General features: G+C 44.1%; 2 protein-coding genes across 14 annotated transcripts in view; one reads left to right on the top strand and one right to left on the bottom strand.

The window, feature by feature from the left end:
- The window catches only part of RBBP7 (RB binding protein 7, chromatin remodeling factor), a 17,400-nt gene extending 376 nt beyond the window's left edge, over nucleotides 1-17,024 (bottom strand). Inside the window, exons 1-12 of the mRNA XM_006259121.4 lie at nucleotides 16,909-17,024; nucleotides 16,662-16,806; nucleotides 14,745-14,887; nucleotides 13,932-14,105; nucleotides 12,300-12,415; nucleotides 11,370-11,530; nucleotides 10,384-10,510; nucleotides 10,182-10,259; nucleotides 8,496-8,572; nucleotides 7,830-7,887; nucleotides 6,927-7,037; nucleotides 1-123 (exon numbers count right to left, since the gene is read on the bottom strand). The exon at nucleotides 1-123 is cut by the window's left edge and continues 376 nt beyond it. Of these exons, the coding sequence (XP_006259183.2) occupies nucleotides 55-123; nucleotides 6,927-7,037; nucleotides 7,830-7,887; nucleotides 8,496-8,572; nucleotides 10,182-10,259; nucleotides 10,384-10,510; nucleotides 11,370-11,530; nucleotides 12,300-12,415; nucleotides 13,932-14,105; nucleotides 14,745-14,887; nucleotides 16,662-16,806; nucleotides 16,909-16,924 (1,275 nt within the window). The 5' untranslated portion in view covers nucleotides 16,925-17,024 and the 3' untranslated portion in view covers nucleotides 1-54. The remainder of the gene's footprint in view (nucleotides 124-6,926; nucleotides 7,038-7,829; nucleotides 7,888-8,495; nucleotides 8,573-10,181; nucleotides 10,260-10,383; nucleotides 10,511-11,369; nucleotides 11,531-12,299; nucleotides 12,416-13,931; nucleotides 14,106-14,744; nucleotides 14,888-16,661; nucleotides 16,807-16,908) is intronic.
- A 71,947-nt stretch (nucleotides 17,025-88,971) lies between these two features.
- Nucleotides 88,972-238,907, top strand: REPS2 (RALBP1 associated Eps domain containing 2). Of its 13 annotated transcripts, none has more exons than XM_019495047.2 (22): nucleotides 88,980-89,191; nucleotides 96,127-96,219; nucleotides 131,947-132,070; nucleotides 141,913-142,061; nucleotides 145,023-145,146; nucleotides 148,626-148,717; nucleotides 153,426-153,564; nucleotides 156,247-156,310; nucleotides 158,047-158,189; nucleotides 161,850-161,944; nucleotides 169,967-170,044; nucleotides 170,854-170,923; nucleotides 172,791-172,856; nucleotides 180,268-180,310; nucleotides 184,164-184,300; nucleotides 205,011-205,072; nucleotides 206,812-206,886; nucleotides 220,181-220,252; nucleotides 220,982-221,065; nucleotides 226,945-227,090; nucleotides 230,721-230,826; nucleotides 234,874-238,907. In XM_019495047.2, the coding sequence occupies exons 1-22, from the start codon at nucleotides 89,009-89,011 to the stop codon at nucleotides 234,940-234,942; spliced, it is 2,214 nt and encodes a 737-aa protein (XP_019350592.1). In that variant the 5' UTR covers nucleotides 88,980-89,008; the 3' UTR covers nucleotides 234,943-238,907. The 13 variants fall into 13 exon arrangements, with proteins under 13 accessions (XP_059576879.1, XP_019350592.1, XP_019350593.1 ...); XM_019495048.2 differs by having other exon boundaries at nucleotides 145,020-145,146; nucleotides 170,857-170,923; XM_019495046.1 differs by having other exon boundaries at nucleotides 88,981-89,191; nucleotides 145,020-145,146.
- The last annotated feature ends 18,465 nt before the right edge of the window (nucleotides 238,908-257,372 follow it).

Here is a 257,372-nt window from a genome sequence, read left to right as displayed (position 1 = left end):
TAATATATTAGCCCCTTCACAAACATCCCATATTATTTTTTCTTGTCAAAAATATTACGTTCCTTGGCCCTCCAGTTCCGCTGCTGCTATGTCTGTTTCTTCATCGTTGTATATGTTTTCAGCCTAAAGACACAAAGTAGTTTATTACAATTACAGAAACGCAGTGGGTACATCTGATTAATGGTTTTCTAAACTTAGAGACAATATAGCTACAGACAGAAAAATTCAGAAATAATCCCCACCTTAAAAAAAACCAAAAACACCCATCCTTCTTCCTTTACAAGTGGCAAAAAGCTAGCTTTGAAGACTTTATGTGAAATGGTTAACCTAACCACCAATACTAATTAGAGCATTATTTACCAAAATCAGATTATTCATCTAGCATACATAATCCTAACCAATTTAAGCTCTTTATCCTACACTTTTGGTCCAAGACTCATGTTTAGTTTCAGGCACTGCCCTTTTTCTGAAGTTGCCACTTCCAAAATATACGGAATAACTTAAGTAAATGAAAAGGATAAAATAGATGATCTGTATCTGCATTTAGTTGTCATTTAAAATGGCTGTCATCTTCTGGCTAAGATCACTGTCCCAGGGACGCGGGGCTAGAGGGAAACCCTGGCCCAAACCCAGGGGAAACACCTACTTACCCCTTGCAGGAGTCAAGGGCAGGAGAGGCACGCGACAAGAAACCACCCGCGCGGTTTATCAGCCGCGCATACATTCAGCTGGGGCCGAGTGATGTCAGGGAGAGGTGCCACCCAGCGGAAATAAAGTGAGGCCCCGAGAGCACAGGGAGGCTGCAGGAGGATGCAAGAGCCAGGGAGAAGCCCGAGGCCAGAAGCAGGCACCCACGGGGTGTCTCGGCTTTAGGCAGGGTAAGCTGCAGCAGCGTCGGGAGCAGCGAGGACGAGGAGAGCCGCAGCCGCGTGGATCGCAGCTGCGGAGCCAGCGCCTGAGCTGGTAAGGAGGCGGGGACGGGAACCGCCGGCAAGGGAGCCGGAGGAGGAGCCTGCAGGCACACCGGCGAGGGAGCTGGAGGAGGAGCCGGCAGGGACACCGGCGAGGGAGCCCACAGGGGCAATGGGGCCTCAGGACGTGTAGTCCTCAGGCCAGTGATAAGGGGCTGAACCCACTATCCAAAGTGGCGTTGGCCAGGGTGCAGGGGAGGCTGGAGCCCCGTGAGTGCCCGCCAAAGGCGTGTTGGCACTGGAGGCCACGGGAAGTGGGATCCCTCTGCCGAGGGTCCCGTTGGGGCCGCAGCTGGTGAGTTCCGGGAAGCTGCCACTGTCCCCTGGGGCACCCTCTGGGAACCCTCCCATGGGAGCGGGGCAGACCCAGTTAGCTGCTCGCACGAAGGCAGCCCGGGAACGCCTCTTTGAGCAGAGGCGGGCACAACGTGGTGGCAGCGGTGGGAGAATGGAGGCCCCCGACCTTGCAACCTTCGCCAACATGCAGGCCACGGCTATTGGCCCCGCTGATGTCCTCGGACAGAACTTGCAAGCGTTGACCCAGATCCTGAATTCCCAGCAACAAATGCTAGACTGACAACAGGATTGGCTCCAGCACAGTTTGGCCTCCTTCAAAGTGCCTAAAATGACTAAGGATGATGACCCGGAGGTGTATATCGAGGCCTTCGAGCAGCACGCCCTCACGACCGGGCTCGACAGGAGATATTGGGCCAGCCAGTTGGGAGCCTTAGTAGTTGGCAAGGCCCAGGCCGCCTATCGGGCCCTCTCGAGGGATGATGCCCTAGACTACGAGCACGTGAAGGAAGCCATCCTGTACCGATTGGAGATTAACCCCGAGCACTACCGGTTGTCAGTTCCGGGCCAAGAAGGGACCCGAGGCGAAACAACTGAGAGTGCTGTTGCAGCTTTTGCGGGGCCTGCTGGATAAGTGGGTGAGCCCAGCGGGGCAGGACCGAGAGGCATTGGCGGACCAGATCATCCTGGAGCAGTTCCAGAATGATTTAGAAGAGCGGATGCAGCGCTAGGTCCGACAGCATACTCCACAGACCTGCGAGGAGGCTGTAAGACTAGCTGAGGCTTTTACTGCCTCAGAGGCATACTACCCCAGGGAGAGGAGGAACCAGGGGCCCTCGATGACAGCCCCAAGAGAGCCAGAGCACTGGCGTCCGTCTGGCTGGGGGGCTACCAGGGATACCGTGTGTTTCCGGTGCGGGCTTAAGGGCCATTTTTCCAGGGAATGCCCAAGCCAGACTGCGGAACGCTGGGTCCCAGAGGGCCGAGCAAGAGCCCCAGCAGAGAGGCAGAGAAGCCAAGAGCTCAGCGAACCGATGGACTGCAGCTACACAGCCGGCAGGGAGAACGTGGCTTGGAGACGTCCTGTTGTCAAGGCCTGGGTGGAGGGTCGCCCTGTGCGAGCTACCCTGGATTCGGGGTGTGCTCAGTCTCTTGCCAGGGAAGACTTGGTACAACCGCACGGCCGGCGGACGGCTCCCCCCGTGAGAATAGCTTGCCTCCATGGAAACACCAAGCAGACCGAGCGCCAATGGGTCCGCCTACGGGTGATGAAGTATCAGGGAGAACTCCTGGTGGGAGTGGTGCCCCAGTTAGCATGTGAGGTGCTCCTGGGACGAGAATGGGAGCCAATATACGACATCCTGGATAGGGTGAGGGACGCTGAAGTGGCCCGTAAGAAGATCCAGAACCGGGAGGGCTGGTTGGGTGAGATTGAGAGAAGCGAAGGGTCGGCCAATGAGATGGATGAGGTGGACCTTAGCGACCTTACCAGTAGCCTCCTGTTCCATGAAGCCCAAGAGGAGAATCCAGAGATCAGGGCGCTCTGAGGACAGGCCCAAGGTACCCGAGGGACCCCAGCGTCGTCGCCTGAGGGGCGTCCCCACTTTGAGGTAAGGGACAGTCTCCTTTACCATCTGCGGGGAGATACGAGGGAGGAGACCGAGAGCCCTTAACTAGTAATGCCCGCCCGATTCCGCCCAGCCATTTGGCGGTTGGCACATGCAAGCCCCGCAAGGGGGCATTTGGGCCGGGATAAGACCCTCGCGAGAGTAAACAGGTTGTTTTTTTGGCCTGGGATGGGGGAGGAGGTGGCCCGCCGGTGTGCAGCCTGCCCCAACTGCCAGAAAACGAGGACCGAACTCCCTCCACGGGCACCCCTCCAACCCATGCCCGTCATCAACACCCCGTTCTCCAGGATCGCCTTAGATGTCGTGGGCCCGTTGCCCCGCAGCAGCTCGGGCCACCAATACATCCTAGTCATGGTGGATTACACCACCCGGTGGCAATTCCTCTACGAGCCGTAACTGCCCCGCGTATTGCGGAGGAGTTAATAAAATGGAAAGCCCGAATGGGAATCCTGCAAGAGATACTGACAGACCAAGGGAAGAATTTCATGTCCGGGGTTTTGAAGGCGGTATGCCAGACCCTCCAGGTAAAACAGCTCCGCACCTTGGTCTACCATCCCCAAACCAATGGGTTGGTAGAACGCCTCAACGGGACAATAAAACAGGCATTAGGTCAGTGTATACAAGGGGACCTGCGGAAATGGGACCTCCTCCTTCCGCTAGTATTATTCACTCTCAGGGACACCCCCCAAGACTCCATGAAGTTCTCGCCATTCGAGCTGGTGTTGGGGCATCGCCCGCGGGGTCTCTTACAGGTCCTGAGAGAGGAGTGGGAACGGGGAGAGGGACCCTCCCAGGAGCCAAGGACGTACCAACAGGCGTTCTAGCAGAGAATCCGGTTAGCCCAGGATCTGGCGCAGGAAAACCTAAGAGAAGCCCAAACCCGGCAAAAAGGCCAGTATGACCGTCAGGCCAAAGAGCGAGAATTCAAGCCAGGGCAGAAAGTCCTGGTGCTGCTCCCCACGTCCATGAGCAAGCTCCTAATGCAGTGGCAGGGGCCATTCGAAATTCTCTGACGGGTGGGGCCGGTGGATTATGAGGTTCACAAGCCTGGACACCTTTGGGAAAAGCAGATTTATCACGTGAACCTCCTACGGGAATGGAGAGAACCCAAAGGATGGGCAGCCTTTTCCGAAACCGATAACAAAGACCTGGGACCCCAGGGGTTAGAAGGAGAGATTGAACCCCCTCCGGGAGGAACCCTGGTTAGAATAGGAAAGGAATTGTCTTCTGCTCAGCAACAAGAGATCTGGAGTTTGATGAACGAGTTCCGGGAAGTGTTCCGCGAGGAACCCGGCTGGGTTCGGGGCTTGTGCCACGCTATAAGGACGCCCCCTGGGGCGATAGTGAGGGAAAGGTGGCGGCCCATTCCCCACCATCTCCTGGAGACCATCCGCAGGGAGATCGATTCAATGTTGAGCCTAGGAGTCATTCGGCCTTCTAGGAGTCCCTGGAGGAGCCCGCTGGTGCCAGTGCGCAAGCCTGACGGGTCTTTAAGACTTTGTGTAGATTACAGGTGCCTGAATGCCATGGCGGTTTTTGATGCATTCCTTATGCCCCATGTGGCGGAGCTGATAGAAAGAATAGGGGATGCTCGATATATATCAACCCTCAACCTAGCAAAAGGGTATTGGCAGATCGCAGTAGCCAAGAGAGACCGGATGAAGACGGTGTTCGGCACCCCGTGGGGACTGTACAAATTCATTAGGATGTCCTTTGGGTTGCATGGCGCCGCCGCAATGTTCCAACGCCTAATGGACCAGATCCTGGCACCCCACACCGAGTACGCAGCAGCGTATATAGATGATATAATCATATACACCCGGACCTGGGAGCAGCACAGGAGCGCCCTACGGGCCATCCTCACAGAACTGAGGCACGCCGGCTTGACGGCAAATCCCCAAAAGTGTGCCCTGGCCCAGAAAGAAACCAAGTATTTAGGATTCCTGGTTGGTAGGGGCATGATTAAACCCCTGACCGACAAAGTGGAAACCATCCGCAACTTCACGGCTCCTCAAGGCTGTCGCCAGCTACGGTCATTTTTAGGGCTAACCAATTATTATAGGCAATTTGTACCACATTTCGCAGAGCTGGCAGCACCCTTATTGGAAGCCCTTAAAGGGTGGAAAACGGGGGCAGTCAGATGGACTAAAGAGATGATGCAAAGTTTTGAGAGACTGAAAAAGGCGTTGTGCGAGGATGTTATAAATCACACCCCTGACTTTCAAAAACCCTTTATCTTACAGACGGACGCCTCGGAGACAGCGGTGGGTGCCGTCCTCACCCAGGAAGGAGGGAATGAAAGGCCCATGGCATACGCAAGCCGCAGGCTACTACCAGCAGAGAAAAGGTATTTGACTATTGAATGCGAGTGCCTGGCAATTTGGTGGGCGGTGGACCACTTTCGGTACTACCTGATAGGCAGGGAATTCATGCTGGTGACGGACCATGCCCCACTGAAGTGGCTGAGCACAGCCAAAACCGATAATGCTCGGATCACCCGGTGGGCCTTAGTGCTCCAACCGTAACAGTTCCGCGTAATACACTGACCCGGAAAAACCAGTACAGTGGCGGACTTCTTGTCCAGGTGTGGAGACGAAGACCAGATCGAGGACCAAGGAAGTCAAGGCAAGGGACAACCCAACCCCGCAGGTACGACCCGGATGGGGAACAAAGAAGCGCCCCAAGGCATCTTAAGGGGGGGGTTATGTCCCAGGGACGCCGGGGCTAGAGGGAAACCCCTACTTACCCCTTGCAGGAGTCGAGGGCAGGAGAGGCGCGCGACGAGAAACCACCCGCACAGTTTATCAGCCGCGCATACATTCAACTGGGGCCGAGTGACGTCAGGGAGAGGTGCCACCCGGAGGAAATAAAGCGCGGCCCCGAGAGCACAGGGAGGCTGCAGGAGGACTCAAGAGCCAGGGAGAAGCCCAAGGCCAGAAGCAGGCACCCGCGGGGTGTCTCGGCTTTAGGCAGGGTAAGCTGCAGCAGCAACGGGAGCGGCGAGGACGAGGAGAGCCGCAGCCACGTGGATTGCAGCTGTGGAGCCAGCGCCTGAGCTGGTAAGGAGGCGGGGACGGGAACCACCGGAGAGGAAGCCGGAGGAGGAGCCGGCAGGGATGCCGGCGAGGGAGCCAGAGGAGGAGCCGGCAGGGACGCCGGCGAGGAAGCCCACAGGGGCAACGGGGCCTCAGGACGCGTAGTCCTCAGGCCAGTGATGAGGGGCTGAAGAACCCACTATCCAAGGTGGCGTTGGCCGGGGTGTAGGGGAGGCTGGAGCCCCGTGAGTGCCCGCCAAAGGCGTGTTGGCACTGGAGGCCGTGGAAAGTGGGATCCCTCCAATGAGGGTCCCATTGGGGCCGCGGCTGGTGAGTTCCGGGGAGCTGCCACTGTCCCCTGGGGCACTTTCTGGGAACCCTCCCACGGGAGCGGGGCAGACCCGGTTAGCTGCTTGCGCGAAGGCGGCCCGGGAATGCCTCTTTGAGCAGAGGAGGGCACAATCACATTATGTGATTGTCAAGATCAAATATGTACTGTCATGCTTATACAGGGACTCCTAAGATTAGCTGTAGGATGCCGGTTCTCTTGTATTACTAGACAGGATTAACATATTAGCACATCACACCGAACTGTCCATATCTGCAGTTATTAGCTAAGGATGCAGTCAGAAGTTCTACAGTTTTTAAAAAAGTAAAACCTAAATTCTAGTTAATGCAGCAAATTTTAGTCCAAAACATTGATGCCCATTCTTAAAGATACCAAAAATAAGTTAACACAGAATCAGACAATATGCTCCAAGAATGGAGAGATTAGTAATTTCTAACCTAATTTGTCCTTAACAAAAATAGTCAGTGAAGTTTAAGATTATTCAACTTCATTCTCCATATAAAAGTTAGCCCTCTTGTTCATAAATCTTTGTAATGGCAAGACTACCTTTCCAGTGACACAACACAGTCTGCATCTTAAAAGAGAGTGTGACTTGCTTTTCAGTCATCTAAATCTAAACACACAAGAAGTTTAAAATGTTGGTACTCACCATCTGCCATACTTGCATTATGTTATCCTCAGATACAGAGCAAATTACCCAAGGTTCATTAGGATTCCAACTAAAATCTGAAATCTTGGCAGTGTGTCCTCCATGAATGAACTGTTGAAAAATCTTAGCTTTAGTAATTCACATTTCAGACAACTGTCTTAGAAATTATTTGAAATTTTAAATTCAGTTGACTAGCAAAAAATTACATTCAAAAGTAAGATGCAACCAAAATAGAGTTTTAAGATGCAGCTTTAGGAAAAAAATGTGGTCACATACACCAAAACTAACTATCCATTCATTTCTCATTTGGACTGTTGATGGCATCATCTAAAACAGTACCTCTGCTCACAGCATAACATTTATCAATAGTTTATCAACACACATACTATGATGATGGGTACATAGGCTGCTTCCTGTCTTTTGAAACAGCTCCAGTGTTATATTTTACTCCTAAACAAGATTAAAAGGTATTACTGGCCATAAAAGCCAGGCAGTACTAACTGTTCTCACACAGTTGCACACAAAATGAAGAAGTTTTACCATTTGCTGGAGAACCTGAATATGAATAAAGTATCCTTCAGGTTACTTTCAATTCTGCATTGTGTTCTAATCCACAGCTATACTTTCTACACATCATCTGATCTTGAGTGGTTAACGCAATGGATCTGCTAGAGCAGTCTTTACAGAACACTTTATCCCCAAGGAACATAACGAAACACAGCTTTACCAATCTGGTAACAGCTACTAAGACACAGGAAATGGGAGGGGAGGGGCACACAGGGGAGGAAGGTCACCTGTTCTGCTATTGTGTGGTTTATTACTGTAACAACAAGAAAAAGCAAGCAAGCAAGAGATGCTTCCTAAGATCTAAAAATCTCCAAACTAAACACACTATACACATACCAAAAGTTCAGGAGGCCCATCTTCAGCATCCTCTGCAGACTGCTCTTCTCCAATTTTACTGTAACAGGAATATATTTAAAATTAAATCTAGGAATTTGAGATAAAAAAAGGGGAGAGGTAGGAAATGACTTAACAGAACAGCAATAGAAAAGTCATTTTGTAAGCAACGAAAAGTTAAGATTAGTCCTTTTATGTTTCCTTCTTCAATTAGGGACATTTACATCAATTTATTTCCAATTCCTCCTCCTGCTGTTTGTTCCCTGCCCTTAGTTTTATTCCTCAGGTGCAAGGCATCAATTCTTTGCTGCTACAATTATTGAAAAGAGGATCTGACTTGAATATGACTAAGTAGCAGAACCAAGAGATCCCATAAGACAAAGCAGACTAGATGGCCCACTGAGGTCCCTTCCAACTCTATGAAAAGTTATCTTATTACTAATGAAAATAGAAAAATAATAATTGTTCAGAAAGAAAGCTTATAACTGAGAGAAGCTTAGTAAACAGACATTTTGGCATAATGTTTACTAGTTCTACAAAAACATGAAATGTGACATATGTTTAAATCAATCCAAAATACAAGAGTAAGACTGACTGAATATACTAAATTCTTATCTGCTACCTGAACTTGACTACAGATTTTAAATAACGGAAGGAATCATTGTTCACCTTAGATCCCATACATTAAGCCGACGATCAGTACCACTGGAAGCAAGAATTGTTTCATTATGAGGAGACCAGTGAACCTATTGGGAGACAGTACCTCTTGAAAATAGGATTGCAACATTACTGACTTTCAGTACAAATTCTATATTTTATTATTCATTCTAGATTTGACCAGTACTGCTGTTGCTAAGCAGCCAAGGAACTGATGAAAACTCAAAATATATCATTACTTCCACTTCACTCCCTCCCCCACTCACCCACCACCACCATTTTGGGCAATTTTCCAATTCAGAGGCAGCTTTTGAGATCTTCCATTTCCACACAAAAATTAACCAACCACAAGAAATATACAATTAAACCTCTCTAACACCACGACATATCGAAGTCTTATTGGTTCTATTTTCTACAAAAGCAAAAACATGTCTGCTTGATTATCCACCATCTACGCTCACCGAAAAGGTCACTTACTTTTAAGGCAATGTTTGGCAGAAGAACTGCCTTTTGTTAGTACATTACTGTCACTCCTGAGAGTACACTACCAGTACACTTGAATCAAAACTCTCCTTTTAAGATCCACGTATCTTAACTCAGAATTGACAAAATCATTTCTCGGCATCACACAATCTCTAGCTGCAGCTTCAGAACTACATTTCTACTGCTCAGCAATTGTGACAGAGTTACAACTAATGCAGTGTGTAGCGGGGGCCTATATTATGCAATTAACTGGTCTATCGTGCACTAAAATTTAGACAGGCCGCATGTGCAAAGTAACTCTCACCATAAAAATGACTACTGAGCTACAAAGAGTCAACCAGCTACAAAGTTAGTGCTTGTAAATGTGTAACAACTTTATAGCTGATTTCTATCCAGCTTTAATCTGAACATGTAGCAGGGCCCTAAAGGTGACCCTGAATGATGCAAGTTACCCCTCCCTCCTGGGGTGGGAAGCCATGTAAACAGTGCCTATTAAATGCTTGTATTCCAGTGCAGAAAATCACCTTCCCTGCTTAAGACATGTACCCCCATTCTGAAGGGCTGATTTTTGGGAAAAGGGTGCATATGGTATACAAGCAAATAGGGTATCAAGCCTTAAAAGTTTAGGATCAATGCTAAGGTTCACCCAGAGCTGTCCCCTATCTATAGCAATCCCTGAGGTTCTTCAATTGGAATTATCCTATACAGTCTTGAAGTTATTTTGCACAGAAAGATAAACATGGGTAGGTCATGTCTTTTTCGCATGATTTTGTTTCTTTCTTTCTCCAAATAAAATATCTTCAGACGAACTGAAGAAAAGTGAGAAAACTACTATTTGGACTGTTTATTTTATTCTAACCATATGCAGAAAGCATCCAGAAGAGTTTCCATTGTTTGCTAACTTATTTAAAATATTTTGCATTTTCTTAAGGTTGTTTTTTTTTATTGTAAGCCTTTAAGGAGGTCAGCATACAAATCAAACACATGCCAATTTGTGTTTACTTCTAAAGAAAAACCAAAAAATGGTCTGCTTCATAGATACACTGGAAGAGAAAACCTCTACTTGGAATATGTTGTTCAAATTAAGATTAGTTCAGCAACTAGTTCTTCAAAAGACCTCAACCAAATGTATTACACTCAATTATAATTCCAAATAATTTTCTCACCACTATACATCTTATTTTTAAATATCACTGGTTTTTAATTTCAACCCACCTGAAAGATTTCATCTTTATGAGACTCAAAAGAGTGCAGTTTTAATTTAAGGTTTCGTAGATCCCACAAAGCAACAGTCTGAAAGGGAAAAAAAATAAGAAAAATGTTATCCTAACAACCATTGAAGTTACTGTCCAAAGTGGTTCCTAATTTTAAATGAGAATATATTTTAAGTATGTTAAAATATACATAAGCAAAAAACCTTGTCAGCAGAACCCGTTGCTAGAATGAACTCGCTGTAAGGATTGAAGGACAGGCAGTTGACCTCAGCAGTATGGGCATCTACAGAATGACTTGGCTTGGATGTAGTATTGGACCTCGTGTCCCAACTTTTTTTGGATGAAGGGGTGGGAAAGAGGGAAGCATATAGAAAGAGAGACAACAATCAGATGGGGGAAGCATGTCTTATAAACATCCCTAGGCAGAGCCAATTTTTGCAGCAAGAAGTCTGCTTTTGATACAACTCGGTTTAAGTGGTATACAAACACTGGTCAGAGACTTAGTGATCATGTAGAACAACTACCACAAATGTTTTAATTTAGGTCCCAGAGTAACTTTAAGTAAAATATTTATTTCTGTCTAAAGAGTCTCTCATATACTTTTTGTTGAGTTCAGTTTCATATGAGCATAATTCCTTCCAACTCAAAGCTGACAGATATTCCACCTTTCAAAAAAATCATACAGGGTATAACTTTCTATACTTTTATTGGTTCATTTTTACAGGGAAAGTCTGTCAATTCTTTGTTAAAGAAAACATAGTTTGATTAATCTCTGAAAAGCTGCAAGGAAATAACAAACCTTTAACTGTCAGTTCATCTGAGCCAATGCTATTTACTAGTTTGTTTTAATAAGATGTTAAGAAGGGGTCTTAGACATTGGTTTACAAATCATGTTATTTTAAATATGGCTTGTCTTCCTCAGGTAAAGGAAGAATAATAATTTTAAAACAGAAAAAAATGCAAACCTGGAAAGCTCAGCAGCAGTATGATGGTTTAAGTTACACATAAACAGAACTTGACTTCATATGCAGGTCATTTAATCTCCTTCCACCTACAGGTATAGCCTGTATGTGGCTTTCTCCCTTGCAAATACCAGAACATTTTGAACACCTTGCCTAGGCTGGTGCATTTGTATAAAGGCACTAATAATTGCACAGAATTGTTCAGTTATTCTTCTTTTTCCACTTACATCATAAGTTTCTGATCATCAGCAACAGATCCAAATAAAGATTCATGGAGCAGATGCCATGCCACATCTTCTACTACCGCAGAATGTCCAGTAAAGACTGCTTTTGCATCAACAACTTTGCCTTCTGTTGGTCCTGCACTTATATCCCATAAGCAGACAGTCTGAAGACAAGATTCACGTTTTAGCACATGATGTCATTCACACAGACTTACATTTTCTTGGAGTCCCTTTCGGACAATGTAAATAGGAACAACTAGACTATGTAGTTTTTCAAAAGAAACAACAGCTTCAATATTCAGTTTTTAGAATCAGTAACATGGGGTTGTTAGGTTTGCAGTCTGGGATACCACCATTTAATTAAATAAAATCCTTGTGTTGCTAAAAGCAAGAAAGCAAAAAGAAAGCAAGAGTCAAGCACTTTTTCATTGCTAGCAAAACTGTTAAAAGAAAGAGTGTATATGACAATTTCCACTAGGGCCTCCACCCAGGTAGTCCAGCCTCCACTCCTCAAGAAAGCCAGATTTGCTGCAAAAAGCAATAAAAGGGAGCAAGAGGAAAGTATATTGTTTTTGGAAACGGTAACCCATGAATTTAACCCCATCTAAATTACTTTATTTTTGCTGTTTCTCTTTAGTCTTCAGTATAGGAACAAGCATGTTTAGAAGCCTTTTGGGGGGAAAGCCACAACACTATTGAATATCACTCTGACTACTGCAGAGTACATATTAACTAGCTATAAAGAAGCTGACTCCTTTAAGATAAAAATGTAGACCAAAAACAATGTACTTCCAAGATACGCGGCATTTTAAACATTAAGGTGTTCTGAAAGTCAAATGAACTAAGCTACCAGGAAAGAAAAAATAGTCTCAGGACGTAAACTACCAATGTTCTTTAGTTTTCTCTTGAAAAAAAAGGAAGTTAGTTTCTTACATGGTCATCAGATGCACTGAGAAGGTGCCCACTCAAATTGGAGTTCCACGATAAGCCGTATCCTTCTTTCTGATGTCCCCTTAACCTCAGGTCAGGATTACACTCTCCACTTGGGTCTAAGAAAGAGGTTCTATTATTTCACTAGTATTAGGCTTATGAAACTTTACATTTATCTGGCGGTGCTATTTCTGCATTACAGTCAGAGTACTTATTGTTTTGCTATTAGGAACTACAAGAAAAGTACTTTTTTGCTTTTTCAGCATGACAGTTACAGGTCAGTCCACACAAGTTATTTACAGCTGCAAGTTTGTTTGTTCCACTATTTTAAACATGTATTACCTAGACAAACCTAAGATTAATTCCCAACTAAGCCAATAACTTCTAAATTAGCGCACCAACACAGGAATCAAATACCCCAAGAAACTCAGAGTATCTATAAAAAACAGAACTGTACAGAGGTATGAAAATATGCTCTGCATATACTAGCTTCAGAACTGGAAGTTACAAAGTACACCCCAGGGAATTATGCATAGAAAAATTCAAAATGATGCACTGAGTCCTAAAAGCTGCACATGGCAGCAGGGAGCCAGCCTAGCCTGCTGGCACCTTCAGACCAAACTGGGCTGGCTCCATGCCAGCACATGGGGCTTGTGGCACCACAGGCAACAGCTGCACACCATCGGGCTGGGCAGGCTCCATGCCACCACATGCAGCTTCCCACTGGAGTGCTAGATGCCCATATGGAGGTACGGAGCTGTCTGGCCTGGCCCAATAACGCACAGTTCCCGCCGCAGTGCCGCGAGCCCGTGCTGACATGGAGCCAGCCTGACTAGGTCAAAGGTACATGTCAGTGGGCTGGCTGGGTTGGCTCCATGCCATATGCAGCCCCCAGGACTCAGCCAGAGCCATGTGCTGCTGGGGGGGGGGGGGGGGCAGCCTCTGCCTGCCGCGGCCATGAGTACCCCAAGGACCCACCGCCTGCTGCTGCAGAGGCTGTGCACCATGGGGAGGGGCCACACCCACCTAACAAACCACATGTCCCCCTCCCTCCCCACCACAGGCAGGAGCTGTCTACTCAAGTGCTACAATGCTCAGTGCCTCCACATGGCAGTCCCAGCAGCCCTGCAGAGGTGGAGGCACAGAGCCTGCCCAGGTTAAGTTATGCAAAATTATGTGTAGTCATATGTTTTATGCACAAAACTGCACGGGGCACATAATTGCGTAATTCCCCGCAGTATAACAAAGAAACATTAGCTTGGCACTGGATTCAAACTAACTAGCTCTGAACTCACAGACTTGCATTACAGAGTTTACAGAGCACAAAACAATGCCACTCAGGAATATGACTAAATTAGCCCAGCTACCATGCCACACTAATGCAAATATATAGCTCCTAGTCCTAGAGCTATCGAGCGTATTGCTAACTCCAGATATCTTCGTGCAGCACTGTGTTGCATCTTGTAGATATACCTGCAGGCCCAGATCTTCAAAAAAGTATTTAGAGCCTGAAAACCTTTTAGAACCTGGCCTTTCTGGTTAGTATCAAAATACAATCAACCTGATGGCTATCAAAAACAGATTTCCACTTCAATCCTGGAAGAGACAAGTATTGATTCAAATAGGGTAACTCACCTGGCTTAGAGGGATGTTTAGTGTAATCAAAGACCAGCACATCTGCAGTTGGTGTTTTTGTAGCAATGATGCAGGGGTTCTGGGGCATGTAGCGAGCACGATTTACTTCACCTTCATGGTTAATCTTTATTTCAGTTTCAATTTTGCCTGTTACTGATCCAAAGCCGCCAAATTCTAGATGTTTTTCATAACAAAAGTTCATTAATCACATCATAAATTATTTTGATATACTAAACCCATGTTCTCTAGGTTTTCATGATGTTTAATCTTGCATGAGGCTCATATTAGCACACCAAGCACAACAGACTCTTTAAAACATCTACCTCTTGAAAGTAATGAAACTTTTCAGCTGAATGTAATAAGAGAAAGGAATATTAAAGGCAGTAATTTTCCCCTGAAAAAGGGGAAATCTCTTGCCCAAGCTAGCTGTGTACCAGGTAAGCCTACCAGATGATAGACCCAGTGAAAAAACCTTATTTAAATAATTCTCAAGCTACTACACCTTGTTATCAATATAATTTATACTTAGGTCTTGCAAGACATTTCTGCAAAACGTACCCTTTGTTTAGATTCATGCTAGACATGAATTGTTTAACTTAATACTAGACACGAAAGCCATTTACAGTAAGATTTTTCAGCACTCAACTACTCTGTATAGTGTATGCTAGTAAACAAGTTGCAGTATACACGTATGTTAAAACCAGACATTTAATTAAAAAAAAATATTTCAAGTAAGAATGTAATTCAATAAGATATGCATTATTTACCACTGTGGCTAGAAGAATACACACTGAAAATGCCTGCAAAACCTACCTCCCTTCTCACTATCATATTGAGAGACATCAAACTGATCATCATTAGGAATCTGGACTCTTGCAACCACCAAATGGTTCTGTTCATCAGAGGTGTGTGTTCCCAACACTAACCAGTGAAGGGCATGGTCTTTTCCTTCTGGCCTGCTCGATAAAACAATAGTCATACAAAATAGTCAAAGAGTTCAGGTTTGTTTTTTTTTAACTTATTTTTTTTGCTACAAAGTTTGCCCGTGACACCCAATTGGTCTAGGAGACCAGAGATTAATTCAAAGAGCACTTTTTTTCTGCCATATTAGGAATACTAGTATAAGAGCTTAAGCTGAACTGCAGAGGTTCACAGCACTGTAGACATGACAGATAAATCTTTGCCAAAATTGGAGTGACAATCCCAAAATAATTTTATAATGATTTTCATTACTATGTGAACAGCAGAATTATGACTTTTTATTTGCACAAAAAGATTAAATAAAGGCATTTTGACATTAGTACCTGAGAAGGGCAGGACATGAGATTTTTGTTCTCATGTAAAGATTTTCCAAACAAAAACCAAAAACATGAGTAGCTTAGAAAACAATATTGAATGTTTAAATATGGTCTATTACTAGGAAACTGTTGTGGGGAATAAGTTAGAAATTACAGCAGAACGTGCATTATCTACCAACAACCAAAAAAACATGCCCACAATTTTATGCTGTAACTTAAAAATGGAATCAGGAGACTTCTAGACTATTGTTTCTTCAGTAGCAAATGACAGTTAATAAACTGTGAAAGAAGGTAGCGCCTTAAGACTCAAAGCAATTTCTGTGTTCAAGAAAGCAAAGGCCCAGTACAGACCAAACAAAGCTTCTGGAGGAAAAAAAACCCTAACAGTTCACAATCCCATTGCTATACTGCATCCAATGCTCTCCTCACCCCTGTATGAATAAGCCTCCCATCATGGCAGATGAAACTCAAAAGGGACCATGTTGGTTTTAAGTGATTTACATATTGTGACACTAGCTATACAATTAAAACTAGCTATTTTAAAAAAGTCAAGCCATTAATATGCGAGGTAAGCAGAAGCACTTCACACAAGGGTCTTAGTTAACCTTTCTCTCTCCTTCCCAGCCTCCTGTTCTCAAGTCCTTGCAAGCCCAAATACTTTCACATGCTAAAATAACAATAGATGTAAAGCCATCATTTACACAAACTATGATTTTAGAGGAAAAACAAACCCGCGCCAATTCTCCAATGACTGCACCCCAGCTGTACTGTAAAACACGAGCTACACACACACACACACACACACACACACACCCCCCCCCCCCCCCCCCCCGGCCTTTGACTTTGTTCTGACACCCAGTAGGTATTTATTTCAAGATGCTACTTGGAACATCAAAATGTACAACCGTTAGAGAAAACAGCACAGAGATGAATATCCTCTATCACAGCAGGGGAGGGCAACTGCTTTGGCAGATGCATGGCAACATGAGCCCCACACCCTTCCCTTGCCCCATCAGCTGCTCCAAGATCCACCCCTGCCTCATCAGCTGGGCTGCCATCCCTTTCCTTCCTCTCCCCTCCTCAGAGTAAGGGAGGCTGCCCATGTGTGGCAGTCATGGGGCAGCTATGGCTCCTGGGAGCTCTCAGGAGCACCCCAACTTCTTGATGGACACCTGCAAGGGGTCTAAGCCCCCTCAGCAGGACAAGAGGCCAGCAGGCTTCAGCATCCGTGTCACAGCACAGCTGCCATGGGGTGCCTCTTGCCTCCTGCACAGGTAGAAACAGCCCCACGTGGAACAGGGCAGGGCCGAGGGGCCCCCATTGGAACGTTCCGAGGCGGGGCCGTTAACGGCCCTAGAACGCTCAGGGGCAGGACCGTTAACTGAGGCCCCGCCTCGCGTGCCCGGGGGCAGGGGAAGGGGCCCCGCCTCACCTGGTGACGTCAGGCAGCCACTGCACGGTGAGGCTGGGCCACTCCAACGCGTGGGTCATGACCAGGTCGTAGAGGAAGGGCGTGTTCTTCTTCCACACGCGGTACTCCTCACCGATCACCCGCTCCTCCGCCGGCTCCTCCGCCACTGCCGGCCCAACCGCCGCATCAGGTCCCGGCCAATGGCTCCCTCAAGCTCGAGACCCCCTGTCCTGCCCTCCCCCTTCCCCCACCCCACCTCCCCACTTACCCTCCCGGGTCGCCATCGCGCGAGGGGTGGAGGCGGGGCCGATCTCGCGCCCCGCGCCAGCCGCTGCGCAGGCGCGCTCAAGACGCCCCGCTCCAAACTCGGCTCCCGCCTTCCCACCCGCGCGCATGCGCAGCACCCACCGCCCCGCCTCGACGCCAGGACGCCGCCTGCGCTTGCGTCCGCTTCCTGCGGCCGGCCTCCGCGGAACACAAGAACCCCACCCCCACTTGCCCGCCGGCGACCGAGCGTCGCCTGCGCACGCGCCCTCCTTCCACTCTTCTCCCGCCTGACAGGGCGTTAAGCGCATGCGCAGTAGAGTGCACTGTCGTGGAGGGCGGGGGGAGCCGTAAACGGTGAACGTGGCAGATCAGCGCCCGTTAGCGGGGGGTGCTGGGCACAGCCATTGTTGCTGGGTGTCTGAGAATTTACACCGTCATTTCAACCCTTCTACGATGTACAATCAATAATAGGAAAAGTGTTCAAAATGTACAGTACTTTTTGAGGCAATAATGGAGGCAACTAACATGCAAAACCCGAGTCACGACTCACCGGGAACCCTCTGGGCGTGTTGCTGGTACTCCCCCATGACTACTTGCCTTGAAATAAAAGCATGTTTCAACTTGCATGACCCACACCTCACTCACTCCCTGGCCAGTTGCAGTGAGCAATAAAAAATAAATAAAAAAGGCTTATCTGCATACTTGTTTGCATGTGTCTGCATAATTTTCAGTGTATGATAGTTTTTGAGCAAATATGATAATTTAATATTTAAGACCTGACAATGCACATCACACCGTGGCTCCCGCCTACTTGTCCCTAAGTCACCTGGACTCCTGCCCCCACAGGGCAGCATTGCTGGGGGCTGCTGCCTGTCTCTGAGGGGGCGCTTCAGGATGCTCTTTTTGTCCCTCTGGTGTTTGAAACCTTCCTGCCAAGCTTTCCCCCTTTGCTGCCAGGCCCAGCAGACGCTTGGCACTTTGCTCCTCACCAAAAGAGGGCTGGGACTTGCCCGTCCTCCCCAGTCCTTCCCAGTGCCGGGATACCTGCCCCAGCCCCCTGGTTGGCCAGACTGTGCCTTGCCACCCCCAGAACAAGCTCAGCTCACACCCCAGCGGCGCAGAAGTAGAGTGTGCCCCAACTCCTCTGGCCCTGCAGGCCAGAGGCAGGCAGCAGAGCTTCCCTGGGCCCAGATGACCCACCTTGGCCACTCAGGGGTCACACCAACCCTGCTGCCTTTCCTCTTTTGCCAGTTTTTAGTGGCCAACAACCTCAATCTGACAGCAGGCCGGGGGGCAGGAGCTGTGGTGACCCTGCCCGGGTTGTGGAGTTACGCCAACAAGCCCTGCCGGCCACAATTTGACCTCTCCAGGCTGCCAATTGGCCAGTCCTGTTCCAGTGTGTCTGGATCTGGGATTCATCATTGGTTTGTGACAAGGAAAAAAAATCAAGTTCTCTGGCACAAAGGAGCCACTACTGGTTATATAGCCATAGCTATAGATATCAATATAGATTAGATGTAGTCCACAGACAAAACTACTGCTAACTGTTTCTGATTGCATAGCCAGCTCTTCTACAATAGGAGCAAAGCATAGGCCCCAGTTTTAGTCACTGGATGGAGGAAACACTAACAGAAAATGACTGGTCTACAAAAGACGTGATGAGCACATAGCTCTCAGGCTGCATCTGGGCTACGGAGCAACTTCATCTGGCCCATTGGGCTACCAGAAGTGGAGGGGCATGGCCTGCTGCAGAATCCAGAGTCCCTGTGCACCCTAGTAGACGTGGTCATCAGGGATAGGAGGTCAGCAAGGCTCTGTTGGCACAGTTCTTGATTGCTTACTCTGAAGGTGCTGGTCCCACTACCACTTGCCTGTCCTACCACAGCCACTGCCATCCCTGCTACTGTCTGCACTGGTCCCACTGCCACTGCCCTGTACCTCAAGCTGGAGCTAGCCTGTACAGAAGCCCTCCAATCCAGATCTGACCTAGGGCACAAGGTAAATTTCATACCCCATGTCTACAGTTTTAGAATCACTACAAAGCCCACATATTCTAGTCACTGTAGAGCACAGATTTCCCTTTTTAAAAAGTAAAAAGAAAGCAAATACCTTCTGATGCCACTTCCACTGTTAAAGCAAACTTTCCCTTCACCACAGAACAGTAAAGGATCAGCCCACATTATCCTTTCATATATAAACTTATTCCCAGTTATCAATGACACTAACCTGCATTCCAATGGAATAGTACACTAAGTAAAGATCCTACAACATCAGTATTCAAGTCATTTAGAGCGATGAATAGATGAAAAAAAAGAGCTAAACTGCTCCTGATGCCTGCATAGAATTATGACATTAGTGCAAATGTGAAAATCTAAGGCAGATTTATCAAATATGAAACCAAAAAATCACAAAGGTGATAACAACAAACATCAGTTTATCCAATACCTACATTTCACTTTTCATTTTTACATCTCAGCAGAGCCAGCCTTAGGGAAAATGGTGCCCTGGGTGAACTTGGTGCATCAGTGCATACACCCCCACAACTGACGATGAAGACGTCAACAAAGAACAGTTCTACTGCACTCTTGACACAGTCCTGACTGCCACTGCCAAGGAAGACAAGTTCATCCTCATGGGTAACTTCACACAAGAGTTGGGTGACACTGAATTTTAGAATGGTACCATTGGGAAAGAGGGAAGAAAGTCAATTCCAATGGTATCCTCCTCCTCAGTGAATGTGCAGAGCATGACTTGCTCATGAAAAATACTATCTTCAGACAGAGTGACAAATATAAGATTACTTGGAAACACCCATGCTCCAATCACTGGCACTTTCTTGACTATATTATTGTCAGAGCCCATAATATGAAAGGCTTGCTTTCCAACCTGGCTCTTTGGCTTAGGGGCTTGTGTGCTGAAGCATAAGCCAGAAGGTTGTGAGCCCAAGACTGGGGATAGCCTCCCCTTCCCCTGGGGTGGTAGAGTTTTCACACTGGATGGGAGGGACAGAATCCAGCTAGATCTAGACAGTTTACAGAGGTGGGTGGATCAGAACAGGATAGAAATAAACGCAGGGTACTACATCTAGGGAGAAGGAACCAGCAACACACCTATAGGCTGGGGAACACCCTTCTTGTCAACACAGAGGCAGAAAGGGATCTTGGAGTCATTGTTGACTCCAGGATGGACATCAGCTGCCAATGCAAGGAAGCAGTCAGTAAGGCTAACTGCACCTTGTTGTGCATCTACAGATGCATCACAAGCAGGTCCAGGAAGGTGATCCTTCCCCTCTGTGCAGCGTTAGCCAGGCCACAGTTGGAGTACTGCATCCAGTTCTGGGCGCCACACTTCAAGAGGGATATGGCTAGCATTGTGAGGGTCTAGAGGAGGACCACTCACATGGTCAAGGGGTAGCAGGTCAGGCCCTACGAAGAGAGGCTAAAGGGTCTGAATCTATTCAGCCTCCACAAGAGGGTGGAATAGGACCCCTACTAGATGGGCAGAAGCAATTGGTGACGGACAGGGGGGACAAGGCTGAACTACTCAATGAGTTCTTTGCCTCAGTGTTCCTAAGTGAGGGGCAAGACAAGTCTCTCACTGGGATTGTAGAGAGGCAGCAGCAGGGTGCCAGACTACCAAGCGTAGACCCTGAGATGGTGCAGAGGCGCTTGGAGGAACTGGATGAGTTTAAGTCTGCAGGCCCAGATGAGCTCCATCCGAGGGTACTGAAGGCACTGGCTGACGTCATTGCACAGCCACTGACGGAAATATTTGAACACTCATGGTGCACGGGCCAGGTCCTGGAGGACTGGAAAAGGGCCAATAATGTCCCCATTTTCAAGAAGGGGAAGAAGGAGGACCCAGGCAACTATAGGCCAGTCAGTCTCACCTCCATCCTTGGCAAAGTCTTTGAAAAAATGATCAAGGCTCACATTTGTGAGAGCCCGGCAGGACAAATTATGCTGAGGGGAAACCAGCATGGGTTCATAGCAGGTAGATCATGCCTGACTAATCTAGTCTCTTTTTATGACCAGGTTACAAAACACCTGGGCGCAGGAGTAGGGGTAGACGTCGTTTACTTAGACTTCAGGAAGGCCTTCGATACGGTATCCCACCCCATACTGGTGAAAAAGTTAAGAGGCTGTGACTTGGATGACTGCACAGTCCGGTGGGTGGTGAATTGGCTAGAGGGTCGTACCCAGAGAGTTGTAGTGGATGGGTCGGTCTCAACCTGGAAGGGTGTGGGCAGTGGGGTCCCGCAGGGTTCGGTCCTTGGACCGATACTCTTCAATGTCTTCATCAGTGACTTGGACGAGGGAGTGAAGTGTACTCTGTCCAAGTTTGCGGATGACACAAAGCTATGGGGAGAAGTGGACACGCCGGAGGGCAGGGAACAACTACAAGCAGACCTGGACAGGTTGGACATATGGGCAGAAAACAACAGAATGCAATTCAACAAGGAGAAATGCAAAGTGCTGCACCTAGGGAGGAAACATGTCCAGCATACCTACTGCCTAGGAAATGACGTGCTTGGTGGCACAGAAGCGGAAAGGGATCTTGGAGTCCTAGTGGACTCCAAGATGAACATGAGTCATCAGTGTGACGAAGTCATCAGGAAAGCTAATGGCACTTTATCGTGCATCAGCAGATGCATGACGAACAGAACCAAGGAGGTGATAATTCCCCTCTATCGGGCGCTGGTCAGACCGCAGTTGGAATACTGTGTGCAATTTTGGGCGCCGCACTTCAAGAGGGATGTGGATAACCTGGAGAGGGTCCAGAGAAGGGCCACTCATATGGTTAAGGGCTTGCATGCCAAGCCCTATGAGGAGAGACTAGGGCACCTGGACCTCTCCAGCCTCCTCAAGAGAAGGTTGAGAGGCGACCTTGTGGCTGCCTATAAGTTCATCATGGGGGGGCGCAGAAGGGAATTGGTGAGGCTTTACTCACCAAGGCGCCCCCGGGGGTTACAAGAAATAATGGCCACAAGCTAGCAGAGAGCAGATTTAGACTAGACATTAGGAAGAACTTCTTCACAGTTAGAGTGGCCAAGGTTTGGAATGGGCTCCCAAGGGAGGTGGTGCTCTCCCCTACCCTGGGGGTCTTCAAGAGGAGGTTGGATATGCATCTAGCTGGGGTCATCTAAACCCAGAACTCTTTCCTGCCTTGCAGGGGGTCGGACTCGATGATCTATTGAGGTCCCTTCCGACCGTAACATCTATAAATCTATGAATCTATGAATAAGAGAAGGCTGAGAGGGGATCTGGTGGCCATTTACAAACTCACCAGGGGAAGCCAGTGGAAATTGGGTGAGACTCTGTTCCTCCGGGCACCACCAGGGGTTACTAGGAATAACAGCCACAAACTGTTAGAGAGAAGGTTCAGGCTGGACATCAGGAGGCATTACTTCATGGTTAGGGCTGGTATGGACTCCCAAGGGAGGTGGTGCTCTCTCCTACCTTGGGGGTCTTCAAAAGGAGGCTGGATAGATATTTGGCTCGGGTGTTATGACCCCAGTACTCGTTCCTGCCTGGGGCAGGGGGTCGGACCTGATGATCTGTTTAGGTCCCTTCCAACCCTAAGCACTATGATACTATGAATTGTACCAATGCCCATATCACCTGAGTCCTGAGAGGTGTAGATGACTGTTGGATGGACCACTGTTTAATCAGATCAATCATGGACATACAGCTTGCACCACAACACTGTACACAACCAAAAGGAATGAAGAAGAGATTTAACATCAAGGCACTCTAAGACCAAGCTAGATACAAGGCTCTTATGGAGAGACTTTCTGACCTACCTGACAACATCAAGGACATCCAGGTACATTGGGAGGAACTTAAGAGCATTATTCACAAGGCATGTGCTGAATCAATCAGATACTCCACTTACCGCCACCAAGATTGGTTTGACAAGAACAATGAGGAAATCCTAGCATTTATCCATCAGAAGAGAACCACATTCTGCAGTTGGCAATACAAGCCCTCCAACCAACAAAAATGAGAGGCTTACCAATGGCTCTGTAATTTAGAGGAGGCTACAGGACATCAAGAACCAGTGGTGGCAAGCGAAGGCCATGGAGATCCAGAGTTTTGCTGATCAACATGACATGAGAAGCTTCTTTCAAGTGATAAAAGCCATCCATGGACCACATTCCAATGACCCAACCCCCTTGTGATCCCAGGCCGGCTCCACCCTTCTCACAGATAATGTATATATCCAACAACACTGGAACAAGAACTTCTTGATTTTACTCAACCATGAATCTGAGGCTCAGCTGCCACCATCAAGTCCATCCCTCAACACCCAGTAATAGAACCTCTTGCTGATCCCCCATCCTTCAAGGAAGTCTGAAGTACCATCACTCAGACCAAGAATATTAAGGTGCCAGGCCCAGATGGCAACCCCGCAGAGGTCTTCAAAGCTGGTGGAACAGCACTAGCGCAAAAACTTCACCAACTTCTCATTAAAATATGGGCTAATGAGGAAGCTCCACCTGACTTAAAAAAACAACAACATTGTGACCATCTTCAAAAAAGGGGACAAGTCGGTATGTGCGAACTACCAAGGCATTGCTCTCCTCTCCATTGCCGGGAAGATTCTTACTTGCATACTTCTGAATCACCTCCTTACCCTTGCCAAAGATGTTCTTACAGAATCCCAGTGTGACTTTAGACCATCACAGTTTACCCCAGCATGATTTTTGTTACATGACAGATCCAGGAGAAGCATAGAGAGCAATACCAGGAGCTGTTTATGGCATTCATTGGCCTAATCATAACCACCTAGCCATATTGCCTTATGGAAGGTGCTGGCTAGGTTTGGTTGTCCACTGAAGTTCATCAGTGTCCTCAAGCTATTTCATGATGGGATGACTGCCATAGTCTTTTGCAATGGATCACAGACAGACCCATTTATCATCCGTACTGATGTCAAGTAGGGCTGCGTCATCACCCCAAACCTTTTCTTCATCTATCTTGCTGTGATTTTAATTCTCATCTATAACTACCTTTCTCCCAGCATTGGGTTCAGTATTAAATAGATGGTCAGCTTTTCAACCTGTGGTACTTTTCACAGCAAAATGAAAATTATCAAGACTGGCATCACCGACCTTCGTGTTATCCTTGCACACACTGAGACCGACTTGCAGTCCACTCTTGACCTTTTTCAGGTGCCTATCATAGCCTCGGACTCTCCTTTAATATTGGGAAGACCAAGGTGCTCCATCAGCCTGGTCCAGCACAAGCTGCCCCCTTCTCCCCACAAATAACCTTTGGTGGAGAACTCCTGGAAAATGTTGAGCATTTGCCATACTTTGGCAACCACCTCTCCCAGTCAGTCATTCTTGATGTAGAACTCAAACATAGCATTCACTGTACCAGCATATCCTTCAGAAAGCTGCTTTGCCGTTGTTTTACCAACTGAGATCTGAAGATGAAAACTAAGATCCTGGTCTACAATGCAGTGGTTATCCCCATGTTCCTCTACAGATGTGAGACATGGGAGACATACTGAAGTCATCTTTGTGCGGGCCGGGAGCGGTCCGAGGTTCTCGGGGGCGCGCAGCGCGGGCTATAGCCAGCAGCCCTGGCTCGCGGGTCGGGGAATGCAGGCCGGCGGACTAGAATTAGGCATGGACGCTTAGCGGTTGATTAAAGATTATTTTACTTACACCGAAGATGGTCGCGGTGCAGGCAGGAAAACTTGCTTGAGTTGCAGTTACAGACAGGAAACAAAACAAAACTCGAACCTGCAGGGCACGAGAGTATGTCGCAAGGGGTTTTCGGTGACGGGAAGATAAACCTGCAGGACTCGAACCCGGACAGAGCTCTGGATACACTCACACAAAGTTTGCTAGGCTCCGTGGAACTTGCGCGCAGGGAAGGGTACGTCGAGGGATCAGGCGGTGACGGGGAGAGGCCAGAGGTTGATCAGACCCCTATAGCCTTCTTGAGGTATACACTGGGTTCGATAGGCTCCGCAGCGCTTAGAGTTCTTCACGAGACGTGAAGCCCTCCTCCTCCTCCAGATGGTTGTGGAGTCCTCCCTTGCGGGGTTCTCCTCGGAGTTCTCCAACTTGGGCGGAAACCGCTCAAGCCTCTTATACGGCTAGCAAGCCAATCACTAGCCGCCACGTGGGAATAATTTAGAACTGGCCAATAGTGGGACACAAATTTGCATGCGGGTGGCGGGAACTCCTTTGCACCATGCATTTCTCTTTGCAACTAAGAAATGCATCCTGCAAAGAAAGCTCCGAGTGACGGGAAATAATTTAGCAGTGCCGAAGCGCGCACACATCAAATCACACCCTTGGGTTGTGACATCCCCCCTTGCTGAAGGCACAGCTGAATTATGCTACACGCTCGTCACTCGGATGACCAAGAGCTCTTACCACGGGTCGTCGAACTGAACGGGTAAACACAAAATTCGCTAACATAAGAAGTTTGTCCTCTAGGGATCGAATCAAATAATAACCAGCACAAATACATATACACATAATCAGATTCATAACAAAGAACTGCACGATCAGGGCTTCAGTGGGTGTCATGGTGAAGTCGCGCGTCAAGCCCTCACTTCTTTCAATGATGTTATCCTTCTTGGGGCTTCTCTCCGCCATGCACTCTGAATTCCGGATCTGTAAACAAAACTCTCAAAAAATAAGTTAACGTATAACAAAATATTTACAAAGTTTCCATGAACTTACACTATCATTTCTAAAACATATAATACAGGTGTTTGCTACTTTAAACTACCCTCTTTTGCACACTCAACTAGATGAAATCGTCAAGGAGCCGTCGTCTAGTTCTTCTAGGTAATGGAAACCTAACTCATAGGCCAGTTGCCATTGGCCTGAATCCCCTAAAATCCAAAGTTGCCGCTTATTGAGTCCAGAACACTGTAGGAGAAATCCAAACATGTATCGGTCCTCTGGTGTTCTCTGTGGCAATGATGGAAGGTCGGATTCACGGTGTCTTGCGCCCTGAATCTCGGTCGGGTGTCGACGTTCCCGATCACTAGATAATCTTGGCTCCGTCAGGATACGCAGTCGTGACAATTGACGAAGGAGGTTACTCACGGGTTGGTTCACCATTGGGTTAAGCAGAATCCGGAGGACAACGATGTTCTTTCGCCCATAAACCTTGAGACAACTATCTATGCTGTGAACGGTCACTGGAACAGTTCCAGGATCTCGTAGATGATGGTGAGGCGATGGTCTTATTCGCTGGAGTGATGTCAGTCCCAGCGCACATGCTCTGGGGTTCCAGGCACAATACGAGACTCCTATGATCGCTAGCATAAGTTCCTCTGCGCCGGTATGTTCTGGCCGTCCATCATGCCATGCGTGGGCTTTCTGACCGATCAGTCCTGCAACAAGCGCTGGCAGTGGAATAGGCCAGTGAACGTTAAACGCCACCACGTCGATGTCAGTGACATGTCCTCTACTCCACAAAGCTTGTCTGACCAAGAAGCTTGCTTCTTCCTGGTTTAGCAGGTCGGATCCAAGTTCCACGACCAAACGTCCCAACCACACAGCTAGAGTTTCTTCAGGTTGGAGTCTTGATTCTCTGCACAAATCCTGTAGTTCAGTTCTGGTGCGAGCATAGTAGGCAGTAGCAACTCGGTTAGTTGTTGTTACAGGCTGAACTACTGCTGCAGGAGTCATTGCTGCTGTTATTTCTTCAGGCAGGAGGGGCAGATGCACTCCTCGACTCGATTCTCCCTTCCGTCGGCATGAAGGCGTGGTCGCCGGAAGCGACGCTGCGTCGGTGGGCGGAGTCGCTGGCCGAACTCTCGCGGGTTCCTCCAAAGCTCCACCCTTCTCTTCCGGTTCTTCCACGCGGTCTCCCTCTTGCTCGGCGCCATCTTGGCGTGGCGTTTCAGGATTCTCTTTCGCAGCTGCTTCTTTGATCGCTTGAACGGCCACATGCAGCTGGGCTTTTAAACTTAAATTTTTTTGCATTAAATCAGTTATTGTACAGAAAGTTGCAGTTAGTACTCCCCCCTTGTTGTATTGTGGGGCCACCCACTCATCCGCGGCGCGTTCCTCCGTCTCCAGATCTTCACGGAGCTCAGATGGAAGCTTGCAACCCCTTAATCTAGACGCCAGCATAAAGGGGGCGAACCGGTCTATCGGCACCGGGTCTTCACTCTCCCGAGCGCATCTTAGGCAACGGGCACACTCCCGAGTGAGGGTCGGGTTTACTTCGCCTGCCGGGTTGACTCTGGTGAGGGACACAGTGTCGAGGGGCCTAAACAGGACCCGCTCATCACCCATTATACACCCGAATGCCGCGGGGTGCAGATACACTTCCCTCTGTCTTGGGGCTCCATCTTCGGAAGCTCCCTCTTCTCCCTTCAGCGAAAGACGTCCGCTGATAAACCTCTCACCTGTTCCACCCGCCTGGTGGTAAGCGATATGCGCCTCCAGTTCCATAAAGCTTTCTACTTGGCGTTTTCCACTGCGCCAAGGGCAGTTCTTAACTAATTCTAGCTCCAGCGTGCCTTCCCCTGATCCCATCCTCGTCGCCATGTGCGGGCCGGGAGCAGTCCGAGACACTCGGGGGCGCGCGGCACAGGCTGTGGCCAGCAGCCCTGGCACGCGGGTCGGGGAATGCAGGCTGGCAGACTAGAATTAGGCACGGATGCTTAGCGGTTGATTAAAGATTATTTTACTTACACCGAAGATGGTCGCGGTGCAGGCAGGAAAACTTGCTTGAGTTGCAGTTACAGACAGGAAACAAAACAAAACTCGAACCTGCAGGGCACGAGAGTATGTCGCAAGGGGTTTTCGGTGACGGGAAGATAAACCTGCAGGACTCGAACCCGGACAGAGCTCTGGATACACTCACACAAAGTTTGCTAGGCTCCGTGGAACTTGCGCGCAGGGAAGGGTACATCGAGGGATCAGGCAGCAACGGGGAGAGGCCAGAGGTTGATCAGACCCCTATAGCCTTCTTGAGGTATACGCTGGGTTCGATAGGCTCCGCAGCGCTTAGAGTTCTTCACGAGACGTGAAGCCCTCCTCCTCCTCCAGATGGTTGTGGAGTCCTCCCTTGCAGGGTTCTCCTCGGAGTTCTCCAACTTGGGCGGAAACCGCTCAAGCCTCTTATACGGCTAGCAAGCCAATCACTAGCCACCATGTGGGAATAATTTAGAACTGGCCAATAGTGGGACACAAATTTGCATGCGGGTGGCGGGAACTCCTTTGCACCATGCATTTCTCTTTGCAACTAAGAAATGCATCCTGCAAAGAAAGCTCCAAGTGACGGGAAATAATTTAGCAGTGCCAAAGTGCACACATATCAAATCACACCCTTGGGTTGTGACAATCTTAAGCTCCTGGAATCGTTCCATCAGTGATGACTCAGGAAGATCCTTCACATTAGATAGGAAAATCACTGCACCAATGCCAGCCTCCTCTCTAGAGATAATATAACCAGTGCTGAGGCAAAGATCATGAAACATTAACTCCCCTGGGCTAGCCACTGTCTGCAGATGGCTGACACTCATCTCCCAAAGCAAGTCTTCTTCTCTCAATTCAGTCATGGTAAGAAGAGGACAGAGGAAATGCTACAAGGATACCCTGAAAGCATACCTTAAGAAATGCAGCATCAACCTTACAAACTGGGAAGTGCTGGCTAGTAGCAGGTCTCAATGATGCTGTATCAGACATCAAGCTACAGCCCACTTCGAAGAGAACCACCTTGCTCAGGAAGCTGAGAAACAGCAGAGGAGGAAGGAAAGCAGACAACATTTTGGCCCACAGCTGTGCCCCCCACAAGGTACCTCTGTCATATTGATGGAAAAACTTGCAGAGCACGGATTGGACTCTTCAGCCATCTTAAAACTCACCAATAATTCCCCTCCTCCCCCTTCTCCCCCGGCAGACATCATCCTGATATCGAGTAATAGCCAAAAAATAAACAAAAACACCCTGGCACATGCTTAGATACCCTTGAACATGCTTTCAAGGGTCACAGCCAGTTGAAATTAAAATGAGCATCCAGGCTCTGGCCCCAGTTCTGCTCCCACTGCCACGGATCAGGTGCCCCCATCCCCCGGGTGGTGCAGCTCTGGTATGTATTACTATTTAGGCAGCTAAAAAGGAGTTAATGGTCTGTTAATGACCCATTGTTCTTTACTTTACAGGTGTTAACAATCATCTCCCTTAGCTCCCTTAATAGTAATACCAGAGCTGCACCATGCTTCCCCGAGTTGCACCAAGCCACCACCACCCCCCTGACCAGGGCGCCCTGGGCAGTCGCCTGTGACACCCACCCCTAAGGCTGGCTCTGCCTCTTGGTTATAAATTCAAAAAGGAGAAACTGAAGAGTCAATGACTGGAGAAATTAAAGGGACTTTTCCCATAAAAATATCCAAAATATGAGGAAAAACTAAAAATATATTCCTTCTAATTATCAGACATAAGCATAGACTCTACACTAAAAATTATGAGGAGACCCAAGAGATAAGTCTTAGAGGAAAAAAAAAGAGAACCAGACAATAACTGTAATAATAATACTAATTAGATTAATGGAAGGAACCATAAAGGGGACTAACAAAAGAGGATGTCAAAGTGGACATGTACAAACAAGGAAAGTTTGCAATATGCATTTTGGGACTTTGGCCTCTAGGTGACACCACTTTGGTGTGCATCAGCTGCTCAGGGAGGGAGGGAGAACAGTCAACTCAATTCCTTGTAAAAGGTGAATGTATTGACCCAGAGTAATTTGTCTTTCTCTCCCCATTGCTCATTATATCCAGTATTGATCTTGTCTGTGCTCCACAGTATTTGCAGCAATACAGATTGAGATATTGGGAGTAAAGCAGAGAGTCCTGGGATATCAGAGTTCAGTTGAGCAGTTTCTCTGCACTTGAAATCATCTTCTGTTGGATAACAATGACAAATACTTGGCACTTATGTTGTATTTTTTTAGCCAGTAAGTGCCAAATTACTTTAAAAATAGCTATTAGACCCACTATACAAGTAAGGAATCTAAGATAAAGAGAGGTTAAAGTGGTCACTTTTGAAAGGCTAGTATTTTCTAACAGTTTTGTCACAAATGTATTGAAGATTTCACAGATTTCCCTACAGTTAAAGAAATCACTTGCAACTGTGCGTTATCTGTGATAAAGAAAGGAAAAAGACTGAGTTTTGTTCTGTGGCTTCAGTCACATCTCATGGGTCAGGATTACACACTTTTAATATCTCCTGATAATTTAGTTTGGGGGTAGGCAACCTTTTCTGGTGGGGGCTGGAATAACCCACCCTGGATCAGAGGTGCACAGATAGGCAAGCACTAGAGTCCTGCCATCACTGCTGCTGGTCCCCCTCCCAGTAGCACAGGGGGGGATAGCATGGGGAAGGTGCCTCCAGCCAGCATTCATCCACATGTTGCATCCCCTTCCCTACCCTGCACTGTGCTGCTGACCCCTTCCATAGCCTGGAAGTAAGCACTCTTCCTCTTTCCTTCTTCCTCATTCTTTCCCCCTCTTCCTCTAGCAGTCACCTCCCTGCGTTCTCGCTCCATCCCTTACCGGATGGCCTATGGTGCAGTGGGGTCACAAGCACCTGGCCCACGACACTAAAAATTTGAGCTCCGCTAATCTAGTCAGTATTATCCATTGACTTTTGTGATGCCAGCTGTACCTTACTTCTAAGCATAGCCAGTCCAAATTAAGCATTATTTTAGAGATTTAAAACTTTGAATTTCTGCTCTGTAAGAAATTCTGAAATCTCAAAACATCTTTAATTCTAAATCTAAGCAAAAATGAGATTTTTTTTTAATTTTGAAAAGAAACATTCTAGAAATTTTCATTTGGGAAAAAATAGTGATTTTGTATTTATATTTTTATAAACCAAAGCTGACAGTCCAGCCTGCTAGGGAGTCCTTGGGTTCCCATGATTTCTGGGGATTCCTCATGCTGCCCCTGGCTGGTTAAAGGGAGCCCAGGGAGTCCCATGCCGCAAATCAGGAAACACAGAAGTCCTGAGAAATCAAGCTCCAAGGAGCATTAAGGAGCCAGAAAGCCCATAAAGACCCAATTATCAAAACAATACTCTTGGTATGCTGCAGATCTGGAAGCTGAGCCCTGGCTCAAGCTGGCTGTCTCAGGACCTCCAGACTTCTAACCCTTCAGCAAGAACTCTGGAAGCTCTGTAGCCCTTACTACAAGACAGCTTATATGGCAAGGCTGCCCTGGAGATGTTCACCTTGGAAGACATAGGAACCACAGCCCTTTGGACAGCCTGAATAACAGGGCTACCATGGATCTGGGAGGCCAGGCTCTCAAGCAGCCTGCAGTGTGAGTTGGCCAGAAACTAGGCAGGTAGAGCTCCTGAGGTTTGGTGCAAGTTCATCAAAACATTTCCGTTTTCCTGAATTAGCATTTTGCAAAACCCTGTTTCTTCAGAAAATTTCTGACTAGCTCTACATAACATATACCAAGCTAACATAGCTGATTAATAATATATAAAGTTGCCCTGGCAGCTTATAGCCTTTAGGGGTTGCTTCCTTTAGATGAAGAAACTGATAGTTGAAATCAGATTTTTTTTATACTGCTCGGTTTATTTAAAAGAAAGTACTGTTTCCCTGAGCAGTAGCAGGAGGCGTTTTCTTGCTTGAAATCCTAATGCCACCTTTCCAAAGTGTGCAAAATGAGCTCTGTCTCTTCACTTTCTCCCTATGTAAGCAATACATCCCCATAGAAATTCATCAGCCCATACAACTTTTCATCTGCTCAAACTTTGTCATGTTGCCCATGCACGAAGTAATGGCTTCTTTTGTTTTAGCTATCTCTACACCAAGGGGCATTTAATTGCTCCTTCCATTTAGTCTGAGTGAAGGGTGCCCAGCATATCTGTCAACTCTCACTAGATCAGGTACTGACCTCTTCAAGCACAAAAATACAGAGATAACTAGGAAAGACATATAGACACCATTACCCTGCCTGCTGGGTTCTCCACATGCCCAAGAACCTGGCAGCAGGGGAGCTGTTAGGGTCTGTCTGCTTATGTCACTTAGTCTAATGCCCAAGAGTGTACATCTGTGTGTGTGTGTGTAAGTTGCAGAGCCTGTTATGAGTCTCTGTGCACTGTTATGTACAGTGGCAAGCTTTTTAGTGTGACAACTTCAGAATGATGCAGAAGCATAATAAATACTATTGCAAGTGCGATGGTTCTGAGCACTTTGAAGTTGAAAGCCCATGTCATGCTGCCTAAATGTCTAAAGGCAGCTACCCATCCAGAGACTTGACTGCTGACCTTCTGAATGTGATATTTATAGGTGATGGAATGGTCTAATGACTCCTTGGTAAGTTGGGGTATGCTCATGGGAAAGGCTGTGGTTGCCTGTTCTGATATTCAGTATCCTCTTGGCTCAGCGATTGTCCAGGTGGAAGTGATGATACTGATTTTTGATGCTCCCCACTGACCTCATACCTTAAAAACACTGTCCCCACCCCATGCCACTGGCCTTAAATGAAGCTGAGCTGCCAGGGTTGTTACCCCCAACAACAGCTGGGGCTTAGCAGTCTGTGTTACATTGAATGGGACCTTAAATCTGGTTAATTGATTGCTCTATCCCTCAGGGTCGCATAGTTTTCCTAAGAGAGGCCAGTGCAGAATCGCTTATCGCAAACCAGAACCCAAACAGATGCTGAAAGGCACTGGAAACTTTTTTTGAGCCCCACAGCCAAGGTGTAACCAACAGTCTCAACTGATGGCTTATTTTGGTGTGCCTCAGAGTACCACCACCACGGTGCCACCTGACAGAGTACCTACATATGAGCACCACTATAGGTAAGGTGCAGCAGGACCAGGAAAAATTTCCCCCAAACAAAACCTCTCCACTCTCTCCTTGCCTCCCTCTCCTCCTGGAGAAGCAGAGAAGGCTCATTCCTCTGGACCCAGACACTTGGGTTCCCAGGCATCCTGGATCCCACAGCAGGGAAATGGAACCCAGGCATCCAGGTTTTCCCAGCTGGGAGGTGGACCACAGATGTTCCATGGCTTAGTTAATGCTGGGTCATAAGCAGCTGTATGGATTCTGGCTTCAGGCAGGGGAAAGGGTCTGGACAAGGGACTCACCATAGGTTCCTCAGTGTCTCCCTTTCCTGCAAACTCTGCATTTGTGTGTCAGAGGCCCAGTCACAGAGGCCAAGATGCTGGATCTAGGATGGTCAGCTAGACACCCACAGAGCACACGAGACATGTGCATATATGGTACCAGCAAAACAGGGACCAAATGGAACCCTCAACGTGGAGATTGGGAATGGACAGGTTGGTAACTGTTTACACCCGTGCTGGTGCGGCACTTGAACAAAATGTCCAGGCCCAGGAATGTGCTGTGAAGGTCCAAGAATGAGGTCTCCAAATGGCTACCTACTGTCTGAGGAAGGCCACCTGAGCCGCTGTGGAGCTGAGAGAGTCATAGCACCAGGATAAGGAGTTTATGCATTGGTCAGAGATGGCTTGGGATCCAGTTATAACACCCCTGAGTGGCACCAGCACCGGCTCCCACAGAGACAATGTAGCCCTCTTGGGCTGGAGTGTTGGGAAAAGCTGATGCCCAGCCCCCCTATGGCATGGTGAGCCCTGCTCCAGGGACTCTTCCCTGAGGCGACATGACTTGGGGTCCCACATAGGGAAGCCCTGAATGGTGCCTGAGAAGCAAAGCTCCACACTGGGCATTGACTGGAATGCTGGGGAGCAGAGGGGCGCCAGAACAGAAGATGTGGTGCATGGGAGCTGCTAATCTATGGTCCAAGGAGCCAGGAAGGTGTCCAGAAGGACCTGCTCTGGGGAGCAGCAGTGGAGGAGGAATGAGGAACTAAAGTGACTGAGATCCAATGCCAGGCTTAGCAAGGACACCACCCACCTTCCAGAGGTTCCAGGCCAGTCCTGGAAGGGTACAGGAGTGCTCAGAAGGGGGGCAGCAGGGAGCTTGGCCCACCGGCCTGATAGGTCAAGCCACTCCAGGCCTGGGTCCCACTGCAGGGAGCAGCACAGCCTCTGTGGGGATAGGCAGGTCCCTGGGCATGGATCCAAGTTCTGGAGCAGGCAGCTTTCCAGAGTTTTACTTTATTATGCGCATGAAAAATTTGGCAGCTGCAACATTTAATTAAACCAAGGGGCAGCAGTTTCGCATGCATTCTGCCTGCGCTCCAAGGTGTCATGTATAAGTTGAGTCCCTGCAGCTGCCCACCTCTCTCCCCCACCAGTTTCATAACCACCTGGTAGAGCTAGGGTCTTTCCCTACTCTTTCAATGTTAACTGAAAAGACTGTTTTAAGTTCCAGAGTGGGAGACATTCCACAGTTTTTGTTTAATAAACACAGTAAAAGTTTGCCAGCTTCAACCTTTCATTAAAATGGGGCAAGTCTCTTCCTTGGGTCACATTCCCCTGCAGGCCCAGCGTGTGCCCCTTTGTGGGGAGGGTTGGAGAGGGGGAAGGGAAGAGGAACAGTGCCCAGGCATCCTGGGCTGTGGGCAACACATAGCCAGAGGAGCCTGGGGCTGGAGACCCATGGGCTGCTGTCAGAGTAGGGGCATAGTTTCATAGTTTCATAGTAGCTAGGGTCAGGAGGGACCTGAACAGATCATCTAGCCTGACCCCCTGCCACAGGCAGGAATGAATGCTGGGTTCACAAGACCCCAGACAGGTGATCATCCAACCTCCTCTTGAATTTGCCCAAGGTAGGGGCGAGGACCACTTCCCTGGGAAGCTGGTTCCAGATTTTGGCCACCCTAACTGTAAAATATTGCCTTCTGATCTCCAACCTAAACCTATTCTCCATCAGCTTATGACCATTGTTCCTCGTCACCCCAGGTGGTGCTGGGGAGAAAAGGGCTCTACCTATTTGCTGTTGATCCCCCGTGATGAGCTTGTAGGCAGCCACCAGGTCCCCCCTCAGCCTCCTCTTGCTGAGGCTGAACAGGTTCAGGTCCTTCAGTCTCTCCTCGTAGGGCCTGTCCTGCTGCCCTCTCACCAAGTGGGTGGCCCTCCTCTGAACCCTCTCCAGGCTGGCCACATCCCTTTTGAAGTGCAGTGCCCAGTACTGGACGCAGTACTCCAACTGCGGCCTGACCAAAGTCGCATAGAGGGGGAGTATCACCTCTCTGGACCGGCTTGAGATGCACCTTTGGATGCATGACAAGGTATGGCTGGCCTTGCTGGCTTTGGTCTGGCACTGGTGGCTCATGTTCATCTTGGAGTCAATAATGACTCCGAGATCCCTTTCTGCCTCTGTGCTTTCAAGAAGGGAACTCCCCAGCCTGTATGTATGCTGTGGATTCCTTCTCCCAAGGTGCAGCACCCTGCATTTGTCTACGTTGAACCCCATCCTATTCTCATCTGCCCACTTTTGTAGTCTATCTAAATCTAGTTGCAGCCTCTCTCTCCCTTCAAGTGTGTCCACCTCACCCCACATCTTAGTGTCATCAGCAAACTTGGACAGTGTGCTTTCCACCCCCTCGTCCAAGTCGCTGATGAAGATGTTAAACAGTGCGGGCCCGAGGACCGAGCCCTGGGGTACCCCACTGCTCACATCTCGCCAGGTTGAGTACAACCCATCCACCACTACTCTCTGGGTGTGCCCCATCAGCCAATTGTTTACTCATCCAACTGTGCAGGCATCAATGTCGCAGTCACTTAATTTATTGATGAGGATGGGGTGAGAGACAGTGTCAAAGGCCTTCTTAAAGTCTAGAAAGACTATGTCCACAGCGACACCATCATCCAAGGATTTAGTTACTTGGTCATAAAAGGCAATCAGGTTGGTCAGGCAGGACCTGCCTTTGGTGAACCCATGCTGCTTGCCCCTGAGCATGATCTCCCCTGCAGGCCCCCCACAGATGTGCTCCTTGATGATTCTCTCCAAGAGCTTCCCAAGCACCAAGATGAGGCTTACAGGCCTATAATTACTTGGGTCCTCCTTACTCCCCTTCTTAAAAATTGGGACCACAGTAGCCAGTTTCCAATCCCCCGGCACCTGGCCAGATGACCACAAATGCTCATACAGCCAGGCCAAGGGCTCCGTGATGACCCCTGCCAGCTCCCTCAACACCCTTGGGTGGAGGGCATCTGGCACTTGAAGCTCTTTGGCTCTAGTTAGCCACAGCTTCACAGATCTGGACAGCCTGCTGTTGTGTGAGGCCAGGGCCACTAACATCAGCAGGGGGGAATACAGGCATCTCAGACACACACACAGAAGCCAGGCATCCCACACATGTACACGTGTTTGGTGGGCACAGGGCGTGTTGGGTGGCCATGCACAGGATGGCTGGCTGGTGGCTTGTGGCCATGAGGGCACATGCCATGACAAGTTACTGCCACGTTAAGTCCAGGTAGGACTGGCCGTGATGTCCCCACCAGTGAATTGGGTAGCTCAGCCTCTCAGCTCTACTCAGGAGACTTTGGCAACCCAGAGAGCCTGCAGGGCACATTGGGAGGCATGTGAGAGCTCCCACTACCTTCTGGGCTCAGCCTGTGCAGGCAGGCTCCAAGCCCTGCCCCACTGAAGGGCAAATATTTGTTGTATTCGGTCCTGACCTAACCTTGGGTGCTTAAAGTAAAGCTCAAAAGTTAGAGCGCTTCTGCCTCGGGCTTCTTGAACACCTGTACTTAGCCTGAGAATCCAGCTAAGTTCTTAGTCACATTGTTAGTAATAACAGTTCTGCAGGATACATTCTGCCATTGTTATCCTGGGTATGCCAAATTGGGCCCTAAGTGACATGTACAATTCCATTCTCCTTCCTTCAGCTGTCAGCTTGACTTACACTCAATTGCTCAGCCAAATTTGGCTGTCAGTTATGTCTGTATAAATGTGTAAGTGACTCTACTGCCAAATACTTCCCTTATATTAGGATTTCCACAGCAAAGACTTTTCATGGACAGTGTAGTTATTGCCGTAGCACAACTGGACAGACTATTTATAATTCATCAGCATGGTTATATTTGTGAACACACATTTAAAACATATCTTTTGATTCCCAGAGTTTGTAAGGAAAATAGTTATTCAAGGCCATTGATCATCTGGTAGCGTGTGCATTTGGCATCTGATATCACTGTAATTGGTTCATTTACAATGGTTGCTAAATTATTTGTGAAGTACAACGGTCACTAGCCTCCTAAGTTTTATTTGATTAAATTATACTTCTTTCAAACATATGCAAAGCAACTCCATTATTTTTGTTAGTAAAAAAATTCTATCCTTTACTTCTTTTATTGAATGCACTGAATCATGGATCATTGTATCATATATGCAGTACTTGTAAAGCAGGGGTTTTCAACCTTTTGTAAGTTGAAATTTCCCTTAAAAGTTTCCTAAAAAAAGGTGCAGAGCCCTTTGGAAATTTTGAACAGAGGTATAGACCCCTTTGAACTGTAAGTGTGTGTATTCACATACTTTTGATTGATCATAGTCATCTTTTGCCCCCTTTCATTAAAATGGGGCAAGTCTCTTCCTTGGGTCACATTCCCCTGCAGGCCCAGCATGTGCCCCTTTGTGTGGAGGGTTGGATAGGGAGAAGGGAAGAAGAACAGTGCTCGGCCATCCTGGGCTGTAGGCAGCACATGGCCAGAGGAGTCTGGGGCTGGAGACCCTGGGCTGCTGTCAGAGCAGGGGCACTTGAAGCCCTTTGGCTCTACTTGTCCTTTAGACCCCCAGGGGTCCATGAACCACAGGTTGAAAACCACTATTGTAAATAATTATCTGCACTTGAATTTTAGTTGGAGGGTGTGCACTGTTTTGCTTTATTACTCTAAGAAGAATAAGATGGCTTAGCTGAAGGTATGCCTGTAATACATTATGCAGGGTTGATGAATGTTCATAACTTAACTCAGCAGCTAGGCTTAGTTATAACTGTGAATCACCATCTCCATTAAAAAGCTATGTTTAAAGAAAACTATGATTGCACAAATACTTGAGTACAATTGTGAAGTGGCTGGCACAGCCTTCACTGACCTTTTCTCTGAATGCTTTCAATGCATGGTCAGGTCCTATTTCTCAAGGGTAGTATTTAAATTCTCCTGGGGCCAAAACACCATTTTCATCACATATGCATACAAACCAAACCTGGCTCAGATAAATGAACATGCAAATCTATTTAAAGCATGTTGAAACATGGGCATTTTTTACTATTCCTTCAGCTCTTTTATGCATTCACATAGCCATTTTTATCTTCTAAATGTAAATATCACCTAATATTCCAGTACCAGGGAAGTGATTCTTCTGCTTTACTCAGCATTGTTGAGACCACAGCTGGAGTACTGCATCCAGTTCTGGGCACTCCACTTCAACAAGGATGTGGAAAAGCTTGAAAGAGTCCAGAGAAGAGCCACCCATATGATAAGAGACTTGCAAGACAAGCCATACAAAAAAAGGCTGAGGGACTTGGGCCTTTTCAGTCTAAATAAGAGAAGGCTGAGAGGAGATTTGTTAGCAGCTTACTGCTACATCAGGGGAATACATCAAGGGCTCAGCAAACAACTGTTCACCAGGGCACCCTTGGGGAAAATCAAGAGTAATAGCCAAAAACTCCTGGAAGACCATTTCAGGCTTAACACTAGGAAAAACTTCTTCACAGTTAAGGTGTCCAGACTGTAGAATAAACTCCCTCCAGAGGTGGTGCAATCATCTACCCTGGAAATCTTTAAGAGGACACTGGACAGTCACCTCGCTGGAGTCACCTGATCCCAGTTGTCTTTCCTGCCTAGTGTAGGGGAGCTGGACCCGATGATCTTACGAAGTCCCTTCCAGCCCCTTATAATCTATGCATCTATGAATCTATTAATCAATCCCCTGCCATTGCATGGTCCTTGCACATTGGTGGCATCTTGGTATCTCCTATTCTCTGACTATGGCACACAATTTAGGGTTCGTCTTCAAGCTAAGATACTTTGTTCTAACTGGTTCACGCTAACTTGTATGTCTAATCAGCAGTTCTTACTTCACATTGGGTGTGTCAACACATTCAATAATGTGCTTTTGCTAATGTGCATTAAACATAGTACCTCCACTGTGAGGTACTAAAAAAGGTGCATTAGCCTATTTCCATGTGCATTAGCAAAAGTGCATATTTTTTGTGACACTTTAATGTACATTAAAGCACATGTGTAGATGCACCCATTGAGTCATAACTACTACAAGGGGATTTTCCTGCCTGTGCTCAGCATTATGAGTTGGAATTGCATCCTTCTTTTCACTGCTGCCAAAACCCATACTCATGGTGGGACATCTACCTGGAGTAAGGTGGAAGTCACTGAGTTCTGTGTGAAGGGGTGAACATTAAACCATCTTGTGATTTCTCACCTACCATCTCATAATTTGACCCTTTTAGTATATCCAGGACCCTATTCAGATTCTTTAACATACGATTATGGATGTGGCTATGCTCCAGGAAGTGATACTGATAGCTGAGAATAAGCAATGGTATTTGACAGAAAGGTACTGTTGCCAAGTATTCAGATTTGCCAGTCCTCAAGACATTGGTGACATGTAGGGGGTGAGATTGTCAGTGTACCCCCTGCAAAAAGCACCACCAACACTGTCAGTGGTTCCTGCAGGCGGTTGCCACTCACCACCCCTCCCCCTGCCAATGACAGAGCCGGCAGCATCTTCAGGCAGTCCCCGATCGCTGCTGGCCACCACCAACACTGCTGGAAGCGTCTGCGGGTGGTCGCCGACTGCTGGTCGGCCCTCACCACCCCACCGCTGATAGCGCTGTGGCGACCTGTGGGAGCTCACTGCTTGCCGCTGCCATACTCCCACCGCTGACAGCACTGCCACTGCCTGCAGGAGCTCACCGTGCCCCCTCAGCCTCCAGGGGCATGTGGCGTTCATGCCCCAAGAGATTATAAAGCTCTCTAGTTTCATTCCCCTTTGCACCTTAACTTGGAGTTCATATAGGGTAAGGGGCACTTCTCTGTTAATGCTTTAGGAATTGGTGGACCATCATGGTAGATTTATCAGTGTTCATGTAGGATGTTGTGAAGTTTTCAGAAACTCTTGCCAGTTTTTGCTACTGAAGACAGGCAGATTTACCCACATGACCCATGTCAGTGCTCTTCATATTCCACCTCTTATTCTGTGAGACCTTACTTACTGGCACTTGGATTGTAGGAAATAATTGTTTAATTACCACCTACAAGCTGTGAGAAGATGGCAGCCTGTGTCTTTAGGAGACTGAAAGCTAGATAGCAGTTGCTAATTAGAAGGTTAGAGACTACTGAACAGTACTTGCCTCAAATTATAACTGCCTGCTGCGTGCTGTATAGCATCCTCAAGAATAAGGGATTGAGCTTTGCAGAATGATGAGAGGAGGAAATTCAAAGACTTTCAGGACACTTTGAACAGCCCATAAGATATTCTGTCCTAAATGACAGTTGCCAGGAGCAGGTTATCAGGGAGGTCTTGTGCACCTAGTACTATGAGGGAAGGTCATAATGTTTTGGATATATGCCCTGGGTAATTCTTTGAGCTGCTTGTCTTGGTTTGTAGGGTATACCAGTGTTAACTCAGTACCACAGGCTACTGGGCTACCAGGGTGTTTTTGTGATGTTTCACGTATTTTATACACTGTTATTAATTTAAAATAGAATGGTGGATATGAGCTTACTGGGAGGGAGGGTATATCTGTGTTCATTAAACATGCTCTACACATCATTATTAATTTTACATAAAACAGTGGTTATGGTTTCATGGGGGTGCTAGGTTCATACTGGCTGGGCCCACATCTTGCACAACAGAGCTAGCAGGAGAATGTGTTACTGTGTGTTTTATTTTGTATGATTTATGCACCCTTATGAATCTCTAAATGGATGTGGAAGATGTGCTTTCACTAATGGTTTGGGGAGTCATTGTCAGTCTTCAGCCTTTGCTATACATGTTTTATAGACCTAAATGGAATTTGAAAAGAGGCTTCACTCACTGTTTTGGCTTCAGGGTGAAAATACAAAACCTGCATCTTGCACCTTTATTTTTTTAAATGCTTAAAAACTGTAAAGAGTGGGAGCTTTAATAAATTAAAAAGGGACATTTCAGTTCAACCTTCCAGCTTTGGGTTCAGTTCAAACAAACTGTCACCATGGGGGGGCCCTCCACATACTTGGCGGTGAACCCGGAAGTGGACTAGAAGTACTTCTGGTTCACTTCTGGGTCTGCTGGGGAATGTGCAGGGGGGTGGGGACCCACAGGGGTCCCCCCGATCAGCCACAGGGGGACCCTGGGTAACCCCCCCAGACCCAAGAGGCATCAGTCACTGAGCCAAAGGGTGCAGGGGCCACCCCCCCCGGTGCGCTCTCTGGCAGACCTGGCAGTGGACCGGAAATGCTTCTGGTCCACTTCCAAGTCTGCTGCCAAGCATGCTGGGGAGCCCTCCGTGCTTCTGTGGGACATTATGCTTCCCAGCATCTCAGCATTCACAGTTGCCTGCTACCTAGAGGTATGTAGAACAAATATTTAAAGCTGTCTCTATGTCTGAATCTCCAAATCTTTCTGAATCTATTTGGAGACTTCTGATTCAATTCAGAGAGATTAAAGCGTCCTCTGATTCAATTCGGTTTTGGAGATTCAGCTACTGAATCAGGCTGAATCTCTGCTGAATTGAATTAGGGACCGAAGCTTCACACAGCCCTATTTAAAAGCAATTCATATATCAAAGGAACTGAGGAATGCATAACTAAGGAAAAGGTAGACGGTGAAACTCCTAAGTATCACTGGCCAGTTGTGTTACCAGGGCAAGAACAATTACCACTCTCAAACACGTGGCAGATAGGGCTATTGTTGGGGTGGACATCCAAGATATTGTCTGCCTATCATGGGAAAAATCAGCCCCACGGTAATAATGGCATCTCAGGGAGATGGGCCATTAACTAGGGAAATTCCAGGTGCCCCAGGAAGGAAAGTAGTTTCTGGAGAATTCTTAGACTTCTTATCAAATAAAACAATGCTGAGGGTGGTGGGCACTTGAAGGTATTTAGACATTATCTGTGAGGTAGTGGCTGTCTTTGGATTATCCCTGGCCTTGGATGAGTCCAGGTCCCCAGCAGTTAGGACTGGCAGCATCAGCAGGAAGGCAGATATCTGGAAATCTTGGTAAGAGTCTCAGAAGGAATAGGTTGTATCCAGATGAGGGGGTGAGAAACTTTACTTGTCTTTTTGTTGCCCTCAAACTACAAGGTCAAGTTTTTATGTACAATTCTTTTCTATGTAATAAATCCTTTTGTTGTTTTTGTTACCTTATGGATTGCTTGTGGTAACGCATGCTATCAGGGCAAGTGATATTCTAAGCTAGCCCCTTCTATGGAGCTGTGGGGCTACAATTCTTTCACAACCCAAGGGGTAACCACCTGGAACTGGCAAATAATCCCTGCTGCAGCTACAGGGTCTGTCAAAAGAATAATGGAGCTAAAGCTTAAGGGAATAAAACACTGGCTCAGGGCAACCCTTGGTCTGTTCCTTGAGACAAGCAGTGGGACAGTGGGGAGAAACTTGGGGGCTTCAGGGGTACCCCCATGGTTTTTAATGCCTAGCCATGCTCTCCAGAGTGTCTGCAACTCTACCCCATTTGGCGTCATATGCAAAACTCTTAAGTGTGCACTCAGTCCCATTGTCCAAATGATCAATGGGCCAAAGGATCTCATCCACAAACAAAAACAACAAGAAAACCCAGGTCCCAGCCCCAGAGAGTTCCTGCACTTCTCTTGTATGACAAGAGACAACAATCAATGAGAGGCTATAGTCCCACCACATCAGCAGCCTAACTTTTCACTGTTTTTTGTAGATATTACACTGAAGGTTGCCTACAAAGAAAGCATTTTGAAGTAAAACAATGTAGTGACTTTGTGGATGGTTAGAGGAGATTTTTCTCAGGTATGAGAAGAAAGCACACAAGTCTCCATTTGAAAATGTAACAAGTGAGCAAAAGAGGGTTGAGCTGATCTCACAAAACTGAAGAAAATGTTAGATAAAATGAGAATAGGTCAAGAAGGACTTTGAAATTGAAGAGAAGTAGCGTATGTCTAACATGATAGAAAAGGAGCAAATGGAAAGATATGATCAGGGCCACAGGCTAGGAAAATTTTGGAACAAGCATTCTGAATGGATGGGAGTTGGACAAAATTGCCTTTGTCAAAATGCAATTAATTGAGTCTGCTCCACATGTGAGCTGATGTGCACTATGCTGCTTTGCTGTTACACAAATTGCCTATTGTTCAAATCACGAGCAAGACCTTATGAGGGAGGGTAAGGCAAGATGCCACGTTTATTGATTGAGAGCTTAATACATACAAACACACACACCATATTCATACCCTAATTTCTGTTCTGCGCTGGTATACATTACCAGTCTTATCAGTGCTCAGATCAACTCAGTGGCCAGCCAAGTTGATCATGAGTGGGAGCCAGGCTCCTGTCAGTCCATCTCATCAGACGAACTGATGCTCCAGGATAACATGCAGAACAAGGCCCAAAATCCATATGTCTCAACCCATCTTTTATAGCCATGTCAATTCACCCAGCTCTCTAGGTTTTTGCTGTTATCACTGTGTTCTTCTTTTAAGGTTGATTAATGTTGTTATCTCACTGTTCTGGGATGGTTTCTTCTTGTTTTGGTCTTTTATCTATCTGCATTCTTCATTCAGTTGCCAGCTGATGTTTTCCTTTTCCACAGACACACTCTCACCCATTCTCTCACACATACAGCATACAAAGGTCAAGCACTTACGTCAAGCTACAGAGCAATACAAAATGGAGTTTCTTAAGGTAATGCAAAACTCAAGAAAATACATCAGATTAAGGCAATAGGCAAAAGTCTGTCTCCATGTTATTTACCTAATATAAAGCTGGTATTTATGCCATTTGCATAACATTGTATGCAGTTGTATAAGCGGCAAAATGCACATCAGTGCACAGCAAATGACAGCAGTGCAGTTTTGAACACACCTCTGTTGTGTTTTAGTTCAAAAGCATGTCACTGCTATTTTCTCAGAGCTGATGTGCATTTCACCACTTATACAACTGTATGTGCCATAGCACCAGGCACTTTTAAAAGTGCCCGGGGCTGTGGCACAAGCATGTTTATAAATACCCTAAGAGCTAGCATTTTCTGAGGAATTCCTTAAGTGTATTGGGGGTGTCTCAAGTGTAAAAAAGGTTGAGAACTGCTGCTCTAAAGAATATGCCTGACCTAAAGGAATTGCTCAGATGGCATATTGCTGCTGCAAAGGGATTTTGACACCTTCTGTTGCATCTATGGAGTTCAGGGTGTAGAAGGAGGCTGACTTACAATTCACTGCATAACAATGACTCACTGGCTAGATATGACACAGCAGGTTACCCTCCTCTGCTGTTTCCTGAGGCAAAAAAGAAAAGAAATCAGCATTCTCTTGAGAACAACACATCAGTTACTTCCTGGTGGTGCATGCTTCCCAATACACCACCTGTTACAGGAGCTGTCTTAATTTTTTTAACAGCATAGAAGTTGACAAACAAACACTGAAAATTCTTTCTACAGATTCAGTCAAATTTCAGGTTACCTAGTCTCAACTCACTTTCCCTGTCCTTTCTCAGGGACTCCTGCAAGAGGCTTTTCAGAGAAGGCATGAACTCCTACTTACAGCTGACACTCATAGAATCTGTATCCTCCTCATGGTAAAAGGTTTATATTCAAAATATTTCCTAGTTCCCAAGAAGAAAGGCGGATTGGAACTCTTACTGAATTTCAGGAAACTGAATATTTTTGTTCATGATTCAAGAAGGATGTGGACAGTTTGGAAAGAGTTCAGCACAAAGCAACAAAAATTATTAGGGGCCTGGGAGGCAAGACTTATGGGGAAAAGCTGAAAGAACTAGGGTTATTTAGTCTGGAGAAGAGAAGACTGAGGGGGAAATTGATACCAGTCTTCAAATACTGAAGGGCAATTACAGAGAGGATGGAGATGGAATTTTCTCTGTGGCTGTAGGGAATAGAACTAGGAACAATGACCTCAAGCTGCATTGAGGAAATTTAGGCTGGAGATTAGGGGGAACTGACTATGAGAGTGGTTGGGCATTGAAAGAGACTATGTAGAGAAGTGGAATCTCCAGCCTTGGAATTTTTCAGGAGCAAGTTAGACAGACTCTTAGCTGAAATAGTTTAGTCAGGGATGTTGCTGCCTTGAGCAGGAGGCTGGCCTGGATAACCTCATGAGGTCCTTTCTAGCCTTATTTTCCTATGATCTATTCACTCAATTATAGACTGGTCCAGGCAGACATAATTGTATGTGCTGATGTCTTCCTCCAAGCTATGTTCTCACAAGACAAACCTCTTTAAACTTTCTATTCTTATCAATATTAAGATGCAGATCCTATTGTTGATTTTTTGAAAAGCAAGTCTCAATTATTATGAAATTCTCACATGAAGTACCAATTTTGTGACAAAGAGTAGTTAAAAAGTTATAACTAACCAGTTACTTCTACTACATTCTTTGATTTCTATTCCTTATCTAAAGTATAACTGGAGAATTATTGTGAAATTAACAGATTACATTTTCTCTCCACAGTATCTAGGGTTACCATATTTCCAGTTCCAAAAAAGAGGACACCTATCAGGGACACACTTCACTCCCCACCCACAACCCCCTGGCCCTGCCAGTGCCCATCACTCTCAACCTGCAGCCCACTGCCCCTGCTGCTGTCCCTCACCCCTGACCCACAGCCCCCTGGCCCTGCCGGTGCCCCTCAATCCCAACCCACAGTTCCCCCCTGCCCTCCCAAGCCATGCTGGTGCCTCTGACTCCTAACCCACAGCCCCTTGGCATTGCCAATGCCCCACAGTCCCCCTCCCTTCCTGTATCCTCACTCCCAAGCCACAGCCCCACCCCAGCCCTGCCGGAGAGGGCTCCCAGCTGCCTTTCTCCCAACTGGGCTGAAGCATAGATCTTCTGGCTCATGTGCACAGTAGCAGAGCAAGCCTGACCTCAGCACATGAGGAAGGGAAGAGAGGAGGCCTGTGGCACCCCCCCTACCCTAAGCTGGGGCTCCAACACTGCACCAGGCAACCTGGCCATGCTCTGCCTTCCTCCAGGCACCATCTCCTAGCCACCCAGCCTCTGTGAGCATGGGCATCAGCCCCTGTGCTGCCAGCCCAATCACAGAGTTCCCCAGTTCCCTCAAAGGGCCCCTTTCCCCACTGGAGGGGCAGGCATCTCCCCCCACTTCCGCTGCCCTGCTGCAGCCCCAACCCCAACACCACCAAGCACCTCCCCAGCCTCACACACCCATCCCTTCCATACACCCTTGTCATACGCACACACACACACACCTGCATATACTTACCTCTCCCAACTCCCACCAGTGGAACAAGGAAAGATCCCAGACATTCATTCAGATTTGAAAAAAACTGCCCAGATGGAGATTGGAGGACCCAAAAAGAGCACATGTCTAGAAAAATCCAGACATATGGTAACCCTAAGTATAGACAAGGCAAACTTCTCAAAACTTTTCCATCTAAGATCATCGCAAGTAGTTAACTTGGTAGGGCATCCTTTCTAATGCTCAGAAAATAGAATGATTAAAAATAAACTTAACAGCAAGCATTGTTTCCCAAAATCCCTCTATGCCTGGGGCCAACTAATGAATCTCCTTTCACAAAGAAACAGATGTATCCTGGAGCTTTAAACTGTTTTAACAAACCACTGTAGCAAAAGAACTGGGGGTTTTTTGTTGTTGCTTTTAAGGAAATGTTTATTTAAATAAACACATTTTCTGTCATCTAGACTGACTTTGTTTTTGAGTTGCTTCCTACATACTGTTTCTTGTAGTAGCTGCTCTTCCTGCTCTAATTGCAGAGTGTGGGAGGAGTCTTTAAGAATACCATATTGTCTTGCCCTAACCTTTTTCCAAAAATCAGCTGCTTGAAATTGGGATGTGTATTTTAGGTGAGGAAATATGATAATAGCAGCTTCTTCTCCATAATTCTCTGCTTAGAGAAAGGGAAAGTAACAAACTGCATGTGCAGCACAGGGGAATCCCTACCTGTTGTCTGGGGACACTTTCTCTTTCCACCAAGCAGAGGTTCCTGCTGCAGGCTAAATCCCAGGTGCCAGGGCAGAGGCTCCCACTGAATCAGCTGTCTCCCAGGCACTGCTGGCTGCCCACCTAGCTTAGCTTAAGAAAAGAAGAGATCCATTCAGTTTGATTCAGCCAGCAGTACCTGTAGTGTCCTGCAGCTAGATGATTAACAGAGAAGCCACAATGTTTTGCCCCCACTACCAACTGCAGCTGCCTGTTGTTTCCTGGGGAAATACTGTACTTACCAATATTTTCAAGGAAAGATTTTTTTTTGTTATGCCTTTCAAATATAAGGTGGGTATCTGTAAGAGGGTACATGGCTCAGGAGCTGCAGCCCAGCTGCAGGAGGCTAAAAGAGGATAGCCTGCCTGCCTGGGACCACTGGGCCGCTGACAGGGATGATTGCCTGGCTCAGAGGAATTGAAAAGCTCCCAGGGAGGGGAGCTAAGGAAGAAAAGAAAGGCTGTGGTGCCTAAGGAAAAAGCACAGAGCTAGGGTTACCCCCTCAGGCTGCATCCGGATGAGAGAGGATGTGCCTGTTGCAGCATCCCAAAGCAGTTTAAGACGCTACAGGAGGCATGCTAGGAATGAAAAAATGCAGTGCAGACTCTTAAGTTTGATATCAGGAAATTCTGGTATTAAAAAAAAACAAAAAACACACACAGAGGAAAAAAGCAGCACAGGGTGCACTCCTGGAGCATGCCCTGAAGCAACCAGAAGCTGCATTCTCCAAAAAGACACTTTAGCACCCAGCCAGAGCGTCTCTATGCCTACTGCATGCCCCTGCTGCTCCAGCATGCTACCTTAGCCTGGACTGAGGCTCTGTCCCAGGTAAGCAGGGACATGGGAGTGAGTGGTACTGTGGGGGCAGGTGGATACTGTGTGTGAGTGTGGGGGCGGGGGGACAGTGTGTGTGGGGGACTGTGTGTGGGTGGGGGGAATATGTGCCCCGCCCCCCCTGCACAGCACACAGCCCCCCACTCCCCCTGCAGCAGCCAGCAGTGGGCCATTGGGGCACTTGTGAGACCCCTGGCAGTGTGCAGCACTGCCTGAGACCTGGGGACTCCATGTGGCACACGGGGCTGGGTCCCTTGCCTCCCCCTTCCCCACATGGTACACAGCACCCCCCCCCCAGAAGCAGCAGCAACAACTATCGGGGTGCTCATGCCAACTCCTGGCAGAGACCCCTGGCAGCACAATGCCTCCTCTGGCCCATACGCCTTTAGGTAGAACCAGGCTGGCTCCCGCTGGCAGGGCTGGGTCCTGCTTCCATGTGCCCTGTGCACCATCAGGCCGGGTTGACTCCATTCAAGCAGGACCTGGCCTGGCCGAAAGGAACATGGCTTCTGTCTGCACTGCCAGAAACCCTGGGTGATAGCAGGAGCTGGCCCAGTTCTGCCCAAGACCACATGGGCCAAGCCAGGCTGGTGCCATGTTCAGCCACTGGTCAGGTGGCACCACACCATGCCGCCAGGGGTCTCTACCAGGAGTGGGCATGAGCACCCCAACAGCAGCAGGAGGCAGTGCACTGTGTGGAGGGGCAGGCAGGGGACCCACCCTTTCTGAGTAGTCCCCTCCCACCCACAGTCCCTCCACACCCACCCACAGTCCCTCCCAACCACACACATAGTGACTCCCACACCCACGTCCCTACTTACCTAGGACAGCGCCTGGATCCAGTCCACCATTGCTGCCTTGCCCCACTCCTATTGCCCCCAGCAGGCAGCTTGCTGGAGCAGCAAGGATATGCAGCAGCCATAGACACATTCTGGCCATGTGCCAGACCATCTCTCTGGAGGACTCAGCTTCCAGTTGCTTCAGGGCAGGCTCTAGGAGGATCCCCTGCACCATGTTATTTTTTGATACTGGGATTTTCCAATATCAAATTTAGAGGAACATATTTTCATTCCCAGTGAGCCTCCTGCAGCATCTCAAACTGCTTTGAGACACTGCAATAGGCACGTGCTCATTCATCTGGACATGGCCTAACTGTTTGTTACTTGTGCACTTGCTTGTTTATTATTTACATTGGTTCCTGTGGGGAGCAAGTTTGCCCCAGGGAACATAAAGACTGTTTGACCAAGCAATAATAACCAGCTATAGTATTTTATTCAGGGGCATTTAGTATATGAGAAGATACACTACATTTTTAGAGCTCTGCAACTTTTGTCATGTCAATGTCTTTTAAAGAAATAAAGGAGTAAAAACTTTCCTTATATCAATGTCTCTTCTCTCCACGGCTTAAAAAGAAGTAAAACTAGAGAGGTAATCTTTTCCTTGTGAAATAATCTTACATGACAGCTACTTATCATAAATTAACCAAGCCTGATGTCTTTTAATGAGGGTCCTGGCTAGATTTTTAAAGGAAACGTTTATGATTTTCTAAATCCATAGATTTATCAGGTCAGTTAAACTAGTGTTCTGTGTCCTAAAGAAAATTCCTATCAAGCAAACTGGATTGTTTTCAAGTAGCAGTTTTTCTATGAGATGCATTTTTCTTTTAAAAAAAAAAAAGAAACTTGTACTCTGTTGATCATTATTGAGGGATTTTGTACCTTATTTTCAAAACTTTTCTTTTTTGGCTGCACTTACAATTTCCTTTATCAATGTCAATGGCCTCAGATTTTCCACCAGCGAGTCAATATATAGCTTTATACTTGCTGCATTCCTTAGTAAAAGCTTTTCAAGTTTCAGCTTTACCATTTATTTGACAAGCCTTTGCTATTAGCAATTATTTTTCATACATGGTTAAATAGTATGTGACACATCTGGCTAATAGAAGTGAACAGGTTGCCACACAGTGACTATCCCTGTTAGTTTTAAAAGCCATATGAATAAGAATCTTGTACTCATTAATATAATTATCTCTATCTTTTCCCCAGATGACTGCACACACACTGCATTGACTTAGATTTTAAATACTTTTATTTGATAGCAAAGAGAATGTCATATCAAGAGGCATTTTTATATTTTTCTTTGGAAAGAAAATCTGCAATAGTAACATTTGTCTTTTAGATTCTCCATAGTTTTTGTACATTCTCACTGTTTAAATATCTTTACTAATGTAAATCAAGTTGCTTTTCTGATAACTCAGCAAAGCATACATGGGTTACAGATAAGTATATTTTAAAAGATCACTGTGTATGTTGTCCCCCATGTGATATTTATCTTGTATCCAAGGCACAATTATGTGGCTGGTGCTGGCATACCCACTGCTGCCAAGGCACACCCACTTCTCCTCAAGGTCCCACAAAAGTTGTTCCAGTAGGACCAGGTCAATCACTCTATCACGATCATACTGCCCAAGGGAAGCCATTTGTTCAACACATCCCTCAGGTGCTGCATAAGGCTCCGAGGCCACCTTTCCTCACATGAATTATGGGCCCAAAAGGATAACCTCTAATATTTAGGCATAATTTCTAGGTGGTATAAAATAGCCTCCTTTACTGTCTCATAGTCACATGCCTCTTCCCTAGAAAGGGCACAGTAAGCTGCCTGTGCCTTGTCAATAACCAATGCCCTAAGTTGAGGGGCCCACTGGAAGCAATGCAGTGCTATCTGAAGAGCTGTTCGCTCAAATGCCTTTAAGTAGCCCTCAGGGTCATCATCTTTTGTCATCCGCGGTATTTTAAACAATGATAATTTCCTCTGGAGCCACTCTTGCTGGTGAGCTCTCTGTCTCTGCTGCATTTCTAAAACGTACCCTTATGGCCTGAAGGGCCTGGCCTAGCAGGTCTGCATGAGCTATAGTTGCCAGTTGCATGGTGGATATTCCCCAGGTCTGGACCACTGATCCGTTAACCTGTCCCTGGCCAAAGCTGCCGCTCAGCTGATAAATGATCTCGTGAATACTCAAAGCAGGGACCTTCCCCAACTCTCCTGCCACATCTTGATGGTATCAAAAGAATTAAAGGAGGGGTTCAGTGATGTAATAGAGGTTCCCTTGTTGGGGTTACTCACGGTTTGGATGCAGCTGACTTGGGGCTCTGCCTCCCCTACACCATTCATTCGCCAACCATAGGTGTCATCACTTTATGGCCTGTTGCAGCTGCTTCGGCCTTCTGGACCCATTTGTCCATTGCCGGCTGGTATTCTGTTATCTGGTTGCCCGGTGGGCTGACTATAGACACAGTAAGATGTACCAAGTGTCCTTTCTGTTTCCTGCTTTCGCCCTACTCTCAGGGCCTCATGCTCAGCACTTTGCCTTCACTAGAAGGAGTCTTAACTGGTTTTCCCAATGGGTCATAAAACACCAAATTAACACCCCCAAAAAATGGAAAAGAAGATAGGTACTGGCTATGAAAGGCTCAGCCAAACCCCTCTAGTTATCTCCCTTCTAAACCTCCCTTTTATGGAGGCAGTGAGAGAGCTGAGGCTGTGGCAGGGAGTCTGGCAGTGCCTCCCTGGGTTTCCCTGTCCCTACTCTAGTGGGGACCCAGAAGCTCAGATGCCCCACAGCCCCGGTGTCCTGAGGAGTTCCCCACACCCAGGCTTAGTCTGTCTGGTGTTGGGTCCTTGCCTGCCCTCTTCAGCACTGCCAGTGCCTTTTAAATCCCCCGTAGCAGCACCTGAAGCTGATGTCATCAGCCAGGCACCACCGAGCTTGATTGACAGTGAGCTCAAAAAGCAGCGTTGAGGCACCACGTATTGCATCCGTCTGGGCTTTCCCTGCCTCTCTGGTGAGTAATCACCAACCCCCAGGACCCTCTGCCCTCTCCCCACCAGGTTGGGCAGGGCTCCCAAGGGTTTAGGCAGGTGTGCATGGTCTCTGCCACCACAGATACCTAACAGGTAGAACAGAATCTGGTCCAGAATGTCTTCAAATTGTTCTAGTCTTAACCAGCTTTGCTTATATTACTTCTGCTTGGTGACACTTCTGGATGGAAATGCACTGCTGTTATTTTGAGTTCTATAAACACTTGTCTTACATGAGGGAATGTTTTGTTCAGATTTTCCTACCATATTGTTAGGTGTCTTAGCATGGAGAATACAGCCAATATAAACCTGTCAGGAGCAAGTAAAGTTTACATGATACTGAAAATGGTGTCAGTGGACAGCCGGCTCTCTACAATGATATTGGGCATTATCACAAACTGTGTAGCGCAGCTGCATAAGTATTAGGAATGGTAGGATTCTTTCTGAAATTTCTCGACTGCAGGTATGATTTAGAGTTGTTTCTTGAATGTTCAGTTTGTCTCTGGGTATCAAAACCTGACATGACACTATGGGTACAGACAGAAATTACATTTGTTGTGTGATCAGCCCCTTGAAAGCACTCTACAGCCATGCCCTTACAGAAGCACACAGCTGCAGATCGCTTTAAAAGTGCCTGAACGTGTGACAGTCTGAACTTTCATTACATGAGAGGTCAGATGAAGGCGCTCTGAAGTGAAGCACCTTCATTAATTTCTGTCAGTGTGCACCAGAAGCAGGGCTGGGCTGATGATGTAGCCCAGCCCTGCCCCCAGTGATGTCTTCAGAATGAGATGGGGAAACGGGAGGGGAGGGGAGCTCCAGCTGGGGTTTGCCGAGCCTGTGCTGGAGGGTGAGGCGAGTGGATTGGAGTCCCCCCTCCACCCACCCAACCATCCAACTTGGGGGGCTCTAAGCCCCCCACCCCACCCTCCAGTGCAGGCTGGGCAAACCCCAGCCAGAGCTCTCTACCCTCCCTTCCCACCCTCCCATTCTGAAGACAGCACTGGAGCTGGAGCGGGGCACTTAGGGGAAAGCAGCTGCTGACACAGAGCTGCTCTAAACTAGAGCTCAATTCCCCAACCTCCCGGGACCAAACAGCGAATGTCTGTTGGCTTGGGGGGAATGATGTAACCCATGGCACTTCCTGCAAAGTGCCATGAGTTACATTGGGGAGCTGTACATCTGTCAGCACCCTATGTGCACACTAAGGATGCTGCTAATTTTGATACATTTATGGTGATATCCTCTGACTCGATGCAGGGCAGAAGAGAGCATTTTTCTTTTCAAAGGTAGCTTTCCAATATTTTTGGTTTGGAAGATTGCAAATGTATATACTGCTGAATGAGAAGTACTGCCCTTTTTTCTTTGGCTCATGCACTATGATTCCCTAAACCTGATGCCATCTTGATTTTTTTGCATCTAGTAACATTTCATTTAAGGTACCTTGTGGCCTTTGCATTCCTATCCATTACAATTTATTATGTAATAGTGGAGCTTTTAAAAAAGGTTACATTTTAGTGAAGATATTAGATCATTTGTAGAAGCAAAAGTGGGGCCTATTAACTTTCTGGTTCACTGATCTTCTACCTTTTTCTCAGCAGACATTTCTAATCTCAACATTTTGAATTCTAGGGCAAAGAGCAATTACCCGTTTTATGGTAGCAGACTACAGTATAAGCTACAGTTCCTCAAAACCAAAAGGATTAAATGTGAAATTAAATATCATAAATGATCATCAAATTACTTAGCCTAGATTTAAAAACACTATGGAATTTTACTAACTGTCTGGTTGCAAACTATTTTGATAAAGTTTAATCAAATAAGGCAGTCACTTATAGGGGTTATGAAGGGGAAACTTTCCACTTCTGCTATGTAGTACTGCACATTTGGCGAGATTAATTTATCATTGACTGGAGACAGAACTCTGTGCTAGATGGATCCAAGCCAGCATGACAAATCCTGTTCCAGATGCAAAAATATTTTCCAACAGGCTATAACACTGAAATCCAGAAACAGAAAAATGACTTGCTTTGTGAAATAGATCTTCCTTATACTGATAATTCTAGTCTTACTGCTTGTGTACATCAAGTTTTGATATGAATATGGAAAAACACATATGTATTTGCAGGAGTGAGGGTTGTGGTGGTTGGTTTGGAGGTTTATCACCTGTTTATATTTTGTAGTAACAGAAGCTACATTGTGATATAATTTTTTGATGATAGCGGAAATTAAGAAAGGAAGCAATGAACAATAAAGATCTTATGCAAGCTGACTCCGTGTTCTCTAAAAATAGAGTTTGGTGGGGGTGTATCTTCACTAGGAAAAAAGGTAGTTTTTTTATATACTAACTAACATGTTAATATTTTGTTTTAACACCTTTTACCCTGGTGTAATAATAGTCTAACTACATATAGCAAGGAGAAGCATCTGAGCTATATCCTTGGCATTCAAATAGCTGTTTTTAATAATCATTAAAGTGTTTTTGTGTCTTTAATTACATGCCTCTCAAGGCATTCAGAAAGACTCCAAATCCTATCCTGTGTAAGTAATAGATAAAAACTGGTCTGGAAAGTAAGAATAGTAGCCCTGAATCAAAAAAGGAATATCTGGGCTCCAAACTGACCTTCAGCTTGTCCTTACTGCAGAGTTATTGTGAGCTAGTGACACTTGAACTGCTCCTTCCAAATGAGCAGCCACACTTGAACTAACATGAAAGTTGCTGGGTCCCCACTAATGCTGCACTCACCCACATGTAATATCATGATTCTGAGCACTATAGTAAGACGATCTGTGCTGTGAATTATTTTGTAAAGAAATGTGGAAGGAGTGATGCTAAAGAGTAAAGAGTTTCTGAAACCTAAAACTGTCCTTTCCCAGCGAGTTGTGCTGCCATTGGTGTGCAGTGAGGGAATACAAGACAGGAACCTGAAAGACCACAGAAGAGATGGTAGATGACATGGGCTTCCTTGCCCAGTATGCCCACTGCTGTTGAGGCAACAGCTCCTGCTTAATGCTAATGAAACCAGTTTTAATATCCAGCAGCTTCCTTCCTGTTGCAGTACTTGGCCCAGAAGAAGATGATCAGAACTACTAGGCAAAAAGCCCAGGGAACACTAGTGATAATATCCATTCCTAGGCATTGGCGATGCATAGGAAAGTAAGAACAGTGGCCCTGAATAAAAAGAGGAATATCTGGGCTCTAAATTGACCTTCAGATTGTCCTTACTGCAGAGTTTTTGAGAGCTAGCTACACTTGAACTGCTCCTGAGATTGGCCATGCCCCCCCTGAGAGAAGTGCTGGCAGCACTTCCGGCTTTGCCGCCGGCACTCTTGCTGGTGGCACTGATTGGCTACTGGGGGACCCCCCCACCCCCGGTTGGCAATCAGCTGCTCGGGCCCCCTCTCCCCCCAGGTCAGCGATGAGCTGCTGGTGCCCCCCAGTATTAGAAGGGACCAACTGCCCATGCCTAGCACACCTATTCAGTATGTAGATGTGACAGGTTCATGTCCCAGGACCAGCCACAACACCCCCTGGTAGCCATGCAATTCCTGCCCCAGCTCCAACTTTAGGGGCCCTCACCTCCTTTACTGGCCCACTACTCATTTGATGTTATTGTTTGTAAAGGAGGGAGGCTTCCTGAGGGTCTTAGAGAGAGCCTGCAGTTGTTCCTGCGTTGGGCTTCGCATTTCTTGGCCTCCACCCTTTTTGCTATTGCTGAGCCCTCTAGCTCTAGTCCACTTACCAAACCAAGATTTGGGGTTCCCAGCTTCTTGTCCGCTCTCCAAGGCCTTTGTCTCTGCCCTCTCTTGGGCTGCTGAGCCTCCCTAGGCTCCCTAGGATCACCCTTCAAGGGCCCTATGGGATCACCCGTCTGGGCATGCTTGGTGCACCTCTTGCAAGCACTGTAGGATTGTCCCTCTCAGGCACTGTGTGATCATTGAGCCCCCTTGCAGGTGCTATGAGACCTCCACGCCACCCCTCCCAGTCACCCCAAACTACCAGGTCTTCTCTCAGTATACTGAAACCAAACATTAAACACAAGCCCTACTGGCTAAAACAAAACTGCTACCCAACCCTGGTCTTAATCAGTTGTTAGCCCTCAGTTTCCCTAGGTGTCTCAGGGCCTAGCATACTCAGAGGCAAATCTAGAGAACTCTTCTCCAGTCATTCTCCATAGACAGACTGCCTACCCTGCCTCTGGCCCTGCCTTATATCTCTCCCAGAGCCCTGCCCCTTCCAGTTAGGTGACTTCCCTGGGTTGCTTGCAGGTGCCTGCTAATTAAACTTGTTTGCTGATCTCTATAGCAACCCAGTCCCAGCTACACCCTGCCTGTCCTGCTAGGCCCTCCCCTGGCTGCTTCCTTCTTAAAGTGGCTGAGCCCACAGGCTCTCTGTCATAGTCGAGAAGTGTAATTACTGCGTCTCTGCCCTGATCATCTAATATTTTCTATAGAACACATAGAGTTGTGTAGAGTATACTTGGGGATTTTGGGGGGCTTATTCAGAAGAATTGGACATCCATTAAAACACACCAGGAAAACTCGGTTGCTCAAACCTCAACATTTCACGATTTTCATAATAGATTCCATTATAATTCTTTTATTTCGTCAAACAACACTGGGCCAGATTCTATTCCACCAATTACTATTTGACCTATTAGGCATGTAAGTGGACTTATGTGCCTAAGTGCAATTCTATTCTATCCTGCTTGAATCCCTGAAAACAGTCAATGCAAAAGATGGGTGGGTCCTTTTCCTCCTTGCTACTTTTTTGTGATGTTGTCTTAAGGGTCAGATGAAGCTGGGATGCATTAATAGATTTTCAGGGACTTGAACAGGATCAGGTAGAATTGCACTCAAGTGCCTAAGTCCACTCAAACACTTAATAGGTGTTAAACAATTAATTGATTCTGCTCTGGTGCGCTGTAATTATAGTGCATCAGAGTAGCCTTGCTGCATGTGTATAGGCTCCCTTACAGACTAACCGAATAAGATATATATCTAGAGCACACACCTTTGTGAACCCAAGTTCACTTTATCAGACTGTGAAAGGACAGCATAGAGCAGAGTATGGTGGAGTGAGTAAATACAATAGGTGGGAAAGCAGGAGGTAGGAAAAAAGAAAGTGCTGTAAAAGGCTGTAAAAGCAAAGACCAAAGGAACAAAGTGGTCACAAAAGCTAATCAGTTAATGGGGTAAGAATCAGTAGTCCCTGTCTAAACCATACTTCATGAAGTTCAGTTTGTGGATGACTTCTTGTTTCCCAGTTTCCCAGTTCATACTGGTTATTAAATTTTTCTGCCTGAGAACAGCAGTCCTCAGGTCAGCGACAGAGTATCCAGCAAGGCTGAAGTGTTCTGCCATAGGTTTTTTGTATCTTTCTGCAGCTGATGTCAGATCAGTGTTCATTCATTCTTACATGTAGAGATTGCCTTATGTGTCTGATGTAGACAATAAGAAGGCATTGTAAACAGGTGATGGCATATATGAAACTGGCAGAGCTTCAGGTGAATGAACCATGGTTGTCCTATTCCTTGTTATTTGGTCCAGTGATTATGTGGTCCATATTGATGGGGGGACACAGCAGGCATTTGGGGCCATTGCAAGGCCAGGTGCCTTGGTGAGGGTGGGAGTTACTAAGTTTGTTGCTTGAGATAAATAAACAGGGATATACAAACAAGGAGGCAACGAGTAAGAGTAAGGAGGTGATTTTACCTTTGTATAGGTCATTGCTGAGACTGATACTAGAATACCATGTACTGTTGTTATGTCAACATATTAAAAATGTATACTAAACATTGGAAAGCATGCAGAAAAAAGCTACAAAAATGACTGAAAGGTTGGAGAAACTGTCTTTCAGTAAGAGACTTGAAGAGTTAATCTCCTTATTTTATCAAAAAAAGAAGATTCAGAAGTTACTTAATTGCAATGCATAAGTACTGTTATGGGGAGAAAATACCAGAAACTGAAAGCCTCTTCAGTCTAGAGGAGAAAGGCATGACAGCAGTCAATTCTTGGACACAAAAGCCTCACAAATTCAAATGGTAAATAAGACACACTTTTTAAAGAGTGATGGCAACTAATCATTGGAAGAAACAAACAGTGGAAGCCTTTCTGAACGGCAAAGATTTAGCCAGGTGCAAATTATACTTCAGTTGTTTTATTCAAACACAAGTTATTGGACTTAATAAAAGGGTGAATAGGTGTTATGGAAGAGACGAAACTAGATGATTCAGTGGCTCCTTCTTTCCTTAAACTTTTTGAGTCTATTACAAAATCAACAGTGATCCCAAAGTAGAAAAATGTTTACTATCTTTTTTCCAAGGGGAGGAAAAAAAGCCTACTAACAATGACTATGAAAACTAACAGATATCCAGCAGCTATCCTGTATTCCAAATTACCTACAGATAACCCACATTTTTACATAAGGTTAAATTAAACAGAGTGAGATATTGGTCAATACTAAAAGATAGTATATGAGCCTAGACTTTTCTTCAATGGTGTCCAAAGGAAAATCAGTCTTTAATTTATGCTCTGTCCTCATGTGTTGGTATTCATATGGAGCTATTTTAAAATAACTTCATGCGTGGGCACTCTTATTCTAGAGCAAGCATCAGTGAGGTCTAGTCTGCAGAGCCATGGCTTCAGCAGCATTTGGCAATGGGTGGTGGGCTCTGAGTGCGTTGCTTCACAGTTGAGCAGCATGGGCTGTGGCAGAGGGGGGCTTTCTCTGCACTGGGTGGCAGGGAGAAATGGTGGAGGCAGACAGGTCCTACCATCTGCCCTCCTCAGGCCCAAGTTAGGTCATTCTGGACCCCTGCCAGAAAACATTGTTGACCTCTGTTTTAGAAGAAAGCCTTTTTCTCAATTGGTAATATTCAAACAGATCAAACTAAACTAGAAAAAGAAGGTGGCAGTTTTATTCTTAAATAAGAATGCTTACTCTGGGAGGTGTCCCAAAATAGATATTCAGCTACAAATTCACATTCTACTTTAGTCGGAAATAATTTGCATGTTTAGATAAGCGCTCATAGTATTCCTGTCCCCAGGAGATGAACTCATTGATTATTTTCTGTCATTCATGAATCACCTAGTGGCAAAGGGGCAATAATATGCGTTAATACCATCTAGTGGCAAAAGACACAATGATGTATTTTTTAAATACAGTGTAGGAATATGCAGTATTTGAAATCTAGGCAGGAAAATGCACAGTTCATTTATTATATCTGTTAAAACTGTAGTCTGCAAAAAGCATATCTGAGATGGTATATTTCTTCTACTTTATTTTCTTTCCAATGTATGGAACCCAAGTACTTTTCATACTTGAAAATATCCAAACAGTAATAATAAAAAGTTGCAAGATGACATTGGGTGACATTAATTTCCATCTTGCCACCAACTGTGACCAGCTAAAGCCTTGAGTAGCAGCAATATTGTTTTCCTCCTAGAGGGTTCTCTCTGCCCTTGACAGGAGGTAATTTTATTTATTAAAGACACTGATACTTCAGTATAAAGGTGTCAAATACATAATTCATGAGCTGCTTTATCACTAAAATGGTGCCATCTGCTTTTATCATATTGAAAATTGTAAAAACAAAATTAAAGGTTTTTTTGTGGAAGTGCAGCTGCTGCTTTGAAAAGCATTTTGTTTACCAAGTAATATTTTAAGATGGTAACAGCCTCAACTAATCCAGTCAGACACTAGCAGTAGCAACAGCGTCCTGCTAGCAGCAACAGCAACAGAGTATGAGAACTAGATACTTCCCATTGGTCAGAGGAAATAAGGTTGCTTTTCATTTTACCAAGTTTGAACACCAATACTGGGTGCATCTACATGAGCAATTAACCTGACTCAACAAATTCCGGTGCAGTTTGCACTGGAGTCAGCTGCTCTGGGTATAGCATTTACATGTGTGCTTGAGACCACAGCAGCCTGAGCCAGAGCACAGCAGCCCTGGGGGAGTCAGCCCAGGGCTCTGGGTGGTGGCATTGGGCGGCATTGGGGCTGGCTGTGGCATGAGGGTGCTAAAGTGCGGGGGTAGGCAGCAGGCAGCCCCCCGCAGTGTAGTACCCCTGTGCCCCAGACAGCCCTGGTCATCATCTACACATGCATTTAGGAGCAATTATTTTTGCCACCGTAAGATAGTACTGTCCCTGATATTCCCTGACAGTACTATCATACAACAGCAAAAATTAGTTTGCTGTGGTCTAATAGTATTGCATGTGTAGACTGTGACACTTTACACCATAGCAAATTTGTCTACTGCACAGTTAAGCGCATGAGTAGCTACACTCACTGTGTAGAAATTCATATACCAATATTTTTAAGTGCCTACATTTGCTCTTAGTGGAATAATGCGGGCTTTGGATTAGATGACCTCCAGAGGTCCCTTTCAGTAACTTTTCTATGTCCATCTGAAAGTTTGAGTATGTCACTCCTCTAATTTTCTCCTTTCATACACGTATAACTTTCATTTGTTGTGACACATGTGAAGCTAGGCCTGTTACAGCAGGGAAGGAATAAGTGCAAGTGGACCATTATCCATATCATTAGGGCTTTTAGGGGCCCAAAGGTCTATACTCATTAATCCACTCACAGGACCTTAGACCCACCTGGCTGCAATGACGCCCATACACTTATCTGGTTACAGTATTGGGGCTTTAGTTCTTTATGCATCTAATAATTTAAATGCATGCAAAGCAGTTGCAAAAGGGTTATGAAGTGCTAGCAGTCAAGAACTGTTTTTTTAATCATATTTCTTCTGCTACTACCTAACCTACATTAAAAATTGCACAAATAAACCATATGCCAGGGTGGGCAAAATGGCTGATTTGGCCAGCAGCTGAACTCTGTTTCCCAGCAGCCCCTGCCCACAAGCCTGGGGCTGGTCTCCATTGAGACTCCAGCCACAGCTGCACAGGAAAGTTTAAGGCTGAGGTTTTCATGGAGACTGGCCTTGGCCACACTGGCAGCACGCGCAGCAGAGCAGGGCAGGGGGTTGTCCAGAGCTGCTTAGATCTTGTGATGCAGGCAGCTTGCTTCAGAGCTAGGGCAGAGCCACAATCTGTAGCCTGCACGCTCTGCGTAGGGGTGCACAAGCAGGGGATTGCAGCTCTGCCCTGGCTCCTTGCAGCAGTGACAGCTGGTCTGGAGCAGGGGCAGAGCCACTTCTTGCGCACCCCTGCCCAGAGCATGTAGGCTACAGATCGTGGTGTTTATGCATGTGTGTTTGTGAGCATGCAGGCTACAGATTGCTCCGGAGTCAGAGCAGAGCCTGGCAAGCTGCCCCCCTGCAAGATCCCAGTGGCTCTGGAGCAGCCCTCTGCTCTGCTATGCCATGTGCACTGCCAGTGTGGCTACAGCTGGTCTCAGAGCCAATCCCAGCCTTGAGCTTTCCCAGGCAGCTGTGGTTGCGGTCTCCGTGGAGACTGGCCCTAGCCCTGCACAGGGGTGACTGGGAAATGGAGTCCACTGCTGACTGGATCCAGGCTGCAGGCCAGACTTTGGCCGTCCCTGCCATGTGCAGTTAAATAATCAACGTACTTTCTAAGTCAGACTGCAGCTCTGCTGAGTCTCATGTAGCACCCCAGAGACACATTAGCCTCCTTCTCCACCCAAATATCCTTTGTTGTTGGTAAAGATTCCTGGGGTAGAACCTGGAGCTCCTGAATTCTAGTTCCTCCTCTTCTGTTGACTAACTTTAAACATTCTCTGCACTTTACAATCTTTATTACTAGGCATGGCCCCAGACTCTCTACAGAATGAGGAAAATGTGTCTCGTTGTTTTGTTTTGTTTTGTTGCATTTTGTTTTAAAAGGATGGGCTAACAAAAGCCCCTAGAGGTTATACCCATCACTGTTGACAGAGAGAAGAAAATAACCAGATCGCTCCCGTGACTAACCTGAAGCCTCTTACACCACATAACAATATTTGTTAAAAGGAATAGGCTCGGTGTATGCACATTGCTATACTGTTTATAAATTGAGACTCCACATTGTTCAGTGATTTACATTATGTATGTCAAATGACCTGCTTTATCTAGCCCATCAGGCTACTGGAAGTTAGGGACATGGCCTGCAAGAGAATCTGGGGCCCTTGGGGCCTGGTGGACATGATGATTAGCAGCAGGAGGGCAAATGAGGGCTGATACAACCCAGGTTGACCTCCAGTGACTTTGCTTGTCACCACTGCTGCAGCCCTCCCTCCTTGGCCACTGTCCCCATGCTGGAGCTGCCACTGCTGCATGTTCCATACCAGAGCTAGAGCTGCCGGTATGGCGCAGGCTGCCCCAGATCAGAGCTGCGCCTGCTACCATCACTACCACCGCATGTCCCAGGGCTGGTTCTGGCTAGCAAGGAGACCTACATTCCAGATCCAGAATGGGGCACAAGATGAGTTTATCACCCCTGATTTAGAGCTGTCCTTTTACACCCATCTTTACTACACAATGACAAAGTTAACGCGCACTGTAGAATAAGCAAATCATTCTAAATGAGAAACACCACACAGCCCTAGCTCTCCTTCCCTTGACCTAACTAGTAAACTACCCTTCCTGTCCAGAGCCGAATCTAGAATCCAGGACCCTTCTTACCCAGTCTGTTTCTTCAGCTATTAGACATCACTCCTTTTTGAGGGTTGAGAATAACATCTAACAACTCTGATATCCTGTTTACTGTTAGATCATATGTTGATATGAAAATAGGAAGGGCTTGTGCCTTTTGTAGCACAGAATGTTTTGTTGCTGTCTAGCAAGTAGTTTGCACCTTACAGACCTGGGGTCAGCAACATTTTTGGGCAGAGTACCAAAAACATTGGCAACCTTTATTTTTAATTAGTGCAATTGTATCAAACACAAACACACAAGAGGAAAGAAATAATGTTGCACTGGCTGCCTTAATTATCACTTCTTTATAACTCATTATAACTTTTAAGTGCTTTATTTTATAATCTTAATATCTTTCGATGTAGGTTTTTTGCCTGGAATAGTCATAATACAATATCACTCATCCACAGATACCAATTTCAGTTATCAAACCTAAGAAACATTTTCAATTTTTTTTATCTTTTGAAAGGCTCAAGCATGGAGATAACAGTAATCATAGAAACCATTCTCTTAGATCCAGAGCTAGATTGGAGTTATTCCTAATTAACACCAGTCAAGCTGAGATCGGTATCTGGCTTCAAATCGATCACTTGACATTGAAAGCAGTTTTCTCTGCACTCATAGTTAAGAATTTATTCCCCACTTCTAAATTCACTAGTAACATGGAATTTGGCTAATAGTTGCTATGCTGATCAGTCATAGCAAGTGTATGTTTTAATTTTGCTGGATATAACATACAGACTTTAGTCATAATGGGCACCTATACACGTCAGATGTCTGCTGCAATGTGTGCTAATTAGCTTGCATCAGAGCAGGTTCAGTTAATTAAGTCTGCTGGAGCGTGCTAATTATCATGCTCCAGCCACCTCCTCATCAAACCAACTTTCATTAAAGTACTCCCACCGCCATTTTGAAGTGCAGGACGCTGAATACACGTGATACTGTAGCTCAAATTAAAGCACCCCTCCTCCACTCCAGAGCATGTATAAAGATGCCCAATTTTTCTTAAGCTGGTTAAAATCCTTTCACATAATTTATATGGCAGGACTTCTACATAGGAAAAAAAGAGGGGGGTGTTACATTTTTAGTCAATGTGCTTGATTGTTCACTGAGTTGTACTTCATGCAGTCATTTACACTTGGGCAAAGTGAGTGTCAAGTGCTGGTTTGTGGAGAATTACAATTTAGTTTCCACTTTGTCCAAGAGTAAATGATTTTATAATACACAAAATAATGGAGAATCAGGCCTAATGCCTTTGAATATCCCAGGAATAGCTTTTTGAATCAGGAACATTGACAGTTAAAGCACTTTTCATCTGTATACTCATGCTGAGTGGTTTCAAAATAAATTAATATGCTTTTTCCACATATAAGATCCTCTGTCACAACAAGGCTTAATGGAGCTGACATTTAAACATCTATGAAAAAATCAAAGCCTCACCCTCCCTAAAAACACCAGTAAGCCAAACATTTCTGTTATGGTGATGATTTTATAAGCACTCCAACTGGTAGACTGCATCTAGGCTGCCTTTCCCTACATTTCAGAAGGAAATTACGTGATACAGGTTTCAATTGTCTTAGCATTGCTAAGTACTCATCCAGTACTTTTACCTTTGCACCTCTATTTTTTCCTGCGTAGACAGATTATATTATCTTAATATAAAGATGATAAAGATAAAGTCTGGCATCTTTTTAAATTTTGATAGATTTAGCAGTCTCCACAATAACTCTTCCTGTTTATCTATTTCCTTAGTACCATATTTTCAGACATAGAGTATATACATTTTCCCAAAAAAATCAACCCCCCCAGATTTGGTTGTGTGTATTAAGTGGGGATGCTGATTTTCTGACTGGGATAAAAACACTTAGCTTTGATTCCTGCTCCATAGTGCAGCAACTCTTGTATTACTTTTAAGGCATGTGAGGGAGTCAGTTGACTTAATGGCTCATTGTTCTTCATTCCAGAGGATTAAAGATTGCCTCTCCTTTTTAATTATCTTGATGTTCTATTAATTAAACTAACTTTTCTAAGTGTTGTTTTGCTACCTGCTAGCTTCTCCTGATGTCTCACCTTCTAATTTACAGCCTTGGAGACTCTTTAGCTCTTTTCAAAATTATCCAACCATAGATACCAGTCTTCAGCAGCATGTAGGGTTAGCATTAGTTAATCAGGAAATGGGGTTAAGTCATTTGAAGATTAGGCTCTGTCCCTGCTTTATGCAGTCATAAGTCTGGAAAAAGCACAAAAGGTGCTTAGGTTGTCATCCTCAATGTTTTTTTCTAACTTAAGTTTAAGGCTGAGATGACAACACATTACAAGAATAGCTTCATGTTAAAGATGTTAAGGACCCAAACAGGGTCCTTTTTCTAAAATTCCATTCTGCTTTTCAACAACAAGGAGTGCATTGTATGTGTGGGGTGTGTTGTATTTGAAAAAATACAATATTTTGTACAAAACATGGCTTTATAGTGTCTCTTCTGCTTGTATTTTAATTTTTTTCTATAGTCTTCCCTATATCTGAAAAAGTTATCCATTCCTAGGGAAAATTAGACAATCACTCTGTTCAAATTCATATTGATATGTATTATTTTCAGTAAGGTTTCAATCCTACTCCACCAAAGAAGGAAATTAAGGATCAGCTCCTATTCTAAACTTCTATGCACCTAAGTCAGGGGTGAGCAAAATGTGGCCTGGGGGCTGGATGTGGCCCGCCAGGCCATTCTACGTGGCCTGCGAGGCCCCTAAAAAATTTAGAAAATTATTTATCTGCCCTGAGCTGCCTGTCACGCGGCTCTCGATGGCTTGCCAAAACTAAGTAAGCGGCCCTCTGCCCAAAATAATTGCCCGACCCTGACCTAAGTAGATTAAGGTGCCTGAATGCAATCCTATTGTACCCTGGCGAAGTCCCTGAAAAACTTAGTACAAAAGGTGCTTAGGTTGTCATCCTCAGTGTCTTTTTTCTAATTTAAGATTAAGGCTGAGATGACAACACGTTACAAGAATAGCTGCATGCATAGATGTTGAGGACCCAAACAGGATGGTATGGGATCATACTTAGGGGCTTATATATTCAATAGGCAGAACAAGACCTTGTCCTATATTTTTAAAAAAGGGAAAGTACCCAATTTTTAGAGGCTCTTATCTGGTGTAGTAGTATATTAAAAATGTGAACAGCATCACCTATTTTTCAGGTACCATAAATCTTCATGTAAGTAACTTTTTATAATTGTAAAGTCTCATTTAAAGGAGAGGTACTACACATTGTATTCAAGCTGAGCATGTCCATATGTATTTACTATATCAGCACCTTAGAGCACAGAGATGATGTCTCCATGGGTGGGTCTGCACATGGGAATTTAAGGTGCACTATCTCAATTTAAGATGCATTAAGGGCATGCATCTACAAATGGTGAATTTAGGCTAATCCTGCCTAAATTTGATACTTGCATAAAGCAAGTATCAGATTTAGGTTCAATTGGTTAAAGCACATTAATGCACATGTAGACGTGTTAATGCCCAATCATTAGGGGGCTAGCCAGAGCCCAGCCCCAGGGCTCTTGGCTGGTCGCCTCTCCTTCTCCAGGGCTGGGCGGCTCTCTGGCAGCTCCTAGCTTCAGGCTATAAAAGTATCCAGCCATTTTGTGCCTTGGGACGCACATCACAGGGAGCCTGAAGAAAGCAGTGCCTCCAGGAGCCCATCCGGCCCCATGTGCCCCAGGCAGCCTTTGCCTATCCTGTTTTCCAGCTGGAGCTACTCTTTGGCCACAGGTGAGTGTTGCAAAGGGCTGCAGTCTTCTGCATCCCTTGCTTAGTCTTGAGATCCCCCCACCAGAGATGCTGGCCCTGCTTTCTATGGAAGCATGGCCAGCACTTGCTCCCTGATGCCCCTCACCTCCACCTCTGTCTCTTTGCAGGCACTGTGGTGAAGCAGCTCTGCCATCCAGCTCCCCATCCCTGTCTGTGCCCCTGTCCAGGATTCTGCTGGCAGCCCTCCAGGGCTGGCATCCCAGGGACAGATGCATGGGGTCTAAGACAGCTGGCGTGGGAAGCATGTCTGACACATAATCCCCATTGAGCCTGGCTCTGCCTGTGTACCCATCCCAAGTAGATTAATAGATTCATAGATTGTAGAGTCGGAAGGGACAACAATGGATCATCATGTCCGACCCCCTGCCCCTGGCAGGAAGGAGGACCGAGATCAGATGACCCGAGCCAGGTGACTATCTAACCTCCTCTTGAAGACCTCCAAGCTAGGTGATAGCACCACCTCTCTTGGAAGCCCTTTCCAGATCCTGGCCACCCTTACTGTGAAAAATTTCTTCCTAATATCTAACCTAAATCCACTCTTAACTAGTTTACATCCATTATTCCTAGTCACTCCCTAGGGTGCCTTAGTAAACAGCGCTTCCCCTATTCCCCGTTGACCTCCCCTAAAAAATTTATGGGTGGCCACAAGATCTCCCCTCAGCCGTCTCTTGTGAAGGCTGAAGAGATTCAGCTCTCTCAACCTCCCCCCATAGGGTCTATCATGAAGGCCACTAATCATGCAAGTGGCCCTCCTCTGAACCCTCTCGAGATTCCCTGCGTCCCTCTTGAAGTGTGGCGCCCAAAACTGGACACAGTACTCCAACTGCGACCTGATCAGTGCCGCATAGAGGGGGAGCATCACCTCCTTTGTTCTATTAGTCATGCACCTGCTAATGCACGACAAGGTGCGATTGGCCTTGTTGATGGCCTTGTTACACTGCTGGCTCATGTTCATCTTGGAGTCAATTATGACTCCAAGATCCCTCTCTTCCTCCAAGCTGCTGAGAAGGACACTCCCCAACCTACAGGTGTACCGGGGGTTCCTCCTTCCCAGGTGGAATACCTTACATTTATCTTTATTAAATTGCATCCTTTTTCTCTCTGCCCATTGATCCAACCTGTCCAGGTCAGCCTGAATCTCCTCCCTGCCCTCCGGTGTACTAATTTTGCCCCATAACTTGGTATCATGAGCGAACTCGGAGAGGGTGCTCTCCACGCCCTCGTCCAAATTGCTGATGAAGATATTGAATAATATCGGTCCAAGGACCAAACCCTGTGGGACCCCACTGCCCACCTCCCTCCAGGCCGAGAAGGAACCATCCACCACCACTCTCTGGGTGCAGTCCCTAGGCCAGTTGGCCGCCCACCTGACCGTGTAGGCGTCCACTCCACAGTCTGCTAGCTTTCCAATGAGGATAGGGTGTGAAACTGTGTTGAAGGCCTTCCTAAAGTCCAGGAAGATGACATCAGCCTTGGCTCCCACATCCAGGTAGTGTGTGACCTGGTCATAGAAGGCTACAAGGTTTGTCAGGTAGGATCTACCTATGACAAACCTGTGCTGGTTTCCCCTCAGCATCGTTTCCCCTGCTGGGCCTGCACAAATGTGTTCTTTGATTATTTTTTCTAGCATTTTCCCAGGAATAGAGGTAAGACTGACTGGTCTAAAGGTACCCAGCTCATCCCTTCTCCCTTTCTTGAAAATGGGCACCACATTGGCCTTTCTCCAGTCATCAGGGACCTGGCCAGAGCACCACGAGTGCTCAAACAGCTTTGCCAGCAGCTCAGCTATGACACTGGCTAATTCTTTCAGCAGCCGTGGATGGAGGTCATCCAGCTCTTCCAGGAGCTCCTTAACTATTTCAGAACTAACCGTAGGCGGACTGGTGCCATGTGGACATCAGTCAGTGATCGAGGTGGGGGAATCGGCTTGGTCGGTACATAGAAATACTGAAGCGAATAACTCATTGAAGAGCTCTGCTTTTTTCCCCGCGTCAACGACCAACTGTCCTGATTTGTCCTGCAGGGGCCCTGTGTTGCTCTGAGCTTTCCTTTTGCCCGCTATATACCTGAAGAAGGACTTTTTATTGTCCTTGATTGTTAAAGCCAGCCTGAGCTCAAGCCCTGCCTTGGCCTGTCTAACTGATTCCCTGCAGTAGCGCGCCAGGGAGATATATTCCTCCTTGGTGGCTGCTCCCTGCTTCCATTGCCTATACATCTCTTTCTTTGCCCCCAGACTCACCTGGAGTTCCCTGTTCAGCAAAGGGGGCTTTTCTGCCCCCTTACCTCCCTTTCTACGAAATGGGATAGACTCCTTTTGAGCCCCAAGGCTCACTCCCTTGAGATACCTCCAACCCTCCTGGACCCCCATTTGCTCTATGTTCTTAAGTTGCATCCCCTCACTAACTAGACTTCTAAGGTTGCTAAAGTTGGCCCTTCTGAAGTCCAACACCTTAGCCCCACTAGTTACTTTACCCACCCTTTGCTGGATAGTGAACTTGACCAAGTATTGAGGTCCCCAGCTGGGCCTGCAAGGAGGTGCACAACCCCATGGTGCTCTGCAGTAGGGCTCACATCCAGAGACAGTTTGCATAGTGCAGGTGCTCGAATGCCCACATTTATGAGGCCATTTGAACTGGGATGCATGCGCAAGGCCACTCCCAGATGGTGCAGCAATGCTGTGTGCAGGCCAAGGTCTTGCAGGCACAGTGGGTAGCTGCGACAGACTTCAATTGTTGGTCTGGCTGTGCCCGTAAGACCATGCCCTTCATGCAGGAGTTCACCCACATTTTGGTGCCCTGGGAGACAGCCCTCACCCCTTCAAATGCGACTAGTAGAGGGAGGCCTGCCCTTACTGGCACCCCACCCTATCACCTCCAGTGACATGTCACTGAAGGAGGGGACCTCGGGCCTTTAGCACCCTGCCCTGCCCACCTCCCCAGCTGCTGCATCTACTGGCAGTTTGGAAAGCCCTGCCCAGAGGCTGAGTCACCCTTGGCTCAGCCCCACAACCCAGCAGGAGGAGTGGCTGGCCATGCCACAGCCTGCTGCCAGCTTCTCCTCAGGCAGGAAACCCCTGACTGGGCACTGGCCTACGGCTCACTGCAGGCTGTGGACACCAGGCACAGTCAGTCACCGTCACTAACAAGGAGTCTCATGCTAAGCCACCAGCCTCGCCAGCCCCTGACATGTGGTAAGTCCTGCACCAGGGGAGGGCCCTCTCAGTCCCTGGCACTCCCAGCCCTGGCCCTGGCCCCTGCCCCTGCTTCCTGCACACACTCCAGCGGTGTACCACAGATGGGACTCTCCTGCTCCAGTGGCTTGTGGTGGTGATTGAGAACTGGGTGGCGCAGAAGCAGCTGGTGCAGCTGTGGGAGCCAGCCTGACAGGATGAAGAAATCACCCAAGAGTCCGCCCAGGAGGAGGCATGGGACCGGGTGTAGTGGGTGAACTGGGCCTGGCTGGAGGATCTGGAGCAGCACTGTGTGGAGCTGCTCCAGCAGCAACTGGCCAGCCAGGACCAGCCACTGGAGCCCACGTGTAGGCCCCCCCGCACCTGGATGCCAGGTGTGGTCCTGCAGGACCCCTAGGTCCCACTTGCCACTCTGCAGCAGGCCCCTGCCTGGGCCTTGGAGTATGGCCTCTGCCACCTCCCATCTGCAGGAGTCCCTGACATTTGCCATGGCCCCCAGACCCTCAGGGGAACTGTCTGTGGCCAGGGCACTGGCCACCTACCCCTGCACCCTGGGTGCCCGCTCCAGACGGCCCCCAAGTCTGGTACTCAGAGAAGGACTAAGACTGATGGATATAGTTTTCAGTTTGGGAAGAGGCTTTTTTGTTGTTGGCAGGTGGAGAGGGTTCATAGTTTCATAGTTTGTAGGGTCAAAAGAGACCTGAGCAGATCATCATGTCCAACCCCCTGCCATGGCAGGAAAGAGTACTGGGATCAAACGACTCCAGCAAGGTGTTCATCTAGCCTCCTCTTAAAGACCCCCAGGGTAGGAGCCAGCACCACTTCTCTTGGAAGTTGGTTCCAGATCCTAGCTGCCCTGACTGTGAAGGAGCGCCTCCTGATTTCTAGCCTAAATCTACCCTCTGCCAGCTTGTGACCATTATTCCTTGTCACTCCTGGGAGAGCTCGGGGGAACAGGGACTCCCCCAATGCCTGCTGGTCCCCCCTGACTAGTTTGTAAACGGCCATTAGATCCCCCCTCAGCCTTCTCTTGTGGAGGCTGAACAGGTTCAGGTCCCTTAGCCTTTCCTTGTAGGGCCTGCCCTGCTGCCCCCTGATCATGCGAGTGGCCCTCCTCTGGACCCTCTCCATGCTGTCCACATCCCTCCTGAAGCGTGGTGACCAGAACTGGACGCAGTACTCCAACTGCGGCCTGACCAGTGTTGCATAGAGGGGGAGGATCACCTCCTTGGACCTGCGTGAGATACATCTGTGGATGGGTGGCGGAGGGGCTCTGTGTGTTGGGGAAGGAGAGGAGAGGGGGCTCTGTTGGTTGAGGTGGGAGGTGGAGGGGATGGGGTGGGGTTTGTGAGGGGAATAAAGGTTATCAGTACAAACATGCATGTCATGGAGTGGTGCTGCAGGGTGGGCAAGGGGAAGGGGGCATGTAGGCAGCAGGGGAGGCAGGTGTTGGTGAGGATGGCCAGGTGCTTCTCCATACCCTGGTGCTTTAGGTGGGGCCAGAGCTGGCACAGCAGGTATTCAAAGGTGGCCCGGGTCATCTGGAATGTGTCAGCCCACTGGTTGTCATCCCATTCCTGCAGCATGAGGTGCTGCCACCAGTGCTGGCTCGTGCAGCGGGGACCAAAGGCAGTGGGGCTGGTGGGACAAGAAGGCCCCGGTGGTCCCAGTGGTGGTATCCTGGAGCCCATGGTCACTGGGTCTAGCAGGAATAGCTGCACAGTGGCTGGGCTCCTAGAAGGCCATGTACCAGTCATCCAGCAGTTGGCTGGAGTGGGTGGGGGAGTTGTGCAGTGCTAGGTGGCTGAGCACCAGTTGCACTAAATGGTGGCATGAGCAGGACAGCTGCAGAAGCCCTGAGGAGTGGGGAACCCTGTCCCTGGACACCAGGCCCAGGAGCTGGGGCAGGGTGGGAAATTAAGCTGTGGCAGGAGCAGAGCAGGCATGTGTTGTTGCCTGTGTCTCTGCCACGCTGCTTCTCTGACACAGGAAGCATAAGTCCAGAGGTCACAGTGTGGAGGGTGTGCTTTTTAGGCTGTCTAGTGCTGGCAGCTGGCTCTGGCTTCAACATGGCTGCCAAGCACTGGCAGCCATGTGTCCAGAGGCTGGAACTCCCCAGTGGCCAGAGGGGCACATGGCAGTGCTGGACTGACCTGGGACTAAAGTTTGTTCCAAGTCCTACCATGTGTAGACACCTGCCAAAAAACACTTAATTAACATTAAGGTAATGCACATTAAATTTAAACCTGCTTAAATTCACATGTAGACACACCCTGTGCATACTAAGATACAGCTGAAGGAATAATCAATAATTATGTAAAATAATAAAAAACAAAATAAAAACACAATTGAAAACAACACTGGTTTTAAGTATAGGCTTTGGACCTTCAAGTTTTTACATGTTGCTTTATCCTAATATTGTTCAACAAAAAATGTGATACTTACCTGAGCTGCAGTATAGTAATTGTCAGAAGGGAACTGATTCTTTTGTAACAATAGTAATGAACATCCTTTATAAAGAATTTTCTTGCTTACCTCAAGCACATCAGACTAAAAATAACTCAAGAACCAATTAAACCCAAAAACCTCCTTAAAATCTAGGTTTTTGGATCAATACACTTTTATGACGGGTGTATTAAACTAGAGCAGATGCACTTTAAATATCCCTGCCTGTAAGTTATTGACAGTGTCTGAGGAGGCAACACTTGCCAAATGTATACAGCATGTCTGTACTATTTAAACTATGCTGAAAGCACAGCAGTATTTTTAGTTTAAAAATGCTTGTCAACAGACTCAAAAAATACCATTATTATAAATATAGTCCATGGAATGACAATAGTGAGGGCTTTATATTTTACTCACTTCCACTTTATAATGGTTCCTTCATGGTTTCATCAGATCTCTTGTCTTCCTACAAGATTATAAGGTATAGAACTTGCAGCTTCCTAAGATAGACAACTGATGTATAGAAGTAAGCTCTTAGGATTCCTCACCTGGACTGGCAATATGTTGGGAACAAGCCCATGGCCATATTTAAAGCTGCTAAGGACAGAGTAATAATTGTATTACAGGGTTCTTGTATCAGGAAGATATGAGGTACAAAATTACTTATCACTATAATGTATAGTTTGCAGGTTGTGAGAGAGCTGTTTTACTCAAAGTGGCCTAATTGTTACCTTTTTCCTAACATCAGGGACACGGACTGTTGATGCAGCATTCCTTGAAAGGCAAAGAGTCAAGGTTGCTTCTGTTGTGCCTTTTCTGCCTTTTTCTGTAGTGATGAGAGACAGCTAGGGACATAGGTTTACAACGAAGTCTGCAGAATAGTGTAGAGATACCTGAGCCAGCTTTAAATGCTAGTTTAAGTTCAGAAAGTAGTCTAGCTGCAGCAGGATGGAGATCAGCACAGACTAATTAAGGGGTGGGCAGTTATTTGGGCTGGAGGGTCACTTAAGGAGTTTTGGTGAGCTATTGCTGGCTGGTTCAGCACCCCTCAACCATTCAGCCACTCACCCAAAGGTCACCAAAACTCCCTAAGTGGCATTTTCCCAGGGCCCAGCCCCGCACTGTCACTACCTGGGGACCTGGTAGCTGCCTACAAGCTCATCACGGGGGATCAACAGCAAATAGGCAGAGCTCTTTTCTCCCCAGCACCACCTGGGGTGATGAGGAACAATGGTCATAAGCTGATGGAGAATAGGTTTAGGTTGGAGATCAAAAGGCAATATTTTACAGTTAGGATGGCCATAATCTGGAACCAACTTCCCAGGGAGGTGGTCCTTGCCCCTACCTTGGACATATTCAAGAGGAGGTTGGACGATCATCTGTCTGGGGTCTTGTGAACCCAGCATTCATTCCTGCCTGTGACAGGGGGTCAGGCTAGATGATCTGTTCAGGTCCCTCCTGACCCTAGCTACTATGATACTATGATACCTGGAGATCCCAGCCCTGGCCCTGGGGTCTCCATGGAAACTGGTTGGGGGCTCCTGCGGGCAGGGTGTGCTCAGCTGGGCAGATGGGATGGGGCTGTGGGTGGGTGGGGCCAGGACAGGGATCTGACCATGGAACCAGTGCCTATTGCAGGGGCATGTGGGCAACAGATCACAGCTCTGTCCCAGGCGCCAGCCCCGTGCTGTCACTGCCCCAGGATCCTGGCCCTGGCCCTGGCCCCTCCCACGTGCCCATCCTGCTTCTGGAGGCCTCTTCCCACCACTCCCGGCCCCATCACATCTGTCCTGCCTGTATGGGTCCCAGACCGGGCTCCATGGAGACCCCACTCACCTGCTCTATCTGGGGCCCCCAGTGCTGGGTGTGGAGCAGATGGGCCCGGGTGCCCAAGCAGTGGGGCTGGGTTCAGCAGCTATAGTGACACTAATGGAGGCAGCCAGAAGGAGCCATCACTGCCAGAGCTGCTGGGAAGCTGAGTCCTGCCACTGTGCCATCCCAGCCCCACTGTGTGCCCAGGGGTGGCAAGACTGGCTCTACGTGCCATGGCTTGGGCTGACCCCCATGCCTGAGCCAGGTGCCATGGGCAGATAAAATCCTTTGGCAGAATGGAATCAGCTCATGGGCCATATTTTGCCCACCCCTGGACTAATTATTATCCTTCTCCTCTGCCCACCTAGCCCTCAGTGTTAGGAATCCAGTCAACTGTTAGTAGTGAACATAAAGCTGTATTAGCAAAGGTATATTAGAAGGACACAATACTTCTCTCTAAAAAGTATATGGTATTTCCTTCTCTGTAAGGTGTTGTGGAAGTTAACACAAAAACTGATTTGGAAGGGTTAGGTGAAGATGCCTCAAGGTGGAAGGAGATTGCGCAAAATCGGAAGAGATGGAAGGCTGTAGTTAAGGCAGTTATATGCCCTTGAGGCCTGTGAGACCAGAGACAGAGACGGTGTTGTGGCTTCCCATTGCTCTTATATAATCTAGCTATTGCAGAGCAGTGAATAGTACCACACTGAAATCTGTATAGTTCTCTATTTTGCCAACGTTTCCTCTTGCTTGTTATTATCTAATCTTCAAGGTCACACAGGAATAAAATGTGAGTCTCCCAACTTAGAGCCCAGTGCTGAATGTATTTATTTAATCCCCATTACTATAGCATCTAAGCATCTCACAAGCATGTATTGTTTCATGAGACCCCATGAGCTAATGAAACATTATCTTTACATAACAGACAAAAGACTTGCACAAGGTCGCAGAAGCGAATAGCTAAGCTATGAATTTAACTTAGATTTCCTGCCGAGTACAGCTACACATTCATTAATGTGCCTTAGATCCTGCATATTTAGTTTAGAACTTCCTTAATAAATTACTAACTAAATGTACAGTACCTAAAGTTACTGCGCAGTAGCACTAGAGAATCGTTATTTAGTGATGCTTACTGTGCATTAGCCTAATAATACTTTGCAGTAGGCTATTAGCACAGTTTTTGCTGTGACACACTACTTCACAGTGTAATTAGGCCAATGTGCAGTAAGCGTTTTGTGTAGACTCACTCTGCATCCTGAAGTTAGTTTTAACCACAAGACCATCTTTCTTCTGTCTGACGGGCACTGTCTGTGCCTGCCTTTCACACTGCAATGAGTTTTAATATCTGATCTCTGCAGGATATAATACTGTATTTTATATATATACTCTCAGGTTCCAGAAATTCTCACCTCGTGGAAAAACTGGAGTAGCAATAAAAATGGTGACAATTTTTAAAAATTCTTTAGTCTTTATTGACATTTATTGATGGCATTTGAAACATAAGTACACTTTAAAAAAATATATAACTTTCTTTTTGGTTTTGGCCTTTCAAACTAAAATGCATGCGCAAATACAATAATTTCTACCAGGCTTTATAGTCATATGATTCTTTTGTTTTAAATTCTGATTTCATATGTCTTCTTGTAAAGTTATAGAAAATACAGGCTGTGATAGTTCCTCCCATTTGCACTAGTATAAACTGAGATCAATTTTTAACCCAATGTCAAAGTGATCCATGAGAAGAGAATCAGGCCCATTCTATTTTGTAACATGTAAGCTATCTAGTCATATTCTTCTCTGTATTCTATAAACAGGAAACAAATGTCTTCTTAAAGCTTGAAGAAGGTCCCTGAAAAATTATTTTGCTCACTCAGATATAGGAGTAGGTTTCCTAGAATAACAGTTTCTCAGGATATAGATAAAAGCATTTTGTGCTCTAGAGTTTAGGTCAGGCTAAACCATGATGAAACTCTCTGTGTTTGGCTCTTCTTCATTGTGGTCTGGGACAGACTGGTTTGAGCCAAATCATTTAAGTCTGATACTACATTCAACTGGTTTATCTCAACTGGTTTATCTCAACTACTACATTCAACTGGTTTTCAGCCATTTTCAAACTGGTTTATGTGCACTGAACATCTGTTCTGTTACAGGTTTAAACCAGTTTCTGATCACTTAAACTGGTTTATGTGTAATGTCTGTCCCAAGCCTGTGTGAAAGAAGGACCTTGACTGTTTCTGTAGCATTATACCCTCCCCAGTGCTCACTCTAAGAGGCAGGAAATAAAGATTGGTGGATAAGAGAAGAAATGGGTCAGCTAGAGGTCATGGTAAGTGCAATGCAATCTCCCCAGCACATGACAAAATATAATTGAGCTTTAGGCAGCATTTTTTTCTGTGGAATCTCACTGTGAGTATTTCCTAAATGGAGTTCATAACTTGATTATAGTTTGGAGACTTTGGTTCATTAAAAGAACAGAAATCTAAAAATAGCATTGAGGCACAGTAATTTCCTTAAAGATACTCATGTGTTCTGGAACTGCATGTGAAATGCTAGAATATTTAAACGTAACAGTGTTAGTGAAACTATGTGTTATCTTACTCTGTGAAACAAACAAACAAACAAACAAAAATTACCAAATAGTCAGAATTTCTGTACTTTCCTAATGGAAGTTATAGCTTGTGTGTGGAAACTGAATTCAAAATTACAAAACTAAGTAAAGCTTCTGGGATTTTTCTTTTGTCTAGATGTATTTCCTATGTCGATCTTTATGGCTAGGGACATACATTATATATAAACTGATTTAAGTAAGCAGAAACCAATTTAAACCTGTAATAGAACAGAAGTTCCCTCTCTGCCCCTGGCACTGAGCAGTTTGGCTGACAGTCCTGGTGTGTCTCTCAGTCCCTGCTCCTGCCAGCCTGTGTCAGTCGAATTGGGCAGTGGCAAGGAGCAGAAAGGAGCTGAGTCCCCAACTCACAGGCCCGGCCCCAGCCCCCCAGACCCGAGCAAGTACATCTGGGGGGAGTTCACACTCCCCTGCCTTTCCTCCCACCCTGCCCCACTCGGCTGACACCTGCAGGGAGAAGCATGGCTGAGAGCTGTTCAGGCTGTTAGCCAAGCAGGCCTGCATCAGGGGAGTAGGGGAACAGAGTCCCCTTCACCCTGTGGCCTACCCCTGGCTCCTCAACCCCTCCCCAGTCCTGCCCAGAGAAAGGATAGCTGGGGGGTGTCCCCTCGCCCACTGATGACAGGGCTGCTCGGGTGGGGGAAAGAGGCCGCACTGGGAGGCATGCCAGAGTGCATGGCAACTGCATGTCCCCCGCCACCCAAGAGTAAACATGCGTTCTGTTCACTCCTGGTTCAATCTATGCAGCTTAGAGAAACCTGGGTAGATCAAATCGGTTCCACCTCAGGCTTTTTGAATGTCTGTACTCAGCCTATATGCTGACCAATTTTTTTTCGAGTCAGATTAAAAAATGTTGATGAGCATACTAGATGTAGAACATACAGCAGAGCAAACATATGATTTATGTTTTTCCTATTCTTTTAATGGAAAAGATGTTTTTTGTTTTGCATTAATGCCCTCCTTGTAATGGTTAATGCATCTATATGGCTGTATGATTGTTTTGTAATTAAGTGTTTTGTTGTCATTAACAGCTCATTACAAGAAACAAACTAAAGAACATTAGCAAGCTAATCCCCACTGAGAAATTTAACTTTGTTATAATTTATAATCAAGTCATAAATGAGAGAGAACTGTTAACAGGATCCTCTTTAGAAAGGCCCCTTTGGTGGATGGGGTGCATTTCCCCTTTAGTCCACAAGAGTGCAGTTCGTTAACTGCTAGGTTCATTTTTCTTCCTAGGCACTTAGGAGGATATCCCGGAAAGAGGTAAATTCTACTTTGTTACTTCAAGCTGTGTGTGGGTAGGTGGGGTGGGGGATGATGTTCTTATTTGATACTTTATAAAATTGTTCAGGAAAGGCCCTGAGCTATGGGGTGACACTTTTGAATTGCTTGGGTTACTGAATTACTTCTTTGAAAAATGGAGAAAAATGTAAACAATGTTTCAAAATACAAAATAATTAAAAAAACAACACAACATACTGTTTTTGGAATCTCTTGTAAAACATTTATTTAAAGAAGACAATGGTCAGGGGAAAACAAAGGCAGTGCAATTGAAATGAGGACATACTTTCTTGGAGGTCTGCCCAAAGGTTATTAAAAGCATCACAATACTTTGGCCTTGTTTCTGCAAAGATGTATGCCTGGGCTTAACTTTATGTACTATGAGGAGTGTCATTGACTTCTCACAGTGTGTAAAAAAAAAATAAAATAAAATAAGTGAATTCATAAGGTTTTGCAGAAGGAGGATCTTAGTTTGCAGCTAGATAGGAAAATATAAAATGAAAATCTACCAAATATGAAAATATGCTGAACTAATTACTGTGTAATAAAGAGGGAAACATGAAAAAAATAACTTACTGGGAAAACTAGTATGGACCCCGTTTTTAATGATCTTTGCTAGAAAGGGAGTTTCATCATTTAAGCTATGTAATTTTGGAAAAACTAGAAAAAGTTAAAACAGAAATATTCTTTATACAAGAAATCCTTGCCTCTTAGGGTGACATCTTCTATTAGAAAAATGATGTAGTTGGGATAAAGTTAGACAAGTGTTCTAATACAAGACATTTTTCATCAGGTCTCTGATCACAGGAACCAGGCACAACATAATGGCATATTTAATAGGTGTTTTTCATGTTTAAAAAAGCAGGCAAGCTACAGTTTATGTTTTCTTAAAACTAGAAAAGGTTTATGTATGAAAATGCAAGCGACCCATATAAAGTGTTTACTCACTGAATTGATAGATACAATGATAAGCTTGTCAGTTATATTCCAAGCATGCCTGATACAATGGATATAAAACCTGCTCATCTGCTCACTTCTCTGTTGTTATTGTCTTCCTTAGCATCAGCAAAAAACAAAAAAAACAAGAAAAAAAGATAGTTATTATTAAGAACAATGGGCCAGATTCACTTCTGCAAGGAGAGATGTAAAGTACAGTAATTACATTTTCCCAGCCACTAATTTCTTTGTGCCTCCAGGAATTCATCTAGTGGTAGGGAAGGAAGCACTATTATAACTGCTTTCATTCAGGGTTTTCTACCAAGAGGAAAAACCTTGCAGAGCCTCTGCCTTAGCAGCCACTATTTTTAAACTATGTTGGTTCTAAATTTTTTTGGAATATGATAGGTCAATGATGATGAGGGTCATATAAGAGCATAAATGGACTGTTTAAATAATGTAAAAGTTTTATTTAGTTCTATTGGACTGTGCTGCATAGATGTCAAGGAATATTCTTAAGAAGCCATTACATTTTACTAGAGTGAATTATTTATATGCTAAAAATTTTACTGCTAAAAATTAAAGATTCGTGTGCCTGTATTCAGTCATGATGTTATTCCTGTTAATAAATCCTGGGAAAAAGAATCTCTTTTGCTGATGCTTCCTCTCCCCACCTTCTAGCCCTGTCACACAATGATTTGTGGTGCTGGTATTAGCATTTTTATTTGTTTTTAGTAAAAGGCATTGAGTTATTCATTTTTAGGAAGGTGATACACTTGTGCAAAAATGGGCTTTGATAGGTCAAATTTTAGGCTGACTGATTTAATTAACATGAATTTAAACAGAAAGGGGTCAATAGATAGAAGACTTAGATGATGTGACTTGTTGACAAATAGATTTTTAGGAAATCAAAACATAACTTCTGAACAGACAGGAAGAAATAGACAATCTACTTATGGTAATATTACCACTGAAGTTTGAGTGCCACTCAGTACTAACATAGTTATCCTTACTACCTCCCTCTGAGGCATAGAATTACAATCACCATTTTACAGATGAGGAACTAAGGCACAGAGAAACTAAAGTAGTATTTAGGTGCCCACATTCAGGAGCATAATTAACAAAACCTCTGCTTAGATGCCCACTATCCCTTAAACATCTACTTTTTTGGGCAAAAACTGAAACTGAAAAGTGATTAAATGCCTAAAGTTCAGCTACTGCATGTATTCTGCATTGCCTGTATCTTGGCTGTGTTGAGCATTTATATGTCTATGTCCTGTGTAAGGTCATTTGGGACTCACAGATTATGACTATGTACAGACATTAAACTCAATGCGCTTTAAGCATGCAGAAAGCACTATACAGCCATAACAGAACAGATGTTCATGGCACACAAAGTGCTTTAAAAATGGTGGATCCTGCTTTAAGTTAACCCTGGATGGATTTGTACTAACCTACAGTGCTTTGGGCACAGATGGAAGTGACAAAAAGAGTTTTATAGCTATGACCAAACACAAGTGCATGGCTGTAGACAGCTTAAGACGTTTCAAAACAAGAGTGTCATGTATAACTTGTGTCTATGTTGTCTGCCAGCTTCAAGGTGCTTTCCGAGTGGGAGGTGGGAAGGGAGTGGAAGTTCAGTCTGTGGGTTTTTCAGCCCTCTGGAGTGTGGGGCAAGTGTATTAGAGCTCCCTGAGGTTGGAGGGGCTCCAATTCACCCACCTGACCCCCCAGTGCCAGCTGCGGAACCCATTAAATGAGCTCCCTCTGCTCCTTTTCTCCCCTTCCATTCTGAAAACTTTGCAGCTTCACAGGGAAGAGGGGCCATTGCTAGGGGAAACCCACTGTAGGCTGCAGCCAGCAACTAGTTTCCCCACCCCCCTACAACCAATAGTGAACTTGTGTTTGGTCTGAGGGATTGTTGTAACTCAGGAAGCTACCTGTAAAGCCTCCTCAGTTACAGTGCGGAGATGCACTTCTGTCTGCACCCTTTCTGTTAGAGTTCTTCATCCAACATCCGTGCCAGATCACATCAAGGGTTAACTTAGAGCGCTATCATTGCTATCCCAGGCAGCATTGTGCAGGGCTGTGCTCTAGCTTTGGGTGGAGCTCATTTGCTCTGGCAGAGTCTAGGCTGCCCTTTTCCAAAGCTGTCACTGACCTGAGTCGGTGACAGCCTTTCATCCCAGCCCTGCATGCAGCCTGGTGGGGGAAAGGAGTTTCTGTTCCTGCAGCTTCCCTAGCTTTGTGGCATGCCACAGCCTGGGTGGGGGAGGTGGTGCTGTGGGGGAAGGAGTCTGAGGTCTGTCTTTGGGCAGCCACCTGGGCTGGGCTGTAGTGGGCTGCTGCTTGGCTGGGGTGGGGACTATGGGGGAAGGGCTCTGGGGTCTCTCCCCATGCAGCAGCAGTGCACCACTGTCTGGCTGGAGCTGCTGGGGGGGAATGGCTTCAGGGTCTAAGTCCCTGCAGCAGCCCCCGCCTGGCAGCAGCATGCCACTGCCTGCCCAGGACTGCTGCAGGAGAAAGGCTCCAGGATCTCTCCTCCTGCAGCAGCCCAGGTCAGGCAGCAGCTGGACAGTTGCCAGCTGGCAAGGGGGCAGAGCTGGGGAGAAGGGCCACTCTGGCAGCCTCCTGGGAGGTATCAGAGCATCCACAGCAGCCATTGTGGGCAGGCTGCAAGCCCTCCCAGGGAACTGCTAATTTCTGTTTGGATGGCCCCCATTCTAACTTACAGCTCTTTGAGTAAAGCATCATAAGTCATAGCACTTCCTCCAGGGGCTTTATGAATGTCTGTACTTAGGCTATATATCTGTGCACCTAGTCAGGGCCCAATTTGTTAGCATCTCAGAACACATCAGCAATGACTGACAAAACAGAGTTCAGCACTCACAGCCACTTCTCATAAAAATGCTGGAGGACAAAGCTGCAGCAGTCCTGTCATTGCCTGCCTCCTTGCATAAGAGCCTACTGATTAGAGCCCTTACTCAGTAAGTAGAAGACCTGGGTTTAATTCCCTCTTCAGCTTGGCAGGATTCAAACCAAGAGATTCCCCCCCCTGCAGAATGTCTTCACCACCAGGCTAGAGATTCTTCTGGGCTGAAGGGCCCCTCTACCCATTCTGTTGAAGGTGGGTTACAGCGCAGAACCAATTCCAGACAGAAAGTAAACAAGAGGCTGCCTGAGTATGTAGCTTACTGATGAGGCCACTCACCTGATAGGGAAGGAGTCCAAGGATAGAGTCTCTGTTTCCACAGCTGTTTATCAATGAGTATTTAATGCAAAATGCATAAGCAATCCTTGCAGCAGGGACCAGACCCTCGGGGAGTGCCCTCTTTACTGTGCTATAGAGTCAGAGTCCTTGTTTGCTCCATGAATCTTGCATTCCTTTCTCCATTGCTTTTGAGGATTTTTTTTAGGGGAAGTTTGTTCTGTTACATTCTTTAAACTATTGTATTCTGGTTTTGCTTTGGGTTTTTTAATGTTTTATTACAAGCTGCCTCAAGCCTTTTTTAGAAAGGGTGGCCTGTACCTCTAATAAATTAATAGTGTGTCATTTTCCATGAGACAGGTAGAAAGTGTCTTCAACACAGCCTTGCTTTTAACCTGGTCATTAAGGCACTATTTTGAGATCTTGGGATTTGAATACCCTCAGGGTGAAGAGAGGAATTTAACTCAGATTTCCTAATTTCTGGGCATATGTACTAACATTCTGGAGTGTTTTTTTGTCTTGGATTTCTTTGATGTATACCTTAGCTTCACACCACCATGGTCCTATTTGTTTCTTTGTTTTAAAGAAGATGTCATCATAGAAATTCGCCTTGCACTTGAAACAGAAAGTGATAAGGATCACAATTTTCACTAGTTTCCAAGTGAGTTCTTTTCACTATCTAGGACTTTTTTCCAAGAATGTTTTTCTTCCTGTATCAGTGACCAGGGCTGTCCCTAGTGGGGGCCAAATTGGGGCAACTACCCTGAGCCCCACACTTTGGGGGGCCTCGCGGAGCCAGGTGAAGTGGTGTGACAACTCCATGCTGCCTCCGGCTTCACATCTGGCAACTCAGGCTGTCCAAATATGCTACAGTCAGGGACCACAGGTGGCAATGACATGCAGCCACTAGGCTACACAGTGTATGGGCCATGCTGTGGAGGGCTCCCCTTAAGATCCTTCCCTACTACAGGCAGTCGCTCCACCCTGGGTTGGCAGCACAGGGCCCCCTCCACTGCGTGGACCACATCTGCCACATGGACTGTACCAGTGGCCATCATAGAGGACATTCTGGTTTTCTGCTACTTTGGTTCTCTATTGATACAAAACCCGACACCTTTATGTCCTCTATTTTCCTCTTGTAGAGGACAGAGAATAACTGAACTGTCCTCTATGATGGCCACCCTACCAGTATCACAGGACCTTTTAGCACATCATAATGCACCTGTGCTCAGCTTCCCCAAGGTTCTCCTCTGCTGCACAGCAGTGGGAGAACCAGCTGCTGGGGCTTGTGGGCTGCATGCTGGCCTAACTCCAGGGCTTCGGCCCTAGAGTGACAGGCATATAAAAACTGAGACTTGAATTTGATTCAGTATCCTACTGGAAGCCAGTTTAAAGATTGGAGGATAGGTCCAACATATTTAGAGTAGCCAGTGTTGCTTGGGATATGTACTGCAGTGTCCTGTGTTCGGTAGAGTTTCCTAAGACTTGAAGGCATCAAGCCTGTTAATATTGCATTGTTATAGACTAAAGTCAAGAGATATCTAAGGCACAAAAATCCAAAGCCAGGTCATCATCAGCCAGGATGAGATGGCATCTTCTAGTCAACTACAGGTGGTAAAAACATTAGTTGTGAGACCTTGGAGTCTGTGAGAAATCCAGAGGCACTCCTATACACAGCTTAAATTTGACCAATTGCAAGTATATACTTTCAATTGAAAATGATTGCATTTTGGAAAGTATTTTCCTGTCCTCACCAGCATAGCCTCCTCCATGTCACTTTCAGCTTCAGTCAGGTTTTCTTCTCATGTGAGCTGAACAGTATTGGTGCAGTGATAGGTCAAGGATAGATAGGGAGCTGTTTGTCTTCTACTGGCACTTGAGTGCACATCCTCTGTCCATTTCTCCCACTGATTGCCTGAAGATAAAGAAAAGGACCAGAGAGAGAATTGATCCTTGTCAGGGGTTTAGTTGTGGATGTACAGTTTATCATTACTGCTTGTTTGGTGGTTGTGATGAGCAGGGATCTAGGTTTTCTGTTTCCCATGGAAAAACGGAATAAACCATGGATTTTATCTTTTAACAGAGGCAAACGCAGATTTCTCATTTTACCAGAGAAACCCACGGATTTTGCAGTTTTGCAATGAGCTCCCTGCAGGCTGGCAGAGTCCCAGCCTGAAGCGGGCTGGGGGAGCAGGAGGAGGGTGGTCAGGCAGGGAGTGCCATGTGCATGTATATGCCCATGGCTCCAGGAAGCCTGGAGAGCAACTCCCGCAGGTAAGCGGCTGGGGAGAGGGGGGTAGGGAGGGAGTTGGGCAGGGTGTTGCCCAGCTGGGCAGTTTCTGAGGCTTGGGGCCCAGGGCCACAATGTGTGGCTGCAGGGCTCAAGCAGGGAGCAGAACAGGGCCACGGGTGGCTCGTCTAGGGGGGTAGGAGGGGCAAGGCTGGCTCCCCGCTGCTGTGTGCACTCCCGGGGGCAGAGGGGACCCACGTCCCCCAGATTTGTGCATGGGGTGGAAGTGGGTGCAGGCTGTGCACTGTGGGCTCCTGCTCTGCTGCCCTCCCCTGGGGCCTCTGCAGCCCAATGGGCACCACCTGATGCTGCGGGGCAGAGCATGGCTGCACAGAAAAGGTACTTGCAGCTGCTTGCTCTATGCTATCCTGCCGATGTGTCCCATGCATGTGTGGCAGCTTTGAGGGGCACAACCCCATGCTGCTGCCCTCACTGCAGCTGTGTGTGCAGGGGGCACGTCGCCAGGGCAGCATGGAGCTCAGCTGCAAGCAGCTTTCCTGCATGACCACACTATGCCCTGCAGCACCAGGTCGCACCCGCCAGGCTGCAGAGGCGCCAGGGAGGGCAGCAGGGCAGGAGCCCACAGTACGCAGCCCGAGCTCGCCCCCACCTTGCACACAGATTTGGGGGGCTTGGGTCCCCCTTGCCGCTCGGGAGTGCATGCCGCTGCGGGGAGCCATCCCCCCTCCCTGTCAAGCCTGCAACAGGTAGCAGGGGGGAGCCAGGCTCTGCTCTGCTGCAGCAGCCGTCACCTCCTGCCAGGGGCAGGGGACTGTGGATCGTGGCCCCTGGCCCCATAGCCCTGGGAGCTGGGGGCCCCCTTCAACAGGGCTGGGGGAGCAGGAGCTGTGGGTGGGAGTGAGGGGCACAAGCAGGGCCAGGGGAACTGTGGGGGACCTTTAATTTTAATCATGGATTTGGGGGGGTTTATTACAGAATTTGTGATTTTTTTTTTATTTTTTTTTTAATCAGGGAAAACCAGGATCCCTGGTGATGAGTCCATAAACCATTGATGAGTCTAAACCTTATTAGCATATCATCATGGACCTATGCCATCTTAACTCTGACTACAAAACCTGATCTGTGAAAAAGGTATTATGCTTCCTCATTGCAAAACAAAATAATACCACAAACAATGATTTTTCAGATTGATATAAACCACGGTAAAATACTTTCACTAAAATAGTAATTCAATACTATACCCTTAGGCAGGGGGCTGGACTCGATCTTCCGAGGTCCCTTCCAGCTCTAATGTCTATGAAATCTTAAATATAATTGTCAACTAAAAAACCCTATATCAACTGACAAACCATCTCACCTCAATATTCATTGCAAACATTTAGAAAACATCCAATTGTATGCAGCACATTATAACAAGAGTTCAAAGTTGTCTGATTCATGAAGAGTAGAAGGGGCTAATTTTGTGTGAGGTGAGGTGGTTAAGATAGTTTGGAGATGAAATAATTGCAAAGATTGGGCAAGGATTTATTTAGTAGGTTTTTTAGCTTTTTATGTGCTTGTTGGTGACAGATATGTTAGTAATTTTAAGAGATCTTAAAATATTCAATTTGCTAGAATTTACTACATGTATTCTATTGTTGCCATAATATCAAGGAAAAACCAATCTCCTGCATACTTTTCTTAATATCACTTGCTCCCTAACCTCCTAATGATTTATGGGGAAATGAGTGGTGGTGTCCTTTTTACCTAGGATTAGCATGAAATGACAAATCCTTATTTGTCTGGGGCCACATACTACCAACACTGGAAGTTGCTAAGAACAGAAGATTAGATTGCTGACTGGAAGGCAGATCATCAACATTTGTAAAGGTTATCTAAAATGGCACCTAATTTAGGTTCATAGTTAAATACCTCATCCCCTGAGTTACACCTAGAAAAACAATCACTGGATGAAAATTACAATGCTTGTGTGTTGACATAAAAAAGTCAAAGGCCTGCAGACATCCTTCCTGCTGGATTTACCATCCACCATTCCCCTGTAAGGCCTAGCAAACATAGCTTGGCATTACTCCCATGATAGTCTCAGCAGTCTAATAGAAGATAAATGGAAACATGTTTGCTGTGGCCTTGCAAATAGCCTGTAGCATGACAGTCCCAGGAATGTATGCAACAGTGGAATTAGGTCATGATTCTGCAAATGTTTACATGTATGCTTAAATTAAGATCTATTATCACCCCTAAACGCTCATAGAAATAAAGGGAGTGTTGTCTGTGTGCAGAGTGCAGAATGATTGGGTGTCAATACTTAACACGACCACCAAACCAGGGAATATTTTTCTGTTAAGCATTCAGTGTTTAATGAATTTTCTTATGTATAGCACTCACGTGGCATGTTTGGCAATGAGCAATACAGTTGTGAAAAGGATTTTGGCTACAATATATATCTAATAAAGAGAGAGCTTTAAAACACTGACTTAAGTAAAGATCTAGGAATGCTCTCTCCAAACAGAAACAGCGGACAGAGGAAACATCAGTTCTTTGTCAGGAACTCCCATTGGTTTTTATTTACAGTGGAGGTGATAGCTCTGCAAGGCTGTCTGGCACAGTGCTGCCAAATGTGCCCACAAAACTGCTCTCAGCACTTGAGTGGTAGAACTGGGTAAGATTTATTAGCACTGTTAAATCAGAAGAGTTTCAGAAATGCTGAGACATGAGGCCAATGGGAGGGATAGTTTGTCAGCCTCCCTCCTGAGACAGGCAAAGGTTAATCTTGTGCTTCAAGTGTTATGTTGAGGCTGCTGGGAGATCTGTTTCCAATTCCCTGTTGCAAACTTTTTGTCACCTTGTCTCTCCAGAGTCAGGCCCCTGCTATACATTGTATGTATTATGGGATTGACTGGTCAATGGCACAATAAATTTAGACCAGCTACAGGAGCGAAGTGAGATTAGCCACAACTGCAAAGGAATTATCACACAATTAACAGGGCAAATATGCAATAAATTTAGACCAGCAACACGTGCAAATCATCACACCGGAAAAATGACCATGCAGCTATAAGAGCAGCTACAAAGTTAGTGCTTGAAAATGTGTAACAACACCTATAGCGGTTTCTATCCAGATTTTATTTGAATGTGTGGGTTTCAGTCCCCTGAGGTAGAAAAGTGGGAATAGCACTGCCATACTATCTCACAGGAGTGCCTGGGAGGGGTGTACAGTACAGACCCCAGGGATGCTTTGGGAATGGGAAGGAGCCACGTTGGTATCCAAGGGCATGAACGCCATGTGCTCCCAGAGTCTGGGGGGGCGCAGCGAGCTCCTGCAGGCGGCAGCGGTGCTGTCAGTGGTGGGAGTGTGGCAGCAGCGAGCGGTGAGCTCCTGCAGGTGGCTGCGGCCTGGGGGCGTGGGTAGCTGGCAGTGTCAGCGGTGCTTTTTGCAGGAGGTTCACCGCCAGTCTCAGGGGGTGCACGTGCACCCCCTACGCATTGCCAGTGCCTAAGGGCTTATTTGCTCTTATGCAATGACACTCTATACCAAAAATTCATTATATATGAGGTAAATTCACTCCTATGCATTCGGTGTGATGGAAGCCCGCAGTCAGCTGCTTTGTGTGGTGCATTGTGGGAGTGACACGAACCAAAATATAGTCTCTCCTGTGTGGATCTGTGCTCCTCGCTTGTTGTTTGTGACATGTTTCTGTAGTTGCCATCCCCATTATAATAGTGCCCTGTGCTTGTGTGTACTGTCTGCTGTTGGTGAGTACCAAAATTGTCCTGTAAAAGTGGTAGAAATGGGCTTGGGGGTCCATGCAGTAGAGGTCTTGGAACATATCCCTATTTGTTACATTGGAAAGTGGGTTCCCTTTATGCAAATTTGAGGTATGCGTCGTTTTCCAAGAACACATGTATAGCAAAAAGCGAGGGAAACCTGTATTAAGACAAACCTTCTCAAGAGGAGGATAGTAAAGCACTGCAACCAGCTACCCAGGGAGGGTGGGGAATCAACATCCTTGGAGATTTTTAAGACCTGGGCCAAAGCCTTGTCTGGAGTGATCTAGTTGGGAGCAGTCTTGCTTTGAGCAGAGTGCTGGACTGAGTGACCTCCTGAGGTCCCCTCATTTAGTTTATCTTATTTAGTTTAACTAATTTCCACCCATTTTCTAGGACTCTAAACGTGGACAGCCCAGGGGTTAGTGCAGACAGGTCCAGTGCTTGCTTTTTTTACCCATGCCACTTTTTTTACAGGCAAGCTGGTCTCACCCCCGTGTATAAATAGTTAGTGCTGGGTGATCTTTGGGGTTGTTGGTTGTCACTGCGTGGGTCTAAAGACGTAAGCAGACAAGGTTCTTTGGGTAGATGCGATATCTTATATTAGACCAACTGAATAGTTGGAAAAATTGTTCTTTGCAAGCTTTTGGGCACAAACACCCTTCTTCAGGCAGAGCATGAGCGACCATTGTAGTCAGGGGGGGGCACGTGCCCCCCCAGTGACCAGTCAGTGACAGAAGTGGGGGGGGTCCCTCATGGCCAATCTTGCTGACCCAGGGTAGGGATCCTCCTGTGGCTGATTGTGCGGATCAGGAAGCGGCTGCGGTGTTCCCAGAAGTGCCACGGTGCTTCATCCAGCACCCCTACTCCCTGGCTGATGCTTGCAGGGGGGCACAGGCACTCCTGCCTGCCCATTGCCTATGCGGGGAGCGCGGCCCGGCAGGGTGCACCGACACTCTGGGGGGGTGCACGCGCACCCCATACACCTCACCACTGAGGCAGAAGGAGAGTCTAACAGTGTTTTTCCTCCCATTTTCCAGGATGTGGACAGCCTAGGGGTTCAGAGCTCCTGAAGCCCTAACGAGAGGAAGCCAGGCGGCAGAGGGGGTCAATGAAGCTGTTCTGAAGCCCAGGGGCAGGGAGGGGAGCCTACAAATGCGCAGGAGACAGTGGGCAGATGTGACACCTTTGGTGAGACCAGCTCGTCAGCTGGAGGGATCGCTCTCTGCAAGCGTGGGGGCACAAGCACCAGGCACAGGGGGAGGCACCAGCCACCCGTGGCTTCCCCGTGGCGGGCCGGGCCGAGCCGCGTGCCCGGCGGGGAAGGCGGCGGCCACTGCAGAGCCGCGGGGAGGCGGGGGAGTGCCGCGGGCTGCACCTTCCCCGTTGCATCGCATCGCATTGCATTGCAGCGCCGCCGCCCTCATGGAGCCGGGCGCTGCGGCGGCCCCGGCGCTCCTGCTGCCCCTGAGCGAGGCGGAGCAGCAGTGCTACGCCGAGCTCTTCGCCCGCTGCCGGCCCGGCCCGGCCCCCGAGGCGGCGGCGGGGGGCAGCGGCGTGGCCGAGCTGTTCAGGGCATCGCAGCTGCCCGCCGACGCGCTGCACCAGGTAGGGGAGTGCGGGGCGCCGGGCTGCAACTTCGCCCCCGCGCTTCCCGCCCCTCGGGCCCGGGGGGAGCAACTTGGGGAAGAGAGTTGCAGAAGTTGTTTGCACTGGGGTGCCGAAGGGGGAGGCGGGGGATCCCCCAGCCAAGCCGGCTCTTCCCATCTTCATGGGATCCGGTGGAAGGAGGGTTGGAAGGGACCTCACCACCGCATCTGGCTCAAGGCAGGGTGGGCAGAGGGAGAAGGCCTCCTGTGGCCCCTCGCTCCCCAGCCAGCCCTTCCTTCCATAACTTAGTTTTCCCCCGCCCCATCCCATCCTGCTGCCTGGGTGCCAGCGTTTGCTGAGTCTGAACCCATGCCACTTATTTTATTTTGTTTTATTTTTTTACAGGCAAGCCTCCCGTGTATAAATATTGTTAGTGCTGGTCGATCTTTGGTTGTCACCAAGTGGGTCTCAGGACTTAAGCAGACAATGTTCTTTGGGGAGATGTGATATCTTTTATGAGATGAACTCAGTAGTTGGAAAAAATTGTTCTTTGCAAGCTTGCAGGCACAAACGCCCTTCTTCAGGCAGAGGTGTTGTGTGCACTCTCCTGGGTGGAATGGAAGTCAGTATGCAAAGGGTTGGGTTGTTTTTTTTGGGGGGGCGGGGTTGTTTTTGTTCTGGGTGGACGTATACTGGGTTTTTAGTATAGCAGTGTGAGAATTTTGTAAAGTTTGATGTTTTTAATTCGTGGAGATTTTGAAGACCTGGCTAGACAAAGTCTCAGCTGGGATCATCTCATTGGGGATGGTCCTGCTTTGAGGCGGGAGGTGGGATGAGATGACCTCCTTGGGTCCCTTCTAACCAATGTTTTCTAGGATTCTGCGCAGCACTGAGCCAGGGTGCTGGGGAAGAGCTGCTGCAGGGAAAGGCGTTGACTGAGGATTGGGAGGTTTTTATGCTGTGCAGGGGGCATTTGCTGGCTTTAGTGTATTGGCACCTTCCTCCTAGACTCTTACTAAGCTGGACTGTGACTGTTTTAGTATGGTGGGGGCTGAAGGCGCAGCTCTTGGGTGTTACCTGTTGTCTAACAGGATTGAAACCTAGCTATCACAATAAACTCCTTGAGGTGTGTTACAGCAGTAAGTGGCAGTTCTCTCTCTCTTTTTTTCTTCCTTTTTTGGGGGGCAAGGACAGTTTTGTCTTTGAAATGTTCATCGCAGTTCAGCATTGAAACTTAAGGTGGTGGTAATGTTGCTGAAATTGTTCTGGGAGGGTTGGTGGTAATGGAGGGACTTCCATCTGAGTAGAGGCTACAGAGGTGAGGCCTGTTCAGTTAAGGAAAGAGAGACTGGGGCAGGGGACGGGGACAGGGACACTCACATGTGATGTAGGTTCGCACAAAACGAAATGGCAAGGAGAAAAGTCAATCACGGTTTATTCTTTACTCTCTTTTGCAGAAGAACAGGGTCACAAAACCAAACTAGCAGGTAGTAAGTTTAAAGTGAACACAAGGAAGTTCTTTTTTCACCCAACACATCTTTCCAGTGTGGAGGTCCTTGCCACCAGGTGTTAAGGAAGCTGCCAGCTTAGCTAGCTTCAAAAGAGGCTGGACAAATTCTTGGAGGAAAGGGGCATCAGGAGCTATTGAGCACAGGACTTGGGGGTACCGCCTCTGAATTGGAACCTCTTGGTTCTTAAATGCTGGGGGCTGCAAGTGAGAGAGGAACGAAAACCTGGTCATACCTTCTTCATAGTCCCGTTCAGCATCCACTCTCTGCCGCTGTGTGACACAGGCACGGGCTGTTGCCCACTGAGTAAAGCTAAAAGCCCACTTTAATCTGGGAGAGAGTGGCACTAAGTGCACATCAGGTGATTACAGGGGACAACTAAAGAAAACAGGGACAGAAGTGAGGGTCAAAGCTTCAAAATGCGTTCACCAAGGGGAGACACCCGTGTGACAGGCCTTTTGATATGCCATTTGGGACAGTGGGCCAAGTAGAGCTATAAGCCCCCCTGGGTGATGAGGGCACATCACTGATTACTTGTGACAACAGAAAAACAAAATGGGGATGGGAGTGAGGGTCAAAGTTTCATAACAAGTGCACCATGGGGGGACACCTGTGACACAGGCCTATTTGCTATTTTGGGGATTCGTGCCCACCATGGGGAAACTATAAGCCCTTCTTGGAGAAGAAGGTGAATGAGAAAGTAATAACCGATTGCTTGGGACAAATGGTAAAAATCAGGGATGGGAGTGAAGGTCAAAGGCTCGTGACAACTGCACCAAGGAGGGACACCTGTGTGACATGCCTTTTTGTTGCCTTAGGGCATGGGTTCCCAAGGTTTGTGTCAAAGAAAAAGCAGTGGGTGCCAATATGACAGCATTTTTGGTTGGAATAATGATTTTTCCTGATCATGAAAATGCATGCAGGCACCTGAATAAAACCTCAGGGGGTGCCATGGCACCTGTGGGCACTGCACTGGGAACTGCTGCCTTAGGGGATTGTGGGCCTAGGCCCACCAGGTAAACTATCATCCTCCCGGTTTAAGGCAACAAGTGATTCCTTGGGACAAATGATAAAAAAAAACAGGGACAGGGGTGATGGGCAAAGGTTAATAACTAGTGTGCCAAGTGGGGACATCTGTGTGACAGGACACTGGACAAGATGGACCTATTATCTGACCTAGTAAATGGCAATTCTTATGCTCATAATAGTTGCAACACAGTGTGTGGTAGTTGCTGGTTCATCCTCTGATTTGCATAGTAGTGGAGATGTGATCTCTTGACATATTGTTTGCATATCAGCTTACAGTCATCTGGGATCCGTTCGGGTGAATGCACTATTATCTGTAGTCCCTTGTGAGAAAGGCACAGGCAGTATTGTTCTTATTTACTTTTACATATTGTCTACCTTGTTAGTAAACACATCCAGGGTTATCATTAATATCGCAAGACACCATCTTACGTTGGTTTGATCAGTAACTATTCTAACAATGGCTATATATTGTAAAGTTTATGGATTATACTAAGTATGTTTTATTATCTTCAACAAATTCTTGGTATTAGGACATTAGCTTACATAAATATAAAGTATACACAGTGATATAATGTGTGGACATACATTTAGGCTGAAAATTACAAGGTTTTTTGCCATCAGTGGAATAAGTTTCTGGAAGAGCTTTCTGATGCATCTGATAAGTTTTATTTTTATATTTATATTTTTTGCTCAGCTTTTAACTAGTTTTAACATGGAATTTGATTAGTATAGGAAGAATATGAAGTTAGTTGTCTGTGACAGGATAATCTTAATGGTCACCTGCAGTCTCCATGTTGGAGGATAGACGTAACTTGCAGTGTGGTAGGTGTTTGGCAGTCCCAGGCTTCAGGGTATTTGATGGTAGCCATCTGCTGAGAGCCAGGAAGAATTTTTTAATTTATCTTTTTTTCTGGCCCCTTGTCATGAAGAATGCTGGGTTTGGGGATTTTTCGCTGCTTTTCACTGATGCATTGGGATTGTTTACAGTTAAGGCTGGAATTTTTTGATTGGGGTGTGCTTATACTCCTGTTGGTACTTAGAAACCCAGTAGATGTTGGCATGTGGGTTGTTCTCTTCTGTTTGTGGTCTTACTAGTCACCAAATTTGGGGTCAGGAAGGAATTTGTTTCCCCTATGCACTGTGAGAGTGTTGCCTTCTTCTGTAGCATGGAGCACGGACCTCTTCTTGAATCATTTTAGCGTGTATTAACTAACCACATTCCTGTCATGGTTGCGGCAGGACATTGACAGTGCCTTTGTTTCCCTTGTTTTTGCCTTTTGCATCCATTCTTGGTGTTTTGGGGCTTGTTGTTTGTAGATTTGTGCTGGGGTTTGTAGTAAATCAGCAACTGCAAATGCAGGGGACTGAACTCTGTGGTTCAAGAAATCCCTTCCAGTTTCAGGCTCTTAAGAAATTTGCCTTGGACATGTTAAATATATCTTAGTTCTCTTCCTTCTGTGAAACAAAAGTTTGATTAACTCATCAAAGTAACGTGTTAGCAATTAATTAAACTGAGAGAATAATACTGAACTCTTATTTTGTTCACAAGAATTTAAAAATACTGTTGTTCAGAAGTCCTTGTTCTATATATCAAACAGACAAAAAGGGTCAAGGCTAGGCTGAGGAACAGGTATAACTGGCCAAGGCATGAAGGCGCTAAAAGTCCTGTTGCCCTGGAAACTGCCAGTCCTTTTACTGAGCATATTTAGATTTACATAATATGCAGGTTGAACTAAAATAGGGGTAATTATGTGACCAAACCTTCCCCCACCTTCTGAGGATGATGTTTATCTGATATGTGGAGGGAGAATGTTGCTAGTCACTATAGTAACGCTCTTGGGAATCAAATTGTTGCCCTGATCCTAAGTGGATCTGCCATGATTCAGGGGGGTGCCTTATGAGCACAGGAAAGGATTCATCTGCACAGATCTTATCATAGGATGAGGGCCTTAAATTTACTAATGTTGGAAAGAGAAGGAAGAGAACTAAAAAAATGGTTAAGGAGCTTATTTAAAAGCTCCTATAGGTTTTTTTCATATCTGTACATATTTAATACTATCCATTGGGTAGCTTTATTCTATAGCTCTTATTTTGACATAGTATAGTGCCATACAGTCATTTATTATTTTTACTGTAGGATGTGGCTATAACCTGATGATATTTTCTTATTTTCACTTGTTTGCCGTTTCAGGATTTCTCCCATGTCCTTATGATACATAGGGAGACTTTGTATCTACTTGAGCAGTACTCAGTACTGTACTTTGTTTTGTGTTTTGTATAGCACCTCACATAATATTGTCTTTTTCGGTGAGCAGGGTTTTCAGGTGATACATTAAAATGGATAATAACATTCAGGTAATTCAACTTGCATCATGAAACTGGATCCATGCAAATAGACCCTAAAACCTTTGATGACCCTTCTTGAATTCAATGCAATGCATGTGTCTCTTTCCTAACTTAATGCCTGATACTGCTGCTGGAATCAAACTGTTATGACTGGTGGTCTTGTAATGGTGATTTTTGCAACCAAACTTGGAACAATTCAGACCAGTTTTATTTTCATTCCCAATATCTCTGGGGCATTTATAGAGTTCAAAAGGAAATAAAACTACACCAAACTTAAGAACTTAATGGAGAAGGGAGCCATCTGTGTAGATGTAATTGGTTCTTGTGTCTTTATCATATTTGTTTACAACAACAACAACAAAATAATTAAGTAAAATAATCCCTAGTAATAACAATGTCAGCTTCATTAATCCACAAAATTAAAGTATGATGCAACTAAAAACTAAATTTGGTAATCAATCAGGAATCAAACTTAAATGTAGCTTTTTGTGTTTTAAAGTATCTTTCCTCGGAGGTCTTCCTCACTTTCTTTTTTTCCTTCAGCCAATGACAATACATTCTAAATGTCAGAATCCTAAATTTCTGGACATTTTATTCTTTTTATTGTATTCTCAGTTACATCTGTGTTGGTGCTACTTGAAGCCAGGAGCATCAAAAGTTTTTAACAGCAGGGTGTAACTGTAAGAAAAAAAAATATAAAGAAAAAGTGTCTACAGGTTTTGTTAGACCTTCTTCTGAAGCAGTTGGTTTTGTTCACCATTGGAAACTGGAATTTGTGTCACAAGAAACCTCTCTACTGTTGTTTCTCTGAATTATTCACTTTTTAAATCATCTCTGCCCCACGCAGTCTGATCAGTTTTTGTGTGAAGAGTAGAATTTTAGCAATGCTGCAAATGTAAGACAACAGTGATACACAAAATCTGCTTGCCACTGATATAGGAAATACCTGTTCTAGGAAGAGGTGGCTAGCTTGAATTTGAGATAGATAACTTGCTTGTTTCCAGTTAATTGTCTGAGCACAAGTGTTTTTATTTAAGAAAAAAAAGAAAGAAATGGAAGCCCTTTGTGATTAGTGTTTAGTATGCCAGAATCTCTGTGCTGCTGCCTCAATGAGTTAGTGTGGTGGTTGTCACTGCTTGGTAAGAGTCTTGCAGAGTTGGATTCACACTGACATGGGTTACAGTTAAGCTGCACTTAGCTCAGACCACAAGGGGATTGTCCAGATTTTGTAGGTAATCTTGAATGTAGAATTCCCTAGCTTGAGCTAGAGCAGCCACAGTTTTTGCTGTGGTAACCTCAGAGATCTAGTCCAGACACAAAGAATAGCTACAGCGCTATTTCCTTCCCCCTTTTCCAAGGATGCCAGTATGCTGTGGACTGTGGCAAGAAGTAGCGTTAGGGTCATTTTGGCAGCTGCACACCACCTAGAAATCCCCTGTATGTTGAAAGCATTCCCTGCAGGAAATGCAAAAGTCTGAAACTCTGGGTTCAGAGATGATGCCTTTTATTAGACCAACTAAGAAATCGCAAAAAAAAAAAAATATGGGGAGGGGGGTTAGTTGCTCTAATAAAAGGGATCATCTCTGAACCAAGAGTTTTAGAGTTTTGCATTTCTTTTGGTCTCAGACCAACACAGCCAAATACCAAATCCATTCCTTGAAGTATGCCTTCACAGTCCCTTATGTCAACAGGAGCTCCCATGGGTGTCACAGCTAAAGTACATCTGCACCTTAATTTAATTTCTTCTTTCCAGATTTGTGTGGGATCATAGGAATGATCCTTTGAGGGAGAATGAAGCTTTATTTTATACAACAATGACTTTTTTTCTGGTTAGTCACAGAATAACGTACATGAGTCTAAACAGAATTCTTTTCTTGCTTGGAATACTGTGATCTGTTTAACAGGAGACAAAAAAAAAAAGAGGTGTCAGATGTGTAGGACTCTATCAAGGGCTAAGCAAAACCAGTAGGAAAGGCATGATACATGTGCTCCAAATCATCAGGTAGGTAAGAAAAACTAGGGTAAAATGGCAGCATTCAAGTTCTCTATTTCTTTTTTTTTTTTTTAAAGAAAAAAGTAGGTAGCAGAAATGAAACAGTGCCAGAGAATGGAGTGCCAAAGAGGAAATGCTGGAATAAACTTCAGAAATCCAAGAGCAGCAAGGTCAGTATGACCAGATGGTATGCACCCAAGAGTTTGGAAGCTAGCAGTAAAATCTCTCATTAAAATCAGCTACTCTGCTGGGGAATAGGAGCACAGCAAATATTGTGCCTATTTCTTTAAAGGTTGCTAGAGATGGTCTTAGGAATGAGACCTGCAGGTCTTATTTTGGCACTAGAAAAATGGTTGACATGATAACTAAAAATAGAAAGAATCTAGCTGAACAGGATATGATGGGAACAAAACTGTTATTTATGCAAACTGTTCAATCATGCCTCTCTCATTTACTGTAAAACTTTTAAAGTGTATATGAAGTGTGGCTAAAGTATATTTTTATGCAAAAATGGAGGAATATAGTGATGGAACAGAATCTGAAGATGGAACACGAGGAGGTTTAATCGAGAGCGGATACTGAAGAACATCAGAAGTCTCTAACAAAACTAAATGAACAGGGCATACAGTGTTGAATAGAAGATATTCAGGAATTACAAATGCAAAGTAATGTTGGGAGAAATAGTACAAATTATTTCTATGTGCATGTTGCTGAATTCTCTTTTAATTGCACCCACTTGAGAAAGAATCTGGGTATTATTGTAGGAAACTCAGTACAAGTCTTAGCAGAGTGCGTAGGTCCAAAACTCAACCCCCCTCTCCACTACCTGCCAAAAAAACCCACAACCCCAAAACCTCCAAAATGCCCAATGTTAGGATGGACTTACTGTGTTCAGCTCTGCTCATTCTATCTCAAAAATGTAAAAAAATAAAAAAATTATGAGACTTGTGACAAGTGATAATCAGGGCAAGATTTCTGTATCAGGAAAGATAAGAATTTAGTTGTAGAAAGCAGCTAGAAGCATGGAAAACAGTGCATGGAACAGACAAAATTGTTTCAGCATCCTTTTTTTTTTTTCTTGTCTCACATTATCAAGCTTAAACATAATGCCTTATTCTTCTAATTTTCCCCTCTCCCCCCCCTCACAATGTACAGTTAACCTGTGGAACCTCATTCTATGGAATTATTGAGGCCAAGTTCATAATAAAATCTCCCAAAGGGTATTTTATAGGTATTTTATTCAGAACATTGGTAGTTGGTGCTTGCCAGCAAGAGAGAGAGATTATTATGCTTCTGAGCAAAAGATAGCCACGAAGTGATATTGGTTTGGAGATATTTCCACTATAGGTAGTTGGTTCCATTATTGTACTCTGTGCATTTTGTTGCATCTTCTTTTAAAGTAATTGGTTCTGTTCACCATTGGAAACTGATATTAGACTAAACTGCTTTTCTGGTTTGGTATGACAGTTAAAAAAAAAAATTGAATGATGAGGTTTTCTAAAAGTATACAAATGACTAAGTTTGTCAAAGTGTCAATAACATTTCATCAGCTTTATCCTCTCTGAGTGTTGAAATACAGATACTGTGCATATTAATTCCTGTGCAACAGGTGGCTATTATAACTGTTCTGCAGTATTTAATTCTTGACAGGTCAGTCAAGTATGACCCGATTTTTTTAGAAGTAAGCAAGTACTGAATATGGTGTCTGCTGTTTGTATTGAGCCAAAAATGTTATTAGTTCAAGATGTAAAGTAATAAGACTGTTGCATTTGCATGGTGTTAAAAACTATATAATTTATTAGGGGTGCCCCAGTAAAAAATTTTGGGGCCAATACTGATGGCACTGATCCGATTGCTGATATGCAGCCTGGCAGCTTGGAGAGCAGCATCTGGCCAATAAGTCTGTTGGGGGGGAAGGAGGGGGAAGGGGGCAGATCGAGGGCCCTGCAGTGAGGGAGGGAGTGGAGCTGGGGCAGGCACTGCCCAGCTGGGGCAGGGCAGGACATGGGATGGAGTCAGGATTGGCTTGTCCGGGGGGCATGGGGAGGGGGGCCTGGATCCTGCTGGTACGTGCATTGGGGGAGTCATGGGGGGTGTGTTCCCCCTGATCTGTGTGGGGGGTGAGGGTGGGCTGCTGCTGTGGGCTGGGGCCAGGGGCAGCACTGGGCTTCTCCTGGTGGGGGGGAGGGGGGTTGGGCCAGGCCTGCGGACAGTGGAGGTGGTGGGGTGCTATGGGGGGCTACAGCCACCCCAAAATTAGCTGTAGCCCCCCCCATGGCTCCTCCGGGGTACACACAGTGGCGGGATCCGCCCTTGTACCCCCTGCACCCTCCAGACGAGCCGCTTACAGCTTCGTCCCATGCCCTGACCCGCCCTGCCCTGGCTGAGCAGCGCCTGCCCAACCACACTTCCTCCCTTACCTCAGGAGTCTCGATTTGCCCCCCCCCCCCAATGCCCTGTCCACACGGCATTTATCGGCGACATTATAGGCCACATGAAGAAAAAGCCATTTGCCAATAATGTCAATTTTTCTTTTATCCGTGCCGATACGATATGGACCAATGTATCGGTGCACCTCTATAACTTATATAGTGCTATATAACGAGGAGGTGTGTTTTAATAATTATCAGTATTAGTCAGTTTGAGGATTTTGATTAAACAGAGAATTTGGAAGACGGCAAGATGTGAGTCAAATATGTGTAAGAGTTGCCATGTCTGTTCCGAGAGACTCAGAGCAACTAGTGTGATTCACAGGATAGTCATAATAGCTATTGGATGTGGTTTCATTTTGGACTGGTCTGAAATTTTTATTTGATTTCTACTAATTTATACTTTTATTGTTCTACATGATAAATTAAAAATTAATTTTAAATCTAATTCATAATTTATGAGAGTCTAGTTTTAGACGCAATCTATTTCTAATACATAGGTAATGGTTTACAAACAAAAGTCCATTTTTCACTTCTGAATTATCACACTGGATTATTTGAAACTCTAAGGATGCAGGTGCTGATTGCATAAAGTTGTGGCTGCACTCACACTACTTTTTTAAGTTGTCAGTGTCCTGTTTGCATATAAATAATGAAGATTTTGGACACTTTATTTTATTCTTCTTTGACTTGCCCAGTGAGTTAGCTTATCTTTATGCTGACCTGTTGTTACAATCACTATGAGATGTTTGACCTATTATTACAGTCACTATGAGATGTTTGATCAAACACAGTGTCACTAGCAGAAATGTGAATAAATCTTGAAAATTATTCCTAAGTTTAGTATTTCAGCTGAAAAATATCAGTAAAGCTGAAATGCCAGCCTTAGGAATAATGTCCTAAGTGAAAATGCAGTAGTGGTGTGAATGTTGGTTTTAAGATAGTTTCCTGAGATAGAGAAAAGCAGGTATAGTGGCAACTAGAATGCAAGTATTCTGACTGGGAAAAGATGAGACTTGATGTGTCTTTTAAACAAGCAGAACTACTTTCTTTTTTTCTGGCCAAATTGTATCTCATACTTGATCATGAGCACTGTACACATGCATTTTTAAGTAGAATATAGCTTTAGGCTTCTCTTGGCATTGAAAATATAATATAGCTAACTGGCTTTGGAACAATCAACAAAACGTGTTAGTGTAGACATAGTTATGTTGTTTAGGAGCATAGAAAAACTGTACCTGTAACTGAAATGGTTATGTTGGCAAGGTCTCCCGTGTAGATGTAATTTATATTAGCAAAAGAGTCCTTGCTGGTATAGGAGGTGGTTTAACTGTAGTCACAAAAAAGCTGTTATCATAGATATTAGTGGCATCTCCACTAGGCTATGTAAAGTTTACCAGCCCTCTGACTAGGCGCAGGAGTGTACTTATGTACATGTTGTCATGTAGGAACATTGCTTACCTTTGCTTTCAGGAATTGGAAGCCTTTAGTTTGGAGAAATAGGAATATTTATGTCTTGTGGATATATATTTGTCTTATGTCTCTGTAAAAAGAACTTCCTGTTTTTCATAAGACTATTGCTGGTAAGAATTTTCAGTGAGATGTTTTGTGCCCAGGAAGTAAAAGTCTAATAAGGTGTGACACTTGAACAGTGTGTCAGGTCAAGTATTATCATTTGAATGGCATAAGTGCACTTTGTTTTGTATAAATAGGGAGGAGCAAATGCATATCTGATTAATTTAGATGATGGAATTCAAATATATGATAGACCAGTGATTTTTTTTTCAACTAGGGTGCTTGGGCACTTTAGGGTGCTGCCAGATCCTTTGAAGGGTGCCTCAAGGTGTGAGGAGATAAGCACAGGCCTGGGCTTACTTCTGTCTGGAGGATCCCCTGCTTCCAATGCCCAGCCCCTCTGCAAGAAAGTGATCACTGTAATACATAAATTAGTTTTTGAAATTGGTGCCACTCAAAAGTTATGGAGGGGTGCTTCAAGTCCAAAAAGGTTGTGAACCACTGTGATAGATGGGTAAAGGGTGACACTTCAAATAGAGCAATATTAAAAATGTGTTTTATAAAAGCAGTCATTTGAAAGCCTTAATACACTTTAAACTAACTAACTAATTTAAACTAAGTAATTCAAAAGTGAATAATGGTTTTGGTTGTCTTAGGTGAGATGAAACATCTTAAAGCAGGGGTGGGCAAAATACAGCCTGTGGATCGTATTTGGCCTGCCAGTTGATTCTCTGGCCTGTCAGTTGATTCTGTCTTGTCTGTGGGGGGCACGAGCTTTGGCTCTGGCCTCTGGCACTGCAGGGCACACTGGGCAGAAGCAGCCCTGCCTGCCTGGCAGGCCTTGGACAGACTGTGCTCAGGCCCCAGTAGCTCTGGTTCTGGCATCTGCTGCACTTGGGCCACAGCGCCCCAACGCAGGCCCAGTGAGAGCTCCTCAGGGTGCTTAAACCATGTGGCAGGTGCTCTGCACCTGTGCCTGGAGGCAGCAGAGCTTCCCTGGTCCCAGTCCTGGCCCTGCCTCCTGCCTTGCCCCATGCAGTGCTATGAACCAGCCCAGCCACCTCCTGGCTGCAGTGCATCTCCTGTCCTGTCTACCCAGGTGATTGTTGCAGCAGGGGCTGGAGCTCTTCCTGGGAGAAGGGGGACCCCTGGGCTGCGGGTGTACACAGCCTGCATGGTCCAGTCAGGGAGTTGGTGCAGGCTGGAGGGGGTTGCTGGACTTCCCCAGGCTTTGTGGGGTCAAGTGGATGAGAAGGGGTGGGGAGCAAGCAGATTTTGGATGCATTTGGCTCTTGAGAGGTGCGTTGTGGGGGGCAGGCTGAAATGGGAGCTCCCTTGTGATTTGAGGAAGGTGGCTGGGCAATGGCAGGGCTCTTCTGGGGCTGGGGCCTTCCTCCCTTTGCCAAGTATCCTGCTGGCTGGTTTTGGTTCCCTTGGGAGAGGGACTTTATTTTGAGCTATTATGCAATTGCCTGTGTATACCCTACTAACTCCCCCCCCCCAATAAATTGGGGATTTTTTCTTTTAAAATAATATTAAAATATGTTATAATAGATTATGTTTGATTTTAAGCATATGACTTTTTTATCTATAATTTGTTAAAGTGATATTTCCACCATTAATTTTATGTGTGCAGCCCTCAACAGCTCACCAAAACTCATTAAGTGGCCCTCCAGCCAAAGTAATTGCCCACTCCTATCTTAAAGAGATCTGATTAGTAGAAATTCACAGCACCCTGCCTCTGAAAACCTGGCTTCTTTATGGTATCTCAGATTTCCACTCCAGAATTGAAGTCTCTGAGATCATTAATCACTTCTGCAGAATTAGGCCAATGCATTTCCAAAAATGGCACTGAGGATTGGCATAACCAGGCCAGCCATTACCTACTTGGATAGGATAACCATTGGCTAGCCAGGATTTAAATAGCTACATGAAAGTGCAGAAGGTGCAAGTCCATTGGGATAAGAATAAGGGAGCATCTCAAATTCTTCAACAGAGGTGGTGTTAGATACTTTCATTACAAATATTTCTGTTTTGGATATATTTAGAAAAGTGGAGTGTGTAATTGTGTAAAGCATTTTAGTTTTAAATGTTTATATACAGTACAATGAAAACTTTGTTGGGTATGCATCCTTGTTCTAAAGCTATGCTATGGATTGACCAGTGTTCTTTTTGGTAAAGCATAGTCCGTCCGTTTCCTAAGGAAAATATTGTTTATCCAAACAGACTGCACTTTTACATATTGAGCACATAAACATCCAGAAAAGAAGTTGCGTAAAATTTTTGAATGTATGTGGCACATAAGGGCTTATGGAAGGGGTGAAACTTGTTAATTTCTAACATACTCGACTAGCTTTTGACCGCAGTAACCTTTTGAGCAAGTGCAAGGAAAATATTCATTTCATGTTATTCAGCTAAGTCAGCTCAATGACCGCTTCCTTCATATGGAATAGTTGGGAATGGAAAAAGCAGGAAATCCTGTTTTCTTCTTCTATTCTGTGAATAATTATGAGTTGTAAGTGGATGGAATCTGTCAGTTCTAAAAAAAGTGTAGGATATGGTGACCAGAAACATGTCAGTTTAAATCACAGGCTATAGGTAGGTCTTCATTTATTTAAAAAAACCTATCAGCTTTAAATATAAAATGTATTCTCAATAGTTTAGTCTTACTTATCCAGCTCACTTTTATGGTGGATTTATTTAACTAATAAGAAACCATTTTAAAATCTGTACCCTTTGCATTCCAAGTTTCATTCAAATGTGGCATCGCACAAGTCACAATTATTAAGTGTGATGAGGGAAATGGGGGGGGGGGGGGGGTAAGAACATAAGAATTGTCATTTACCGAGTCAGACCATAGGTCCATCTTGCCCAGAGTTGCACAGTGGCAGAGAGTGGATGCTGAAATGGAGAGGGTTTTTTTCCCAGGGTTTTTTTTCCCCACTGTTTCTCTCTTACTTGCAGCCTCCTGTATTTAAGGTCCAGGAAGTTCTGATTGAGAGGCTGTATCCCTAATTCCCATGCTCAGTAGCTACTGGTGCCCCTTTCCTCTGAGAATTGTCCAATCCCTTTTTAAATCTGGCTAATTGTCAGTTTAGGGTAACAAAAACGGTTTCTGTAAGTATGTCAGCAACCAGAGGTAGATCAGGGAAAATGTGGGTCCCTTACTAACTGGGGAGGCAACCTAGTGACAGATAATGAGGAAAAGGCTGAAGTACTCAATGCCTTTTTTACCTCTGTCTTCACAGGCAAGGTCAGTTCCCAGACTACTGCGTATGGCAGCACAGTTTGCGGAGGACGTGAACAGCCAACAGTGGCGAAGGAACAGGTTAGGGACTATTTAGGAAAGCTGGATGTGCACAAGTCAGTGGGGCCAGACGTGATGCACCCAAGGGTGCTGAGGGAGTTGGCTGATGTGATTGCAGAGCCACTGGCCATCATCTCTGAAAACTCATGGAGATCAGGAGAGGTCCCGGACAACTAGAAAAGGACAAATATAGTGCCCATCTTTAAGAAAGGGAAAAAGGATCTGGGGAACTGAAGACCATTCAGCCTCACCTCAGTCCCTGGAAAAATCATAGAGCAGATCCTCAAGGAATCCATTTCTAAGTCCTTAGAGGGGAAGTTGATTAGGAACGGTCAGCATGGATTCACCAAGGGCAAGTCATGCCTGACCAACCTGATTGCCTTCTATGGTGAGATGACTGGATGCAGGGAAAGCAGAGGACCTTGACTTTAGCAAGGCTTTTGATATGGTCTCCCACAACATTCTTGAAGGCAAACTAAGGAAGTATGGGCTGGATGAATGGACTGTAAGGTGGATAGAAAACTGACTGGATAGTCAGGATCAATGGCTGAATGTCTAGTTAGCAGCCAGTATCAAGTGGAGTGTTCCAGGGGCCAGTCCTGGGGCTGTTTTTTTTTTTCTTCAATATCTTCACCAATGAGTGCAGCCTTAGCTAGTTTTCACTCATAGATGACTCGAAGCTCGGGGGGTGGGAGTAGGATACACTGGAGGCTAGGGCTAGGATTCAGAGATCTTGACAAATTGGTGGATTGGACCAAAAGAAATCTCATGAGGTTCAATAAGGAGAAGTGCAAAGTCCTGCACTTAGGATGGAACAGTCCCATGTGTGGGTACAGGTTGGGGACTGACTGGCTAAACAGCAGGTTTGTAGCAAAGGACCTGGGGGTTACAGTAGACAAGAAGCTAAATATGAGTCAACAAACAGCGTGCCCTTGTTGCAAAGAAGGCTAACAAGCATAGTGGGATGCAGTGGTGGCAGATAACAGAACAAAGAGCAATGGTCTCAAGTTGCAGCAAGGGAAGTTTAGGTTAAATATTAGGAAGAATTTTCTCACTTAGGAGAGTAGCAAAACACTTGAACAGGCTACCCAAAGAGGTGGTGGAAACTCCATCCTCCTCCTCAGGACCCTTCCAGCCCTCATTTTCTATGATTTACATCATTTTTATTTAAGTCACTCTATCCTGTAAGGAAGAGAAGGGGAAAGTCTGATGCTTTATTCAGGAATTTGTTTATATTCTTATTAAATAAGTTATTTAAAAATAACTTTGAAAAGTTTACAGTAGTAGTATAACCAAAGTTTGTGGTTAGATTTTCATTTAGACCTATCATTCCTTAGCATGCTTACTCCACTGTAACTTCAGTTTCTTTTTGTGAAGCTATACTGACCTAAAGCCACGGTAATCAAGGGGATTAATGCACTTTAACTGATGACTTTCAGTTGATGCCCGTATCATGTGATTTGAAAAGAAAAGGAAGATGTGGAGGTTAACCTTAACAGGGAGCAAGTGACTGAGAGATGAATAGTGGGATATGGAATTTTTGTGTGTCCAGTCTGAGCCTAATATTGGTAGAAATATACACCGTGACTGTGAAGTGGACTCTTTGTAACTGGTTGGTGTATTCACTGAAGTTCCCAGCTAGTAATTGCAACTGTAATACATTTTCTTCCCCTTCAAATAACAACTTAGCTTTTGTCTGTCTTTAAGGAAAATTATAAGTTTTGAGAGCCTGGTTATTGTAATGACATCACTCTCAGCACACTCTACTGTTACCAGCTTCTTTAATATCTTTATTTGTTATCACCACAGCTTTTTTTTTTTTAATTCTGAGCAGTCTCCAGGTTCTGACTAAGTTGCAACTGAATTATTAACTAAAACAACTTAATTCCCTTACTATTTCTCTGTCCAGTAACTTTTTTTTTGCACTTTAGATCAGCAGTTCGCAACCTTCTCAGGCCACAGGCCAGAATGACTCCACTTGGGTTGTTGCTTCTCCCCCTGTGGCACAGGAGAAGCTCCTGCTGCCAAATGCTCCTGATACTCCATTCCCGTGGGCTGGATCGTTTATGAAGATACTGAACAAAATTGGCCCCAGGACTGACCCTTGGGGCACTCCACTTGATACAGGCTGCTAGCTAGATATTGAGCCATTGATTTCTACCTGTTGAACCTGACAATCTAGCCAGCTTTCTATCCACCTCACAGTCCATTCATCCAACTTGTACTTCCTCAACTTGCTTGCAAGAATGCTGTGGTAGGTGGCTTGAAGGTCCACAGCCCACATCTAGCCTTGAACTCACACCCTTACATTCCCCAGGGCATCACATAACCCGTCACACCACAGAACAGAGGCTGGCATGACAAATAATAAGTGGGTGATTTGCGTTAAGATGCAGTTTCTTATGAATAGGGACCTACCTAAATCGCAGTGGAAGTTTGCAGCATAGCAGTGCCTTCAATCTCTCTCTTTTCATCAAGCAGCTTCTCCTGTTGTTGAGTGGCCAAGAGGCACAGAGGGGATCGGCCAGGCTGGGCTGGTCCCGTGCCACGCCTTGCAATCCCTGGCCTTGCAGCCAGAACCATGGTGTGCCAGGCAGGGCTGTGCACTGGCCGGGGTCGGCGGAGCTGTTCTGCTTCCCTCACCTCCAGCTGCAGTTGCTTCTATGGCTGCTCCTGCCCTTGCTGTGCCACACCACTCTGGATGAGCAGACAGGCGGGAAGCTTCAGTGGGAGGCTCTTACCCAGCGCATGGAGCTCTGGCTCCAGCTCCCAGCTGCCTTCCACCCCTTCCATCTGCCTGGCTGGATGATCACCTGTGGGGAGGCAGAACGAGTGGAAGGTGGACAGGATCTCCATGAGCTAGGCAGAAGTCTCCTGCTAAAGCTTTCCCCCAGTCACCTGCCTGGAGCGGTGTGGCACAGTATGGTACAGCAGGAGCAGGAGCCACAGTGGAGGCAAGGGGAGCAGAACTGGCTGCTATCCCCAGGCAGCGTGCGCAACTTCTGATGGGGCTGTTCCTGGTGTGGCTGCAGTCGGCCAGGTGCTGCTGTGCTCCCCTTAACCCCAGCAGCCACTTCTCATGCTCCTGCTCCCTACTGCGCTGCTGTGGGGGGGGAGCTTCAGTCTGGCTGCTTCTGCTAGAAGTGAGGGGAGCAGAGGAACATCTGGCTGGCTGCAGCTGCACTGGGAATGGTACGTGCAACTCACAACCCACCAGAAGTTGCGAGTTGGCTGGGGCTGGGGCTGGGGGGAGTGGAGGCATGGGCTGCCCAGGTGGGAGCAGGTGGGGCTCAGCCCCATGTGGAGCACTGCAGGGGCAGCTCTGGGTTGGATCCAGCCAGTTGGTGGGGCCATATTTTGCCCGCCCCTGTATGAATAGCTTCTACAGTATGTTTTCTTCCATATCATGTTAAGTAAGCCACAAGAAAAGGTTGTCTTGGAAAGCCACCAAGATTATAACACTGTAAGTGATCTGCTGCAGTACCAATGGCTCGTTTAGTCCTGTTTGACAAAATAGCTAATAATTGATCTGTTTTTTCTCTGATAGGAACTTGCTCAATGAGGAAAGTGGGAGCCTACTGTTTTGTGCATTGTAAGGTTTCACATCTTGGTGGTGAACTAGAATTCAAAGGTCTATCAGTGAATGTATTTTTGCTGTTATAAAGTTAAACACAGATACATATTCTTAATGCCTTGATGGGGTTTCTCATGCATTAAGCGTATCATTCCATTTTGTAAAAGGAATGTAACTGAGTTATGGTCTCCTTTATTATTGCTGAATCTCACTTCATTTTTCTGAAATTACACTCTCAAATTTGGTAGCTTCCCTGATAGAGGTAGAGAAGATTGTTGAGGATTTTTCATTTTTTAGAACTAAATTCAGGTACAGGGTACAGGGATGTAGGTTGTAGCCGTGTTGGTCTAAGGACATAGGAACAGGGTACAGTGATTTTTTTGCATCAATTGCTGCCTTTGAGTGGAAAAGAAAACACAAGGTGAGTCTTTTGTCATTTGCCCTGTGGAATTATTCTCCTTCCTACACACTTGCACCTGCTATTGGTTGGTTGTTCCATTTCATTCCAGCTGGCAACATCAACAATCCCAGGTAGTTACAAGTGTAGCTGTTCTTTCTATCTGCCAGGAAACAAACCATAAGTAGGTAGAGAAATGGAAGGGGTGTATTCTGCATCTTTCTGTCAACTTTGTACAGGGACTTTTATTGTGTGTATTGAGAAATTTAGTGTACTAGGGTTTCCCTGAGTTCAGTGTTGCTCCTCATCTCTGCCTCAGTTTCTTTACTTTCCTTCCACTGTGTGGTTTATTAACACGCAGTTATTTTTCTAAGTTAATCTCCCAGCCTCCTTCTTAAGGGTGACCATTTCTTCTCTTAAATTCTGTGAAGGGATTTAATTCCTCCCTATACAAAAATACATTCATCTAAGCCCTACCTCCAGTTGGGCTAAAGAATTTCTTCCTTTGTCCCACCTAGATCCCCCACAGATACATTTTGCTTCCTAAATAATCTTCCTAGGAGCTGTATAATGTGCTTGCTACACATACCCAACCTTCCTAACTGGTTTCTGGCACCTAGATGGGAGCTATGGAGTGCCCCTCTTTGTAGAGATTTTTTTTGTCTGTTTCCTAAATTCAATGTTCCAAAGGCCTAGATCTGAGTCACTGTCCTTTGTGGGTGACTTTGGGACTCATTCCCTTCACTTGAAAAGGTGAGTTGGGCCCATTGTTTTTTATTGAAAATTTCATACAAGAACTCTTCCTGAAAATGAGTTTTTGGAAGGAAATGGAAAGAAAGAGGGAAGTACAAATTAAATATGGCTTAATTTTTTTTTGTACAAATGGAACAGGGAACATGTATTTTTCCCTGTATTACTTTTTTTCTCTCAGAGCTGATTCAATTAATTTATCTCTAGCCTCTTCATGGTATCTTGAGACATTCTTAACACTCATGGTGTAGAAACTATCTCAGCTGGAGTGTCGGCCGTCTGGAACAAACTTTCTCCATCTGCATGGTATCCTCTACATTCAGATCTCACCTTAAAAACAGAATGTCTTCATTGCCTAACATATCCCAATTTATTTTCATATACTTGAAAAAGGACATAGATGACTTTAAAAATAAATTAACGAAATATATTTAACCTTAAAATCATTAAACTATTAAAACTATGTTGTAAATTTAAAAACATATTAAGTATTTAAATAAGCTTTGATAACTGACTCTGTTTTCATTATCAGGATTATTGGTTAGACTTCAGTGCTGCAGAGAGGGACCGGGGTATTGCAGGAGTAGACCATAAACTGCATATAAGCTAATAATATGACCTTGTTGAAAAAACCACCAGCATATTGGGCTGTATTAACAGGAGTGTCTTTTGTAAATTAAAGTGATTCTTCCTCACTGTTCAGTGCTGGTGAATCCTCACCTGGAGTACTGTCTCCTGTTTTGGGCCCTATACATCAAGAAAGATGTGGACAGATGGGAAATTCATTGTGTGACAAAAATGATTAGAGGCTTGGGAAATGTGACTCATAAGGAAAGGCTGAAAAGGACTTGAACTGTTTAGTCTGGAGTCTTCAAATACTTGAAGGGAGATTATAAAGAGAATAGCCTTTTTCTCTGTGGCTGTAGGGGACAGGACAAGGAGTACTGGCCTCAAGCTGCAGCAGAAAAAAAAAAGTTTAGAGATTAGGGAGAATTTTTTAACTGTGGCTGCAGTTAAACTTAGGAACAGGCTACATAGAGTAGTTGTTGGATTTCCATACCTGGAAATTTTTAAGAGCAGGTTAGACTTGACTGGGATGGCTGGATCTGGCCCACCAACAGATTTGATCTTGCCTGTGGATGCGTGGCCACCATTCATTGGATCTGGCTCACAGGCAGCTGGCAGCTCTGATTCTGGCTACCATCTGGTGCTGGGTGGTCAGGGCTGTTTCCACTGTGCTGGGCAGGCAGGACTGCTTCTTGACATGGTGGCATCAGCTGTGGACTCAGGCAGGGCCTTCTGCCACTGCGGGCAGGTGGTACCATCAACCGTGGACAGTGCTGGCAGGTTCAGGACCCTTGATGCTATCTTGTAGCGATGCAGGCTGCAGATCACAGCTCTTCCCTGGCCCTGGAGCAAGCTGCCCCCATTGCAAAATCCCAGTGGCTCCAGAGCAGCCATTTGCCATGCCCTGCCAGGGCAGCTGAGGCTGGTCTCTGTGGTAGCCCCAGCCTTGCTGTGTAGCCACAGCTGGGGTCTCCATGGAGACTGGCCCCAGCCATGTGGGCAAGGGCTTTTGGGAAATGGAGTCTGGCTGCCAGCTGGATCGGCTATTTTACCCACCCCTGTAGTAGGTATTGCTCCCATCTGAACCCTGGGTGCCATGCTGTACTACCCAGCGGTGACATCACAGGTGGCCTTGTCTACCCTTCCGTTGCCCTCTACGCTGACTTGCCAGCCTTTATGTGCTCATCAGCTATGTGGTTGAGGTCAGTGTCAGCTTGGCTGTGAATGTGAGCCATTCTGAGGAACAGACATCCTGAGCTCATGCCATGGCCCCACTAACTGTCTACTTTCCTGCAAGTGTGTCACCTTTGGAACTGGGGTGAAATAGTGGACCTGAGTGCCATCCTGGCAGAGTTGGAGAACCAGTGGGTGCTCTGTTCCAGCCACTGCAAGTAGGTGGTCTCTGAATCGATTGCTGTGGAAATGGAAGGCCATGGATGACTGTCCATAGTGTTACTCAAAATGCAGGTTGCTAAGGCAGCAGTTCATGAAGGTCTTTGACATCAACCATGTGTCTTGTGTACTCAGGGCATCATGTGCCTATTGCATGAATGAATTGCAGTACTATCATGTGGTAGACATGGCCTGTCTCTCCCAGGTCTCACATGTGGATTTGAATGGCACAGTCATTGCAGGACCCACAGACCCATATGCTCCCAGGGTGACCTAAGAGATGACTGTGGAACTGACTCAGCTTGAGGACTTGCAGCCTCAAGACAGTGGCACAGATGTGGAGATGGGTCTTGTAGTTGGATAGTGATTGGCCTGAGTCCTCCAGACAGCCACACTATTGGTTTGCAGTGTACATCTGTCTGCACAAGCTTCCCACCACTGCCTGCATCACTCCCAGTGAGGGCGCCCTCCTCCTAGTCCCACAGACCCAGTCAGGGTGAGGGAACACATGGATCCCTTCTATGCCTGCATATGGTGAGTTTACTGACATCAAGGTGGGAAGCCCAAAGCTCAGGCTGTTTATTGCCCTTCCACAGGTAGCAAACAATATGGGTGATTGGCTAGGAGCTGAAAATGCTTCCGGGAAAGAAGGGGGAGCCTCAGGTTCACCCTTGTGGCAAGCCACTAGGTGCTATGGGCTCTGTCCATAGCGGAGATCATGCTATCATCATATGCTATATAATCATCTCCTTTCCTTTTCAGTTGAGTAATGTTTATGGGAACCATCCACTTAACACCTCATGCAGTCCCTCTGTTCATTGCTCAGTGGCTTAGTGACAGGTACCGAGTGTTTCCTTACTGCACCTGGCTTCCCACCTGGAATGGGAGATAAGGGCTTTGTACCAGTGATGATGGCAGCTTGCCCAGCTCCTAATCCTGCCCTTCCAACACATGGTGCAAAGCTGTCAAGTCTCTGGATTCCCGGCCCTCACCAGCTCTTCCCACCTTCTCATTCCCACCATTGTGTGAAAGCTGATTCAATGACCTTCACTCAAATGTGTAGTACTTGTTAGGAAAGATAAGAACGCTTTATTAAAAGCAGTAGCAAATGGGTGGGCAACAAAAAAGAAGGAAATGGAGTAGGGAGATGGCTGGGGCTTTTTTTCTCAGTGCAGACACTGGGTCAGTGTAAGGACATAGTTTAAGTCCAACCCACTCTTCAGTCCTTCAGCACTCCTGGTTTTTCTCCTCAGAAAACGTGGTTCATAAAGCCCAGTGTGGTAGGTGGTGATTTCCCAGAGACCTGCAGGTGAAGACTTTGAACTGTATGTTTTTTCTCTGTTGCTGCTTCTGCCTGCCCTTTGGTGCTGTTCCTGTGCACCCCCATGCACAGACAACTCGGGAGGGGAATGGGGAGCTATCTCAAGCCATGCATTCTGAGTGCTGCTAACTAGGGGCAGCTGTTTGGCTGCTTGTGCCAGTCTTTGGATGCATGAAAGGTGAGAACCAGGCCTGTGGTGGCCTTGAAGACAAGCCACATTGTTGCAGACAGGTGCCAGAAAAGCAAGTACCTCGTGAGCTGTGGCCTCACATTTTAAAGTAGAGCTATCCTCCCTAGAGCTGGCCTGACCCTTCCACGTGAGTCATCTGGGACTACCATGTCTTCCAGTAAAATGGCAGCAAAGACTGTTCAGCTTCCTTCTGTGGCAAAAAGCAACTCTTGCCTTTGCTGTGGGGTCAGCCTTATCAGGCTTCCGTTGACTGGGTGAAAGGGTACTGCAGCAACAGGGAAATGAGTGTTTGGGATCCTGCTGCCATGATTATTTGCACTGTCTTCACTCCCCTCTTCCCCAGCCCGCTGGCTACAGTTGGTAGCATTGTTGCAGTGCCCTGAAGTTTAGGATGGGATGGGGGACAAATTGGTGAGAATCCAGTGGAGGACAACAAACATGGTTTGGGGGCTAGAGCATGTGATTTTAACTGATGACTGAGTTTGAGAAGAGGTTGAGGGAACTGGGAACTGGCCTGAAGAAGAGAAAACAGAGCAGGGATTTAATAGCAGCCTTCAACTACCTGAAGTGGGGTTCCAAAGAGGATGGAGCTAGACTGTTCTCAGTGGTGGCAGATGACAGAACAAGGAGCGATGGTCTCAAGTTTTAGCAAGGGAAGTTTAGGTTAGATATTAGGAAAACCTTTTCACTAAGAGTGAAAATTTGAACAGGCTACTTAGGTTGTGGACTTTCCATCCTTGGAGGTTTTTAAGACCTGGCCAGACAAAGCATTGGTTGGGATGATTTAGTTGAGGATGGTTCTGCTTTGAGCAGGAGGTCATTTAGACATCAGGAGAACTAGATGTTCTAGGGGGAATCAATTTACCAAAGTGAGAGTCACTGGGAAATGAGTAGTCCTGCAGGCAGGATGGCCTTTAACTTAACAAGAATTTTTAACAAATGTTTTATCTGGACAGTGGGTGCTGATTGAGTTACATTGCCATTGATTTACAACTCTTCTTGAGTTAAACTAATGTGGATGAGATCATCCATACTAAAAAATAACACTGAAGCAGCATGAGGTGATTGTGTTAGCAACAAACGAGTTGCGCTAACTCAAGCTTTGTAGCCTGTCCCCTTGCATAGGCACAGACTACTTAACTCAACTGAAAATCACTACCACTCTTGGGCAGAGCATTTGGCCATGAGGATGGGGCATGAAATAGGGGCCTCACTTAAGTTAGCCTTGAAGGGAAACATGCTTCGCAGCTCTTTTTGTTATATCTGTTTCTGCTCTGAAGCATAATTAATTTTTATATATGTTAGGGCCTAAACTGTGAATATTTTATAATATCTGGTAGCAATCTGTCATTTGCTTTATATGGCATGACAGATCATTTTTGTTAGCAATGGAATTTAAGTTATTGTTTGTGGCTCCAGTATGAAAGGATGTTCACTTAACTATATATGCACACAACTTTACCTTCCTTTTTTCTGAACTTACTGCCCAAAACAATTGAATAATAAAGTCAGCTAAGCTGCTTCCATCCCGAATTTCCTGCTAGTGCAGAGATGTTCAACCTTTTGGTCTTGTGGGCCAGATGAGGTAGGGAGGCGTCTGTGGGCTGGATCAAGTTTGCGTCCCATAATTGGACCTTGTATCCGAGGACTGCTGCTTTCCTGCCCTGTACACCAGGATTGGGCCTCCTGGGCCCAGTGCCAACCCCTCTCATCAGGAATGGGCCCAGAGGCCCCGGTGCCACTCTTGCATGTTGGAATTCTCCTGGACCTTCCTGCCAAAATTGGGGCCCAGGGGCCTGGTGCCACCCTGCCTGCCCCTAACACTGAGATTGCGCTCTGGGTCCTGGTGTCACTCCTGCCTGGCTCTGCGTATACTTTGGATTGCAAGTATGCATTCATACCACTATATTGTTGGTTTATAACAATAGTGCCCAAATTTCTGGTCTCAAGGGCTGGATGAGTAGCGCCAGGTCATTTTATGGGCTGGATCCTGCACAGAGCCAGCCCATGGTCCTGATCCCCTGCCCCCTGATCTGGCTGCATGCCACCCATCTTCCAGTTCTGGCCAATGTGATCTGATGTTTAGGGCCATGTTGTCTGGCTCATGGGGCTCCTCACAGGTCTATGAATTTGGCAGCAGGGGAGCAGCAATTAATGCTGCCACCACTCCCCTGCTGCCAAATTTCTGGACCACTGGGGGAGTCCTGTGGGCTGGATGACATGGCTCCATAGGCTGGATCTGGCCTGAAGGCTGGGGTTGAGCACCTCTGATTTATAATAATAGGGGTACTAAGATTGGCTGAGCAAGTAAGTTGTTTTTAGTGCTACAATGATTGTTCTGAAGAAAAAAAATCTTTCCTATTCAATTAAACATGGGGAGTCTTTCAAAGTAGCCCTTAAATCTAGTTAAATATTTATGGAACAATTGAAGCACAATGTCTGATTCATCACTGAGGATTATATTAGAAGACATCACTTTGTAAAATAATAAAAATTGTGGATTTAGGGGGGGAGGGGGGGTTGCTCCCAAGAAACACAAAATGGTAGTTGCAAGTGAGAAATGGTCATAGCTTTGGTTTTAGAAATGATGCATTCATAACTTGCAAATTATGCTTGTGGTTCTGCAAAGCCTGGAATTCTGGCCCCACTGAAGTCAACAGGAATTTTGCCATTTATTTTTAGCCAGGATTTTACTTACAGTAAGGAAAGCCAGGTGTGTGCATCAGTGTTCGCAAGTTTGGGGCCTTTCTCTGTGATCAGGTATGGCTCATCAGTTTTCCGTGGAAGCATTTTAATTTGAGCTTATACAAGATTTAACTTGAAGGTCTTCCCAAATGTTCAGTGTTTTAGTAGATTTGTAAGGCTTGCCAGATTTGTCATATTTTAATTTTTGCAAGAAATTAGGGAAAAAAAGACAATTTATAATGCTTTCTCTCATGTAGTCACATATGCTCTGTTCACTCCTGAAGCCAACCTTGGTTGCAGTCCAGATAAAATATGACCAACACTGTTATCGTAGGCTATCAAAGGAGTGTAACTGAAAAAGTTGGCACTGCTTTGCAAAGCAAGCTGTTTTGTAATGGAGTGAAGCAATACTACATTTCATCCATTGGATAAATGCAAATATTTCTTGGGCACTCTTTGGTGCGGGGGAGCCCTAAGTTTAAACTTACTGGGGAAAATAAAGGTTAGATGATTGCCATTTCTCATGCTTGTCAAGATGTATTCTACAGAAGATGGGCAACCACTGTGAAAATAATATGAAGACTTAAACAAAAAAAGGTTAAATTCTTTAAATGTGTTTGCTTTTTTGTTTTGTTTTGTTTTGTTTTGTTTTAATCTTCCATTCTGTTCTCTTGGGACCCATATTCTTGAGAGCTTGATTTTACTCCAGTTTGTTGTCTATGTTTCCTGTACTCTGTGCTCTCCTGTGTGTGTCATGTTACATGTTTGGACTGAAATGGAATGTAAATGTCTTACTGGCCTAAATCTGAGTCTAATCCTTTTCATAGCTTTTGTAGAAAATCAATTTCTTCTGTGCAGCGTCAAGATTTTTGAGGTCAGTACAATCTGGAATGCTCCCAATATTTTTTTAACGAGTTAAAATATCATGTTTTTGTTATGCAATTCAAATTAATTATTCTTTTGCTTCTGATCATGAGCATAGTACCTAATTGCAATTTCCTTTTCTGAAAAATATGGAGGAAAATGTATGAATTCCTTCACTGTTTATACAGTTTAGGATTTTGAGTGTTGTATTTTTATGAAAGCAGTTATAAAAGATTTTAAATTGATCAGGAACAAAGCTGGAGTGCCAAATTATTGGACATTATAAAGAAAGATATATGTAGTGCAAGCATCTTCCATTAAAAACTACGTGCATTTGTTTTGGCCATCTTTCACTTAACTCAGTAGGGGCCAGCCTTTTTTGGTGGGTGGGCTACAATTAGCTCTGCACCCTCCCTGAGCGCCACTCTGATCCCGTTCCCTAGTTTGATTTGCTGCTTTGCTTCCTGTTTTCTGTCTTATCTGCTGCTGTGCCTTCTGTCCCCTCTGCAGTCTGCCATGGGCCACACATGGAGGCTGCCTGTACTATTTGTGGCACAAATGCCGCAGGTTGGCCACCCCTGATTTGATTTACTCATTCTGGACCAGACTTCTCTCTGCCCTTACTGAAATGAGGGAGAATAAGCCAGTAAGTAAACTGGCCATGATAAGTCCTTTAAAAAGTATATTTTAGGATTCACAAAGCATTTATTAAAAATTCATTTTGGTATCAAGCTTTTGTCGCATTTTACTTGTTCTGCTACTCAATTGAACGTTCATAATTGTTACAGCTTTTCTAATGTCTATTTTCCTAGGAAGCTACAAATAAACAGATTTCCAGATTCCTCAATGTTCCTTTAACAAAAAAATGGAAACACATTCTACAGTTCAGCAGCACTAAAATCATCATATTCTTTTTCAGAGTGGAAATTGACTCTCTCTCTCTCTCAACACTTTTCCTTTTTTAGTTTGTGCTTTAACAATCAAATGTGGTGTATAACTCCCTTCATGTCAATAAAATATTTACAATGCAGAGACTTGATATAGAATGAGAAAGACAATAATCTGTTAACAATCTGGAACAGTATCCAACCTCATGTATAGATTTTAAAGGTCTTTGTTTTCACTTGATTTGGACTACAGAAAAATAATAGAGCAATTCTTCTGTTTGAAAGAAATCAAAAAGTCTGCAACAAGTTTGAATGTTTTTAACACTATGGATTCTTATTTGAAATATCTGGATTCATCTTGTGAATCATGTTTGCACACCTAACAGTACTCACCTTGTGTGACATCTCATGGCACCCTTGAAAGGATCTCAAGGCATCCTACGGTGCTGCGGCACCCAGTCTGAGAATCAGTGGTTTAAGGCATTGAACATGCACTAAAGGAGCTGAATTGAGCCTTAATTTTCAGCATCCATTGTTTCTAGATTCTGAATCACCCAAATATTCTAATGGATTCTTGTTCCAGAATAAGAAAACAATAACACTAGAATAAAAGATTCCTAAAAGTTTTATTAAAAGGACTAACACACTGCACATCCGGTTTTGAGATCTTCAGGCTGCTTTTATTTTTTGTCCCAATGAAGGAGAAACAATGAGATGCTTGTTTTAAATGCTTAGCAGCTTAACAAGTAGAGAAACAGTAAAGATTAGACAGCTTTTAGTGTGTCATAAACTCCTGCCTACATGTAATCAATGCTGTTGAGGGGTGGGGAGCAAAGTTCTAGTACTGGGGGGTGTGTGTGTGTCTCCGCAACTTGTTTGGCCTGTTTTGCAGGCCCATTTTTCTAAGAAGCGATATTGGGCAAAGCCTGTGTATGACTGCTCTTTTCATTGTATCCTTGCCATCTCTCTCTTCCTTGATGGATTGAATGGTGTGGAATATTTCTTTTATGTGGCTGCTAGAGCTGATAGTAAATATTTTTTCTGTCATGAAAAGCTTTATGAAGAGAAACTTTCAAACTTATCTTTCTATGGCAAATGCAGCTTTAGGGCCCTGATTCAGCAAGATATCTTAGAGCATGTCGGGACAGCTCAGTTTTTGTGCCAGGGAAGTAAAGCAATCCTACTTGGTGTATGCTGTCCTTCAAACTGCAAGCAGTGTAGACACCTTTTGTATGTTGTTACCCACATACCATATACATGGCTGAGAGACTGAGAGGCAAATTTCAATTCATAGGCACAAAAGTGAATTTCACAAGCTCAAAAACTGGCTATAGATATTATATCCTGTAATATTCTTAAATTATTTTGCCTGTGGAAGGAAATAATTTTAATCTGACCAACATTAAAAACAGCAAAATGTTTTTGCTTTTATTGATCTCGATAGGAAAAAGCATATCCACTTGTCACAAACACAATAATTTTGTGGAAAGAATATATACAACATTTGCTTCCGTTAATAAAAATTCAGTGATTTTTTTTTTTTTTTCAAAAGTAAAAAAATATTGACCAGGATTTATTGTAATCTTTTTCCTTTATTCTCAAACATCACAGTTCACCTGCTCTTCCATTAGTGATCATCAGCCTTCCCCTTCTGTACTGCATATACAGTCCTAAAAATATAATCTGCCACCTATTCTTCCATTTTGTTATTCTGTTCACAGGAAATGCATCAACATCCTTCTTCTAATCCCTGTAGAGTATTCTGCCCCATCTGCTGTTCCACTCTCAACAGTGGTTGAGTTCAAAGCTTAGTAAGAGATATTTAGGCACACAACTCTCATTAACTCCAGCAGGAGTTGTAAAATTAAATCCCATACACATCTTGAAAATCTCAGCTATCGGCTTTATCCACTCTCAAAAGAATGGCTAGAAATCCCATGGTTTCTATTCTGTTTAGCCAGACAGCTTCCTTATAAGATTCAGAAACTCCACAATCTAGGAACAGACCTGCTATACTGATACAGTCTGCTTCTATGATGTTTTTAAACAGTGGCGCTCAACCTTGGGCCTGTGGAGCCATGTCATTTGGCTCTCAGGGCTACCCACAGATACAGAAATTTGGTGGTGGGGGAGCGGTGGAAACATGAATTAATTACCACTGCTCCCTGCAGCAAAATTTTCAAGCCTTGTGGGCCAGATAATATCGCCTAGTCTACAAGGCCAGCCCTGTACTGGGCTGGCCTTGTAGATTAGGCCTACAGAACAGATCCTGTGTGTGGGCCGACCCTGGACCACTGATTTGGCCCGCAGGGCAAAATGTGAGGCACCGCTGGTTTAAAATATATGACAACTCTGTAATGTGGACAGTTATTGAAATCAAAGGCCTACCTGAGTCTAAAAGTCACTGGGCTAATGTGGTAAAAGTGCAACAACTTCTGTAGATAAACACGCAGGGGTGTTATGAGGGCAGCATTGTATTGGGCCATCCTTGACTCCCTAACCCAAATGGCCATGTACCCTTTTCCAGATGAGTTAACTGGGGACAGCCTTTGGCATGAGTCCAAAGTAGGGCTTGAACTCATGTCTTTGGGGTCATAGTGAGACACCTTAGCTGTTCTGTAACCATTCCCCAAGATGGTTGTTGCTATTTTGATTTCAGCTATACAAAAACTGAAGCACGGCATGGGTAAGTGCCCTGTCCATACTTGCATAAAATCTGTGGCTGGGTTTGGGAATGCACCCACAACAGTAAGACATTTAATCCTTTCCAATAGATGCGGACCTTAGCTACAATTACTCTACATAAACTAGCTGTAGACACCAGACTAGTACAGTATGCACAAGGTGGGAGAGAGTTTTAAAATATTAATTAATGCCTATTTTCTTTAGATCCTTCCTATGTGTAGTAGAATATATTTAGTTTATCACACTAGCTAGTTTTTATAGATGTAGCAATCCAAGTTATCATCTAAAAAGCTGAAATTAGTTTTTAAAAGTATTTTTACTGATTTATTTATTTTTTAAACCAGGAACACTAAAGATACATGCTGGAGTGACTATGGCTCTCTATATAGTTAAATCTATGCGTCTTTTTTGCATAGAACCAGCCAGGAATTGTTTCCTATTGATGCAAAGCCATTTTGTTGTAACCAAGTCGATATAATTCTTACTACCTATTTTAAACTTTAAGTTGTAAAAAGTTAAAAGAAGAATTTTTATGCAAAGAAATATAAATCCAATGCTGTTAGGTATTGAAGTAAACTAAAGTTCAAAACAGTATTGTGCAATAAAAAAGTGATGAAAACTGAGGGGAAGACGGGGGTTACTGTATTGATTTAGTGTTTTGTTTTGTTTTTTAATGGAACAGTGGGTTGTCCTTAGGGGAAGGAGGGGCTGAGTGGGTTTTGGGGACAGCCACTTCTCTGAGAGAGGGATGTACAGCTTAGAAGGGACAGTAAGGCAGTGGTGACTCCGGGGAATGGTAGTGGGTAGAGAAGGAACGTGCGTGGGTGGGAATAGTTTTGTCTTATGGTGTTATTGAATGTGGGTTAGGAAGTGAGGTGGGGGGGTGGGTCAGGGAGAAGGGGGAAGTGGGCACTTTCCTTGGTCAGGGGCAGGGGAGCTGCAGGGTGTGGATTCCTTTTATATTTGGGGGAATGCTTATTTTGTTGAGCCTTCTTATTTGTAATATTCTATTCTGTTTGTATAGTCTTTTATTTTAAGCTGCCCTGAGTCTTTTGGGGGAAGGGTGGCATATAAATCTAATAAATAAGTAATTTACTTTAGTCAGCGTGTTTTACTTTTGTTTTTTCAATGTCAGAGCCAAAACACTTTAAACATAGACAGACTAAGAATTAGCTAGTTTTTTTTGCATTTTGTCTTACGGGAAAACCTTGGTGTAGTCTGGCTGCATATAATTTGGGGTCGGGGTATGTGTACGTCAATTTCATGTGTCATGCCGGTATCATTGAGCTCTGCACATTTTTTATTAATAAATTTGGTGGCCACACTCTTTGATCAGTTCAGCTGTGCCATCAGTCTGTGGGATGGTTTCCATGATACTAATATTCTAGCTTTACTGAATTAAGGTAATGGTTCATGGCTTCATACAGTATAGTAGGAATGGAGAAAACTCTAGCTTATCTTCTGTTACAAAACATGGCATTTCTACTTGAGATAATGCAGATTTTTGCGTTAGCTGTTAGTAGTAAAGAGTTATACCCTCTTTCCAGTTCAGCATCTAGAAAATGAGTTTTGCAAACAGATGAACACTTCATTTAGCCTGACCTCAGAGTCTTGGCCCAATTCCAACTTGGATAATTATTTTCTGCTTTCAATTTCAGTTGGGTAGTGGAAAGACAGGATAGTTTAGTAGCTTAGATACAAAGCTGATAATCAAGGGATCTGGATTCTATTGACAGTTATACCACAGATGTTTCTACACTGGCCCCAACACACATTTCAGTTAAGGGGCAGCTAACGTACTTAGAACGTGATAAGCAGTATCAGTGAGATACTGCTAGCACCAGATTTTCACCAGACAACATGGAGCGCTCTGTATAAGCTAGATGTGTGGGAAGACGGACACACATAGATGTGACTGCTTTTGATACAAACAATTAACACTGGTGTTCAGCTGATTTATGAAACCATAAAGTAGCAAATCAGCCTCAAAGTTATTCCACCAAAAATGTGGAATATCTTTGTGGCTCCTCTATATGGCTCCTCTGTAAATTGAATATGTAGCACCCTTGTGTGGATGCTAATAATCAGCTAATTGTCAACATTGGCCATGACAAATGGAACTTGGCATCAAGACTGGGACAGAGCAGAAAATTGACTGCTGGGAGAGTGAGTTGCGAGGTTCCCTGGTGAGGGGAGCCGACGGAGTCTCGGTGCTGAGAACCTGGCAACCCCTGAGCCCGGCAGCTTTTCCTGCCTTTCCTTATGGAGGCTTTAGGGCAAGACATTTAAAGAGCAGGGCTCTGGGGAGTCAGGCTGATCTTGTGCCTTTTAGACATTCTCAGGCACAGGGACTCTGGGGTTAGGAAAGAGGCTCCCTGATCCCCAGGTCCCAGTGCCCTGGGACATCTAAATACCCTATATATAGTTGGTTTGTCCCATGGCTGGACTGACAATCAGCTGATTGTCAGACCCAGCCTTGAGTCCCAGATCTGGGCCTGGACGCAGAGCTGTTGGGGCCAGATCCAGCAATCAGCTAATTGTAAGACCAGCCCTGATAGCTCCAGGTCTGAAACCTGCAGTTGGCTAGGGGCAGGCCTGGGTCTGGGTCAGAGTGGTTCCCAGGCCAATCTGTAAGATTGGGGTGGGAACAGCACAGCAGTGGTGCATTTGGGATTGGAGGCATTTTATGCCCCCTCCCAAACATTGCTCTTGGGATGCACATATTTGGAATGTGGCATAAAATTCTTCCAATCCCAATCACACCATTGTTTGAAGGTCTTCCAGGGGTTGTTGTTACATATATAAATGTTTGAAAGAGTAGAAGATAATGGGGGAACTGAGCAAAAATCTTTAGGGTGATATTTCATAGATTTTCATAGATTTCATAGACATTAGGGCTGGAAGGGACCTCGGAAGATCATTGAGTCCAGCCCCCCACCCAAAGGGCAGGAAGTCAGCTGGGGTCATAGGATCCCAGCAAGATAAGCATCCAGTTTCATCTTGAAGGTGTTCAATGAAGGCGCTTGAATGACCTCCGGTGGCAGGCTGTTCCAGACCTTGGGGGCTCGGACAGTAAAGAAATTCTTCCTTATGTCCAGCCTGAAATGATCTTGTAGTTTGTGACCATTCGACCTCGTCATCCCTTGGGGCGCTCTGGTGAACAAACGTTCCCCCAGATACTGGTGGTCACCCCTGATAAACTTATAGGTGGCCATCAGATCACCCCTGAGCCTGCGCTTTTCCAGGCTAAAGAGCCTCAGGGCTCTCAGCCTGTCATCGTAGGGTCTGCTTCCCTGACCTCTGATCATGCGCGTGGCTCTTCTCTGGACTCTCTCAAGCTTCTCCACATCCTTTTTGAATTGTGGAGCCCAAAACTGGATGCAGTACTCCAGCTGCGGCCTCACTAAGGCCAAGTACAGGGGGAGAATGACGTTCCGGGATTTGCTTGAGAAGCATCTATGGATGCAAGCCAGCGTTTTGGTCGCTTTACTAGCCGCATTTAATTCATTTAACAGAAAACAGAACTTTTTAAACTCACATTTTAAAAAATAAGTCCTACCCAGCGTTAATGAAAATGAGATACTGCTAGCACCAGATTTGCACCAGACAACATGGAGTGCTCATGAAGCTAGATGTGTGGGAAGATGGACACACATGGACGTGACTGCTTTTGATACAAACAATTGACTCTGATGCAGAACTATTTAGAAAAATTTCCAAATAAATATGTTTGTGTCTGATTCATGGTTTATTTAAGAAAAAACCCTTTAGAAATATACTGCAGCTTTGCTTTCGTTTATTCCTATGGGCTTTTTACACCATTGCAAAAACGTGTGTTAGAAAATTTAGTTCTGTGAAGACAATGGTAAATCTTCTTTTTAAAGTAAGCTTAAAATCAAGCATCAGCAACTGACATTTTTGGAAGCAGCCATGAGGGGAACCAATATTATTATGAAAATAACATTCTGTTGCTTCTGTTTAGAGACTTGCTTTCAGGGGCAGGTTTTCTAAGCTTTCAAACAAGTTTAGCGTTGAATGAGATGGTCCCCTCAGTAGCAGACGCAAATGGGAAAGAAGGATTTGTTCGTACCATACTCCTATTTGAGAACCAGAGGGTTAAGCACAGGGAACTGGGTTGCTTTTATGAACAGCTCAGTGAAAACAGCTTTAAAGATTATAATGTATTAACAGTTGTTAATGAATATAAATTAGCATAATATTCATAGCCAACCTTGCCTAGAAATATTTGAAATCTTTTCCTCAACTCTGCTGATTCAAGTACCTGGGTAGCCACACAATTTAAATTATTTTCAATCTATTATAATAAAATTTTATAGCACTGTCTATATTATGCACTTCCCTGTATTATGTGACTCAAATGTAATCTTTGAATGATTAATTGCAAATGTTTTTGATCTTTAAAATTATACATAGTATTTCTTCTAAGCCAGTTTTTCTCGACAGCATTTTCTCTAAAAAGGTATACCTTGTAATATTTGGTATTAGCATATTTTACAATGTTTGGATTTGTTCAAACAGCGTACTTCTCCTAAAATGACGTAATTGTGCATGGCCTTAGCACAGTCAAATATGGATTGTAAAATGAGCACTTTCCTTCCTGAGGTATAAACATGAAAGGGTACACAATGCATCTTCATTGATACATGTCCATCCTGTTTTTATGAATACATTCCCACTGACACTGTAGTTACTTTCAGCAGACGTGCTGTTTGTTAATTCCAAGTGTTTTTTCCACTTTTTCGTTAAATCTGCTGAAAGTGCTTACAAGGGCCTGCAATACAACATTTAAACAATAACGTTGTTCTTTAAATTAAAGCTACTGATCATGTAAAGCTTGATAAGCAAGAACATTTTGTAATTATTTCTTTGTAAGCGCACTATTTACATGTCATCATTTATTCCACAAAATAAGCCTTTTTCAATTGCTGTATAGTAGGTGCTAGAGTAGAGTTTATTCAGCATGAATGAATGAATGAATACCCTCTATTTGTAAGACCAAAATAGATAAATCACTTGTCCTTTAAAACCACAAGGTAATTAACACAGCAAAGTCCATAGTTAGGGGAACATTACTTATATGTTGTTTTGTCTCAAATGTAAAGAAGGATATGGCAAGGATGGATTGCTGTATAGTTTGATATCTAAGTACAAAAATGTCCCTTTTAATTCTTATCCTGGCAATTCCGGATTCCCCCAGGATGTAGGTGTGTGATATTTATTATTTCACTAAGTATTGAGGGAATGCCTTGCCCAGGCTCCACGCACTCTGACAATAATCCATGTAAAAGGAATTAACCACCTATAGTTACTGAGAGACATTGTGGGACCTCCATCCTGGGGGTTTTTAAAGACCTGGGTAGACAAAGTCTTGGCTGGGATGATCTAGTTGGGGATGGTCCTGCTTTGAGCAAGGGTTTGGACTAGATCAACTCATGGGAAGTGACCCAAAAGTGGGTTGCAAGAATATATGAAAGGGTGTTAAACAAACTTTAAAGAATGGATCAACAAATTTTTAAAATGGATTCTTCTTTAAAGGAGAAAAACATGAGACACCACAGGTTCCCCCTTGCAGGCTGGCAGAGTTCCAGCCTGCAACTGGCTGCTTGGGGCTAGGAGGAGTGGGGGGAGGGCAGTCAGGCAGGGGCACCACGTGCATTTGCACATACGCACATGGTAGCCAGGTAGCATGGAGAGCAGCTCCCGCAGCTCCTTGCAGGTAAGTCTGTGGGGAGGAGGGAGGGCACAGACAACCCATGTGGGGGTGGGGCACAGGTGATGCTTCCTGCCACCCCACCTCCCCTCTGGAGTAGAGCTGTGACCTGAGGTGAGTGGCAGTGGTAGCTAGGCCATGGCAGTGGTATACAGCTGTGACCCAGCATGGGAGTGGCTGGTGGCAGGAGGGGAGGGCAGTGCACCTTCCCATCTGTTACTCCTTGCACTCTGGCAGCACAGCTGGCATGGGGGTCCTGGCGGTGGCTGCAGCAATGAGTTTTACTGCCTCACTCTGCCATCTCATGCTGGATCCTACCTACTGGGCCGCAGAGGCAGCTCCTGCCTGTGTCGGTGCAGCCAGGCTGCAGCTCTATGCTTGCTCTGGGTGCGGAAATCTTGGGGGCCATGTGCCCTCCCCACTCCACACACACAAGAACTGGAGTTGGGGGGGTCACTGGGTCGGGAGTAAGCGGTACCAGCAGGGCTGGAGGGGTGGCGGGCTGTGGGTTGGGATTGAGGGGCACCGGCAGAGTCAGGAGGCTGAGAACCACTGGACCAGAAGGCCTCCTGAGGTCCCTTCCAACCCTCATTTTCTATGATTCTGGGTATCTATAGAGTACCTATGTTACTGCTAGTACTGAATTTTAGTCCACTTCAAATTACTTATGCAATGCATACTCTTGTACAGCTAATACGCAGACTAGAACAACCATGTTCACTAGCTATGTTCACCAGCATGGTTAATCTTAGCCAAAAAGGCAACCAGAAGAGCCAGACTTACAGGATTGTTTGTCTCTATCCTTCAATGTCACTGCTGCCCAGGCAGCAACTACTTGAAATCTTAACTGGAATTTCTTTTTCCATGCATCTTCCAGTCCATTCACCTCTCATATTTCCCACCTTTCTTTAATAAAGTTCCCAAATCTTTTATTTCTGGTGGCAGAGCTGTACTGCTATCTAGCATGTCCACACATGGTGGATAGAGGAATGACCTTCAGGGAAGGTTAGCTGCGAAATAAGAGGGTAACTCTGATGAATAAGCAGTCATGGACCAAGCAGCTGCAGCACCACCAGCAAGCTTCCAGTCAGAGTGGAGGTAACTTACCAACTAGAGGGTAAGCTGCTTAATCTCAGCCAACTCTGAGCCAAAATCAAGACTACCCCACTTCAATCATCAAGCTCCATTATGCTGATGTCAGCAGGTCTTCAGGCAGTCATCTTTACCAAGGCATGCAAGAAAATGGAACTAACACTTAACATTTGAAAGACTAAGGTCTTCCATCAACAAGCTCTTAATGAGCAGTTCCCAGCTCTGGTAATTCATGTTCACAGTGAGACTCTGGAGAATGTTGAGTATTTCCCATACCTCAGAAGCCATCTATCACAGAAGGCTGACATTAACAAAGAACTCCAACATCACCTCAGTCAAGATGGAGATACATCAATACAGGAGATACCTCAAGACATTGGAGAAGTACCATCAGTGCTTCCTGCGGAAGATCCTTTGAATCCAATGGGGAGATAGGCCCACCAACATTAATGTCCTCTCTCAAGCAAATGCCATGAGCATTGAGGTGATTGAGGCACCTGACATCAACTTTGCTGAGCTGGCCATGTCACCCAGATGTCTGACTCAGACCCCCCAAGTTTTCTTCTCCCAGCTCAGTCAAGGCATAACCTCAGGAGGAGGGCAGAGAAAGCACTTCAAGGATGTCCTCAAGGCCAACTTCAAAAAATGCAACATTGCCATCAACTCATGGGAGACTCACCCACGACCACCCCAAATGGGGAAAGAGTCTGCTGCAAGCATCTCAGTACTTCGAGACCTTATGATGAAAACAGGAGATGGAAAAGTGGGAGTAGCAGGACTATGCGTCATGGATCAAATTAAGAATCTGGAGCCACCCACCCCACACGGAAACATGTGCCCAAGTTGCAGCAGAGTCTCTTGATCCTGGATCAGCTTTGTCAGTCATCTTCAGACCCACAGATAAGACAATCATAGAACACAATCATCCTCAACTGTGAGGGATTGCCGAAGAAGAAAACCTTTTTAGGATCACATTAGGCATGTATACACGTGCTCTGGGAGTTGGGAGAGGAGGGGGACACTTTAATTAAAACCCCCAGAACATCTCATGTATCAGTGTCCCCGCACTTAAAAATGGTGGTTGGGGCGCTTTAACTAAAGCTTGTTCAACAAGCTTTAGTTAAAGCACCCCCACTGCCATTTTTAAGTACGGGGATAGTGATACATAAGACATTGGAGTCTTCTGGAGTGCAGTAATTACCATGCAACTCAATTATTGAGTCTGCTCCAATGTCCTGTAATTACAGTGCATTGGAGCAACCTCACTGTTTGTGTATAGGTGCCCATTATAATATACAGAGGCCTTATTAAACTGAAGATTTGAATATGAACTGAGGATCTTTGAAACATTTTCTTTTTATGGTATAGCCTTGTGGTTAAGCAGAAGTTTGTACTATAACTAAATCCTCTCCATCAAGGTGGTTTCAGTAGATGGGCAGATGAAGAAAATGCTCATTCAGTGTGAAAACCAGCAAATGTTCACATTCACAAGTGACTTTTAGCAAAACTGTTGGAACTTACTTTCAATGTGTCAGCATGCAATAGGTGAGCAAAAGAGACCCACTATTGGGTGCTGTTAAATGAGGAGGATGAAATAACAAAACTAACAGTTGAGTAAATAAGCAAAAATCACAGCTTCTCACAGTGACCAGTCCTGCTCAGCCAGCCAACCTAGTACAGTTCAGCACATGTTTTCTGTTTTTGCCTGTTCTTGCACCGGCTGGTCTCCATTTAAAAAAAAAACTTCTAGGCTCTTGTTCAGTTTCTAAGATGAAGAATTGAATTAGACGTGCCCAGGGTGTTCAAGAGGTCAGTTCTCTTGGAGATTACAAATTGGAAATTTGGAAGAAACAGAGGAGAGATGGAACAATTTCAGACTGTGCTGGGACAATCTGCTTCATGTGAGATATCTTCAAGGAACAATTACAGGAATAACATTTGCTGTCAGCTGATAGAGCCAGAGCAGCAAGTGCATAATAAATCCACTTTTGTTAGTTTCAGGACCTCATGACAAAGTTTTTCTATTCAAACTAAGCCTGGAGAACAGTTATTCAAATTGGCTTTTCTTTCAAGCAGTGTTAAAGCCTTCATGCAACCCATAGCTAAAATATCAATTTTATTGTTGCTGTTAAGAAAATATGCAGATTCCAAAACTTACTGATTTACTTTTTACAGCTTTAGAAATCTTTTGGCGCATGGGAACAGACTGTACATATGTTCATTTTTCTTTTCCCATTTTCATAGCTGCATGACAGAAATGTGATTCATGTACATTGTATATGTTATAAAGCCAAAATCATCTGGCATCACTCCATTGAAATTACTGATGTTACCACAGGGGTGAATTTGGACTAATGCAAGAGACCTGACACTGTGGAATTCAACCATTCTATGAAAAAAATATTGTGTCCACATGTTGCTTGAGATCAATTTTACTTAAATAACTTAGTGATCTATGGATCTTTTTGATTTGTACCAAACTACAGAACAGTTTTAGCTTATGACTAGGGACCTACCAAACTCACGGCAGAAATGAGCTGCGTGGCATCTCATTTAATCTTGCAGGTTCCCCTAATCCCCTGCCCCTACTGCTGATTGGCTGAGAGGCCCAAGCGGTGGCCCTGTTGCTTGATGGTGACTGTCTGGGAGGTAAAAATGGTGCCATATTTAAAACTGTGGTTTTTACCTCCCCGCTGATCAGGAGTGATTGTTAGGGCTCCTTTGCCAATTGATGTTGGGGGGGGGGGGAGAGAGGGGAGAAGGATGCATGGGGGAAACGGTAAGCTTAAAGGAGCTGCCGCACAGCCCGCTTCGGCCATGAATTTGGTACGTCCCTACCTATGAAGCATGATTGACTTTGGTTTGTGCATTTATTTCACCGAGGACCTATGATACCAGTTAATAGATCTCTTTTTCACAAATTTTGCTTATTATTCTGAGGCCAGGGTTGTTGGTAAACTACAGAAGTAAATGGCCACTATGAAACGTTACCTGTACCATGCCTCTGCTTAAACATTCTTTCCTCATTCAGTTCTCTCCAGAGGATTAATATTTTTTGCATAAGAGCTTCTAAAAATTATTTTTCAGGGGAAAATGATTACCATTATATCTGCATTAAGAACTCATGCTGAGAAAGACGATGCATCTTGCATTTTCATCTGTTTAGCAACAGGTGGTGAAAACATCAGCCTCTTCACTGGTTTGTTGAAAAATCACCCAAACTTTCATTCTGCTGCTCTGATAATAGGAAAAGGATAGAATTCTTTCTTTTTAAACCTCACTTCAATGAAATAAAAAATGGGAAGGATTTTTCAAACCTTTCATGAGGTATTTAACTATATCCTAGTTCTAAAATGCTCTTCATCTTATCTGTTGAGGAGTCTATTTTGTAGCTCATTTGAGACTGGGAAATAAGCTTGCATTTGTATAGGATGCCTTTGATTCAAATAAGTATCAAAGACATTTTAATGTCAAGTTGTACAGGTTACAGTAAATTTGATTAAATATATCTGTGGTGTTCAGATTTTTTTCCCAGATGGGCAGTGCCCAGTCTGCCCACAGGTTGGATCTGGCCAGAGGTCCTGATCCTGCACTCAGAGGTGGGGCACAGTGGGGCCCCATTGGGCTGTGTAAAGAAGTGGGGGGGGGTAGCCTGACCTCAATCTAGTTGCATGGGGGAAGGGGACTTGGCCTGGCTGCAACCTGGCCCTGCAGTGGGGGAAGGATGGGGTATGACCTGACCACAATCCACCTGGAGCCAGGTCATATCCCCTTTGGCATGGGGAAGGAGACTTGGCCTAGCTCTAGTTTGACCATGTGGGGAGAGGGAGTGTGGCCGGGTCCCAGCCCAGCTGTGCAGAGGGAATGGGGTGTGGTCCAGGTCTAATCTGTTCACAGGGCTTGGGAATTTGGCAGTGTGGGAGGGTAGAAGTATTAATTGCCACATTCCTCTGTCCCCACACTTCCTGGCCTGTGGGTAGCCCCTTGGGCTGCATGACATGGCTCCATGGGCTAGATTTGACTTGTGGGCTGCAGGTTAAGCACCCTTAATATATATTATCAAAGTGAATCTGCCCACCAAGAAACCAGGAAGTGAGGAATATAGTGTCCAAATTTAAACTAATCTAGGAATTTAGGGAGGCAACCCATGGGTATTAGTTTAATCATTTTGATAGTCTATAGAGCAGGAGAATCATGCAAAGGAGGGTTGTAATGAGGTGCGAGAAGAGAGTGCTCATCCAAAAGAACAGTTGTTAAAAGCCCTTCTCTGATACCAAGTACTGCTGACCATGCCTGTGGCAGTATAGCAGTCTCTCTCACATGTAGGTAGTTTCTAGGTCATGTAGGGCTTCAGAGGTTAATGCCTCCACCTGAGTCATCATAGGAACTGGCCTCCAATTAGAGTAACATGGACCACAGATGTTATGCTCTTAGAAAAAAGTGCTTAACAAGCGGGGTGTAGATTTCTGTATTAGCCTCAGTTTCCAAAGTAGGTTTAACATGTAGCCCATGGCTAAGTACAGACAGTCAAAAATCCTGAAGCTGAATCAATTCAGTCTTTGCAGGTTAGTCTAAGCTGCACAGATTAAATTGAAACAGAAGTGAATAGACCTTTGATTCAGGAAATGCAGCCACATGCCTGCACTGGCTCAGGTCAAAAGCCAAGGGGCACTAGAGCACTGCTGTCTGGCATGACCCAGTAGGGGCTGTGTGTTCACTTCTTCCTGCTGCCCCCAAGGTCTCTGAGATTTGAAGTTCAAAATCATAGCACCAGGACTCTGCAGGGTTGCTCATCACTTCCTCTTCCTGCTTCCAGGTGCCTCTGGGCTTTGTAGTCCACATTTGCATCCAGCAGTAAGTTTGAGTGGGGGAAGGGGTGTTTAATACTCCCTCCCAGGCCCCAGCTAGGGTTTACCTGGGTGTGGGGCATCCCCTCTTCCCCCTTGCAGACTGGGTTGCATCCCCAGCTGGGCTTGCTTCCGCTTCCCCCACCTCCTGTGAGGGGACTATGATTTAACTTAAAACAGGAAGGGGTCTTGGGCAGAAATTTCATAAACTGGTTTGACCCAACTCAGTTAAGTCTGATACTACATTCAACCAAGTTTGTCGTAAACTGGTTTCCGCCATTTTGGAGAACTGGCTTATATGCTCTGAGCTTCTGTTCTGTTATAGGTTTAAACCAGTTTCTGAACACTTAAACCAGTTTGTGTGTAACTTCTTTCTACCTTTGGTAGTTTCTCAGAAGAGTACATTGCTTAAATAGTGTTAGGGTATTGTTATTATTGTTTCATTATTTTGCAGTCACAACAATTATCCAAACTGTTACAGTACCAGCATAGCAATTAATGCCTTGTGTATACATGGCAACTTACAGAATGCAAGTGTTTTAATATACTCTATGTTTGCAGAGATCATTTCCCTTACCACTGAAATGCAGCTACAGGGTTGAAAACATGTTAACTAAATATACTCGGTGGCAGATCCAGAGTTTGGTGTCATGGTTCAGTTGCACTCCAGCCAGTATGGAACCCTCGGGGTAGGCAGAAAGCCAACAGAGAAGCAGGCGTAGGAAAGAGGAACCCATTTTCTGCCACCGCTTTGGCTGTTTACAGATGTGTAAAAAAACCAAACCAAACAAAACAAAAAAGAACAGAACTTGATGTGCCCCCATTCTGAGCCCAGTGCATGCCCAGAAGAGGCATCGTGTTAGCTGAACCCAGCTTGCCGAGATCGGGCACTTTAGCTTTTTTGGAGTTTTTATCTAATAGCTAAAAGGTAAATAAATGTACCAAAAAGCCCTGCTGAAGTGCCCAATCTGCTGCAGAGCCAGATCAGACTAACATGGTGTTTTCCCTCTTTTGGGCATGTTCTAGGCTTGGTGCGGGGACTGCTTCTTCCAGTAAAGCACTTACTGGAAGCTGCTCCTTCCAGTTAAGCCCTGCCACCCCCCCCCCCTTTTTTTTTTTTTCTTTTTTAAAAACATTGGTCTGCAGCCTTTGTGGCTAAGTCCAACACTGTGTGCAGCTGCTCCCTGCAGCCACCCCTCTGCCCAGCAGGTGATAAGAGCAGCTATATAGGGTTCCCCATGTGCCTGGGTCAGCTGGGGACCATGGCAGCAAGAGCCAGGTCCTCTTTCCTATGGCTGCTTCCTACGTCTGCTCCCCTGCGCCCCCCACCTCCCAAGCCCAAAGGCTCCAACTGTGCCCTGCTTTCATCCCTACCATGGTGTGAGGGTGGTATTCTGCACCCCGCTTTATAAATCTTCTATCTGCCCATGTTTATGCTAACACTGTGCAGTAGTGGAAGGGGTAATAAGTAATCTGATATCTATTTTACATTAATGGGCATGTAAGTAAACAGAATATACCTGATTAGTTTTAACAGAGTTGTAAATGTACCTGAGAGTTTCAGTTCCGTAAAACTTCTTCACTTCATTACTCAATGCTAATCAAGTTGTCTATAATGAACCAGTGAGAAGTTTTATACAAAGGTTGTGTTTCTTCTCTCCTAGATTACGGAACTGTGTGGTGCAAAACGTGTGGGTTACTTTGGTCCTGCTCAGTTTTATGTTGCTCTGAAATTAATCGCTGCAGCACAGTCTGGCCTCCCGGTACAGCTAGAGAGCATTAAGAGTGGTAAGCAGCTCATTTTGCTTAGTTTACTTACAAAGGTGGTGTTTTTTAATTTCTTGCATGTGTACTGTATGTGGTTTGCTTTGTTTAGTTTTATCTAACCCTGCAAGTAAATCAAAATCCTATCAGAGGCAGGGAGAGACAGGTGAAGAAGGTAATTCTATTATCCATAAATTATAGATAGAGAATTATAGTGAACTTATGGAGAATAAATTGTTTCTTCCTGTAGAAAAGCATTACAAAAGCAACAAGCCAACAGGGCTGTCATGGTTATGGGTTCATTTCTGCCACCATTACTCATCTTCATTTCCAAACTTAAAAGTTGTTCTGCTCAGGCTGACTGATATATTTGCATGGAGTAAATATTACTAGGATTCTTGAGGAATACGGGATTTGTCTCAACTGGAAGAACTTAAGCGTTCCTTTTCAAATGGAAATAAATGGGCATTAAGCACAGTGGCAAAACCTTGCCTTATTATCAAGTAACATTAGTGTTTATGTTGAGGATAATTGAAAATGCATTTGTTTTTCATTGTCCATTGAAATAAATGTTCAGTGCACTTGTGTGGAAAAATGCTTGTTTCAGGAAACTTAAAAAAAAATTCTAAGTGGTCAAGATGAAACAATGCTTTTACCTGTAAAACTTTTAATAGCTAATACGTGAATATAACTATATACTGCCACATGCCAGACCAGAAGCAAAAGACTCAACCTTCAGATTGTTCTGCTGGGCTGATGATGTCAGTCTGATATAGGAAAGAGAGAGTGACAGTCTAGATAGCATAACTTCTAGAACACTCCCACTAACTAGATGGCCAACTAAAGACAACTGTAGTCAGAAGCTGATTTGAATACTTAAATGTAGACTGCTTTGGATAGAAGATGAAGTTCTAACTTCTAGAGCCATCTTGTGCCAGTTTGTCATTCTACGTATGACTGAAATCCAGCAAAGGATTCATGTATAAATCAGAATATAAAAATATTAGTGAGCATAGGTTTTCAGTTGCACTGGACATATCAGGGTATTAATACTATCCTTTGGCAAAATCAGCCCAAGACAGGGAAGTCTGCAGTATGCCAGTACTACATTTTGAAACCTTGCTGTATATTTTTCTAACAGAATGATAGATGGGGTCCAAGAGTGTGACACGTTCTAACTCCAAACTAAAGTTTCCTATTTTTTAAATAGTTTATAAAAAAGAAATTATTAGATATATATTTTCTAAACTGCACTGCATAAGATCCCAGATTCTAACCTTTATGTCCATGACCAGACAAGTCCGGTATGTGGCTCTGCAGACATGTCTCTGGTGCCACATACCGCACGTTCGGTTGTTCTTTGCACTGCAAGGGAACAGCATAGAGAAGTTTTTTGACCCTTGGATATTGTGACAGGTCACTGCTCTGGGCCACCCTTAATGTGGCCCACACACCTGTCTATGGGGCAACCGCCCGCCTACTCGCCTGCCATGCCTTGATCTTAATTGATTAATTAGTATTAACTAGCAGGAGGCTGCCCTAATACTGTCCCCCCTAAGGGGGTGCTATCTGCGGCTCTGTTTCTTCCCCTACTCCGCAGTCCACACCTCGCCGATGGAATCATCATTGTTTAACTTCTCTTGCTATTTTGGCCCCTTCCTGTTTTCCCTGGACCTTCCTTCTCTGCACCCACCCTTGGGCTTCCTAAATGTTGCCCCCCTGTCTGGGGCTCGCCGTGCCCAACTTGGGCTTCCCAATAACGCGGCCCCTTATCAGGGGCTCCTAGCGCCCACACTTGGGCTCCTAAAAAATGCTGCCCCCTATCTGAGGCTCATGGTGCCCAACTTGGGCTTCCCAATAATGCTGCCCCCTATTAGGGACTCCCAGTGCCCACACTTGGACTTCTAAAATAGCGCTCCTCTCTCTGGGGCTCGCCATGCCCAACTTGGGCTTCTTGCCCCCTTTCTGGGGCTCTCTGTGCCCAACTTGGGCTTCTTAAAAATGCAGCTCCCCTTCTCTGGGGCTCGCCGCACCCAAGTTGGGCTTCTTGCCCCCTTTCTGGGACTCTCCGTGCCCACACTTGGGCTTCTCAATAATGCACTCCCCTCTCTGGGGCTTGCCGTGCCCACACTTGGGCTTTCCAATAATGTTGCCCCCTTCCTGGGGCTTGCCGTGCCCACACTTGGGCTTTCCAGTAATGTTGCCCCCTTTCTGGGGCTGGGGTCTCTGTACCCCATACGCTGCACCCACTGGTGCTGGGGTCCTCGCACTCCGCTGTGAGTCCCCTATGAGGCCTCCTCCAACCCCTAATAGCCTCACCCAAACCACCGGTCATAGCAAACAACAACACAAACTTGAGCCTCCTGGCTATAACTCAAACATAAGCCGCCTGGCTACAACAACATTGCTCAACTCCAGTCAAGCGGTACCTGTGGTTCTCGCTGCTTCTCGCATCATTACTCCAGGAGCTCCTGCCTCTCTGACTGCTGGCAGGGAACTGCCCCTGGCCTCAGCAACTTGGGTTTATAAAGGGAGCCAGGCCCGGCCCCTTCCGGTCAGCTGGCCTTCATTGGTTGCCCTAGCAACCCACAGCTGGGCTCCTTAGTCACTGCTAGGGCTCCCTCCCTAGCAATTTTCCCCTCTTCAGGAGCAGGGCACCACCGTGCTCTGTGACAGATATCCAGGGGTCAAAAAAACCCATAGGAAAAAAAAAAGCAGAGCACTGCATGTGGGGGCAGCATGCACTGCTCAGAAGTGGAGCTGGGCTGGCTGGAGCTGCACTGTGGCTACTGGCCAGGCTCTGCACGGCAGAATCGCCACTGGTGCAGTCCAGGAGGCCCCCAGAACCCCAGGTAAGGCTGCTGGGTAACTTGCCATGTGCCAGAGCACATGTGGCACAGGCATTCCCCAGGAAATAGCTGTCCCCAGGGAACCAAATGTCCACACAACTTTTCTGAAAGCATCTAAGGCAGGGGTGTCCAACCTTTTTGAATGTGGGGCCAAATCATGAATTTTTTATCACCCAGTGGGCTGGTAAGCCATATTCATATTTTATCACCCCACGGGCCATATGTTGGACAAGCCTGATCTACATAAAACCATCACTCTGGGGGAGGAGAGATGGTGAGCAGTAGAAGTTCCCACTCGGTCTCTTCCATTCCAAACCACAGCGATGTGTTCCCCTACAGCCAGGACCCCAAGGCAGGACATGATTAGGTAAAAGTCCCAGGCCCCATGCTCTAATTGTGTGTGTGTGTGTGTGTGCGTGCGTGCGTGCAATATCAGATCTGTGTGCCTATTCTTGTGTCACTGTCTTCAGAAGTGTGGTGCAATTAAGTAATTGTGGTTGTGTGGAGTTGTGTAGAACAGCAACTGATTCAGCAAGGCTAAGTTCATAGGTACTAGAGAAGCTGTCTGCTGGTGTGACTGTGATGGCGTTGCTGCAATTGTGTGTAGTTCTAAGCTGTATATGCCTCCCAGGTAGCTGTGCAGGAATTGGTGCTGCATGTGTGGTTGGGCACAACTGCGTAAGCATAATTGTGAGTGCCTGTGAGCGCACCACTGTGTGCTCTGGGGCCACTCTCTGCAAGGCGTGTGACGCCATAGAGCTGTTGTGATTGTGCATGCATAGCAGGTGACTCCAGGGCGGCGGGAGTGTCTGTGCAGATATGCCCAGGTGTGTGAGTGACATGACAGTACCTGCATGTGCCACCATGTGGGTAGTGCTTCTTCACCTTGAGCCTTTGTTCCTCTCGGTCTATATGGCCTGAGGTGTACACGAGAACGCATGTACATGTAGTGCCCATGACTTTTGTGTATGTGAGTGTGTGTGTGTGTAGAGGCCGGTGTGCACGTGCACATATGTGCATGCATGTGTGTTTCTGAGTGCGTGGGTGTGTTCACCCCTGGACGCTGCCTGCCTGCCCGTCCACCTGTGCTCATCCCTGCCTGTGTGTGCATGCGTGTTCACACCCTGCCTCTGCCTCTGCCCCAGCCATGTGTGTGGGGGGGGTGCGTGCCTGCCTGCGCGAGCCTCCCCCGGCCGCTCGCCCGTGCAGGGCTGCCTCCCCGCGACCCGGCCGGCTCCACCCGCAGCCACAGCCCCCCTGTGGCAGGGTCGGTATCTGCCTGTCTGGGGCAACGGGCGGTGAGGTGCGTCCAGCGGGCACGGGATGCCGGGACCCAGCAGAGCCCCTGGCCCGGAGAGGCCGCAACATCGGCACCGGCCGGGCGTCTGCTAGGTCTCTGCACCCCGCTTGACCGTGCCACCGCGGCCCCAGGTGAAGTCCCGGCCCCAGGGCGACGGGGGCAGCGGGCTCAGGCCGTGCTCTCACCCCTGCGCCTTGCCCCGTGCCCTCCGAGTCAGGCCAAGCACCGCCCCCATGCCCAGCGTGGCCCCTGCTGGCACCATGGGCCCGGGGGATCCCCTCCTGCCTGCCCGGGGGGCATGTGCCGGAGCCAGCAGGATACTGGAGGTCCTGGGGCAGGACAAGGGGGGCATGTCTGGCCATCCTGCCATCCACTCAGCCCAGCCATGCCCACGCCAGCGATACTTCTAAGGCGTTGTCCCCAGCTCGTCCCGTCAGGCGCGGCCAGGGCAGCCCCATGCTACGCAGCCCTCAGGGCAGCAGCAGGACCTAGCTCATGTGACCCCGACGCTGCCACCTGCTGGTAACGGGGCTTGAAGCAGCGTTGCCAGGTCACGTGAACCCGGCTCGGCAGGGTTGAGCAGCTCCCCTCCCCTCCCCCACCCGCCTGTCCTGTTCAAGGGACCTCGGGCCTCAGAAAATGGCATATTTTGGACAAGCCTGATCTAAGGACAGGATCATAGATTTGATCATCAAGCTCAAGTGCAGAGGCAAAGAGCCCCTTTACACATGCAGGGAAAGGCGCAATGGGATCTAATGCATGATCCCACAGTTGCTCCTCCTGCCATGCACATGTGGCATAGCAGGAGGTACAATTGTGTGGATCAAGCATTAGATCCCATTGTGTATTATTCCTGGTGCAGGGGGAGCCTGGGAACACCATCCTGGGCTCCCCCTGCTGTGAGCCCCACAGCTAACGGGACTTGGTGGGGCTCACAGTGGGGGCAGCATTCCCTGCACTACCCGCACTGCGAGCCCTGCAGCCAGCGTGGACTGTGGGGCTTGCAGTGGGAACAGCACTGGGAGTGCTGCCCACACTGTGAGCCCCTAACCTCACAAGGCTGCAGCATTCTCCTCACTGTGAGCCCTGCAGCTGAAGACACTGTCCCTGCTACAAGCCCCTCAGTTGATGGGGAGACACAGGGGAGCACTTGGCCACATGTTCAATTAATGGTGTGATTAGAACAAGTTAAAAAGGTATTACACACTTTTGTGGAATAATTTTATAGCTTATTGCTTGCTTTTTCACACCATGAATTGGTTGAACATGTAGCTGGGTCACAACTTAAGGCGTGATTACCTGGTTAATCGCTCCTTAAATGTAACATGTAGAGGGGGCCATATAAACCTTGTATTTCAAAGGGTTGTATTTAAACAAAGAGCAGCAACAAGGTGCAAAAACTAAACCGTAGCAGTTATCTAGGAGATGTTCAAAACCAGAACATTTATTTTGGACTTTGGGTTAGCATGACTATTTGGTATATCTGTCCAACTACAATGTACACATTCTGGTAAATTGTTTGAAATCACTATATCTCTGAAGGGGTCAGCAGATGGCTGACTCCTTATCTGCTCTCAGGGCTAGTGCAACATCCTTTCCGTACTGGGGACACCATGATTAGCTTCTATTCAAATTAGAGTACTTACGGCCACTAGAGTAGCTGAAGCTTAAGCGAACCTGTTCTGACAAGTTTATCTGTAGGAAGGGGAGTTAGACCAGCGGAGTTTGCCCAGGAGTTTGCAAAAGGAAAAACAGCCAAAACAAAACAATGTTTTTTAGCATTAGCATTCAGAGCTCCTCTGCGGTGCTTACCTTTTTCCTCACTCTCACACCAGAAAACCTGTGTTATTCATGTTCACCTTCCAAGCCCCTCCATGCTATGGAGCTGTACACAGCTCCATTTCTATACCCATAACCATACTAGCGCTTTGGTTACATGTCACTAGGGTTGCTGGGGGGATTGTATGATATTTTAGGTGACCCAGCTTACCCACTACTGTTGTGGCTCTGGAAATTGTACCCTGATTAATACAGGCTTATTTATGCATTTAGCAGTTGGAGGATGGTGATGGAATCCATATTTGAGAGCAAGGCAGTTTTGCCAGCAAAAACCATTTGGATGCCTCTGAACAACATATGAAAGGAGATGGATGAAAATTTTCACTAATAATTATGGGGTGGCATTGAGGACTAGCTAAGCTCGAGTTTAGTTACATGAGTTTTAATTATATCCTCATTGCTATATCCTCATTGCAGAGTTCTTGAGTCTGAGTCTGCCTTAATGAGAAATGTGAACTGTAATCCATAGCTTCAGCTGTGCAAGTGAGCATGGGTTCACAGTGAAAACAAGCATAGGCCTAAGGGTTTGCTCTGTGAATGCTAAGACGTATGGGATTAAAACACACATTAGCACTTGGGATAAACCAGTTGTATAAATAGAGAGAAAAAAGGGGTATGTTTTTCATAGATTTCATAGACGTTAGAGCTGGAAGGGACCTTGAAGATCATCAAGTCCAGCCCCCTGCCCCAGGGGCAGGAAGTCAGTGAGGGTCAAAGGATCCCAGCCAGATAAACATCCAAACGTTTCTTGAAAGAGTTCAGAGTAGGTGCCTGCACCACTTCAGGAGGGAGCCTGTTCCAGGTCTTAGGGGCTCGGACAGTAAAGAAATTTTTCTTATGTCCAGCCTGAAATGGTCTTGGAGGAGTTTATGACCATTGGTCCTTGTTTTACCTTGGGGCACTCTGGTGAACAGATGTTCTCCCAGATCCTGATGTACACCCCTTATGTACTTATAGGCAACCACCAGGTCCCCCCTGAGCCTGCACTTTTCCAGGCTGAGGAGTCCGATAGCTCTCAGCCTCTCTTCATAAGGCCTGTTCTCTTGCCCTCTGATCATGCGCGTGGCTCTCCTCTGGACTCTGTCAAGCTTCTTGACATCTTTCTTGAATTGTGGAACCCAGAATTGGATGCAGTATCCAGCTGTGGCCTCACCAAGGCCGAGTACAGCAGGAGGATGACATCCTGAGATTTACTTGAGAAGCATCCATGCATGCAAGACAGAGTTTGGTTAGCTTTACCAACTGTGACATCGCATTGATGGCTCATGTTCATCTTGTGGCAAGCGTAGCACTGCCGAGCCTATAAACATGCTGTGGGGTTTTTTTCCCCCCCCCCAAGGTGGAGTACCTTACATTTCTTGGTATTGAATGTCATCAGGTTTGTATCCTCCCACTTACTAAGTTTATCCAAGTCAGCCTGGATCACTCGCCTTGGGGCATAGCCTTAGGTGTGGATGCTACGCTCCAAAGTTTAGTGTCATCGGTGAACTTAGCCAGTGCGCTTCTGACACCACATCACAGATAAAGATGTTAAAGAGAACCGGTCCAAGGACAGAGCATTGGAGGATGCCACTGGCCACGGGGGAGGAGGCTTCATGACGAAGGGATCTGCAATGCGAGACCCCCTCTCTCCACCCCGACGCTGCCACCTGCTGGTAGCGGGGCTTGAAGCAGCGTTGCCAGGTTTCATAAGAAAAAAACAGCACCGCCTTTAAAAACAATCCCAAAACAAGCCCAATGCATTTCCAAGAGAGGGGACTAGGGGTGGGAGGTGTGTGTGGGGGGAGGAAGGGGGGAGGTTGTGAGGGGGTGTGGCTGTTGTGGTAGGACAATAGGGTATGTTGGGGTATATATGTGGGAGGGGGGCTGTGGGGGAAGGGTGTGGGAGGGAGGGTGGGGGTGTGTGAAGACCCCACCCCACACAGTCTCCGCCATGATGCACAGCCCCTGCTGCCAGTGGCAGCTGCCCTCGGGGCCTGCACAGACACCAGTGCTCTGTGATGCATGGCACTGGCTAGCAGTGCACAGCAGTGGCGAAGAGCACAGCTCCACCCATTGCCTCTCTCACACCATCTCCACGAGCCCACGCAGCTCCACACTACCAGGGGGAAGCAGTGTGGGCTGGAGGGCTGTGGGCTGATCCATCCTGGGATGGAGATCTGCAAAGGTCAGATGAAATTGTCAGAAGGACAGGTAATACTGCATTAGAAGTGTGTGGCCAATTTAAGGGGATATTGGGTATCTCTGTCCAGAGAGAAACATACAGCTGTTCAGGTTGGATTGAAAGGAGGTATTGGATACCTTCCTCATGGGTATCTAATGTAGCTTCTTAGGGAAGAGCCAGTTCTCCTCCACAAGAAATCCCTTGAACAGCCATACACTTGATATTTGTGCCAGGAAAAAAAGGCTTTTCTCCCAGCACAAATGTAATGCTTGTTTGTGGCTCTTGTGTCCATTTCCCTCCATTGGCTGTTATTTTTCCTTAAAAAGCTAATTTGTTAGTTCAGAATACACACTTGGTTGAGGTCTGGGAAAGGGTGTGGTAAACTACTAAGGAGTCTGGCAGAGATGGCATAAGGCTCAGGGTAAAGACAATTGGGCTGTACAGTCTCAGTTCTCAGTGGAGGATCTGTGCTCTAAGAGGTGTTCAAAGAGCCAAAGCCTCTGCCTGCACTCTACTCAGATTTAACAGGCAAAATCCATATAGAAAGGCATGTTGGGATCCAAACACAGCAGCCTGGTGAGTCTCCAGCAGGGTTTGTTTGATCAGGAATGAGACAGTCAGAAGCTGGGTCTATTAAGATTATCCCTTTTAGGTGGTCTGCTGCACTGGATTTCTTTTTAGGATACCAATGTTAATCTGAAGAGAAATCAACTCCTTCAGAAGTTTTACTGGGACTTACTATGTATGTTTTACCTATAAAGCACCTGGAAACACTACATACATTTGAGTAAACAAAGGTCTTTACAATCCTTAGACTGATATCTCATCATTTGCTGCTATTGAAATGTTTCCAGGGCCCAAAACAGTGCTAATTACTTCTGAAATATAGTAGGTATTTTGAAGCAGATGAACAATGAGCAGTATAACTGCATTGATTTCTCTTGTTCATGGCAATAACTATATACCAATGATTACAGAGCTGTTGTCATGTTTTACTTGATTTCTGGAAGCTTTATTCTGTTTGTTTGGTTGCAGTAAGTTACTATGTAGAGAAATGAAAGCTTCCAACAATATGATAAGTTTCCTCAGAGAAATATTGAATTTTTGCAAGAAGCATTTGATTATAATAAAGTGTTATTCTTCATCTCTTTTGAGTTATGATAAAGGATGGCAATATGACAGTACAGTCTCACTGGGCTTCGAAACAGTCTCTGGAACTCAGTGTTTTATCTTATTTCTGCTATGTGGAAGTGTGGAGAGCAAAGTGATCTTAACTCCATAAATTTATTGCTCCCACAGTTTATACTGGAACTTGCTATGTTTTTCTTTAGACCACCCTGAGTAACATAAGTAATGGCGTTAGCTAGGGATAAGATAAATTTCAGTTTGAGACTTTGCTGCACATTATACAAGTAGAACCTCCCTCTTCTCTGTAGTGCTAAAGTATATCTACAGTTAGTGAATATACCTTTGACTTAGCTTCACATTTGCTTTTATGACTAAAACCATTCCAGGACTTCCATAGGATGGTACTGTGTGTTCTGGTAATTCTTCTTAATCTATTAAAAAAAAAACAAACTAGTATAACTGTTCGTTGATTTTTTTTGTTTGTTTTCTTTGTTTTGTTTTGGGAGGGTTTTTTGCAATATGATGCTGCTTCAAAGATTGTCATTGCATCCTAGTCTCATATGAACTTTTCTTTCTGTTAATGAAGAATTGCCTCTGCCCCGGTTTGTGGCATTGAAAAATGACAGTGAAATGAGATATGGGACTCCAGCAGAAATCCATGGAGCCAAATGTCAGATTCCACACACAGCTTTGGATAAAAATTCCTTCAAAAGAGCAGATGAAGGAGATAAACTGGTAATGTATCTCTAGTTAAAGTAAACTTATTACTGTGTAAGAAGCATTTTGGGCCCAGTCCTTAAAACAGGTAACTTCAAATGTATGCTTACTCCATTAATTTAATGGTATGCTTTGCAAAGTTGATTTATATACATGTGAAAAATTGTTGGTCAGATTATGACCTTGTTTTGATATGCCTTCATACCGACTATAATCCCAAAGGATTTTATTCATTTAACTCTAATAATCTATGTTACATAATTCTATAAGAGTTAAATAATTGTTTAGAAATATCCCTATATGGCATGTTCCTAACATTTGCTAGAGTGGGTTCAGGGGGAAAGTAAAGATGGACAGTTAGAAAACTTTATTTTTAAAGAACAGAAAAACTACCACATTCTTTTTTCCTCTGATCTTCTTGGAAGTATTATACCAGGCTACTTCTAGAAACCCAAGATTTTCTTTGAACTTCTGTAAAAAAAATCATCCAGACACAATCTTTGTTGCCACTCTGACCTTCTGAATTCTTTATTTAAGTGTGTCATAAAGAGGTCTATATTATCTGTATTTTTTGCCGTTCGGGATGAGTGTGATGTTACACACATGCACACGAAACACCATACTCGTGTGTGTGTATTTTTTTTTTTTATATATATATATATGTGGAGCTTGCGTCCCTCTCGCCGCGTAGTCTGTCGGGGTGTTGCCCTCCCCTCAACTCGCCTGCCACGACTTGGATGTTAAACGCGCTTTAAGAGGGGTCTACAGTGGAGATCTTTGCTTGGATGGGCCTCCCGATAGACGGTGGTACTCACGGTTGTCCGACGTGATGTTCCACGGGGCTCCGCCTCCTCTACACCCCGTCCACACACCAGCCAATGGGTGATGCGTTAGAGATGTTTCCTGGCCCCGTATGACGGCCTCAGACCGGTTCCCTGGGTTCTGGTCACTCTCCCTCCCTTTGTGGGGAAGATTTCTTTTCTTATAGATAATATTCCTCTGAGTCAGGAGGAGCTGTAGGGTTATCCCCCTTATTCCAGCTCCCTGTCAGATTCTCAGCTGCCTCCTCTCTCCTAACGCAAGCAGGGAGCTCCCTTGCCTCCTGGGTGTATGCCTCTTCAGGTGGCTGAAAGGGTGCTCCTGCTTGTCTGCCTCCTGCTCTGCCTCCTGCAGAAGGCTTAAAGCCCTTCCCTGGGCTGCCTGCTGGAGCCTCGCAGGCTGGGTTGCTTCCTCCCCGTGCCGGAGCTCTCCTCACGAGCTGCCAGCCCGTGCTTTCTCTCTCTGGCTCTCCCCCCGTCTCCGCTCCGACGGGGTTTTTAAACCTTCCTGCAGTGGCCGATACGGCCGCTGGGATTGGCTCAGCTGTTCCCCTCGCCAGAAACAGCTGAAGCCACAGCCAGCGTAATGCCGGTTTGCACGGCTGTGGCCACAAATGCGGCCCCTGCTCCCACTGCTCTCCGGGAGGTACATACACCCCTCTGGGGCCTTGCTTTCGGGGTCTGGGGTCTGCGGGCTCTCTACTCGTTCCCTCGAGAGCCTGTGCGGGCACCTCACCGCCACAATGTGTGTGTGTGTGTATGTGTGTATATATACATAAAAAGCCTTAGTCTGTCTGTCTGTAACGCTTTATGCACACTGTGGTTGGTTGTCTGAAACAACCAATCAGAGTACTTCAAGAGCATTCCAGACAGGAGGTGGTGGTGCTCCGCCTCCATGATGACAGGTGGGGCCAGAGTATGTGTGTGTGTGTGTATGTATGTATAATGTGTGTGTATATGTATGGAGGGGTGGGGTGTGGCAGTTTTGTGTATACACACACACACACTATATGTAATATAGTGTGTGTGTGTGTATACACAACACTGCCACACCTCCCCTCCCCCCCTCCCCTCCCCTCCCCTCCACACACACACACACGCACTCTATATATAGATATATATATCTATATATAGAGTGCGTGTGTGTGTGTGTGGAGGGGAGGTGTGGCAGTGTTGTGTTGTGTGTATGTCTGTATATCTATATCGATATATAGTGTGTGTATAGACAAAGTTCTTTGGGTAAATGTGATGTCTTTTATTAGATCACCTAAATAGTTGGGAAAATTGTTCTTTGTAAACTTTCGGGCACAAATATCATTCAAGGATGTTTGTGGCCACAAGCTTTCAAAGCGTTACGGACAGACAGACTAAGGCTTTTATAATGTTAGAATGTATGTATGCGTGTGTGTGTGCGTGTGCATGTATAGCATCCTGACAGTCAAAGAGTTATTTATCTTGTGTTGACATAATACAAGTATGGGAATCCTGAGTCTAATATGAGTTTAATGCATCTGTTTTGTGTGAATAATGTCATTATAGGACAGCACTGCTATCAAACTTATAACTTTTCTTAGTTTACAATTCTTGTTTTATCTTTACACTATAGAACATTATTATTTCTGATAAGGTATTTCAGGTTCATGTGTTCTACAAAAGCTATCTGTATATATCAGGGAAAAGGGAACAAACTCTCATTTGGGTTTGACACACTAAATATTCCTATAACTTTTGAATATGGACTTTTTCTAGCTTCTTGCCTTTTTTAAAAATGGAAAAATATGTTCTGAAATGTTGAATGCATTTAAAGACACTGAAATGCAATTTGTAAATCAAAAAATGTCTAGTAATATGAAACCTTAATAAAAAATACTTTTCTAGACACCTCTGAAAGAAAACTTTTGTTAAATTGTTCATTCTGATGATTTGTTATAAGCATTGCCATATGTATTTCCTCAGAAGCAGGCTCAACACCAAGCAGTCGCTTCATCATCATCCCCTTTTAATGACTCTTCTTTTAGAAATGAAGGACATGGGGGAATTATCAGTTATTACTGTCTTGTATGTCACCCTGTACAGGATTCACTGGCTTGTACAATTGCTCAACTTAATGCTGTTGCCTTTTCAGAATTTTGTTTTGTTTTTCTGTTTATTCTTGAAGCAGGAAACCAAGTCTCCCCCTATGTCACCAATCGGTTCACCTCCTGCTTCTCCTTCTAGTTACCAGAGAGTGCCCTTGAGTTATGGATACAGCAAATCAAGGAGTGGGCATGAACAGAAGCATGGAGGTAGGATAAAATCCAGGATGCAATAGTCATGCATTGTTCTTTTTTGTTTTCTTCGTTCTTCAGTGCTTCTGTCAAGAATGCAGTCAAGGAACTAGCCTAATAATTTCTGATTTGAATTGTATCTGTCCTTAGGAACATAATCTGTCTTATTTTATTTTATGCAGCTTTGCTGTCTTATTATTCAATCCTGTGTTCCTGTTTGCTTTCCTGTAAATTAGTTATCATGAGTAGATTTGTGTGCAACTGTCCATAAAGGAAGGTTAACACAACATTTTTGGCAAGCCTACATGCAGTATATCTTAGCAATTGAGTCTTGTGAATGGTTTCACTATGTAAGTATTTTTTTTTTAAATAAAAAGAACAAAACCCTACTCCTGATTTCAATGACTGCTGTACCAGATTTATAGTGAGGCTTTGTTTGCAAGGAAGGACAGTAATCTCCCTGGTTACATAACAAAAATAACAGGGAGGCATGAATGAAAAAAACAAGAACCCAATGTAATGGAAACCCAGAGGAAATGAAATAGAGAAATATATATATAGGCACTTTCAGCTTAATCTTAATGCTATTGACGTTAGTAGTACGTCATTAATTGATTTTTTTTGAGGGAGGTGTGTATAGGCCTTAAACCAGAGGTGAGCAAAATATGTTCTGCAGGCTGAATCTGGCCCACTGAGGGATTTTTGTCTGGTCTGCAGGTGGGACGAGGGGACCTACGAGTCCATGCACAGAGGGCAGCCATGGTGCATGTGGCTGGTCCTGGTGTCCTGGGCATGCAATGGAGCTGGGCTGATGCAGCAGCAGACTCGCTTCCAGCAGCCCTGGCAGTGGCATCTGCTTCTGGCTGCTGCCACTGCTGGACCCGGCGCCACCTCCCAGGCATCCCAGCCCGTCTGCCCCGCAGATGGGGATTGTGGCTTGTGGTGTGGTGACAGCGTGGGGGCAGAGTCATGATCCACCACTTGTGCAGCCCTGTGATGGGTGCAGGTTCTGCAGGCTGGGACATGCAGATGGTGGATCGCAGCTCTGTCCCGGCCCCTGGCTCTATGCTGTCACTGCCCCAAGATCTTGCACTTGGTCCCAGATGCAGCTCTCTGCCTGCCTATGGCTCCATTTTGTCTGCGTAGCTGCATGCTCTGCCCGCGCAGGTCCTGGCTGGTCTTTATGGAGACCCCAGGATCGTGGGGTGGTGACAGCGTGGGGCCAGGGCCCCGAGGGAGAGATGCAGTCTGTTTCCCGCATGCCCCTGTCTGCAGAACCGGCATGTGTTGCGGGGTTGTGTGGGCCATGGGCCCTGCTGTGATCCCAGGCCTGCCCACCTGTCCTACTGCCAGATGCCACTCCCCACCTGCCCGTGGCCCCATCCCAGTTGCCTTCCCAAGTATGGAACAGAGCCACTTGGGGAGTTTTGGTGAGTTGTTGTGCGGGGAGCAGGGGGTGCTGGCTCGGCCACCAACAGCTCACCAAAACTCCCGCTGTGGCCTGTGAGCCAAAATAATTGCCCACCCCTGCCTTAAACAGTTACATATTAAACTATATAGTGGATTGGGGGCTACTGAGGCAGCTTGAGCGGGGAGGGGAGGCCATGGGGTCTCAACGAACATGAAGCCTTGGGGCAGCAGAGGGAATGTGATGTCAGCTTCACAAAGTTAATCTTTTTAGTCCATTTCATGTTTAATATGATCTGAAATTAGGGAGCTTGGCCCATAGAACACTGTAAAATATCCTTTCTGCATTAGATTCCTCAACCGGGTTTGTGTTTGAATTGTTTTTGTAAGTTTTGAAAGTTCTGTTGCTTGGAACCACAAAGCCGTGTGGTCTCACCTTCTAATTCAGACTCTAAGTACTGTAGTGTATTTCACAACTTCCTTCCTGACTCTTCTCTGACACTGAAGCCTATTTGCAAAGTTGAAACTTAGATACTAGTACAGCAGAAAAACAGAGCGTAGCAACTTGGTTTTTCTTAGGATGAGGTTTAATTGCTGCAAGTGGAGCAGGGAACAAAAGCGTGTGGGTTGTTTTACAAAAAAGAAAAAAGCTTTATTTTTTTGAAACCTGGACAAGTTTTGAAGTTTTCTTGAATTACAGCTTCCATCAGGAGAATTTGAAGTTGTGTGAGAATCATAGTGGCCACCTTGAAAAAAAGTGCTGTTAGGATACTCTAGCAGAATAAATTAGGTTTCAAAATCAGAGGTATGTGGAGGAGTTTCAGGGTTCCCTCCCTTTATGTCCACTTATTTATCCTACTTTAAAAATATCCTTGTTCTTAAACATGCCATTATGTTTGCTGCAATGGAACGGGAGACTCCTCGCTCTGTGTAAATGGAAATAACCATTCCTCTTATTCCTTAATTTGAGTTCAGATTCTGAGAAACACTGAGGCCTCTCTTTGTTTCTCAGTTAAAAAGTGTGTTCTAAAATAATGGTATGTGCAAGGTTAATAACTGGGCAAAAGTCACCCTTGGAATATGCTTTATAAAAAAATATGCTTAAATAAAAAATATAGCTTCAGCATAAGTACAAGGAAATTAGCAATTTTCAATTCAACTGTCTGGACATTTGTCCTTATATTCTGTGCAGTATTTGGTATTCTAGCTTACTCTGCGGTTGCTTAACATGTATGAGAAAAATCTAGAAGATGGCAGGTTTTACACCTCAGTTTAACTTTTTTTTTGTCCTCATTATTTGCAATATCTTCTAAATATTCTAGACACATTACCCAGTATAGCCTTTTCTGTTTTCACACAGAAAACATGCAGTTTCTTTGCGATTTATGGGACTATTGTGTTTCAAAGTAACTTCAGCCTGGAACAACTTATCTCTCCAAAGCATCCATGTTTGGATATGAACATGATGCTAACTGATGCCAGCATGCTTCCTAGCATGAGCTTTAATTGCTGCAGGTAGAGCAGGGAGCACAAAACTTATTTTTTGAGAGTACTTAAAAGCATGTGGGTTATTTTTATTTATTTATTGTATAAATGTTCTGGTAATTGAATGATTAGTGACTGAAAACCTTGGACATTCAGGAATTTTCCATATTTTGATTTCAGTCCATTTCGTGGCAGAAAAATGTTATCATTTAATTCTGTCTTTGATAATGTTTTCTTAAAACTGTTAGATTTAAAAAAGAAAGTGAAAAATAAACTCCTTGAATAACAGTTGAAAATTTAGCACATTCATTATTTATTCAGTTTACTGCAGTCTAATCTTTCAGAACTGCTGCAGGTGGTTGTATAAATATGCGTTTCAACAACCCTTAAAGCAAGTGTTGTTAATCTGATAGGATGCAATGGCAACTCCCACTATTAATGCTTGATGAGTAACTATGAAATAATATAGAAGGCAGGCAGAATTTGGTTCAGGAGACAAGACTATTCAATATTGCAATCCTCCATCTTGTAGTGCTAAGTTGCTACTTTCATATGCAACCTAATTGTTTTTTCTTTATTTTCTTTTTTTTTTTTTTAACTTATAGCTTCCTATGAATCCAGACATTCTGCTCATCAACAGGATGAATCAGCAGTGGGGAATTATGGAGCCAAATCTGCACATGGGCAACTTAGTAGGGTAATGTCTTACATGTGGGTTTAATAATAATAACAACAACAACAACAATAATGAACCCAAAAGAGTAACATGCATGAAGGTCTAGTTGGCTGCTTACAGATGTGAAGAAAACAGAACAAAACAGAGCTTTACTTTCAGCTTGGCATGCCCCACACCAAGTGCAGCACATGCCCAGAAGAGGCATCACAACACTTAGACCTGACTTGTCCAAAGTCTGTATAGATCGTGCACTTCAGTAGCGCTTGAATCAGCTTTAGATAAAAGCACCAAAAAGCCCTGCTGAAGCACCTGATCTATACAGACGGGTGAGCCAGATCAAACCGGCACACTTTCTCTACTGGTAAAGTGCTTTTCGGGGGGGTCCACATCTGTCAGCAGCGATTCTTGTTAAAATAACTTGTACTCAGGGAAGCTGCATACCATTGTAAGGATACAGGCACACAGCCATCCCCAGTGCTGTCTGGGAGGGATGCTCTAACCAGGATCCACTCACTTGCTTCTGCTCATGTGCCAAACTTGAAAAGGTATCAGTGAAGCAGCTTTAGGAGTGCCTTCTCCCACTGTCCCACAGCTGCTCTCAAGAACTCTTGGAGTAGCTTCATGGGGAGATTTTTAGGTCTGGCATGTGAGAGCCAGGAGCAAGGGACAAGCAAGATGTGGTCTAAATAGTAAATGAAAAAACTCCAGAGATTCATTTACAAGAATTTAGATTTTGTAAAAGCTAGGTTTTATACATCTTAATTTATAGGATTATTTTCAGAAATGAAAAATAATCTGTGAAATAATTTTTATTTTTAATATTCCCCTCTGGTGTTTGCAGCCTATTGATCAGACCAGCCTTGTAGTGCAATGGCTCTCAACTTTGTTAGACTCAAGCACCCTTTGGAAAATGCCACTTACCTTTGACTTGTTTCTTGCCTACAGAAAAATAACAGAGCATTTCTTTTGTTGCAAAAAAACGCAGAACAAAACATGTCAGAATGTTTTTGACACTATGGATTTTTATTTGAAATCTCTGGGTTTATTGTGTGAATTACCTCTTTTTTTTAAATGGCTGTTTTTTGTAGGTGTTCTCATCCTTCCTCTATAACAAGGAGATACATAGATTAGAACTTATGGAAATAGACTGTTTTGTTCACTTGGTGTTGATTCCCTTCCTTCTCCATCCACACCTCTGCTCAGTATTCCAAAGACTGGAACTCTTCAAGAAGTATTTTTCTTTTCGTTTGACATATCGATTATTTTGTATTTCTATTTTCTACCAAGAGGGGTGAACATGGTATACTGTAAATCCTATTTGTCAATGTTTCATTTATGCATTAGTGTTTTTTGCAGCAAAAGAATTCAAAGCTGTCCTGCTCTGAATCACATAATAGCTGGAGAATAGTTTTAAATACTTGCTTCTATTTATCACTTGGCAACTATGTTCCTATTTTATAGATGGAAGTTTTGCAAGTCACACACTCAGAATGAACAGAATAGTTTGATTTATAATATGCAGTTTCTTCTTTTTTTCTGCTACTTGCATTCTATTTTAAACTTTTTGAATAATTTAGGAGAGTATTTGCTCACTTGGCTGATTTGAATAAGGTCAGTAGTTCTCATTGTTTTAGTACCTGACACTTTTTTCTAGGATTATGTGAAAATCAGAAAATGAAACCTACCTGTTCAGCTAAAGTATTATGAATAGTAGCATGGCATAGTGTTGGTACTGTGAAGATTTAGACACCCCAGTGCAATCTGATAGAGTGGGTGGACCTTTAATCTTGTCAGACTGACGGCAACCAAAAGTGAAGAACCTTTCTTTTTCTTTCTTCTTTGCCTGCTTTTGTTCTGCTTCAATTTAAGGCAGTTAGCCTTTTCCTAAAGCTCAGGTGCCTCAGGAAATAGGAAAACACCACTCCATAATAAATTCCTGCCTGGTGTATATGTGAATTCAGATGAAAGACATGCAGGAGAGAAGGAAAATACATTTGGAGCCTGTCATTTGGCTTTGGTGATGATTTTTTGTATCATTCTCCAAGTCTTTCAGTGTCAACTTTTTAAAGAGATTTAGGAAGTTGGGTTTCTGGAAATGGTTAGATATATTTCCCTGGAACTCTTTTTCAGTTAAAATTGGCTTTTTTGATGGAATGATTGTATTTCAGAAAGGGTAAGGTAGGAGGTCAGATGACTTGTTAGGGAGGTGGAATCAGAAAGATTTAATGAAGTAGAACAGAGGATGTGAATGAACCTGTGGATTAACTAAATGTGTGTTAAGTGGTTATTCATGGTACTGTCTATGCCCCTATGGTTGTCACATCAATACAGTCAACTGTGGAATTATGGTACTGAGTTTGATTTGGTGGAGCATTATGTTCTTTAATTTTCGTAACAACTTTATCATCTTTCTTTTAGAATTTTGTAAAATGGGAATTGTAAAGAGAGAGGCTTATAAAAGGTCCATTTCCCCAAGTGTGCTTTTGTTTTAGGAAGTGGTAAGATTGTACAGACCACTATACATGGGTAAAATATACCTACTTTATCAGAATACCTACTTTATCAGAATAAATAAATCAGTCCAGTCACAGCAGATCTGACAGACAAAGAAAATGACAATAGTTGCATGAACCCTAGAAGAGACCGACAGCTGAGCCTGTTAAAATGACTCCTCCAAAAAGCCTAATAAAATAAGCCATCAGTAGCCCTATCATGCCTTATTTCTGGTGCCCAGACCAAGAGCCCTTTGTGGACTGTAAATTCCTTTCTAAACTTAACTGCCTTTGTTCAGGCTCAAAACCTATCACTTCTCCATGCAAGGAATTATCCTCTTATTTCACAATGACCAGTACCCGGCATAAGCTCTTTGTCCATCAAGAATAGCCATCTGAGAAGAGAACCAGAAATATAATATCTTCCTCTGGAGAGTTTGTTCCAGGGCTATAGTAATGGGAGAACTGATGGCAATAAGGGTGAGCCTTGGTGTCTGGTTGTAGTAACACAAGTTCAAATCCTTCATGAGCTGGCACTACACTAGTGTTTCTTAATTAGCATTGGTAAACAGAGATGCTGTAAAGCCACTCTGACTTTATGCAGAATACTTGAACTCTGAGATTAGAAGTATAAAATATTCAAAGCATATTAACCATGCAAACAGTAAACTAAATTTTGAGGCTAACGATGACAATGTCAGTCACCAAAATGTTTCTAATAAACACTTTATACTGGAGGAACCAATAAATATTTTGATTTTTGCAAGTATTTAAGGCTGAATTTTACACAGTTTCTGTTTTATGTTGTTGGTTGTGCAGTTGTGTCTCTTGAAAATGTGTCACCCCGGCAACCAAAGGCTGTCAGTGGCTTGTTCAAGTTAAGATTGAGCAAGTGGTAGCAATGGTAGAGAATTTTAAGGATGAAAAAGAATTCTTTATATAAAGTTACTGCTAATTAATAAGGATGTATGTTTGTTGCTGACATTTTTTCCATGATCAAGTCTACCAGTGGGCTGGGCCTGACTCATTTACAGTAAGGACTGGTTATAGGTCCTGTAAAGGTGTCGTTGGTGCAACTAACACTTTTGTGCTTTGTGCTATGATTATGCAAGATGGCCTTAGCAAAAACAAGAATAAAGCCAAGTGGCTTTTAGTTGCAGGGGTTTTTGTTTTTGTTTTTGTTTTTTTTTAACAAAAGTAGTCAACATTTTCTAACAGTATTTTTTCACCTCTGATCTATCTAGTATTGTGCAAAACGTATCAATTTAATTTTACAAACTTTACTATATTGGAAGAAAAACACAAGTTGCTTTTTTTAATTAGTTTGAAAGTGTGATTTGTTTGTAGAGTTTTGAATAATATTTGCTGACAAATACAGAGCATTTACTCAAAATTATACAAATTCTATGTTTTCCTACACTTTCCAACATGTAAGTAAATACAAGTGGAAAACAGCACTTCCACAACTCTGTTAAAATATACTTGTCCCAAGCAGAGATTTTTCTCTGAACAGCAAGAAGTGCTAGAGACTCCACACATTTCTTTGCAGACTTCTCTCTTTCTATACATATTGGCTGCTTGCAGACATTAAAAAAACAAAACAAAACACTTTACCAGAAGAAGTAGTGTGTTACTTTGACCTGGCTGCACAGTGTCTGTATAGAACAGGTGCTTCACCAGGGCTTTTTGGCACTTTTATCTAATGGCTGATTTGAATTAGCTATTAGATAAATGCACTAAAGAAGCCTCACTAAAGCAGCTGATCTATACAGACTTTGGGTGAGCCAGGTCCAACTAAAGCACTGCCTCTTCTAGGAATGCAGTGGGCTTGGCACTGGAATGCACCAAGTTTAAAGTAAAGGATCATTTTGGCTTTTTGGTTTTTATTTTAATGTCTGCAAGCAGCCTTTTGTGCTAAGCGATTGGTTGTGATCAATGTCAATATGAAATCTTGAGAAAGATGACCTGCTGGAGTGGCATGTCTACCTTCGTTAGTAGTAGCGTTTTTGGGTTTTTTTAATTTCACTTCATTCATGTAAAGCTTCCTGTAGTTGTCTGATCCAGGGGTACTTGTAGTAAGCTACAGCTGTAACAAATAATTGGTTTGAACTTGTCTTCCTGCCTGCCTTTTAAAAATGAACCTCCTGGAAGTACAGAATGAATCTGACTTAACATTTTGGAGAATGCTGCTTTTCCTACCCTACTTCTAAAAGTGATCCTTTGCCCTATTTTTCAAGTCTCTTTCAGCAGAAAAGGAACCACAGGACAGCAGCAGTAATTACTCAGATGACCCCTGGAGGATAACTGAAGAACAGCGAGACTATTACCTTAACCAGTTCAAAACCCTGCAGCCTGACCTGAACTCCTTCATTTCAGGTAACATTAACCACATAATAGCTACATGTAGCAGAAAGATCAGTCTGAAAGACATAAAAGGTACAGTAGGAAAAGTGAAAACTCGTTAATTTTTCTTTGGCTTAGATTTATAACCTATAGAATTGATGTCGTGAAACACGTCCTGTATAAGGGGAAGATCTGCCTTGGGATTCCCCAAGAAGTGTTATTTGGTCTCCCTGTCCTGAAGGATCATATGGTATGGCCTCTCAAGGGGCAAGCCTCTGGCTCAAGGACCTGGCTCTTCTATGACCCTGGCTTCCGCTGTAGCAGTCCCACCCCACTAAGCTCCTTGGAAGTTGGGTATTTCCCACTTCAAAGTGGGGGAGGTTCAAAGTGCGGATATCCCAAATAGCACAGCCCACAGCTCCACTCCAAACAGAGTCTTTATTGTGTCACTGCAGTTCCATCGGTCCTCCCTGGGACTACCCTTTCTCTGCCCCCAGCTCTCTCAGCCTTACTTTTTCTCCTGCACAGACAGCCACAGACGCAACAAAACTGTGACAAAACCACAGTATTTACCCATAGACTATAATATTAACCCAGACTGCCATCTGCCCCTAGGGTGAAAAGGGAACATAGGTGTCCTGTGTATGAAGCTATTCAGGAACGTTTCATAGTAAAACATACTCCCACTGAGCATCCCAAAATGCTCCCCACAAGAAGTGCAGTATAGAATTCAGCCACTTAGCTTGTTTTGTCACAGTTGATTACTTCTTTTTAATAAATAGAGCAACTAAAGTATACAGTGAATAACATCTTTTCTGTGAAGATTTTTGTTGTTGTTGCTCTTTAAGTCATGTTTCGCCTCAAGGTTCACTCTGTAAAAATAAAGTATAGTTTATTGTCTCTTGGTTATTTTAATAACAGATGTTCTTTGCTTACAGATAAAATTATTTTTTCTTTTAATTGCCAGCTCTGCAAAACCCATTTTGGAATCTGAGAATCAAGCAAGGTTAATTCTTCCTTGTATATAATTACCAGAAATAAATGTTCTGTGGACTAAGTACTGCCCTAACTTACACTTCTGCAACTCAAATGTCTTTAATAAGCTGACACAAATGTAATTACTTGGAACTTAAAAATGCAAAAGCAATTGAAGATGCATTTGGGAGAATTAGAGTCCAGCTGCCTTTCTCTTAGATGTGCAGAAAGATGTGCATTCGTCCCTAAAGTTAGAAGATATAAATTCTAGGAATACACCTGTTGACAGAGAAGATAGTTTTACATGCTCTCTTTTCAAAATAGAAACATACTCTAAATATTCAGTGGGGATTTCAGGAAAATACATGCCTTCATGGGGCACAATTTTACTCTCAGATAAAAATAATTAGAGTAAGCTGTCTGAATATAAAGGCAGTGTTTGGAACTGCATCCTGTAAAGTGTTGCGCTTTGTTCTGCTCTAGGAGAAAATGAAGCATGTGCTTAACTTCCCCATTAAGGTCAATGGGGCTGTGCATGGGGTTAAAGTAAAGCACATATTGAACTGTTTTGCAGAGACAGGCTGCAGTGCCCATTGCACTGCAATGTTGAGCAGTTGGTCCTTAAGGTTGGGACTATACTCCTTTCTCCCCACACTTCCACTCCACATGTGAAAAACACAGGTAGTGAAGCTGCTCCTAGGGCTCCCCTGTCACTGCTCTCTAGCAGGACAGACAAAGAGAGCTTGAGAGCAGCAGAGATTTGGCGGGGGGGTGGGATTGGTGTGTGGCCCCCTGGGGTAACTTTCCTGCTTTGTTTCTGACTGGTGCAAACAGAGCATAAGTAGGTTTCTGTGGGTGTACTTCTCAGTGGTGCTCTCAGGCATGTTATGGAAGTGGTACAGACATACCTAATGGTTAAATGTAAATCCTATAGAGTACATATGTGGTAAAAGTAGTGTAAGAGCTCAGAGAAATCGCATTGTTACACTGAATGCGCAGATCCAACCTTTTGTGAAAGGAATTGTTATCAGTAGTAAAACTTAGGCTGGCAAGGAGGAGCCACCCATTTTAACTAAAGGCCGTTTGACTTGTTCATCTGAGGCACTTACTCTTGCACTGCATTTGGGATTCAGAGGTTCTCCAGCCAGGCTTAGCAGCAGGGAAAGGCACTATGGAAGTAAGCCAGGAGAAAAGCACTGCTAGCACCCCATGCAAAGCCCTTTGTTTCCCCATGTACTTGGTGCTTACATAGAGCCAGCTTATCTTTGAGAAGAAAACCATGCATTTCAATTTTCCTTTTTTTTTTTGCATCCATAATGGTGGTGAGGATCGCTAGTTATATAGAAGCATGTTTTCATCTATTAATTTTGCCCTTGTTGAGAGGAGAAATGGGGGAATGAGGTCAGTAGTTCTGCCTGACTTTCCCAGATTACTTACTTGCCAGGAGACAAATGTCCAAACAGCTATATTGGTACCCAGTGATCTGAGTGGCTGTTGATTTATGAACTAACTAGCTGCTGTGGCAGCTTTGCACCAGATAGTGTTTGTTCAGCTCAGTTGGTTAGAGCATGGTACAAATAACACCAAGATTTCAGGTTCCTTCCCCAGTTGGGCTAGATGATCTCTTGAGGTCCCTTCCAGCCTTACTTCTCTGTAAAACTAAACCTAAGAAAAAATGGATATGGGTAGATGAATACTGAATGCTCATTTCATTGCTTGATAAGGAATGGTTCTTGACAGGTACTGTGGCTAAGAATTTCTTCACAAAATCGAAGCTTCCTATTCCAGAGCTTTCTCACATATGGTGAGTACAGTAACATAAGTGTGTGTGTGTGTGTGTGTGTGTGTGTATAAAAGATCCTAGTTTAAGAGTTTTTGTTTGATTAGAAACATGTCTTAGAATGATTATGATTATTGCTTGTATCTGCAGAATCACTTTCAGGCCCAAACAGCAGGGGGTGCATTGATTTTATGGTATGCTTGTTATCTTTAGAGATGCTCTTGTACTCAGCAGGACTACAGAGATTTAAATAGCAATATAAATGAGAGCTGTTCTTAAGAATATTGTAAGTAATGTGCTTAGTTAAAAAAAACCTGACATAGTTCATGAAATGGTGTAGAAGAGAAAACACACTTGGAATATCTTTTCTTGTGTTTAGTTAGATTTATGTTTCTGGCTGAGTTTTGTCAGCGGAGGCCTAATTAACACCTATTTTTTTATAAATAGAGCTGCATAATTCATCAGTGCTTTACTAATGAGACAGCACCCTTGCTTTTCATTAGCTTGCTTAGACACCATTGTAGATTGTACACAATAAAATTTACAAGAATTCTGTTATATATCTGTAAACAAAATAATGCTGTGATTCAGTATCAACCTCTTATCTAGATATGAAGAACAAACTATTCTATGCATTTATTAAAAATACTGATAAAGAGAGCCTTTTATTTTACTTTTACATTTACTTTTCTTGAAGATAGATGCTAAGAAAATCTTGCAAGAATGTAAACATCTGTTGGGGGTCAAAGAAACTGTCTGGAACACTTTCAAATCTAGCCGTGAATCATGAAAATAAAAAGCTTAAGGAAATGTTCCTGTGGGGAAAATGAGGTCTGGAATTTAATTTTAAAAGTTGTTTAAGAAAAACTGGTTAACTCACAATGATAACAAAACACATTACCAACTTCATTTGTTTTCTGCATAGGATTTAGAAGAGGATATTATTTTCTAGTAGCTAGTTTAAACATTACATGATATAATCTATCTGGCTGTGCCCCTTATGCTAAAAGCATAAAGCTTTTCAATCTTTTTCCATATAACATTGACTGTTTGAAAGACTCAAACTTCAGATGATGGTAAATTTTATATTGCTCCATTTTAGCCCTTATATTAACAGTACTTGAGTTCTTATATTTTCCAGAAGGTATAGTTCATGAAACCATATTCTTAGTCTTTTGAGATTGAGTACTGTTATTCCACACATATTGTAAAATTAGGCAACAGTGGTGATGGGCACTTCAAATTGTGGCCAAGAGTAATTAATTCAGCTTTTCAGCTTTTACGGAGTCTATACTATGTGCTTAAGTATTTACTGAGACCCATTACTGAACCAGTGTGGAAAATTGTTTAAGCATTAGCACAAATCACCTAAAGCTGTTTTAAACATCATTGAATGTGGCTACTCAAGTGAAAATACTTGACAAATTCTGGGTCTGAAAGGCTGGATAGAAAATATTGTATGATTTTGTACAAAGTACTTCATTATTCATAGAATAAATCTTTTCAATAGAATGCCAGTATACTCCGCTTTTCCAAGAGGCATTTTTAAAAATCACAATTTTTTAAAAATACCATCATGCCTGGAAATTGTTACATTCAGAATTAGAATAACGGTTTAACAATGACATTTTAAAAGTTCTCTTAAAATTCTCTGCAGCTAACCATTGTCAAAAGCAACTTTCCTATATCCGCTGTGTGTCTGCTTGTGTACGTTTCATTTCTGTAATGGATTTGGAAACAAGTGAATATTGTGTTTTCAGGGAACTAAGTGACGTTGATTGTGATGGAGCGCTGACACTAGCAGAGTTCTGTGCTGCCTTTCACCTCATTGTTGCTAGGAAGAATGGTTACCCATTACCAGACAAGCTGCCAGAGACACTACTGCCAGATTATCTTCAAACAGGTGAGCCTGTTATATTTCTGTAACTGTCTCAAGAGCTCTGCATTCATTAGTATATGAATAAATATAACATATGAATAAAAATGTCTTACAACACTATTGAAAGATGGCCAGGCTAGGGCCCTGGTGGCCCTCAGAGGGGCAGGGTTAAGTTCCAGACCTGAAGAACAGCAACCATAAATGACCTCCTGTGTGTTTTGGCCAAGCACTCTTTGCACACAGATGGTACTTCAGGTGAATCTTTAATGTTGCACGTGACATTTTAGTTGGAATTTTCTGTAATTCTCTTTTCAAGATTCACCATTTCCACTTTAAATTAATTATGATAACAGCAGTGAGATTGCAGAGATTCTATCAGTTTTTGTGGGACAGGGATAAATGAGTCCAAAAAGTGTGATGTTCCTTATTAATGAGGTGCAATTGAGAGACATGTTCTCTTATTCATTCTTTTCAATGATGTATCTTGTAATTATACATGAACCCTGAATTACGTACTATTCAATTTTTTAAAAATGTGCACAGCTTTCTAGGATGAGGAAGATTAATCACAGATAATAATTACAATTCTAAGTGCTAGTATTTAAGACTTAATAAAATCTCTATTCAGCCTGCTGGCACTAACCATTAAAAGAGAGAAAAAGAGGAAATCAAGCTGTAGTTAGGACATTTCAGTGTCCATTGCAGTTGTTTCTGTCAAAGATATGTTTTTTTTACAATTCAAGTCCAAGTATAGGGGCATATTGTGAAACAGCCACCTTCCAATTGTAAATTCTATTAGCCTCTGTAATTTTATGTCCTTATGACCAGGAATCCTGGTTTTCTCTGAATTAAAAATATCAGCAATTTTCAGGTTAAAAAAAGTAACCCAAAATCCACATTTTTCCATGATCAAAATGAAACACCACTGTGTGTGTGTGTGTGTGTGTGTGTTAGTGGTGTTTCATTTTAATCATGGAAGAATGTGGATGGGGGGGGAGGGGGGTTTAACCCAAAATTGGGGATTTTTTTTAATCAGGGAAAACCAGGATCCCTCCCTATGACTGCTACCTTATCCTCCTTTGTCCAGGACCCGTTTTTTGTTATGCTCCCTTCTAAACTCATCTTAAATTAGTGTAATCTCCTCTAGGGCAGGATTCTTGTCCTTATGTATATATCTGTACGGTGCTTAGTGCTTTAGCACCTTGATCATGATTAATTCTCCTGGGTGCTACTGCAATAGAAATAACTGGTAACAGGTATAGGAAGACATGGTGTTCCTGGGAATGTAGTAAGCAGGTTCACCTGAGAATTTTCTTTTTTCAAATTTTTCTGTTTGTTCCTTGTTTTTGTTCTGAGTCCCCCTGTTGAGTTGCAGTTTTCTTTCATGTTGTTAAATGGCCTCCTGTTTTATTTATTTTATGCAAGTCTTTTGAAGCTAATATGTATAAATGAACCACAAGGGCTAACCGTTCATTCTAGCAGTGATACTTCTGACCTTAAAGTACAGTAGTTGAGGTTTCTAACATTTCTCTAATGCTTAGTGCACTTTATAGTCACAATAACTGTGTACTTTTGGAACAGAGATCTCTGCATTAAAAACAATTGTGAATTACAGTACAGGTTTCTGGACCAGCAACATTGGTATAAAAATAAATTAAAAAATTGGTATGGTGGGTCATGGGCAGATCCAAGATCATATGACCAGTGCTGCAGTTGTGGCGGCACTTCTACTTCCAGCTCCACCCACCTCTCACTGGGCATAGTCAGACTATGCCACAAGAGTGGCAGCAGGGACTTTATGTCCCCAAAAAAGTAAGAATCCCATCCCCGCCCTTGTTCTCGGCACCTGTTCTCTTCCCCTCCATCCTCAGCAGCACTCCCATTCTGGAGCAGGAGTGGAAGAGAAGCTCAAAGCCACTCCTCTCCCACTCCAGCTGAGAATAGCAGTGGTAGTGGGTGGGTTCCTCTTCCCTGCCCATTCCCTCCCAGCTGTGGTTTAGAAAGGTTTTGGGGAAAGGGCCCTAGAGCTGTTCTGGCTTGTAGTGGTGGTGGCAGGTAGGTTCCCCCCTCTGCACGTGCTTCCAGGATGGTAGGCAACATCTGGGGGGACAAGGCAGAGAGAAGTAATCCGCATGCTGCTCCCAGCTGGAGCAGGGCAGGAGTGACTGTGGAGCCGCCTCCTCCTGGATCAACAGGGAGGTGGGGATGTGCTGCTGAGGAGGGAGGGAAGGAGAGGAGGTGCTGATAGCAGGGGAAAGCGGGGCATGGGATTCTATATGAAATAGACTCCTTAAATACTGACTTTGAACTACAAAGTTTCTTTTCTTTAAAAAGAAACCATTTTTTCCTTGTGAGAAACCATGTAATACAGTTTGCTACATGAAACCAAGGTTTTATTTGCCTGTTCATGAATGTCTTAAAGACTGAAGTAGGGTTGTGGTCCAGGAAATGTACAAGGGACGTGTACAAACATGAAGGGATGGAAGACAAAATGATGATAGAGATGAGTATGAGCTCTGCTAAATTTAGTTAAATTACTTAGCTCAGCCAGGGTCTGCCTCTTCCTACTACACAGTTGGTCCAATAAATGATATAACAGAAAATCCTTGCCTCTTGAAGATGGAGAATACTTTTCATTAATTTGACATATCAACCTCAGAATAAGACTGAAGTGTAATATTGTCTGTGTTGTTTGTCCATTAGTTTCAAGCACAATATTTTGCATTTGATTCAGTTGTTAGAGGGTGAATTAATGTTGCTGCTTTTATGGGTTTTTTAAATGCATGACAAAAGAAAAACAAACTTGAAGATGGCATAACTCCACTAAAATCTGACCCCCAGTTTTTTGTTTTGAAAGCTTCTTGGAAACAAAAAATCTCTGATACTATTAGCCCTATTTACTAATCAAACTTAAAAAAAAATGATCTGTAAAATCTTTATTTGTCTGGGGTAGCAAGATCCTAAATAAAACAAGTAGCTGGCCCTGTGAAAGGGTTATTCTGCTTTCAGTATATTGATCTTAATAATAAAATAGGTTTTTCCAGCTGCTAAGACAGGTTTCTTTCAGAAAGACTAACCCCTGCAAGTATTAGCAGAAGGATCTGTGTACACAGAACAGAAATAAGGCTAGTGTGGTTATTACGTTATTAAATTGGTTGACTGATTGGTTGTTCTTCATGCTTGTCTGGTAGAAGACTACAAAGGTTGGAATGAAAGTAATGTTTTCTTTTGATTAATATTTAAGCTTTTTGCCGGCCATTTTTGTAGGTTCTAATAGGTTTTTCACTTTTGGATGACCAAGTGGGGAACTGAAGGCCTGCTGCTAATATTTTACCTTTATAGCACTCCATTACATGAACTGTAAAGCCTTCTATAAATATATTAGGTCATATGGCAGAGAAGAACAAATAAAATATCAGCCAGAACTGTTCTAGGGGCCAAGTATTACCAAATGTCCCACTGTTGTTATTTAGATATGCTATAGTCATGCACATCTTCACATGGCATTAATTTTAATGCTCTCAAAAATACAAAAGAAACCCATTTTTTGTACAGTACTTGTCACATTGATATATAGATCAATTGCAATATGAAGAGATGGAAGACAAAATGATGACAGAGTACATGGAAAATGTGTGTGTTATTAATGAAAGGTTTGGTGTGTCTCTTTGTCTTTCCCTTCAGCTTCCCTTAAGCCTATACGTGACTGTGCATTATTTGATTCTTATTCCGAGTCATTGCCAGTCAGCCAACAGACCAGGGACTTTAATCGAACTGAGGTAAGAAAAGTACCTAAAATCTGTGGTTACATTGCAGAATTCGCATAGATGCAACTTATGTAGAACTCATCTCTATACGAGTTTTAAGGGGCTACATGTCTTTCCTTTTGTCGGTCTTACTGTCTCTTTTTAACAGTTTGTTCAGTGACTGGAAAGAGAAAACACATCTTTTTTGAAAAAAACCCTCTATGATAGCCTCAAAATTGTAAATGCGGGTTAAATGCAGGGGAACAATTAAATATTCCCATTCTTTCAAATATTCCTGTTCTTTCAGGCAGGATCTAACCTTGCTAAGGCTGGAGAAAACAATAGGAAGACAAATCTGTGCTTCTGTGGAGGGCAAGGCTCTAGAACAGGGGCGGGCAATAATTTTGGGCAGAGGGCCGCTTACTGAGTTTTGGCAAACCATCAAGGGCTGCATGACAGGCAGCCCAGGACAGATAAATATCAATTTTCTAAATTTTTTTAGGGGCCCTGCGGACTGGATAGAATGGCCTGGCGGGTCACATCTGGCCCCCAGGCTACATTTTGCCCACCCCTGCTCTAGAAGTATTTAGGTTGTTTGGGGTATATGAATGATGTTGCAGTCTAGAATGGCTGAAAGATGCAAGAACCTTTCTGGCTAGGATCCTTGACACAGACTCTTTTACTTTCACAGTTTGCTTCATAGCAAACACTTGCTTTCATTTTCCAAGCCCTGCAGAAGTGCATTTCCCTGCTGTAACTGAGAATGTTTTGCAGGAAGCGCTCTGAGTTGCAATGATCCCCCGGACAAAACAGTAGTTGGTTGTACAGGGCAGGGGAATCTAGCTGCTGACTGCCAACCTGCAGTCGGTTTTCCCTAGCAACTGCCTCTCTTCCCTCCTAGCCTGTGCCTTTCTTCAGAACGGGAGAGGGGGAAGGGAGTAGAGAGAGCTCGTTCTAGGGGTTCCCTGGCTGGCCCTTGGGGGCACTCAGATACACCTGCTACCATCCTCCGCTCCCTTTCTCATCTCCCATTCTGAAAATAGCAACAGACTGGGAGGCAGCCCAGACAAATTATGGAAGAGGCTCTGTTTTCTTCATCTGAACCCTTGTGCAATGAGGGTTCAGATTTTCACCCGATTGGCCATTTTTGAAGTGGTTTGCAGCCACGCACTTGTTTGGTCATGGCTATAAACAGCTTTCTGTGGCCAGATCGGGCAAAAATTGTCACTTCTGTCTGCACCCATGTTGTTTCCAAACCCCATCAATGAGGAAAAATCATACTTACCTTGGCTGCTTTGTCTTTTGTCCCCTCCTTCTCTAATGACAGATGATATCCCAGGGTTCTTTTTTGCAATATCTTGCAGCAGCTGAGGCCTACATTTGAGTAAGAACATGCCTGTTGTGTCCTCATTCCTCTGATCACCTTTGGTCTATGGCATGACCTCAAAAGGATGGAGTTGGAACTCTCCCCTTTTCCAGTCAAGCGAACAGATTTTCCAGAAAAAACCCTTACCTTCTATATGGGAACCTAAATGGAACAGCTAGTTCTTCAACATTGTCCCAACCCAGCAGCTCCCACTGAGAACAAGAGACAGGTCAATGACTCAAGTGGCAACATTTAACTTTTGTATGACTCAGATTTGTTTAACCTCTAAAAATAAATATGTTCTGCTGTTAAAGAGGCATCCAAATGACAGTAATGGGTTGGCATACCAGCTTAGCTAGATCAGTGGGTAAGACTGTTCTCCAGGCACTTCAGCCCCTCACCTCTTTTTATGGGAAACCTCCACAATCAGAATACACCACTTCCCTCATCCAATACAGCCCCAGAACAGCACCAGCAGACAGTAGCTCAGGGTGGGTGTGTTTGTAGTATTGCTGAGTATTGTTTTCATTTTGACACATCTCACTGCAATCAGTAATATGAGTATCCTAACTATGTCATAGGACTCTTGGGCATAGTTATACAGATCTTGGTCATACCTTTCTTACTTTGTCATACTCGCATGGCCATACTTGAATCCTTACTTGCTGAACATTGCTCTCAGTGCATCTACTTAATTCAGAATAACTATGCCGTTTGTTTTTACAACTGGAACTTTTATTTTGGCAGTGTAGTAGGACTTTTACCACAGCAGAAATTCCTCAGGTTCTCCTCATAGGGCTTGTCCTGTAAGCCCCTAACCCTAACGAGTGGCCCTCCTCTAGACCCTCTCGAGTCTATCAACATCCTTCTCGAAGTATGGTGTCCAAAACTGGACACAGTACTTCAACTGCGGTCTGACCAATGCCTCATAGAGGGGAATTATCACCTCCTTGGAGCTATCTGTCATGTATCTGCTGATGCATGATAAAGTGCGGTTAGTTTTGCTGAATAGCACACTGATGACTCATTCATCTTGGAGTCCACTATGACTCCAAGATCCCTTTCCACTTCTGTGCTACTGAGAGGGTCACTTCCCAACCAGTAGGTGTGCTGGATATTTTTGTGTCCTAGGTGCAGCACTCTGCACTTGGCCTTGTTGTACTGCATCCTATTGTGTACTGCCCACTTCTCTAACCTGTCCAGGTCTGCCTGCAATCGTTCCCTACCCTCCAGAGTGTGCACTTCACCCCACAATTTAGTATCATCTGCAAACTTGGACAGAGTACACTTCACACCCACATCCACATCACTGATGAAGATATTGAAGAGTACAGGTCCCTGTGGGACCCCACTACCCACATCCTTCCAGGTCAATACCTACTACCACTCTCTGGGTGTGACCACTAAGCCAATTTGCCACCCACTGGACCATGTAAACATCTGTCACAGCCTCTTAATTTATTTATGAGAATAGGATGAGATACTGTATCAAAGGCCTTGCTAAAGTGCAAGAAAATGACATCCACCTTTACTCCTGTGTCTAAGCATTTTGTGACCCTGTCATAAAATGATACCAGATTGGTCAGGCATGATCTACCTGCTACAAATCCATGCTGGTTTCCCTGCTGCATTATGTTTCCCACTAGACTCCTTCATAATCTTTCAAAGACCTTTCCAAGGATGGAGGTGAGACTGACTGGCCTATAATTACTCAGATCCTCCTTCCTCTCCTTCTTGAAAATAGGGACCACACTGGCCCTTTTCCAGTCCTCCCAGACCTGACCCGAGTGCAATGAGCGCTCAAACAGCCATGTCAGTGGTTCTGGTGGTGTCTGCAGGAGCTCCCTCGCTTACCACTGTTGTGCTCCCGCTGCCACCGCTGCACTTCTGCCGCTGCCGTGCCCCTCCAGCTGCTGGGGGCACACATCGTTCATGGCAGTTTTGAAGATATAGAAAGAGCTAGTTAGTAGGTCTGTGCAAAGCGGCTAGTATTTGCTTTGGATTCAGATTTGGCCGATTCAGGGGACAGTGATTCGATTTGGTGATTCGAATCACTGTCCCAATTTGAATTTGGCTGCTGGCAACTCTCTAAATCAGCCAGGCCCATCCCTCACCTGCTTTCCCAGCACGGCAATGGCTGCCCCGCCCGTCTCAGCTCCCAGCACTTGTTAAAAAAAACCTCCACTCACTGGGTGCTGCTGGGTGGGGGGGGGCAATTCCTGCTGCCCCCCACTGCCCCACGCTGCATAGGGGGCTCTGCATGCAGCGAACTCCCCCTTTTTCTCCCCCAGCCCCTCCACGGGTGCCCCGCCTGAGCCAGCTCCAGCTCTTTAAGAAAAAAAACCCTGAGAAAACCCCTAGATTCACCATTCCTGCTGGCGGGGGGCAATTCCTGCTGCCCCCCATTGCCCCATGCCCTGCGGGGGGCTCTGCATGAGCCCCTGAAGCCGCGAGGCCACTACAGGAGCCTTGAGTCCTGGGGCTTTTCTCAGTTTTTTGGTTTTTTTATTTCCTTAAGGGCCAGAGCTGGCCTGGGCGGGGCACCCATGGTGGGGCTGGGGGAGTGGAGGGGGTCAGGGGGCTCATGCAGAGCCCCCCAGGCAGTGTGGGGCGGTGGGGGGCAGCAGGGATTGCCCCCCCCTCGCCTGGCAGCACCCGTTGAGCACTGGGGCTTTTTTTTAAAGTACTGGGGGGGGGGTAGGGAAGGATCGGGCTGGGGAAGGGAACTAGGCCCAACTTTCGAAATATTTCGACTGCCCTCGTTTCGCTTCGAGGCTGCTTCGAAGCTCTTCATTTCATTTCGATTTCGCTGTTTCAAGCTCAAAATGAGTTGAAACCAGCAAAATTTCACACAACCCTAATATATATTGATAGATATATAGATAAATATGTGTTCATGATTTAGTTTATTTAGTTATATGTATGTATGAAGATGTAGAACAGTGATTCTCAACCAGGGTGCTCCCAGATCTCCCACCAGGTGGGAGGAGATAAGCGAGGTGTGAGGAGATGAGCACAGAAGATAAGCTGATAAACACAGGGTCAGCCTTGTCCCTTCCTGGCCACTTTCCCACCCCATGTCCCCAGCTTCTCTGCAAGGATTTATAGATTGTAATACATAAATTTGATTTTGAAATTGGGTGCCACTCAATTCACAGAAGTTATGGGGGAGGTACCTCAAATCCAGTGAAAGATGCCTTGAATCCATAAAGGTTGAGAATCACTTATGTAGAATGTCAAACTTGTATTATTTTCCCCCAAAAATATACTGCATGCATGAAACAAGTTGCCAGTATTGAAAAATCAGGCTGAATTATGTTAATCCCCTCTAGGTTCAGGTATAAGAACTCTGAATCAACACCGAGAGTAGCTACTTCTGACTCCTTTTAGCAGATAGATCTAGTTAACTCCCACCAGGTTATAAAAGTGATCAGGGTCTCTGAGACGCAAAGCAATAGGGGCCCGGACAGAGGAGGTTGTACAGGGCAAAACAGTAATATTTTTGCTTTTTTAAGGTAATAAAGAAAAACTCCAGGAAGAGCGTAAGTTTATACTGTACATGTACAAGTTGGGAGCTTCTGCTTGGTTAAATATACAGGTGTGCTTAAGGCCTAGATGAGTCCCATTGAAGGCAATTCTTGTTGTTCATTGGACTCTGAATGAGACTCTTGAAATAAAAACATAAGTGGATAAGTAGAACATACTGCTGCATTGATTTGTGGACGTAAATAGCTTAGTAAGTATCCTCAAAAGAGTAAGGTTAGACTAAAATAAAGGGGGAATACTGCAATTGAACTAGCTAGTATAAACTTCATGGATCCATGTATTTGAGGCCATAAACTAATCAGCAACCAGAGTTATGAGAAACTTCTTTTCAAAGTGGAGTATGCTCAGTTCCACGCAGAAGCATCCAGCGTCTGACAGGGATTGTGGTTAGAAGGGAGACCTCCAGATGCTAGATCAGGGCTGGGCAGTTATTTCAGGTGGAGGGCTGCTTACTGAGTTTGGGCAAGCCATCGAGGGCTGTATGAGAGGCAGCCAGGGGCAGATAAATATTAATTTTCTAAATTGTTTAGGGGCCCCGTGGGCTGGATAGAATGTCCTGGCAGGCTGCATCTGGCCCGCAGGCTGCATTTTGCCCACCCCTGTGCTAGATTGATAGCTGATCTGTTTTAAAGTGCCCTGCATGTTAACCATATCCCTCAGGTGACATACTTTTATTCTTGTACAAAGAAAACAATCTCATGTTCACATAACATCTTAGTTTCTCTATCTATTTCCATATCTATGATGTTCTTACTTTTATTTTTAAACTCTTAGCTTCACAAACTAACTCAAACTGTGGAGAGGATTGTTCTTTCTTCTGTGCACTAATGATAAAGTTTGTTCCTTATGAGTGTAAATGCTGGGACCTGTAGAAGTTGCTTTCATGTTTTTAGTAATTCCCATTGGAGTAGGGGTAAGAATAGTAATAAAATATCTTCTCTGAGTGTACAACAGAAAATTTTCATGAGCCCCCAAAATTGCATATTCATCATTAATTATAAATTTAATTTATAAACATATAGGGTTTAGGACACACTTACCTGTACTTCTTCTATCTGTAAAAAGCACTCTTCTTTTCTATAAACACCTGTTTTCCACAATCACAACATAATCCCATGCTTTTTACTTATGGCCTATTTATTTATTTTAGTAGAGAAGTCCTGATTTTAGATCAGCGTTCTGATTCTTCATTTCTCCCTTTTACACTGTGTCTGGTGTCCTACTGTTCACCCCTTCCTTTGATAAGTACCATAAAACAATTTTTCTCCCTCGATTAATTGTTTGAGTAATAGAAGGAAATGCACAGAATAAATATCTCTTAGCTGTGATAGAAAGTGCCACCTAAACTCTATTGTAATTGATTGGATTGTTTAACTGTCAACAGCATCACACACTTTTTTCCCCACACTTTTTTTCTCTGGGCCCTAACAGCACTGACAGACGTGAAAAGAAACCCAAACAAACAGTGCTTCACCAGAAGAGGAAGTGCATTAGTTTGACTGGGATCCGCAATGTCTGCACAGATCAGGTGCTTCAGCGAGGCTTTTTGGCACTTCTATCTAATAGCTGATTCAATCAGTATTAAATAAAAGTGCTAAAAAGCCCTACTGAAGTGCACGATCTATATAGACGTTGGGTGAGCCAGGTCAAACTAACGTCATGCCTCTTCTCGATATGCATTGCACTCAGTGTGGGGGTGTGCCAAGATGAATGCAAAGCGCTGTTTTGGGTTTTTTTTCCACGTCTGTAAGCAGCCTAAGGTTTTAATGCTAAGCTGTAGCAGTGAGTGCTCTCAGAGCTTATCTGTGCTTCATTATCCAGGATTAATGAATGGTAAAACCTTCTCAAAACTGACCTGAAATGGTTTTGGCTGCAGTGTAGTTTTCATCATAACTAATGTTTTTATTTTCAAAACTAATGTACGGTGTAAATATAATTTAGAAAGGGTTCTATGGGAAGTACAGTCATTCACTTCTGTAATTTAATTTGTGGCTTGGCTATTCAAGAATTGTAGTTTAGATGTGATCACTAAAGATTAGAAATATTGTATTGCCAATGCAGTCAGTTGTGTGTTCTCGCTGTCTCCTGCACTTTCCATATGTCATATATTCACATTGTTTAAATTCATTTTAGGAGAGCATCTCTTATTATAATTGCTGAAATATGCAAAGGCAATTTCTTGGAGTTAAGTTATGAAGAGTTATGGTAGGAAATGGGTCACCTGGAAAACGGGCAGTACTAACCCTCAAATAACAGCAAACTGTTTCCATATGTTTTGTAAAGGATCAGTTCATTTAATCTTTTACTGTGGAAGAGTGTTCTCTTCCCATATATTTTTTATCCTATTTTTTTCTCCAGTTTTTGCATTCCAAAAGCCTTGCTACTCTCCTTGTGGTCCCATGTTTTCCTTTTACTCCTTTTTTCCACCCAACCTTTACCCTCCCCTGGTAATAGCTTAGAGATGTGTATTGCCTTCAAAAACAAGACAGAAGATACTCCATAATGTCCATGGAACTCCTTGTGGTAGGGATGGAAGGAAGTGAAATTTAAACTCCTCCTGGGAATAGCGCCTGACCTTAAGTCCATCAGAGTCAGTGGCTGTTTTTCCCGCTTTCTCGTAAAATACAAGGACCCTATCTTAACATTGCAGCTAAGCTACTGAGGCTCCATAGCTAGACTCTTGAAACAGGCTGCTTGCAGACGTTAAAAATACCCCAAAAATGAGCTTGACTGGAAGCAGCAGCACGTTACTTTGACCCGGCTCCACAGTGGCTGTATAGATTGGGTGCCTCAGCAGGGCTTTTTGGCACTTTTATCTAAAGCTGAGTCAATCAGTTATTAGATAAAAGTTCCAAAAAGCCCCAATAAAGTGCCCTATCTATACAGATGTTTGGCGAGCTGGGTCCAATTGTCTCTTCTGGGCATGCACTGGGCTCAGCCAGGGAGCATGCTGAGTTTAAAGTAGGTGTGTTTTGGGTTTTTTTTCCAACATCTGCAAGCAGCCATCATTATTATCAAAGTATGAATCTGAATTTCACATTAGCTCTTCCTGAAAAGGACAACTGAAGCTACTGACCTGTTAATACACAAAGAATTTTCTTTGTCTTCCCACCAACATCTTTGTTTTTTTTTCTTTAATTCAGCTTGAAACTGTTTGTGAAGATCCAACCAACTCAGAGCCATTGATTCTGTTTGATGTGATGACCTCTGTTATTGAGCCAGTTAGTGACCATTTTTTATTCTACCATACCCTTGTAATTATAGTACTTTGTCATACACATAAGATGGCATGGTTAAGCTGGATATTAAGATGCTTAACCATATGTTTTCAAAGAATGCACAATGGTTTTTCTGTGCTATTGCCAGCTAAACAGCTGCTGAAACCTGCTTGCCACTTCATAAAATGGATTTCCAGGTCCTAAACTGAAAAAGCCTTTTGATTTTTTTTAAATTCAAAACTTAAAAAACCCTATGAAACCTGAATTTTTTTAAAGTCCTTTTGAGAATTTTCAGCTGGCATACAGTCCCTTGAGACATGTGTACACTGTGCCAAACTATGCTAGGGAGTGCCACTGTGAAAGCATGCCCTACCCATTCATTCCTAGTCTGCGTGTGGCGAATACTGAAAAAAAAACATATTCCTGCCATCAGAATGACAGTGGATGCTCACTTAAAAGCAACTGCATTATTTTTTTTGGCATTCGGAATGCATGAAGTGGGAGTGTGTGTATGTTTTCACAGCAGCGCTCCCTAGGAAGGTCTGGTGCAGCGCAGACATGCCCCCAGGCACCATCACACACTGACAACCTGTCATGAGTTACAGCAGTCCCAAGGCTGCTCTATCTAACTTCAGGAGTAAGGAGCTCTAATTGGATCCCTGATGGCCCTTTCCACATCTCTTACACCAAGCATAACTTGGTGCAGGAGAGACTATATATTTACATGTAACCATTTTAAATATGGGAGTATGTGTGTGTATTTATTGTGTTGGTTTGTAGAATAAATCAGTTTTCTTTCTTTCTCTGGTAAGAAGACATCAATTGAGGAGGTGTCTGATAAATCTGCCCTGATACAAGCTGCGAATAGTGATGACAAGCAAGGTACTGGAATCAAAGTATCTTGCCTTTTTCCTTTATTGGTTATGTTTTAAATGTAAATGGACATTTTATGTTTGCTAACAAAATCTGTGGATATGTCCTGTTGCTGATTCACTCATGCATTACTGTACATCTTAAAGATTTATAACAATGACAAGCAAAAACCAAAATTGATAGAATTATTTTAAAATTTGCCCTAGCGCTGTGACCCTTGGGAAGCTTTAGCCTGCCTGGTCCAACAGTAGTCAACATGCAGCCACAATTCTTGGAAATCCACGTTCCTCAATAGTCTATCAGATAAGCTGGAAGGGAGCCCATCTGTGACTTTAAAGAATGTTTGCAGAAACCGATACATTTCTGTGAAATGTTTCAGCTTCAGTGAATCAGCATTTTCAAATGAAACCATGTTTCATCAAAAAATTCCCAACGAGCTCAAGTAAAGGTGGTAGGACATGTACTATCAAGGTAGTAAAATAACCAATGATGATTTCATATATATCCCAGAAAAGTCTATATTTTTAGCATAGATCCATCTCTGACTGCAAGATCTACTGCTCATTTTTTGTAGCCCCATAAAAAGATGAGGTTTTGTCATATAATATTTACAAATTAATGTACATATGGCTAAGGAAAAGCTTCTGTCTGTTACCAAAGCATGGTTTCAAGTATAGATGCTGTGCTTGTTCTTATTTTATAACAAAATAAAAACAGAACAGAAGAGCTCTTCCAGTTGCTGTTTTGAAGAACAACTTCTAAGGAATCAGGAGGCAGGGCATTGCATTTGAGAATGCAAACATAAATTCCTTAGATTTCCATAATGATGCAGCTGGGGAATCAGACTGTATCCAGGTAATGTCTATTTACTTGGGACACAAGGAGGTGAACTGAGTTTTACCAAAATATACCTCCTGCATTTGATGCAGGATGTATATGTGTTGGTGGAAGACAGATGTTGAGGTCTAAACCTGTTCTAGAGGAATAAACATGGGGCGCTGACAGATGTGGAAAAAAAACCCCAGCGCTTTACTGAAAAAGGAGTTGTGTCAGTTTGACCCGGATCCCCAGTGTATGTATAGCTTGTGTGTTTCAGCTGGGCTTTTTGGCACTTTTGTCTAATAGCTGATTGAATCAACAACTTTGGCTTAAGCTGATTGAATCAGCTATTAGGTAAAAGCACCAAAAAGCCTAGGTGAAGCACATGAGCTGTACAGATGCTGGCTGAGCCGAATCAAACTGATGTGATGCCTCTTCTGGGCATTGTGCTGTGCTCAGTAAAGGGGCATGCTGAGCTGAAAGTAAAGCACTGTTTGTTTAGGGTTTTTCCCACATCTGTAAGCATGCAAGGAATCAGAAACTGGAATTCTGATCTGTCAGTGACTCACCATGTGTCAAAAGGCAAGTGACTTAAGCCCAAGTTGTTTAAAGCAATTCCAAATGTTGAGCATGCTCAGCTTTAAGGTTTCCATCATGGAATAGATAAGCTTGAACAATTGAAGTTGCTGACTGCTGAGCTTTACCAGCCTCCCATTGTCTGGATTTGAGAGGACTTCATCCTTTTGAAAATTATGTCCTTGCTGGTTCAATTAGGATACCCAAATACAGTGCTTACTTGCCAACCTTGACCCAAACCACTTGGCTCTTTTTTTTTTCTTTTCTCTTTCAAATAAAGGCAATAGTCACTTCCCAAGCTATTAAGAGAATATATCAGCTAATGGATGTATAATTATTTTAAGTATCTGAAAGGTTATGTGACCATCAAGTGGTATTATTAATAGGATGTTTAATCAAAGCTTGAAAAGTTAGACAGTTAAATTCTCTGGTACATAATTTAATTTAAAATAACTCTTAATGTTTTATTTTTTTAATTAAGCCTTGAAAATAAGCACTACTGCCAAAACAATACCAAAGGAATTTCAACACTTGGCTGTCAAAACAGGTAAGAAGAGAAGATACTTGTATCTTTTCCTTAAAGAATTTACCATTCTGATTTTTGTAGCATATAATCCAAATCTTGTTTTATTTGACTTCAAGTGCTTTTTCACTCCAGTCCAGCAGTAATGTTTAATAATGAAATTATTTTAACCTCAAAGGTTAAGGAACATATATTTGCAAATTTGTTCCACTTAGTTTTTTAACTTGTCAAAAATGTTCAGTTTCTTTACTTCTCCTTTTATTTCTTTTAAATTTTTTCTAAAGATTTTTTTTCTGAAGAATTGTGTGCACGCATGTATATGCACACACATACGCTTCTTAAGCACAAAGAACATATTGTAAAGATCAAATTATTCATTTGTCCTTCTGTACATTATATTGCTGGGTGGAAGGATAAGAGTAATACAGTTATTAATGGTTGCCCTTCCCAGACACAGAATAAATTTTACGTCTTACCTGTAATTACCAGGAAGTGGAAGCTAAGGATCCATAATTCTGGAAGAAGCTAATGTATGTTGCAGAGAGAGAGTCATCTTGAAACTCTGGCCTCTGGCAGGAATTATGGTTGTAGAGCAGTGACTCCTTAGTCCAGGCTGTAGTTCTTCCATTGTAAACCTATTATTTATTTTTTTCTTTTTTCTGTTTAGCCCCAGTCTGGCAAACACCCTCCTCTTCCCCCCCCCCCCCCCCCCCCCCAAATCTTAGGAAGTTCTAAAATGGTGCATATCAACACTGCCATTTCCCAGTTTTTTTCCTTGTTCTCTCCCATACATTTGGCAGTCTCATGATTTTCTAGCTTTGGCTCCTGCCCTTTAGTGGTTGCTTTGTCTCCTACACATGCACTTTCCTATAAGAAGAAGAATTAGTGGCAGAATAGAGCCTTCAGTGCTCCTGTCCTTGGATTGCAGATTTTCACTTGAACAATGGACAAGTTGGAAGAACAACTGTCACTATCCTCCTGCCCCAACACTTGTCCTTTGTCCACTGCCATTCTGCTTTATTCCCTTAAATTCTTGGCAGAAATGTGGAATGGGGCTGCTTATATTGCTCTGTTGGTTATAGTTATTTATCCCACCCAAAAAAGTTAGCGGTAGAATGTACGTTTCCAGTCCCAGCCTCACAAGGTAAAAGGCAGAAGTAAGAAGACTGGCCATGCACTCTCAATCACTTTCACCTTCTCTGCCACACCCTTTTCTCTCTCTGTTTTCTTTACAATCAACTGCCTGTCAGCTCCTTTGCATCTCATGTGGGGATTCCTTTGGATACTGAGAGCATATCTAGACATGTAGGCACATGTAACTTGTGGTGCTGCAAACTGCACACAGCGAATGTTAAAATGTGCCCTGCAGTGCATATTTGAAGAGCAGGGCCAAAAATTTGCTACTGGGATTTCCTGGTAGGAAAAAAAAAGGCACAAAAAGTGGTGCAAAACATATTAAAATAGCATGCACTGGGACAAACGTGGAGATGGGGGAGCAGGCAGGCCCGGGCTGCCTTCTTCTCCCGTCTCCACATGCTACAGGGTCCCTGCACTAGGGTGCATTGTGCTGCTGAGACATGTGGGGCCCTGGGGCTGCGGCATATAGCCCATGGCTTCTTGCTCCTCCATCTCAAGGGACACTGCACCCCAGTCAGCTGCTCCGCAGGTGGCTGGGATTCAGTGTGCCTTGGCGCAGGGGCTCCGTGTGCCTCTGCATGATTGCTTCACAGCAGAGCCCCCACACTGAGGCGCCTGGAAGATGGAAGCAGCCAACCCAGGGCTGCCTGGTCCCCAGTCTCAAGGCACACTGCTCCCCAGCCAGCTATGGAGTAGCTGGCTGAGGCACAGTGTACCTCAGCTTGGGGCTCCACAGCACGCGGAGACGGGAGCAGGCAATCCCCATCTTTGTGCTGCTCCCTGGCCAGCTAGCTGCACACTGATGCGCCCCATGCTCCAGCCAGCCCTCCTACCCTGCAGCACATGGAGCCCATCCAAGAGCCAGGAGGTAGGCACGGCCCACAACAAAGGGCATGTGTAGAGGTATGTACTGCAGCACAAAGTTGTGGCACAAATGTTTGAGCCACTGCAAGTGCATACCCCTGCTCATTTGGATAAGAGAGAGAAGGTCGACATTGTATATGTCTTCCAAAAGGCCTTTGATCTGGTATCCCATGATGTTAACCCAGGAAAATTGGAGGATTGCGGGCTTAACTGCTCGACAGTTAGGTGGATAGGAAGCTGGTTATGGGGTAGGACCCAGAGAGTCCTAATGAATGGATCTGTGTCATCCTGGCAAGAAGTGGCCAGTGGTGTCCCTCACGGGTCATTGCTTTGCAACATCTTTATCAATGATTTGGATGTGGGGGGAGAAGAGCTCACTGGCCAAGTTCACAGGTGACACCAAGTGTGGTCACGCTTGAAAATAGAGTGCAGATGCAGGCAGAACTAGATAGGCTGGCAAGGTGCGCAGATTGGAACCAGATGAAGGTCAACATTGAGAAATGTAAAGTGCTCCATCTGGGGACAAACAATCCCCAACATACTTACAGGCTCAGTGGTGCTGTTTCAGACTTAACACTAGGAAAAACTTCTTCACAGTTAGGGTGTCCAGACTGTGGAATAAACTTCCTCCAGAGGTGGTGCAGTCACCACCTGGAAATTTTGTCCTGGAAATCTTCAAGAGGAGACTGGACAGTCACCTTGCTGAGGTCACCTGACCCCAGTTGTCTTTCCTGCCAAGTGCAGCGGGACATGCAGGGATGACGTCAGGAAGGCCAAAGCGCAATTGGAGTTGCAGCTAGCAGGGGACATGAAGGGTAACAAGAAAAGTTTCTATGAGTATGTTAGCAACAAGAGGAAGGTCAGGGAAAATGTGGGTACCTTACTGAATAGGGGAAGCAACCTAGTGACAGATGATGCGGAAAAGGCTGAAGTACTCAATGCCTTTTTTACCTCAGTCTTTACAGGCAAGGTCAGCTCCCAGATTACTGCATCTGGCAGCATAGTTTGGGGAGAAGGTAAGCAGCCCTCAGTGGTGAAAGAACAGGTTAGGGACTATTTAGAAAAGCTTAATGTGCACAAGTCCATGGGGCCAGATGCTGAGGGAGTTGGCTGATGTGATTACAGTCATTGGCTGTTATCTTTTAAAAATCATGGTTATAGGGGGAGGTCCCGGACAATTGGAAAAGGACAAATATAGTGCCCATCTTTAAGAAAGGGAAGAAAGAGGGAACTACAAACCAGTCAGCCTCACCTCAGTTCCCCAGAAAAATCATGGAGCAGGTCCTCAAAGAATCCTTTTCTAAGCACTTAGTGGAGGAGGTACTGTCTCCCACAGCATTTTTGCAAGCAAGCTGAGGAAGTATGGGTTGGATGAATGGACTGTAAGGTGGATAGAAAGCTGGCTGGATTGTCAGGATCAACAGGTACTAATCAATGGCTCAATGTCTAGTTGGCAGCCAGTATCAAGTGGCCCCAGGGGTCGGTCCTGGGGCCAGTTTGGTTCATTATCTTCATCAACAATCTTGAAGGTGGCATGGAGTGCACCCTCAGCAAGTTTGCAGATGACACCAAGCTGGGGAGGAGTAGTAAATAGGCTGGAGGGGAGGAATAAGATTCAGAGGGACCTAGACAAATTAGAAGATTGGCCCAAAACTAGAGGTGCACCAATACATCGGTCCGATATCGGATCAGCACCGATATAAAGAAAATTGTCTGTATCGGAAATCAGCCTGATGCGATAAATGACCCATGCATGTGCACAGCTGCAGTGTAGCACGTAGGCAGTGAGGAGCACAGCCAACAGTGTGAATAGCTGCGTGCTGCTGGTAAGTTTAGTGTGGTAGAAGGCTAGAGGGAAGGGGAGAGGAAAGGGATGCGGGGGGTGCAGTTCAAAGCCCCCGCAGTGAGGAGGGAGTGGGGTAGGGGCTGCCCAGCTGAGGTGGGGGGTGGGAGGGGGCGCGCAGGATGGAGCCGTGGCTCGTCTGGGTGGGTGCAGGAAGGGGGAAAGGGTGGCTCCCACCGCTGCTCCCACTGCTTGTCCGGGAGAGCATGGTGGGGCGTGTGCCCCCAGATATGTGCAGGGTGGGTGGTGGTGGTGCTGGGAGGGGGGCTATGGGGTGGCTATGGAGATTTTTGGGGTGGCTGCAGCTCCCCTCCCATGCCCTGCGGGGTGCACACAGCAGTGAGAGCTGAGCCCCCACCCCCCTGTGTCCCCCAGACAAGCTGCGGCTCCGTCCCATACTAGCCCTGCCCAGCTGTACAGCACCTGTCCCAGTCCCAGCCCCTACTCCCTCCCTCACCTCAGGGACCTTGATCTGCCCCTCCCCCCCCACACTCCTTCCCTCCCCCCTTCTCTTCCACCACAACAGACTTAGCAGCTGCACGCAGCTGTATCAGAAATCAGATCAGTATCGGCTGATATATCTCCTTGAAACTTGGCTATCAGTATTGGCCCCAAAAATCTCTATCGGTGCACTCTGCCAAAACAAATCTAATGTGGTTTGACAAGGACAAATACAAAGTCCTGCATTTAGGATGGAACAGTCACATGCACTGGTACAGGCTGGGGGCTGACTGGCTGGGCAGCAGCTCTGCAGAAAAGGACTTGAGGGTTACAGTGGACAATAAAAAGAATATGAGTCAACAGTGTACCCTTGTTGCCAAGAAGGCTAACGGCATACTGGGCTGCATCGGTAGGAGTGTTGCCAGCAGATCGAAGGAAGTAATTATTCCCCCCTATTCTGCACTGGTGAGGCCACATCTGGAAGTATTGTGTCCAATTTTTGGCCCCCCACTATAAAAAGGATATGAACAAATTGGAGAGGGCCTAGCAGAGGGCAACAAAAATGGTTTGAGGGCACATGACTTCTAAGGAGAGGCTGAGGGAACTGGATTTATTTAGTCTGGAGAAAAGAAGACTGAGAGGGGATTTGTTAGCAGCCTTCAACTACCTGCAGGTTGGTTCCAAAGAGGATGGAGCTAAACTGTTTTCACTGGTGGCAGATGGCAGAACAAGGAGCAATGGTCTCAAGCTGCAACAAAGGAGGTCTAGGTTGGAAGAACTTTCTCATTAGGAGGGTGGTAAAGCACTGGAACAGGTTACTTTTAGAGGTGGTGGAATCTCCATCTTTGGAGGTTTTTAAAGCCCAGCTCAACGCAGCCCTGGCTGAAATGATATAGTGGGGATGGTCCTACTTTGAGCATGGGGTTGGACTAGATGACCCGCTGAGGTCCCTTCCAACCTTAATTTTCTATGATTCAAAGGAAGGAAGGAGCAAAATAATTACTTAAATAGTTTTATTTTTTATCAGTTTCCAGAACCTTATTTATATTAATCTGTTGCAGCAGAAATATGCATGTACTGACAGGGTTCAAATAAATTTAATTGGTAATTTCATAATGACATTTGTGTGTGTGTGTGTGTGTGTGTGTGAGATATGGGTGAATATCAGATGTATATGTATGTATTTCATTGAGGAAGTGGACCAAACTATTGGCACACTTTCTGGAGGTCTGCAGCCAATGCTTGTATAGACCATGTATTGTCTATTTTAAGAAAATGTAACTGATTAAATTGTTAATCCCAAAGTTGAGGTGTCATAGAATCCTACCTTTGGAATTCCTAACTTTCAGTTGCTTAGATCATGATGTTACATTGTTGTAATTCTTTTATTCAATATATAAATCATTTGAAATATGGATTCTATCTTCCTTGCATATTCTGCTGTTCATCTCAGGAAACTTCATCAGAAGAGTTTGTCACTTTTTCATGTAGTTTTGTGAGGTTTTCTGAAGAAACACAACCAAAATTCTTTTATTAACAGAAAAAGGGATAAGAAAAGATTCTTAAACAGGGCTTAGAATGATAGATAGGAAATGTTTCTATTTCTAGAAGATATTCAAAAATGTTCATATGATTTCATAAACAGCAATTTCCGTATTGACAAAATTGGGTCATTTGACCACAAGGAAGCAGATAATAAAGTCTATATTCTGTGGGTGTTTGACACCTACAAAAGGGGATTATCAGTAGCGTACATTTTTAATGATAATTCCTCTTCTCTTTTCCACTAGTTGTTAGTAAGATTTGACTACATGGGTATCCAGAAGGTCTTCAAGTCAGTTTGTGGTGACAGTAATCTTCTGAGAGATTTGTTTATAAATACTTTTTCTTACTGTTAATCACTGCCAGCTGCATTTGCATATCTTCTAAGAGTGTGTGACCCAAGCAGACAGCATCTTTTATCCTGAAAATGTGAATAGCTCTGTATCTGCTTTAGGGTATTTGCTGCTTCATGTGCTCTGCGTGCCTGTAAGCCTCCTACCTGATATATCTATACAATGGTACAATTCAAGCTATTACAAAGTCAATGTTTGCCAACTACAAGCCTGGATATATACTGTTCTGTATATAAGAAGATCTGTGGTAATTGCAGATATCACTATCTGGTAACTAACTGTTGGCAAAACTGCTAGCATTGTAAGGGTAAGCATCTCAAGGAAACAAAAAGCATGCTGAGGATCTTTCTGCTCCCATCCCCGTGGGCTTTTCCTTAGTAGTCTAAGCTAATAAAATAATAATAAAAAGTAAGGGCTCACTTTTAAGAGACTTTTAAGATTTTTTATACTGGTATAATTCCTCTTTCAGGGAACTGGATTTGAAAGCAATCACTAAGTTACATTTCCTCAACATTATTTGAGTTGGAAGAGGAAGCTAATAGGAAGAAATAAAAGAATGGCTCAGCAAAAATAAATCAAGCGTTGTTATTTTTCCCTTTCTTATAGAAACAAAAATGGAGAGCATTCAGATAAACTGAAAACAACAAACTAAAAACTAATGAATTGTATACTTTTAAAACAATTATTAACCTTTGCAATGTATTACTGCAGGAGATGATAGAAGCTAAGAATTGGATTTGTTTGTTCTAGTTGCATTTTAAAAAAGAGAGAAAGAGATATGGCTAATGAGTCCACACTTACATTGGCTGGGGTAAAATATTTCGAAGGGGTGTGATCTCGTATTTAAATGTCCTGAAGACACTTTCTCTATGGGGAGATTAATCCAATGTAGTTCCACTATATGGTTTCTTGTTCCTTCCTTTGAAGTGCCTAGCATTGGTACTATTGTATCCTGAACACTGAAGTACATTTGAGCTCCTGGTCTGACCTAACCTGGCAGTTCCTACACTCCTATATTTAAATAAATGGGATGAAGGTCTGACTTGATCTGGGCTTTTAAAGCATTCTTACCACCCACCCACCTACCCAGCCACCTTAGGAAGGGGGAAGTGAAAGCATTGGTGTGTGAAGGTGAGTGCCTTACACTCAGATCTACATGTCTGTAATACTGAATTCTAAACTAACCCTGATGCTGTAGATAAAAAACATTTCTCCTTTTTTCAGATATATTTTAACAAATAAACTTTTGTTTCAGTTGCTCATGAAACGAACACTCTCAAAGCAAGACCCAGATCCAGGTACTGCTTTTGTTTCTATTTCTGACACAAAAACCCTCCCATCTGATTTATCTTCTTCATTAGTTTAGTTAAACACAAGTGCATTTTATTAATTGTGCTGGAAGAGTAGACCAGATTAGTGTCATAGAGATGTCACCATCCTGTTTTGTGATCAATCTCAAGACTTCACCTAGCTGACACTTGTATGCTACCTATGAATCCCCACACTGCACTATCTAGACAATGTAAATAATGGTAATGCTGTCAGGTATGACTAGGTGGATCTGCCCTGTGAATGGAAGTAATAGCCCACTCTAAACAGTGCCCATTGGCAAGTTGTGGGAAGATTTGTATGGAATACTAAAAATGAAAGCTTCTAAGGCAGATATCAAAGGAAAGAAAAACGGAGGCCCATGTTATGTGTAACTGAGTTAAAAATTGTTTTAGCTATTTAACATTTTTGTATACTCACGTATCTTTGAGCTAGTCAGGTTAACTGTGTCAGTATTTAATTTCTTTTTGTAAGGTTATAGGTACGTAATCATGGGGCACCTATACACAAACACTGAGGCTGCTCTGACACAGTGTAATTACAGGAGCCTCCAGCGTCTTGTTTATCTGCGTTTTCACAATTCAAAATGGCGGTGAGGGTGCTTTAACTAAAGTTTATTCAGTGAGTTTAAAGCACCCGCGCTGTGATTTTGAAGTGTGGGGATGCTGATACATGAGACTCCCCTTCCCCCCAAAACACGTGTATAAACGCCCATGATTTTCCTTCTTACAAAATCATATAATTAATCAGACATTAAAAAAATTCTGTCCGTAGGAGAGATTAGCCAAAGAAAGGGAGAAACTAAAAAAACCCAAAAAACGTTGAAATTCAAGTGAAGGCTACAGACGACAAAATTATATGGTTGCTTGTTCAGTATTTGTTTCGGGGGTTCCTCTTACATCCTGTAAACAGATTTCTCTGTAGCAGACATTGTGTAGTTAACTCCCTAAGGGGAATTTAATGGGACTTCTACAGCAAAGCAATACAGTGGTACTCTAAGCTCTGCTGTATGTGGGACAAAAGGTCAGGGTTGAAAAAAAATACTGAGTAGGGAAGGAGTATGTAGAAATATTCTACTAGAATTGTTAAGTGAATAGAAGAAAATAAAGTAAAACATTCCCTTTGGATAACTGTAAAAAAACTGGTAAAGCATCCTTAGGAGGAAGGGCTATGAGGTTAGTGTTTTGTGCTGTGAAAGCTTATCAGTCAGTCTTGCTGTTGGAGATCTGTTATTATCTTAGCCCTCCAGCCTTTAAAATACTCAGTTTGTTGGTGTTATCTAAGTATCTGCTTAGACACATCATAGAATTACTGCATTATAGGCACAGTGGGATTTTTTATCATGGAGTGTGTAGGAGCAGGGTGGTGGGCTGGGCTGGGCTGGGCTGGGCTGGAGATGTACAGCTCACAAAGACAGATTGCAGCAGTGCACAGGGAAACCTGAGTGGCTGACCCAGACTGCCCATGGTCATCCTGTTTCCCTGCAGCACAGTGTGGGGAGTGTTTTGGAGCAGCAGAGTCCAGTGAGCAACACATATATCTATCCGGGGGGGATGCTGAAGGACTGTATTCTCTTTTAAGAGAAGCTATGGCATGTACAGACATTCAGTCTTCAAGGAGAAACTGTCCTGGGAGTGATTTAACGTTGGTTGTTCCCAGGTTATTTTTCTCCTGGAGTGGCCATTTTTACCTTAGGAGAAAAAGCCTGCACATCTGCACACTCATGGTTTTAACCTGGGAGAGCAGTGACTCTCCCAGGAGAAACTGAACATCTGTACGAGGCCCTTGGCACTGCTGCTGCATGCGTGGTGTAATCTACAGGACACTCGGTATGTGTTGTGTCTCTTTCTTCCTCCTCCCCGCATAGGTTGACAGAGGTTGAGAGTCTCTTAGAGCTGTCAGCTGGGGAGCCTTGATCTTCAGAACAAAGCACAGTGGTTCAGGCTTTTAACTCTTGAAGGCCTCAGTTCAATCCCTGGTGTCTGCCATTGTACACTAATTTAACACTGCCAAGAGAGGGACATTTTTGCCTCCTAGTTGTTACTTTTATGGCTTCTTTACAGCATGACTTTATTACAATACATATTTTTTCAGTGCATCTCACCTTTCAGTCTGTGAAGGATATGTGTTTGAAAGATAAAACCATAAAGTTTTGATCCAAAGCCCATAGTGGGAACTTTTCCAGGGCTTCAAAGGGGGTTGAGTCAGGTCTTAAATGAATTAGGGCTGGTGGATTAAAAAAAAAATCTTACCAGAGTGAGAAATTAAACAGCAGGAAATGTATCAGGTTACTTGTAAAGACTGAAATAAGTTTGGCTCCCATTCATATTTTTATTGGCTACCTCAGAAATACAAGATTAACATTGCCAATGTCCAGTCTGTTAAAGAGTTGTCTTCTAACGATTTGGCAAAAGCTGGTCCCTTTTCCTATCATTGGGTGGTTTGGAGGTGGGTGGGGGTTGTATTACTTTAATGTTTTTTAATTAGGTCTTGCTTATCATGAATAATGTATCACAGAAAGTGTAACACCTCATGTTGTCAGTACTGATTTGTGCAAAGCCTAGAGCCTTGCTGAAGAAAACAGCAGAAAAATATTGGACTCTGCTCAGCAAAATCAAACTTGCTACAGCTGTCTGGAAAGTGCACTGCATAACACATAGGCAGTATCATGAATTGAAAGTGGATAACTGTGAGGGGTGAATGTGAACAGAGAATTTAAGACATGTTCAAAGAATTTCAAAAAGTCTTGCCGTGATAGCCTGCTATTGAATTAGCAGTTTGGGCCTCCAGGTTACCAACAAATGAAGATAGTTGACCAAAAGATGTAATATAATTCAAACCTGGAAACCTCAGTTTGGGGTATGTCTACAGCCACCTGTGTAGGGCAGAAAGACCGTGGACTTGAGTCAGGCTTGCATACTCAGGGGCCTGAAGATTGTTCCTCCCCAGTGAGCCCCAAGAGCAATATATCTGAGAGGAGGAGAGCAGGCAGCTTTTCTGATGCTGCCCTGAATCAAGAAACTGGCAGCCTTAATTTCTACCAGAGGTTCATTTGTGCCCCACCTCTTTCACTACCACAGCAGGGATATTTGGTGGGTGTACTAATAGGGCTTCTTTTGGTCCAGGTATGCTCAGCTGCTGCTACCAAACCAGGAACTGGACTTGCAGGTGGGCACCTTACACTGTCAAAGACCCATTATGTGGACTTTACATTGCCAGCAGTACCATGTATTGGATTATGCTGCCAGAATCTTTCATAACCCAAGGCTGAAAGAGACTCCCCTTTGCAATACCTGGTATTTGAAGCATTATGATTTATATGACAGCCAATGCAATGCTTTGAGTACGTTTCTGTATTCTTAATGTGCTTGGTGGGATGCAGCCATATTGTAAGAAATAAAAATGAGTAAAAATGCTTTAAAAGAAAGACAACATGTTAATGTACTCCTGGTGACAGCTGGAGCCCACCATGTTAGTTTATAAAGAAGGTGAGGGACAGAAAGCATAAAGAGAAGATTCATGTTCATTCATCTTAGTTGCTATAATTATTTTGTTGGCTAAGGTGATGTGACCCCCTGAGCTAAGGATGAGAAGCCTGAAGCTAGAACACATGTGGCATACTAGTTCTGTGGGTTGAAAAGTCATCCTTTCACTCCCTAGACCTAGAGCAATAATATCCTCAGTCTTAGCTATCAAACACTATACTTGCCACCCGTGGTGGAGGAGTTTCCCACTGTAAAGTGCAACACTGATCAATAGTTACTATATTTGTTTAAAAGTTAAAGACTTTATTTTTCTTTACTATTTTTTTTTTCCCTTTAGGTCGTATTCTAGCACATCTATTGAAGATGCCATGAAAAAGGGAGAAGAGCCCCCTACTCCCCCACCAAGGCCACAGAAGTCACATTCCAGAGCCTCCTCCTTAGATCTGAACAAAATCTTCCAGCAAACCACACAAGGTAAAAACCTCTGTTTCCCTTCTTAACCCTTGGATTTCTGCTTTTCAGAGGTTTTCCAAGCAATTATGCGTGTGATATGCTAGCACAAATGCATGATTAGTTGTATCCATATGCAATTTTGACAGAAACTGAACTTTATCCAATTACATCACCCATGGAACAAACCATTTTCCCTCTTATTATAATTAAGGTGATTGTTATGTGGTTTTCTAGCACAATAATTAGAGCTTATGTACACAAGTCTGTCATCGGTGATTGTTTATTACTGGTCTCAGTGTAAATACAGTGGCTACAAATGATAAGACTGCATTCAAGGTTTTATGTGTGCGCCTGTTTTTGAGGGGAGGTAAACTATACTGTTTTTCCAATTCAGAAATAGAAAAATAAAACAAATATTTGAATTGGGGCAAGTGAAATTGGTAGTATGGAAACTTCTTTAATGTTAAAAGCTTCCACCTATGTGTTTTATACTAATAGTTCTTATTGAATAAAACGAAAGGGCAATTTCTTTTGAAATGAGTTTGTCAAGGGAAAAGAGTAATAATAGCTGTAGAGCACAGGTTGCCACCCCCGGCACATATGTCACATGTGACACAATGTGGCATGCAAGCCTCAAGTACTAAGTAAAAAGAGGCGCTGGAATGGAAATTGTGGGGGGGGTACTCAAGGCTTCAGCTGCATAGCATGGGGGTTGGGAGTGTGCCGGAGAGGAGATTTCACTGCCCAGAGCCAGTTTAACCCAGCCACTGCTGATTGAGGGCTTTGGATCTGCAGTCACCATTAAAACATTTGCAGGGCCAGAGAAGGGTTTAACTGAATCTTGGTGGTGACATCTCTCCTACAGTAGCATCTTGTCCCCACTCCACTCCACTTGGCTAGAGACTTGAGCCCCCTGCTTCCATTCCAGTGTCCAACAGCACAAACTATCAGTGACACCTCTGCAATCAATCAGAGCAGTACTCAGGGAAGGGAAAGGGCTTAACTTGTGGCACACCTGTCAGAAAGGTTGACCCCCTCTGCTGTAGAGCAATGAGAGCATTATAAAAGGTTATTCCTGCATTGCAAAAGGAGTGGAGGAAGGAGCTGATTTCAGTAGATAAGTTGCCCAGCGCTGTTTGGTCATGCAATGTAGACAGAAGTGAATTGTGTTTTAACAGGGCCCTTGAATTAGACTACAGCTTTGGAAAATCCAGAGCAGCTGTCTGACTCAGGAACTAGATTAAAACATGATTGTGTTTATGCTGTCCAAGATGCTACATTTTAACAGTGTCAAAGGAATTTTTAATTGGGTTCTCTAATGCGGTTATTGGAATTGAAAAGCGGGTTTCATCTGATGCGGTGTGGCATGATGTTTGTGCAAAACCCCAGACTACACAGTGTGTGGATCCTGTTGAATGTGTTAAATCAGAAAGCCAAGCAGGAATAAACTGAAAGTGGTGGGGTTTTTTCTGCCTTGCACAACAATGCAATTCCTGACCTTCAATGGCAGTTCCTGATTGGGAATATGACACACTTGCTTCTAATTACAACATAATTAGAACATAATTCTTTTTGGTGGGAAAATCTTTATGTTTATAGCAGAATGTATAATCTTAAAGAAATAAACTTAGATTCAGGTTTCTGCTGGAACACGAGGGAAAAGAGAATGTCGGGCTATGAAACCACCTTAAACTAGGTTTGCAACTGGCATATAACAGCTTGTATTAAATGGACTCTGTTGAAAGGCAGAATTCAGATTTATTAATATAATGATTTCTTCTAGAAGAAGTAATAACATGAAAGATTCATGGGCAATGGATAAAGGATGGAGAACTCCTGCCAGTGTTTGTGAAAGGAATTCTCATCTTGAAGAATGGGTTGTTTAATTGGATGCAAGCAATTTTGGGAAGGTCAATACAGATTTTGGTCATCCTAAAACTATTTGTGATTTTTGAGTTGTATAAATCACTTAGTTCCAGCTGGAAAAGATTTTTTTGCGGTTAGATTGATGAGACATACAAGGTGGTGTGATGTGTTTTCCCCAAATGGTTAAGGGTGGTTACTTTTATTTCTGCTGACATTAGAAAAAGAAAAGTTTGAATCGTTTTCAGCTGCCATTCCAATTTAGCTTGCCATTACTGGATAAATCAAAGCCTTTCAATATAGATGATGTAAGAGTAGAAGACTATTTATCATTTTCAGGTAGTAGGAAAAACATAACCAAGTGCAAATATTTAACACTGTTTCTATACACAGATTATTTGCTTACTTTTTGTTTTCTTGCATTCTTGGAACAATTTTCTGTACATTTGCCTTTCTACTTTTGAGAAGTAAAACTAGATCAATATTTTTGCACCATTTTGCTAGTGATGAGCAATACAAATTAGTAGCTGGTATGATATCTTGTATGGTAATATGGATTGCCTAGTTACAGGATCTGACATTGCAACATAAAGTCCAAGATGATGAAACTTCCATTGTTTAAGACTTGGCAGTTTATATATAAATGAAGCTGATTCGTCAATCCTGAGAGAAAAGTCTGTTTTTTCTACTTACGATTGCTTTTAGTGCAGCTACTCACATGACTAAGTTCCAGTATGAGTGATGAGGGTTGTGCATTGTGGCTGTGTGCGTATAACAAAAGTTAAAGAAAGCCTTTGTTTATAAGGGGGATAGGAATCACTCTTTGAGAAGTAGACAGCACCTGCATTTTCCTAGAAAACTTTGTTGCCTTTTATTTTCTAGATAAAAAATTGCCACAGCTTCATAACTTTTGACAAGTAAAATTTGAGTGTGCTATTTATTTTGATCTGCTGCAGTTTAAATGCATCTGACAATAACATATAACATAATTTCTTATAGAAATGTGTAACTAGGTTGAAAAAAAATCCTTTATCTCCTCTGTCACAGCAGTGGTGAAATCACAATTGATAGATTCATCAATTCATAGATATTAGAGGCTGGAAGGGACCTTACAAGACCATCAGGTCCAGCCCCCCTGCACTTGGACAGGAAAGACCACTGGGGTAAGATGACCCCAGCAAGGTGGGCGGCAATACATAATTGTTCTTGAAAAGGTTCAGTTTCCTATGCCTAGCCTGCATAACAGAGGTCTTACATCCTTGTGCTGATTGCAATGGAAAATTCTTATCCTAATTTTCAGTACACAACCCCTCATCTCCTACAGTTTAATTCCATGCATGTCACAAACCTGTCCGCAGGGGACCCCCAGTGCCCTGAGCTTCTTGCCACTGTGCTGCCACTCCTCTGTCCTTCTACCGGACCTGCAGACACAGCGAAGACATTTCTGTCAGCTCTAGGACCCCTTCCCCTTCCCCTCCCCGGCCCCACTTTTGGGCTGAGAAGAAATGAAAGGTCCCCTCCTCTCCATGGAGAGAAGTAGGCTGGAGTATCATTTGCCCAGAAACCACCCTTTCCGCAGCAGTCATTCACAGAATCATAGAAGTAAGGTCGGAAGGGACCTTGTAGATCTTCAAGTCCGACCCCCTGCCTGGAAAATTGGGCTCAAATGACCCCAGCCAGGTAGGCATCAAGCCTGTTCTTAAAGACCCCCAAGGTAGGAGCCAGCACCACTTCCCTTGGAAGTTGGTTCCATATCCTAGCCACCCTAACTGTGAAGTAGTTCCTACGGATGTCTAATCTAAACCTACTCTGCAACAACTTGTGGCCGTTATTCCGTGTTATCCCGGGGGGTGCTAGGGGAAACAAGGTCTCTTCCAAACCCTTCTGGTCCCCCCTAGTGAGTTTATAGACGTTCACCAGGTCCCCCCTCAGCCTTCTCTTGTGAAGGCTGAACAAGTTCAGGTCCCGTAGCCTCTCATTGTAGGGTCTGCCCTACTGTCCCCAGATCATGCGGGTGGCCCACCTCTGGACCCTCTCAATGCTGTCCACTCCCTCTTGAAGTGTGGTGCCCAGAACTGGACACAGTACTCCAGCTGTGGCCTGACCAGTGTTGCGTAGAGGGGGAGGATCACCTCCTTGGACCTACTTGAGATGCACCTGTGGATGCACGATAAGGTCCGGTTAGCCCTGCCGACCGTGACCTCGCATTGTCAGCCCATGTTCATCTTGGAGTCATTAATGACTCCAAGATCCCTTTCTACCTCTGTGCTCTCAAGAAGGGAGTTTCCCATCTTATAAGTGTGCTGCTGGTTACTACTGCCCAAGTGCAGCACCCTGCACTTGTCAGTATTGAAACGCATCCTGTTTTTGTTAGCTCACCCCTGCAACCTATCCAGGTCTTGCTGCAGTCTTTCCCTCCCTACTAGCGTGCCCACCTCACCCCAAATTTTGGTATCATCAGCAAATTTAAACAGGTTGCTTTTCACCCCGTTGTCCAAAATGCCTAGTTGACCATTCCTCTCAGATGCCTTTGCTATCGGGAGCTGATTTCTCCATTACAGACAGACAGTGCCTTGGGATGCCCAACTCAATGATGTTTCCTTTTGCCTGTGTCTGGGAGGGATGATGCTTCCCTCAGTCCCTTGGCTGAACCGTATACAAAATTGTAATGATATACATAGAGCATACAGCATAACATAATCTATACAGTGATAATATAATCTATGCAGTATCATAAATGCATGCAGAATAACATTGGCTTTGCAGTGAGACCACACATGCCATATACGACAAAACACTAGAAAACATTCCTGACACACTGCAACCCCCAAAACATAATGTTGTTCTTGTTAGTGCTCAGCATATTTGAAAATCAGCCCTTAACATTTGAACCACAACTGATTAGGAATAGCTACATTTGAAAATGTGCCTTCATGCATGACCCGGAAGATAGCTTCACTCTCTCGAAGTGCAGCTAATACATAAAGGAAGACCTTGTTTTACATAATGGAAGACCTTGCTTCGACTCAAAAATCCCAGTATGAAGCTTTACAGTTTTTTTAATGAGATCGTTGTCTCCTTTGCCTTACAATTTGACAAAAAAGAGAATGCTTACAGCTAGATTCCTCAGGTAATTTTTTAGTGTGTGTATATATATTTCTTACAGGGCTGTAGGTTCTAGCCGTGTTGGCCTGAGGATATAGGCAAACAAGGTTCTTTGGGTGAATCTGATATCTTTTATTAGACCAACTTAAACAGTTGGAAAAAAAAATTCTTAGCAAGCTTTTGGGTTTAAATATATATATTTTATATTACATATTTATATAAATGTATATTCTAATATATATGATATATAATATACTATATAGTATATTATATAGTATATTAGTTACATTATCATGTTATATATTATATATCATGTGATATATGATATATAATGAAATATATGTAAAATATTTTATATATATGTATATAAAAAATTTACAGTGTGCGTGTGTGTGTGTGTGTGTGTATGTATGTATATATATGTATATGTATATATATATATATATATATATATATATTCCTTAGCACTCAGCCTCTGCTTCCTCAAGACAAGGAAGCCAATCCTTCAGTTTGCTTGTGCTAGGCTATAAAAATACATGTATATACATTTTTGGTTGGGTTTTTTCTTTTAAGTCCTTTATTTTCCAAGATCTGTGTAAAATGTTCCAAGGGTGACTTAGTCACCTTATCATGTGAAGTCTTGTTTTTCAGGTTCATAGGAGAGGGGAGGGGAGACAATATGGAGAAAATATTCTTGCTTTGGAGCTGTATGGGAACTTTTTTTTGTCGTAACTTTTCCAACGGCCAGTTGGGGTAAGGAGTAGTGAAAAAGAATTTTCCTGCTTTCAAATGGTTTCTGAAGAGTAGTTTGTGGTGGTTTAAGGAGGAATGTTGGTGTTCCTGCTAATAATTTTAACCTGAAGCAGAAGTAATGTCTGCTTGGGAAAAGTGGTGGGTCTGAATTAAAAAGGGATTCACCAGGTTCATCTTCACATCTTTAGAAGTCTGCCATGTTTCTGCTTGGACTCCTGAAATAACCTACAGGAAGAAGCCTACTGCAGCACTGGTAAAGATACCCAGTAGATAGAGTGGCTTCTTGCTCTTGTGAAGTTGCACACTACTTTGGATTCTCTTAGTGGACTTAGATTTGGAAGGAAAATATTAAAAATAGTGCAGATTGACATGGATAAAAGTGTTCTTGTAAACTTTTTCAGGCTCCATGATTGTTGAGGAGTTGGGGAGGAAGGAAACCTATCCCAACTATCTGCTGGCAAGTCTCTACTCAACATGTTTTGGCCAAGAGTCTATTTCTTAGTCACAGCCTGGGCAAACATTTCTGTTTTTTTAAGTTGTTGTAAGATTCCAATACATGATATAGCACTATGGTTACCTTTGAAATGTAATTCAAAAAAGAAAATAGGCTGCAATGTATTTTATTTACTGTTCATTTTCAATTTTGCATTGCAAAATTCTTTTAATCAAAACTTTTTTTTTGCAATAAAGGTTATTTGTTTTGGGAACAAAAACTGCTTTGGCCAAATACTGTAGTTGCCATAATCAGTCTAGTTTCCTGATTATATGGAAGCAGTGAAGACTATATAATCACAGATTTAAAAGCTTCTTTTATCATTCATCAAAACAGCCACATAAGTATTTACAAACGAGTTTGTGACTGGTAGTTTCAGTTGCCCTCTTACTTCTGCAACACATGTCCCACTGAGGATATTCTTGTTTTCAGGGAATGTGCAATCCAGGCACCATTTCATTCATGGGCAAGCTCTCAGTGTAATTTAGACTCACTTCTTCAAAGCTGTCAGTTCCAGCCATGGACACAGCGTTTTTCTTGTTCCTTTCCCTCCCTGTGAGTAAATGGAACACCATGTTTTCTTAGTAAGATGGAAACCTGCTACTCCTTTATCAGAAACATACAATGTTTTCTAGAATGGATTTTATTTTCCTAATTGCACTTGGCTTTGTCCTATCTACTTACATCTTCCATTCTTTTAAAAGCTGCTGGACAAGAAAGTGTTGTCACCCGGTATGGTGCGGCGCATCTGAAATAGGAGCACAGGAGAGATCAGAGTCAGGTCACTGCTAGACCCCACTGGTACTGTTTCACTCTGTCTCTATGCCATTTGTTTATTCTTTCCTATAAACATGTCGCACAGATTTTAAATCGGCACATTTAGCATGAGGCTGAATCAGTCCTGATCTGTTTACTGCTGTGACCTTTCACTCCTAGTTGCAGTGGGAGGTCCACTGACACTGAGTATCCAATTGGTCGGTGAAATGCCTCTGGAGCTCAGACATGGAATGGCTTTGCCTTTCCCTCCCTGCATCCACTCAGAAAGTTTGCACTATCTTTACTTTGAACTCCAGGCTTTGGTCTTGTTTGCATAATTAGATACATTTGTCATGTCTTGAACCTCAGACACACCTGTTGAATGCTGAAAGTGCATTGAGTTACTACTATCAGGGATGCTTACATATGCCAAATGAAGGGCCAACTAGATATACTGCTGGCTGTTTTGCCAGAAGGGACTTATGCAATTCTGCTGGGGCGGGAGTGGAAATGAAAAAAAGCTGGGATTTGAATACTGTGGTAGGTGTGAGGCACATGCAATGGAAAAATGGTCCCTCTTGAAACTATTTACAATCTAAGCAAAGAATTTTCTTAGATGAGCTCTTCTGTGGAAAAGGGAATTAGTTGCCTTCTTATGGGGAGGTTTCTGCAGGGGTATAAATCCATGAAAAGGGAGATAAGTAGTGGGCAGGACTGGGAGATGATGATTGGAGCTAGGGCTAGGCCATAGATGTGGATTTCTCATTGTTCATGCTCAGCTATAAGCTAAACATGCCCTGAAGTGTTGACTATAGAAATTTTAATACAACCATATTTACTACCTTTCTATGCTTCTTCAACATCCTCATGTGACACTCTGACACAGTGTTTCTTAACTGGTGGGTTGCGACCCAAAGAGGGTCTCAAGAATATTTGAAAGGGTCACGAGCAAGTCCCAGAAAAACATGCAAAAACGCGGGTTTCCCTTTGCTGGCAGGCAGCCTTCTGCAAGGGGCTGCTTGGGACGATTGGAGGCAGTGGGCGCATGTGCATCTGCGTGTACAGACACAGGTGGGCAGCATACAGTGAGGCCAAGTCGTGGGAGCAGCCCCAGCTGCTGGACACAGGTAAGTGTATGGGGAGCAGGAGTTGGAGGTCCAGGGGAGTGTCTGGAGGGCTGAGGGTGAGTGTATGTGTGCCTGCCAACGCTGGGAAAGGTGGCTGGGTGCGGGGCTGCGGCAGGGCAGGAGAGTGGGGGGGAAAGGCGCTAGGCCCTTCAGCCAGGGAAGGGAGTGCGGGCAGTCCTTTGTGGCAGGGAGCTGCATGCCTGGGCCATCAGCACGGGGCCAGTGCCCATGCACACGGGGGCCCATGCTCACTGCTCAGGGGGCAGGACCGGGGCAGCACTCACTGCTCGCACTCTGACCCAAGCAGATCGGGGGCAGCTAGAGGGCCCCGCTGGCAGGGCTTGGGTGGGACAGGAGACTGCAAGTCAGGAGTGAGGGGCCCCAGCATGGCCCGGGGGAGCAGGGGATTGTGGGTCGGGCACCAGCAGGGTCAGGGGATGTGGGTCGGGCAAGCTATTGATCTTGGCAAATGGGTCCCAGTACGAAAAAGGTTGAGAACCAGTGCTGTAAGGGCAGCCCCAGCTGGAAAAGCTCTGGCATCTTGGTTCTGTCGGGGTCACGGAGGGGAGCATATCTCCATGTGGCACATAATGGAGGTAAAAAAGCAAATCAGCGTGCCATTTTAAAAATTAGAAAATAGAAGCTAAAAAAGTAGAGATGTTCAGAAAATAGACATGATTTGCAATGAAATTATAATACTGTATTTAATTGAATAGAAGACAATCCTGATATATGAGATAACCCCCCAGTAATTAGATTCTATATATGTAAAATGTATAAATTTGCTATAATTTTCCAGGTATAGAATCTAATTACTGGAGGTTGCATTGAATTTGTCCCCTTCCCACTGCTATAGCAGGTAAAATAAATCTGAGATTCAAGTAGCCCCTTTACTCTGTTTCCCCCTCCCCCAAGTTTTTTCCCTGGCAGCCCCATCCTCCGCTCCTTACTGTCAAACTCTGCTCTCCCTGAGCACATGAAAGTGAGGAGCAAATTTGAAAACAATAACCTTGAAATTAAACATGGCTGTAGCAATTTGCATATAGTACCCATACATGTAGTTCATCCAGAATCGATGCATATTACCTTTTTGCAACTGTTGCATATTTTAGCACAGGTACTCCATAAACACACTTTTGATCAACACTTTAACACCTACTTATATCTAATGTAAACTTTTTAGCCCAAACCCAACAGGCTCATGATTTACCATATAGTTCACTGGGCTGGACTGCACCAGAGTCAACATCACTTCAAGCCATGAACCACAACATTGCTTACAGTTTACCCAGAATCCCTCTGTTGTGCCTCCTCTCAGTCTAGTCCATAAGATTAGCGTGGCCCTGCCCTCCATGGTGACCCCACAGCTCAGCACTGCTCAGTTGTGTGTATACTCCAGATACCCCCACAAAGGATCCATGTGCAAATTAGTGCTAACTCATGACTGGAACCAGGTGTTCTCTCAAGTCCTAGGATGCTCCAGAAATGTATATGCAGATGAGGCACTGAGCAAACCTGTCTTAACAAAGAAAAGTTGGGAAAAGATTGAACCAGTGTTAAAACAAGTAAAAGCAGACATAACCTGCCTACAAGAGTGTGGTATATTGGAGGAGAGGGAGTATAAATACTTTGAGAAAAGGTGGAAATGGGGGCCATCTTGGTAGCTGGGGACAAATTATAACAAAGCAGCAGGTGTAGCAATACTTTTCAGAAACCCAGAGTGGAAAATATCATCAGTGGCAAGCTACAACAAATGATGCTGTCAGTTGGAGGAACAGACTTAGGAATTTAAATGTATATGCACCACCAGAGTGTTAGAAGAGGAAGGCTCTGCTTACAAAACTAGCGGTATATGCAGTCGGAGGGAGACCGCGGATAATAGTGGGGGTTTTCAGTTGTGTAATAGAAGCAGTTGACAAAACAGGGGAAGGAGGAGCTGGAACATTAGACAGTTCTTCCAGATTGGTAACACAAATAATGTAAGAAGAGTCACTGATAAATGTGTGGGCAGGGGAGAAAGCGTCCACTAGAGCGGACCCCAGTAGAAAGAAGCAATCAAGAATTAACTTTGTGTTTGTATCCAAAGAAATAGAGATAAGAAGAAAAAAAAGAAACTTAAGCATGGTATTTAGCAAACAGTGGATCTTGAAGGTGGAAGTAAGTCTTTGTAAGAGCCCTGTAAGAGGAAAGGGAATGTGGAAGACAACTGCCTGAGACCAACCTGCGGAGGTGTGTCAAGCATGCACAAAACAGTATGAGAGGTGGAAAACACTGAAAAAATATTTTAAGAGTACCAAAGAATGGTTGATGATGGTGAAAAAGAGGACAAAATAATTTTTCAAGAAAGCAGGCTGAAGAAATGCGGGGAAAAGAACTAAAGAATAGAGAGAGCTGCAAAGAAGGATGCAGAGGCTGCTTAAGGAATCTGCAGAAGGGAGGCAAGTATGAGAGGAACTGGAGGAGACAAAGCAGGATCTGGAAAGGTAGTTTCAGTAAGAGAAAAGAAAAAATATATTTAGCACAAGCACTGTGGGTGGAAGAACACGAAGTGGTCCCGATACTTTTTGCCCAGAGTGAAGAATGTGAAAAAAGAACTAAAAGCAGTGCGCATAGAAGGTGGGGCCTGCAGGGAAAAGCAGGAGGAGGTGCTGGAAGCGACAAGGACATTCTATGAACTATATCAGAAGAAGGAAACAGAAAGAAAAATGAAGAATTTCTTGGAAGAGATTGAAGAAAAAGTAGAGGAAGAGGAGATACAGAAGGATGGAAGAAAAGATAAGTTTAAAGGAAATGGAGGAGCTTAAAAACTTGTAAAAAAAAAAAAAAAAGAAAGAAAAGGAAAAAAAAAAGAAAGAAGACGACGACTCTCCAGGATCAGATATACTACCTGTGGACTTTACAAGAAATTCTGGCCATGGGTAGGGATGGATTTAGTAGAGGTACTAAATCGAAAGAGTATTAAAACACACAGTGGAATATGGTGAAGTGACTAGGGCTAAATTAAAATGAAAAGCACTATAATGGGAGTGGGAAACTGAAGGGACCTAGAGAAGTTTGGACTACAAGTAGTGGTGGGATAGATTAAAGCTTTAGGGATCACAACTGAAGCAGAAGGGAAAGGAAATTAAACATGGGAAAGGTGACAGCAAAGGTACAATAAGTATTATGGTTGTGGATGGGAAGTACACTGTCCTTTGCTGGAAAAGTGATGGCAGTTAAGGTGTGCTGCTGCTGCTGATTTTGTACACCAGAACTGTGTTTCTACTGTCTTGATGGCAGTTAATGAAAGTACAAAAGGAATTATATGTATTCTTTTGGAAAGCAAAAAGAAAAAGGCTAGCCAGAATGGAAAGAAAGATGGGGAAATGGGGGATGCTGGACATAGGATTGTTAGTTAACACAAACTACACAAGTGCAGTGTGTAAAGCAGCAACAAAAGGGGAAGGGACAGCGGCATGCTTTAGCTGATTTTTGGCAGGTCTGAGAAGATGGGAAATGTATGGAGGCTCTTGGAAGAAGCCATGGGTGTGGCAACTTCTGTTCATTGCATAAGAATGGAAAGTTTTATTGGGATGTACAATATAGGAGATGTGGGGCTGGAGGTCTTAAAGGATTTCAAGAGGCTGACAACAATTGTAAGAAAAAGAGACAGGATGGCATCGGTGGTGCACCTTACAGAAGGACAAGTGGAAAAAAGCGTGAAGGGAAGTACCTGCCACACAACAGAGAGGAGAGCATGCTGATCTAGCATGGCTGATCATATGAAATATCTTGCTGGTACGGGAGGTATAAAATGGATGGAGCTTGGTGAAAACAGCCAAGTGTCCAAGGGAGAGGTGCAGGGATGAAGAAATGGGGGGACATCTGTTTTGGGAGTGTACATATGCAAAGGTTGTGTGGGAAGGGGTACATCATTTTTTGAGTGTTACAAAAATAAGCCAGTCTTTAACACACAAGATGGTATTGTATGGGCTCATACTAAAGGGGCCTGAGGAATCAATATTAAGGGCACTGTTAGCAAGCGTTAAAACCAATTTTTGGAAAGTAGGAAACCTCTGGGTTTTAAGGGGTTGGCTTTCTCTGAAAGAGAGTGCTTGAAGGTAGGACTGCATGAACTGAAATACTACATCAGTTTGGGCAAGGTAGAGATCGGAGAAGAGGAGGTGGAGAAGTGGAGGGAAAATGACTGGACCACTAATTTCGCTGCACCAACAGAGAGAACTGATAGAAGAGGTGGAGAATTTCAAGTGGTTACTGCGGTAATAGGTTTTTTAGGGGGGTTTTTTAGAGGGAGGTTAATTGATTTTCATGGGGTTATATATAAAGAAATAGAGTTCTGCAAGGGTTTTTTGTGGGAAATTGATGCATGTTGTTTAAAGGTTTAATATATGTAGTTGTACAGTTTTGATATGTAGTTGTTTTGTGATAGGAAGTTTTGGTAAAACAAGGATGCTCAATATGTGAAGTTTTGTAAGTGCAGTGTGATAACCGTGTTTTTAATGATATTTGTAATAAAAAAAAGGTTCCCATCAGCATGTTTAGCCAGTGTGGGCCATGTGTTTTATAGTCATGCTAAGTGTTGGCTTAATTTCATGGTTGGTTTCCATTGCTGAGCACAAGGTGCATTTGGCAGCAGTTTATTGATAGTGTATTTTAGTGAGATTTTTGTTGTTTGCAATTATAAGATGAGGGCCTTTTTGCCTCATGACGATTGTGGGGGGTTCACCTTCTATTTGTGTATATGTACATGAAAGTATAATATTATAAAATAGACTAAAATAATTATGCATGTATGAGATTTAAAAATAAGGACTGTTGAATGAGGGGTATGCCTCAGCATAAGGATCTTTTGTCCTGTATGCTTGCTTGTTCTTGATTTGTCATTTAGGGTCTGATGCATAAAATATGTTAGTGAATAATTTTCCTGTCATCTGTGTAGCTTTGTGTACACTTGCTTAAGGTGTTTGCAGATTCAGGCCCATTGAAATGTGAATGCTTTATAGCAGGTATTGTCTTCCTTTATACTTGGGAAGGGCTTAGTTTATTTTTGGACGCTAATGCAATACAAATGATAATATATGTGATCAGTATATGCATTGTATATGTCTCTATCAAGAGCCTTTATGTCACTAACAGTGCAGGTTCATATCACGTGGTTGGATTCTGATGAGGAATAAAGTGTTAAATGTCAGAGTCATGTATTACATTTAGGTTAGATAAGCAAGAAGACCCTTTTCAGTCCGACAGCATTAACTCCTTCCTAACATAATGGAGTAGTGATGGATGGTACATAAAACCAAAAAGAAATGGAGCTGCAAGGGAATGTAATAAACATCATGCTAAAGTTTTCAAGAGTTTTAGCATAGATAATGATAGTCCTCTTATTTATTAGTAAGCATATGAAATACAGTTATTAATAACAATTGCTTATGGCACCCTGCAAAATAGTGCATTACAACAGTTTAATTCAGTAAAGAATAAGTGGATGTAGCTCACCTGGCTGCTCTTAAATGTTGAATGAAATGGATAGTGACTGCCCAGCACAGAATGAAGATAAATTAAATCCGTATCCATAGCTTTGAGCATTACTCACAGAAGCTCAAAAGTAGGGATGGAAAAGATCTGTTTGACCATCTAGAGTTTGATTTTGCCAGGCACAGAGAATCTTCTCAGTATAGTGGGACCGTCACTTGGGTTCTCCTGAACTCTGACTCCTACATTCAGAGGAGGACTGTGTGTGTATACTTACTTCCAGGTAATGTCCCAAAGTCCTGCTTAAGACCCTGATGTGCTCAGGCTGGACAGTTCACATACACCTACTTGCACACACACACCCTGGAAAAAACAGCCCCTAGTAATGCAGATCTGTTGCCTACGTAATATAGGCTTCTCTCTAGTTTCAATTCTAATGAATGATTTTAAATGGGAGCCTTTTTTCCTATTTAGGCAGTTGAAATTTTCACTGTGCTTTCTGGAATATTGTATCTGTTGCATTCTAATGAACATAAGTGTTAATGCTGGCTTGTTTGGTTGACACCATAGAAATAAAGTTAAAATGGACTTTATCATTGAATTATTATTGCTTGTATTCCTCTAATACAATTCCTCTAATAAAAAGGAATTCTTGAGTAATATAGGAAGGAAGGAAGCGATGGAGGGATTATGATTAAAAGATTTATTATTAAAGATTTACAAGGATAGAGTACACCTGAATTATTTTTCAAGACTTCTATGAAAACTTGATGACCCCTTTGTTTCTGGAGAACGTATTCATAGTGAATAGTCTTATCAGCAGTCTGTGGCTGATTTTGTGCAGGATTGCAAAATGCTTTGAGCCTGGAAGGTATCAATGTATGTTAAGGTGAGGCAAGAGGGAGGGGAGAAATAAGTGATCATTTTTACAAGTATGTCTCAAGCTAACAGAACTTTTACCTATAAATTTTAAAAAATATGTATATTGGGTTTTAGCATGCAAATTCCCATCGAGCTTACTAGTTTGAAAGTACAGTAGTTAGTGGAATGCTATTCTTTGTCTGTGTCTGTTCACTTTACAAGGTGTGATAGTTTTGGGTACCATTGCTATATGTAGTAAGAGCTGGGTGTAATTTTTTTGTGTCCAATCATTTGTCTCTGATACCTCCCACCTCCCAAAAGAGTACCCTAACCACCAGCCTATAAAGTACTCAAGGGTAGTTAGCTCTCAATTCTTCCTTTTCATACTGCTCTAATTTCCATGGCTTATTTAAGTATTCACTCAGTCAGAGAGAATGAGAGAATTAAACTCTAGCCTGTTATTAGGACTCTCTCCTGGCATGTGGAAGGTCTTGTATCAGATCTGATCCAGGCCCAATATTTCTTATCTCAGAAGACTACCCAGGCCACCATCCTATAGTGTTGTATTCTGTCTCTGGTTAAATGAATTCTTAAGTATGCCCTGCTAAGTGAAACAGCGTAAACAGGTTAAATGAAGAGGTTTTCATCTGAACCATGAAAGTGGTTATTCATACTACTCTATGGGTGGCATGAGTGGGGAGAACAGCCTCTTTATGAAGCATAAACACAAGCCTAAAAACTCCCAGATTCATGTCAAAGCACCCGAGCCCTTTCTATACTGCAGTTCCCACTGTGGCTATGACTGATGTTAGCCGCTGCTGTCCAGCAAGGGAGCTGATTTTTCACTATCAGTAGTGGTCAGCCTGGATCCCAGCTGCCACTACTGAATGCCCTGTGATTCTTGCAGCTCTTCTGATGCAGGAGAGTGCCCAGGGAAAACTAGCAGGACACCACAAGTTTTGTGCAAAGAACTGATGACTTGGAAATACAGTTAAGAAGTATCACTCTGAGTGCCCTGAAAACTTGTTAACAAGTAGAAAATAAATTGAGTGAGAATAAATTGGTGCAAAGAATTTTATTTTTTCTTTTGGCTGTACCTAAGAATGTGCTGAAGATGCATATGTTTAAATTCCCTCAAGCTAGTGGTATAATATATCTTATGCTTGTGAAGGCCAGAATGATAAGACCTCACACAGTATGTGTATAATGGCCAGTTCTCAGGGTGTAGAATTAAGTGTTAATCTAGCTTTCAGACTGGAGAACTTACTTTATCTAGTTTAGCGTCCTGTTGGCATTAGTCGACCTTTTTGATTGCCAGAATGAGGCTAAGAAATAGCCTTGGATGACTGCCATACTGATAGTTCACCAGGAAGTGTAAACATACTAAGTGCAGAGCGATGAGTTTGTAATGAAAGCACTATCACTCTTTTTGTGAGAGCAATCCAGGCCTTAAAAATGCTTTCACTCTGAACATTTCATTTGCTATGATACAAACACCCGAATACTCAAGGCAGTTGAGCTTCTCTCATTGGTATCCCCAAGCTATTCTGTGTATGCAATTTTGGTTGTCCTCCTCCATTTATGAAGAATATATGTGGACTCAATAGCTCTGTCAATGGCACAAAAGGTGTTATTTTCCTTGGATGTAAGTCCAGGTTCATCTCCTTGCTGCTTTTCCATACTCCATAGCTTTGCTGTATGCTGGCTCACTTTGCCTTAATTCACAGAGACACTTCTAAAGTATGGAGGAGGGAAAACCTGGCCATGGGCCAGAGATAGGTGCCTGGGATAATAGAGTTAGTGGATCCATGATTATGCAGATCCAATGGCCATTTCAGCCCAACTGCTGCCAAGGGAACATAGAGGAGGAAGGGCAATACACTTATGGGTAGGGTCAGCTATGCTCCCAGTGTGTGAACTAGCATCCTCAGAGCAGCCTGGAGGAAGGGTTACTTCTCCATGTACTTGAACTGTTTCCAATGAAAGCAGCTTGAGATTTATTTTCACTGTAGTAATGAATCATTTGCTGTATTTCTGTTTATTTCCAGAGCCCCCAGAACAATACCATTTTAACAGACAAAGCCAAACACTGACAAGCCTTGTGTAGAACAGTTTCCAAGAAACGCAGACCTTCCAGAGTCATCTACAATTATAAGGCATCTGCTGAGATAAACAAAAAAAGTCTGTGTTTTATGGCAAGTTCTTTTGTTAAGGGATTGACAGCAGAGAAGGTTCAAGAATGGATCACCTGCCATGAGCACTATTTTTCATGGCCCCTTTAGAAGAAAAAGTGTGTGTTTGTTATACTGTAGTTGTTTTTACTCCTCAAAAGTCAGCTGTCGCTAAAATCTTGTCTGGCAATTGTGCTAACATAAGCACAATTTCTTTCTAACAACAGGCCAAAGATGTTTGGAAACAGTGGGGAATTTTATGAATATTTCATGAAAAGCTTAAGTTAGAATTTGCAGGATTAAAAAAGAGGAAACTGGGTCAACTACATGGCTTTTAAATATCTGACTTGTTTAATACTAAATTTGCAAATATGGCATATTACAAAGGCTGAAATAAGATGCAATGAGTTTCAGGATAAAGAAAATTTTTAGGAACATCATGGAGAACATTTTGAGTGGATTGTGGTGATTCAGGATTAGGACTTGGAAGTCATTTTAGGATACACTTTCAATTTCATTAGCCCTGCCACTTACACCCCCCCCCCCCCCCCCCCGACTCTCAGGGGATTGTCTGAGTGTTGTCTGGTTTGGGTAGATGCAGTACTATGGACTGTATGTAGCAGCTCACTTATCTTTGGCCAGGTCGGTTGCTGCTTTGGGTACAAGCTACAGTGTTCAGCCAGTAGCTACTGCAGATTGCTTAGTGGCTGTGAAAGTGTTAACACTGGACTCTGCCCCTCCTGCCTGCTAGGCCCCACAGCAGTCGCAGCCATTTTGACAGCCATTAGAGAGCTGTGTCTGTATAATTCTATTCTTATATGCTTTTACTCCAACAAAGAGAAATCATCCTCCCCACCTAAGCTGCATACCCCGATCTGGAGGGCTGATTTTGGGAGAAAGGGTGCATAGGCTTCTCTACTCTTGCTTTTGTGATATGAGCAGTCTGACTTCTCAGCACTCTATGCAGACCAGTATCCAGTAGAGCACTGAACTAGGAATGAGGAAACTTTGGTTCTCTTTTGACTGTGACCTAAATTGTTTATTAACAGTTTGGATGGTGGCATAGAAAGTTTTTTGAGTGAGTTTGCAGATGCCATGAAACTGGGAAAGATTGTGAACATGTTGGAAGATACAAGTGCAATTCAGAAGGATCTTGAAAGATTAGAAAGTTCAGCTAGAGCTAACAGGATGAAGTTCAGTGCAGACAAATGCAAAGTGCTATGCCTTGGGAGGAATAATCAAAAACACAAATATAAAATGGGTGACACCTGGCTGGATAGCAGCACTATGGAAAAGGACTTGTGAGTCTTGGTAGATCACAGACTCCATATGAGTCTGCAGTGTGATGCATCCGCACAAAAAGTGAATGTGCGGCTGCATCAACAGAATGTGGTTTTGGGCTGCGTCAACAGAAGCATTAGGAGCAAGACGTGGCTTGCCCGTGGTTAGGCCTCATCTAGACTACTGTGTGCAGCCATTTTAAAAAGGACATGGAAAAATCAGAGAGGGTCCAGAGATGATAAAGGGCTTGGAAAGTAAGTCATATGAGGTGAGACTGAAGGAGCTAGACATGTTCAGCTTGTGGAAAAAGTGGGGGACACGGCAGCAGTCTTTATACTTGAAGAGTTGCCATCAAGAAGAGGGAAAGCACCTTTTCTCTCTTGTTGCAGAAAGTAAGACATGGACCAATGGCTTGAAGTTAAAGCAAAATAAGTTTAGATTCCATGTCTGGAAAAACTCTTCACTGTTAGAAAAGTTGTGGACTCTCCGTCACTGGAGGTGTTCAAGAAAAGATTGCACAGCCACTGTTCAGGGATGATCTAGGCATAGCTATGCCTATGTTCTGCTATCGGTATTTCCCATGCTTCTGGGCTCTGCTAGTTGCCCCTGCTCCTCCCCTCCCCCCCCCCCCCCCCCAGGCCCCTTTCTGCTACATGTCAGGGTGTATTTAAGCCATCCTCAGGAACTGGGTGTAGGCTACAGCCAAGGCTGGGGACTTTGACTGGGATGTGCCAGTGCTCCTACTGGGAGCAGAGCCAGAGGTTCCTGGCTAGAGTGTCTTGCCCCTCCATTCAGGATCAAACTGATGGCTATATTTGGGGTCAGAAAATAATTTTAACCCATGGTCAGATTGGTCCAGGCTGTGGGGGTTTTTGCATTCCTCTGTAGCAGGGGGCATGGCCCTCTACCCAGGATCTCTTGAGTATATATCGACAACATTTCATAGAAGCAGGACATTATTGTCTGCTTTACTTGTGACAGGTCAGGATGTAAGGTCTGTGTTGTGTCAAGTTTGACACTACGCTTTATATAGAGTTTAGATTATGGTTTGAGTAGGATGGTTTGGATAGGAATGAATGATCCTGGCTCAGGCAGGGGGTTGGACTAGATGTCCTCTAGGGGTCCTTTCCAGGCCTTCTTTGTATGTTTCTATGTATTCATCTGGAATTGTAATCTTTTGTGTCAGACCTAGACAGTACTTCAGAGAGGAGGCATTGTCTGGTTCAAGTTCAGTTATGAATCTGCAGTTGCAGCAGACTGCTGGCACTCAAAAATCAGCATAATAATCAGGAGTTTGGAACTGGGGGTCAGTTTCTCACCCTCTGGGCTACCATTTTAAGACTAATCAAATGGCTGAGATGGCTGATGAGGGATGGAAATCTTATGAGTATGATGTATGGCTTCCTCCAAAATAACTAAACATAGGGTAAAAGGTACTAGTAATGTAGCCTAGAATGAATACGGTTAAGTGCTGGGTATATACCACCTGCAGATATAATAGTGGCTTCAGCAGTTAACCTAACCTTCAGTACTTCTGCATTCCTACTTGGCACTGTCTGAAGTGACATACGGTTTCCTTCGTTATCTAAGGGATAGGCTTTTCATTTTATATATTTTTTGTGTTACATACCTCTTTGGAGCTGTTTATAGCCAATAGAGCTGTATTCAGTACTTTTCCTGTGAATTCTTACATTCATTTCTTAGTCCCCTTAGTATTTTATATCTTTTTAAAAGTAAATGAATAGGTTTGTATTAAAGAAAGCATATGGAAATTTTCAGATGGAGCTTGCTAATAATTTCCCTGGCTGTGCTGTAACAAGACTTATAATGATCTATGTAACCTTTTAGAAGATGCATAAAAATAAACAATGTGTGTATGTAAATACTTGTTTATCACTATTGTGGTAAAAGGGCCATATTTTTTCAATGCATTGGTTTAGTGATAGATTTTATTCTTTGCAAATAAAAACAAATCTGAGATTGGCTGACTTGCATCTTTTCAAACGCAAGTGCCGGGATGGCTTTGTAGCAGGGGACCTCTGGAAGGGTAACTCACTAAAAACATCTATCAATCGCACTTGATATCTATGTGTTAATCTAGTCCTCCTCTTCATAGCTGCCTTTAGAAAGCCTCATCTTCCCTGCAGTTCTAGCCTCTGATGTGTTTCATGCATTTAACTGGAGCCAGATTGAGAAGTATAATGGATAGCCCACATGTCAATTACTGTCTCATTTTGTTGGATCAGAATTAAAGGCTACATTTTATTATATTATGTTGTATTACTAAAACTGCCTATTAGGGCCTGTATTTTTTTTTCTCAAAATACACCAAAACAATAAAGAAAACACCTAAAATTGATCTCTGTGTGGTTCATTTAAGTATCTGTCCTTCTAATTCCATGGCAGATGTTTTCTTCCCAGCTTGTGCTTTGTCATAGTGCGTTTTATCTTGAGTGAACTCTAATGTCTATGTTAGATGTTTAAAGCATTACTTTTCTTTAAAGGCAAGAATGTTAATGATGAAGAACAGAGTTCTAGGAATGGAGTAGACTTAAACCCCCAACTAAAGTCACATTGTTTTAATAGTGACTTCTGTATCTGGCTGACTCTTATCTTTAAATTTTACTGTAGCATACGTTTTTTATAACAATTGAATCTGTTCATTTGTTTTTAAGAATGGAAGGTGTAGAAGGAAGAGTTGCAAACAAGCTGCTCGAATGTAACTTCAGTAAAAACCAAGCTGAATGTCATTATTAAAAAGTAGAATGAAACCTCTTCACTGACAGTCATCAGAGAAATAGTCTAGGATCAGATTTCAGTAACTTTAATTTGTTTCTCTCTTATTTCAGCTGTTAGATCAGGCTGGTTACCACCACCACCTGCCCTGCCACCTCGGCCTTTTGTATCACAGGTATGTACAAAATTTTGGAATTGTGGATATGTATTGTGCATTATTTCTTCTTTAGATACTACTGATGCCATGTTTTGTCACATACAATGCACATCCTTCTCCCCCGAAATTAAGCTGCTGGAAATTGGGGTGTGCATTATAAGTGAGGAAATATGGTAATAGTTTCTGCCTCTGACCAAGAAAGTGAAAGTAACACTGTAGGATTACATGTGAGGCCCTCCCTGCTGGCTGTGTACACTTTGTTTTTCCACTTGTTGTAAAAGTTCTACTCAGTTACTACTACTTACCTGTATTTTCAAAGAAAGGGTTTTTTCCCTTCATTCTGCTTTTCAAAAACAGGGTGCACATATTATTTGGGGGCACATTGCACGTGAGAAAATATGGTGATAATAATACAATAGTGGGCTTTTTCATATCCTGCTTATGCTTATTACAAAGCCATTGCATATTTGCAAAATTCTCCACACTTTTTTGTTTTTGAATGATTACTAGATAATGTCAAATTATTGGCTGTTTCAAACTCCTTTTCTTTGTGGAGCCAGGATACACAATGTAGACAAAATCATAAATGAAAAGCCTGGTGACAGTCTTCCTTGGCTGGAAGGCAGCGGTTTAATTCACTTGCTTCTCAAGCTATAAATGCCATTCTCTTGCTTCTCAAGCTATAAATGCTGTCAAGGTAGCAGTGCAAGGAGCAGCTGCATATCATAGAACATGTCACCTATCAGTGTGAAATAGTCATACTAAAAGGAAATAAATCCCACATTAGCTACATTATTGAGTGGCATGCTGTGATTTAGTGGCATACTTATTTCATCAGAACAGCACACATTCGTTGCGTAAAGCAAATGGATCTAATCACGAACAATAATCCCAAGTAATGTACTATAGATGAGTTCTTCTTTCTTCATAAGGAATGATAAATACACAAAGGCCACATGGCTCAACAAGACCTGTCATAACTGTTGCATCTTAACGTCCATCTTTTTCTACCTTTTTTAATCTCTTTCCACAAAAATGTCTGTATAGATGTCTTATGTATTTATGTTCTTGACTGCAGCTGGCCATAGCTGGCAATTTGTACTGTGTATTAGTCTTTTATACTGAGAGTTGAAACTGATGCCCTGACTGTTATCAAGTGATCAGCCCACCTCTCAAACAGAAAATACCAAGACACCTTTAATATCCATGAGCAATCAGGACTTGAGTTCGAGGTTTGATGTAAGAAGTCAAGCACATCTTGCCTAACACTATACCCGGGCACTTGTTCTTGAAAGGGAGAGTGCTTCATAAACAGCAGTTCTCTTTTCAACTGGGTTTGGAGTTGGCAAAAATATTCAGTTTGTGAGGATGGTATAGGCTGCTGCTTTCTACCTACACACTTCCATTGACCCAGCTACAAACTTAGCCATGTGCACTTTAGCATTGTCATCAGATCATTCCTTTTTCTCAACCTCCTCTGAGCAATGTCTCCTTATTGCATCTCCTCCAACTCTGAATCATTGCTTCTTTGTCTGCCTTATTGCTGTCATAAGCCACTCCAGCTCTACTGTATCCTTTCACATGCAAATCTTCATCACTGTTTTCTGGAAAGCAAAGAAGCAAAACAAAACCTATTTTTTGATGACAAAACTCAGTGCTACAGGCAAGAATTTTGGGGGTTTTTTTCTTTGTTTAAGGTAGATTTTAGTCCCTCAGTGAGGTGATGGGAGTGTAATACATATGTTCATGTCCATTAGGTCCCTCTTGTTGCAAATACTGAACCAGCCACCCAACCCAAATCTAGCTACGTAGACTTCAGAGTACCGGAACAGGTATGTTTTAGCATTTTAAATATGGGAGTCCCACAGAAAGATCCAACCTTCTCTTCTATTTCAGCACAACAGTCTTTCTGAAAAATAAATCAATTTTTTGTACATAATTCTGGAGAAGTATTTTTAATATATGTTTATTTCTTTTAAAAACACTTTTTTAACTTTGAACTGAAAAACAATTGAAATAGTATTTTAGACCATACAAACTGTAATCTGCCATATGTCTTATGTGCCCTTGTCATCAAAACATGCCTTTAAATGATCAAGTTTTATATATAGATAGAGAGAGAGAGAGTGAGAGAGATAGTTGATGGGGTTCATAATTCAGTTTAGCTGGCCATTAAGTATTGCATGCACAGCTATAATAAGCATATGGATTACATTACCCAAATGGGGCCTTTGATGTAAAGAGCATGAATATGTTCAAGAGTAACTGATCTGTTTTCAAAATAGAGGCAGGATTAAGAAGAACTGAAGAAAAATAATTGTTCTGGCATGATGCACTCAGCTTTTTCCTGTTTTTACTACTAATCTTGTTCTTTTTAAGTTTCAATTTTAATTCACTTTCTACAATGCTGATAAATCCTTTTTATTTCTTTGCTATTTCAATAGATGCATGTGGCTAAGCACAGTGAATCACAAAAGTAGTTTGGGGGTTAAAGTGTACCCCAAGTATTTAAGGTTGCTCTGCACCATTCGTGCATGTTTATGGTGTGCTATATTTTGGAACTGCATTGGAAATCCATTGATGGAGGAGGAGAGGGAAACAATTTATTGTGAGACCCAGTCACCCACAGAAAACTGCAGACAGAGCCAGGGTAGGTTGAGTATTTAGAGTGAAGTTAAAGTGTTTATTAGGCTCTACAGGCCGTTGTAGGTCCACAAGATGTGATAGGGTAGAAGTTGTTTTAATTGGGTGGAAGTTTCTATGCAAGTTTAATCAATGACAAAGTACAACTGGAGCATTAGTCTTGGTCCCATGCTTCGTCACGTTCATTACAATTTTTTTTTTGTTAGACATCATGCTCTTCCTGCCAGATTCTTCTAGGCAATCAAACTCGGTGTGTTCTTGAAACCGTAGTTATTGGTAACATTATTCACTATATTAAATATTTCCAGGTTGGTCGGTTTTTGGTTGTAGCTATGTTGGTCTAAGGACATAGGCAGAAAGGACGGCACCCAAAAGCTTGCCAAGAAATTTTTCCAACTACTCAGTTGGCTGAATACAGGGGTTGTCAACCAGGGTGCACATACCCCTGTGGGTACTTTGAAAGGTCCCAGGGGTTATGTGGGGGCGTGCGGGGACAGAGTGCTGCCACCCTGTGCCACTGCCTCGCAGGAGCAGGGCCTCTCCGCCGCTCGCCATGCCCCTGCTCAGTGTCTAGCCGCTCACCCCCCCCGCACCCCTGGCTCTGCATCTGGCTGCTGCCCCCCACCCCCCTCACTTCACATCTGGCCACTTGCCACCCCCCCCTCCTGGGGGTACACTTATTAAAAAAGGTTGAAAAACCCTGGTATAATAAAAGATATCACATAGATTCATAGATTGTAAGGGTCTGGAAGGGACCTCAGAAGATTATTGGGTTCAGCCCCCTGCACAAGGCAGGAAAGACAACTGGGGGTCAGGTGACTCCAGCAAGGTGACTGTCCTGTCTCCTCTTGAAGATTTCCAGGGTAGGCAATTGCACCACCTCTTGAGGGAGCTTATTCCACAGTCTGGACACCCTAGTTGTAAAGTAATTTTTCCTAATGTTGAGCCTGAAATGGTCTCATGTAGTGGTAACGTGCTAGCAAGTCCCCTCTCAGCCTTCTTTTTTTCAGGCTTGCCATGCAAGTCTCTGATCATACAAGTGACCCTTCTCTGGACTCTCTCAAGCTTTACCACATCTTTGTTAAAGTGCAGCACCCAGAACTGGATGCAGTACTCCAGCTGCGGCCTCACCAATGCTGAGTAGAGTGGGAGAATCACTTCTTTGATTTTGCTGTAGATGCATCGATTGATGCATGCCCCAGGGTATTGTTGGCCCTACTGGCTACAGTGTCACAGTGCCAGCTCATGTTCATACTGTGCTCTATTATTTCACGGGGTCCTTTTCACTTGTGGTACTGGTCAGGTTGGCATTGCCAAGCCTGTAGGTGTGCAGAGGATTGTTCGTCCCCAGGTGGAGCACTTTACATTTCTCAACGTTGAACTTCATCTGGTTCTGGTTTGCCCAACTTGCAAGCCTGTCTAGGTCCGCCTGTATCTGCAGCCTATCTTCAAGCATGACCATGCATCCCACAAGACCACATCTACTCAAAGAACCTTTTCTGCCTAATATTTCCAGTTATACCACAAACTCTTCACACTGAGCTTGCATCTGGCCCTCCTTGTTGCATTTACTTTCTTAAAGCACAGCCATTGTCACCTCCTGGGAAGAGAAGGGGATCCTTGCCATTGTTACTCTATGCAGGGCAGGGTGTAGCCAGGGATGGATCTGGGGGTGCTGTGACTGTACCTATCTTCAACAGAGTAGCTAACCTGTAGCCAGGAGCATTTACTGGGTGCTGGGCTCAGCAGTGGTGCCAGCCAGTCCCTTCTCCCTGTCCCCTTCCCCAGGTTTTGCACTAGCCTGGAGGCTCCAGATGTGGGGAGCAGCTCTGCAGAGTGCCAGGCTGGGTTGGAGATGGGCAGCATTCATGGACAGCCCCCGCTTCCAGCCCCTGCTCCCAACTAGTGGAGGACACCTGGAGTCTGCCAGTTGCTATTGCTGTCCGAAGTGGCACCCTATGCAGCTGTTTACCACAGCCCTTGACTGGAGTGGGGCATGACTAGCTCTGGGGCTCTTCCTGCCCCTGGATCAGCTGGGGACAGCAGTGACAGTAGGTGGGTCCACCCCTAGTATGCTTAGAGGCAACCCCTATGGGAGAGCCCTGGACTGGGTGAAGGGCTGGGGAGTCATACCTACTTTGGGACTCAACATAGTTTCTAGTAGCTGCTGACATGGTGCAGTCTACCCACAGGAGGGCACCAGTTGTATCTCCAGGCTCGTCCTGTTTTGAAATCCTAGATCCATTCATAAATGTAGCTGGGTGCAGGGCCATGAGGGTAGATTCATGACCTGTGAGCTAAATGATGTGCACCAGAATGATGGTTGTGAAGAATTGGGCTAATGAGTAAGTATAATATACATTATAAAACATGGGACTGACAAAATGTCATGGCAGTCCTGCTTCCCTTTTGACCACTGAGAAAATGCGCTGTTGTCTGTTACATAAAGCTTCTGTATTTTCAGTCAGGGGGATAGTAAGGCATATTCCTTAATCCCCAGCTTTTGGCATTCTGTGATTTTTTTTTATTTCTTTTTTGTATCTGATTCTGCCATTCATTAAAGTAAATAAATGTTAGTTTGTAGCCTTTGAGATCATGAAGAAGAATATGAAATTGTGCTCCCCAAGCATAACTCATGCCAAAATGTCTGCCTAAGTCTGCAGACAGTCCAATGAAGCTGTACCTCTGAATGCTTCATGCATAAGCATGGGGCATTGATGCTAAGAGTCTCTTCTCTCAGGGTCCAGAAGAGGACTCCACATGTAGCAGGAAGAGAAGAGCACAGCAGGCACTGTGCACTGACCAAAGCAGATACAACCTGACAATTGGAATAAAATATCAGAGACCGGGGCATTGCTGCCACTTTTGGCGCTAGACAGGGGAACCTTCTTGCTGCTTATAGGGCTACTGCTGCATGTTACATATTACGCAATTAACTGGTTAATCATGCAATAAACTTACACTGGGCACACATGCAAAGTAAGACCAGCCACAAGTGCAAATTATCACACAATTAACTGGTTAATTGCACAATAAACTTAGACCAGCCACAAGTGCAGGAAAATTATCATAGGATAAAAATGACTGTCAACTATAAAAAGAGCCAACAAGCAGTAAATGCAATGATTGAAAATGTAACAACTCTGTAGCTCGTTTCTGTCCAGCTTTTGCCTGAATGTGTAGCAGGGGTCTAGGATATAGAAACAGGCCTTTTGCCATTCTTACTGTGTGGGAAGGGGATCTTTGCCATCATTACACTCTGTAGGTAGGGGTGTGAATGAGTGCCATGGGGGTGGAACCATGAGCTGTGAACTACAGAGCATGTGCCAGAAGTATGATGGTGTCTCTAGGGCGCGGGCTTCCTGTAATCCAGCCCTGTTCCCCCTTCCTTCTCTTGGAACTAAAGGAATAGACAGTGTTGTCTTAGAATGAGCCAGTTCCCAGGGAAGCGGCAGCTGGGCTTCTTCCTCAGAACTCACTCCAGTTGCTCATTCCAGTCGACACTCTGTGGGTGTGCACACATCCCTGTCGGCCGTTTCAATTTATATGGAGGATTTTAGGATTTGGTTTATCAGCCATGCCCCAAAGGACTGTTGCAAGGCTGTTTCCTCTGCACTGTGTTGAGTGCTCAGCTGTATAGGTCCCCAAAATGGCCTACTATTCCAACATTATATTTACTAGGATTTTCTAATTCAGTGACATTTTAACTTTGGGTCCTTGTGGTAACTGCAATGAACCCCAGGTTAAAATGTCACTGCATTAGAAAATAATCCTAGTGAATATAATGTTGGAATAGTAGTCCATTTTGGGGACCCATACAGCTGAGCGCTCAACACAGTGCAGAGGAAACAGCCTTGCAGCAGTAAATATATTACAAGTACCACAAGGACTGTACGTTAATGTGTGTGTGTGTATATCTATCTATCTATATAATTAGTGCTTAAATATTGTAGATGGCTCTCTAGATAGACAACTACCTAGTGTTTATGTTCTTTCTTTCCAGTTTACAGTCCGCATTTCTGTACTTCTGTGGAAACCAGTTTGAGTTAAATTTCTAGTAAGATTTTGTAAAATAATATTTCTCACATTTCACTGAAACCCAGATATACTGGTATTATGTCTGCTGTATTCCTTTTGTTCAGTAATGTGGTGTTTCTGTTTTAAAAAAAGCAATCCAGGTTTGTCTAAGTTACTGCAAAAAACAGATGGAAAGGCTTCTTTTGACAGAAGTAGATTTTCACAAAGACTAAAAATCTATTTGTCTAGTAAGTTATTTTGAAGTATTTTCCTTCCATTACCATTTTTAGATAGTTGCACTGCTACTATCTGGTATCATTACCACTGGTGTTTTTTGTAGCTCTCCTGTAGTATTATCTTAGCTTTATAAATATGCTTATTTTGTCATTTTTCCTCCTCCTGATTATGTCCAGAGTCCAGGGATCAGGATTAGGACTAAATAGGAATGGAATCAGTCTTACTTGACTCTCTAAAACATGCTGCTTTAGAAGATCAGTGTACATGTGCAAAATCTGTGCGATTTAGTGGCAGTAAGAATCCTGATGAAACGATCAGAGTCTAAATAGTTGACTTGTAATAATGTAAATTTTATATAGGAACTGACTTTGGATACACATGAATAAGATTCCATTTTCACTGAAGTGGAGCTGAATGTGATCCCCCAAAGCTCAGACTGAACCTATATTTTTATGGAAAGCAAAAATAATGTGTTATTACAGTTGGTTTTTGGGTCTACAAAAACTGATGATGGTAGCTGCATACTATAGGAAATTTATTATACCATTCATCTTAATGAGAATTATGAATTGATACTGAAGGCAATATATAACCCTATAAAGTTTTATTCGGTGTCAGCAAAATTTTTGCAGCATAAACCCCCTGAACTAGCAGTCCTTATATAAATTACGTTGTCTAGTGTCTTCCAGCCCCAAAATCGCTATCTATCTCAAGCTATGCCTATGCTATATAAGGAGGTATTTGGAAGATGATGGAAGTAGAAGAAAACTATGTGCATCATGGCTGAGAAACAGATTACTTTCAATCTCATTTCATTTATGAGAATGGTTGGCTTTTGTGGATTAATGCTGATTTCTACTATAATCTATTTCTTGAAACTTGGTTACCAATTTTTCTCATTGACTCTATGCTGACAGTTTTAGTATGTGCCAACAAAAATGGCACATGCAGGTAAAATTTTAAATATAAATAGAAAAGTTAAAAAGTTACTGACTCCTAGGAGGAGAAGAGTATTACCAGTGACTTGCTGAACTTCAAAATATTAAGATCCGAGTCATTAATAAAGTATTCTGTGCATGGATATGTGAGGTTAGCTTGTGCAATCCTTATAAATGTTTGGTGAGACTGCTTATGTCACTAAGATGTCATTGAAGTTGACGAAAATTACACACTAAAGTCCTAAAAATTATTATTTTCCAACAACTTGTTACTTCCATCAAGGGCCTGGTTAAAACCCACTGGAAATCAACGTGAGAATATCCATTGTGGGTATCAGTGGATAGTATATTGGGTCAGAATTTGCTTCCTACCTTGTTCTGTAACTTAAATGAAATTTGAGTAAAAAAAAGCTTTTACAGACTTGGTTGCTCTTTTAAATTGAAACTCTTGGCAGGATTCTTAGGCTCTCAGGCTCTAGTTTTAGGTAAGACTAGGAAGTTCCTCTCCTGGCCAACTTAACTCTAGAACAGGGCCTAGCAACCTATGCCCCACGGGCCAGATCTGGCCTGTGAAGAGAGCAGATCCATCCTGTGGCAGCTTAGGAAAATCAGTAGCATGCTGCAGCCACAGTAGCAGAGGTGGTGGCCCCAGGGTCCTATTACCAGCTAAATTCAAATGATTCTCTCTACTGCAGCAGAAGAAGCATCCCTAGCATCTCAGCACCTGCCATTGTCTATTTAGTCACTTTGCAGCATCTGATTGCTAGGGGCATGATGGAGGTGGCCCATGGTGGGGACTAGGTCACAAGCAACAGCCTATAGTGGCAGAAATTTGCCAACCTGTGCCCTAGAAGAAGCAGGCAATCTTTCCAGACTCACCTGATTGTCTGGCACCGCCTCCTGGCTGCTAGAGGACAGAAGCTTTTTGTTTTTCTGTAACCAGAATCTGAGTGGCTTCTCAATGCAGTCTCTAGGGACACCTATACACATGCCCAACGCCTGCTCCAATGCGTTCTACTTAGAATACACTGAAGCATACTCAATTCGTTAAATCTGCTGGAGCCTGCTAATTGGCATGCTCCAGCAGCCTCAGCATCACATGTATCTGGCATCCTTGTGCTTCAAAATGGCAGTGGGGGTGCTTTAACTAAAGCTTGTCAAATGAGCTTTAGGTAAAGCACCCTCGCCATTTTGTAATGCAAGATGCTGAATACACAAGACACTGCGAGCGCTTTAATTAAAGTGGCTCTTGAAAGCCACATGTAAAGATGCCCTAGAGGTCTCCTGTTTCAAATTATATTACTTTAGAGGGGTGTGCATTGATGATTTAGTTCACTTCTTAGTTCATTGCTCAGCTATTGGGCAATAAGAACATTGTTGAGACAGATGATAACCCAGACCTAAATATATAAGAAGTTTGTGCCTGTATTTTTTTTAATTAAAATATTTCAAAATCTACGTTCTTTGTCAATTTACTGCTAAGAGCAGAATCCCAGGTTTCTCGCAGAACCGTTCATAGTATCACACAGTGTAAAACTTTTCAGTGTTTGTCAGGAACGCTTAGTGAAGAAGAAACTGATTTTCAGGTATTTCATCTAAAAAAACCCCTAAGATCTATTTCTAAAGCTTTCTGAAAGAACTTTTAGATTTTAGATCTAAAAAATTATAACCTGGTACTGAATAATTCTTTATGTGTCGTTCACACCATTTATCTTTTAATCGGTTTAGATAAACACTTCAATTCATGTCCTTCAGTGCTGTCCTGAATCAGAGCCTAACTGAAGTTTTAATCAACTAACAGAAGACTGTTCAAGTCAGTAGAAGTCTTACTATTGAATGTGTAATGGACTTTGGATTAGGTACTTTGAAAAGACTCCTGTTGCCTTGTATGGGTGTTTGGGCCAAGTCTTTTGTTACTATGAGCATGCTTTTCTTGAATTTTTATATTTTGTTTCAATACTGCCATAGATAAATGAGAGCTGACAACACGGTAATTTCTATGAGGGGCCCCTTTATTGTGGAATACTTTTTCCCTACTCTCTTGTCCTCAGATAGCAGAAGCCTGTTGATCTACAGGACACACGGCATGGCGTATCTGGTCTCACAGGTATTCAGGGAAAGTCAGGATACATAGGAAATGGGAATGGGTTTATTGATATGTTTATATTAGTTTATTAAAACTGGTTTTTGTTAACACAGGCTGATTGGGCTGCTTTTTTACATCATTTTATATTATGAGTGATTTTAAGTGCTGGCAGGACACCTAGAGCTTTAGAGAGGTAACTTTTTGTTCTAGAACTAAAAAGAAAATAATGTATTTAGTTTATGGAAACCTGCTCATTGCATCTAGAGTAGAATCACCAGTGTTTTCTTCAGTTAAGTTAAGCTGGCACCTTTTCTAGCTGGTATATGTGCTAAAAGAAAAAGGTAATTGTCAGACAAAGAATTGCTGTAGCCTACCATAGATGCTGCAGGTTAGCATATGCTGTGTAATCAGTGTATTAAATACTGAAGAAGTCAGTGCTTGTAATAAAAATATTAATCAGCTATAGTAAAAAAGACTCTGCCATCTGTCTTCCTAGTACAATACAAGTGGATAATCCTCCTCCGTCAGAGAAAATTATATGTTAAATCCAGAATGGTCAAATAAACAAAAATTATGCTTTAAAGTTTTGGAGACTGGTGCATAATTAAAAGGTATTTTGGAGCCCATTGTTGGATGCAATGAAGACTTTTCCAATGAAATTCTTCTAGAGGGACAAATATCTTAGTTACAGTACATTTTATAATTTTTATAGTTTGTTACAGTTTTTTTTAAATGAGATTCATATCCATGTATATGTAGCAGAGGGCACATATCCCCTTCTAGCTTACATTAATCTGGTTTTATGAAAGTGAGGTATTAAAGCAGATTGCTAATGTTTCCGTCTGGGTCCTATTCATTATTTGTGAATGGATTTGAGCATCATGGCAGTTTGTGTGTATTTGCTGCCTTTTCCCCAAACCTTATCACCAGCTCTCAGATAGCTCAAATAAATAAATAAATAAAAAGCTTATCAAAACTTCGGGATTGCACAGTGCTGGGAAAGCAGTCAGCACGCTAAGGTCTTGGCAGCTTGTTGCATTTGCATCCCTATAGGTTTTCTTTCTGCCTTATCACTTTCAGTTTTTATAACAAGCTGAAAAAAGAATTGGCAGTTCAGCATAGTTTTATATCAGACTGAGACACAGGAGGGGTTGGACTTGGCTTTCTTGAAAATTGCTTTGAAACACAAAAATATGAACCCTTAGAAAGGAAAGAAGATTCTCTCAAATTTAACTTACTGACATAGATGATAGAAAATCATAATTAGTATATTTGAGTGTTAAGGAAACAGCCCACCTTTCCTTACAGATAAGCTCTTTTTCATGACTCTTGTGTCAGTTAGAAGTGGCACTGGAAATGGTTGTTGATACAATGAGTACGGTTAATTTCACTCATGTGCACTACATTGGGATTGTTCAAATGTAAAATGTTACGTTACTCTTGGGCATAAATGTTGGCAAGAGCAGGCCCTGCATATGTGTTTATCTTCAGCTGACCTGTTTTAACCTACTTGAAATATGATGTCAGGATCTGTTTTGTAGTGAACTTCCTTTAAATTTAAAGGACTGTCACAACAGGGAGGCTGTTACTGACTGACGCAGGGTTATATAATGAGGTCATGAGTGTCTGAGATGGAAATAAAAACCAAAGGCCCTTATGCTGTCCCCCATTCTAACAACTGGGAAACACGTCAACTAATACTAGATTTGAGCTACAAGTTCACTCACTTATTCCATGGGTGACACTTGCAGCCCTGGTAGTCCAGGGGACCTTCATTAGTTGGTTTACATTGCTGCCTGAAGAACAAAAAATTTCCCAGTAAATGTGAATGTGACGTGCAATATAGGAGGTATAAAAAATTATACTGAATTATTGGGTTATTTGAAGGGACCTCCCGGCCCCTTCTTCAAATGTTCTTGAATGATCACCTTTTCCTTACATGCCATGACAGCTGAGTTATGGCGTACTGTGGCGCAAGTCATGTTAAGCCTACAGCAAGAAGGGCAGGTCACAAAGTGCTGAAGTTAGAGGGAAAGGTAATCCAAGAAGAGTCCCTACCCCATCAGAAGAAAAATTAAAAAAGCAGCTGTCATTACAAGTATCCTACTATTTTTAATAACTGTATATTAGGTTGCTCCTCTGAGGAGGAACACCTGCATCTGCCTTTTCCAGGATATTTACATTCTTTCACTGACAAGATGGACAAAGTGGTTGGGACCTGAAATCCCGTTAATTGCCTGAGATCCACCTGGAGGTGCTCTGTGGGTCTTTAGAGTTGCCCAGACAGTGCAGATGGATGGCTGTCCACGGGATCTGCCTTAAAGGAGGATTCCTTGGAACAGATGTGGTTTATGGGAAAATATTACAGTCTCTGACTATCTTTTTTTTTAAATCTGTATGGGGAATGTGTAAGGTTTTTAAGGCCTTGCCTATACTAGAAGGAGTTTGCCAGGGAGCTGTAAAGGCAAACATTCCTTATAGCCATGCAAGTTACACAGCACAAGGGTGGTTCTGTTGAAGTAAAAGAACAAAATAAGTTATAATGGCAAAAAAGAGGTTTTTGCAGATATAATAACTATGTCCACACTAGGACTTCGGTGGGCATAGGTATATTTGTCATGTTCCCCCCACCTTCCCCAACTCCTAACTGATGTTGCTGTATCTGCAAATCTTGTATGTGTAGACCAGACCTAAGAAAACTAGGAAATAACAGTCAACTCTCTTTAAGAAGAAGTAGAAAGTTCCAGCAAGTTCAGATATTTTCTGTATGGTCTAGCCTGTTGTCTGCCTGTCTTGTGAATGAATTCAGACCCACCAGTTCCATCTGCACATGTGTATGAAATGCACCGTGTTCTTGGAAACAGTGCTCCGCAGTGGTCTGTTCTACGTGCCACTAGGTGGCACTTGAGGGACACAGCAATCACTTGGTTTAATTCATTATACATGAGCTGCTGTACCAGCAGTGATTCCTTTCTCTTTGTGAAAATGGAGTTATGTATTCAGTTTTCTATCTGACCTCTCTGGCCAGCAGTGCCCAATTGGATTTAGGGATCTGCCTTCTGTGGAGGAGCACGAGCCTCATGATTGCAGCTTACCAGGCAAGGCAGTAACACTAGGACCAATGATTCTTGACACAGTAAAGATTGCAGTGTAGCCCAGCACTACCACTTGCAATGAAGGTTGTTATTTTAATGACTACCCTACCTCCAAGCTGCTCAGGTAGCCAATAAAAATTTAAAAAATGCTGTGTCATTCAGTACTGAGATATCAGACTGCAGGGAGTTCTGAAATGTTATCCTTCAGCACTGGGATCAGCACCTTGGGTAGCATTTGTGTCTGGTGGGTTCCAAAACTTGTACTTCTCTTTTAAAAATGTACAATAAAATCTCTGTTATCCAGCATTTAACTAACCAGAATACTTAACCAGAATTTCAGTGGCGGGACGCACACGGTGCCATGCTGCATTGCACCACTTTGCTGCCTGCTGCATCGCTCTGAGGGTATCTGAGTATGCATATCATGCCGCACATCGTGCCGCACCACTTTCCTGCCTGCTGCGCTGCTCTGAGGGTACCCACACAGGGTATCTGAGTGTGCACACCCCTCCCCCCTGCTGCAGCAGCCTGTGGTTGGACTGCCCTGGCATTTGGAGTGGCTGACTATTATGGCATTCTTATCTGTCTTATCTATTTTATTCTTTATACAGTATGTTATACTGTAATGTATTGTACACTAATTCTTTGAAAAATTACACTACAAGTATGGCACTGTCTTCCTTGAGTATAACTCTCAGATAACCAGAATTTTTAGATAACCAGCACCTCCCATTCCCCACTCATGCTGGATAACTGAGATTTTACTGTAATTGTACATCGTATTCTTCTGTGGTGAGGTCTTCTTTCTACCAGTTTTTCTATGACTATTCTAAATCTTTTCACCAGGTCCCTTGCCTTTTTTCTTTCTGTTGCTTGCTTTTTTGTGGGTGGCATGTATGGACTGGGAGTCTAGGTTAGTTATTTTGACTTGTTCAGTCCCTTAGTTTCTCAGGAAGAAATGGCACTACAGAGCCACATGAATCAGTGCAGGGGCCACCTATTTAGCTTTTTTTTGTTTCGGAAGGTAGGGAATGTAGATTGTGATTTGATTCAAGCACAAGTTTTACCATTGACTTCAGTGGGAGCAAGATTAAACCAACACCAAGAACAGATAAACAATTATATTGCTTGAAAGTGTACAGTGGGGAGATTTACTGTTTGTGAGTGCACCTCAGCTGAACTGTTTGTTATAACTGATTTGTCTGTCCACTCCTACCTTTCAGCAAGTGAAGCTAAATTAAGGTAATTTAACCCTGTTCATTCACTTCTGAAACATATGAAAGCCTTTTGGCATTAAGATGTTATCCAAATGATTTACTCACTGACAAATTACACTAGGATACTTTTTAGCATCAGATTACCTTGCAAATGTAGCAAACTTTAAAGAGGAAAAGAGGAGGGGAGAGAAATCCTATCAGCCAGGATATTTTTTCCTTTCTCAGGAAGAATTTCATGTGTTTTAAAAGAAATTCACAGATCACTCTGCTATCTGTGTAAGTTCAATATTTTACAATTTTAGAGCACTAGCAAAACTGACAGAGCTGCTTTTCCCTTCAGCTTCTGTGCAGCTCCTATTGTTTTGATTGTGAAGGGAATAGAAGCAGTACAATAGCCTTTCTTTTTAGATATATTTATATATTTCTGTAAATGTTTTATTTATGGTTTGTGCTAAATCAGGTGTTAAAGTGTGTTCAGCTGTTACACATTTTGAAGACATGGAGACAGTTGTTGGTTGCAGAAGTCTTTCAGCAAAAATCTGCCAGTAATAGCAGAATAGGTTTTTTTCAGGGCTTCATAAATTATTATTATGAGACTGGTTAAAATCTTGGCCTGGTTGAAGTTAATTAGGATTTTGCAATTGATTCCTATGAATCAATTGATTTCTCTTTATATGTAAACCTTATGGAAATGAACCATTTTTTGATAAAGGAGCATATTATGGAGCAGTAACTCTTTAGTTAGACAGAAGGCAGGGTAGGGTGGCAACTTGGAGACTAAGTGGTTCAGCAAGCCATAAGCTTTTATAGGCAGCAGCCTACTTTATCAGATGCTATGAATGGACTTCTGCCTGACTTCAGATTAACAGAGCTAACTGCTTCTCTTCAATCAGGAAGGCAAGATGAGGCCAGCCACGTTGCTGCCCCATAACTCAGCTGGCAGAAATTGGGAGGCAATCTACAAGGTACTGGGAGTCATTACTCCACCTTGGGACAGCAGGGAATTTAGTAGTCTCTCCATAGGAGCCAGGTGTATTATTTTGGGGGTCTACATGACTTTCTCTGCTCAAACAGACATAGCTTCCAACACTGCCTACAAAACGTAGCAAAGGTGCACTTGAATTAGCCCACTGTTTTCATTATCCTTCTAGCTGGACTGTTTAAAGATTTTTCTCCTGAAGATGTACAGTCATATGTTGATTATTCCATTTGTTTCCTATTTGGGACTGGCTTAGAACAGGAAGGAAGATTATTTGGCTTCCCTCAAGTCCCCTGGTTAATATTGGCTGATCTCAGATTATTATTTAACATGTGTTCATTTTTTTTTCTTTAATTGGAATCTTCAAAATCAAGTGACAGTTTGCAACTCTGACCTATGTGGTGTTTCCTGGGTCTTACCTTACCTCTAAATACTAAGGTTTCTGAGTAGCAAGTCATTTGTATTCAAAAAAGGAAGCAGTTACAAAAAATATTCTCTTGTCTTCTTTTTACTGTAAAGGGAAAATGGTTTAATTAAACATCTACTAAAAACATGTATGTCATGCATTCAGATATCACTCTGTAGTTTTATTTCCTTCAGAGTTGAATTGCTAAAGTAACTTTCCTTTTGTGCTTAATGTTTGCTTTCATTGTCCTTATTGTACATGACTGCTAGTCATTTTCTGGGTGCAGCAATGACTGATTTGTTGTTACAGACAGAACAAGTATCTGAGATTGAATTACACCCTCAGATGAATAGAGTCCCGCCACAGATCGAAGAAAGCAGCCCAACAAAAAAGGTAAGACAAGTATGTCTACCATCATTGTTGAGTGATCTGCTTTATCCTCTTGACTTCATCAACAAATCAGAGTTGTTTTAGGTTTTAAAGCAATTACACTGTGGATTAGTGTTACATTTTTACATATTTACCTTTTCTGGAGGTTTAGGATGCTAAAAGGAACTGGGCTCATAAGTGACATTCAGGCTCAGCTAGATAAATCATTAAGAAAGCTCTCAGTATATAGACACCAATACACATGCTTCCTATTTGTTTAGAATTAGCAGGGACTTGGGACCCTTAAAGAAGTCTGGAAAAGGGATTAGTGGTATCAGGTCTTCCCTCCACTCTAACCCTTTGAAACGGTGAATATTTTGATAAATCTAATGTTAAGGATTCAGTTCTGGCCCATGATAAATTCAATAACTGTTTGTTAACAAGCAAATATTAGTATTAAATGTGCACAATTTCTAGGGACATGTTTATTATATATGAATGACAGGTTTTAATGTGATTACATATAAATTAACCACTGTAACTGCAGTGATGCTGTCCCACGTGGCTAAAATCAGAGCCTTCCACAGTGATGAAATCCTGATTCCACTGATGTCAGTGGGTGTTTTATTATTGATTTCAGTGGAGCCAGGATTTTGCCCCATGGACTTCATGATTTCCCTGGCCTGTATTGGCTGGCTGGCTTATTTATTTCAATTTTACTCTCAGGTAGCCTTAGGACTCATGATAAGGCCTAAGAGAGAGGGTGCTTCCTTAGGTATGCAGGGCTGAGACCATTTAGGGCTTAAGAGGTCAAAATCAGCACCTTGAATTGTGCCCAAAAAGTTATTGGGAGCCAGTGGAGAAGCTGGAGGACTGGAGCTATGTGCCCTGGCATCCCACCCCCGTCAGAAGATGAACCATCACATTCTGCACCAGCTGTAGTTTCCAGACAGCACTGCCCTTGAAAACTATGTAGAGCACATTGCAGTTGTGTAGTCTTGAGGTTATGAAGGCATAGATGATGGTGGCCAGATTAGATTTTGAAAAAGAGGGTTGCAGCCTTCTCATCGGATGGAGTTGATGGAAGGCACTCCTAGCCACTGCTACCACCTGAAGAAGCAGGTGCAACAAAGGAGCATCCCAAGGCTGCGAACCTGGGTCAGAAGGGGAGACTGAACCCCATCAGTGATAGGTGACCCAATCCCCTCAAGTCCAGTGGTCTGCCTATCACCATCACCTCTGTCTAGTCTGGATTCAGTGTCAGTTGGTTTCCCCACATCCAGCCCCCAACTACAGCCAGGCACTGGGAGAGGACTGAGACTGCAGGGCCAGAAGAGAAGGAGAGGTATTGCTGGGTGCCATACCCCCTATCCACTCCCAGCTTCTCCCCATGCACCTCTTCCTGCACACCTCCTTTGGTTGTATTGCAGTTTTAGTGAGGAAGGGACATATGCAATGGGTAGAACTAACAGATGCACCTTTGCCCTTGGTACAACCGCTGCCATTCAGGAAACAGTTCCTGTCCTTCTACAACCACTAGCAATGCTCACGTCCCTCTAGCCTAACCCAACCCACCACTCTCCCGAAAGGTCTTAGAGGAATACTATTAAAAGAACATAATATAGAGAGCCAGCAGGCAAGTGCAGACCTGTGAGACGTATGTGGCTAAAGTTACCACTGGATGAGATACACGCTTTATTTTAATTATGGAATGATGTCTAACTTACAACTATAGAGTCTGTCTGACCTGTATCTTTAAAGAGTTGATTTTCTTGACAGTAGCTTCCCTAGGAGTGTTTCTAACTGGGTAGTCTCAAAGTATCTGCCTGGAATGGTCCAGTGCCTCTTTTTTTGTCCAGTGCCTCTATTTTTTGTTATCTAACAAGCTTCTTATCAGCTAGTTTCCAAGTTCACTTTTCGGGTAATAGTGGTGGTATTGTCTCAGCCTAAAAGAAATCACAAAGCAGCAGAACCAGTTTTGGTTCAATTTGTACCACTCAACTTTCTCTTTATTTCTGAAAACCTGGCTCTCCCCGATCACCCTCCTAAATAGGTCTCTGTTTTTTATATATCTGGCTTTCAGGGCAAGGATTTTTTTCTGATATCTTTTATTGGGCCCCCTGTATAATTGAGAAAGCTGTTGGACAAGCTTCAAGGCATCAGGTGCCTTTCAGGTCTGAAGGAGCAGCTGGCAAAGGCTAAGCTAAATATCAGAGAAAAAAACTCGATGCAACTGCAAACAAATAGTGCTTGGTAGGATGGAGAAGGGGCGTGAACTGGGGGTGAAGAGATAGAAAACAAAAGGAGTGCATTAGAATAGGCAATCTAGTGAGACCATTCAAGACAGCGGTTGTTATAACCTATGAAGTGCAGGAAATTATTGGTAGCATTAGTCAGGTTGCAATTAGCTGTAACGCCACTGTCTATATTAAGACCAGATTTTTTATTCCAGTATGGTTATGCATTTCTTTTCCTAGGCCTGCCTTCTGAAGGTGTTTTATAAATTCCCTTTGAGCACAAGGATTGTGAGGTCAGAGGAGGAGTGTTTGTTTTGTGAAAAATGCATGTTTGTGTGTCTTTATCCTTCGTATTTTTTTCTGTAAGAGTTCATTCTGTGTGTAGTTTCTGACCAGTTTCACCCAGATATTTTCCATGGGGGCATCTGGTACACTGGATGAGATGTGCCACATTCGGTGATGTATGTGTGTAGGATCAGTAGACTCTAATGGTTTTTTTTATGAGAGGTATTCTCTGTTGTGGCATTGGAGACATGTTAATAATAAATAACAAATATGTATCTGGCTTTAGGACTAGAACACACGTTCAGCTAACTTAAAAATAGGGCTTTTGTCATCTGGATTTTAACTGTCCTTTGCCAGGATAGAGTAAAGAGAGACTGTGTATTTTGCATTTCACCAGTTGATGCATGTATAAAGAAATTCCTGAGTCCTCCCCATGTGGCAGAGAGCTGTCCCACTCAGCCAAGCCTGAAACTAGGAAGCACAATATTAATTCAGATCTGTAATCACACAAAACACACATGCCCTTGTCTTGATATTAAAGGAAATGGTAAACATAGATACCACTAAAATATTTTTTAAACAAAACAAACCCAGAGGAACTGGATGACTGAATGTTGGAAAGGAACTTTTGAGCCTTTTGCCTGAAGATGAATGGTTGAAAATCTGTCTATACTGGCAATAATGACTGACTGGTAATTCCCATTTAATGACTATTTAATGACTTCCTTGAAATGAAATCTTACTTCATTCCACATTCTGGTTCCCTGCTTTTTGCACTCACAATACCAGCATCACCAAGGGTGCTAAGTTGTGATTTAGTACAAAGGCTGAACTAATTTTTGCCCATACTGGTAAGCCCTTTCTAGATCTGGCCATGCTGATGAGACTTGGTGTAGATGCTGGTGCTCCTAGTGACACTGACACTGTACCTATTCTATATAGGAGTGACTGACTTGGCCACTACTGCTGTTTAACCAGCAACTACCTAAGTACCACATTTACTTAAATTAACAAACACTGACAGCAGGACTAAACAATAAGGGATTCATCTCCTTTGTGAAGAGATGAACGGAGCACAGTCAGAAAATGTCTATTTTTTAGAGTAGTAAATATTATGTGAAGATTTGGTGGCTAGATGTTATCTGTCTAAGCTTACCGGTACGTTTTTTGTGCAGCAAATCCATTCATTGTATAGCCTAGTATGAATTTGGGTGTCATATTCCACATGTTTAAGGCTAATGTTCTGGCGTCCCAGGGGAGTGTAATGGATAGATCCTGTAATTCATTGAAATTATTTTTAAAGTAGCCATGGAACTGTTTGGGATTTGTTAATGTTGGAAAGCCCTTCACTCTAAACTATTAACCATGTTATTTGTCTTATTTGTATTGGAAAACACTCATATAATCACTTCTGATGACTCAAATTATATAATGTAACTTTTTGTGCAATTTACTGGTTGATTTAAAAACATTCTATCCTGCTTAATATTGTGTTAATAGGTTCACAGAATGCAGTAAGGAAGGTAGCCTTGCCTGGAGGATAGGACAGTAGATGGTGATACTGCCTATCGCCAGGTTCTGTTCCTGGCTATGGAATGTACCTTGAAACCTTAGGCCGTGTGTAGACAAAACAAGAAGTGTGTGTGCATGACATTTTAAAACGAGGTAAATGCTTTTGCACTGCTTTAATAGTGTTGGCATTTGAACACCTCGGCAGCATGTTGCACATTAGTTCCAGCTGCTGTGGGAAATTCAGCGGCGTAATGAGCCTTAAATGACTTGGGGCGCAGCAAACTGTTTAGTTTTAGTTTGCTGCCCCTACAGCCACAGAGCGAAGCACTGGGCTCCAGCTCCACAGCTCTGCAGGAAACCCTGCAGGCAGCCTGACAGCAGCCTGGGAAAGCAGGCTCTGCCCAAGAAAAGCAGTGAACCTGATCTTTTTTTCCCCTCCCTGGAGCCTGCCTGCCTGAGCTGAATGGGGGCCTGGTGCTTCCCTCCACAGCTGCTGTGCCCCCTGAGACTGCCCGAGCTGGGTGCCTGGGGGCGGGTGTTGCCTGTGGGGGAATGCAGCTGCTGCAGAGGGAAGCACCAGCCTCCTCCCACTCACCCCCCAGCCCAGGGACCGCTCCGCCCGCTGGCAGCTCATCCTCCCCTCCCTGCCGGAGAGGCAGGTAAGTCAGTGGGGTGTGTGTATGACACAGGGGTTTAATCAGCCCTAAATTGAAGCGGTGTTTTTTAAAACCCACCACTTAGATGCAGGGCCCCTGTTTCGTCTATACATGCCCTTAATCAAATCCTTTCTCCTTTTTGTGTCATAAGCTCTTTCCTGAAATGGGCATTTCTCTTTAAAACACTTTGAGATCCACAAATGAACCATACCACTGAGTATAAGAGCATGCGAGTGTGTTGCTATAAAGTTTCAAATCTGAAAACATGTTTTTTCTTGTGAAATAAAGGTTATTTTGGCTTTTAAATTATCAGTTTTGGCATTTTCTATTATGAACTCAAGCCTCTTGGTTTGGTTTGGTTTGGTTTGGTTTGGTTTGGTTTTTTTAATGCATGACCCAAGCCATGTCCTTTTTATGCCAGTCACCAAGACAAACTACTAGCCTCACATGCATGCATTCTGTAATTATGATTTACAAGCAGGTCATTTTAAGCCAGTTTCAGAGCTTCCTCCTAAAAGAGGAGGGTTTTTATGTGAATTTCATCCCAGGATAGAAAAAGGCTGGTTTTGTGGCTGAGACATGCTTTCAGCCTCTGTTCCTGACCTACGAAGTGAGGAAACCAGTAGTTATTTTTCTCAGGTATTGAGAGGTCAAATTTATTAATTATTTTTAAAGAATTCAGATACTGTAGTAATAAGAGCAAACAGCAGATAGATACTTCAGAGTCTTTATGTAGAGAATCAGCATAGGTCACTGCTCCATACCATGTCATTCCTGAGAAATTCAAGAGGTAGTATCCTTTGAATTCTTATTGATCATGATTATGGTTTAGGTACATAACATTTCCTTTACAAAGAGTGTAATTTTAAAAAAATGTTGTTCTGTTCTGTTTTTAATGCTCAAAGGTCTCAGTTGGAGTCAAATCTCCTTTGTATATGGTACTTGCACACGCACGTGCGCGTGCACACACACACACACACAGAGGACTCATAGAATTCACATTAAGGCATGAAGAAACGCTGAAAGACAATTAAAGGATGAAAGTAGAACACACAGACAGACAACATGGAAATATAGCCTTCAGCAAATGTAGTATCCTGATTATTCAATAACTATGATCTTTTCTTACCCTGAGTCATCATTTTAGCATATAGTTGCACACTCTTAGTTATGGAAGGACTGACTTGATATTTTTCTGTTTTTTTTCCCAAAGGAGATTCTGCCTACTCAGCCACCATCCAAACCAATCCGCAGGAAATTTCGCCCCGAAAATCAGATGTTGGAGAACCAGGAGCTTTCTCCCACTATAAGTGTGACATCTTCCTTGCCTGCTGTCAAGTCCCACCACCCAGTCCAAAAGTAAATAGCACATCTAAAAACCAAACATACCAAGCTGCATCATGAGATATGACTTGGCCTGTGTTTGTGTTTTTTGCCTCTCTCTCTCTCTCTCTCTCTCTCTCCCTCTCCCTCTCAGCTCTAGATTGCCATTTCAAATGGGGGCCAGGTCAGTTGTTAACTTCTGATGGCTAATTGGTGGTGGCCTCTTCAGAAAGCACTTGGTGATCCCACTTCTGTACCCAGTAAACATGTGGGTCACATCAGAAGAGCTGCCATTTGCCTACTACCACAGGGTGATGGAAACATTTCTAAATCACTTTGGCCTCGTCACTGAAATAAGGTGACAGTTCTGTTCACTAAGGAACATTTAAAGTCCAAACACCTGGTGCACACATAGTTTTCCTGGCATTCACAATACTGAGCACTCTCACTGATCACAAATTTGCAGTTTTGGTAGATAATTAAAAAAACAAAAATGACCCATAGTTTTCTCCACTGCAGCCTCAACCATAATTTAGAAATGCAAAAATTAACTGACCCAACCAGTCAAACTAAGAACCTCTCTGCAATCCAGGCACTATAAGTCACTTTGCTGCATCACCTGTTGCATGTTCTTCATCATGGTGGTATACAAGGATGATGCAGAAGTAGAAAATGTCCTTATATTTGGTTATGTGCAAATTTGTACATAGTCTTCCACGCTATCAAAGAGTGGCCACTGAGTGAAAAAAAGTATTCCACCAAGGGATTCTGGGACCATATTAGAAAGGCTGCATTGTAGAAACAGATCTTCAAGCCTAACAGGAGCAGCAGAAGGCTCTGCTCTCAGCCAGGAGATGTTGATTAGAGTATGATTATAATTTAGGGTCTACTCAGTTTGTGATTTTGTGGAAACCTCATAATCTAGGATTGTCTGCGAAAGCAATTAAAAAAAAAAATAAATAAAATGTTGGCTCCCCAGTGGGAGCTAGTGGTTCTCGCTGCTGCTACAATCCAGCCTCGCAGCTTGCCTGTGGGGGAAAAGTGCCAGCTAGTGGGGCAGCACAAAAGGTAGTAGACAAGATGGCAGCTGTTTCCTTGTCCCTCCTCCCCCTGCTGGGGCCTCTGGGCCAATCAGCGCTGAGGGGTGTGGCCACTGGAGCACATCCAGGAAATATCCACATAATTTGCTATTTATGCCATGACCATCCTGCAAAAATTGTTTAGTTTCTCTGTGATTCACACAGACCCCTAATTATTATATATGTTTTATGTCTACACCTATATCCATCCAAAATGGTGGTGCCCAACCTTTTCACCCCATGGTCCAGATGGGTGGTGCCTGGTCCTTCCGTTGCCTGGATCTGGCTGGGCGGGGGGGTGAGGTGCGCAGTCTGATCTTGGTCCATTTGCTTAGGGCTGGGGTGGGCCAGAGTGCCCCATTTCAGACACGTGAGGAGGGGGACAAAGCAGCTCATTCCCAATCCCGATCCAGACGTACCAGGCGGGAATGAGGCAGGGTGGCGCCTAGCATAGCGAGGCGGCTCCAATCTGCACACACCCAGGGAGAGGGGTATGGGGCAGAGTGGCCCTGATCTGGATGTGCTGGGGGGAGGAGGGGCTGGGTCTATCAGCCCCAATCTGGATACATGGGAGGTAGGGAAGCTTCCTGGTCCCCTTCCTGATCCAGATGCATCGGAGGGCCTGGAGCAGCCCCAATCCAGAGGTGGGGGAGGAGGGGGAAGCAGCTCAGCCCCAATCCAGACCTGCAGGTTGGCCAGTTCATGTGGGGAGCGGGGAGCAGCGCAGCTTGATCTGGACATGCAGGGGACTGGTCAGCCTGACTGTTGCATGGGCAATGGCTTGAGTGAGGACGGATCCAGGTGCGTGGAGCTTTTACCACTCCCTACTGCTAAATTTTTTGACTCATGGGGGTCTCCGTGGGTCAGATGACATGGCTCCGTGCGCTGGATTTGAGTACCCTTGATCCAAAAGGAAAGAATGCAACCTTGTTATCAGTTCTGTCATAAGGTGCCTGCATTCATCATACAGCTGCCATGAGCTCTAACAGGGCTAGAATCAACAAACTACAGATATTGAAGTTGCCAGAAGCAAAGGATTTTATGTGCTTCATTCCAGAAGTACATAGCTAGCACTTTCTTCAGGCCATCCTAGGAGCCATATTGTATCTTCTTATTTTCTGCTTAAGTTGCACAGATTTGTGCTGCTTGTAAATACTTTGTTTGTACATGTATTAGAACAAAATAAGGGATGACTCTTAACTGCTCTGGTTTCAGCTCAAGATTAAAGTGCATGATTGGCTGGTTAAAAATGACCCTAGAGAGGGATTTGAATGAGGCATGGCTGTATGTTTGCTATATTATCTGTATCTACTTTGGTTAGCCTACAAGGTATAAATCTACCCTGCCTTCTACTTTACTTCAGAAAATGAATGTGGAAGAGAACAGGCCTTTTCCCACCTTCTCACTTGGGTTTGTATCATTATTGATCCCATTCTTGGAAACACTAATTATTGGAATCTGTAGGGGTTCAATGGAAAATTTCAGGACGTGTTAACCCTATCTTAGTAGATGTTGCAGCTTTCCCAAAATACTTAAATGAGCAAATACAGATATACATGCATTTTTATCTTTGATTTTTTTTTAACCATAGCATATAAAGAGTGGTTTGAAGAAAAATGCAGTAAAACAAACTGGCAAAAAGTGTCAATTTAGTGGAAAATAATAAGGACCAGCTAATTCTGTGATGGAGGTTTTGTTGCAAAGATCACTGCTCTGAGTTCTGTTTAGAGAGAGAACTTTTTTCAACTGTGCCATTTATATGCCTATTTAAATCATGCATCTGTCTTAGATTCCAGTGTCATTTAAAGAGCTGATGATGCCTCATGTAGAACTTTAAAATTAAAATCTATTTAGAAACAAGTCTGCTTATCTACCCAATGTTTTACATATTTCCCTTTATTATTATTACTTGCAATATTTACATTTAAACTAATCTTTGTTTTCTTAAGCAGCTGGGCTGATCAAGAATGTCCATAATTCATCCACCTGAAGTCCTGTTTCTCTTTGAGACATAATTTAGGGGTGGTGGAAATGAGTGATATGCAAAATGAAAGATTAATTTTTCAAGTAAAGAAAAAGCAGCAGAAGCAGTTACATATGTAAAGGCAAAGGCTATACTTCCATACAGACATCCTAAATAATAATAATGAATAAAAATGCTAAAAAAACCCTACAAATTTGGTTCTACATAGAATTTTCTTAATATTTTCCATTACACATTAATGAGTCTTGCCTGTTAAATGTTTGAAAACAATTATACCAAAGGTAGTGCAATAAATACAGTTTTGTAATGCTGGTTCTTAAAATAATACAATAAAAATAGTAAAAATAAAACAACTGAAATGGCTTAAAATGTATTTATTGTTTGGATTAACAAATGAGACTATTTTACTTTTGAATAAACTGCCTGATTCGGTCATCTCTTTTTTATATATTATATTTTCCTTTTGTCAGTTTAAGGTTTGTACTTTTTCCTTTTGGGCAGCTTTAGCATTAAAGCCTATGGAAATAAAGAGGTGTCTGTCCTTCTAGGATCAGACACTGTGGAAGTTCTTTTAATTGAAATTTTTATTCATCTCTCTGGCAGACAGTCTTCCAAGCAGAAGAGAGCTATTCAGACTGCCATTCGTAAAAACAAAGAAGCCAATGCCGTGCTAGCCAGGTTGAACAGTGAACTCCAGCAGCAACTGAAGGTGAGGAATACACTGAAAATCACAATGAGATTCACCCTGGCAAAGATCTCTACTTCTTCCTCGTCTGGCAAAGATCTCTACTGCAAGGGTCCCCTACTTGCTCTGCTGCACCATGCAGTTGTCTCTATGCCATGCCATTTGGGCCCCTTGCTGTATCATGCCATGCCACGTGGGGTCTCTGGAGGCCCCTAATGCTCCAGCTGCAGGCTCCCTCAGCCCTGTGGACTGCACACTCTCCCTGCCATCAGTGTCAGGAGCAGGCAGTGGAAGCTGGAGAAGGAAGGGGGAGAGTGGAGTCTCCAACAGCAGGAGAGCAGTGGAAAGAGTAGTGGGGAGCGGTGCCTGAACTGGGAGTCTGTGGTCATGAGGTCTAAGAACTCTTTGGGGGTTGGATGCAGCCATGGACCACAAGTTGGGCAGCCCTACTGTACATGTAGGGGTAAGCAATTTTTCTCGGAACGTGTGTCACCTAAGTGCAAAGGGCTATGTTGACTGCAAGGATAATTCTTGTATTTCACATTCTTCTAGATAATTGAATGCTGTCTCCTCCTGCAGGACAGGAACCCATTCTTTCTTTTGATGCAATGTGTTCTTTAGTTGTCTTCAAAGTTCAGTTGTTCAATACACAAATCACCGGCTAGTAGTGCATACACTTTAATCCTTAGATAGTCCTGTTCTGTGCATTTCCACTTTTTATAACTCAGCCCACCCCATTCAACATCCCATGTCACACCACCTTCTTTGCGTCAGGACTAAAGTATGACTGCATAGAGAAGCTTATCAAATCTACCACTTTTGAATTATGTAGCACAGGGGTGCTCAACTCCCAGCCTGTGGGACACATCCAGCCCCTGATGCCATATATTCTGGCCTGTGGGGCTCTCCACAGGATCATGGGAAGCTGGATTGGACATGCAGGATGGTGCTGGGCCTGATGCTGGCATATGGGCTGGGTGGATGGCCTGGGGTCCTGGAGCCTGGTTCTGGTATGTGGGGCCAGGTAGAGATGGCACCCAGAGCCTGATCCTGGTGGTACACAGTAGAGGTGGTACATAGTAGAGCTGTGCAAAATTTCACTGGCTGTTTTGTTTTAATGCTGTTTCGACTCATTTCAAGCTCAAAACAGCAACAAAACAAAATGAGTGCAGTCAAAACCTTTCAAAGTTTTGAAATGTTTCGAGGTTCAAAGCTGAAGCAGGGCTTGCCTGCAGGGAAACAGAAAGTAAGGAAAGGGACGGGGAGGAGGGGGGAAGGACTGCTCTCATATTGACTGTGACGGTTTGGCTGCCTGAGATGCTGCTGGTGCTACTGTGCTGCTTACTAAGTTACCTGTTGTTATTTAAAGTGGTGGACTGGACTAAGTCTGTAGGGGAGGAGGAGACCTCATTGGAGCACACTGCCATGTTGTGTAGAGGCCCCAGTGCCAGTGAGGGCGCACCTAAACACACACACTCAGTCACACATGTCACAAGTTTTGCTTGTCAGCAGCTTGAGGTGCAGTTTCCTAGAAACCCCTGCAGCTATCTCCTTGAAAGCTGGCAGGCTTCATGGCCTCAGCAGGGGCTACCATACCTGCGGTTTTCACTAGGGTTGTGTGAAGCCTTGATTGGTGATTCGATTTGGAGGAGATTTAGCCCAATTCAGTGGCCTAATCTCTGAATCCGAATCGAATCAGGGGACCAATTTAAAGGTCCTAATCGATTCAAAGCTCTCCAAATCTTCTCAAAAGATTCAGAGAGCTTTAATAATTTGGGCAGTCCCTGGTGACTGCAGCAGGGAGCTGGTAAGTACTAGGGGCAGGGGAGGGGACCCTGCCAGCCCTGCCGCTCCCAGCCCCATCTGACCCCCACCCGCTCCCCCAGCCTCCCTATGGCTGCCCTGCCTGCCCCAGCGCAATATTTAAAAAAAAAAAAAAGCCCCGGTGCTCACCAGGGCCAGCCAGGTGGGGGGCAATCTCCCCGCTGGCAGAAGCGGTGAGTCTGGGGGGTTTTCGGGGTTTTTTTCTTAAAGGGCTGGAGCTGGCCCTAGGCGGGGCTCCCGTGGGGGGGCTGGGGGAGTGAGGGGGGGATTGGGGGGCTCATGCAGAGCCCCCTATGCAGTGGGGGGGGAAGGGGGTTTAACCCGGGTAGCACCCACTGAGCTGGAGCTTTCTTTTTCCAGGTGCTGGGAGCTGGGGCAGCCATTGCCGGGGTGGGAGAGGGGCAGGGGATGGGCCTGGCTTGGTTGATTTGGAGATTCAGCAGCAGCCGAATCAAATCGGGACAATGATTTGAATCTCCCAATCAAATCACTGTCCCCCAAATCGGCTGAATCTGAACCCGAAGAGAATACTAACCGCTTTGCGCAGGCCTAGTTTTCACCCTGCAAGTTTTGCTTGTCAGCAGATTGAGGTGCAGTTTCCTAGAAACCCTTACACCTATCTCTTTGAAACTTAGCGGACTTCATGCTCTCAGAAGGAGCTACCATCCCTGCTATTTTCATCCAAATCTTCCAAAAAATGACAAAGTTATAAGCAGTTTTGTTCTTCCCCATTATAGTCTACGGGCGAAATGTCGAACCAGTGTCAAAACAGTTTCAACAAAACGGAACAGTGGTTCGAAACGAAATTCGAAATGAAACGCTGTCCTGTCGAAACAGCGAAACAGGAGTCGAAATGAAACGGTACTGTTTCGCGCAGCCCTAGTGTGCAGCCCCCAGGACCCAATCCCAGTGGGTGGATACAGCATGAGCCGCCTGGGCCTGATCCTAGCAGGTGGAGTCAGCACAAGGCCCTGGGGCCCAGTCCTGGTACACAGGGTTCAGTCTGGCCCATGGACCAGCCCTTCACCCCTCATTTGTCCCACAGAGCCAGTAGGGCATGAGAATCCTTCATAGCAGGATTTAAAGAAACAGTTCGACCAGGTAGAATAAGTACAGGGATGTGCTATACAGATAAATTTTAGTAGCAGCACACTGGCTCAGTTAGGTTGTCTGTGTATTTCAGGACTTCTGTTGCCATGGTATCTGCACACTTCACAATGTGTAATGGTCTTATTTATACAAATAGGGCTATGCCCACTTAACAGGTGGGGAACTGAGGCAAAGAGGAAATAAGCAACTTGCCCAGGGTTACACAAGACATCTGTGATGGAGAATGGACTTGAACCCATGTCTCCCAGGTCCTAGAATTGGTTGGACACTTTCGGAGAGTAGGATTTTGACTGTTCATGGAATCTGAAATGCTCAATGAGCTTTCATCAAATCACAGGCAGATTTCCAGTGGAGGCCTCCTGGTTTGCTATTGGAACGCTGCAGAGCACAGGCATTCTTGGTAGTGTATTTGGGGCAGCCCTGTTAGTCAGGCAAGGGTCCATACTTCACTTGAGCAAGATTGCTTCCCATGTCGCCCAATTTCCAAATGAGGGTGTGGGAGCCAGCTGGGCCTTGGGAGTCTAGAGACCATGCAATCCTCAGCCCCGAAGCAATTTTTATGCTGGGGAAACTATAAGCCCAAGCAGCTGCCGGCAGAAATTCATATGCCCATCCGTTTTGCTGCAGCTTTCTCTTGTCCTGGCCCTCAGACACTTGTTGTTTTGTAAACACCCTATAGTGGTGATTTCTGTAATTAAATATTTTTTCTGTCATTTCCTTTTTGCAGGAAATTTTGAGAAACTTGGATTTGTTCTAAATTGGAGTGAAATCAAATTTTGAAATAAGATTTCTCAGGAACAGCAGAGCAAAACCCAGATTTCTTTCAGCATTATTAAATCCCTGGCCACTGGCCCATCCTCCCTATTCCTGGTCACCTTGAACAAGTCACTTGACCTCTGTTCCAGCTTGCCTCTCTAAAAAATGGAATAATACTATTTCCATCATTTGGCTGTTGTGGGGCCTCATTATCTGTTGTTCATGCACTGCTTTGAAACCACATGAAGCAGTATGTAAGCGGTATAAACTTGATATCTCTACTAAATGTGAACAGCTTACCAAACTACTTTTTAATATTTCAGGATTGTATATGCGGGTGTTGCAAAAATTACAACATTTCTCTTTTTTCCCATGCTGCAGGAAGTTCACAAGGAACGAATAGCATTGGAAACTCAGCTGGAGCAGCTTCGTCCTGTAACTGTTTTATGACCTTCAGCACTTTATTCAGTGGTGATAACTGAGTCTTCATGCCAAGAATCTTCTGACTTTATTATTTATGTAAAGTTTTCAGTTAGGCAATGGCTGAGGGCAAAATAAAACATTGGGTTTCTTTTGCCTACCACTATGCACGTTTTTCTTCACAAATGAAGGCGGTACATGAAATGAATGTCATACAGTAGGGAATGTCTAAAAAGTGGAAGTTTTTTCCCCACTGGTCCTTTTTCCCCCATGGGTTCCTTCCAGATGTTACAGAATGCACATTACCACCAAATTGTCTAAACTCTGAAATGATCAGTATTGTATTTATTTAAAGAATTCCTGATTTATATGCATTCCTGGGGAAAAAATGATTCATGGTTACATGCTTTCAGAACTCTTGTTTATATTCAAAGTTCATTTTCTGAAATGGTTTCTTGGATGTTTCTGATTCAAAGAGGTTTATACCCTGGCAGATTGTCTGTGCTGGTAAAACACAAGAGAGAATGAAAAAGATTATACATATGGAGTCCATAACCACAATCACATCAGATAATTATCTTTTGTACTGCCATTTAAGATTCATTTTTCATGTTTATTAATGTTATAGCGTTTGTATTTTATAAGATAAAAAGCATGTAAAGGGCACTTTCAAGAAGTAAAAACTGTTGAGACTTGCTGATTTTGGAAATGTAAAAAACCCTTCATTTCTGAGCTCTAGACAGCAGGAAAGGTTCAAAATGAGCAGGGGTGTGTGGGTGTGGGGTGTATGTGTTGGGAGAGGAGGGGAAGTTTCTAAATCAACATCGTAACTTTATCAATGGAAGTTAAAACAAACTATATATTAGAGATTTTCTCATGTTTGTTTGCATTGGCCTACGTTGCATTTTGTTAAGAACCCAAACTAGACGTGTTTCCAGGGTAAATAAAATTATCTATATGCTGTAAGTAAGTTTTTTAATGATTTTAAACAAATAAATGAATCTTACAAGGGGCTATAGGAGATGCTCCTGCAGTGATAAAAGCTTCTTAGCCCATTTCCATCCCCAGATAGAGAGCTAAAGGTCCCAGTGCTTTGGTCCTGGATTGGACTCAGATATTTGAAGTCTATGGAAGTCTTTCCATATACTTCAGTTTTTAATGGACTAAATTCTCTGTAAGCCTTTCTGGCAACAGGACCTTTCTAACTATTCTTTATTTCTTGGACCAGTTCTCTTATTACATATAATTTTTGAAGTTAGAAAATCATCCTGACTCGTTTCATAGGCTTGATGTATGCTTTCTTACAAGAGACTATTGCATGAATGTTTCTCTCTCCTTCCCCACTCAATCTTGTATTTAGTGCATTTCACATCCTTCTGTTCGATGACATAAATGAAGTATAGTATATGCATTGAGTTTGGGAAATCTGTGCATTGATTTTCTTTCATTATTTGTAATACTTTATCCATCTAGCTATGGGTTGGCCCCAGGGGGGGCAGGTTAGAAATAACTAGCCAGTCTTCTGTCAGGATATAGTGTGAAATGGATAAATGTGAAAAAGCTACAGTGGGATACGAGAACAACCAAAAGCTTTATCAAGATGTAAAATAAGAATGACATCAATGTAAATGTTTAAAGTTGGCATGGTGACTAAGTGGAGTGCTTTGGCTGAAATTTATATAGATCAAGAGTTGATAAAACTTTATTCCAAAGGTAGGGAGGGGCAAGCATTTGAAGAATAAGGTTAACTGAGAAAGTGTGTTTTTGTAATACATCACTCCCCAGCTCACTGACTTTTGTTTGCATTTACAACAAATAACCACCTTTTGTGATTTTTGTGTTGCTTTGTGTTAATGCTTCACAGTTTGAGTTAGGAAGTTGTTCTGGGCAGTGAGAAAAGGAAGTTAAAATAAAAAATTAATCTTAATCTCCATTAATCGTCTATGAGAATCCTGGAAAAAAAATTCAAAACTGTCTACATTTCATTCAGTAAGACTTGCACTCCTAAGTAGAGCTGCTTGGAAGCTTTTTGATAAAACTTTTTGTTTTTCCTGTCAGAAAATGCTGATTTCTTGAGATGGAAACTTTTTCTGGGAAGATCTATTTTGATTAAACTTATCTTGGGAAGATTGCTCAAGTCCAGGAGGGAATTTTGGCTAAAATGGGAGACACTAACCCCAGAATAGCCAACAGTCCCATGTCAACGAGTTAGGATGGGGAAAAGCCAATTTCAAATCCCTGTTCTGATCTGGAGCAGCTGCTAGAATCCAGTTGTCCCAGATGAGTGCCCTAACTGCCAGACTACAGAGCTGTTCTCTCTCAAATGCTGTCTTTCTCTTATCCAATAATATTTAAACAAAGTGAAAAAAATGCACTGGAAGAAGTCGAGAGAGACTGATTCAGAACAGAGATTTAAACCTGACTCTCCCATATCCTAGGCGCATAGTCTTATCACCAGTCTCTAGTGTCCATCTCTAGATTTCACTTACTGGAGCAGATGTGTATAAATAGTCACTGGGCCAGAGAGAATCATGTGGGAAGAGGCCATGGAACTTAACTCTCCCACATCTCAGAGAATGTCTTTACTACTGGATAAATGGCTGTTTGAGGGAAGGGAAAGAGAATTTGTTTTGTGCTCTGGTGCTCATTTAGACAAGATATTCCATCCTGAACCTCATAAAGCATAGTCAAAACCAATACATTGCTGTGAAAAGTTTGGTTTTAACAAACAGCAATTTACTGAGCTGGCATCAAAACATTTGCAACTACTGGTAGCATTTATCCCTTTTGAAGATTAGGCCACTTTTTATTCCAGTGCCTAATGTTAAGCATAATAGCAGGTGGAGAAAACAGGTTTCCATTCAGGGGAAGGACATCCTAGGACAATCTGCCTATGACATTTGACCTTAAAGATTAATGTCCTCGGTTTATTAAATTAGTAGTACCATTAGGGCACAATGGAGACTGTTAATATCTCCTTTGAGAGGGATCCACTATTGCTGTTGTAACATAGAATTTCAGTCTTTAGCAAATTCAGCATGACCAACAGTAGCCCCTGAAATTTCAGATTTACTTTGAAATGCTATATCCAAACATATTTGTACATGCTGGTTTTAATGCTGGTTTTAATCTCCTACCACTTCAGTGAGAGGAACTGGTATACCCATCTTCTTAACATTAAAAGCATGCTACCTAAACATTACTGGAAGATAATGGCTTGCATTACAAAACTCCCCCTGTGTGGTGTGTAGGATTTGGAACTCTGCACAAGAAGCTTTAAAATGGATGTAATTTGGAAATAAGCCTTTCCTATTGTAGAAACTGAGTTTAACTCCTGATGCAGTACAATGTAGATACGCCCCAGCTTAGCTCAGAATAAGCAGGCTTATCTGGCTTAGGTACTGGACTCATTCTAGTCTTGGTAGCTAATCTACCCTACTTCTGAGGTGAAGGGGGAATGTCATCACTTCTCTAGCTTGGCCTGTTATTTAGCCTTTAGCATAGGCACACCTTAGGTTGCAAGAAGTATCTACTGTTATAAAAGTCAGGATGGGAAAGAGGGATAATGGATCCACATGTTTTATCAACTAAAGTGAGAACTTATTTTTTCAGAACATGAATACTCCAAATGATATAATGAATTTGAGAAGAAATTATATATTTTGATGTTGTTCTTTAATTATCTTCACAATAATATACTATAAAATATATAATGCATCTTATTCTGCTATTTACCATTTGATATACAATATGGTGTTGGGACCTTGTTAATCTGAAATTTAAAAAAGTACTGAGGTTACTCTATATTTGTATTTTAACTTATTACAGTGTAGTATTTCTCCATATTCAAGCAGACTTATTTTCACAGCTGCAAAAAATGTGAGTGTGGTAGACTGCAAGATAGAATATTCTCTACTATGCATATCCAATTTTGGAAAATGTACATGATGTAAAATGGGGTGCTATGTTAAAATAAAAATTTACATAACTTCAAATAGTCTGTCTTCTTGCATGTTCAGGATTTTGCACATACAGATGACATGAAAAGAAGCTAACATTATGAATTAATTTGAAAAGGGTTGAAATAGGTGACCTTTGAACATAAATCATAAAAACACTTTTATGCCAAGGCAGTGTGTGCGTGTCTGTGTGTGTGTGAGAGAGACAGAGAAGGTCAGAGACATTAAAAGGTTTAGAGTGAAACTGACCCTGTTTACTTCAGGTAGGAATTTCCTTCCTCTGCAAAACTTCCCCTTACCATATTTAAGAGGATCAAATAGAGGCAGTTTTAATCCTCTATGAACAGAATATAGGATGAGGAACAGTATGCAGTGGTTTGAGAGTGCACAACTAGGAGTAATGGAAATGGTAAACTATATTAACGATAGTGTCTTGTCTCATTCAGACTTAAATCAAGTTCCTTTGGGCTGGAAGGAATTGTTCAATGCCCCAGTATTTGAGACAGGTGTCATCAAAGTCAGCAAAATACTCCATAATAAATAGTTTCACATCAGCCCTTGATTGACAAGGAGCTACAGGAAATGATAGGGGTTTTTTCCAACTCTTAACTACAGTGATTTCTAAGAATTATTCACTGCTATTCAAAGATTAGCATTTTAAGAGAGGAAATAATTAGTGATGTGTTATAAATTAATTATAATAGCATTAAGCTATGGCAGGGGATCTTTTATTGGCTGAAAAATATGCATCCAATGAATGCGAGGCACAAGGCCAAGGCATTAAGAACTTGTAAATATACTATAGGGAGCTATTCTTCATTGGCAACAGGATGGATTGAGATGAGTTCCATCCTTAATTTTTATGATGATATGATACTTGAAGGTATCCTCAGGCAGTTCTGGTTTGGCTCTCTGCATTGAAATTGATATGTTTCACAATAACTTTAAAAAATCTATTTAACAGTTTTAAAAATAGTGCCTTGTGAAGGAAAACGAAAGTAATACAAGTTTTAAAAAACATATTTTACCAATTTATTGCAATGAAGAGAATTCTGTTTGCATGTTCCCCTCCCTCTTGATGATGGGTTTCTTGCTGGTTAATCTCTACCCATTTTCTCTCTATTTGTCCCTCTTGCAGTCAATAGTATTTTTCCTCAGAGAGATTTGAGCTCCAAGTAGTTCCTTAATCTCCAAAGAGAATGGAAGAAGCCAAAAAAGAGCAAAATTCATTTCTGGTCAGACTACAGTAAGTGTGTAACCCATATGTAGCCACTGATTGCATTGTTAAATAAGATCCAGAGTGTAGCCATGTATAAGAATTAAGCCAGAAACCACATAGGCTAATTCTGTATTTGCCGTCGTGGCCATACAACAGTATGTATTGTGAAGGTTCAGCACTTAAAAGTTGGCATCACGCAGAACAAAATAAGCCAGGGTTCTTCCACCCCCTATTTTGCATCACTGTTCCCTTAAGAGAAAATGTGATGTACAGCTGAGTGGCTTTTGTACTATCACAATTCCTGTTTTGACTCTGGCCCAGACTTGCACATAAGGCATATGCACTCAGGCAAATTAATTTTGGAGTGGATGAACAAAATGTAGGATCAGATGGCAACTGGCATGCTGACTCTCCACTCATCCAGTGGCTTTTGCTGCCCAGTATGTACATCTGGAAGCTCTTGAATTTACAATGTCCAGCTGTATCTTCTTACCAGTTCTTTGTAATACATGCCAAATCCTGGACCATATCCAAGTTAAACTGGGGATTGGCTAAATGTATCAGTTCCATTAAATCTATCTTCCATTAAATAGCATGACCTTCAGAGTCTAAGAAATATCTTGTGCTCCAGAGAGATGGCACTCCTGATCAGACCATTAGCACTGGTTTAAATGCCACAGACTGCATCTGGTCTGTTCTTTTAGCCTGTGCATCTTTGGCGGGAAATGCCTCCTATCCAATTTCTTCATATCCACACCAGTGATAAAAAGATTTAGGCTTACAAAAAGTTCCCTTCCCACTAAATTTTAATGCAATAAATACAGAGTGAAATTCATGCCCAGACATTGGCTCCCAGCTGTCACCTTATCAACATTAAAAAATCTATAGTTAAATGGTGATTGGTTGTTTAGTCACTTGGAAGTGGACATTAGGTTTTAATATTCAGGGTTCATAGGAAAGAGGTAATTTCTCCTCTTTGTCCACATAGATAGGGCTTGAAAAGAAATGAGAGATGAAATATTGGGAAGTTGCAGTAGTCACATTTCTTAGGCAGCTGGAAAACTATTCCATCTTCACCATCTTGCTCCATCCTCTCCTGCAGCAAAGCGTGTTTTAAAAAAGCCTTGCAGGGCACAACTGTATAAGAATGGTTAGATGCGGAGCTGCCACTAGAAACCCAAATCATTTTTTTTCCAAGGTCATTTCAGCAATCAGGCAGTTCATTCCATTTGTCATAGATTTAGGATATGTTAAGTCATCACTACCTGTATTCAACAGGCTGGTACAAAGCTTGCATTGTCTGCTAGAAATTCCACGTTCTTATCCCAGAGATAAAAATTAGCACGTGACCTCACCTGTGTCTTATTTCACAGTCCTTTGCATTTTCTAAAGGGCACTAAACCTCAGATTTGAAATAATGGCATCCAGTTTTATTAATAGGTTGTGTGAGAGGAACTCTCTTCACACAAAATAATCAGGTTGAGTCTCCGACACTTAATTGTAAATGTGTTTAGTGCTTGTGAAAGCCCAATCTAAGACACTGTACCCCACATACTGAAAAACAGGGCTGACAGATTGGCAACCAAAACTCAGAGTAATCAAAATCACTAGTCACTCTTGAAAATGTAAGTCACAATTTTTTGTGATATGTGTAGCAAAAATGTCTCATAGGTCCCAGGCCAAAGCTTTAAATCTAAGCATCCAGAGCTAAAGCTCTGGGAAAGATCTGCAGCTAAATGTTATGGCTCTGGCTCATCCCTGTTAGGTACCTTATTAATTTCCCAGTGGAATGCTGATATTTAAACATGCTATAAAAGGTTCTTGTCTTAATTTTGGCTTGGATCCTGGAATTGATAATGCACTGGCAGATTCCTGGGCCTATGTGGAGCCTCAGTGAGGTTATTTGCATCAATCAATCTACACAATATCAATTGCCAGGTCAAGGCCTTCCATTGTAAGGAACAGGAAGTAAGTATCCTGTTATTCTCTGAGTAGCACTCAGTACAACACGGTCTTGATCCTGAATAGGATCTCTGTTGTTGTAGGATCTATTAAGATCTTGTAACTGGGTTTGGGCTCTGGGGTGACTATGACACCCCCTGGTGGAATCACCAAACCACTGGTTAAAACTGTAACCAAGGAGTAAGCCTTCTGGCTGCAACGCAAACTAATTTCCTCTTGGTCCAAATGTAAATAGTGACTACCTGCCTCCACAACCAGACTTCCCCTTACCCCAGGGAAGGTTCCCCTGTAAGGCAGCAGCACTTGTTTGCTCCAAGATAGCCCCAATGTCAGCTAGGAATGCTGCATTCCCCCTGCTCTGGAGCTCTTGCCCCTGCCCCTACTGGCTCAGGAGTTGTGTTTGTCTCCCTGGCACTGTCCCCTTCCAGTCAGGTGCTGCCCTGAGCTGTCACAGGTGGTTTCTCATTCAGTTTGCTGGCTCAACCCCAGGATGACTTCTTGCTGCTGGTCTCTTTGTGCTCCTCTCTTATCTCCCATGCAGGGCTTTAGCCCATGCTATGATGGCGGCACAGCTCATTCTGCATTAAGTGCTTATATCAGGTAAATCCCTAAGTACCTGTTCCCTGGTAGCTCATAATGAACAGCGTTCCATGCCTGAGGCTCTCTGCTGCTCCTTCACCCTTAAAGTATCAGAAGCCTTTGGCTGTCTGTTACAGATCTACATTGCTGTAATATTAAATAATAAATGCTTGGAGAAATGAAGGAGTTGTCATGTGGAAATTTAAATTACTCATCTCAATTTGGATGGTGAAAATTATGTAAAGACCCATAGATGCTTACTTGTCACTCTTCCTGGTGATCCAGAGCCTGGGAGAATCAGGCTGCAGCAGCTTTACCATATTAGCTGCTCATTTGGGTTCAAAATACTGTTTTTCTAGGATCTACTTGGAGGATTCTGCTGAAGTATCCACATTGACTGGGTTCAAACATCGGGAATTGTCTAGACTTTTGTCCTTGACCTTAGTATAATTGAAATATTTGTAAAAGCACCTAAAGCAGTGATTCTGACTCAGGGTGCCATGAGATCCTTTTAAGGGTGCCACAGGGCACCCTCAAAATTTTCAAAATGCCAGCTCTTAGTTTTCTCTTGTTTTTTATTATGAAAAAATATTAGAGCAATTCTTCTAGTGCAAAGACCTAGGAAACCCTATAGCAGGTCAGAATGTTTTTTGGTATTATGTATCCCTATCTGAAATCTCATGGTTTATCTTGTGATTCATGTGTAGGCATTTATATACCTACTAGTAGTACTATTGTATACTACCCTGTGGCACCCTTAAAAGGATCTCATGGCACCCTGAGTCAGAATCACTGCTTTAGGTGCTTTTCCAAATATTTCAGTTATACTAAGGTCAAGGACAAAAGTCCAGACAATTCCTGATGTACAACCTAAATAATTTGAACCCAGTCAATGTGGATACTTCAGCAGAATCCTCCAAGTAGATCCTAGAAAAACGGTATCTTGAACCCAAATGAGCAGCTAATATGGTAAAGCTGCTGCAGCCTGATTCTCCCAGGCTCTGGATCACCAGCAAGGGTTGCCCTGATTTTAAAAAAGATTGAGAACCACTGACAACTTGAATGTAATACAGAGTTTGGAAATGAGCAAACAATAAATAAGAATAATGATAAGATTTGGAAGATACGAATTGTCGCAACTGATTGATCCATCCACTCCAGTCTGTTGTCTCTGTTCAGTACCTGAGTCATCAGAGGAAGGTATAAGATCCCTGTTGTTGACAACAATGGGATTACCTGCCTAAATGAAAGTTTCCTCCCGTCCTTCATCAATTATTGGTTGGCTTTTTACTCTAAAGCACAAGTCAGCACCCATGATATTTAAAGTTTATTTGTATCTTGTCTAATGGAACTGGATGTTTTCTTTAGCTAAATAAATTCTAATGCTTTCTGAATTCTACTAAACTGTTGGTTTTCATGATATCATGTCCAACGAATTCCATAGGGCAATTGGATGTTACTTTATAAAATTCCTTTTAATAATTATTTAGCAATTACTAAATTTGGTATCTTTCAATTTCATGTGTTACCCCTTCATGTGTTACCCCTTTCATGTGAAGAGAAGGAATTGATAATGGAGTCGGGGATATTGAATGCAATGCTGTTTATTTACAAAGAACATACAGAGTTCTGTTTCTCTGAACAAAGGGGAAATCAAAATAACAAGAATTAACAAGAGTTTCTTTGCATACAGCTTAGAGCCCCTTTCAGCCAGCACTTGACCCAAAAGCTGTGTCTAAATTTTTCTCAGATCTGGGGCTGATGCACATTCAGGCTGTGTCTTGAGCTTTTCTCTGAGTGGCCTTGTACATGCCTGTTTTGACTTGGAGTCTTCTGTGTTTCATAAAAAGTTTACCGTGTACAAGTCTCTAATGCTTGCTAGCTTCAGCAACACTTCACCCTTCCCTTAACAAGTGGAATGCCTCAGTACTACTACTTAAGCCACTTAGTAGTTTAAGAAATGGTAAACCTTCTTGGCCAACACACCAAAGATTCAATTAGGGACCACAAGTGCTGAAAACATGAACTGCTACAGTTGAACTAAAGACACAAATAACTAAAGACACAAGATTCCTTTGTGTGTAGGTCTAATAATTCCTCAGCAGATCAGCACAGAGAGTGACCTGTAATACTTGCTAAACACGGACCTGCAGGAGGCCCTGCTTTACTTTGCATGGCCTATTCATTATTTGACAGGAAAAGTGCATCAATAGCTACTGAATATGGGACGTAGAGGTACACCCTGTAAATCAGAGTTACCTTGACTTAATGGAAGCAACAAGTGGGAGAGGAACAGGGAAAAAACTTGGTAATACCCTATTCACTTTCTGTTTCAAAATCCACTCTGTGCCAGTGTGTGACACGGGATATTGGGCAAGATGGGTCTTGGATCTGACCCAGTAAATGTCATTTGCTATGTTATATTCTTATGGCACAGTTTAATCTTGCTCCCACCATTATTACTCTCTAGTCTAAACAAGATAATTGATCTGTCCACTTAGGGAAGATTTTCTAGGCTATGCATTTGTTGCCTGTTTCTAGACTTCTGTTTCCCTTTTAAAAACTGAGCACAGCAAAGCAAGTGTGTAAAATGCATTTTTGCAAAATGCGGTATTTATTGATACTCAGTGATCTCTAAATTACATGTGATCTCTAACTCAAATCAAATTGTATCCTTTTCTTGTTGTATGTCATTTCCAATAGTAAAGGTTTGTGCAGCCCAAATTCTATGTGCAATCATACTTGTTCAGTATTATTAGTTAAAGCGGGTGTCAAATTCCTCTGGCCCTGCAGTCCATACAAGTGGCACAGAGCCAGTCCACGGGCCAGATCTGACCCATGGACCCTCTCTTTCTCCCCGCCTCCTTTCTGCATGACAGACTCACTGAAGCAAGTGCCATGTGAAGTCCACCTCCTGCAGTGGCTGAAATAGATACCATATGTAGTGGATCTAAGACCCTTAATGCATGCAAAATGGGTCCCACACACAATGCCTGATATCAGCCACATGTCCAGCATCCGTTCCAGATTGGTTAGAACTTGCGTTGAGTGTGGCACTCATCCCACGCCCTGCCTGCAAGGACAGGCTGCGTGCACCATGTATGGTACCCAAGGGCAGCACTGGGGCCAGGTGACAGTACTCCACAGGCTGAATCTGACCTGTGGCCCATATCTTTGGCACCCCTGAGCTAAAGAATTAGCAGAAGTCTAATTTGTTGGCCCTTGGTAAGTAATTCTGTACAATTAATGTGCAAGGAGAAGGAGAATCCCCCTCTCTCCCCAGTAGCTATATTGGTTCTGAAGGGGCAACAGCAGTTACTATTTACAAAGTGGGAAAAAAACTCATTTTTTTCATCAGTGGCAAGAGACATAGATGCAGCATACCTGCTGACTAGGCAGGTGCTGTTTGTATAGAGACACTTTCCAGAGAATTGCATTGTAAGTTTTCTGCCTGCATTGGAGAGGCTGTCCCTATCCCTACTGATTGAGAGCCCTTATCTTACTCACTGAATAACTATTAATAAGAAACTATTTCTGTGTTCATATAAATAAAGATTGTCTTCTGCCCTTGTGCTCTCTGATTTCTTCTGCCTCAGATAGCAGGATGAGAATACAAATCCCAATCATGGGAAATATTTTCAGCTTATGCTAATGGAAAATCAGAGCTACAGCTTAAAAAAATTCTTGGAATGAACAACATTTTTGTAGGTAATTTTACTTTGTAATGTATATATCCCAGTAACAGTCCACTCTATTTAGTCTAAAGGGGAAGCGACAAGATTGAAGACAAGAAAGGAGCAAGATGTCAGAATTAGTAAAATAATAAACAACGCAGGTCCTATTTCCTTCAATTTTATATTCATTTATTGCTTTTTTAAATTTTACCAAGTATTTGGAAGCTCACTGTTGATTATGTAGTTTGATATCACCTTGGGGAGCCTTGTATGACTCAATTAGACAGGGAGGAAATATAGCTATTGTATAGAAATGTTAAAGGTTTTAGAAAATAATTGACTATGATGTAAGAGGTAAAATAGTTAATTCTCTCACCTGTTTGGAGGGTTTGTGTCATTGATCCTAATCTCCATCCTAGATATTTTTATTTTTGGTTATTGTTTGGGTGGTGCTAAATTTTGTTTTGCAGATTTTTAATATGATGCTCTCCACCCCAGGGTGTTGAGGGAATTGGCAGGGGTTATTGCAGGGCCCCTGGCACGGCTTTACAAGCACTCGTGGTGCTCTGGCCAGGTGCCAGATGACTGGAACAAAGCCAACATGGTCCCCATCTTCAAAAAAGGGAAGAGGGAGGATCCAGGCAACTATAGGCCCATTAGTCTTACTTCAATCCTGGGGAAACTCTTTGAGAAGATCACCAAGGAGCACATCTGTGATGGCCCAGCAGCAGGGATGATGCTTAAGGGCAACCAGCATGGTTTCATTAGGGGCAGGTCCTGCCAGACCAACCTGATTGCCTTCTATGATCAGGTCACAAAATCATTGGACGCAGGTGTCGTGGTGGATGTAGGCTTTCTGGACTTCAGCAAGGCCTTTGACACTGTCTCCCACCCCATTCTCATCAAAAAACTAGGTGACTGCGGCATTGATGCCTACATAGTCAGATGGATTGCAGATTGGCTGAAGGCTCGTACTCAGAGGGTAGTGGTGGACGGGTCTTTTTCGACCTGGAGGGATGTGGGCAGTGAGTCCCCCAGGGCTCGGTCCTTGGGCCCACACTGTTCAATTTGTTTATTAGTGACTTGGACGATGGGGTAAAAAGCAGCCTGTTTAAATTTGCTGATGATACCAAGATTTGGGGTGAGGTGGGCATACTAGTTGGGAAGGACAGATTATAGCAGGACCTGGACAGGTTACAGGGGTGGGCTAACGAAAATAGGATGCGTTTCAATACTGACAAGTGCAGGGTGCTGCACTTTATAAGTGTGCTGCTGGTTCCCACTGCCAAGCTGGGAAACTCCCCTCTTAGAGCACGGTGGCAGAAAGAGATCTTGGAGTCATTATTGACTCCAGAATGAACGTGGGCCAACAATGCGAGGTCATGGTCTGTAGGGCCAACTGTACCTTGTCGTGCATCCACAGATGCATCTCAAGCAGGGCCAAGGAGGTGATCCTCCCCCTTTATGCGACACTGGTCAGGCCACAGCTGGAGTACTGTGTTCAGTTCTGGGTGCCGCACTTCAGGGGGGATGTGGCCAGCATCAAGAGGGTCCAGAGGAGGGCCACTCACATGATCCGGGGATAGCAGAGCAGACCCTACGAAGAGAGGCTATGGGATGTTAACCTGTTCAGCCTTCGCAAGAGAAGGCTGAGGGGGAACCTAATGGCTGTCTATAAATTCACCAGGGGGGACCAGCAGGGTTTGGGAGAGACCCTATTCCACCTAGCGCCCCCCAGGGTAACAAGGAATAACGGCCACAAATTGTTAGAGAGTAGATTTAGACTGGACAGCCGAAGGCACTACCTCACAGTTAGGGCAGCTAGGATCTGGAACCAACTTCCAAGGGAAGTGGTGCTGGCTCCTACCCTGGGGGTCTTTAAGAAGAGGCTTGATGTCTACCTGGCTGGGGTCATTTGAGCCTGGTTTTCTCTCCTGTCCAGGGCAGGGGGTCAGACTTGATGATCTACAAAGTCCCTTCTGACCCTACTTCTATGACTCAATGAATATATGGTTGTTACAGCTACCTTACATATCGCAGGATGCTGATCCTTCCCATGTCATGTGATTGGAGCCACTACTCCTGTGTTGCACTAGAATCAAAAGACAGATTAGCTAGTTTGTTTTCATTGTCCAAATAAAGATGACATAATTACTTCAGAGTAATTAAGCTTTAAAAATTCTTCTGGGCTTTAAGAATGAGGTACGGGAACTTTATTTTAAAACACTTGATTTTTCAGATTGGTTATGTTTCTTAAGTTGCCCAAGAATTGTGAATGTAGGAGTTTCTTTAAAAATACCCAATAATATATTTAGTGATCTTTTTATTCGTCTTCAGGATTCTGCATCTTTACTATTGATCTGGGTCACAGTTTGAGGCTTTTTTACCTATAACTATGGCTACAAACTTTTCATGTAATTACTTGATTCCAGCTGGGACTTTAAGACGGACAGCATTTTAAAACTAAATTGTCAATACTGAAATTAAGAAATCAACATTCACTTACTAATATAACAGACTTCCATGGAGTATCACATAAGCATATCAGCAAATAAATTGTGAAAAAGTCTTGATGTTTGTGAAATTTATAATCACCAAGAGGAAAAGGACTCACTGAGCATTTAGTTAATCTTTGAATTAATTTTCCACAATTAAAATACTTAGTTAATTAAAATAATTTTTCCACAATTAAATAATTTAAGTTGCACAATCACCAGGAATTCCTTCAGGCTTGTCCTGTCTTTGGTTTACTTTAAGTTTAGTGTGTATGAAAGATATCACAGTGACCTCATTGGAAACGGAACATCTATATTTACATGCAGACCAGAAACAGAGGAAATGCTTCCTTCCACTGGTTCACTAAATTGACCTCAAAGGACCCTCTTTAATGGTGAGAGGGCGGAGTGGCTAAATTTTCAGACTGATCCAGTGCTTGCCGCCTTTGCTAAAATTGTCACCAAGGTTTTACAACCAATCCCACTAGTTGTATTGATGTTGTCCTACTAGAAACCACACTGAAAACTCTACTTGCTTATTAAAGAAAAATTCCAACTTAAGCAAATAATCAGAAAATATTCCTTTCTGTATTTGTACATATATTGTATGTTGGATATACCAGACATCTCAGATATGAATTCATCAAAATATTGAACTGCGCAAATCACTTTAAGCACGTAAGTTTTCCTTCTGAAGTCAAAGCTTTAAAGCTACACAAGTGTTCAGTCCCTTGGTAGACGGGGACCTTTGTTCTCCAGCCACTTCTTTGGCAGGTCTAGTTCTGTTCTGCAAATGCCATTATATTGAGAGAGCTTCCATTTTCACAGATCTCTATTGGACAGCTTGGATGTCTGACAAAGCTGTCCAGTTATTTCTACTCTTGCTTATACCAAAAAATCCCTCAGCCCAACAACTTTTGTATGGCCTGTACCCTCCTCTCATCTAGAATCAAATGGCAACAGCTTGGTCCCCATATCTAACCCAGTTTCTGAAAAAGCCGCCACTCCAGAGTAATAGAGCTATTTAATCACCAGTGATCTAATAACATTTCACTGGTGTGTGCAACAGAACTCGGCAAACAAGTTACTCATGGACAGAACGAGCTCTGAAGTCTGGGAGATGAATCATGGACATAATACAGGGATGAACTAGAAGAAGGGGTTATTGCCTACTGTGGTTAATGGGCAGAGCTGCTGCAATCTCATGAATTTTGAAGCTCATGAATTTTGCTCTCTGATCTTCTCTAGTTCAATGGGGGGCCAAGTTTTTTGGTAGGCATGCCACAAATTTCTCCCACACCCTCCCCAAGTGCCATTCTGATCCTCTTCTCCTACCCAATCTGCTGCTCTTTCTGTTTCCTGCCCTGTGCTCCCTGATATCTTGCTCTTATTTTTGCTCCCTGCCCTATCTGCTGCTGTGGTCCCTGATCTGCTGCATGCATCTCCTTGGCCTTTTCCTAGGGTTACCATATGTCCTGGTTCTCCTGGACATGTCCTCTTTTTGGGTCCTCGCATCTCTGTCTGGGCGATGTTTTAAAATATCCGCAAACGTCTAGTATTTTGCTCTGCCTCTGCTTTCCTGGTACTTCCTGGCTTGCCCCAGCAAGGAGCTGCTTGGGGCTCGGGGGAGGAGGGGCAGGGTGATTGGAGGCAGGGCTATCATATGCTCTGCATGTGGGCCCCAGCAGTTGCAGGCAAGTGTGTGTGTGTGTGTGTGTGTGTGTGTGTGTGTGTGTGTGTGTGTGTGTGTGTGCGCGCCTGCGTACATGTGCTTGCCTGCTGGTGCTGGGGCTGCAGGTGGGGAGGCGGGGAAGGAGGTGGGGTAGTTCTTCAGGGGCAGCAGGGAGCTGCATGGGCTGGGGGCTGTGGGTCAGGAGTGAGGGGCAGCAGCAGGGTTGGGGTGCTGTGACTGCAGAGTGAGGGGCAGGGCATAGGCATATCACTGCTCCTCCCCCCACACACACATCGGTGTCCTCTTTTTGGAAACTGAAAATATGGTAACTCTACTTGTGCCAGGTGTGGCATGCACATTGCAGGCTGGCCTCCTCTGCTCTAGCTGTTCTTGGGGACCCAAGATGTCATTGTTCCTCTTTGTCAAGGAGGAAAGAGAGAGGCTTTGGCTCTCATACTATTCTCTCTGGAGGCAATGGCAAAACTTTCATTGACTGCAGTGGAGGCAGGATCCAGGCCCCTTGAAGGTCAGGATAAGGTTTGGCAAGCCTTAAAGAAATAACATTGGCAAGATATAAATCAACATATAGGTACAAAAGCTTAGATCTGTGACAGGCCAGCAGCTTGTAAACAACTCTATTAATGTAACTGATTACCATGGCCTTACTTTATGAAATATAATCCTAGGTAAACAATCTGATTAATTCTGAAAGCAGAAAATGACTCGGGTTACATTTGTTACGGCATTTTGTTATTTACTGAACAGTGGCACTGTGCCTGGCACTTGGCTAAAAAAGAAAGACATGATCCCTGACACCCAGGTGATCCTAGTGTAACCCTGGGCGCGACACTGCATGCGCCCTCACCTGAATAATGGGATCGTGGGGTACCCGGTAGCCAGTAGCCCTGCCCAGCCCCCCTGGGAAGCTGCTGCAGTGCTCCGAGCGGGAGCCTCCCCGTACAATTGAGCACCCTTGCAGACAGTTCTCAAACTATTTACAAGATTTAATTATTTACATCCTAATAAATAATCATTACATAAACACATGGATATACTGTCTAATAAATCTGACTGCCATCAGGACTCCAACCCTGACCATGTGGGGACTCCAACTCCTGGTCCCAGTTAATATTGCCCTCCTGTTCCTCACCGGTGCTACCTGCAGCAGGATTTGATGAGAGTCCTGTTGTATTCTGAGCCGGGTTGCTACTCCGCCCGGGTTGAGGGGAACCCCTGGGATGGGCCCCACACTGGGGTCCACGGGGTCCTCAGGCTCCAAGTGACGCCAGGCAACCCCAGTACCTAGGTCTAACCCTTCAGAATAGTCCTCTTCAGACTCACTATTGGGCTCGTGCCAGTGTCCAGTGAGCTCATGCCCTTCCTGTTTTGCGCAACGGATCCACCGCCATGTGGTACTTTTCTGTGGGGACTCATGACCCCCTTCTTTTGTCAATGGGGGTCCCACCAACTCCCCTACTGGAAGGAGCAAGCTCCTATGCACAGTGTTTTCTGGGCCGCTTCCACTTTCAGGGCGTATTTTGTAGACTGGTAAATTCCCAAGTTGTCTTTCAATAATATAAGGAGAGGGCCACCACCTATCAGCAATTTCGTGTTTTCCTACCACCCCAAGGTTCCTCAGCAGCACCCTATCTCCAACCTGCAGGCCTTGCGGATGCACTCGAAGGTCATACCTCTGCTTGTGCCGGGCTGTGTTTCGATGGGCACCCTCCATTGCCAGCCGGTACGCTCGCCGCAGTCTCTCTCTCAGCTTTTGAGCATACTGCCCATATGATTCGGACTCACCCTGGTCCTTGGCAACCCCAAAGCAGAGATCTGTTGGTAGTCGAGGTTCACTTCCAAACATGAGTGAGTAGGGACTGGCTCCGGTGGCATCATTTCTGGTAGCGTTGTACGCGTGCACCAAAAAAGCTAGGTGTTGACTCCAACGATCCTTCTGTTCGTTCCTCAGTGTACCCAACATATTAAGTAGAGTCCGGTTAAACCTCTCCGGCTGAGGGTCCCCTTGAGGGTGATAGGGAGTGATCCATGATTTCCGGATGCCAGCCATCTGGAAAATTTCTCTTAACAGGTGACTTTCGAAGTCTCGACCTTGATCAGAATGGATCCACTCCAGAAGGCCATACACCACAAAGTATTTTTCCCACAGAACCTTTGCCACAGTGGTGGCCCTTTGGTCCCTGGTGGGGTAGGCCTGGGCATACCTGGTAAAGTGATCTGTGACTACTAGTACATTGCTGATGTTTTTGCAATCGGTTTCAATAGTTAGGAAGTCAATACACACCAGCTCCAAGGGCTTTGAACTGCTGATGGTGTGCAGGTATGCCGTCCTAGTCGGCAGTCTTCCTCTGCACGCAGCGTGCACAAGTTTCACATTTCTTTTGGACATCTCTGGCTATCCCAGGCCAATAAAATTGGTCCCGAACCAATGACAGCGTTCACTCGATCCCAAGGTGCCCAAGGTCGTCATGCAACGCTCTTAGTGCCAGTGTCCGGTATTCTTGGGGCAGCACTAGTTGCTTGTAAGTGCCCCCATCTGGGGTGGTTACCATTCGATACAGCACTCCCTCCAAGACCCTCAGTCGAGGCCATTCACGAAGGAGGTGTTGGCCACCAAGTGTTTTAGGCTTGAACTCTTTTGACAAGTCCCCTTTTTTCTTTTTTTCTAAAATTTCTTTTATGTCAGGGTCAGCTTCTTAAGCTTGCCGCCATCCCGTGGCATTGAGTCATGGCAGCGGCCATTGATCTAGAGTCACATAACCCACCTTGGCCCATGGGACACTGTCTGGTGGCAGGCCCAGCACTTCTGCTGCACAGTCAGGTGGTCTCTCTGCCTCAGATGTTCTTCTTTCCTCCAAACCACAGGTGCTCTGCACTTCATCCATCGTTGCTATTTCTCTCTCCTGCTTATACGGTTGTCGCGATAAAGCATCAGCATCTATGTGTTTCCTCCCTGCTCTATAGTGTAAGCTGAAACGGTAATCGGCCAATGCTGCTACCCTGTTGCATCCAGCTTGGCACTTGTTAGCACATAGGTTCGTGGATTGTTATCAGTCCAAACTTCAAACTGGGTCCCATACAGGTAGTCCTTGAATTTGTCAGTCACCGCCCACTTGAGTGCAAGGAACTCTAGCTTATGCGTCGGGTACCGAGTTTCACTGTCGACTAAACCTCGGCTGGCAAAAGAAACGGGTTTTAATTTTCCTTGGTGCTCTTGGTATAGCACGGCCCCCAACCCCTCAAGGCTGGCATCCGTATGCAATACAAATGGCCGTTGCGGGTCTGCATAAACTAATACTGGGGCACATGTCAAACTCTGGATGAGGGCTCTGAATGCCCGCTCACAATTTTCATCCCATCGCGGCCCAAATGACTCTAATGGGTCCTGCAAACCCAAGGGCCTGCCTGCTCTTGCCTTAGACAGAGCTCCTTTACTTCAGATCTGGCTCCTTTTCACCTGATATCCCCGAGTGAGGTCGTTTAGGGGTTTTGCCAATTGGGCATAGTTCTGGACAAATCGTCTATAGTACCCAGCAAACCCCAAGAATCGCTTAAGTTCCTGAAAGTTCCTTGGCCACGTTGCCACGGCATTGATCTTATCGGGGTCGGTGCTGACTCCCTCCTAGGACACTATATGTCCAACGTATTTGACTGACGTCTGGCAAAACTGGCACTTGTCCAGGGCAAGCTTAAGCCCAGCAGCTTGCAATCGATCCAGGACTTTCAACAGTCGCTCTTCATGCTCCTCTAGCGTCTTCCCAAATACTATGAGGTCATCCAGGTATACCAGCACTTGGGTCATGTTCATATCTCTCACTACCTTTTCCATTACCTGTTGAAATGTAGCAGAGGCACCGGAGATCCCCTGGGGCATCCGCTCGAATTGGTAGAACCCCAGTGGGCAGATGAAAGCTGTTTTTTCTTTATCCTCTTGTGCCAGTGGAATTTGGTAATAACCGCTCCGCAGATCAAGCACCGAGAACCACTGGCTTCCCAACAAACAATCAAGGGCATCTTGCACTCGGGGAACGGTGTATTGGTCCACCGTAGTGAAGCTGTTGAAGGTTCGATAATCAATGCACATCCGAATTTTGCCAGATTTTTTTTGCACTACCACAATTGGGGAGGCGTATGGGCTATGTGTCTCGGATATGATACCATGGTCCAAAAGTTGCTGGAGGTGCCGCCTCACATCCTCCATCTCTGAAAGGGCGATTCGTCGGGAACGCTCCTGAAACAGTCGGGTGTCTTGAAGCCAAATAGAATGCTCCACTCCTTTAGCCAGCCCAACATCCCACTCATGCACAGAGAATACGTTTCCTCGAGCACTTAGCTTTTCCTGCAGTTGGGTCTTCCAAGTGGCTGGCACTGGAGAGCTCCCAAAATTGAACTTTGCAGGGTCCACAATTTGGGTTTGTGAAGACTGTGTAGGCGACACAGCTACCTCTGCTTCAACCAGTTCAGCTACACATTGTCCCGGCTTCACTGTGATGTCTTTTCCTATGAGGTTCACTACTAATACAGTCACTGAAGATGGAGCTTGCCCTCCAATATCAACTACCCCACTGGGAACCAGCATCTGCCTTAAGGGTCCAGAGTTCTTAGGTGGCTCTACCACAGCCAGCTTCTTGTGATGGGTCCGGGCAATGCCCTTAGGGGCAGTGAGTAAAAACTGGCTGCCTCATGCAAGCACCTTCTCGGGAGTCTCGCTTGCATAACGCAAAGCTCCCAGCCTGACATCAGTTTCAGGACCAGCTGAGGTCTCAATCCGCTGATATGCTCCAGCGCAAAGGGCATGCATGGACAAAGCTTTTAAGTACTGCTTCCCGGCCTTTTGCCGACAATATCGCGCTAGCATCTGGAACAGACTGGAATTAGTTCCAACAATTATATTGGCCCCCCGCATCCACTTAGGATCTGGGCACACAAGGGCAGCAACAGCCACAGACTTGCATACCCCGGCCACTTCCTTAGGGAACTCTAGCTGGGCAATAACATACCCACTGTACGGGTAGACCTCTTGGCTTAAGCCACATAGCCCCAGCCCTGTTAGTGGTTGCAGGAGTAAATGCTTCAAAAACTTGTCATAGAAGGACTGGAATATGATAGTTACTTGTGACCCACTGTCTAACACAGCAATACACCTCTGTCCCTCTATCACCACAGGGACCTCTGCCCTAGGTCTCGCTAGTCCTGGTGGAAACTGAGCTGGGGTTCCTGGACTGTCAGAGCCTGAGGGAGCTGAGACTCAGGTCAGCTCCTTCCTTGTTGCCTGCAGTCGCTGCCATACCAGGGACGGGTTTCCCTGACTTGTACACTGGCGCTTGAAGTGTCCGTCTTCCCCGCACCAGTAACAAAATTTTCCTCTCCCTTCGGGCCAGCGAGGCCATTGTGACCTGATCGCCAGTGAGCCTTGGGAGGCCCTCGGCCGATTTCCCTGTGTCACCCGGGCTTGCTGGTGCAGCACAGTCAGTGGCTGTGGGGCATCGTTGTCAAAGTCAGTCGCCGTCGGCATCTCGACAACCAATGCTCGTGGTGGGCACGGAGCCACGGCCAATCCCCGGGCTGGTGCTGGTGTTACCACTTTGATAGAGGCCTTTACAGCTTGTAGGCTTTCAGCCTCCCTGATTTCCTGAAGTAACTGCCCAAATGTAGGGGGATTCTCTCTCCTCCCAGTGAGGTTGAGCTCCCTTACCAGTTGCTCATCATAAAGTATTCCTACCCAGAGTTGCTGCAAGCGAGCTTTGCCAGCCATCTCCCAAGTGAGTCCTCCTTGGGCCACTAGCTGCTGTAACACTCTCTCTCATCGCAGGATGTAAGCTGAGGCTGTTTCCCTCTTTTGTTGGTATGTCTTATTAAATTCCAGGAACAAAGCCTCAGCTTGCACTGATTTTCCAAAGACACTAGACAGAAGTTCGAGACACTGGAGAACAGAAATGTTGGAGTTTTCCTGCTTAATCATTTGAACCACTTCAAAAGCTGGATCTCAGAGACTCTCCAGCAGCCGCCTCCACTTCTCCTTTTCTGAGACTGCCCATGAGGCCAAAATCTCTGTCACATGGGAATGCCAAGCCTCAAAAGTCTCTTCCCCTGGGGGAAGTGGGTCCTTCCCTGAAAATATGCAGAGCCCCTTGTAGGCAACTGACTCAAGTGATGGCTGGAATGCCTCCTTTAGGGCTTTTCCCAATGCCTTTGCCCACTCTGGATCTGGTGCTCTGGAGCCCACCCCACTCTCACCTGGGGCAGCTGGCACAGGGTCTTCAGCTCCTCTGGAGGGGGGTTCTTCGGATTCCCCTCCAGAGTCTGGGTGAGGAACCGGCCCCCCATCTACTAGAGTTACAGCCCAGACTTCCTCATCTGTGACCTCTAGCATCAGGGGAACACGCAGGGTATCCACTGCGGTTGTCAGTTCGCATACTGCCATCTGATGGTCCCCTCTCCCATCAGGGCGCACTCCACGCACCTGACATAGTCTAAGGCATTGAGAGGACCCCCTGAGCAGATCCTGAATGGCCTTGGCCAAAAGGCCCTTGGGGATGTTGCTAATCACAATCACCCTCCCTGGGCTGACCTGCAGCTCCATGCACCACTGCAGAAGCTTGGCCATGGCCATAACAATTGAGAACCCTCACACCAACACTCCCACAATAGAGTGAAAAATTATTTGGGACAAGCAAATCAAAACAAAAACACAAGCCTGCAGCAAGGTGGAGGAGACGCTCAGCTACCTGTTAAAATGGCACCTGTTAAAATGGGTACACGACCAGACATCCTGGACGAGCCCCCACAATGTAACCCTGTAGCCAGTAGCCCTGCCCAGCCCCCCTGGGAAGCTGCTGCAGTGCCCCCAAGCGGAGAGCCTCCCCTTACAATCAAGCACCC

The sequence above is a fragment of the Alligator mississippiensis genome, chromosome 1 (genome assembly GCF_030867095.1).
Source record: "Alligator mississippiensis isolate rAllMis1 chromosome 1, rAllMis1, whole genome shotgun sequence".
NCBI lineage: Eukaryota > Metazoa > Chordata > Crocodylia > Alligatoridae > Alligator > Alligator mississippiensis.
The sequence above is the reverse complement of the archived record's forward strand: the minus strand, read 5'-3'. Positions and strand labels throughout refer to the sequence as shown.

Coding starts and splice junctions, on each gene's coding strand:
- REPS2 (XM_019495046.1), top strand. CDS start 89,009: ATGGAGCCGGGCGCTGCGGCGGCCCCGGCGCTCCTGCTGCCCCTGAGC. Junction 148,718..153,425: donor CACATGGGCAACTTAGTAGG/GTAATGTCTTAC, acceptor CTATTTTTCAAG/TCTCTTTCAGCAGAAAAGGA. Junction 153,565..156,246: donor CCTGAACTCCTTCATTTCAG/GTAACATTAACC, acceptor GGTTCTTGACAG/GTACTGTGGCTAAGAATTTC.